Source organism: Giraffa tippelskirchi, chromosome 2 (genome assembly GCF_054371585.1).
Source record: "Giraffa tippelskirchi isolate mGirTip1 chromosome 2, T2T-mGirTip1v1.2.pri, whole genome shotgun sequence".
In the NCBI taxonomy this organism is placed as follows: domain Eukaryota; kingdom Metazoa; phylum Chordata; class Mammalia; order Artiodactyla; family Giraffidae; genus Giraffa; species Giraffa tippelskirchi.
Window position 1 is genome coordinate 229,642,782 of NC_137276.1, and position 285,303 is coordinate 229,928,084.

A 285,303-nucleotide genomic window follows, 5' to 3' on the forward strand; every position below is an offset into this window, starting at 1 on the left:
AAGAAGAAAGATTTCAAATCCACGATCTCAGCTTCCATAGTTAAAACTCAAAAACAAACAAAAAGAAGGCACAACACAAACCAACTAGGAAAATGAACCAATAAAACTCCAAGTGAGAAGAGAAGAAATAAACATTAGAAAAGAAATATAACCAGAAAAAATAGAGAAAAATATCAATGAAATCAAAGCTTCTTCCTTAAGTAAATTAATAGTTCTAACCAGACAGGTCAGGAAAAAAAAATATGAAGGACACAAACTGCCAATATCAGGAGTGAGAGAAGTGGCATCGCTATGGATATTACAAGGATTAATAAAGGCATATTATGAATGACTTCACAGAATCAATAACCTAGATAAAATATACAAATGTTTTAAAAAATATGAATTAAGCTCTCAAGAAGCAGAAAACCTGAGTAGCCCTACATTTTGAAAAGAGAGATCCAAATAATCTTTAGAGGAAAAAAGAAAATAATTGCTGAGCCACAGCAGGTGCCCACTTTCCTGACCTCACTTGTGGATTTGATGAAGAAAGTGCTGTCAAGGTGACAGGCTTGGGTAGTCAGCCAAGCTGTGCCTGGGAAAAGCTCAGTCATGAAATCACTGCTCTCCATAAATCTGAAAGTCACCAATCAGACGCACTCCTATCACACTAAAAAGAGTGGGTTGGAGAGTTCTAATTGCTTGTCCACACTGTGACACATCTTTGGAGATTCATTTTCAGTTAAACTTTGTGGGCACAGAGATTTCACTGGGAGAAATTTTATATATATATGTATATATATATATATACAAATGTATATCCTACTTGTTTAGTTGCTAAGCCTTGTCCGACTCTTTGAGATTCCACAGGACTGTAGCCTGCCGGGCTCCTTGGTCCACGGGATTTCCCAGCAAGAATATTGGAATGAGTTGCCATTTCCTTCTCCAGAGGAGACACTTAGCACCCATAGGAGTTATGCAAGCTGAATAAAAACATTCCGGCAAGAAGCTTGGCACACAATGGGAGTTTCATAAACACTCTCGCCCACGTGGGGGCGCACTGGGATTCCCACAGAGCTGGGTACCCGGCCCACACCTGGAAATCTGTTCTTGGGACCTTTTTCCTCTCATTCCCTCTTCTGAGTTTCTCTCAAGCAAGGAACGGGATCGAGGTCCTGAGAAGCAGGTACTGTGTCGAAATCATTTCACTGTATTCAAGAAAAAAGTAAGCATCCTCATTTTGCAGTGGATGACAGGCGCATGCCCAAGAAAATTGTCAGCACTTGTTTTTCTCCTTTGGGGTTTCTCCTACACTAGCTTCTTCATTCAAACTGCAGTAAATCTTCAGACCCTTTCGACTCACCACCGTCTGGTTTATGCTTTAGGGGAAGCCCCTCTCCACCCCCGCAGACCACCGCTTGGCTCAGTTGTGGCTCAGAGGCGGGATCAACAGTGGTGCTTCGCGAGGAGGGGGCGGACCCGGGAATGGGGCGTTACAAAACATTCAGGAACAGACCGCCCCTCCTAGGAGGGGAGGGATCCAGGACCGGAGCCTCTTTCTCTACAAGTCACAGCGGCGGAGCCTAGAACCCAGTTCTCGCTGGCTTCTCCGACTGTGGACCGGCCTCTGCAGCGCGCGCCGCCGGTGGCCCACGGCCCAGATCGCTTGCTACCCAAGGGCCCCGCGCGCCCTGCACACCGGCATGTCGTCCTACACCCGCGTGGCGCTGGTCACCGGGGCCAACAAGGGCATCGGCTTCGCCATCGCGCGCGACCTGTGCCGGGAGTTCCCGGGGGACGTGGTGCTGACCGCGCGGGACGAGGCGCGGGGTCGGGCAGCGGTGCAGCAGCTGCAGGCGGAGGGCCTGAGCCCCCGTTTCCACCAGCTGGACATCGACGACCTGCAGAGCATCCGCGCCCTGCGCGACTTCCTGCGCAAGGAGTACGGGGGCCTCAACGTGCTGGTCAACAACGCGGGCATCGCCTTCAAGAGTAGGTGAAGGGGCGGGTGGGAGGTCTCCGGCTCTCCGAGGGCGCCCCGCGACGAATTGCAGGCGCCCCCGCCCCAACCCGTCCACTGGAGTGATAGGAAAGGCAGCGCCCGCCCCTCGGGATGCGCTCAGCTCTCGCCTCCCACGGCTGGTTCTCGCTTCCCACGGAGTCGAGGGAGCGGTTCGTTTCGCTCGAGAGCAGCCGGGGTGCCAGGCACAGCGAGCCCCGCCTGCCCGCCGGCCTGTGCGGGCCTGTGCACCACAGTGCGCCACTCGGGACCCTCCCAGAACCGTCAGCTGCTGAGTTTTGCAAGAGAGTCGGTCTCCGGGGAAGGGACCACGCCCTGCTAAGCTCATCAGCTTTCTAATGCCAGAAACATTTGTTCTGCGAAGGGTCTCCGAGCTCTCTTTGGGCTTTCGCTTTCCCTCAAAGGGCGCATTCATAGACACCAGGAGGCATCTGCTCGGGACAGGAAGTGAGTCTCGGAGACACGGATTAGCGCCCTTATGCACGCTAGTGGACTTGGGTCTCTTTAACGCAGGGCTTTGATAGGCTCTGGCAAAAAGGAAGCGAGTGTGGTTCCCACCCCCAGGGAAGCTCCGCTTGTTATCAAACATAGAGGGTTTGTTCTGGGGTTTTTTTAAGGGTGGTTTTAAGTAGCATCTTCCTTTGGAGAGGGGCAGGGAGATGGAGATTACTTGCTTCATGACTCGAATAAGAAAGTTATTGATCTGCTTTGTGCCGCTGGGAGAAATAAAAGGCTGGCCTCACTTGCAACCTAGTAGGAAAGAGAAATCTAAGAGGCCGAGCTTTGTGAAGCCTAAGTCTTCATCTCCCTTGGCCTTGGGCATTGGGCAGCCCGGGGCACCCGTTCGGGCCATTCAGTCTGACGGGCTTTCTGCGCGCTCAGGCGGGGAGTTGGCAAGCACTCCACTGGAGCCCACAGCTGAGGGATGGGTGGACAACACACGGGGGTGGTGCACACTGACCTCATCTGGCAACCCTCGCCCCTCAGCATGTGGACCGTCGACCAGCAGTACCTGCGACCCTGGGAACTGGGGGAATCGCAGAATTGCCAGCCTCAGCCCCACACCTGCTGAACTGTAATCTGCATTTTAGCAGAATCCCCAGGTGCCTCCCATGGCCTTTCAAGATGGGTTTGACCACCGCTGCTCCAAGTGTGGCTAGCAAACCAGTAGTTGGAGCGTCACCTGGGAACTGAATTAGAAATGCAAATTATGAAGCCCCACCCCGGAACTCCTTAATCCCAAACTCTGGGGGCAGGTCCCAGAAAGCTGTGTTCTAACAGGCCCTGCGGATGCTTCAGATAGAGGCTGGACGTCTGAGAACCACCAGCCTCCTGGCTTTAATTTATTTAAAAAATTTTGGCTGTGCTGGGTCTCCATTGCTGTGCGGGCTTTTCTCTAGTTGTGGCAAGTCAGGACGACTCTCTAGTTGGGGTGCACAGGCTTCTCATTGCAGTGGCTTCTCTTGTCACAGAGCAAGGGCTCTAGGGTGCTCAGGCTTCAGTAGTTGTGGCACAGGGGCTCAGTAATTGCAGCTCCAGGGCTCTAGAGCAGAGGCTCAATAGTTGTGGCTCAGGGGCTTAGCTGCTCTGCAGCATGTAGGATCTTCCCGGATCAGGGATGGAACACATGTGCCCTGCATTAGCAGGCAGATTCCCACTGAGCCACCAGGGGAGCCCTTGACATTGTTTTAAAGTTACCTTGCTTTGCTTTTAATCAGAGATAAGATCCACTTTGTCTTGAGAATTTCAGGGGGGAAATGTGTGACTTTGTTTCCTTCTCTTTTTGAAAAGCTGATGATCCAACACCCTTTGACATTCAAGCTGAGGTGACACTGAAGACAAACTTCTTTGCCACAAGAAATGTCTGCAACGAATTACTGCCGATAGTAAAACCTCATGGTGAGTCCAGCTTTGCAGACTGTCAGGTTGCCCTCCCTCAGCAAGGAGTGAGCCACAGGGGCCCAACCCCCAGGCGTCTTCCAGGGCAGCTATTTCTCCGTAGGGGGAAAAAAATAGAAAACTGCGCTATCTTCTCACAGTATCTGGCTTCTCTTCCAAACATTTCAGCTTTATTGAAAGACAGGTGCTTTGTTGTTCGGTCACCAAGTCGTGTCCGACTCTTCAAGGCCCCACATGGACTGCAGACTGCTAGGCTTCTGTGTCCCTCACCATTTCCCGGAGTTTGCCCAAGTTCAAGTCCATCGAATCGGCGATGCCATCCAGCCATCTCATCCCACACCAAGTTTATGGAAGAATTATTTCACTTTTCCTCCTTAACTTATGTGTTGGTAGGCATGAATTCCCTTAGCCGTGTATAGATACGTGCATGTTTAGATACCCGATTCATTGAGGAGAAGGGGACAACAGAGGATGAGATGGTTGGATGGCATCACTGACGCGATGGACTTGGGTTTGAGTAAGCTCTGGGAGTTGGTGATGGACAGGGAAGCCTGGCGTCCTGCAGTCCATGGGGTCGCAAAGAGTCGGACACAACTGAGCGACTGAACTGAACTGAAGGAAGGAGAGGGGATCTAAATGTACCATTATGCAAATGGCTACCCAGTTATCCCATCACCATTTATTAAAGGCTCAACTCCCACCTCCTGCAAAACAACAACAACAATAAAAGATATGTATATAACATGATCTTGGGTCCCAACTCATCAACTCAACCCTAGAAGGAGAAGGTGTTGCAAGTCGCATAAGGCATCTTGCCTTTGAGCAACTTCAGTAAGTCCTTCTCAGCTCCCCAAGGTGACCAGTCCTCACCCAGCTCACCTGGGGCCTGGGGAAAGGGTCTGTTCTTGCATGATTATGAATTTGTCTGTATTCTTTTCTTCTTGTACCGATCTTTGCCAAGCTAATTCAGAACATCCAGAGGAAACTTTTCTTTATTAGAAAATATGTTACCCACACCTTCACGTATTCACTAAATAACATTTATTACTGTTTCCACAAGCATGTATTGAGCACCTACCATAACCCAGGCATTACTCTGGTGCCTGGGTTACAGTGGTGAGTGTTGTGGGCACAGACAGTCCTGTTCATGGAGCACAGAGTCCAGTCAGGGAGACTGTCAATGACAACACTAACTGTGTAAATTACAACTGTGCTGTGAGATGGGGACCGAAGGCTGGTTTCCCTGAGGACTTTCTTCCCAAGATCTCAATCATGATTCTCACAAAAAGAAGAGCTCTGTGGTTTTTTTTCTTGGAAATGTGCTTTTCTTAATTGAATGTTTTGAATAAAGGTGATCTCCAGTGCAAAAATATTTAAATCTAACATAGATGCATGGTGAGAGATCCACACACCTGCCCACCCCCAGTTTCCACAGGTAATTCTCTTTACTGGTTTCTTTAGTGGGATGGGATCATAGAAAGCTCACAGGTAAGAGTTGTAGGTACCGGTTGAAGGAAGCTTTGTGGCCAGAGGCATGGAGTTGGTGAGTGCCCAGGGCCAGGGGGATGGAGTTTTTATAATTTGATTGATTGATTGATTGATTTTTGGCTGTGCTGGCTGTTGCTCAGTGTTTTCTGTAGTCACAGTGAGCAGAGGCTTTCTTCATTGTGGTGTGCAGCCTTCTCCTTGCAGTGGCGTCTCTTGTTGTGGAACACGGGCTGTAGGGCGAGAGCTTCAGTAGTAGTTGTTCCTGGGCTCTGGAGCACAGGCTCAGTAGTTGTGGCAATGGGCTTCACTGTTCCAAGGCATGTGGGATCTGCCTGGACCAGAGATTGAACCAGTGTCTCCTGCATTGGCAGGCAGATTCTATGCCACTGAGCCAGCAGGGAAAGCCCAGGGATGAAGTTTTTACAGGCAAATCTAGGGAATTCCCTGGTGGTCCAGGGACTAAGACCGCTCTCACTGCCAAGGGCCAGGATTCAATCTCTAGTGGGGAACTAAGATCCCACAGCTATGGGACATGGCCAAAAATAAATAAATGCAAGCATTTATTTATTTTCTAAGCAAAAATAAATATATATAAATTTTTGCTCCCCCCCCCCTTTTTTTTTAAAAAGACAGTATGTTTGCCACCTGGCTTTATTCACTTACTGTATCTGGGACTCATTCTGGGTCAGGACAGAAACTTTCTTAATCTTTTTTATAGCTGTGTAGTACTTCACTGCAGCTGTGTCTCTTACCAAGTATCAGGAAGTCTTCTCCTTATGGACTTTAGAATCATAGAATTTGAAAGCTGCAAGGTATTGAGGAAGATTTATGTTCCTACACCTTGAGTTTATAGAAAAGGAAATTGAGGCCCAGAAAAGTGAACACAGCCAGGTAGTAATAGAACTGGAAACAGTATCCCTGTTTCCTAACTTCAATCAAATCAGGATAATTAGTTCTAGTGAGGGAAGGATCACAGTAAGTCAAATGACTGTGAACAAGCCATTTTGAAAGATAAAAGAAAGCTTTAGGGAGGGTGGGGCCCAGGGATCAACCCAAAGCTGGTGAATCACTGTCTTTAACCAGTTTTCTGTAACAGTAATTATCAAAGCAGGAATCTTTGGTTTGCAACACATTGAGAATAATTGTGACTTTTCAACAAACCTCATGTTTACCTAGAGTGCAAAACACTGAACATCATAGCCCCTTGGATTATAGGGAATCTCTTTCTCCCCATTCAAAATTGATTTAAAAGCAACTCTTTTTTTAGCTTTATAATATCGCTTTAAAGAAAGTTATCCAGCTCACTTGTTGGTTCAAGATTGAGTGAATAAGTTAAGCAACTGTTGAGCCACTTGAGTTCAGTTCAGTCGTTTAGTCGTATCCGACTCTTTGCAACCCCATGGACTGCAGCACATCAGGCTTCCCTGTCCATCACCAACTCCCAGAGTTTACTCAAACTCATGTCCATTGAGTCGGTGATGCCATCCAACCATCTCATCCTCTGTCGTCCCCTTCTCCTCCCGTCTTCAATCTTTCCCAGCATCAGGGTCTTTTCCAATGAGTCAGTTCTTCGTATCAGGTGGCCAAAGTATTGGAGTTTCAGCTTCAACATCAGTCCTTCCAATGAACACCCAGGACTGATCTCCTTTAGGATGGACTGGTTGGATCTCCTTGCAGTCCAAGGGACTCTCAAGAGTCTTCAACACCACAGTTCAAAAGCATCAATTCTTCGGCACTCAGCTTTCTTCACCGTCCAACTCTCACATCCATACATGACCACTGGAAAAACCATAGCCTTGACTAGACGGACCTTTGTTGGCAAAGTAAATGTCTCTGCTTTTTAATATACTTTTTAATATGTTGAGCCACTAGGGGGAGCTATATGCCCACTCTTTCCGGGATGCTATAGAGTTGCTTGCAGACAGGTGGGGCCACCTGACCCTCAGCAAAGGGTGGTGGTGATGGGGGTGTGTCTCAGTCCTTCTCAGGGCTGATTGGACCAGGTTAGCCGCTGCCTCTGTCACTCCTTGGCCCCTCCCCCAGAGGTGTGCCTTGAGATCAAAGAAGACGCCTCTTCCTCTCCGATTATTTCCACCAAAGGCGTAGAGTAGCTCCTGTAATTTTTTTTTCTTTCCTGCTTTTCTGTTTGAATTTAATTCCTTGTAGCAGCCAAACATTTGGAACAAAGCTGCTTAGCAAGTAATGAAGAACATAACTTCAGCAAAGCAGAATTCCTGATCAAAATATTGAGACGAATACAATCATTAAAATAAAAAAAGAATCTTGCCAATCCAAACTGGGGGAAATACTATAAAACAATAGCTTTATAGAGGTTTCAGGCTCACCGTCAACTGCTCTAGACTAAAACAAACTAAAAAGGACAACTAAACACAATCCATGATTCCACACTGGACCCTGGATGAAACAAAAAAAACTTGTAAAGGAAGATTATTGAGACAATCCGGGAGACTTGAATATGAACTATACTTTAGATAATAGTGATGTACCCTGATAAATATCTTGAGTGTGATCACCTTTGTGGTTATGGGAGCACCCTTACTTATGTATACTAAAGTGTTTAAGGTGAAGCCTTATGCTACCTGTCCACAGTTAAGAGAAAGAGTGAAAGTGAATGTGGCAAAATGTTAACAATTGGTGAACTCAGCTGCAGGTTATATGGATGTTTACTAAACTATTCTTGCAACTTCTGTGTAGGCTGCAAAGTTTTTCGGAGTTAAAAGTTAGGAAAGAAATAGGTATTACGAGAGAGAGAGAAGGAAGGAAGGAAAAGAAAATAAAATACTGAAGAGTCTTAGGTGCCTGGGGACTACATGGGATGCTCAGGTACAAGGACAGAGTGAGGGCATCTCCATATGGGTCTGGGCCTGCAAGGATACCCCAGCATGTTCACACCCCACCCCACGAATGTGTATCTCTGGCGAATGCCACTCACAAAGTGAAATAAAATCCAGTTATTCTGTTGGATGCAGTGAACACGGATTCAGGATAACATGAGAGAAAAGAACTCCCCAAATCTGGTGTTTCTTGATGTTGTAAATCACAATTTACTGGTTTGGGGATTTCCACCAATGGTTCAGATTGCTTTCTAGTTTTTGGCCTATCTATTTTATCTTATGGACAGAACTGTCTCTTTAGTAGCTGTGAATCATTGTTAATATGATGATTAACTTATTAACAAATTATATTTAATTATTTGTTAACTATGGGCTAAAAAAAGAGTGATGAAAATCAAATCTGGGTTGGAGACACAACCCGTTCCACATGTGAGAGTATCCATCATTAAGGACAGACAAGGGTCATCGGCAAGGGATTGCTTGACTCTGATTTTGGCACTCAGGTATGCAGAGGTGGCCCCTTGGCCCTAGGAAATAATCTAAAGGTGAGGGCGCTGTCTCCAGGAAAGCAAGTTCACAAACACCTGCAGTGTGTGTGTGTGTGTGTGTTGGGGTCTGGGTTTTACAAAACTACCTGGCGGTCCTACTGCAGACCTGCCTCCTGCTCACCTAATGGAAAATCATTGTTCTTTAGCACATGTTATCAATGGAATTATGCTCACATTATGTTCTTTCTGGGAGGACAAAGCACAAAAAATTAAAACCTACAGGTGTCTTCTTGCATCTTTTTCAAATGCCTGTTGGAGCTTTTTGTAATGACTGCTAGAATCATTTCTTAAATCAGATATTAAGCCTTCCCCATGACTGAATCGCATGTTTGTCAGCAGTCAACCAGTGATGGTGTATTTGTGACACGCTTCCGTATTTTTGTTATCCCATTTCAGGCAGAGTGGTGAACATCAGTAGTTCACAGGGCTCCCAAGCCCTTGAAAACTGCAGCGAAGATCTGCAGGAGAAGTTCCGGTGTGAGACACTCACGGAGGAAGACCTGGTGGACCTCATGAAGAAGTTTGTGGAGGATACGAAAAACGAGGTGCATGAGAGGGAGGGCTGGCCCAACTCGGCTTATGGGGTGTCCAAACTGGGGGTCACGGTCTTATCGAGAATCCTGGCCCAGCGTCTGGAGGAGAGGAGGAAAGCCGACAGGATTCTGCTGAACGCGTGCTGCCCTGGGTGGGTGAAGACGGACTTGGGGGGCGCTCACGCCTCCAGGACGGTGGAGGCCGGGGCTGAGACTCCCGTCTACCTGGCCCTCCTGCCGCCAGATGCAACCGAGCCCCATGGTCAGCTAGTCCGCGACAAAATCGTCCAAAACTGGTGAATGTCTGTTGCGGCCCTCGAGGCTTAATAAACGTTTGGGGAGTGAATGAAGGAGTTGTGGTGTGGTAGTTTGATTCTGTTTCTGTTCTTGGGGAGCCTCGATGACAGTCTCCCTGTGAGAAAGCGCTGGGTTCCAGAAGGGAGGTGAGCGATTTTGTTCTGCCCAAACTCTAGCCCTCAGAGGGAGACAAACCTAGTCCAGTCCAGATCAGTTCAGTCGCTCAGTCACGTCCGACCCTTTGCGACCCCATGGACTGCAGCACGCCAGGCCTTCCTGTCCATCACCAACTCCTGGAGTTTACCGAAACTCATCTCCATTGAAACGGTCATGCCATCCAACCATCTCATCCTCTGTCATCCCCTTCTCCTCCTGCCCTCAATCTTTCCCAGCATCAGGGGCTTTTCAAATGAGTCAGTTCTTCACATCAAAAGTGGCCAAAGTATTGGAGTTTCAGCTTCAGCATCAGTCCTTCCAATGAACATTCAGAACTGATCTCCTTTAGGATGGACTGGTTGGATCTCCTTGCAGTCCAAGGGACTCTCAAGAGTCTTGTCCAACACCACAGTTCAAAAGCATCAGTTCTTCGGTGCTCAGCTTTCTTTATAGTCCAACTCTCACATCCATACATGACTACTGGAAAAACCATACCCTTGACTAGATGGACCTTTGCTGGCAAAGTAATGTCTCTGCTTTTTAATATACTGTCTAGGTTGGTCATAGCTTTTCTTCCAAGGAGCAAGCGTCTTTTAATTTCATGGCTGCAGTTACCATCTGCAGTGATTTTGGAGCCCCCAAAAATAAAGTTTGCTAGTGTTTCCACAGTTTCCCCATCTATTTGCCATGAGGTGATGGGACCAGATGCCATGTTCTTTGTTTTCTGAATGTTGAGCTCTAAGCCAACTTTTTCACTCTCCTCTTTCACTTTCATCAAGAGGCCCTTTAATTTTCACTTTCTGCCATGAGGGTGGTGTCATCTGCATATCTGAGGTTATTGATATTTCTCCTGGCAATCTTGATTCCAGTTTGTGCTTCCTCCATCCCAGCGTTTGTCATGATGTACTCTGCATATAAATTAAATAAGCAGGGTGACAATATACAACCTTGATGTACAAACTAGTCCGGTGGTCACCAAATATTAGAGGGCAGCAGAGCCACCTGGAGGGTGTGATAAACCACTGCTCTGCTTTGGGGCCCAAGGGCGTGCATTTCTAACAAGTTCCCAGGGGCTGCCGGCGTGGGGATGGCGCTGAGAGAACCACGGTTCTCTGGAGTGGTCCCAGGGCTGCAGAGCGGGTCCCATCCATGTTCCAGCTGTCCCTTGCTGTTTCTTTCTTTTTTTCAGGCTCTTTTCTTTTTTTTTTTTCTCAAATTTATTTGGCTGCACCAGGTCTTAGTTGCAGCATGTGGGATCTAGTTCCCCGACTGCAGATCAAACCCGGGCCCCCTGCATGGGAAGTGCAGAGACTTAACCACTGAACCACCAGGAAAGTCCCTCCCTGGCTGTTTCTATAAATGTGTCCTGTTTCCTTAGTTCTGCCACCCAGCTTTATAACTCATTCTGTTTTCCTGTATTTGAGTACATTGAAACTGGTTCTGGCACGATGTTCTATGGCTTGAAGGACTTGGGAGGAATGCCCTTATCTTGTTGGGTTATGGTTCCTCCACAGGGGGTTTCCCATTCAGATTTTGCATTCTGTGTTCTTCCCAGGATGTGTGCCACTCCCCTCATCTTGTTCATCCTGGGCAACTTTGTCCAGGACATTTATTTGCTCTGACAGACACGGACACTGTCTCCTTAACCTGTTTTGCTCCCCTGTGAGCTCCAGCCCGGGGTGATGCTTCCCTGAGCCTCTATCATCATCTCTCTGACAACAGGCAACTCCACCACTTTAAAATGGGATTGGTTTTGCAACCAGACTCCTGGGTTCTGGTTATACCCTGTAGATTAAAAAAAAAAAAGCCTCGGTGACTAAAAGATGTTACAAAAGACAAGAAATACACTTGCAAAGAAAGTAGTGACTTTGCAAAGTAGCCCAATCCCTTTCTTCTTTTTTTTTTTTTTTTGGTCTCTGGCCGTGTCCCAACTTGGTATTTTTTGGATCAGCATGTAGCCCACTCAGAAGACCCCTAATTGTAAGCTGCTGATCAGAGTGTCATTTCTCATTTTTATGGCAAGGTCAGAGGGGGCTCTTACTGAACGATCTTCCCATCACCCTCTTCCTGAGAATTCTCTCTTGGCCCTGTTCCCCCTGCTTGTTGCCATGTGAGTAGCTGCAGCAGCTGCAAGGTGACTGTCCTGCCAGCCTCTGTTGACTGCGCCAGTTGCAGGCCCTTCCTCTGAAGAGCAGGACCAGCTGGGCTGGATCAGGGAGCGAGCAGAGCTGCTCCTGCGAGTGACCGTGCCCCACCTCATGTTGCCTAAGGAGCCTGGGGAGCCAGGCATAGTCAGAGAAGGGTACAACCCACTCTGAAGGAAAGCAGCTCCAGAGAACAGACTTGTGGACACAGCGTGGGAAGGAGAGGTGGGACAAACTGAGAGAGTACCACTGAAACACATACGTTACCACGTGTGAAATAACTAGCTACTGGGAAGCTGCTGCATAACACAGGGAGCTCAACCCAGTGCAACCGAAATGGGTGGGATGGGGTGAGGGGTGGGAGGGAGGTTCAAGAGGGAGGCTGTGTACGTGCTCAGTCATGTTCGACTCTTTGGGACCCCCATGAACTGTAGGCCTCCAGGCTCCTCTGTCCATGGGATTCTCCAGGCAAGAATACTGGAGTGGGCTGCCATGCCCTCCTCCAGGGGCTCTTCCGAGCCCAGGGATCAAACTCATGTCTCTTGCATATCCTGCAGGCAGATTCTTTACCGCTAGCGCCACCAAGAGGGAGGAGACATATGTATATGGCTGATTCAGGCTGTAAGGCAGAAACCAACATAACATTGTAAAGCACTTATCCTTCGATTTAAAAGAAAATGCTTCAGTTAAAAGAAATAAAGCAGCTCTTTTCCTCCTTGGCTGCTTGAAGATCAGCCGCCATCATGAACGACACAGTCACTATCCGGACTAGGAAGTTCATGACCAACCGACTGCTTCAGCGGAAACAAATGGTCATTGATGTTCTTCACCCTGGAAAGGCAACAGTACCTAAAACAGAAATTCGGGAAAAACTGGCCAAAATGTACAAGACCACACCAGATGTCATCTTTGTATTCGGATTCAGAACCCATTTTGGTGGTGGCAAGACAACTGGCTTCGGCATGATTTATGATTCCTTGGATTACGCGAAGAAGAATGAGCCCAAACATAGGCTTGCAAGACATGGCCTGTATGAGAAGAAAAAGACCTCAAGAAAACAGCGAAAGGAACGCAAGAACAGAATGAAGAAAGTCAGGGGGACTGCAAAGGCCAATGTTGGTGCTGGCAAAAAGAAGGAGTAAAGATTCTGCAGTGACTGTATCTGTGGTGATTGTGCAGATTTTTCATGAAAGAGAGAATAAACTAAGACCTTTTACATGTAAAAAAAAAAAAAAAAAAAAAGAAAGAAATAAAGCAGCTACAGAAACTTCCCTGGTGGTCCAGTGGTTAAGAATCTGCCTTTCAAGCAGGGGACATGGGTTCAACCTCTGGTTGGGGCACTAAGATCCCATGGGGATACTGAGCCCACGTGCTCTGGAGCCCACATGCTACAATGAAGACCCAGCACGCATAAATAAACTTTAAGAAGCAGCTACAGACTGCTGCCTCTCCCCAAAAAAGGCCCCTCTCCTCACAGGGGCATCCATTCCCCAGCTTCAGATCATCCCTGATATTCTGGATTCTAAGAGATGCTCTAAGAAACTCTTGTACCCTTAAAAGAAGCTGCCCTTTTCCTTAAGATAGTTTGAAGTGGCTTATTGCTGCTTACAACCAAAAGGAATCTAACAAATAGTAGTGCATGAAAATGTTTCATAGTATGGTGTAAAAGAAAAAGAACAATGTTTAGGTTTGGAATCAGAAAGGGGGAAAAAATCATGAATTGAGAACCCATGGCATGCTAGGCCATAAGTCATGCTTAATGCTTTCCCAACATTGTTTCATATAATTCTCACCACAGTCCTTTGAGATAGGTTTTTTTTTTTAATATTTTATTTATTTATTTGGCTGCACCAGGTCTTAGCTGTGGTACACAGAATCCTCGATCTTTGCTGTGGCATTTGGACTTAGTTGTGGCATGTGGGATCTAGTTCCCTGACCAGGGATTGAAGCCAGGCCCCCTGCATTTGGAGTGGAGAGTCTTAACCACTGGACCACCAGGGAAGTCCCTGAGGTAGCTCTTAATGTCATTTTTCAAATGAATAAATAAAGGTTTGGAGAGGCTGATTAACTTACCAAGACCACATAGCTAAGAACCGAGAGTCAGAATTGTATCCAGGACTGTGTGACCACAAAATTCCTTGGTGCCTAGCACTTGGTACATCCAACTTCACTATTACAAGTCTAAAGATCACAGGCAACTCCTTTGGTGTAAAAATTAAAGGAGATGATACATCAGATCGAAAGGATTTGTAAGCCATATGGTTATCAATCCCCAAACCAGCCTCTGTGAACTTTTCCATGAACTAGACAAATGAAATATGGTTTTAAAGTGGCATATTTTCAGCAAAATGGATGGACCTAGAGATTGTCATACTGAGTGAAGTAAGTCAGACGGAGAAGGAGAAATATTGTATGATGTCCCTTATATGTGGAATCTAAAAAGAAATGATGCAAATGAACTTACTTACAAAACAGAAACAGACTCACAGACTTCAGAATGAGATTGTGGTTGCTGAACGGGAGGATAGGGGGGAGGGATAGTTAGGGAGTTTGGGATGGACTGCTATATTTAAAATGGATAACTGACAAGGGCCTGCTGTATAGCACAGGGAACTTTTCTCAATGTTATGTGACAGCCTGCATGGGAGGAGAGTTTAAGGGAGAATGGATACATGTATATGTATGGCTGAGTCCCTTCGCTGATTCACCTGAAACTATCACAGCGTTGTTAATAGGCTATGTGTGTGTATGAGTGTTTAGTTGCTTTCAGTTGTGTCTGACTCTTTGCGACCCCACGGACTGTAGCCCACTAGGCTCCTCTGTCCATGGGATCCTCCAAGCAAGGATGCTGGAGTGGGTTGCCATGCCCTCCTCCAGGGGATCTTCCTGACCCAGGGACTGAACCTGTGTCTCCTGCATTGTAAGTGGATTCTTTACTGCTGTGTCACCAGGGAAGCCCCCCCGATACAAAATAAAAAGTTTTTTTTTTTTTCTTAAAAAAGGGGAAAAAAAAGAAATGCATAGAATAGAAATATAAGGCAGGAAAACAAAGTGGCATATTTTTATTTTTATTTTTTTGGCCGTGCTGCAGGATCTTAGTTCCCCTGCCGTAGAAGTGTGGCAATCTAACCACAGGACCACTAGGGAATTCCCTGAAGTGGCGTATTTTAAATGAATTATCGCCAGAGATTCCATCCACATCAGCTGCTCTGTGACACACTTTTCAGGTTGTCACATGTTTTCAGTTTTAGGTTGACACCTGTGTGGGGAACCCAAACACAGCATCAGCTTTACCTTCATCTACTGAACTGCAACAGGATTGTGACAGCTCAAGAGCCCAAACAGTGACGCAGCAGAGATGAAACAGGTGATAATGATGATCCCGACAAAGGTTTACTTGTTCCTGCAGGTCAAAACAACTTGCATCAACTACAGAACTACGCAAGACTCCTACCCAGGTGGGTGGAGAAGAGACTGGTTTAGGGAGTCACCAGTATCTGCTCCTGGAGACTCAGAATGTGTTTCCCTGGCCAATCTCCCTCATAGGGGGAACCAGCCTGAGCCCGGGGTCAGGCAGATCCCCTGGAGAAGGAAATGGCAACCCACTCCAGTACTCTCTTGCCTGGAAAATTCCATGGACAGGAGCTTGGTGGGCTACAGTCCATAGGGTCAAAAAGAGTCAGATACAACTGAGCGACTAACGCTAAACACTAAGCTTGAGCCAGATAATGTCATTTCCTCTGATTTATAGGGCCTTCTTTACTGTCAAAAGGCTTACAGTTCTGATTTAAATTAAATTTGAAGTGCCCTAATTAAAGCATTATTATGCAAGGCACCTAGGCTATTTACATATCTTAAAACAGATGAACATAGCTCAGTAGTAGATCAAGGGTAACAAGGCAACTGGAACCAAGTAAACAGATCCTTATAAGAAGAAAGGTTCAAATCTTAATGCTGTACATTTACCATCCAGCCTGATTATAAATGGAGTTCTTCTTTTAAGGGTTTATACTGTCCTGATAAAGTTAATTTAAATTAAGTTCCCACACACCTGGCATTCTTCAGTGCTAGATGACCTAACTACAAGGCACACGAATTATTTTATATAAACGCATTAAGACAAAATTGTACCAGGTGGTCTTGGCACAGACAGGCTGATTATTCTTAACAGTGGATACAAGCAATTCTTCTCTCTATATTGTTGTTGTTTAGTCGCCAAGTTGTGTCCAACTCTTTTGCGACCCCACAGACTGGGGCCGGCCAGGCTCTTTCTGTCCATGGGATTTTCCCAGGCAAGAATACTGGAGTGAGTTGCCATTTCTTTCTCCAGGAGATCTTCCCAGGGATTGAACCCATGTCACCTGCATTGCAGGCGGATTCTTTACCACTGAGCCACTGAGGAAGCCACCTTATCTCTGTTAGTTCAATGTAATGTGGAAAGTGGTAGGATTTGAGGAGCCTTAAAAAAAAAGGAAAAAAGAAAAGAAACTCATATGTTTGTCAACTTTGTTTTTGTAAAACTGGAGTTTATCACATCTTCATTAAGAAATCAATTTTCATTAATTCTTTGTCTTGCCAAATGCTCAATCCTTTAGCTTTCTTCTATTTTCACTTGAAGACCATTCCTAGAACTATTAGAGGGCTTACATCTGGGATGGGCTTACATCTGGGATGCTTGGTATGGCTGGAATGGAGATGGAAGATCAGAATCAGAAGCTTGGCTGGGCCAGAGGTCCAGCATCTCAAACTATTAAAATATTCTTGGTATTCTGGGTGAGGAGATAGAGCCCCTGGGAATGTGATACAAACTCTATACCCTTTCTCCAGAAACACAGATAAACACAACAGTTCTACACAATTTCAGCGTGTTTATAGACTCCCCACTCCCATCCCCTCAGACTCTTCCACGGATGGCCTAGTATTTATGAGCCCCAGACTAGATCTGATTCTGCAAAAACCACAACCTCAATCAACAGGTGGCACTGCTCTGGTTGGCTAGGAGCCCCAAGCTGGTGTTATCAGGTGCTCAGGTGAACTCTGCCTGAGCCTGGTCATCAGGTGCCTCTTGCCCTGCGGCTGTCAGGCCAGGCTGGGTGGGTCTGGACTGTGTGGGTCCCAAAGGCCCCCGAAAGGGGTTAGGGATTTATCTGGAAATATTAATGCCCTTTAGGCTTGATGTGAGGTCTCCTTCCTGAGCCAGAGCTACATAAAGAAGCTCACTCCAGGAATTATCTCCCTCACCTCCTCTGATGCCAAGGATGGGAAAAGTGAAGCCTGTGGGCTGGGGTCCCCCAAACCTCCTGCGGCCTGAGCGTGTATGGAAAGGTTTGCTCCGCTTCCTCCCGGAGGCTCTGGGGTGTGGTCCCGATGGCCAGGTGCCACGGACCCCCACCGGTCTCGGATGCAACGGTTTCTCCTTCCCTGTCACTCCAAACCCCACGTGGGGCCGGCTGATTCCCTGACCCTGCGGAAGACGGGTGCAAGCGCTGCACTTGCCAGGCCTTGGCTCAGGCCCCGCCCCCGAACGCAGAGGACCCGCCTCCAGAGCCCGCCCCGCACGCCTCCTAGCCCCGCCCCCGAGCCAGGCACCGCCCTTCAGCCACGCCCCCAGCATCGAGGACACGCCTTCGGCCCTGCCCCCATGCGCCGAGGGCTCTTCACTTGGCCCCGCCCACACGCCTCGAGGGCCCCATCTCCCAGCACTGGCCCGACCCGTCCGTCCTCAAAGGATCTCCTCCCTTAGCCCCGCCCCTACGCTCCGAGGGCCCGCCCCCTCGACACGCCCTCATAGACCACGCCCTAACAAGCCACCCCCACATAGGACCCGCCTTTGGCCACGCCCTTCCCAGGCGCCACCGAAGGCCCGCCTCCCGGCCGGCCCCAGTATCCTGGAGCCGGTGCCGCTGGGGCTCGGGCGCGGCGCTTCCTTCGCGGTCCTGGTGGAGCCGCTCGACCCGTGGCGTCCAGGCCGGCTCCTCCGCGCCTCTCCCGTGGGCGCGCCCGCCGCGGAAGAAGCCGCCGCCGCCGGTAAGTGGGGCCCGCGCGCTCGTCTGCCAGACGGAAGCCGAGGGAGCTGGGCGGTGTCTCCTCCTGTGGGCCCACAAGCGGCGGGGGCGTCCTCGCCGGGTGCCCAGGGGTTCGGGCGGCGCCTCGGGGGCGCGCCCGGGCTGCATGCAGGTGGCTCGGCGGAGCACGCACTGCAGCAGCGCGGAGGCGGCCCTAACGAGCCCGTGGGCGTGGGGGTGCCGGCCCCGGGATCCCCCCACCCCACCCTAGGGGCCGCCCGCCAGGCTGAGCCGGGCCCCCCCCGCCAGGTTCCCCCGGCTCCCGGCGGCGAAGGCAGGCAGGCACGGCCCGCGCGCGCGGCCTTCTCGTCCGGCAGGTGGAGGTCAGGTGGGTCACGGCCCGCGTCGGCCCGCGGGCGGATGGTGGAGCCGCGCGAGGCTTTGTTTTTGCTCCGGGTCCTGCTCGGGAAGCTGGGCTAGGAATTGAGACCTTTTGTGAGATAAAGGTTTTCACCGTGAAGGAAAGACATCCCCCCCACCCCCAAGTCTTCCAGATTGTCCTCTGGAGAAGGGAATCGGAGCCGCAGTGCGCGCTCGGCCCGCCCGGCCCCTGCGTCGTCTTGCAGTCTCGCCCCCGGCTCCTGACGCCCTGAATGGTCCTTAAAGCATATCTGTGCCCTGCTTATGGAGGATGTTACCCTCAGCTGTTTTCCCTGACTTGGGACAGCTGCCCTACCCTCGGGAGAACCCTGGTAGGATTTTTTTGATAAGAAAGTGGAGGCGCCTCTTCCCCCTAAAGCTAGCTCCCATTGTACGCCTCACGTTTCTTCCACTACAATCTAATTACCACTCTGAAAGACCCCATTCAAACTCATGTGTGGCCTAGAGTCGATTAAACCACTTGCAGATGAGTGTTTTTTCTGTGCTGTGACAGAGGATCATTATTTATCGATAAATGGGTCCCTCTCATGAGAGGTGTGACTTCTTGACATTTTTTTTTTTTCACTTTTACGTTTTCATCTCGGAAACAGGTCCTTCGTGTCAACGTCTCTAAAACTAACTTCTTTTGGATCTAGGTGGTTGATTTTTCACTTCAGCTTGCTTTTCTAAGAAATTCAGCGCCGGTTAAGGTGAGAGATTCCCAGCTGACAGTTTTCCGTTTTTTCTGGCGGATTCATCTGCCCCCACGTGCTTGTTTATCGGACTGCTCCTTTGGGTGTAATTGTTACTAGGCTATCATACTCAGTCTTATTGAGTCTCTCACAGAAAAGGTATCTGGAGGAGATTGCAAAATCATTGTCAGGAGAGCTCTATGAAGGCTGCCCTCTGCGTTTTACCTGTGGTGTAATATGGTCGAGGCTCTGTGACACCTGGCTGGCCTGAACTGGAATCCTGATTCTGCCAGTTGCTTGCCTTCGGCCCCTGGCACCTTTTTTGGAAGGCCTCAATCCCAACATCCTCATCTAGAAGCTGATGATACCCGTCTCCTAGGACTCTTGTGTGTGGCATGAGAGAAATACCTGCAGAAATGATGGGTTTACCAAGCCCACCCAGGAGTCTTGCTTATGAGCCCCGTAAGGTGTCCCATATTTTGAAATAAAAGAGCTTGCTTAACTGTTTCCAAACTCCTCACCTGATCTGTTAGTGACACCAAGGAGGCTTTCTTCTTATAACCAACCATCGCGTTGAACTGCTCCAGTTACCTGCTCTTCCTGGGCTCACCTCGCTTGCCATGAGCCAGTGGTGCCCCTTGGCCGTCCCACCTCCTAAACACATGTGCTGGCACCGACAAGGCTCTCTTCCTGGTAGCAAGCACCCACACCAGTGGACTTGGAGGACTTATCTGCTGTTGGCTGGGCTCCCTTTGCCCTTCTTGCCAGCATCACTCTGGTACATCAGCCCATCCTCCATCACTGTGTGTGCACATTGATTTTTAAAAAATGTATCCTTAATTTTTTATTCTATTTTCAATTTTTGGGCAGTACCTTGAGGCATGTGGGATCTCTGTTCCCCAACCAGGGATGGAACCCATGCTGCCTGCATTGGCATCAAGGAGTCTTAACTACTGGACCACCAGGGAAGTTCCATGCTACGTTAAATTGAAATTACATGTTTAGGCATTTCCTCTTTTTTTAGGCTCTGAACTGTGAGAGTCGAACCCTGCCTTGTTCTTCTTTCTTTCCCCTGTGCGTTGGACACCTAGTAGAGTGAACAGACTGCATAGAGTATTACAGTGGTTCGGAAATATGGGATATCAGACTTACAGATCTCCTGGAATTTAAAAGAAAAAACTCTTAGACCGTTGCGATGTACTAAATTCTTATTTCTTTACTAGGCGAAACAAACTACATCTCTCATTACCATCCTTATTATTTTCAAAAACTATGAAATATTATTTCAGAAAAGGCAGGCCTTTCCAGGAATGAGCCAACAATCCTATTGTGTACCTATGCATAGTACAGTGTATTTTTTTTTTTTTTTGCAAGTACAGTGTATTTTTGCAGAGAGGTCCAGCAAGTGCAAAAGCCCCGTGGAAGGATCAATTATCTCAGGACAAGCACAGTGCTGCGAGGAGAGAGGCAGATAGAGCCTTGCAGGCCCGGAAGTGCGTTGGGCATGAAGGGAGTGTGGGCTTACTATACATAGACTCAATGGGAAGAGGTTAAACATGGTGGGGAAGTGCTTTATGTTTTAAGAGGACTTGGAGCGCTGTGTGAAAGTACACACAGGAGGAGAGGGACAAGAGTGAAGGAGAAGCCTTAGGAGGCTTCTTCAAGCTTGCAGGAGAAAGATGACTCACCCAGTGGAGAGTCCACGGGTGTTTTGGAAGATGAGCCAACAGGACTTGGGCTGAGTATGGCTGGTAAAGAGAAGGAAGAGTTCAGGACAACGTCAGAGGTCTCATAGGTGGAGGGGCCGCTTTCTGAGGAAAGGAAGACGAGAGGGAACGTGCTGTGCGGGCAGAATCGAGAGTGGAGGGCTTTTTTTTTTTTTTAAGTTTATTTTTAATTGGAGGATAATTGCTTTGCAGTGTTGTGTTGGTTTCTGCCATATAACAATTGAGTCAGTCAAAAGTGTACATATATCCCCTCTAAGAGTGGAGGGCTTTTTTTACACAAGCAACTTAAATGCCCACCGACCGATGAATGGATAAATAAGATAGATAAGGTGTATATACACAGTAGAATACTGCTTGGCCATAAAAAATGAATGGAATAATAACCATTTGCAGCAACATGGATGCAACTGGAGGTTATCATATTAAGTGAAGTATGTCAGAAAGTCAGGGAAGGACAAATGTCATGATATCACTTCTGTGTGGAATCTAAAATGTGACACGAATGAACTTATCTGTAAAACGGAAACAGACGAACGTAGAGAACAGATTTGTGGTTGCCAAGGGAAAGGAGAGAAGGGAGAGAGATGGATTGGGAGTTTGGGGTTAGCAGATGCGAACTATTATATATAGAATGGATAAACATCAAGGTCCTACTGTATAGCACGGGGAACTATAATCAATATTCTATAATAAACTTACTGGAAAAGAAGAAAGGAGTGGATGATTTTTTAAAAACAGTGTTGTTGAGTTATAATTTACAGACCATAAAATTCTTTTATTTCAGTATATCATTCAGTGATTTTTAGTAAACTTACGGAGATATGCAGCCATGGCCATAATCCAGTTTTTAGCACATTTCCATTACCCATACCCCCCCCCCCATAAAAAAGATCCCTTGTGCCCATTTGCAGTTACTCCCTATTCCTGCTCCCCACCCTAGGCAGCCACTAACGCATCCAATTGCCATCTCTACAGACTGGCCTGTTCTGGGCATTTCACATAAATGGAGTCGTACGATATGTAGCCTTTTATGACCGGCTTCTTCCACTAAGCTTGTATCTTCCAGGTGCATCCACATGTAACATGTTCAGCACTTTGTTCTTTCTCATCACTGAGTAGTGTGCTATCCTATGGCTAGACCACATGTTGATGGACACTCGAGAGTCTAGTTTTGGATGCACTAAGTTTCAGACGTGTAGAGAAGTCAAGGAAGCATTGGCATGAATTTGGGTCTTTGAGGGGGAGGTTTGGAGGGCTGTGAACCTGTGAATCATGAGCATGAAGATCGTATTAATTAGTTAAAGGAATATATCATTAAGGGGAGAGAGAGAAGGCGAGAGAGGCCCAAGCGTGGTGCCCAGGAATGCCAGCATCTGGCAGCTGTGTAGACAAGGGCCGTCCTGCAGAGAGGTGGGTGGGAGCCAGCACAGGGCGGATGAGCCAGAGGAGTGTGGGCTGGTGGGAGGCTGTCTGCAGAAGGAGGAAGTGGCCTGCTGTATGGTCCTCCTGGGAGGGGAATGAGGAAACAGTGTCCACTGGTGTTTATGATTTGAAAGAAAGTTGTGTCAGCCTTAAGAAGATCACCGGGGGCCCGGAGCAATCAGAAAGCGAAGAGGAGAAGACCTTGAGAGTCTTGAAACTTGCCCATAGCCAAGAAATGAAAAAATGAGGCTTAAAGATCATGTTGTCCCTGCAGCTCAGTTTCTTCCGTGAAGTAATATTTGCCTTTTTATCTGATTGATGACACGCAGTTTGGTTAGCAAACTGATGCTACCTCGGGGGAATTTACTCACGTCACCATTACTCCATGCTTCTCTCTCCTTTCAGAGCGTGAGCTAGTGAGATACCACGTAGGCTCATAAATCGGTCAGGATTGTGGTTAGCTGTGAGTAACAGAACACTGGATTTAACAGCTTCAACTCAGCTCTTAACATGCAGAAAGCAGTGGGTCCAGGGGCAGAGTGTCCAGGGTTGTTGTGGCATCTTCTAAAGCCACGGAGGGGCTGCAGCTGCTCTGTCCTTCCACTTAACGCATGGAAGTCATGCCCTAAAGATGGCTCTTTCCCCTGGGTTGCAAGGTGAGGCTTCAGCTCCAACATCAAACCTCTGTTGTGAGGCATAAAATAGGGGAAAGGTGGAAGGCAAAAGGCCAGGGGAGTCCACACTACCACCACTGCCTCAGGCTTTGCAGTAGCTGCAGTGGTTCATGTATAATGAATGCATCTAGCCACAGGGGAGAAAAAGAAAGAATATACAAGGGCCAAAAGAAAATGGCAACCACCTGGGCCCTGATGTAACCCACTCCCATCCAGACTCCTTGCCTGTACATAGCTATGGGGGCTGCACCCTGTCGGGGGCCAGGCTGATAACAGGTACTTAGAAAATGAACAGTCAAGGCTTCCCAGGTGGCGCAGTGGTAAAGAATGTACCTGCAATGCAGGAGACATAGGTTTGATCCCTGGGTCGGGGAAGATCGCCTAGAGAAGGAAATGGCAACCCAGTATTCTTGGCTGGAAAACCCCATGGACAAGGGAGCCTGGTGGGCTACAGTCCACGGGGGTCACAAAGCGTCAATGACTGAGCACATCCACACGCAAATGAACGGTCACGTGGTGGATTTCTGACACCACTGCTGTCAAGACACTTCACTCTTAGATCCTTGGGCTTTTTAACTTCTTTTTCCCCACCTGATTTTCTTGTAGAATACTTACAGTCCTCTCTTGGAGTCTAGTTGTAAAGGATTGAGTGCTAAACCAGCTGTTCAGTTAGGACCACAGATCTGCTTTTCCTTGGGGCTAGTAGATGCCCCATGATGGCAGGAACCGCGTGCATTCAGAATTAGCAGTTGGCAACAACACGCAGTTAGCCACTTTGTGAGTTTCACTCCTAGAGTTCACTTTGTCCATTAAGTGGAACCATAGTGTTTTCCTCCTTTCGGCTCCATCCATTCTGTCTCCCTCAGAGTCCAGGAGGGCCAGAACCATTTATCTTTTATGTCCCCTAGTGCCTGGCTCGGCAGCCTTGCTAAATATTTGAGTTGGATCGCCCAGCCTGTCCTGGCACAAGAGTGTGCCCACGTGGCCTCTGGGGCTGTGGGCTGGGGACGCTTCTCATCCTCGAAGAGCTGCCTCATCTGTTTGTCCTCCAATTCCCTTTAGATACCTTCTCTGCTGCGAGAATGTAAGATGGATCCAGAGGAGCAGGAGCTGTTGAATGATTACAGATACAGAAATTACTCTTCCGTGATTGAAAAGGCTTTAAGAAATTTCGAGTCTTCAAGCGAATGGGCGGATCTCATATCTTCCTTGGGCAAGCTCAACAAGGTATGTGGAGCTGGGAGTGTTTGCACTGGGGGGCGGGGGGCGGGCACACAGCTGTCCTTTTATTGTTTCAAGGACTTGTCTTTTTAATATTACACTGCATGCTGATTACAGCCATCAGATAAGAAGAACCGCCCCTAATTTGTCACCCGAGTTACACCTGCTATTAACTTATCAGCGTATGAACCTCCTCTTCCAGCGCTTTCTTTCTGAGCACAGCAGTATAGTGTGGATAGAGTCCATGGAACAGCTGAGCACTTTTTTTTCTCAATATTTAGGTCTAAACAAGATAGGTTTATAAATGATCCAGTTATTCAACGATGAATTGTCCTTCTTGTACTGCTCAGGATTTTTATGACTTTTCTTTTTTCCTTCTCTAATCTTTTCCACCATTTTACTGCTAACTGGTAACTCCTAGAAGAATAAAACATGAAGTAGTTATGGAAATCTGCCCAGAAATTGTGTGTGTGTGTTTGAACAAGGGAAAGTGGGTTGGGTCTAAGAAGACCAAAACTGATCACGTGTGGGCTTGACCTCGTGTGCCATGGATGGGGACCTTTGTTTATTTCCGTGCTGCCCAGAAGGAGGGTGATTACTGTGACCTTTAGGAAGACGATAACCCAGTCTCAAAGAGGCTGTGCCGACTACCTGGGCTCCTGGGTGTGACACCTGACTTTGGAGCCCGAGTGACGTATGAGAGTTGGGAAGTGTCTAGCCTGGTCTGGCGGCGGGGGGGGGGGGGGGGTCCCCACTCCCTCGGTCAGACACACCAGGGGGCTCGAACGAACCTCACTAGAGAGAATTTGTCCATTTACTTCTTCAAGGGGCCAGGGGGAGAGAGAAGGCAGGCAGCCTGACCATAGGGGCAGCGCCTGGGCAGCTGTCCAGCACCAACTGCCTGAAAGCAGCTATCAGCACCCACAGATGGCAAAGAGGAGATGGGCGGTTATTGCAGGCAGTGCCCAGGAAGCTGCACTATCTCTGCAAGGTGTATTTACAACATGTGAACCCCGTGGCTGGTGCTGGCTGGGAGGATAGTGATAGCGTAAGTCACTCAGCCGTGCCTGACTCTCTGCTTCCCCATGAAATGTAGCCCACCAGGCTCCTCTATCCATGGAATTCCCCGGGAATACTGCAGTGGTTGCCATTCCATTCTTTAGGGGATTTTCCAGCACAGAGATTGAACCCTCATCTCCCGTATCACAGGCAGGTTCTTTATTGTCTGAGCCCTGGGCTGATATGGAGACATATAATAAAACAGCAAGTAAGAGCTTGAGAATGCTTTGATGGCAGAGCTCTGACTTAGGACTTTTCTGGCTGAAGGTAACATTCACTGTGTTGCATAGAGGTAAGTTGCTTTTTTAGGGGAAAGTGAGATGCCCTGAATGGGACTTGGACATATTTCAGTTCTTCTACATATTTTGCTATTTTAGTATTTGACTCTCCTGGAATCTAATAATACCGTACTTTTGGGGAGAGGGGAGTGTGCTGCTTTTCTGTTGAATTAAAACTCATGCAACATAAAATTTACTGTTCAACCATTTAATTTTTTTATTTTTGTTGTTTGTACTGGGTTTTTGTTGCTGGGCGGGCTTTTCTCTAGTTGCAGCGAGCAGGGGCTACTCCAGTTGTGCTGCACAGGCCCCTCATGGCGGTGGCGTCTCTTGTTACAGAACACGGGTTCTAGGGCACAAGAGTTGCAGTAGTTTGGCTCCCAGGCTCTCGAGCACAGCCTCAGTAGTTGTGGCGCACAGGCGTAGTTGCTCCGTGGCATGTGGGATCTTCCCAGACCAGGGATCGAACCTGTATCTCCTGCCTTGGCAGGTAAATTCTTTATCACTGAGCCACCAAGCCCCCTTCAGCCATTTTAAAGTGTTTGGTTACATGGCTTTTAGCACATTCATGATGATGTATGACCGTCACCACTGTCGACTTCCCAGACATTTTCACCACCCCAAGGGAAACCCTCTCCATTTCTGTCTTTACCCAAGCCCTGGAAGCCACTAATCTACTTTCTGTATCTGTGGATATTTCATATAAAAGGAATCGTACAATAATGTGGCACTTTTGTGTCTGGCTTCTTTCACTTAGCGTGTTTCCACGGTCCATCCACATTGTAGCCTGTATCAGTACTTCATTGGTTTTTATGGCTGAGGAATGTTCCAGGGTATGAACAGACCACATTTTGTTTAGCCATTCTTCAGTTGGCTCTTCTGAGTAGTACTTATGAATATTTGTGTACAAGTTTTTGTTTGAACACCTGTCTTCATTTCTTTCAGGAATGTATCTAGGAGTGGGATTAGTCATGTGGTCACTCTATATTGAACTTATTGAGGAACCATCGAAATGCTTTCCTTAGTAGCTACCCCTTTTCACATGCCCACCATCTATGTATTCAGTTCAGTTCAGTCGCTCAGTCGTGTCCGACTCTTTGCGACCCCATGAATTGCAGCACGCCAGGCCTCCCTGTCCATCACCAACTCCCAGAGTTTACCCAAACCCATGTCCATCGAGTCAGTGATGCCATCCAACCATCTCATCCTCTGTCGTCCCCTTCTCCTCCTGCCCCCAATCCTTCCCAGCATCAGGGTCTTTTCCAATGAGTCAGCTCTTCACATCAGGTGGCCAAAGTGTTGGAGTTTCAGCTTCAACATCAGTCCTTCCAATGAACACCCAGGACTGATCTCCTTTAGGATGGACTGGTTGGATCTTCTTGCAGTCCAAGGGACTCTCGGGAGTCTTCTCCAACACCACAGTTCAAAAGCATCAATTCTTCGGCCCTCAGCTTTCTTCACAGTCCAAATCTCACATCCATACATAACTACTGGAAAAACCATAGCCTTGACTAGACAGACCTTTGTTGAAAAAGTAATATCTCTGCTTTTTAATATGCTATCTAGGTTGGTCATAACTTTCCTTCCAAGGAGTAAGCGTCTTTTAATTTCATGGCTGCAATCACCATCTGCAGTGATTTTGGAGCCCAGAAAAATAAAGTCTGACACTGTTTCCACTATTTCTCCATCTATTTCCCATGAGGTGATGGGACGGGATGCCATGATCTTAGTTTTCTGAATGTTAAGCTCTAAGCCAACTTTTCACTCTCCTCTTTCACTTTCATCAAGAGGCTTTTTAGTTCCTCTTCATTTTCTGCCATAAGGGTGATATCATCTGCATAGCTGAGGTCATTGATGTTTCTCCCGGCAATCTTGATTCCAGCTTGTGCTTCTTCCAGCCCAGTGTTTCTCATGATGTAATGTGCATATAAGTTAAATAAGCAGGGTGACAATATACAGCCTTGACGTACTCCTTTTCCTATTTGGAACCAGTCTGTTGTTCCATATCCAGTTCTAACTGTTGCTTCCTGACCTGCGTGTATACAGGTTTCTCAAGAGACAGGTCAGGTGGTCTGGTATGCCCATCTCTTTAAGAATTTTCCACAGTTTATAGTGATCCACACAGTCAAAGTCTTTGGCATAGTCAATAAAGCAGAAATAGATACTTTTCTGGAACTCTCTTGCTTTTTCGATGATCCAGCAGATGTTGGCAATTTGATCTCTGATTCTTCTGCCTTTTCTAAAACCAGCTTGAACATCTGGAAGTTCACGGTTCACATATTGCTGAAGCCTGGCTTGGAGAATTTTGAGCATTACTTTACTAGCATGTGAGATGAGTGCAATTGTGCGGTAGTTTGAGCATTCTTTGGCATTGCCCTTCTTTGGGATTGGAATGAAAACTGACCTTTTCCAGTCCTGTGGCCACTGCTGAGTTTTCCAAATTTGCTGGCATATTGGGCTCCAATTTCTTCTCGTTCTCAGTTTTCAGGGTGGTTTTCTTTTTTGACAATAGACATTCTAGTGGGTATGAAGTGGTATATCTTACATGTCTTAGGGTTTTGATTTGCATTCCCCTAATGACTAAAATTTTGAGTATCTTTTCACTTGCTTGTTGGCCATTTGTATATGTTCCTTGGGGAAATTTCTATTCAGGTATTTTGTTTATTTTTTTAGCTATGCTATTTGTCTTTTTTTGTGATTCATAAGAGTTCTTTTTACATTCTGGATTCTGGTCCCTTACAGGGTTTATGATTTGCAGATTTTTTTCCCCATTCTTTAGGCTGTCGTTTTGGTTTTTGATCATGTCTTTTGATGCACAAAATGTTAAAATTTTTGATGAAGTCTCATTTATTTTTTCTTTTGTTGGTTATGCTCTTGGTGCATATCTAAGAAACCATTGCCAATTCCACGATCAAGATTTACCCCTGTGTTTTCTTCTAAGAGTTTTTAGTTTTTGCAATTAGGTCTTTGATTCATTTTGAGTTAATTTGTGTTTTTTGCTGTTGTTGTTTTTCATAGATGAATATTGAGTTTGTAGTAAGAATAAAATTAATTCATAGCACACATGCAATTCAGACATTCAAAATTAAACAATCCACAGTTGGGAAATGCAAACAGTATGATATACAAATACATGATATGAATTAAATACATGATAAATGCAATAAAAAAGTACATGTTAAACACATTAACCATATTATTGTATATAACCAGAGACATTAAATGTCTCAGATGGAAGGAGTGTAGGTTTGGGACATGTGAAAGCATTCTAATGTTCTGGAAATATTTTTTTTTCTTTAAATTTAATTTTTTATTTTATATCAGAGTATAGTCAATTTACAATATTCGTTTCAGGTGTACAGCAAAGTGTGTCCATTACACATATATGTATTCCATTCTTTTTCAGATTCTTTGCTCACGTAGGTTATTACAAATTACTGAGTAGAGTTTCCTGTGCCATATAGTAGGTCCTTGTTCATTATCTTTTTAGTATCTATATAGTAGCATGTATATGTAAATCCCCAAATCCTAATTTATCTTTCCCTCTACCTTTCCCCTTTAGTGACCATATCTTTGTGAAATCTGTGAGTCTGTTTCTGATTTGTAAATAAGTTCATTTGTATTATTTTTTTACATTCCACATATGTCATATTATGTGATACTTGTATTTTATATACTTCAGTTAGTATGATAAGCTCCAGGTCCGTCCATGTTGCTGCAGATGATGTTATGTTGGTGGTCCTTTAGTGGACCGGAACTTGGGGTACAGAGTGGACTGATAAGAAAGTGAAAGAAGGAAGAAAAGAGGCTGATATTCCCTGGTATACCCAGTATGCCAATATAACTTTAGGACAAAGAGCTAGCACTGTCTATGTAGGCTCAGGGTGCCCTCTCGAAGAGGTCTTGAAAGCCCGGGCAAGTAAGTAGACACGGCGGACACCTGTGCTCCGTGGAAGCAGCCTAAAAGGGAGAGGGGAGGAGAGAGAGAGGGAGAGAGAGGGAGAGAACAAAATGAGGAAAGACACGGGAACCAGAGTTCTGGTGAAACAAAGGCATTTATTTAACATATTGTGGGCATATATATACTCTCTTACAAGATAACCCTTTTTAGCAGAGACAGGGATCAAAAATCTAACAAGTCATCCAGAAAGCTAGAGGCTAGAATCATTCTCAAGAGAGGGGGTTGTAAAAATTACTTTATATATCAGAAGGGAAGAGAGTTGTAAATGGCTGCTGTTCACCATATGGAAAAGCTATTTTCCATACGAATGAGATACATGAATTTCTATTATCCCTGAAAGCTGGCTTGCCAGCCCTCTGGCACCTGTATTCAGGTGCTGTTAAGGAACATAGAATTCATGCAAGACTGAAAACAGCACACAGGAATCCTCCTGTTAAATGTATCCCGACAGCAGTAATTCATTCTTTTTCATGGCTGAGTAATATTCCATTGTATACTTGTACCACATTATCTCTATCCATTCGTCTGTCAGTGGACATTTAGGTTGCTTCCATGTCTTGGCTGTTGGGGTACATGTTTCTTTTCAAATTATGTTTGTCGCTGGATATATGCCCAAGAATGAGATTGAGGGATCATATGGTAGTTTGGTTTTAGTTCTTTAAGGAACCTCCACACTGTTCTCCATAGTGGCTGCACCGGTTTACATCCCCACCAACAGTGTATGAGGGCTCCCTTCTCTCCACACCCTTTCCAGCATTTATTGTTTGTATACTCTTTGATGATAGCCATGCTGACCAAGTTAATTTTTGTACATGGCTTGAGGAGGCTCCAACTTCATTCCTTCTCATGTGGAAATCTAGTTGTTTTACATGTGGAAAGCCATCTGTTGAAGAGACTGTTCTTTTGAAGGGTCTTGGAATCCTTGTTGAAAATCAGTTATCTATAGAGAGATGTTTAATTCTGGACTTTCCTCTTTTTCCATTGATCTATATGTTTATCCTTATGCCATTTTGTTTATTGTAGTTTTGTAGTAAGTTTTCAAATGGGGAAGTAAGAGTCCTTGAACTTTGTTGTCCTTTTTCAGAGTTGTTTTGGATTCCTTGACATTCTATATGAATTTTAGGATCAGCGTGTCAATTTCTGCAAAAAAGCCAAGTGGGATTTTGATAGGGGTTGCACTGACTCTGTAGATCGCTTTGAGGAGTATTGCCATGTTCACAATATTGTCTTCTAATCTGTGAGCACAGAATATCTTTCCATTTATTTAGGAACACACACACACACATATATTTAGTTTATTTATTTTTGGCTGTGCTGGGTCTTCCTTGGTGCACGGGCTTTTCTTTAGTTGGGTGAGCGGGAGCTCTTCTCTAGTTGCAGTGTGCAGGCTTCTTGTTGCGATGGCTTTTCTTGTTTTAGAGCACAGGCTCTAGGGCACGCAGGCTTCAGTAGTTGTGGCTCATAGGCTCAGTAGTTGCAGTTCCTGGGTTCTAGAACATAAGCTCAATAGTTGTGGCGCACGGGCTTGGTCGCTCCGAGACATGTGAGATCTTCCCAGAGCGGGGATCAACGAACCGATGTCTCCTGCATAGGCAGGCGGATTCTTTACCACTGAGCCACCAGGGAAGCTCAGAACATGTTTATTGTGAGGTAGGTAAAATTATGAACTTGAGAAGTGCAGTTCTTGGGCAGTGAGTTATCCTATGAAACAGGCTTTGTTGCAGTGTACCGGAAAAGCTTTCAAATACGTTGAATCATTGTAACCCGCCTTTTAAGTGCAGGTTATTGAGTACAGTTGAGTCTTTCTTTAAGGAGCTTTGGAAGCATTAGCCATTCGTTCTTTCAGTGGCCGTCTGAGTGCCTAGAATGTGCCAGCAGGCGCCAGGGTGCAGCAGAGAGCAAAACTGACAAGACCTTGCCGTCGTTCTGGTGGGGTTGGGGAAGCTGGATGAGGAAAAAAAGATACACGTTGTTAGCAGGTGATGAGTGTGGTAGGAACAGTAAAGAAGGCAGTGCATGGTGAACGTAGCTGAGATGTTGCCGTTGGACCAAGTACAGAGGCTCTGGTGTGTCCGAGGCCAGGGAGGTTGTCGCTGAGCAAACCAGGGATGCGGAGAGGGTGGGAAAGGAGACCGCGGAGGAGAAGGGTAGGGAGGGCGTCTCATCTTGCCAGTCCTTTGGAGCTGGCGTCTGACGGTGGCCCCTGAGTTGAGGGCGGCTGCTCAGCAGCGGGCATGGCCTGTCTGCCCTTTTAGGTGCTGGAGCCACCTCCAGCTGCTCTGCTGGGTGGGGCCAGGCAGCAACAGGGAGACCGTTTAGAGCCCCCCGGGGAAGGGTTTGGATTCCGAATATACTTTGGAGGTGTGGCCAAGAGGCTTTGTCCTCAGAGCAAATGTGAAAGGCGAGAGAAAAAGAGGAGTTGAGTATGACTTGCAGGTTCTTCCGGGTTGGGGGCTCAAGGAGCTGAAAGGCTGTGATAGAGAGACTGGGGAGCAGCCGGCCCCTCGGGCCAGGCAGGGAGACCACGGGTTCCCACTGAAAAGCGTGCATTTGAGCATCCATCAGATGTCCCTGTGTGACCTCCATGGGCCATGGAATGGATGTGAGTCATATTGGATGAGAGTTTGAAAAGACAGCAGTTTGTTAAAAGTCGTCCCCCCAGTTCTGTGTAACCCCACTCCCAGGTCCTCTTCACTCCTGCTTCCTGTTCTCTGCTGCCATGATGAGGTGATGAGGGTGAGCTGCCCCCTGCACGAATTTGCACTGTGTTGGGGAGATGAGGGTGACACTGTCTGGGCCCCACCCCACCCCCCACGGCCCTGCCCGTGACAGTGGACATCTGGAGAGAGCCCTCTGTGGGCCGGGGACCTGGCGTGCATCCTGGTCCAGGCGCACAGCATGGCCTGAGGCTGGACCCAGACTAAACAGCCTGTGCCTGATCAGAGCCAGCAGGTAGCAGAGGGGGGCCCAGCCCCTGTGTGCTGTGCTCTGGAGCAGAGCCCTTGTCTCCTCTCACGTCTGTGTCTGTGGCTCACAGAGAGGACAGCAATGCCCCTCTGCTTTCTTTGTTAGCCAGACAAGGGAGACCCGATGATCAGCCCCCTTTTGCAGGTGAAATTACCTACCTCACCCCATGTCCTATGGCTGTGAAGTGGCTTTTATGGATTGAATTGTGTCCTTGGAAATTGACATGTTCTCACCCCCAGTATCTCAGAGTGTGGCCTTATTTGGAGATCCAGAGACAGTCAGGTTAAAACAAAGTCCTTATCCAACATGATGACTGTATCCTTGTAAGAGGGGACAAGTTGGACACAGACTCAGAGATGCCAAGAGGGAAGGCGCCCTGCGAGGGTGAAGGCAGAGACCGGGGTGATGTGGCTAGAAGCCAGGGAATGCCGAGATTGCCCCCAAACTGCCGAAAGCCATGGTACAGCCTGGAGTAGGTTCTCACTCACAGCCTCAGAGGGAACCAGCCCTGCAGACACCTTGATCTCAGCCTCCTGGCCTCCCAGTTCCGTGGCCGTAAGCCTCCCTGTGGCTGTTGCTTTGTTCCAGAAGCCCCCAACAAACTGATACAACAGTAGAACCAAGGTATATACTGAATACTTGGGTACTAAGGACCTGACGTTAAACACCCGATTCCTGCTCTCATGGAACATAAGGCTTTGCTGGCAGCGGACGAAACAGCGAATTAACACGTGACGTCAGGTGCTGAATGTTAAGAAGAGAAATGAACCGGAAGAGTGGGTAGCAAGGAAGGAGGATGGGGCAGTCGCTCAGACAGAAAAGGCTGTCTGATAATGTGACATTTGAGATTTTGAGCAGAGGCCCGGATGTGTCGAGCTGGCTGGCAGGGACGCCATCTGGGGCTCGGGCCTGAGTCCAAGGTCCAGTAGGGGACGGGCATGGCTGGAGAAGGATAGGTGATAGGAGATGAGGAGGAGAGGGAGCCCTCCTCCCTGAGCAGGTCTCGGGGCTTTATCCTGCGGTGAGGGGTGCCACTGAGCTCCCGGGAAGGCTTTGAGCAGGGTGACCCATCACTGCCTTTTCCCAGGAGAGGAATGCTTCTGGCTGATGCCTGGGGAAGGAGCCTGATCATGGGAGCCTGCAGGAGGGAGGGGGCAGCTTTAGCACCGGATGGATTGGAGTTACTGGACGCAGAGGGTTTTGGGAAGGGGCTGGAGGGAGCAAGCCTCCTACAGCTTAGCGATCTCTTACTTCTGGGAGACTCACAACTGCTGCATTCAAGGAGTAGGAGTTGATGTGAATAAAGAATTTTCTTAGGGCTTTAGTGATGGTCAAATTTCTTGCATGGACTCTTGCATGGATACAGAAATTCAGTGAGTAAATTAGTGAGGAGTTAATTAAAAAAAAATCTTTATGATGCAAGAAGAAGCAGTATTGTGGTCTTTAGGTTGCAAAGTTAGGTCAGCTTGTGTTCTAATGAAAGTAGATGATTGCAGGTTCTAAATCATAAACCATGGTCTCACAGCAGAAGTGCCTCTGGCTCAATCTTGACAAGAGAAAACCGAGCCCCAGGAGGTCTCTTGTTTGTCAGAATACAGACAGGTTCTAATTGTATCATTTCTAAAATTTGCTAAACTTTCAGTACCATTTAAAAATTTTTTTTCTATGTTAGGGAAAAGTTTATCTTTTGTAGTTGTTATGTGTATCAACCTGAATAGAGTAATTTTTGCTTCGTTGTTTGAGACTTCAAGCTGTCACCTTTCACTGATCATTTAAAGATAAATTTTAATCAAGTGCATTTTGAACCCTTATGAACCCAACCACCATACCAACCAAGCCTGGATTGTAACTTTAATTCTGGAAATGAAGGATAGTTTATTTAAACTCTGTACATTTAAAAAACCTTAGCACTAAAACTTCTTTAAAAAAGAAATGTTGTAACAGTCCTAAATGAGCCACCCTCTCTTGGCTGCTTTTATGCAATATCCTACTATTTCACAAAATGGCCTGAAAGTGGGTGACATGAATAGCAAGGGATGTACGTCTTGGGTGTTCTGTGTTTCAGCTTCTAAAGTCTTACTGCTTAATGACAAGTACCTGCTTTTTAAAGCAGAGCCTCTTTGTTGTGATGGGAGGAAGGTGGCTGGAACTCAGAAGCCAGGTGAACCGTTCCGACTCTTTACAGACAAGCTCCCAGACCTCTTCTACCTGAAAACTTGATGAGGCTCACCTGGATCCTGATGTTTACCTGAGCCCTGATCAGCTACTTCTCTGTTAAACAGTATTAGTTCATGTGAAGCATCTTGCAGGTCTGGAGGCTGGAAGTCCAAGATGAGGGTGGCAGCAGATTTGGTTTCTTCTGAGGCGTCTCCCCTTGACTCAGATGGCTGCTTCTCACTGTGTCCTCGTCCCTGGGTGTTTCTCTGTCCTAATCTTCTCTTCTTATAAGGCCGCCAGTCACATTGGACACCACCTACATGTCCTCATTTTGCCCTGGTCACCTCTTTAAGGGCCCTGTCTCCAGCACATCTGCATTCTGAGGTACGAGGGGTCAGGGCTTTGACACATGAACTTTGGGGACACGGTTCAGCACGTAACAGAGTGTAATAATGAAGTACAGATCGTCTTTCCACAGATCAACATTTTAAAAAAGCTCGTTTCTCATGGAAGCTCAGATGGCTTTTGTCACTTGCCTCGTGGAAGGGTAGAGTGTTATTTATTTCATCTCTTCTTACTGCCCTGGAGCACCCTGAAGACCTGCAGTTCTCCTGTGTGTGTGTGGTGATCTAAGATGTGCCCGGAACTTCTGGGTCTCTCAGGGCAGCCTTCCCGACCGCCTTAGTCCATTCAGGATGCTGCTGTAACCATCCCACAGCCCGGGGGCTTATTGACAACACACAGTTAATTTCTCACTGTTCTGGAGGCTGAAGTCAAGGTCACGGTGCAGGCAGACTCAGTGTCTGGTCAGCGCCCTCTTCCTGGTTCACAGTCAGCCGTCTTTGGTTCTGTTGTCACATGGTATGGGGCAGGGAGCCCTGCAGGGCCTCTTTCATAATAAAAGGGCACTAATCCCGCTCACAATGGCTCTACCCTCATGACCTCATCACCTCCCAAAGGCCCTTCCTAAGACCATCACACTGGGGGACACAGACATTCAGACCACAGATGGCCCTGATGACTTATGCCCCACCCAACAGCACCTCACCAGCTCTGCACCAGCCAGTTAGTGGGGGTGTTTGTGGGGTGTCTTCTAGGAAAGGTCAGCCGTCCAGGTTGGGCTTCCCCATGTGCCCCCCGCAAAGAGGGCCCTTCCAGTCTTCCTCCCCAACCTGTCCTCTGTCCGCTGAGACACAGTTGGCATTGCCGCCTGTGATCCCCACTGCACCAGACTCTGCTTAGCGTGTGAGCTGAAAGTAGGGCCAGGAGTCCCTCTCAGCCCCGTGATGCCTGGTTCCATCATGTGAACTCACCCTTGGGGCCCCATCTTGTAGAGAAATGGCGTCTCAGTTTAGGGCATTTGTTTTAGTCATTTTCCAGCAACCTGTGCGATTGTCTGGAGGGGTGACCTTGAGGGTGGAAGGAGTCAGGTAAGTGGGGAGTCTGGGTCATACTGGAAAGACGTGAGCCCGAATGCCCCCTGAGAAGAGACTGCATTTGATGATGCTGACAATCACTGACGCTTCGCTTTTCGACAGAGTGGATCCTGTGCCTCTGTGGGAGAGTGGTGAGCAGACGGCCCATTTGTTTCCAGCAGTGTTCTGATGTTCTTGGCACTGGGATTTAGGAGACACAGCCGACAGAACTCCCATTCCTAGCGCGTGAAGATGATGCCAGTGTTCTGCCATTCTTCACTGGTGGGGGATGCCCCGGGGCCCAGGTGGCATCACTGACTCCTACCCACCCCAGGGTATCCCGGGGGAGCTGAGAACTGGCAGGAATGTTGCTGCTTGGGGTGGAGAGTGCAGCCTCGCTGTGAGCCGCTCAGACTCCATGAGGCCGACATAGTCCTTCTGAAAAGAGCGTTTCTCTTTGCTGAAAGGAATCTGATACACTTGCAATAATTTATAGCCGAGGTCCTCTGTTTTACATCTGAGCAAAGGATTTTTTTTCTTTTTCTGGCTAGTCTTCTTTTCAGATATGCGAAAGGGATGAAAATAGTCCAGATTTGGGCAGGTGAATTATTCTTCCAGTAAGCTAATGTTGATAGCGCATCTGAAAAAAAAAAGAGAGAAAAGGCTCATCTAGCAGAATGGAGTTTATGGACAGGGGAAAGGGCTTGTGATTCATTTACATGTTCTAAGTACTATCAGGAAAGCTAAGAAACCAAGACTGGATTGTGTCCCCCCAGACCCCCGACCCTGATCCCTGCCACCAAATTCATGTCAACACAACCCCCAGTGTGACTGTATCTGGAGGTGGCATTTTCAGGAGATAAGTAAGGTTCAATGAGGTCATAAGGGTGGGGCCCTAATCCAGTAGGACCGTGGCCTTCCCAGAAGAGCAAGCTCTCTTGTCTCCACATGAGGACCCGGTGAGAAGGCACCTCTGCAAACCCGGAGGAGAACCGAATCAGCTGGCACCTTGAACTTGGACTTCCAGCCTCCAGAACAGTGAGAAATAAGCTTCCGTTATTGAAGCCACCTGGACTGTGGTATTTTGTTATGGCAAACTAATACAGAAGGAAATGAGTTAAGCCGGGCTATTTTTCAAAAAGGATGACTGATGGAACATGAACACCAGTACTCAAGCTTGTGTTTGAGCCAAATACAAGCATTCCCATTTATTTATCTTTTTTAATGGTCTTTTCTTTTTTCTTTTTTTAAAAATAGCTTTGTTGTACAGTAAGCTGTACATTTATGAAGTGCTCAGTTGATGAGTTCTGATGTACAGGAGCTTCTCTGGTGTTTCAGACAGTAGAGAATCTGCCTGCAGTGCAGGAGACCCAGGTTCAATCCCTGGGTCAGGAAGATCCCCTGAAGGAGAAAATGGCAACCGGCTCCAGTCTTCTTGCTTGGAAAATTTCATGGACAGAGGAGCCTGGCGGGTTACAGTCTGTGGGGCCTCAAAGAGTGGGGCAGGACTGAGCAACTGAGTACACGGAACCTTCCGCACATAAAATAACGAGCATGCATCCATCAGGCCGGAAGTTTCCCCATAGCTTTTTGTGGTCCCTCCTCCTTCCCTTCTCTTTCCCCATCCCTAGGTAACTACTGGGCTGCTTTCTTTTACAATCAACTAGTTTGCGTTTTCTAAAATTTTATATAAACAGACTCATAGAGCATATGTTCTTTTTCACCCTCTCCTCACCCCCCCACCCCACAGTCTGGCTTCTTTTACTCAGCAACACTTCTGAGAGTCATCCAAGGCCTGTGTATTGATAGTTTATTCCTTTTTACTCCTGAGTACGGTTTTATGGATATACACCGTTAACTTGGCCATTTGCCTATTAATGGACATTGGGTTGCTTCCACTAGGTAGGTAAGTATTTAACTTTTTAAAAAGTGCCAAATTGTTTTCTGAAGTGACTATATCATTTCACACCCCACCAGCAGTTATAATAACTCCAGTTCTCCCATATTCTTACCAACACTTGGTATGGGCAATCTTCCTTTTTTAAATTGAAGTATAGTTGATTTATAGTATTATATTAGTTTCAGGTGTGCAGGATAGTGATTCAGTATTTTTGCAGGTTATACTCTTTATTAAAAGTTATTATACAATAATGGCTATAATTCCCTGTGCTATATTATGTAATATATCCTTGTTGCTTATCTATTTTATACTATTGTAATAGTTGGTATCTCTTAATCTCATGCTCCTAATTTGTCCCTCACCCCTTCCCTTACCCCTCAGTAACTACTGGCTTGTTGTCTATATCTGTGAGTCTGTTTCTGTTTGGGGCTTCCCTGGTGGTTCAGCTGGTAAAGAATCTGCCCACAATGTGGGAGACCTGGGTTCGATCCCTGGGTTGGGAAGATCCCCTGGAGAAGGGAAAGCCTACCCACTCCAGTATTCCGGCCTGGAGAAGTCCATGGACTGTATAATCCATGGGGTCGGAAAGAGTTGGACACAACTGAGCAACTTTCAGTTTCTGTTTTGCATATATATTCATTGTATTATTTTTTAGATCCCACATACAAGCGATGTCATAAAATATTTGTATTGTGTGATGTCTCTCTGCCCGATTTATTTCACTAAGCATAATATTCTCTCAGTCCATCCACATGGCTGCAGATGCAGAATTTCATTTTCTTTTATGGTTGAGTAAATATTGCATTGTGTGTGTGTGCGCACACATGTGAGCACACACACACACACGCCACATCTTCTTTGTCCGTTTGTCTGTTGATAGGCATTTAGGTTGCTCCTGTGTCTTGGCTACTGTAGACAATGCTGCTGTGAACAATACATGGGGTGTATGTATCCTTTTAAATTAATGCTTTTATTTTTTCTGACCATCCAGGAGTAGATTAGTTTTAATTTAGGGGCCTCCATACTGTTTTCCATCGTGTCTTCACCAGTTTACTTTCGCACTAACAGTGTGTGAGTGTTCTCTTTTCCTTACCTCATCTCCAGCAATTGGTATCTGACTGTTTGATGATAGCCATTCTGACAGTCATGAGGAGATATCATTATTGTTTTGATTGCATTTCTTTAATAATTGGTGATGTTGAACATCTTCCCGTGTGCCTGTTAGCTGCCTGTAAGTGTTCTTTGGAAAAACGTCAGTTGAAATCTTCTGCCTATTTCTGATTGAGTGTCTTTTTGTTTTTTCTTTTTGATATTGAGTTGTCTGAGTTCTTTGTATAGTTTGGATATTAATACCTTGTCAATCCGTCATTTCTAGATATTTTCTCCAATTCCATAGGTTTTCTTTTTCTTTTGTCCATGGTCTCCTTTGCTTTGCAAAATCTTTTAATTAGGTCCCATTTGTTTATTTTTGTTTTTATTACCATAGATCCAGAAAAATATTACTATGATTTATGTCCGAGAGTTCTGCCGGCGTTCTTTTATAGGAGTTTTATGATTTCAGGTCTTACGTTTAATCCATTTTGGTCTTTAATTCCCTTTGAGTCATTTTTATATGGTGTGAGCTGATATTCTAATCTCATTGTTTTACATGTGCCTGTCTCATTTTCCCAGCATCAGTTGAAGAGATTTTTTTCCATTGTATGCTCTTGGCGCCTCTATATCTTTAGACTAATTAACTGTACAGGCATGGATACTGGGCTCTCTAGTCTGTTCCACTGATCTACGAGTCTATGGTCTATGGGACCTGTGTGTCTGTTTTTGTGCCAGTACCATACTGTTTTGATTACAATAGCTTTGTAGTATAATCTGAAGTCTTGAGAGGGTGATACCTTTAGCTTTGTTCTTTTTCCCCTATTGCTTTGACAATTCAGGGTCTTTTATGGTTCCATATGAATTTTAGGATTATTTGTTCTAGTTCTGTGAAAAAAAACGTCATGGATGTCTTAATAGTAATTTCATGAAATCTGTAGATTACTTTGGGTAGGATGGCCATTTTAACCATATTAATTCTCCCAATTTAAGAGCACAGGATATGGCAGTCCTTTTATTTTTGGCGTATCGGTAGGAGTGTGGTAGTGTCTCCCTTTATCTTTTGCATTTCCCGAATGATTCATGATCAGATGGTTAGTTTGTGATCACTGTATATTTGTTTTAACCTGATAAAAATACAACACAAAGAGAACTCTAAGAATCTACATCATTTCAGTATATTATTACTATTACGTGAAACATTGGGAATGACCGCCCTCAGTAGGGAATGATGCAACAGTGTGATGACCAGCAGCATTCACCTGAGGTGGACTTGTAGTCACTAACGTGGAAAACACTCATGATAAAGTAAGGGGGCAGAAAAGGCAGGTTGAACAGTTCATGTATAGCTGTGTCTCGTGTGTGTGTGTGTGTGTGTGTGTGTAGAGAAAAAGGGAGTGAGGGGGCACTGTATGGGAATGGATGAGATCTTGAAACCCTGTGTTGTTAGACGAGTTCATTTCCAGTTTTTCATAAATTCTAAAGCAGGCTCTAACAGATGTCTTCCTTCCCGTGGCTGTTTGTGTAAGGTGCGTCTCCCGTGGTGGAGCTGCTGTGTCAGTGAATGTAGAGCTAAACCTTTGAACACACGAGTCCGTGTGGACTTTATTTTGCTTCACTAATTGTCTGCATGGTGCCAGAGCCACACCTTCCAGCTCCTGTGCTTTATACCTTTATCTGGCAGGACCATGTTTTGCACCCCAGCCTAACTGTTCTTCGATTCCAGAATTTTTCTACCATTCCCAGGTGGTTTTCTTCCAGGTGAACTTCAGAATCATTTCCAAAGTTTAAAGAAACTCTTACAGGGGTCGTTGGTATTAGTTATCAGTTCTTGTATATTTCAGGGAGAAGTGACATCTTCACACAGTCGGGCTTCCTCCCACCTGGAAATGTGGTCTCTTCTGTGACCGAAAAGCATTCACTTAGGTTCCTAAGCATTGGATTGTGTTTCTTACATAAAGCCTTACTGTATCTTAAATATATTAGATATTTTACACATGTATTTTTTTTGCTGTTATCAATGGGATTATTTTACACTGTCAGTTTTAATGACCGTTGCCACATCGGAAACTATCAATTTACAGAATTTGGAAACTAGCCAACTTGGTGAATTTATTTCTCAGTTTTTTTTTCAGCTAATTGTATTGAGTTCTTCGGGTAGACAGGTGTACATACTGTCATACCATCAACCAGTCCTGTGTTTTTTTTGTTAGCATCTTCTGGATCTAGGTTAAACATTGATGATACTGTCAGTGCTTCAGTAACAGTACTGTCAGCTGCTCTTGCAAAGAAGTCCAAAACCTGAGTGCCACCCTAAGACTGAAGTTTCTTGCTCACGAATCAGTTCTGCAATGGTGGGTCCAGATTGGGCTACTGACGTTCACATGATCGTTCCACAGGCTCAAGCCAGGGACCCTGCCGTCCTTAACACCTGGCTTCCAGCATTTACTGACATTCTGTCCTGCCAGAAGGGGGAGGAGCATCGAGGTGTGTGCTTGGATTTTAATGGCACAAGCTGCAGTGTGTGGGCTCAGTCACATCTGACCCTCTGTGACCCCATGGCACATGCTACTTCCACGCATGTCTGCAAGGGAGAAAAATGCTCAGCTGGTGCAGCGTCCCTGGCCCAGCTATACCCCTTACCGCAGAAGGGGACTCGATTCAGGTGGGCAGTTCCTGCCCCTGCCCACCTCCCCACCCCACCCCACCCCCGGCGTGCACCAACGTTAAGGGGAGTGCCTCAGCCGGGCAGGTACATTGTATTGCTTGCCTCATCAAGGGCCAGTTTGTTCCTTATTCACTGACCTTAATAACTTCTTATCTCTATATGGCAAGAAATGTATTACTATGTTCATTTCATTACCTGATCAGTTTGTAAGGTATTGATTGCTTTTATCCAAGCCACACCGTTCTGCCTTATGTTTTACTCGTGTGCTTTCAGTGATTATTATCTGACTTTAAGTCACATCCTCCCAGCACCTGAGATACGCCCCGGAATTGAACATGTTGTGCTAAGGTGTGCTGGGTCAGAGGTTGTGGGGTGAAGGAAGGAACGCTGAGCTTAGGAGCAGAGCCCTGGGGCTCAGGGGCAGGCTCCACACTTTGCAGCTTAAGGCCAACGTGGCGGTCACCCACCCGGCCATCCCGCTTCCTCCTCGTCGAGAGCACCCAGGCGTGTCTAGGGATCAGGTGGCGATGCACTGCAGGATGGTAGCCCCTGCCTTCCAGCCTCAGTGGAGTTAAATTATTGTGGAGGACTTAATCCTAGTAATTCCATTATCCTTGGCACTTGGCAGGAATTAATCCAGACGTGATCTCTGACCGTGAGGTGTGGCTGTGTGGTTTCGGGAGAGGATTTCCTCTAATACAGAGAGACAAGAAAGGAACAGACCTTTTTTTTTTTTTTTTTTTTTTTTGCTTTTCTATGTAGTCATGTGAGAATTTAATGCCTGGTATGCAGCGGATCTCTGAGGTTATGGCAGGGAAACTGAAGAGAAGTCAGTTTACTGTTGGGAGTATACAAGCATGAAAGCGTTCCTTTAGGATGTCACTGAGCTCTTGCATTGATCAAACACAGAAGTAGGCTCGTCTGGACCAGGGTTTCTCGGCCCAGCGATGTTAACCTTCTGTGATCCCTGTACCACCAAGGAAGCCCCGCATCTCTTCCCTGAGATGGGGAGAGTCAGATACCCTTCTCTGTACATTCCAAAAGCCCCCTGTCTGATCTGCAACCTTGGACCATCTGTAACCTGTGGGAGCCTGTTTCCTCTGTGGGCTGATGCAGGTACACTTGCTTCTTGACAGTATGGTGTGTGTATGTGTGTGTGTTTCTTCGTAACAATAGGGGGTGTGTGTGTGTGATGCTTCTTGACAGTAGGGGGGTGTGTGTGTGTGTCCTTCATGGACGCAGTGTCCTCTGTGTGTGTGTCTTTCGTGGATGCAGAGTGTCTGTGTGTTGTGTGTGTACACGCACGTGTGTGTGTCCTTCATGGATACAGAGTGTCCTGTGTGTGTGTGTGCGCACGTGCACGTGTGTGTGTCCTCATGGATGCAGTGTCCTGTGGTGACCTTTTCCCCGCCGCCGGCATTGGCATGGTTCTGGCCGGAATCAGTCTTTATGGAGTAACTGCCGAGGATTTTGTCTCCGTGTCCGCACAGTCTTCATCCTGCGTACGGACCCCCCTCACGTCTCCGGGGAGACTGTGTTCCTCCAGCACCTGCCCTGTGCCCACGCCCTGTGCCCGCCGCGCTCTCTGCCTCTCAGTCCCAAGTGTCCCCGGCAGCTTTGTAGATGCTGGGTTTGGAGGAAGGAGGTGACGTCGGGCTCAAGCCGACCTGGAAAGAGGGAGCCAGGCCCTCGGGCCTCGGCCATCACCGCTGGGTGAGCTGTTGGCAGCCCCACCACCCACCCCCAAGTGGCTCCATTCAGCATCGCCTGCTTCCACGCAGGAGCTCACCCCAGGACGGGGGAGCCAGACGGGGTGGGCTTCTGGCCAGACGGCGCTGTGCCGGAGAGGTTCAGCCCCGACCTGAGGCTGAACTACCATCCCTGGCGCTGTGGCCACCCCTGCTGGTCGCCCACCCCTGGTGCCTCCCAGTGTGTGGGGCCCTTGTGGGCCAGGGGCGCTCAAGCACCGGGGAGAGCGCGTCCCGTTCTGCTCCAGCGGGTGTGGGGCGGTCCGGAGGTGCCCCTGGGACTTAGTCCCAACACAGTCTCACTTGAGCACGCCAGTTCTCTTCTCCCTCGTGTTGTGACGTTTGAAGAATGTTGAGTTCTACCAGTAAAGCTTTTCTGTCTGAAGCCTCTTGGGAATTTGTAACGAGACTCTTACACGCCACATCTTCTTTCTTCCCTCCCAGCTCTTGACTTTTGACAAGTTGGTTATTAGGCTTTTGGTTTGTCTGTCAAACCTTTCATTTGTATGTGGATTAAAATAAGTTTAAAGAGCAGAAAAACAACATGTTTCCAGACATTTCACCATCTGTGTGTCTAAATGGTAGGCTTGCGTTTATTATTGAATCCGTGTATACGTGGTGGTTAATTACTTCAGCCATCTCTGCATCACGTATGTCTCAGGGTTTAGACTGTACTCGGAAGGGTGTATTTGCCCCTTGTGTTCATTTGCCTTTCATGTGGTTTACTGTAGAGCTCAGTTGCCCTGACCTTCACGGTTTTCCATCACTCCCTGCCTCCCCCCTCAGTATAGTGATTGCCTTTAGTGAATCCCTGTTATACACTTCTCACCCATTATTTTTCAAACCGAGAATCCTCCAAAATCCTCCACTCCTTTTACTGATAAAGGCACCGAATGAAGCTCGGGCTGTTCCGCATACGGTGTTTCAGCCCCAGCGGCCCATCCAAGTCCACAGAGTGGGGCAGGGGAGTGGTTGGCATGTGGACATGAGGGAGGCCCAGGACCTGTCCTGCAGTCAGCAAAGAATCAAGTCTGGAAACCCAGAAAGCATCACAGTAGCCCCTGAAGTTCCTAAACTGGGGGTGGAGGAACAGGGAAAGGAGGTGTAGTGATGAGCGCAGTGGATCCTCCAGCCCACACGTCCTAAATTCAGCAGAGAGGAAGCAGAGGGGCGCGTGCGAGCCCACGTGTCGTAGCCTCTCCCTTTGGGAGGCAGCAAAGCGTTCGTCGGGCTGTTTCGAGAAGAGTTTTCTGGCCTAGTGTCGGACTCTCGAGTCCCGTCAGCCGGGAGGCTGGGGTGGTCGTGTCCCATGTGCGTGCACATGCCTGCACACGCGTGAGATCCTGACGCCCTGAGGGGCGGGAGTGGACTCAACACCGCGGAGGCCTTGGCTCCCTTTGGAGTCTGGTCCACGGGACCAGCCTGAGAGCAGGTGATGGCGCGTTTTCTGTTAATAATGCGAGAGGACAGGCGGCAGCCTGGGACAGGCTGGACGGCCGGCGAGGGCCCGAGAGCTCCCACCGGCTGCCCCCATCGGAGCCCGGGATCTCCATCGCGTCGCCCCTGCCCTCGGCTTCCTGGTCTTTCTCGTGTGTGAGGCCCGCCAGGTCCTCCCTCCGTGGCCGAGCTCGCCGCACAAGCTGATAAAAACGAGTTTCTGAGACTCGCCGAGCGGAGCCCAGGCCCAGGGCTTGATGTGGTGGGTTTTGGCACACATGGTTGATTCGTCCTCTCTGTGCACCATAAGGTCTCTCCAGGTGTGGAGAGGCTCAGTCTTCAGTCCGTTCTTCCTGTGCCATCAGCGTGCTATTTGTTCAGAAAGTACCAATGAACGCAAACTCCAGCGGTAAGGTAAACCGGATGCAAAAGAAATAATCTTAAGAAAATTTTAAAAGAGAAAAAAAATGTGTCCTAATGGGTCTCTAACAGATGCAGGAGGCTGAGTGAACCGCCACGTCCCAGGCTCTGCTTTATTGCTGGGACCACGCGGCATGGATGAGAACCAACTCACTGAGGGCTCAGCTCTGCAGGCTTGCTCTCAGCGTTGATCAGAAAGCAGTATAGCGACATGCGAGTCAAGGACCTTTTTCAGCAGGAGGCTTGTCCTTTAGGAAGGAGTTGTACCCGTGTCACTCCCCCGGCTCCCCCATGAAAACCGAAGCTGGCCTCGCTGGCTACCTGGGATCCTGGCCCCCTGCCTCGGCTCTCAGAGGCCGTGGTGACATGCCAGTCTCCCCACCTGCCTCCTGCCCGCCCCAAGCGGGTGCGGTGGCAGGTCACTGCCACCTTAGGGCAGGCTGGACGCTCTCCGGCGAGGCCTGCTTTAACGCGGCAAGTCCTGGCGGTCTGTCCATACTCAGTGTCTGTCCTGTTTTTTATTCCATCTGAAGGGCACCGCTGCTGTCCCCTGGCAAGTATTTAGCGGGTGTTCAAGCTTGTGCCACCTGGCCAGTGTGACTCACCGTGCAGCTTCATTTTTGTGGCATGAAATGAACATCCTTATAAAGATGACGGACTTACAGAAGGAAGACACGCAAGGCCGTACCATCTGCTTGACAAGAGCCGGGGTTTTAAATTGGCTTCCTCAGCATCCCTTTATAGATGAGCATCAGGCATCCTGAGGTCAGCACTAACACTGGGAAAACAGGTCTGGGCTGTCTCCTTTGGGAACTTTTATTTATTTTTATTTTCAGATTAATTTGTATTAGAGTATGGAGAAGGAAATGGCAACCCGCTCCAGTGTTCTTGCCTGGAGAGTCCCATGGACGGAGGAGCCTGGTGGGCTGCAGTCCGTGGGATCACAAAGAGTCGGACACGACTGAGCGACTAACACACGCATATTAGAGTGTAGTTGCTTTTCAACATTGTGTTAGTGTCCACTGCACAGCAAAGTGAATCAGTCAGCCATATACATGGATCCACTCTTGTTTAGACTCTTTTCTCATATGGCTCATTAGACTATTAAGTAGAGTTCACTGTGCCATACAGTAGGTCCTTGTTAGTTATCTGTTTTGTATATAGCAGTGTGGGCATGTTTTCTTCTAGGAATTTTTAAAGGAAACATTTAAAAATTTATTTTAAAGGTTAGAGCATTTTTAAAATGTAATTTAACTCTCCCCTCACCCATATTATTAAATTACCCTAGCATTTTTAAAATTGTGATTAAAATACACATAACATAAAATTTATCATCTTAACCATTTCCAAATATATTGAGTTACTTTTCAATTCCACGACTTGCCCTTTTGGAATTTTTAATCATGTTTCTTACATAGAGCTGTTTTAATCACGCTGGGAGTCCTGGAGAATATCAGACTGTCAGACTGGATAATGTCAGAGTGAAACAAAAGAGAAGCATGGACATTGCCTTGGGTGGAGTGAAGTGAGGCACTTCCTGGTCTCTATTAATGGAGCTCAGATGTGCTTCAGAGCTTTTCTTTGCAACTTATATTTTGTATTTTATTATTTTGTTCTAAGATCAGTCTGCTGAGCCTATGAATACAATGAGGTTAATACTATTGTAATTATATCTTAATTATAGCTCAAGGAATACTGTAAAATAATACACTGCCTGGGTGAAACAAATAAGGAAGTTTAATTTCCTGTCTAATCATATTTTTCCTTTCTGGTTAGCATGTTAAAAAGTAATTTTGAAAACATGGCCATGTTTTCCTTCCCAATTCATCTATTTCCTTGAGATATTTATTCTACACTTGTAGAAGAGCATTTCACTCTAAGCAAAGAGTCAGACAGGACTGAGAGACTGGACTGAACTGATACATTGTTTTCATTCAGTGTTCCTGTGTGTGTGTATGTGTGTATTAAGCTTATTGGCCAGTCACTTTGGGTTTCTGTTTTCCTAAAGAACACAACCCAAACAATGAAGCTTCCCTGGAAATGTTTCCTGAGCTTAGCTCACTGGAGAAGTGTCTTGCCAAAGTGAAATGACTGGATGGAGGCTGGAAAGAGGAAGGCCGAGTCAGGGTCGGCCTCCCTGACCTGAACCGGGTCCAGTCTTGGCGGCTCTTGAGCAGCTCGAGGGGCAGGAGAAGGGAATCGGGTGTTTTCAAGCCCTAGCCAGTGGGACTCAGTTCTGGGGTGCAGAGGGGGCAGCTATTTTGCTAATTAAAGGGTAAGAAACTCTCACTCTCGAGAGGCTGGACGAGTCCCTGGGTCCCTTCAGGGCTGTTAAAAAAGAGGCCCTTTGCTCTCTGGTCAGGAAAGAGTGTTCAGTTTAATGCAAGGTGTGGACGTCACTCAGGAGTTCGTGGTCCTTGCAGCTCAAGACCGGTCCGGCCAGAGCAGCTAGGTGAGCACAGTATTCATTTCTTTCCTCGTTTTTGGTGGTGAAATACACATAAAGTAAAATTGACTGTTTTAACTCTTTCTGAGCGTGCAGTCCAGTGACACGCAGCGTCCTTCACTGCAGCCATCAGCACCATTCATCCCAGAACTTTTGCCTCTTCCTGAGCTGGAAACTCCCTGTCCATTAAAGTCCTGTCCACCTCCGTTCCCCCCTCTCCCCAGCCCCTGGCCACCACCAGGTACTTTCTGTCTCTATCACTAGACTGCACTAGAAAGCTCGTGTAAGTGGGATCATAGAATATCTTTGACTTTTTGTGTCTGGCTTATTTCATGCCGTGTCTTCAAGGTTCATCCATACTGTAGCACATGTCAGGATTTCCTTCCTTTTTAAGGCTGAATAATATTCCATTCTGCGTACAGACCACGTTTGTTCGACCATTCATCCATTGATGGGCTCCTGGGTGGTTTCCTCTTTGGGGTGCTGTGAATTGTAATGCAGTGAACATGGATGTGCACATAGCTGTCTGAGGCCCTGCTTTCAGTTCTTCTGGGTGTCTGCCCCAAGATGGAGCTGCTGGATCAGATGGTGTTAATAATTTGGTAAACAAGTCAAGTGTTTAATACTGTGAGGAGCACAGCGGCCGACGCATCTTATATTCCAAGCAGCAGTGCACAGCACTCAGTTTTGAAACCTCCTAGGACAGAGTTGCTCCGAGGAGAAGGTCTCCTTCTTCAAAAGCAGCAGAAGCTGAGGGCACCAGGAGCCCATCAGGCTCCTTCCAGAGGAGCTGCAGCAGAACGCCCCCCACCCCCGACTTCCCACTGAGCAGTGTCTTAGTGGGCTGGCCATGCTGGCCAGACGCTTAGCTCATGCCCAAGGGTGACAGCACTGGTGCTGGAGTTAACAGCCCACAAGCAGAGGTGCTTCTGAATCAAGGGTGTCTGGGTGAAGAAAGCCGCCAGGGCTGAACCAGCCCTCGGTGCTTGGAATACGTAACAGCCAGAGTGAGGAATACATCTTTAGATAACTCCTGTCCTAACTTTGCCTTAAAAACATGGAGCTGATTCTCTCCATGCATTAGTCCTCAGTGAGATAGCGGGAAAGTCTCATGAAAGTAGAGACTGTATATATATATATATATATATTTTTTTTTTTTTTTTAATATATTAGGTATGTATGTATTTGGCTGCACCAGGTCTTAATGGCATCACATGGATCTTCTGTCTTCATTGCAGCATACGGAATCTTTAGTTGCAGCATGCGGAATCTAGCTCCCTATCCAAGGATTAACCTAGGCCCCCTGCATTTGGGAATGCAGAGTCTTAGCCACTGGGGTGTGTGTGTGTGCTCAGTCGTGTCCGACTCTGTGACTCCATGGACCATGGCCCGCCAGGCTCCTCTGTCCATGGAATTCTCCAAGCAAGAATACTGGAGTGGGTAGCCTTTCCCTTCTCCAGGGGATCTTCCCAACCCAGGGATTGAACCCGGGTCTCCTCCATTGCAGGCAGGCTCTTTACCACCGAGCCACCTGGGAAGGTGATTTTTCCAGTAGTCACGTACGGATGTGAGAGTTGAACCATAAAGAACGCTGAAGTGCTGAAGAATTGATGCTTTCAAACTGTGGTGATGGAGAAGACTCTTGAGAGTCCCTTGGACAGCAAGGAGATCAAACCAGTCAATCCTAAAGGAAATCAACACTGAATATTCATTGGAAGGACTGATGTTGAATCTCTAATACTTTGGCCACCTGATGGGAATAGCCAACTCATTGAAAAAGACCCTGATGCTGGGAAAGATTGAGGGCAGGAAGAGAAGGGGGCAGCAGAGGATGAGATGATTGGATGGCATCATCGATTCAGTGGACACAAGTTTGAGAAAATTCCAGGAGATAGTGAAGAACAGGGAAGCCTGGTTTGCTGCAGTCCATGGGGTCGCAAAGAGTCGGACACGACTGAGTAACTGAACAACAGTTCCTCAAACGTTCTTCTTAAGACATCTAACAAGTGTCCTTATTTGCTTTTGTGACAATAAAAGACATTATTTGTAAGTGATTGGATTTCAGTCAGTTCTTTTAAAATGCAGTGCATTTTGTCTCCATCTTTAAATCTAATGCTTAACAATCAGCTTGTCATTATAATAAGAGGAGATGCTTGTTGATTGCTTACACTGTGGTAGACTTGGTGCTAATTTGTCATGCTGCTTGCAACTTTGTGAGGCTCCTTTATTCCTGTGAAACTGCAGCCCAGTAAGGTTAAGGGGTTTACCCAACAGAGGATGGAACTGAAATTTCAGACTCTGACCCTGATAACCTCTGTCTCATTGTTTGTGTAACCTCAGTTTTGAAGTACTTACTAAATGCCAGCCTCTGTGAGAAGTATGTTAATAAAATCACTATGACCCAGGCACTATTTTAGCCCCATTATTCGTGATGAGAGTGGTACAGAGGGCAATCTGTATCACAGCTGCTCCAAGGAGCAAGCTTGCCAAGACTGTCTGGCCAAATCCTGACTGAACCCAGTTCATGATCTCTGGGTCTCTGCTCTACTCCTGAACCTGTGTGCTTTCATCTAACTGGCCAAGCTGATGGGTGAAAAGAATAGCATTTCACAGAGGTTTTAATTTGTATTCTTTTTAATCAGGATGAGCACCTTCTCATTTTTCTAAGAACTGATTCTTTCCTTTGTTCTCTGTTGTTCAGTTGCTCTGTTGTTTCCAACTCTTTGCGACCCCATGGACTGCAGTGTGCCAGGCTTCCCTGTCCTTCACCATCTTCCGGAGTTTGCTCAAACTCGTATCTGTTGAGGCGGTGACGCCATCCTCTGTTGGCATCTCATCCTCTGTTGTCCCCTTTGTTCTTGCTGGTCTTCAAATCAGACAGCTTCCTTTGTCTTCAGCGTACCTGTCGCTCAGAGGCCCTGACTCGGGTATGATGTGTTTGCTTGGATTCGCGTGGGCAGAGTACAGTGAACAATCCATTCCACGTGTTCTAGCCAGGGCCTTGGTTCTCAGTTATGTTTCTTTTAAAAAATTAAATGGAGTAACAAATTTAAATGAGAAAGCAATAGCAACCAGCCTTGTTCATTTGGAATGAATGGCTGTGCTTCCTTGTAATTCCATTTATATGGGAAGATTTGTATCAGTCAGTAGAGGGGAGGTTATGCCATGGTAACGAACAATTCCCCCAAACAAATAGCTCAGTGGTTTTCACAGCGTGGTTGAGTTCTGCCTCTGTGGGTCAGGGGGTGGTTTCTGCTGTCTGTAATTCCTTAGGGGCCCAGTCTGGGAGGGGCTGCAGTTCGTGGCGGGGTCTCCACGATCTTAGAAGCAGGGAAAGAAGACCCATTGGGCTTTGAAGTTGGCCTCTAAAGCCTGTACTGGGAGTGACACATGATTCCACTCAGCTCACTGGCCAGGGTAGGTCACGGTGCCCACACCGGTGTTCAGAAGGGTGGAGAAATGAGATCCTGCTGATGTACAGCCCTGGGGCCGGGGGCGGGGAGGGGGGGGCAGAGACAAACACTTTTGGGTCCCAGGTGACCCCCTTAGGAGCGGCAGCCCATCTTCTGCACCTCAAGTAGCAGAAGTCCTGAGACTGTGCTGAGCAGAAGTGAGATTGTGACTTAAACAGCAAGAGCTCTGCCTGACGGACATAACAGGCGAGGCCAGAGCTGGCTCTCCTCCTCTGGGATCGGGGCGAAAGCCCAGGACCCAAGTACCAAGAGGCCAGTGGGTCACAGACACGGTTTCCTAAGAGCCTTGTCGTCAGGACCGGCCAGCTCACCCCTGTCGAACCTGGGTGGTGCGCTCCCATTCCACCTGCTTTTCTGTGTGTTCGAAAGGCATCAGATGCGCTCTTTCCTGTGTGTTTCCCACGGTCGTTTTCTCTCGGCCTCGACACCTCAGTTCTCACCTGCTGTCAGAGCTTGTTTTACCAGGTCACTGCCTCAGTTTTTTTTTTCTTGGACATGAGCACATTAAAAGACACTGGTTGGCTTTCCCTTTCATTTAAGTCATCCAACACTTACAAATAATATTTTAAGGTATTTCTTGATGATCTCGAGGTGTTTTTTTTTTTTTTTCCTTTAGAGGTAGTTTTATTGAATTTGAAAGTTCAGTTTACTCTGTGGTTCTGGGGGAAAATGTCATGTTCCTTCTTTTCCCTTTACCTCCCGCACAGCCTCAGTGTGTGTTTTAGAGGTGCGATCGTTTTCCTTGCTTCTAGAAAGCAAGCTGTCAGGGGCCGGAGACCACACGGCTCTGACACACGTCGGGTGATGTTCCTGTGAGCTGTCTGCCTGGGAGGGGTCACTGTGCAGAGAGAGGTTCCGAGAACAGCAGAGGAAGAAGACAGATCCAGCCCCACACAGCTCACGCAGCTAAGCCCGGGAGAGGACGGTGCTTAGCTCCACGCTGCCCATCAGCGACACGTGGAACCCGATGGAATACAGCTACACGGGCACCCTGCCCTGGGGCGGGGGGACCCTCCTGCCTCCTTGAGTAGGTGCTGAGCTGAGTCCAGTGAGGGCACATTCAGGCAGAGCTGGTGGGGGGGTGGGCGGCGGGGGGCAGGCAGGGGCCTGTGGTGGACCTGCGTTGTTAGCAAGTTTGAATCCGAAGCATTGAGAGGTGGGGGGAGTCGGCCGTGGAGGCCTTCTTGAGCGGCTTTGCGAGAAGCGTGGACTTCACCCTGTCAGCTTTCGGTAAATATTTGTGTGAGTCATGTGGACTGTTCCGTGGTAAGGGCAGACATTTGGTGTATAAGACTGAGTCACGAGGACCCACCCAGTGCTCTTGGAGAGGCCACTCGATGCTGTGAAGAACAGCATGGACCTGCCTCCGGGAGGGAGGCGCCCTGTTAGGAGGAAATCCACCCACCGTATTTCTCGGGCGTGGCGAATGCCCAAGAATGCCCTAGCACAGACCAGGTCCACAGTCCTGGCTTCTCAGGTGGTGGTAGCGGTAAAGAACCTGCCTGCCAGTGCAGGAGATACAAGAAACACAAGTTCCAGCCCTGGGTCGGGAAGATCCCCTGGAGGAGGGCGTGGCAACCCACTCCGGGATTCTTGCCTGGAGAATCCCACAGAGGAGCCTGGTGGGCTACCATCTATGGGGCCGCAAAGAGCTGGACATGACTGAGTGATTTAGCACGCACATAGGCCCGTGTCCTGCTGGAGGAGGCCCACTCGGGGTGGGGTGGGGGGAGGGCTGTTATTCCACACCAGCAGGGATTTGACTTTCTCCTGTGGAACTGACCGGCGAAGACGTCGGGAGTCCTGGCCTAGAAGCACGGCTCCCCATCTCTGCTGGGTGCCCCACCTCCAACCCCCTAAACCGCACTCAGAACACCTGGCCATGAAGCGCAGCTGGGAGGAGGTTGATGGGAAATGCAGGCCTTCTGCGGCTCACAAACAAGGCTCTTCTCGGGGACGGGGAGGTCTGTGTTCTGCTTGGTCGCAGGTGTAGACTGGAGGCTTCCCCAGACAGAAGCACGAGGCTTCACAGGAAGCTGGCCTGATGGAGACAGAGGCCCTTCGAAGGGATGCATGTGCTCAGTCGTGTCCGACTCTTTGCGACCCCATAGACTGAAGCCCACCAGGCTCCTCTGTCCATGGGATTTTCTAGGCAAGAATGCTGGAGTGGGTCACCATTTCCTTCTCCGTTGAAGGGACTCAAGGTCTCCCCTACTCGAATCCATGCCCTGCATCCCGTCCAGCAATGCCCGGGGATCCCCCAGCCCTGTTTCCCCGACACTGGTCACGGCCCTCAACCCTGAGCCCTCCCGAGCCATCGCTGTGTCTTCGTGTCCGGTCACACACTTCCTCTTACACCCATGCCGCGGCCTGCTGGGTTCTTCCCAGCCTCGGGGGATGTGTGCCCCTCTGTCCATGTCGCCTCCTTCTTCCTCACGTGCATCTCCTCGTGTTTTCCAGGCTCTGCAGAGTAACCTGAGGTATTCCCTGTTGCCCAGACGACTTGTCATCAGCAAGAGATTAGCCCAGTGCCTGCATCCCGCCCTGCCCAGTGGCGTGCACTTAAAAGCCCTGGAAACCTATGAGATCATCTTTAAGATCGTGGGGACCAGATGGCTGGCCAAGGATTTGTTCCTGTACAGGTAATGCTAGCTTCACCCGCCACTTCCCTGTTATTCCCCGAGGAATCCGCGTTTCAGTTTGCCAGATCAGAGAAGGAGGAACAAAGTGAAACGCAAAGGGGTGCGTCCGCTTGCCCTGAAGCCGTCCATCAGGAGGTTCCCCCAGCACCTGTCCTCCGGAGTCGGTCCTCCCTGACTTTTCCCCTGAGCTGAAATGCACTGTGTGCATGCTGCCTGTGGCCTGCCCCATGTCCACACTGGGTGGTGACCGTCCCATGACGACTGGGCTCCTCCGTCACCAACATAGACGGCTGGCTGGCTGGCCGGCCGGCCGCTCTCGGAACCCCCTGGGGCTGGCCAGCCCCTCGGAGCTTCTGAGCAGGCCTCTTATTTTCCCTCCTCTCCGTTTTTTTTCCTCTGTCCCCAAAGCTGCGGGCTGTTCCCGCTTCTGGCGCACGCAGCCATGTCGGTGAGGCCCGTGCTGCTCGGCCTGTACGAGAAGTACTTCCTCCCGCTGCAGAAGCTGCTCCTCCCGAGCCTCCAGGCCTTCGTCGTTGGCCTGCTGCCCGGCCTGGAGGAGGGCTCGGAGATCTATGACAGGTGGGTGTTGTCCAGAGCCCGTGGCTCCCCGACCCCCGGTATGGGGGTGCTGGCTTGTGTTTTGTTCCCCCGCTTTGTGAGAAACCTTTCTGTGGCGTCTCTGCCTGACGAAGTACCGCGTGCCCCTTCGAATTTTACCACGTTTCCAGGTGAGGGTCAGGAGGTAAGAAAGTTCCCCAGAGTCTCTTGGTCTGTGGGCGGCGGGGCATGGGGTTCTGCCTCTTAATGTGTCGGGTTCTGAAGTTCTCCTCCCTTCTGTACACTTGTGAACGTGAAAGCGTTTGTCGCTCAGTCACGTGTGACTCTTCAAGAGCTTACGAGCTGGAGCCTGGCCAGCTCCTCTGTCCATGGGGATTCTCCAGGCCAAGAATACTGGAGGGGTTTGCCATGCCCTCCTCCAGGGGATCTTCCTGACCCAGGGATTGAACCCAGGTCTCCAGCATTGCAGGCAGATTCTTTACTGTCTGAGCCACCAGGGAAGCCCGTTGTTTACTAGGCTGCTTCCAAATAAAAAAGCAAGGCTGGGTTTCATTGATGGGTAGGGCTCGGCTTGACGAGTTTCAGTAGCACCTTGGAGAAATTTGGCAAGCTCCCAGGCATAGAAGTTCATGCAATGGTGTCTGTTTGTTTTTATTTATTTCAATTGGAGGCTAATTACAATATTGTGGTGGTTTTGATCACTGCTTAGGATGGTAAAGTATCCGCTGGCAATGTGGGAGACCTGGGTTTGATCCCTGGGTTGGGAAGATCCCCTGGAGAAGGGAACAGCTACCCACTCCAGTATTCTGGTCTGGAGAATTCCATGGACTGCATAATCTGTGGGGTCACAAAGAGCTGGACACGACTGAGTGTCTTTCACTTTCACTAGGAATGGGAGAGAGGATTTATCCACGCAGACCATGACATATACACGGTGCCCTGTGTTTCTGGAGAATCGTAGTGTGAAAACTCAACTTCTAGGGTGTGAACTGTTCTGAATGATGCCACAGTGATGAGCCTCTCTTCACAGGACCCATTTCCAGAGCCCACGTGCAGCTGGCCGGGAGGTCTAGAAACCTGCTTGCTTGCACAAGTTTCCATTTGATGACACAAAGCCCTGCTCGAATCTTCCCCACACCAGTGACCCCAGCCATGCCACCTTTGCCTTATGGTGTCAGCTGTGGCAGGGAGTGTCAGGAGGTGTGGAGTGGAAGCAGGGAATCCATCCAAGGCCCGCTCAGAGTGCGCCCCTCAAGGAAAGCAAATAATCAGAATGTTTGCAGGATGGTCGCTGGTGACCGAGGGCATATTAAAGTCGCGAGCATCCATCCTGGCGTTTGATGTGCACTTGGCCCATTTCAGGCTTCCACTCAGAGCAGGTGGTGGCTCTCCACCTCCCCGTGGAGAATCCACCTCAGCGACGTGCCGAGTCACTAGCATCCACTTCTCTCAGAGGCAGGGTCCGTCTCGCTGTTTTAAACCTAGCCAAGTGGGCCTGTGGGTTCGGGAAGAGTCAGGGTCACACGGAGTTAACAAGCCAACCTTTACCCGACTCTGTTCTTGACTCCTAGTCCCCGGCTTTTTCTAGAAGTTCTGGTCCATTCATGTTTTCCTAATAGATGTTTACTGTAAATGCTTTTTTTCCCCCCATCATCTAAAGATGAGCACTTCAGCTCCCACAGTGTAAGGCAATTTTTTTTTTTACCTGTAAGAATGAATCACACCAGAAACCTATCAGTAGTCAGGATATTGTCATATATTCTCCTGGCTGATCAATGAATGTTCATTTGAATAGTTGCTCCAGCCGATGAACATGAGTGTTTTCTCCTAATATTATGATTTCTCAGCGTTCAGCCGAGAGCTGAGTAAAGCTACATGAGTCACGGGATACACGTGGCTGTGGTGCTGTCACACAAAGCCCAATCCGGCGTCTGCAGCGCTCAGGGGTATGAGTGACCAGCCTTCCGAGGTGAAGGCTGGGGGAGGGTTGTGTGGTCTCCGAGCGCGGGTGTGTGGGCGCAGCGATCAGGTGACTGCTTGTATCCATGTCAGTTTGAGAGGGTTCCTTCCTAACCTGCTCAGGAATTAAGTCAGACACTGCCCCCCTCGCCCCCAACCCCAGCAGATATTCTGCAGAGGGTCTGGGGGCAGGGCGGTCACGATGTCCGAGCCGCTGGAAAATGCTGAGGGGTGAGTGAGTGAGCGTGTCGGGGCTGGTGATTCATGGGTTTCGTGGAGGCGGGGACAGTCCCCGGTCCGTGTTTGTCAGTGAACCATAAGGCAGTGGAGATTTTGGCCGGCGTTCGGACTCGTTACTCACCCTGGCTTTCTAATAACCCTTTGATGTCCGCAAACCACTCCCACCCAGAATCCCTTTTGTACAGTGCACAAGAAGTGCCCACGTGGCTTGCTGTGAGTTGCTGTACGAGGAAGACAGATTCGTGGTTGGGAGTGGATACTAAACCCCTGCTCTGAGGAGATGGAGGAGAGGTAGGAAGTTTTCAGTGGTTGGAAAGCAGGCAAAACCCGGCTCCCCAGAGATGGCCCTTGAACTCAGTGGCTCTCAGCCTAGAGTGGCTCTGGCCCCCAGGGGACCCTTGGCAATACCTGAGTACATTTTTTGGGTGTTACACTGGGGTGGGGCGGGTGCCACTGGCATCTGGTGGGCAGAGGTGAAGGGTGGGCCTGAGCATCCCAGGATGCACACGATTGCCCCCACTGCAAAGGAGGGCCCAGCCCCAGGGGTCCACATGGTACAGAGTGAAAAACCCTGATTTAAATGGCAGTGGGAAAATCTTCATTGGCCTCTCTTCTGGCCAAGGCCAACAGCACGCTGATGAAGCCTGCTGGTCCTAGAGTTTTCTCCCCCTTGTTGTTCAGTCGCTAAGTCACGTCCAACTTCTTGCAACCCCAACCCCACGGACTGCAGCACGCCAGGCCTTCCTGTCCCTCACTACCTCCCAGAGTTGGCCCAAGTTTACATTCATTAAATCGGTGATACCATCCAACCATCTCATCCTCTGCTGCCCTCTTTTCCTTTGGCCTTCAATCTTTCCCAGCATCAGGGTCTTTTCCAGTGAGTCAGCTGTTTGCATCAGGTGGCCAAAGTGTTGCAGCGTCAACGTCAGCATCCGTCCTTCCAGTGAGTATTCAGGGTTGATTTCCCCCGTATCTGGTGTATATCTGATGTGGTGGTGCAGGGCGCTGTTGTTATTGCCCTGCTGGTTCAGATGGTTACGCCCCAGGCTGTTTGGTCTCATGACAGTTCAGTTTCCACGAGGGTCCATTCAGCAAGTGATCACATGGCCAGAGTCAGGAAGTGCCTGGGGCCCACGGCACACAGCCCGCCTTTCTCACTGGCGGGCTGTTGAGTAGAAGAGAGAGTGTGAATGTCATAGGAATGAGCTTGCATTCACAGAGGACAGGAAGCAGCGCTAAGGTGACTGAGGATGGGGCTAAGGGTTGGTGTGTGTGTTTGGTTTTATTAACTGTCGAGCTTAAATAGAGAAGATTTCCATTCTGGATGCTAAACCATGCACACTTATTTGGGAACTTCACAGTTAAGGTGATATGAGTAATTCTTTAGTAGACAGTTAATTGGCCTTTTTTTTTCCCCCCTGATAACTCACTTGGTAAAGAATCCACCTGCAATGCAGGAGACCCCAGTTCGATTTGTGGGTTGGGAAGATTCGCTGGAGAAAGGATAGGCTACTCACTCTAATATTCTTGGGCTTCCCTGGTGGCTCAGCTGGTAAAGAATCTTCCTGCAATGCGGGAGACCTGGGTTTGATCCCTGGGTTGGGAAGATCCCCTGGAGAAGGAAAAGGCTACCCTACCCATTCCAGTATTCTGGCCTGAAGAATTCCATGGACTAGACAGTCCATGGGGTTGCAAAGAGTCGGACACGACTGAGCGACTTTGGCTTCAGCTTTTAACCCCAGTTATCTTGTTCTTTACTCTGCTCTCCATAGTAGTTTTGTTGTTTAGTCACTCAGTTGTGTCCAACTCTTTTGTGACCCCATGGACTGTAGCCCGCCAGGCTCCTGTCCATGGGATTCTCCAGGCAAGAATACTGGAGTGGGTTGCCATTTCCTTCTCCGGGGGTTCTTCCCGACCCAGGGATCAAATCTGCGTCTTCTGCGTTGGCAGGCGGATTCTTTACCACTAGCACCACCTAGGAAACCCCCCTGCATGTCAGAGTCCTTTCGTAATTGCTTGTTTTCTGACCTGTAATGTCATTTCAATTTTTAATATCCATTCATTTTTAAGGTAAAATTTTTATTTTTATATTAAACTGCTTCTTTAATGTGAAAGTCACTCAGTCTTGTCCGACTCTTTGCGACCCCATGGACTGTACAGTCCATGGAATTCTCCAGGCCAGAATACTGGAGTAGGTAGCCTTTTCCTTCTCCAGGGCATCTTCCCAACACAGGGATCGAACCCAGGTCTCTCGCATTGCAGGCGGGTTCTTTACCAGCTGAGCCACAAGGGACGCAGTGTTCTGGACAGTGTTCTCTGAGTATTACAGAAGGGATAGCATAAGTGGCATTCCCCAGGCTCTCGGACAGTGGAACCCCCTCTACCGTGGCCAGTGTTCCATGGAACGTGCTTTGGGGATACGCTTTTGTAAGCCAGGGGCAGGAGACTGCAGTGTCCACACTGGAGTGTTTGTGATGGGTCTTAGCTTGGCGTTGGTCTTCTGTGAGGAGAGCTCTCCGGGGGCTTCCTGGATTAATCTGCTGCTGTGGGAATCTCTTCATAGCTCAGGACCATCCTGTCTGTCCACTGTGTCCACAGTGACCCATCTGCCCAGCTTACCATAACTGCAGCTGCTGAATGGTGCTTCTACCCCAAATCAGGGCTTGTGGTGGTTTCCAGAGCTGGGCAGGAATAAGCTCTGTTTGTTGGCTCAGCCTTGATAGAAGGCTGATCAATACCTTTAGCCACTAAACCATTCTGTGTCCTTCTGAGCATTTGGCTGTTACTGATGCTTCTTCATTTTGTTTTTTTCCCTCTGTGTCATTTGCTATGAATATTTTATGAGTCGAAAAGGCTCACACTAGGTTTAAGGAAAACAGAATTAATTTTTAATGTCGAAAGGTAGTAGACGTTTTTTCGTACGAAATGCTTAAATATATACTGAGCAAGCTGAACCTGGGCAAGCTCCAGGAGACGGTGAGGGACAGGGAGGCCTGGTGTGCTGCGGTCAGTGGGGTCACAAAGAGTTGGACGTGACTTAGCGGCTGAACAAGAGCAAGCTGCAGGCAGCATGGGTCACAGTAAAACAGAGAGAGTGGCATTCATCTGATAGTTTTCTCGAGGGCCAGCCGCGTGTCGGACGCTCATCTGGAGGGTCAGCTAGCAGAGCAGACCCGTGCTGAGTATGTGCTCAAGAGACGCTCGCGTATTTTCACCCCTTTTCTCCGCCATGGCTGAGAGATGGCATGCACAGGGCTTTCATTTGTCCCAGGCTCTACTGCCAGGAAGCAGACATAGGATTGCTGATTCCAAAATCCCACTGCTTTATACTGGGCTAGTCTTGCTGTCTTTTTTTTTCTCCCCATGTGGTCGATGCAAATAGGAAGCATATGAAAGATGGAATCATTTCAGATTTCAGTCAGACCCCCTCCTTCAGTGAAATCCCTTCGTGGGAGCTGCCCCCACTGTCGTACTGAAAAGTGCTGTCACCGGGCCCACAAGCTGTGTTTTCAGAGTTGGAGGGAACTAGCCACAGACACTCCCCAAGTGGAGAGGGGCCCACCTCGGTCCGTGTCGGGGGAAAAACAAGCTTACACCCCCCAATGCTGCTTGTCTCCGAGGAGGTCCGTCCAAGTGCTGATGTGGTGTCACGGCATCCCGGGTAAAGATAAGACCCGAGTCCACTGGGTGGTCCACAGGACGGCTTCCCGCATTGGGAGCCGGGGTGTGGAGGTGCTGGGGGCAGAGTGTCGGGAAAACGGCCCGAGACCTTCTAGAACGTGCCATGGGGTGGGAGGCCCAGGCAACAGCTGTCCCCAGTATTTCTGAAGTCCAGTGTCACTGGGCACGTGTGTGGCTGTGCTTAGGTCAGGGATGTCTTTATCATTGAGTGAGTGAGTGATAGTTGCTCAGTCGTGTCTGACTCTGTGTGACCCTATGGACTTGTAGCCCACCAGGCTCCTGTGTCCATGGGATTCTCCAGGCAAGAATACTGGAGTGGGTTGCCATTTCCTTCTCCAGGGGATGTTCCCAACACAGGGATTGAACACAGGTTTCCTGCATTGCAGGCGGATTCTTTACCATCTGAGCCACTATGGAAGTCTTTATCATTACTTAGCTCTTTAATCAGTCGTGTCAGCCTTTTGTTTTATTTTGTTTTTACGGCACATTAATAACTCCTCGTGCTTTTATACAGGGAGGCCGGTCTGCTCTTCTCCTTGGGGCAGTGAGCCCGCCTCCCACAAGCACGGTGACATCTGTGGTGAGGCCAGAGGTGGAGACGGATCTCTGTGCCCCAGGGTGACACGACCGGTCAGACGCTGCCCCTCGGCCAAGACGCGGCCCCTCTTGGTGACACGTTTGTCCTGGCAAACTCAGTGACAGCCGGTGGGCGGACGGACAGACACTGAAGGGGCACCCAGCGGCAGCTCAGAACGAGGAAGGCGGCGTTTCCCTGGCCCGCAGGCAGCGCCCTGACGCTATGCTCTCCCGTCCTAGGACAGACGCGCTGCTCCTGAGGCTGTCCCTGGTGGTTGGCAGGGAGGTCTTCTACGCCGCCCTCTGGGGGAGTGTCCTGGCCAGCCCATCCATCCGCCTGCCCGCCTCGCTCTTTGTGGTGGGCCACATCAACCGGGGCGTGCCTGGCCGGGAGCAGAAGTACATGCTGGGGACTGACTACCAGCTGACGGTGGGTGCCCCAGTCCTGGCAGGGGGCGGTGGAGGGCGGGGGCCCCAGCGGAAAGTGGAAGTGTTCCGAGAGACCAGGCCGGCGAGGAGGCGGCCTCACTGTGCAGCCCCGATGGGGACGTGGGTCTCTGACACCTGCATCACCGCGTGTGTGTTCACACATGCTGCTCACACCTGACCAGGGCCCTTCAGGAGACCCCGCGGCTTCTGTAATACAAGCGGCTCCTGAGAGCCCCCAGCTGGGGGTCTGCTGCTGAGCCGCAGCCGTGCTTTCAGCCCCTACCCCGCTCCCCGGCACACTGACCGCTGGCCACCGCCTGCAAACAGGCTCCTCCTCCGGCTCCCACCGTCTTCCCGCATGTTCGCCTCTCCTCCGGCTGCTCACACACCTAGGTTGTCCAGGTTCCTCAGGGGTCTGTCCCCAGGCCTCCTTCCCTGGAGGTGACCTGTCTTCTCATGATCTTGAAAACCGGGAATTTCTCAGATCTGTTGTCTTTTTCTCCCCAAACTTCTCCAGTTCTCCATGCCACAATACTGCAGTGAGTAGCCTCTCCATTCTCCAGGGGATCTTCCCAACCCAGGGATTGAACCCAGGTCTCCCGCGTTGCAGGCAGATTCTCTACCAGCTGAGCTACCAGGGAAGCCCAAGAATACTGGAGTGGGTAGCCTATCCCTTCTCCAGCGGATCTGCCTGAACCAGGAATCAAACTGGGGTCTCCTGCATTGCAGGCGGATTCTTGACCAACTGAGCTATCAGGGAAACACTTCCAAACTTCAGTTCAGTTCAGTCGCTCAGTTATGTCCGATTCTTTGCGACCCCATGGACTGTAGCACGCCAGGCTTCCTTGTCCATCACCAGCTCCCAGAGCTTGCTCAAACTCATGTCCATCAAGACGGTGATGCCAGCCAACCATCTCATTCTCTGTCATGCCCTTGTCCTCCAGCCTTCAGTCTTTCCCAGCATCAGGGTCTTTTCCAGTGAGTCAGTTCTTTGCATCAGGAGGCCAAAGTATTGGAGTTTCAGCTTCAGCATCAGCCCTTCCAGTGAATATTCAGGACCGATTTCCTTTAGGATGGACTGGTTGGATCTCTTTGCAGTCCAAGGGACTCTCAAGAGCCTTTTCCAACACCACAGTTCAAAAGCATTAATTCTGCCAAGTCAAATCAGTTCTCCCAAACTTAACACTTGTTTAATGGCCTGCAGTCTGTCGCCACCTAGTGGTGGACCTCGCTTCAAACTGAAAATGTTCAAAGCTGATTTCATCGTTAAGAAAGCGGGCAGCGATTCCTTACCCCTCTGAATCCATTCCTCTTTGCACCGTGGAAATAATAGGTCTTCCTGTGGGGCTCTCCGAGAGAAAGAGTGATGAAGGGACGTCGTCCGATGCTGAGGACAGAGGAGACCCTCACAGATACACCCCGTCCTCCCCTGCCCATCAGCGCTGCTTTGTCGCCACCTGTGTTTTCACCTCCCTGCTTCTGCATCTTCGGTCTTGTTCCTGGACCACCATGTAATTTTCTAACTGGTTTCTCCCTGTCTCTTCCCTCTCCCATCCAGTGCTTTTTTGGTTGCTACGAGACTTCGCTTTGCTGAAGCATAGCTTTGCTTAGATCTTTTCTGTGCTTGAAAAATTACCTGCTGCCAGCAGATAAAGTCCATCCTCAGGAGCTCCCAGTCTGCTCCCGGCTGCCGAGAGGCCTGACTCTCCCCTCTCAGCCGTCTGTGCCCCCAGAGCTCGCTGCCCCTCCTGGCCTGGCATGTCTGTGATGCCGTCTTTGCTCGAGCTGGTCCCTCCCTCTTCCCGCGCTGACTGCCCGTCTCTTCTCTCCCATCTCAGCATCTGTCCTGCCTGTCTTTCAAGCTCGGCTTCCCTACAAAGCTTCGCTGTTCCCTCAGATGAAAGGTCTCGCCCTCTCCTCTTCCCGGTTTTCACAGCTTTTTGTTAAAACTCTTCTTATGGCTGGTTCTCTATCCTGCAGCTGTAGCACATCTATTTGTACTCAGAAAGGACCCTCAAAATCCATATTGAATTGCTTTGGAGTCCACTTGACTGGATGTCATTGGAGTTTTAGTATAGTCGAAAGTCCCTGTTGGAACCTAAAAACGTTTCTTTCTGGGACTGTAGGATCTGAGGTCCTAGAGCCTGGCCATCTGGTCCAAGCTCCTCCACTTCTGAAATGGAGTAGCAAGGTCTTCCCCATGACACAGAGCCCCCCCCCCCCCCAGCGTCTGGAACTAGAACCAAGTTACCCATATATACACTGTGTTGTTCTCTTCCACGTGACATTCACATGGTGGTTTCAAGATGACCAGGAAAAGTTGTTTTCATTTTTACGCCTAAAAAGAATAGCTGCCAGTGATGTTCAATGTCTTGGGCATGAAATGTTCACGGCATCTTGTCCTTTGCAGATCAAGTCCTTATGTGCGTCCCTGTTGGACTCAAACGTGCTGGTGCAAAGAAATAACCTGGAGATTGTCCTGTTCTTCTTCCCATTTTATACCTGTCTGGTGAGCCATCTGTGTTCTTCCAGGCAGTTCTGGTCTTCCCCGAGGCCGTGGGGTAGGCGGGACAGACCCGAGCCGTCTTGTCAGGAGGGGAGGGCAGGTGCTCAGTGACCAGTGTCCACGTTCAGCTCATTTCTGTGTGGGTGGTGTTTCCATAGCAGAACTGAGGAGCTTCCTCCCTGGGCAGTGTGTGAAGAACCCACCCCTTCTGAGAACCCCCTCTTTAAAGCTTGGTAGGCTGGTAAAGAGGATCCACATGTCAGAAGGCCAGCAATTTACTGTGTCATCACCTTGCAGCAAAGTTTCCTCCATCCTTCTCCTAGGATTCCAACGAGAGTACCATCCCCCTGCTCAGATCCGACATCGTGCGCATCCTCTCAGCTGCCACTCAGACCCTCCTGAGACGGGATATGTCTCTGAACAGAAGGCTTTACGCGTGGTTACTTGGTACGTAGGGACTAGAGAGCCAGAGGGAAGGTGCTGATTTGGGGAATAAGTTCTAATCTTGGTGATGCGTTTCTGAATGTCATCAGTGTGGGAAGATGGCACGCAGACTGAACTGTCAGCTGGTCAGCAGAGTTCTGCTGTCTAGCCCGCAGCTTTGCTTATCTTGCAGTCAGTACATAAAATACAGGGAAGTAACAGGATCTTTTGAAGAAGGAAATGTCAACCCATTGCAGTGTTCTTGCCTGGGAAATCCCACAGACAGAGGAGCCTGGCAGGCTACAGTAGTCCATGGGGTTGCAAAGAGTCGGACACGACGGAGCAACTGAGTGCTGAGACTTGTAAAGTGTTAACTGAATTCCATTTTAAGAAACCTGAAAAAACAAAAAGTAATGGTGGCTAGGCCTTATTCAGGTAGAAGCCTGTTGCTGTGGAGAAGTTTCATGGGATAAGGGTGTGTGTGAGAAAACCCAGAAACGTGGGAATATGGTCAAGGAAGGTTTTGTCTGGATGGGAACATATGTGGCTTTGACGCGTTTGGGGAGGTACTTGGATGACTTACTGTTTGATGGCTCAGCTGGTAAAGAATCTTTCTGCAATGCAGAAGACCCGGGTTTGATCCCTGGGTTGGGAAGATTCTCCTGGAGAAGGGAATGGCAACCCACTCCAGTGTTCTTGCCTGGAGAATCCCGCGGACAGAGGAGCCTGGCGGGCTACAGTCCATGGGGCCGCAAAGAGTCAGACTCACACTTTGCCTCTCTTTGGGTGACTTTGAGAGCACGCGAGAACCCTGGTTCATGTTTCTGTGCACCAGCAGGAAAAGAGCCCTTGACTGTCAGTGGGAAGGCTTCATGCGGACAAGTTCAGGAGATCACAGGGCCTAGAAGGTAGCACTTTCTGAATGTTGCAGATTCCCAAGTTCTTGTCCCTAAGGTGGTGTACAGAGTGATTGTGAAAGGACTCCAGAGCTTCACTTTTAAGACTTTATTTTTTTGGAGCAGTTTTAGAGTCACAACAAAACTAAGAGGAAGGAATGGAGAGTTCTCATCTAGCCCGCCTCCGTGAAATGCACGTGGGCCTCCCCCACAACCAGCATCTCCCACCGGAGCGGCACGTTTATCACAGTTGAGGGGCCTACACCAACACGTCTCGTCCTCACCCACAGCCCCCTGTTCATTCACACTCTGTGCTGTGCGTTCTGTGGCTTTAGACAGAGGTGTAATAATATGCGTCTCCCATTACCGTGTCACACGGAGGATTTTCACTGGCCTGAAAGCCTCTGCTTCTCAGCTTTTTCTCTTTTTAACCCTCCTGGTGCTCAGTTGCTCAGTCATGTCCAACTCTTTGCAGCCCCATGGACTGAAGCCCGTCAGGCTCCCCTGTCCATGGGATTCTCCAGGCAAGAATACTGGAGTGGGTTGCCATTTCCTTCTCCAGGGGATCTTCCCAACCCAGGAATCCAACCCACGTCTCCTGCTTGGCAGGCGGATTCTTTACCACTGTGCCACCTAGCATATCAATGTCAGAAAGTCCTCTTAACCCTTTCTTCTCCTAGTTATAAAACTTTCAGAAGTCATAGCACGGAAGCTTATGAAGGATTTCCAGAGGGATATTTACAGGCTCTTTTAAACATTTTTTTGTTAAAAGGATGGTTTTGTCCAATGCACAGCTCCCTTCCAGGGGGGCTCAACACCTTGTCTGTAGAGAAGACCTGGGACCCAAGCTCAGTAACAGCTTCCACTTGTATAAGCCATGACCCCATGAGTCCAGACTCTCTGCTTAGAAAGATGCTGTGCCTTGCCCTAAGGACCCTAGAGACTTAGCCCTGGCTCAAAATGAGGACGTACAGATGAGAATACCTTGATTTCCCATACTGCTGTACAAGTAAGCACCAGTTTTCAAAAATGATAGTCATTCTGTTTGATCCTTGTAATCATACTTGTTGAAGACAATCAGGATGAATTCTTGGGGTAAACTCAACTGAGGCTTGTTGAGATGGAATTCTGCCTGTCTGATCCCTGGCACACCACTGTCAGAAATACAGAACTTGGTTTCGCTGGATCTGATTTTGGTTTTCTGTTGGAGGCATTCTATTTTTTGAAATAACAGAGCATAAGACCTTTGCACGATAAGATGTACTCTAAACGTGTAGATTTCTTTACATCTCATGGTTCTTGTTCTTTTATAGGTTCAGATATTAAAGGAAATACTATCGTGCCCGAATCTGAAGTCTCAAATGCTTATGAAGACCAGTCCGTGTATTTTTTTGAGAAATACTCCAAGGATCTTTTAGTTGAGGTAAAGGAGCATTTCTGGAAAGGGGATCCCAATCAGGACCTTTCTAATTGTGGTTCTTCAGTGGGGTTCCTTGTGGGACCTCACAGGAGACATGGGGCCCGTTCCTTCACACGCGGTTGGGAAAAGTCCATGTGTGGTCATCCCCTGGAATTCACGGGGACTGGTTCCAGCCCTGTCCCCACCCCACCCTGTGGACACCAAAACCCACAGATGCTTAAGTCCCTCACATATGACACAGCCTGGTGTTCACACGTAACATGCTCGCCCTCTCGTGTGCCTTAACTCATCCTACATGACTTGTGCTACCATCTCTAGGTGATTTGTGACATAAGTGCTATGTAAATATGTTGTAGAACACAGTGTAAATCCTACATAAGTAGTTGCTAATGCATGGCAAGCTCAAGTTTTGCCTTTGGGAACTTTCTGGAATTTTTTTCCACAACTGTTTGCAATCTGTGGATGATTGAGCCTGAGGATGCAAGACCCATGGTATGGAGGGAGGGCCACAGGTTCTCCTCTCATGTTGCGTGGCTGCTTTCACTTATATCCCAGTGTTTAACAACTGGAACAACCTGGGACGTCACACCAAGAGGGCTGATTCTTAAGTAGGTTGATGAGGAATCTGGGGCCCTCAAGGAGAAAGGGGCAAACTTTTTTTTTCCTACATTCCTTCATCTTAGTCATATAAGACATTTTTTTTTCTTAAACTCTGAGTTGTTATGACAACAATTTATTTCTTCTAAGACTAACTTTCTTTAAACCCAGAGCTAATGATTATACAACAAAACAACTCATCTTGCTCAAGGGTATGTTTTTCCTTAAACTCTATACTAATGATTATATAGCAATAATGTATCTTGCTCAAGGACATGTTTCTCCTCCTTAAGAGCCTTCTGACTCATCCTGTTATCTTAAGGGGGATGTTGTGGGAGTGGGTCTGGTAAAACCTTTCTACTGTTAGTAACCAACTGAAAAAGTATATGAAGCCCCACTCGAACCCCGCCCCGTTCTGATGTCTACGTCAGAAGCTTTCTCTGCCCGCTTTGCACCGTAATAAAACTTTTGCCGCACAAAGCTCTAAGTGACTGAAGCCGGGTCTCTGGTCCCAAAGCAAAACCCTCTCCTTTGGCGATTCTGGATCCAACACCATTCACCGTAAGCCATGAACACTGCTGCTGCTGCTGCTGCTAAGTCGCTTCAGTCGTGTCCGACTCTGTGCGACCCCAAAGACGGTAGCCCACCAGGCTCCGCCATTCCTGGGATTCTCCAGGCAAGAATACTGGAGTGGGTTGCCATTCCTTCTCCAGTGCATGAAAGGGAAAAGTGAAAGTGAAGTTGCTCAGTCATGTCCGACTCTTAGCGACCCCATGGACTGTAGCCTACCAGGCTCCTCCGTCCATGGGATTTTTCCAGGCAAGAGTACTGGAGTGGGGTGCCATTGCCTTCTCCGGCCATCAACACTATACTGTATATAATATCCTAATGTGTGGCTTTTTTTAAAAAAAAACAACAACAGGGTCTGGCTGAGATCCTGCACCAGAAATTCCCTGACACCGACGTAGAGGAGCGCCACCATGGGTACCTGAGGCCCTTCCGCGTCCTCGTCAGTCTGCTCGACAAGCCGGAAATAGGTAACACGAGCCGCACTCTGCTGTCACATGCCGAAGTTGGATTCCCTGCTGAGGGGGTTAACGATGAGAGGGTGAGATGCAGTCACCCCACTGTTTGGTAGTGGTTCAGTCGCCAAGTCGGGTCTGACTCTGGCGACCCCGTGGACTGCAGCCCGCCAGGCTCCTCCATCCATGGGATTCTCCAGGCAAGAATACCGGAGTGGGTTGCCATTGCCTTCTCCAAGGGATCTTCCCAACCCACAAATCAAACCCAGGTCTCTGGCATTGAAGGCAGGTCTCCTGCATTGCCCGCGGATTCTTTGCCGACTGAGCTACAAGGGAAGCCACCCCATTGTTTAGAATACAGTTTAATCTTTGGAATTTCATAATCTCGAGGGACCTCAGTCATGCTCTCTGCTCCAGTTTTCACTGTTTGCTGCTGCCGCTAAGTCGCTTTAGTCTCGTGTCCAACTCTCTGTGACCCCACATTCCGTAGGACTGTAGCCCACCAACTCCTCTGTCCATGGGATTCTCCAGGCGAGAATGCTGGAGTGGGGTGCCATATCCTTCTCCAGGGGGTCTTCCCAGCCCAGGGATAGAACATGGGTCTCTCACCTTGCAGGCAGAGTCTTCTTAAATGTTTTGCACAATTACTTGAACTTTTAGGAAAATACCTTTGAGCTGTTGTGCGCATTGGCACACATGCCTGCAGGGCAAGTACAGTACTGACTTTGCGAGACCGTATCTTCAGTTAAATGGCTTTGGTTGTATTCTCAAGAAAACAGGGGACTCTCCTCCGTCTTTGCCTTGAGAGTCCAGACAAGCTCCTTCTGCCGCGTAGACCTCAGTCTTTTCCTCTGTCACGTGAAGGAGGGTCTGATTTCGGAGAGACAGCAGCGAGTGGTAACTTGAAGTGAGATCTTAGACGCCTGCTTATGAATTGAACCTGGGTAGCCTGGATGAAAGCCAGGAATCATGGCCGCTAGTCCAGCAAGGGCTAGAGGCGAGAAGCAAAACACCACCGGCCCTTACCCCCATTGAAAAATGCATTTGTCAAAGAAGCAAAGGCTGTAAAAACAGGTACAAAGTTTATTATTAGAGACTCAGAACAAGTAGGAGAGCACGCAGAGAAACAGTATGTTTAGTTAAGACGGAAGAAAGGCAGAGGTAGGGCTTCCCTGATGGCTCAGTGGTAAAGAAGCCACCTGCGGTGCAGGAGAGGCAGGAGACCCAGGTTCCATCCCTGGGTCGGGAAGACCCACTGGAGAGGGAAATGGCAACCCACTGCAGTATTCTTGCCTGGGAAATCCCATGGACAGAGGAGCCTGGTGGGCCCCAGTCCAGGGCGTCGCAAAGAGTCGGGCACGACTGAGCATGCACACAAGAGGCCCATCGGTAAGGCAGAGAAAGGGTGTGGGCGTCCCATCTAGTGAGGAGCGCAGTAGAGAGATGGTTAAATCATCTGTATAGGGCAGTTCCTCCAGGTCTTCGTTTGCCTTTGGCCAGTTACCTGATTCGTTTCCCCACACCCGACGAGCCCGAGGACCGCCCCCAATATGCGTGTGCAACTTTCTCCCAATATGGATTCCAGCCCAAAGGCCAACAGTGGGAAGGCTTAGCATTACATATTATGGGATGGTGCTCCTCCTCTTTCGACCCTCAAGAAGCCTTCCTGTGCCTATGCAGTGTCTCCCTTGCCCCAAGGAGGGGAAATACGTGAACTCTTGATCCTTTACGCAAATGGAGTTCAGCCCCTCTGTCCCTGCCCACAGCTGTGTCTTAAAACCGGAAGGAAGCCTGGCTCTTTACCCTATTGGTGTTATTATTCCTATTCGAAGTGCAAACAGGAGGCTGATGGTAAATATCCAGCCTCCAGCCCACCTGCCTCTTTTCCTCAAGAAATGTAAACAGGAGGCTGGTTGTAAACGCCCCGCCTGGAGCCCATCTGTCTCAGGCCTCAGGTTAAACTAGACGCTGGGTCGGGAAGGCCCCCCCTTTACGCACTGTGGTCCTCTGGGCGTCAGTCGAGGAAAATGACATACTTTCCCCTTGCTTTAAAAATAAACTGCTCCAGTGTCCATTCACTCAGAGAAATCAGCATCTCATGCCTTGAACAGTGTCACAGGCCAAGAAAGCCCTTCTCCTCCCCTGGATTCAGTCTTGATGGCATCCTCTGAGCGTGCAGGGCGGCCCGTTGCTCGGATGCTGTTTGCAGAGAACAGGAGTGGAGAGTGTTAGTGAAGTTCCTCTCCGTCAGGCGTCAGGACGGAGACCTTTCCTTGATGCTTTCAGAGACGTGCGTGGGGCATCTATGCAGCAGGGGAGGTGCTAACCTCTAGGCAAATAAAGGGAAAAGAAGGCTTCTGGTCAAGTTAGAAGGGAGACGGCAGTCCTAATGCATCCTAGCTGTTGTTAATAGTAACAGTGACATTTGGGGGGCAATTATTTTGTGCATCATTAATATTTGTTGCTGTTGTTCAGTCGCCAAGTCGTGTCTCTTTGCCACCCCATGAACTGCAGCACGCCAGGCTTCCCTGTCCTTCACTATCTCCCAGAGCTTGCTCAAACTCATGTCCATTGAGTCAGTGACGCCATCCAACCATCTCATCCTCTGTCATCCCCTTCTCCTGCCTTCAATCTTTCCCAGCATCAGGGTCTTTTCCAGTGAGTTGGCTCTTTGCATCAGGCAGCCGAAGTATTAGAGCTTCAGTATCAGTCCTTCCAATGAGTAGTCAGGGTTGATCTCCTTTAGGATGGACTAGTTTGATCTCCTAGCTATCCAAGGGACTCTCAAGAGTCTTCTCCAACCCCACAGTTCAAAAGCATCAATTCTTTGGCATTCAGCTTTCTTTATGATCCAGTTCTCATATCCATACGTCTCTGGTGGCTCAGACAGTAAAGAATCTGCCTGCAATGCAGAAGACCCAGGTTTGACCCCTCGGTCTGGAAGATCCCCTGGAGAAGGGAATGGCTACCCACTCCAGTGTTCTTGCCTGAAGAATTCCATGGACAGAGGAGCCTGGCAGGCTACAGACCAACTCTCAAAGAGTTGGACATGACTGAGCATCTAACACATACATCATTAATATACATCCATGCATACGTCATACCTCCAAAAACCCTGAGTAACTTTTCTGACTATACATATTCTGCAGATGGAGACTAGGGTGGAACAAGTCTGAGTCATTTTCCAGGGCCCACCGAGGAGCTGGGACTGAAACTCTGGAGTCTGTCTGAGTGCAGAGCCTGAGCTCTCTTTGTTAGGACGTTGCTCCTTACTTGATGACCTTCTGATGGCCCATCCCCGAGATGTTACTCCTGTAACACAGATGAACTTGGGTGCATGACAGGTGCAGCTCTGGTTGCTCCTGACCAAATTCAAAGCATGAGGCTTGTATGTCTCCAGGCTCCAGCCTTGGAGATGGATGTTTTATGTCAAGACCTTCAGCTGGGTCAAGTGAGTGTTGAACTAACTTGGGCTCCAGGTTGTATTTTCTGGAGTGGGGTGAATGATGGGCTTCTGCCCCATCACTGAAGTCAAATTTGTCTCTCTGATAATTTAGTTTTCTATTGAAAGGCACACTTGAAGGGCAAAGGAGTGGATTGATAATGTAGACTGGAAGGCATAGAACGGTCAGTCTTATCTGTGCTTTGGCTACCAGGCTTTAGCCAGTTCCTCATTTCTTTTCCTTGACTATCAACCACAAGCTTTCCTTCACTAGTAAAAACCATTTGGGTTGGGCAGATCCCCTGGAGTAGGAAATGGCAACCCACTCCAGTATTCTTGCCTGGAAAATTCCATGGTCAGAGGAGCCTGGCAGGCTACAGTCCAGGGGGTCACAAAGACCCAATAAGACTGAGCACACACACAGTTTTACCCTGTAGATAAAACCTGGGGCTTATTGTGAAAAGGGAGCCTTTGTCTTTGGAAGCGTTAAGAGATTAGATTATTTGCTTATTCTTTGTTGACAGAGCTTCTGTTTTCTCTGCCTGGAGCCGTGTTCATTCCTCTGATTACAAGGGTGGGAAGGCATCCCCTTCCATGAGGCCTGCTGGTTGGTGCTCTAGGAGCAGACATGTCCAGCCGCTTTCCACCTGCCTGTCCGGCAGGGTCCAGTTCTCTTGTGCCATCTTAAGCTTTTCTGGGTTGGTGATTATTTCTCTGGTGTCATTCTAGCTCATCATTAAAAGTATTCAGAATAGGAAATTGCCCTGCTCTGTTGGTGTTTATGTAGAGGGACTGTCTCTGGCCGGGCACTTTCTGTGCTCTTAATATTCATCCCCTGCCTCCACCTGGGAGAATCCACCTAGGCTAGTTACTCAGCCTCAGTCGCCTCATCCATAATCAGGACAGCATACCTCATTACATACCTGGTTCTTTGGCTGTTGTAAGGGTTATATAAGTTAATAGTTACAGAATGCTCAGAATAGTGGCCAGCACATAGTAAGTCCTACAAAAATGTTCCGTTGGACGGCAAGATCAAACCAGTCAATCCTAAGGGAAATCAACCCTGGATATTCATGGGAAGATCTGATGCTGAAGCTCCAATACTTGGGCCACCTGACACGAAGTGGTGACTCATTGGAAAAGACCCCGATGCTGGGAAAGATTGAGGGCAGGAGGAGAAGGGGATGACAGAGGATGAGATGGTTGTTTGGCATCATCAACTCGATGCACATAAGTTTGAGCAAGCTCTGGGAGATAGTGAAGGACAGGGTAGCCTGGGGTGCTGCAGTCCATGGGGTCACAAAGAGTCAGACATGACTGAGCGGCTGAACAACAACAAAAATGGTGACTGTCTTCACGGATGTTATTCCCCCAACTAAAGTTGTGATTTTCACAACCAAAGTTAAGTTTCTATACATTTAAGACTATATAAATTGTCTGTGTATATAGAATTACTCATGATATATTTCACACATTTGTCATTTATTGGTTTAAAATGGATTTTAAAAAAAATATTGATATTTTGTTTCTTATTCATTCATTTATTTGTTTGTCTGGCCATTTTATTTTTAATTGCAGGGCCTCAAGTTGTTGAGAATTTGTTTCTCGAAGTCATCCGGGCCTTTTACTCTTACTGCAGAGATGCTCTTGGCTCTGATCTTAAACTTAGCTACACTCAGAGTGGAAATTCAGTGATAAGGTAGGGGTGTGGCTTCCAAATTCACTCTTCCTCCCTCCCTAATGATGCACTTTTTTTCCTCTTTGCCATAAATGGTGATGTGCTCCTGACAGTGGAGATGTAGCAGGTCAAGCCACACCTTAAGATAACCTTTGCTCTTAAATCAGTCGACCTGAATCAGCTTTTCCCTGTTGATGACTGAGAAGGTTACAAGGAGTTTGAGCTTGTCTCTGCCCCAGCCTGGGAAATACAGACTGTATTTTTGATAGAGTGTGAAACGTTGCTCAACAGAGGCAGCTGGGTCTAGTGTACAAGTGTGAGTTACCAGGAGGAGGGCAGGCAGGAAGCGGGGCTGGTGGGTGCGAGTCTCCAGGAGACAAGTCAGAGGGCAAGGGGGGGTCCCCAGGGGCTCGCGCTCCAGGACCCGAAGGCACAGCGAGTGGGGTTGGGGAGACAGCAGACAAGCAGACCATCACTTACGCAGTGTGTGTCATACGTCAGCCCTACGTCTTGTCCTGTTTTTGTTCTTTTCAAGGTAGTGTGCGTGCTAAGTCGCTTCTGTCGTGTCCGACTCCATGCGACCCCACGGACTGCAGCCCGCCAGGCTCCTCTGTCCATGGGGTTCTCCAGGCAAGAATACTGGAGTGGGTGGCCGAGCCCTCCTCCAGGGGATCTTCCTGACCCAGGAATTGAACCCCTGTCTCCTACCTCTTCCTTTTTCTTTTATTCTTAATGTAATTTCCTTTTTCCCTGACTTGGCATTGGTATACTGAAAATTTAGGACTTGCCAGGTGGCTCAGTGGTGAAGAACCTGCCTGCCAATGCAGGAGACGCAGGTTCAGTGTCTGAGTGGGGAAGATCCCCTGGAGGCGGGCATGGCAACCCACTCCAGTATTCTTGCCTGGAGAATTCCAGGGACAGAGGAACCTGGCGGGCTACAGTCCATGGGGTCGTGAAGGGTCAGACACGACTGAGTGCACACACATGAAGTACTGAAAATTGAAATCTATTAGATTTTTCTGGTTATTAACTGTAAGTATACCAAGAGTCTTTCGTGTTTGTTTTTTTCCTCACGGAACGAGAGGAGTTTACTGTTTTCCTGAATATGAAAGTGATACATGTTCATGGTAGAATGTACCAATATTTGAAAGTATTGAGGAAAAAAGATACCATCCATAATCCCTCTGCCCTTCTGAGGAAAACATACAACATTCCATACTTTCAATGCATAAGTATATAGGTGCCTATCTTTTGTTTTTAAGCTGAAGCTACAGTAACTGTTCAGTTGCCTGTTTATTGTTTTTAATGCAGGTTATGACTGGCTCTACAGTCTTCTCCTGTGGAGGATAATGGTGGCCTTAGAGTCCTTAGTAAGGAGCTGTCACTTACTTAAGAAATCCTGACTAACTGGTCAATCTCTTAGTGACTTTTGGGTGGTTTCCATTTTTTCAATATTTTATAATGACGTTCTCATAATACCCTTCTGTGTACATCTCTGTATGCTTGTACAAGGATTTCTATAGCATAAGTCCCTAGAATAAATTCCCTGAGTTATAGAAGATGGGCATTTAAATCTTAGCCAAATTTCTCTCCTAAATGGCTGTACTATGTTATTTTACCAGTAGAGTATGTAATGACCAATAGTTGGACTTAAGCTTAAGTTGGACTTAAGCTCACATTCTTTTTTCAGTAGCTCTTAAGCTCACTTCTGAGGGAATGTATCAGTATAAATACTATTTAGGATGGCACATACTTTATCTTCCCTATATAAGAACAGTAATATTTTATCTATGACCAAGTTTGTCAGCCTCTCCAGAAATAAGTCATAAAAGATTGAAACGGGTTTATTCACACACTGCACCCCAGGTGAATGAATGGTACAATGAATTTGTGTTTTTCAGACGTGGTATTACCATAGCACAGGATTTTTCATAGATATAAGTATCCCTCTTCTTTTACAGTGCAATAAAAGAAAACAGAAACGCCTCTGAGATTGTTAAAACAGTGAATTTGCTGATCACGTCCCTGAGCTCAGACTTCCTCTGGGATTACATGACAAGGTGTTTTGAGGACTGTTTTAGGTAAGCCTCCAGTTCAGGCTCTGTAAACATGTGGGAAGGAATTGAGGCTGTCATGGTTTTTCATAGCTGCTCATTGTGGTCAGGTTATACTCAATGGCTAACACTGGGATGATCTCTGCTGAGTACATGACTGGATTCACTTAAACTCATAATAGAATTAAGAACGTTGCCATTGAGACGGTTCACATGATGCTCATGCTTCCTTATTAAAGTCAAACTTTAGAAACAAACCCATGCATTTTCTGGTTGGCGTCAGTCTAATCTGATTTCCTCCCACTCTGCCCTTAGAGGCCTGAGCTATTCAACAAGCTGGTTTTGTGGCCCAGGGACTGGAGAGAGTGTTTTTGAAATCATCAGTCATCTTAAATTCTTACGGAAATCAGTGTATAACTGTTCAGATGAAAGCACTTATGTTCTGAGCTGCTTTAATCAGCTTTCCTGTCACTTTTCAGTCTGGTGGATTGCACTGACTCCAAACTGTGGGGCAGTGGCCAGCTTGGGACTGCAAGCTTTCCCTTGGGGCCCTTTCCAGGGAGATTTTCCCTGTAAAGGAGGACGGGTGTAACCTTTCAGACCCAATTCTGTCCTGTGATTCACGCTGTAAAACTTAATTCCTGTCGCCTCCTTTGGAACGTCCTACGCTGTCACACTGTCTTCGGTACCCGCAGCCGTAATCAAAGCATAACTTACAAACGTTTGTCTCAGGCAGTCACCTCCACACACCCCCAGGAGAAGCAGGCACATCCTTCATGTAAGAGAGCCAGAGGATCAGAGACGTAACGGGTCCCGTGTGACAGCACAGCAGATCAGCAGCAGCTGAGACTGGAACCAGGCCTGCCTGCCTGATGTCCCACGGCTCCTGCCGTGTCCTCTGCCGCCTCTGGTGCCACGCCCAGCAGGCACGCCAATCTGCGATAAATTACTTGTAATTGGATCCATGGGTGACAGCAAAGCCATGTTATACTGAGACCGGACTGTATTTTGGCCAGCTTAGTTCCATTTCAGAGTTACGAGGAATACTTGCTTTAAAAAAGAGAATTAACTGTGAGACATTTCAGGTGCAGGAAAAGATGGGAAATAATGTCAGACACACTTGAACCCATTGCTAAAATCGTGGACAGTATTTGACCTTTGGTTTCCACATCTTTTTTTTTTTTTAAAGGAATAAAATGTTACCACCCAGACAGAGCTAACCCCTTACCTTCCCAGCACCTTGCCTCCTTTCATCCCAGCTTTAATCACTGTCCTGAAGTTCATGTCTGTCCCAGTGATGTCTGTGCTCTTATAACAAATATAAAAAAAGTATCCAGTATCCAGTATAAAAACAAGTATCCAGAAATGATACAGTCTGTTTTGCCTCTTCAAGTTTTTCGTCAATGGTATCAAATTGTATATAACTTTTCACCCGTGTGTGTTTGGTTGGGAGGTGCGGGTCAGAGCCTTCTGGAGATTTATCTGTGTGGTAACACACACACCTAGTCTGTTCACCTTGGATGCAGTCGTCCAGCATGTGAATAAGCCAGTTTCAGTCTTTTCATCGCTGCAGGTAGTCCTCTGCTGACCACACTGATCCTGTCTCTATATGCAGACGTGGGGGTCTCTTTAGAATAGGCACCTAGGAGCAGAATCTCCTGGACGTAGTGAATGCACTCCTTCCATTTCTTACCCAGATAAACACTGAGATACCTAAGCGATCATTTACAGTGAAGAAAATTAACTCAGGTCAAACTGTACTGTGATAGCAAGATGAATCCAAAATTTACTGTTTTGAGAATCAATATATTGACTTTTTAACTTAAGCATCCAGTTGCCTACTTATTGAAAAGGAAGTGTTGAGTTTGAGAATAAGATAAGCAGCTACCAATAGAGTTCCCCAGTGGAGTTGCAGTTCTCTCTGGGAGCTGAGGGATTCTAAGCTCATGGGGATGACACGGGGTGGGAGGGGATGGGGGCGCTATTTCCGGTTGCTCCCACAGCAAGTCGAACAGCTGTCCTGCGTTCTGTAGCCAGGCTTCTTCCCTGGGAACACACGTTTGGTTTGGGGCTGGGGACCTGGAATTGTTGCTGTTGACAGCTTGAGATCAGCTGGGTATGGAATCCCATGAGGGCATGGACCACCCTCAGCTGCTATGATAAAGTTCAGGTCAGAGTCAACCTGTTTCGGAGATAATCGGATTCAAGACTTACTGACGCTTCTCTGTGTCAGATCGTTTTCGGCATCAAGGCCGAATTATTAGAACTACAGAAGCTGTCTTTCACTGTGGTTGAAATGGAATCAATTACTTTATTGGAAATCATAGGAATTGCTTGACAGTATTACAAGAGAGTGGTTTTTCTTTCCTGTGGCTCACGCAGACCCGTGAAGCGGAGTCCCGCTGTTGGGAGAAGGATCGGCCCTTCCCCGACGGTCTCAGAGCTCTGCACCCTCCTCGCATTCCTTCTGGACGTGATACCCCTGGTAGGTCCTTTGCTCTCAAGAGATGGCTCTGTGCTGGCTGTCGTATACATTCTTAGTGGTGTTGGTCTTTTTCTAAACCTCATCTTACCGAGGGGCTTCCCTTGTGTAGCTCAGTCTGTAAAGAATCTACCTGCAATGCAGGAGATCTGGGTCAGAAAGATCCTCTCAAGAAGAGAATGGCAACCCACTCCAGTATTCTTGCCTGGAGAATCCCTATGGACAGAGGAGCCTGGCGGGCTACAGTCCCTGGGGTCGCAAAGAGTCAGACACGACTTAGTGACTAAACCACCCCCCCGCCCCCTACCATCTTACTGAAGAAGTGGTTGTAAATAGACACATAGCACTTTTAATGTTTGTTTCAGCATGGAAGATGTAGCTGAATGTGATCTCATATCTTTTAGGCTCTTGTGATATAAGGGGTTATAACGCTTCAGCCAGTGGTAAGTGGGTTGAGCTGAAGTTACAGAGACCAGATAAGGAGCTGGGTGGCATCCCTGGACAGCAGTTATTTAGGAATGAGTATCGTGATAAATAGATAGATAGAGTGAAAGTCACTCAGTCACGTCTGACTCTTTGCGACCCCGTGGCCTATAGCCTGCCAGGCTCCTCTGTGCATGGGATTCTCCAGGCAAGAATGCTGGAGTGGGTAGCCATTCCCTTCTCCAGGGGATCTTCCCCACCCAGGGATCGAACACAGGTCTCCCACATTGCAGGTGGATTCTTTACTATCTGAGCTACCAGAGAAGGAATGTTATTTCCTTTTTTTAATTTAAAAAAAAAAATTTTGGTCCCACCTCCGCGGCATCTTGGTTCTCTGACCAGAGATCAAACCCTCACCCCCTACACTTGGAAGCACTGGACCCCCCAGGGAAGTCCCAGAAAGTAAACGTATTTCTTAAAGTTGCATCCTTGGCTAATTTTCTCCAAGGAAACAGATTCCCTTAATAGAGAAATGAATGTGGCAGTCATTTTCTACTAGAAAGAGGGAAGCCACCTGAAAGGAAAGAAAGAATGTCCATTAATTTATTTACATCAAGAAGAAATACTATTTTGTTTTCCGACTTGGAAACAAACGTGGAACAAACTTACCCTCAAAAAACGCTTGCGTTTTCCAAGGCGCTGCTTTCTGCTGATCACACACGAGTTAAACCCACGTCTGTGTTTCACAGGAACTTTACTCAGAGGTGCAAACCCAGTACCTCCCACAGATGCTTGGCTGCCTGCTGCAGCCTCTGGCCGAGGAGATGGAGATGCTGAGCTTACCCGAACTCACGCATGCCCTGAGGACCTGTTTCAAAGTGCTCAGCAAGGTCCAAATGCCGCCTTCGTACCTGGATACAGAGCCCACGAGTGGGAGCTTGGTACGTGCTGGGAGGAGCCGACGTGGTTTTCCAGGCTGATGGGCCCTTGGGCCTCCCTGGATAGGAATAAAGACTAGAAGACATATCGGTAATATCCAAAACATGCTTCTAAGACCCTCATACACTTCATGAAAGCTTGGAGTGTTGAAGTAATCCCATTCATTTCACCCTCTGCCCTGCTGTCTTTCTGCTGAAGCCCACCACTAAGCTAATGATTACACACAGCTCACCATCTCGACTTTTCTATGTGAATGTTTGTATATGAGGAATTTTGCTTTCTTTTTTTTTTTTTTAAGTACAAGTGAGATAGTAGTCCCAGGGACTGCAGTAACAAAGTGCCATGCTGGGTGACAGAACAGCAGAAAGTTCCTGTCTCACAGCTCTGGAGGCCAGATGTCCGAGGCTAAGGTGTCAGCAGGTTGCTTCCTTCTAGGCTGTGAGGGAGTGTCTGTTCCGTGCATTGCACCTGTCTTCTGGTGTTCCTGGCGTTCCTTGACTTGTAGACCTGCCACCCCAATCTCAGCCTCCCCCTTCACATATCTTCCCCATGTGCATATGTGTGTGTCCAGATTTCTCCTTTTTATAAGGACACCACTGGATTAGGACCCGCCCTAATGACCTCACTGCACTCGGTCATCTGCAAGGACCCTAATTCCAAACAAGATCACGGTCACAAATACTGGTGTTAGGGCTTCAGCATTTTTTTTTTTAGGGAACATAATTCAACCCATAACAGACATTATTTCTCTGATTTGCTTCGGTTTTCATCCAAGCACTCCTCGGAAAGCATCTGTATCTGTTTACAGACAGAGTTATCTTGCTGGTTTCTCATTTCTGCATGAGAGTCTATGGTATGGCTTTACAGTTTTTTCAACCACTCCCCTATCGAGGTTTGTTTGTTTGTTTTCCAGTTATTTCTAGATTTTCACTGCTATGGTGCTGCTGTCAACATCTTCATACAACCTGCTCTCAGGTCTGACAGTGTCTTTGAGGAATCAGTTCCTAGAAATGGGAATCAAGCCCATTTCTTAATGTGAAGAGATGCTGCCAAATTGTCCTCCAAAAAGACTATCAATACGGTTCCACGAGCAGTTTGAGGCCCATGGCCTTTGAATTGTTTTTTATTTTCTGCTTTGTTTAGGGATTTGAAAGTTCTGCCCTTGAGAGCCATTCGGTGCAGTGGCAAACAGGAACAGGCTAAAAAAGGAAAGCCTTCCTGAAAGGAGGGTGGCTTCCCTGGTGGCTCGGAGGGTAAAGTGTCTGCCTGCAATGTGGGAGACCCGGGTTCGATCCCCTGGAGGAGGAAATGGCAACCCACTCCAGTACTCTCTTGCCTAGAAAATTCCGTGGACGGAGGAGCCTGGTAGGCTACAGTCCATGGGGTCGCAAAGAGTCGGACATGACTGAGCTACTTCACCTTTTTCCTTTTCCTGAAAGGAGAGCCATGCATGTTGGTTAGAGCTGGGAAGGCAGGTGGGCTGCCCATGGGGCTTGAAGCTCAGTTTGCAGACTAGTTACCACCGGTTCTTCCTTCACTCTCAAAGCTAGTTTTTTTTCCCCTAGCTGTTACAACTGTTGGAAAAATCCTCAAAAGGATGTAAGCTGTAAAGTATAAGCATGTGTTGTATACAAATGTAAATAACAGTGTTTCCAAATATTTGCATAACACTGTCTCATTCTTCCCCAGAGAGTGGGTCAGGTGCTGAAAAGTTTTCAGTTTAATGTAGTATTCCCTGAGTAACAGTATATAAGAAGTTGATTGATTGAAATGTCATGCTTCTGAAAAAGCCACAGAATGTATGTACACGTGTGTGTGCATGTATGTGAGTCATGTATGTGGTTAACACTTTGTTCTTGCTGTCTCCTCTTATTTCATTCCTTTATGCCTGTATTTTATGCTCTGCCCAATTTCCTCATTCATATTCTTAAATGTCAGAAACTTTTTTTTTTTTTTCATTTCATTTTGCTTTCTTAAAATTTGGCTATTTCATGTTGGAGTATGGTGCTCAGTTGCTCAGTCGTGTCTGACTCTTTGTGACCCCATGGACTGTTTGTTGCCCACCAGGCTCCTCTGCCCACAGAATTCTCCAGGCAAGGATACTGGAGGGAGGTGCCATTTTCTCCTCCAGGGGATCTTCCCAACCCAGGGATCGAACCCACGTCTCCTGCACTGGCAGGCAGATTCTTGACCACTAGCGCCACCTGGGAAGCCCATATTGGAGGATTGGAGGATAGCCGACGAACACTGTTGTGATAGTTTCAGGTGCACGACAGAGTGACTCAGCTGTACATACACGTGCGTCCTTTCTCCCCCAAACTCCCCTCCCATCCAGGCTGCCACGTAACACTGAGCAGCGTTCCCTGTGCTATACAGGAGGTCCCTGCTGGCAGAAACTGTTCTTAAATAACCTTTTTGGATTCTGAAGGGTCTAAGTAAATAGTATGAAGAGGGCTCTCTCATGATACACATGGAGATCCTCTTGGCGTAGAAAACTGTGGTCTCGAAAAACAGGGAGGATGCATTCATAGCCTGATTCACTTGATGTTTGAACCCCTCAGTCTTACGAGATCCATGATACAAGCTTCCTTTTTTTTTTTCGCAGAGTCCGGTCAGAGGTGAAAACACCGGAGTGATTTCCGACACAGACGCCGTGCCCCCGGGCGACGAAGACGCACCGTTTCCCCCGCTGAAATCGGAAGACAGCGGCATCGGGCTGAGCGCCTCGTCGCCGGAGCTCTCAGAGCATTTGCGGGTCCCCCGGGTTTCCCCGGACAAAGACGACGTCTGGAAGAAGGGCGGGAGCATGCAGAGGACGTTCCTTTGCATCCAGGAGCTGATCGGCAACTTCGCCCACAAGAACGTTTTCGGGGCGCAGCTGACGGCATCCGGGGAAGACGCCAAGTCGGCGGAGGAGCCCGCGGGCCGGCGGGATGAGGGCGGGAAGGGCTCGTGGGAGGCCCGGGCCCTGGGCGGCGTACCCCAGTTCAAGCAGATGCTCTCCGACCTCTTCACGGCCCGAGGGTCCCCCTTCAAGGCCAGGAGCGCGGAGCCGCCCTCACCCCAGCCCCGCAGCCCTGGCCGCAAGAAGGACGAGGAGTGGGCTGTGGACCAGGTGGTCCTCGACCTGGGAGGCTCCCGGGAGAGCGTCCGGGAGGCCTTCGCGGCCGCCTGCCACCTGCTGCTGGACTGCACCACCTTCCCTGTGTACCTGTCCGAGGAGGAGATGGAGCAGCTCTGTGAGATCCTTTTCCAGCCTCCCGGTGAGGGGCGCCCCGGGCCCCTGTGGGTTATAGATGAGTTAAAACTTCACAGCGACCAAGAGGGAGCTGTCTACCCAGCCCTATTTTCCTTCCTTGGTTTGTAGTTACCATGTACGGTTTGGATTTGTCTTCACCAGACGGGAACCTAATGAAGCTCCGTCTGTATCTTTACAATTCCATTTTTTTTTTTTTTGGCTGCACCCCATGGCATGTGGGATCTTCCCTGTATGTAGCGCAGATGGTAAAGAATCTGCCTCCAATGCAAGAGATGCGAGTTCGATCCCTAGGTTGGGACGATCCTCTGGAGAAGGGAATGGCAATCCACTCCAGTAGTCTTGCCTGGAGAATCCCCGTGGACAGGAGGAGGCTGGCGGGTCACAGTCCATGGGATCGCAAAGAGTTGGGCACGACTGAGCGACTAACACTACACTACACGGCATGTGAGATCTTAGCTCCCTGACCAGGTATTGAACCCACGCTCCCTGCAATGGAAGCGCAGAGTCTTAACCCCTGGAATGCCAAGGAAGTCCCTGGGTCTATATTTTTTAACCTTCGGGTACCCAGCACAGCCTGTTAAAAGCTCTAAGACATAAAAGGAGCCTCATCCTAGTCAGTACATAGACTGTTTCGTGAGACCTGTTACTAAAGCTTCACGTGTTAGCGTGCGAGGGCTCCCATAACAAAGTACCACCCACTAAGTGGCTTAAACCACAGAAATGTGTTGTCTCACGGTCTGGAGGCCAGACGTCTGAGGTCAGCGGGTTGGCAGGGCCGCGCTCCCTCTGAAGGTGCTTCGGAAGGATGTGTTCCAGCCTCTCCTCCAGCCTCTGGTGGTTCCCAAGCCTTTGGGAGCCCAGCCCTCATCTTTCCATGGCATTCTTCCCGTGTACGTGTCTGTGTCCCAATTTCCCTTCGGTAAGGTACCCATTGGGCTTCCCAGGTGGCGCTAGTGGTAAAGAACTCACCTGCCAATGCAGGAGACTTAGGAAACACGGGTTCGATCCCTGGGTCAGAAAGATTCCCTTGGAGAAGGGTATGGCCGGCCACTCTAGTCTTCTTGCCTGGAGAATCCCATGGACAGAGGAGCCTGGCGGACTACAGTCCCTAGAGTTGCAAAGAGTCAGACACGACTGAAGTGACTTAGCACGCATGCACTCAGGGGACCCCTTATATTGGATTAGAGGCCCACCCACTCGTCTCCACATGGGCCTCATTTTAACTAATTACGTCTGCGACCAGTTTCCCAAGAGGGTCATCCTGAGGTCCTACGGGTTTATAAACTTCAACATAAGAATTTCTGTGAGGATGCGGTTCAACCTGCAACCGGCAGCACGTTAAGCCTGGGCTGCCGTAACAAAATACCATAGGCTGGAGGGGAGGGGGGGCACTTAAACCACAGCAATGGATTTTTTCACGGTTCTGGGCCTAGAAGCTCGAGAGCAGGGTGCCAGCATAGTCAGCGTCTGGTGAGAGCTCTTCCCTGCGTTACAGACTGCCGCCTTCTCACCATGCGTTCACATCCTGGGACGTGTGTGGGGTGTGTAGGGGATCTCTGGTGCCTCTTCTAAAAAGGGCTCCAGTCCCATCATGTCGGCCACCCTTCAGGACCTCATCTAGACCCAGTCACCCCCATAGGTCACCCCCCCCAAATACTGTTACCCTGGGGGGTTGGGGTGTTCACATGTGAATTTTGGGCACATGCAGTTGAGTCCATTGCAGGCAGTGAACACTTCAAAGAAAAAAGGATCAAGGGGAAGGTATAAAAGAAGCTGAGTGATTAAGTTGGTAGGAGCTGAGGGTGAAGATTTCCCCTCTCATCATCACCTTTATTAAACGTCCCATGCAATGTGTCTCTTGACTCCTGAGCTGCAGATGACAGTGTACTTGGAAGAAAGGCATTTAGAATTGATATCTTGAGTATATTTTTAGCCTCTTGTAAAGCTAATGCCATGCGCTCTGCCACCAAGAGAACTTTGAAAACTCGTTTCAAGCTCTGCAGCAACAAATGTAACTTTTACTATATGTAAATTTTACGTGTATTTTAATGGAACTTTTATTGTATTTACGTTTTGTGTGTGTGTGTGTGGCTGTACTGGGTCTGTGTTGTGGTGCATGGGCCCTTCATTGCTGTGCTAGGGCTTTCTCTAGTCGCAGCGAGCAGGGGCTACTCTCGTTGTGGCCTGCAGGCTTCTCATTGCGGTGGCGTCTCTTGTTGCAGAGCACAGGCTCTAGGGCGTGAAGGCTTCAGTTGTAGGGTGCAGGTTTAGTTGCCTCAAGGCGTGTGGGATCTTCCCAGACCAGGGATCCAACCCGTGTCCCCTGCCCTGGCAGGCAGATTCTCAACCACTGGACCACCAGGAAAGTCCCATTTACAAAATTTTTAAACGAGAGAAACGTGTTTTGAGTCATCTCAAAGCCCCAGGAGTAACGTTTGCAGAACTAGAACAGTCTGTTAGCACATGACTTTGGTCTCATCAGTCCCCTGGCCCTGAATGGGGACAGTGGATCGTGTCACCACCAGAAGGTTATCACACTGCTGTGCAGGTGGCCTCCCGGATCTGAAGCTCTTAGAGTCCACAGGCTGCTGAGCCAGTCTCGAGAGGTTTCTGTCTCCGTCTTTTTGGTTGGCTTCCCTTCAGGAGCGGGCGATTCCAGTTTTCCACCTTGGCTGAAGTCCCTGATGACCATCTGCTGCTGTGTGACTGACTGCTACCTCCAGAACGTGGCCATCTCCACTCTGCTCGAAGTGATCAACCACTCCCAGTCCCTCGCCCTTGTCATTGAAGACAAGATGAAACGCTACAAAAGCTCCGGACACAACCCGTTCTTTGGCAAGCTGCAGATGGTGACGGTTCCTCCCATCGCTCCAGGAATACTGAAAGTCATTGCAGAGAAAACGGACTTCTATCAGGTATTTCCCACTGGGAAGAGGAAGGCTGGGGACCCTGAAACCTCCTTCCCAGACTCTTTCTTTGAAGCTGTCCCTGAGGTTTTGGGGGTGCGGTGGGTGGATGTGTGTGTGTGTGCGTGTATGCATTTAGTTGCTCAGTCATGTCTGACTCTTTGCGACCCCATGGTCTGTAGCCCACCCAGGCTCCTCTGTCCATGGAATTCTCCAGGCAAGAATACTATAATGGGTTACCATTTCCTTCTCCAGGGGATCTTCCCAACCCAGGGATCGAACCTGTTGTGTCTTGCATCTCCAGCATTAACAGGCAGATTCTTTACCACTGCGCCACCTGGGAAGGCCTAAGGTTTGTTGGTGGTGACAAAGAATATGCTGCCTTGGGTAGCAGCCAGAGAGGGTGGCCCAGACCTGGGCCTGCTTTGTCTGTCTCTAACCCCAGCTCCTGGCAGTTTCTGGCCCTGCAGCAAGTGTTCTGTAATATTTTGTTCAGATTTAGGCTGACTGGACTCCATAAGTAAGACTTGCTAACTTATCTAAATACACAGAAAAAGAAACTCTGTCCCACTTTGTGAGATTTGAGGCTTTGAGATTATTTAGCTTCAAGGAAAACTTCAGTTGCTCTGTCATGTCCGACTCTGTGACCCTATGGACTGCAGCACGCCAGGCCTCCCTGTCCATCGCCAACTCCCAGAGTTTACTCAAACTCATGTCCATTGAGTCAGTGATGCCATCCAACCATCTCATCCTCTGTCGTCCCCTTCTTCTCCTGCCTTTAATCTTTCCCAGCATCAGGGTCTTTTCCAGGCAGTCAGTTCTTTGCATCAGGTGGCCAAAGTATTGGAATTTCAGCTTCAACATCAGTCCTTCCAATGAACACCCAGGACTGATGTCCTTTAGGATGGACTGGTTGGATCTCCTTGCAGTCCAAGGGACTCTCAAGAGTCTTCTCCCACACCCCAGTTCAAAAGCATCAATTTTTTGGCGCTCAGCTTTCTTTATGGTCCAAGTCTTACATCCATACACGACTACTGGAAAAACCATAGCTTTGACTAGATGGACCTTTGTTGGCAAAGTAATGTCTCTGCTAAGAGCTTGCTCTAATTCATGTCCATTGAGTCGGTGATGCCCTCCAACCATCTCTTCCTCTTACGTAAGCTTAGTACTTGTCAAATGTGAGAAAGATTGTTGCTGAAGATGGCGAGCTGCTGTTGTCCATCTTTCTTGGGGACAGAGTAAGAAAATAAAGTATTATAGGGCTCAAAAATAAAGTATTATAGGGCTCAGTCAACTGCAAAAAGCTGAAAGCTATTCCAGCTAGCTCATGGAAAAAAAAAAAAACCTGAGGTTTATAATAAAGATGGAGCCCGTCAGGAAGGCCAGGGGCAGGAGTGGAATGCTGCTGGCTCTCAAGGGTCTCACATGGGGAGCTGTCAGAGCCCAAGGCTGCTTACTCTCCATGTCTCTCTGCCAGCCAGGACTTAACCTGCTTCTCCCTTGACCTTCAGTTGGCCTCAGGACCCTCAAGCTTGGTTGTCAGAGCTACTGACACTGGCATCTCTTTTTCACAGTTCTGAACTAGCCTGTCAAGGCTCTTAAGTAGGCAGTCAGCGGGGCACGCCTGGGTCAGGTGGCTTCTGCTGTCCAGTCAACCACAACAGTGACCCAGGCCAGGGCGGAGTGGTCATGCGGTGTAGACAGGGACAGGATCACCCACCAGGGCCTGTAGGTGGAGCACGTTTCCCCTGAGGGTAGGAGGGGCGGCAGTGCCCTGCAGACATGGACACACTGAGGAAGAGAGATTCTCGGTGCTCTATGCGAGGTGCTGGATGTAAACTCTCTCGTAAACAGCCTGACCTCGGAACGGCTTTTGAAAATGAGCTGGCTTTTCACCTATTGGGTTGAACCCTCCTCAAGCAAGTCATGTAGCTGAAGTCATCTCCAGCTTGGTTCTGCCCCCCTCCCCCTTTTTTTTTCAATTTACTTAGCTGTGCGAGGTCTTAGTTGCAGCATATAGGATCTACTTCCCTGACCAGGGATCAAACCTGGGCCCCCTTGCACTGGGCGTGTGGAGGCTTAGCCACTGGACCACCAGGAAAGTTCATCTTTTTTTGTTTTGTTAACAGCATTATTTAGATATAATTCACCCATTTCAAGTACACAATTCAGTGGTTTTTACTATATTCTTAGAAATATTCCATTTTCCTTGTTTCCTATATGTGATTTCTTTTTTTTTTCCACCTGTTTCCCCCTTTTTATTTTCTTTTCCATTAAGTGCTCTTTTCCAGTGTAATGTTTTAATCCCCTTAATGATTTTTTTCAATGTATTTTTGGAGTTATTTTTTTTTAGTGGTTACTACTGTTAAGATTTACCATATACATCTTATCAGAATTGACTTCACTTGCATTCTGAATTCCTGTGAGTTGTAGAAAAATGCCTCGCAGGCTGTAGTCCATGGGGTCGCAAAGGGTCAGACATGACTGACTGACCAACCCTTTTCCACCTCTTGAATAGCTCTGTGCCTCTTCCCTTTCTTGTGCTGTTGTTATTATGCATAGTACATCCAAGTATGTTATAAACTGAACAAGATGTGGTTGTATAATATGATATTTTAAGAACTTGGTAAAAGAAAGGAAAACAATTATATATTCATAGAGTTTGGTTGTTCAGTCACTTAGTTGTGTCCGACTCTTTGCAATCCCATGGACTGCAGCAGGCCAAGCTTCCCTGTCCTTCAAAGTCTCCCAGAATTTGCTCAAACTCGTGTCCGCTGAATTGGTGATGCCATCCAATCATCTCATCCTCTGTGGTCCCCTTCTCCTCCTGCCTTCAATCTTTACCAGCATCAGGGTCTTTTCCAGTGAGTCGGTGCTTCGGATCAGGTGGCCAAAGCAGTGGAGCTTCAGCGTCAGTCCTTCCAATGAATATTCAGGGTTGATTTCCTTTAGGATTGACTGGTTTGCCCTCCTTGCAGTCCAAGGGACTCTCAAGAGTCTTCTCCAACTCCACAGTTGAAAAGCATCAACTCTTCTGCTCTTGAGCCTTCTTTATGGTCCAACTGTAACATCCATCGGAGAAGGTGATGGCACCCCACTCCAGTACTCTTGCCTGGAAAATCCCGTGGACGGAGGAGCCTGGTAGGCTGCAGTCCATGGGGTCGCCAAGAGTCGGACACGACTGAGCGACTTCACTTTCACTTTTCACTTTCATGCATTGGAGAAGGAAATGGCAACCCACTCCAGTGTTCTTGCCTGGAGAATCCCAGGGATGGCAGAGCCTGGTGGGCTGCCATCTATGGGGTCGCACAGAGTCGGACACGACTGAAGCGACTTAGCAGCAGCAGCAGCAGCAGTAAAATCCATACATGACCACTAATGTCTCTGCTTTTTAATATGCTGTCTAGGTTGGTCATAGCTTTTCTTCCAAGGAGCAAGCGACTTTTAATTTCATGGCTGCAGTCACTGTCTGCAGTGATTTTGGAGCCTAAGAAAATAAAGTCTGTCACTGTTTCCATTGTTTCCCCATCTATTTGCCATGAAGTGATGGGACCGGATGCCATGATCCTAGTTTTTTGAATGTTGAGTTTTAAGCCATCTTTTTCACTCTCCTCTTTCACCTTCATCAAGAGGCTCTTTAATTCCTCTTCGCTCTCTGCCATAAGGGCGGTGTCATCTGCGTATCTGAGGTTATTGATATTTCTCCCGGCAATCTTGATTCCATCTTGAGCTTCATCCAGCCCGGCATTTCGTGTGATGTGCTCTGCATATAGGGCTTCTCTGGTGGCTCAGATGGTAAAGAATCTGCCTGCAATGCAGGAAACCCAGGTTCGATCCCTCAGTTGGGAAGATCCCCTGGAGGAAGGCATGACAGCCCACTCCAGTATTCTTGCCTAGAGAATTTCATGGACAGAGGAGCTTGGCAGGCTACAGTCCATGGGGTTGCAGAGTCAGACATGACCTAGCGACTAACTCTTTCACACTCTGCATGTAAGTTAAATGAGCAAAGTGACAATATACAGCCTTGATGTACTCCTTTCCAGATTTTGAACCAGTCTGTTGTTGCATGTCCCTTACTTCCCATTCTGGATCTCTTCACTTGTGGTTTCAAGTTTACATGTGGTACTGTTCGTTTACTTCAGTCCACCTTTGCTTGTACTGTTGTTAAATACATTTCCACAAGTGATGGGACCAGCAGTGCAGCGTGCACCTATTGTTTTATGCGACTGGTTTTTTAAATTATTTGTAAGAAGAAAAGAGAAGGAATATGCATTCATACTGTCTCTTTATAATTACATAATTACTTTTTCTGGTGCTCTTTGCTTTTTGTATGGATTCAGATGACTGTCTGGGGTCAATTACTTTCACCCTGAAGAACTTTTCCATTAGTTTTTCTTGTAAAGTAGGGCTGCTAGCAACAAAATCTGTTAGATTTTGTTTATCTGGAAATGTCTTTATTTTTCTTTCTTTTATATAAGATAGATTTATGGGATATAAGATCTTGTTTGTTTGTTTTATTTTTTGTCTTTCAACATATTGAATATAAGAATAAGACCACTTTAATCTTTTCCACACACACTTGATTATAAAATATTTAAAGCAGCACTTGTTTAATAATCCATAATGAATGCTCAGCTAAATGTTTGAGTGAACCTGCATTTGAATTAATTGTTTGAATGTGTCATCCACCAGTTTTCTGGCTTCCCTTATTTCTGATGAAAAGTTGGCTGTTACCTTACTGGGGCTTGCTTGTAAATTATCCAGTCAGTTTTCTCTTGTTACTTTCAAGATTTTCTCTATCCTTTATCATTCCACTAGGATGTGTCTGGCTGTGGATCTCTTTCTATTTATCCTGTTTGGAATACATTGAGCGTCTCAGATATGTTGATTGAGGTTTTTCATCAAATTTGGGAAGTTTTCAGCCCTTCTTTAAATATTTTTCTTGCTCATCTTTTTCCTGGCTTGGCATTCCACTTGTGTGTAGGCTGGTGCCCTTAATAGTGTTCTGCACATTTCTCTAAGGCTTTATTCATTATTTTTTTTATATATATACTTCAGATTTCATGATTTTTATCAATCTTTTTCACTGACTCTTCTGCTAATTCAAGTAAACTGTTGAGCCCCCTCTAGTGAATTTTTCATTTGTTATTGTACTTTGAACTCCAGAGTGTCCTTTTTATAATAGTTTCTGACTTCTTACTGTTATCGTCTATTTGATGAGGCATTGTCATCATACTTTTTTTTTCTTCTTTGAACATGGTTTCCTTTAGTTATTCGAACACATTTATAACAGCTCCTTTGAAGTCTTTGTTAAACCTGGTTCCTCTCTTGGCTTCTACTGTCTGCTTCTTTAATCCCTGTGGGTGGGTCATATTTTCTTGTATCTTTGCCATGTCTTGTAACCTTTACTGAAGACTCAGCATTTTAGATAATATATTGTTGTGACTTTGTATTCTGGCACCTACCTCCAACTCCCACCAGTGACTCGTTGTTGTCTCTGTTGTTTGTTTAGTGACTTGACTGTTTTAGTTTGTTTCCTCTGAAGGGTGAGCCATTGGTGCTGCTCCTTGGAGGCTGCAGCCTTAGAAATGTGCAGCCACTCGTGAGATAATGGTGATTTTAGCAAGATTTTCATTGACTTTCCCTGATCTCTGTTAAACTCTGTTGGTATCACACCTAGATGTTAGGCTCCACTAATCACTGGATGATGGCTCTTTTATTTTTAACAATGTCCTGGGGCACAAATTACTCCACAGCCTGATCCAATTTATACTCTTGACTCCAATAAGTTTTTTTATTTTTTAGTGTTTTTATATATATATTATTTTTGTGGCTGTGTTGGGTCTTAGTTGTGGCATGCAGGACCTTTGTTGCCATGTGTGGGCTTCTCTCTAGTTTGCAGGCTTAGTTGCCCTGTGGCATGTGGGATCTAACTTCCCCACCCAGGGATGAACCCACATCCCCTGCATTGGAAGGCAGATTATTAACCACTGGGCCCCCAGGGAAGTCCCTGTCTCAAGTAGTTTTTTGAGGGCAGTCTTAGAGATTTGTTTTGACACAGGAGGATGTTTCCTAGCCCTCCTAGCTCAGTTGGTCAAGAATCCGCCTGCAATGCAGGAGACCCTGGTTCAATTCCTGAGTCAGGAAGACCCACTGGGGAAGTGATAGGATACCCACTCCAGTGTTCTTGGGCTTCCCTTGTGGCTCAGCTGGTAAAGAATCCTCCTGCAATGTGGGAGACCTGGGTTCAATCCCTGGGTTGGGAAAATCCCCTGGAGAAGGGAAAGGCTACCCTCTCTAGTATTCTAGCCTGGAGAATTCCATGGACTGTATAATCCATGGGGTTTATACTGAGTGACTTTAATAAGATAAGATGTGTCTCTGTTTATTTCTGGTAAATGAGCTGGCCTGTGGTTCAGCTTGTTGCTATCATGGAGCTAGCAGCCTCCTCTTAATTACTTACCATTAAAATCTCTTGTTATTTCTGAGAGCACTCCTAGGCTTGACCTTATCTTACACCCTGTTTCAAATAAACTTGTTCCCATATAGAGAGCTGTGCAGCTCTGTTTTGTGGCCTGCCTCTCCCCTTGGGAGAACCTCTGAATCCTATTGTGCAGGAAGAGCTGAAACTGGGTCAGTTGTCTGCTTCTCTTGGTGTGATTTCCCTTCGGGGTGCTGGGCGGGGTGGTAGCCTTTGGTCTTCTGGGTGTGCCTCTTTTCCTCTGCTAATGAATGATCCGGACCCTCCTGTTCTTAGCCTGCTGTACTTGAATAGAGCCTCCACCCAAGAGCCAGGGCAGAGGAGTAAAATACTGGTGGCCTGTTCCTCCCAGGGAGATGCAGAGCCTTATTAGCTGGGAAGCTGGGGGGAGGGGAGGCCCATCTTCCCGGCCACCCCCTACCAAGTCAGGCTGGATTGAGAGGTGGAGGGGGTCATAGTTGAAGTGCCATAGACTTATTGTTTCTTGTGCTGGAATTTTCATAGGTTCTCTCGAGTTTTTCCCCATTTCTTGAATGCCCTTAGGATAATGTCCAGCAACTCTAAATGGCTGGTTGTTTTCTGTTTCCATAATTTTCACTGGGAGAGGGTCCATGGCTTGTTCAGTCTAGCCCCATTCATGATGTTGGGTCCTGGCAGAGCCTGGATTTAGTTGCTCTTCAGCTTCTTCCCCTTGTTCTCCCTGTCTTCCTTCCTACCAAAGTTGAGTCACAGTATAGATCTTGGCTCTGTAGAACTTGGAACTACGGTGACTGGGCAGATCTTTTTCCCTGGTCCTGCATACATCACAGAGTTTGGCATAGCTACATCATAGGCACAGAGAGGAAAAGAGAAGAAAGAATTTCAGCCATGAATCCTTGGAAGGCTATTAATAGGATAAAAATGATAGCACTCAGTACTTTCCTCTTGTCTGGGTATGCTTTTATGAGTTCTTTCTGAAGCCTTGATTTTTATTTTGCTTCAGATTTAGTACATACCTGAGCACATGCTACTTGCCAAGCACTGGAGCATACGTTGTATATTAATATGACCAGGTTCTCAAGAATGAGACAGGGCTGGAGCCTGCCCACATTGAGATGCTGGAACTGGAGACGGTCAAGCAACCTATACAGACAGCCAGGATGCGCCCCAGGTTCTCAGACTCCAGGCGTCAGTCTGGTTCCAGATTCTCTAGCCTTTTTCTCGTTCCCATGGAACAGCTTACATGCCAACGTTCATTCTGCCTACAGTGCCAACAAGAGTAAGGTCAGATGTCCCAAGAGTGCCCTGCCCTTTCTAAGTAGTAATGGCAGATTGCCAGCCACTAAGAAAATGTCCAGAGCATAGAGACCAAGAAGGCAAAGATGATGAATGGGCAGGCATTTTTTTTGTGATCAACATCAAGTCTCAAAAAACCTTTAAACCTTCCAAATAGAGCATCTTACACATAAATTTGCCCTTGGGACTGAAGGTAAAGAGACTACTTTATTTGGAAATGACTTAGCTATTCAATAAGCTTGCTGCACTTAGTTTAGCACCAACCCTAGAAATATAAGTTACTTCAATCTGGAAAGACTATTTTAGACAGACATTCCTGAAGCATAATTATTCTTAATAAAGTTTATCTAAAAGCTCATATCTCTTTTTAGAAGTTTCTTCACTCGAGGTTCTTCCCTTGCTGACAAACTTGTAAAAGGTATAACAATATCTAACTTATATTAAACCTTCAGTTCAGTTCAGTCGCTCAGTCATGTAGACTCTTTGCGACCCCATGGACTGCAGCACTCCAGGCTTCCCTGTCCATCACCAACTCCCGGAGCTTACTCAAACTCATGTCCATCGAGTCAGTGATGCCATCCAACCATCTCATCCCCTATCGTCCCCTTCTCCTCCTGCCTTCAATCTTTCCCAGCATCAGGGTCTTTTCAGATGAGTCAGTTCTTCGCATCACATGGCCAAAGTATTGGAGTTTCAGCTTCAGCATCAGTCCTTCCAAGAAGGTCAGTATATAAGATTTCAGTGAAGGAGGAGTTTAGTGCAATGAAGCACTTACTTTATAAGAGGTTTTCTGCTAGTCAGGAGGAGCTGATGTCACCACGAAGGGATTTAGTGCTTTTCTAGATAGGAAAGTGAAAGTCGTGTCCAGCTCTTTGTGACCCTACGGACTATACAGTCCATGGAATTCTCCGGGCCAGAATACTGGAGTGGGTAGCCTTTCTCTTCTCCAGGGGATCTTCCCAACCCAGGGATCGAACCCTGGTTTCCCACATTGCAGGCGATTTTGTTACTGTCTGAGCCACCAGGGAAGCTAAGAAATAAATGAGTCAAAAGAAGTTCTTCGATCTACAATGTCTCCAAAACATTATAATCCGTCAGACATCATCTTTTTCCATGACCCCCAAAAAAATGCCTTCAGAAATTCCCCCTGCTAGGAGTGGGACCAGCCTTCTTTTTGAGTCTCTCTCTGGTTGGTCCAGCTGGTGTCCCCTGTGACTTGGAGAGGGGCTGCAGCCACCCGCAGACCTCATACGTTTAAAGAACTGAGATCAGAGTTGAGGACATGAAGGACTTGATCCTGGGATACAGTTTGGGCCCTGAAGATGAGGCAGGCCTCTGCTACAGCATTGAGCATAGAAATGGGAGCAAGCAAGTTTGTGGGATTAAAGCTGAACACCAGTTAGAGCCAGCCACCAGCAGTAAGGTGCTAGGGTGTCTACCCCAGGATAGCGCCCACCACAGATCGCCCCCCAAACTTCCTAGAGGGCACGACCCTGGGACCCCCGCGCCGGCTCGCAGGGAGCCTTGGTGTGTGCGGGTTGAGAGGACGTCTCCATCATCGACAGGCGCCTGATGCCAGGTGATTCCCCTCTGAAAGTGAAGGTCTGGGCTACAGCTGCAGTGTCCCGGGTGGCCGATCCCCACATTTCACCCGTGCCGTTACCTTCGCCTGGTGGCTCCTGAGGGGCCTGTGATGTGGTTCGTTTTGCCTGGCGGTGGTGGTTCTTTGTGTATTAAGGATGCTCACATAGCAAAGATAGGCAGGAACCGGCAGCTGGGGGCCGGACTGGCCTGCCAGAGGAGGAAAGGGGCAGGGGTTGCCGGCAGCTGGGGGCCGGACTGGCCTGCCGAAGGAGGAAAGGGGCAGGGGTTGCCGGCAGCTGGGGGCGGACTGGCCTGCCAGAGGAAAGGGACAGGAGTTGCCGGCAGCTGGGGGCAGACTGGCCTGCCGAAGGAGGAAAGGGGCAGGGGTTGCCGGCAGCTGGGGGCCGGACTGGCCTGCTGAAGGAGGAAAGGGGCAGGGGTTGCCGGCAGCTGGGGGCGGACTGGCCTGCCGAAGGAGGAAGGGGGCCGGACTGGCCTGCCGAAGGAGGAAAGGGGCAGGGGTTGCCGGTGTTCACCCAGTCTCCCCTCCATCCAGAGGGTGGCTCGAGTGCTTTGGAATCAGCTGAACAAGGAGACCCGGGAGCATCACGTCACGTGCGTGGAGTTGTTCTACCGGCTGCACTGCCTGGCCCCCACGGCCAACATCTGCGAGGACATCATCTGCCACGCCCTCCTGAACCCCGACAAGGTGAGTCTCTGCAGCCGGCGACCTCCCTCTGACCCCGGTCCTCACACCCCTTCCCCTCCCACCCCCCGCCCAGGTGTCTCGTGGGGGCATGTGTTAGTCATTCAGTCGTGTCTAACTCTTTGCGACCCTACAGACTGTAGCCCACCATGCTCCTCTGCCCGTGAGGATTTTCCAGGCAAGAGTACTGGAGTGGGTTGCCACGCCCTCCTCCAGGGGATCTTCCCAACCCAGGGATCGAACCCAGGTCTCCTGCAATGCAGGCGGATTCTTTACCGTCTGAGACACCAGGGAAGCCCTCAGGCAGGCTCACCTGTATCCGACAGGAGTCATTCTGGGGCACAGTGGACATCCTGTTTAACGGGCAGGTGTGTTGCATCAGCAGCATTTTAATAAATCCATAATTTTGGGACCGGAAGGCCTGAAGGAGCACGAGCCGCCCCGTGTGTCGTATTAAGGCTTACCAGGGACATCTACCCAGGCTCCCGTGATGCTTGCAGGGCCCCCAGGGCTCTCAGTGAAGCAGGCAGCTGCAGAGAACGTGTCACTACCAGAGCCCTGGCTCTGCATCAGGTCCTGTCCTCCAAACCAGGGGTCCCCAGTCTCTGGGCTGCAGACCAGAACCTCCTGTGAGGTCAGCGGTGGTATTAGATGAGAAATGAAGGGCACGCTAACAATCATGAGCATGGAATCATTCTGAAATCATCCCCCGACCCCAGTTCATGGAAAAAAGTTGTCTTCCGTGAAACAGGTGCCAAAGAGGCTGGGGATGGCACCGCCAGGGGCCACAAGAAGGCCGTACGCTGGGTTCTTTTCCAGCCGCAGGCCTGGGTGTGACCCTGGACTCAGGTGGTCGTGGAGTCTGGAACACGGACTGCCCCGAGAGCGCATCCACAGCAAGGAAGGCGAGGAGCAGGCTCCTCCTCCCACCTGCCCCGCCAGACACCAGGCCCTAACTCGGGCACCTCTACCCTGCGTGCCCTCTTTCCGCTGAGTTCTCATTTGTCATTTAAACGGGGTTCGCTGCCACTAAGAACGCCGTTCTGTTAAGAAAGAAACCAGGCGCCTCACTCCCGTTTTCTCTCCTGTTCAAGGGAACCAGGTTGGAAGCTCTGTTTCGATTTTCTGTCATCTGGCACCTGACTAGAGAGATCCAGGGCAGCAGAGTGACATCTCACAATCGCTCCTTTGACAGGTGATGGGGGCTTTTTTTAAAATAACTTAACCCTTAAAGGAAAAGGACACTTTGGGGAGGTGCTGGGTCAGCGTGCCAGGCTGGAATCGGGGAGATGCATGAAACGGAAACAACCTCCGCCCCCCGCCCCGTGTTCTTGATGCGGAGCAAGGATTCCTGGGATCCCCTCAGTGAATTCAGGCCAGACAGGTGTGAATACCTGGTAGAGGGGTTTCTTACCTTGATCATGGGGGGAGGAAGCCCTGTGTGCCTCAGAATCACCCAAGAAGCTGGCAGAATGGGCCCCCCGAGGGGGCTTGGTAGGAAGACGAGGACGGGTAAATCTTGCCGGGCTTCCCCAGTGGCTCAGTGGTAAAGAACCCACCTGCCAGTCAGTGCAGGAGATGCAGGTTGGATCCCTGGGTCAGGAAGAGCCCCTGAAGAAGGAAAAGGCAACCCACTCCAGTATTCTTGCCTGGGAAATCCCATAGACAGAGGGGCCTGGCGGGCTACCAACCATGGGGTTGCAAAGAGTCGGGCACAACAGAGTACACACGCACACACATGGACCTTAACTGGGGTGGCAGCCACACTGGGTGTGTGCAGCTGCGATGTCTCAATCCCATGTCAGAAACCGTGCATTTTATTACAGGCATGCTCTGTTCTACATTGGTTTTTAAAAATCCCCTACCTTGTTTCTTGTAAGCTTCCCTGGTGGCTCAGAGGGTAAAGCATCTGGCTGCAAGGCGGGAGGCCTGGGTTCCATCCCTGGGTAGGGAAGGTCCCCTGGAGAAGGAAATAGCAAGCCACTCCAGTATTCTTGCCTGGAAAATCCCATGGACGGAGAAGCCTGGTAGGCTGCAGTCCGTGGGGGTCACAAGGAGTCAGACACAGCTGAGCAACTTCACTTTCGCTTTTACCTTTTTCTTGAAGGTAACGGGTAGGGTCAGATGTGGGCTCAGACACGCAGCCTTGGAGAGATGCCACCTGGTCCTAATGCACCCCACCCCATCCCCCCATTTGTGAGGAGGCCCGGGCATCAGGATTTTTAAAAGCTCCCCTGACTTAGCAACTCAACAACAAAACAACAGTGACTCTAGCTGGAAGCAGGGTTGACCTTGTGGTCCTCGTCTGCCTGGGCCCGCAAGTCCAGCCCCCCGGGTGGAGCTCCCCAAGGGTGTCCTGAGCGCCCTGACGGTGCGCATCCACAACCCCCGCCCTGCGGCAGGTCCCTGTTCGTGGTGCTGGACAGCCTGGGCAGCTCGGATGGGGCCATCGGGGCCGCCGCACAGGCCTGGCTGGTGCGGGCACTCTCCCTGGGCGACGCGGCCCGCATCCTAGAGCCCGTGCTCCTGCTCCTGCTGCAGCCCAAGACCCAGCGGACCGCCATCCACTGCCTCACACGGGAGAACTCGGCGGGTGAGCACACTGCGCGAGGGCCAGGCCGCCCTGCATCCCCGGGACCCTGGGCCCAGGGGGAGGGAAGGGGCGGCCCAGACCTCCCTACCCTCCCGGGGCTGAAGTCAAGGCACTCAGACTGATGGTTTCGCCAGATTCGAAAGGTGGGGGAGGTACTTTGTGGGGCCTCCTAAAATTTCAGGATCAGATGAACCAGCACTTAGAAATGCTGGGTAGTGGGTTTGTTCATTTCACTGAAAAATATATGATTTTTTTTATATTAAAGAGGAAAATATTAGGAACCCATGTTCCAATAAATAGAGCTGATTCTTGGTTCTTTTGCTGGAGAAAGCAATTCAAGCACATCCAAGGTAGTAGGAGAGAAAAACAGACCATCCATCTGAAGGTCTCCAAGGCCACCTCTTCACTTAGGAAGGAAGTCTGAGGTCTGGTGTGAAGGCCATTGTGGGCTGGCCAGGCTAGCTCTTCTCAGGCCTGGGACGGGAGAGCAGAGGTTTTTCCCAGGTATGAATGATCGAGCATTTCGAAACCTGCATGTAAGCTAATCAGTTGCACTGTATAAAAATCACTCCTGCTCAAGAACCGTCAACAACAAGGTAAGTGGTTTCTATCTGCTCTCCAAGGTTCTTCCCAGCTTTAACCTAAAATCAGGAAAGTAGAAGAAACAGACCTCTGGGCTCTGAGAATTTTCAGAGGCATCTTGAACTAAATTTTAAAGAATAGAGGTAGGAAAAGAAAAGAAAGACTGAAATGAAACAGATGATTTCATTGAATTTCAGTGATGAATACCTAGCACGGTTTATGGTCTAACATCACTTCCCACAATAGGTGTATTTTATGATTTCCTGCAGTTAGTTCTCTAAGCAATGGGTTTACAGACTTTGACTAGTTTGTTTAGTTTAGTGGGTTGTAAATACTCAGTGTTCGTAAGTCTCATCTTACAGAGGAATGCAGCCCAATACCTAAATAAGCAAAGATTCCCAGGTGGCTTCCTCTCTTTACAAGGTTCCTTGCCTAAAAACTAGGAGGCATTTTATTATTCCACACTTATAAGAAAGTAAAATACAAAGAACTGTAAACTAAGTACCTTCTTAAAAGTTTGGTCTTTATTTATGGCAGCTCAATTTTGAAGCATTTCTTAGCTTTAGCAAGAAACTCCACAGCCCATCGGGTGTTAAAAGTCTTGGGGCAATTCCTGCTGCGTCTTCTAATTCCTGTCTAATGCTACCTGCCTGTTAAGAAAAAAATGTGTCTTCTCTGCCCTATTGTCTCCCTGGAAACAACCAGAAGGGTTCTACTACCCCCCCTCGCTACCACGGTAGTCCTACAGAAATCTCATTTTTAAATACCGTTGTGAACAACAGGAAGCTCATATTTCTAATATATTATCCTTCCTTCTTTCCTAACCTGGCTTAATGTTCATGGAATAGATTTGTTGAAAGCTGCCTGTTATAAATGTTTGGCAGTGCTGAGGACATCTGGCTTTTCACTCCTTTTTAAAGAGAACCTGAGCACTTTAAAGCGTTGTCTATGTTCTGTTCTCACAGGTACTGACAGTGCTTATTTTAAAAATGGGAGTAATCAGCAAATAAAAGCACAAGTAAAGTCCCTTGCTATGCCGGCCAGTAGAGCACTTTACAGTTAATGGCTCAGCAGATATCCTCCCAGACATTTCCAGCTTGCTGTTTTCTTTTAATACTCAATATACTCTTCACATTGCTCCATATCAGTGCATGTAGATGTGTCTTTAGAAAACCCAGCAGCAGCCCTCTGCATGCCTGCACCATGAGGTTTCAGTTCTCTTCCTTTGTGGGTGCTTTGTTTTTATGCAGCACATTTCAGCGAAACCCTTTCAGTTTCTGTTGACGTTTCTGTGGGTACCTTTGAAAGGAAAGTCCTGGGAGAAAACGATAGGCATTTTTATAGATCACCCTTCCCCTAAACTTGGTATATATTTTCTATGATAATATAACTAAATTACCCAATTTCTTGACCATTTTAAAAGACCTGTTTGCTTTGCTTGTCTGACTTCCATCTGTAATGTAACCTAGTGTCGTTTCATGCAGGAACTATATTTTGGGTTTTTTTTATGCTTTATTTTTTATTGCAGTATAGATTTACAGTGCTACACAAGTTTCATGTGCACAGTATAGTGATTCATGGTTTTTAAAGGTTACACTCCATTTATGGGCTTCCTTGGTGGCTCAGTTGGTGAAGAATCCACCTGCAATGCGGAAGACCCAGGTTGGATCCCTGGGTGGAGAAGATCCCCTGGAGAAGGAAACGGCAGCCCACTCCAGTATTCTTGCCTGGAGAATTCCAAGGACGGAGGAGCCTGGTGGGCCACAGTTCATGGGGTCACAAAGAGTCTGGACAGGACTGAGCCTCTGAGCATACTCAATTTATAGTAATTATATCATATTGGTTATATTCCCTATGTGAAAGTGAAAGCCACTCAGCCCTCCATGAAATTCTCCAGGCAAGAACACTGGAGTGGGTTGCCATTTCCTTCTCTAGGGGATCATCCCAACCCATCCACCATATTGCCAAGAATTTGTCTTGCCCCTTCCCTGCCCCCGTGGAGCAAACGCTAATATTAAATACTAATATTGATCTTGCTGCCTCGCTTTAAGACCAAGATCACCGTGGAACTGCCTGTCATAACTAACCCTTCTGTTCTCAAGTTGTCTGTCATTCCGTCACTTGCAGAAAACTGGCACCACTGGCTCAACAGAAAGCAAGCCTTGTTGGCGGAGGCGTGGGACGCACCTGAGCTGCCGGAGGGCGGCTGTGAAGACGGCGCGCCCCTGGGCCAGCTCACCTCTGTGGACCGCGAGGCCATCTGGGCCGAGGTGGAGACGGAGCCCGAGGCGCGCCCGGTGGGTGGCGAGCCCCGCAAGCATGACCACCCCCCGCGCCCCGAGGACCTGGGGTACGGGCCGGCCCACACCACCGCTGAGGACAGCAGCGAGCGCACGGAGTCGGCCGACACGAGCTCCGGCGCCACGGACAGCAGCGAGGATACGTCCTCCTTCTCCTCGCCGGCCCACGACCCGCGGGAGCTGAGCAGCGGCGAGCAGTGCTGTGCACCCCTGGCCGCAGCCGCCCAGGCCCCTGGCCTGCAGGTGGGCAGCCCCACGTGCCTGGCGCGCGCGGACTCGGACCGGACCCAGGCCTCGGAGTCGCCGCCGTCCAGCGACGAGGAGGCGGCCGCGGAGCTCCAGGCGCTGACGGCCGCCCGGCTGCAGAAGCAGCAGCGCGAGAGGCAGGCGAGGCTGGAGGCCCTGTTCGCACACATCCTGCTGTACCTGCAGCCCTACGATTCGCGGCGGGTGCTCTACGCCTTTTCAGTGCTGGAGGCCGTGCTCAAAACCAACCCGCGTGAGTTCGTCGAGGCCGTGTCCAGGACCAGCGTGGACACCAGTGCCACGGCGCACCTCAACCTCATCTCCAACCTCCTGGCCCGCCACCAGGAAGCCCTGGGGGGCCAGAGCTTCTACGGCAAGCTCCCGAGCCAGCCCCCCAGCGCGTGCCCGCACTCGCTGCTCATCGAGCTCCTCACCTACCTGTGCCTCAGTTTCCTCCGCAGCTACTACCCTTGCTCCCTGAGGGTCTCGCACCGGGACATCCTGGGCAACCGGGACGTGCAGGTCAAGAGCGTGGAGGTCCTGATCAGGGTGATGACGCAGCTGGTCTCGGTGGCCAAGGCGGCCGAGGGCAAGAACGTGGAGTTCATCCAGGGCCTGCTGCAGAGATGCCGGGTCCAGGAGTTCGTCCTGCTCTCGCTGTCCGCCTCCATGTACACGAGTCAGAAGCGCTACGGCTTGGCCACAGCTGCGTCGGGCGGAGCCCTACGGGAGGACGGCGTGCTGGAGGAGCACGTCATCAACCTGGGCCAGGACCAGATCTGGAGCGAGCACCCGCTGCAGATCGAGCTGCTGAGGCTGCTGCAGGTGCTCATTGTGCTGGAGCACCACCTGGGCCAGGCGCCCGAGGAGACGGAGCAGCCGCCTGACCTGCCCCGGGAGTGGCGGCGGGCCCTGAACTTCCAGCAGGCCATCAGCGCCCTGCAGTACGTGCGGCCCCACCCCCTCACCTCGCAGGGGCTGCTGGTGGCCGCCGTGGTCAGGGGCCTGCAGCCGGCCTATGGCTATGGCATGCACCCGGCCTGGGTCAGCCTGGTCACGCATTCCTTGCCGTACTTCGGAAGGTCCCTGGGCTGGACGGTGACACCCTTCCTCGTCCAGATCTGCAAAAACTTGGACGAGCTGGCCAGGCAGTATGAGAGCGAGTCGACAAAGCTCTCCGTCAGGTACAGTGAGCCTTGAGGCAGCTGGTACCTGGGTGCTAAGTCCCTTCAGTCATGTACGACTCTCCTCAGACCCGGTGGACTGTAGCTCACCAGGCTCCTCTGTCCATGGGATCCTCCAGGCAAAGGTTCTGGACTGGATTGCCATTTCCTCCTCCAGGAGATCTTCCCAACCCAGGGATGGAACCCGCATCTCCTGTGTGTCCTGTGTTGGCAGACGGGTTCTTTACCACTAGCGCCACCTGGGAAGAGGCATTGCTATTGCTTCAGTGACAGCTTTTGTTACCACTGGCTGATTGGCCCTCGCCAGTCAGTTGGAGGGTCATTTCAACCTAATCTGAAACCTGGCTAGCGTTGTCAAGAGGGTTGTAGGACAAGTCAGTCTGTCTCCATTATTTTGGCAGAACAGAAATAAAAGTGTGAATCCTTTGCACAGAAATCCCAAAACATCTGGAAACATTTTTCCAAAGCTACCAGATAAATGTAAAACAGCTTGAAAGAGGCCTGTCGTTTTTGTAGCGGTATTTCATTATGAGAGCCCCAGTTTGTTTTAAGATGGTGATATCTCTGTGGTTTCTATGTTTAGGATTAAAAACCTTTCTGGCCTCATTCTTAAAGATTCTCAAAACCGGTTTCTCATTTCTTCACCAAAGCGTAACCTCCAAGAGGGAAAACATATCCCCGGATTATCCACTCACTCTGTTGGAAGGCCTAACAACCATTAGTCATTTCTGTCTTTTGGAACAACCCAATCAAAGCAAAAAGGTAAATTGCTTTTTTTCCCAAGTTCAAGGCAGTTTTCATATATTGTTTTGTCTTCTTTGGGATTATGTCTGTTTCAAATAAGAAATGTATGTGTGTAATACAGACATGTATGCCAATATTAATGCCAAGTAACACATGCAAATAATGCAAGCGTGTGTGCAAGTATATGTGCAAATGTGCGTATGTAAGTAACGCCCATGTGATTTTGTTCTCACTGGCCACTCTGTGGGCAACTTCAGCCCTTGCCCAGTGTGGCATAGAATGTGATCTTTTCTCCATGTATTTTTTTACTTGGCTTTATGGAGTTTGAAGGCGTTTTTATGTTTTGATTAGTCTGCCCTAGAAAGTGAAAGTGAAAATAACTCAGTCACATCCGACTCTTTTCGACACCAAAGACTGTAGCCCACCAGGCTCCTCTGTCCATGGAATTCTCCAGGTCAGAATACTGGAGTGGGTAGCCGTTCCCTTCTCCAGGGCATCTTCCCAATGCAGGGATTGAACCTGGGTCTCCCACATTGCAGGCAGATTCTTTACCACCTGAGCCACCAGGGAAGCCCACTCTACCCTATCTGGGGTTAAATTTTAGAATGGAGCTAGTACTTTGGTTGCTGCTGCTGCTGCTAAGTCACTTCAGTCATGTCCAACTCTGTGCGACCCCATAGACGGCAGGCCACCAGGCTCCCTGGTCCCTGAGATTCTCCAGGCAAGAACACTGGAGTGGGTTGCCGTTTCCTTCTCAAATGCACGAAAGTGAAAGTGAAGTTGCTTAGTCCTATCTGACTCTTAGCGACCCCATGGACTGAAGCCTGCCAGGCTCCTCCATCCATGGGATTTTCCAGGCAAAAGAGTACTGGAGTGGGGTGCCATTGCCTTCTCCAGTACTTTGGTTGAGGGATTGGCAAAGTTTGTACGAGTTTGTAACGAGCAGTCGTGGGTTTAAATCCTCAGGGAGGCATCTTATTTCTAGACCACATGTGGGCCTTGCCCCGGGGGGTGCTCCAGCCCAGACTGCATCCCACCAGCCCCAACGTTCTGATGGAAAGGGAAATGTTGCTGGGCCTCACGTGTTCATCTCTGTTTTTCAGGCCACTGCTGTGACCGACCCTACCAATCTGAAGAATGCCAAGAATGCTATTCTGGAAGAGCTCCCTCGGATTGTTAACACCATGGCCCTTCTCTGGAATGTCCTCAGGAAGGAGGAGACTCAGAAGAGACCCGTCGATCTCCTCGGAGCCACGAAGGGCTCCTCTTCCGTTTACTTTAAAACCACCAAAGTGAGAGAGCTTCCTCTGCAGGCTTACAAATTCCTTTGTCTTGTATTGTCCCGCCAGAAATAAAAATACACAGGGATGTATACATACATAATCAAAGTCAGTGTGCCCAGAGAAACCCACGTTAGAAGTGCTGTTTGTTATAAGTAAACTGGAAGTAGAAATCTCCAGTTTGTTTATTAGAGTAAGGCTTATATTCATGGGAAGAAGGCTTTTGTGGGTACTTTTCAGTTTATTTTTTCCCCTTTGGCCATTTAGAAAAATGATTTTTTGGCCATGCTGGGTGTTCTTTGCTGCAAGGGCGTTCTCTAGTTGCAGGGAGCAGCGTCTACGCTTCCTCGCGGTCTGTGGGCCTGCCGTTGCGGTGGCTCCTCTTGTCATGGAGCACGGCATCTTGGGCTCGCAGGCTTCAGTCACTGCAACTCCCAGGATCTGGAGCACAGGCTCAGTAGTTGTGGCCGAAGACGTGAGTGAGTTGCTTGACAGCATGTGGGGTCTTCCCGGATCAGGGGTTGGAACCATGTCTCCTGCATTGGATGCTTGACCGCTGAGCCACCAGGAAAGCCCCGCAACCATTAGTTCCTGAGCCAGGCGTTGATGACTCAGGGCAGGCCTGGGAGGCGAAAGCTTTTCCACAAACAAGAGGCCGGCAGAGGACAAGGGGGGAGGGATCTGTTCCAGGAAGTCCCCAGAGGGTCCTGCTGCATTAAACCCTGGACTCTCCCTTGGGGGCACCCAGGCACGTAGCTCAGTGTGTGATCGCCATGTCTGGTGGCTCCCAGTTGTCTGGCCGTGTCTCACGTCAGCTGAGCCCCCCTGGCATGTGGCCTCAGGGCTTGATGCCGGCCTCTGGCAGCCTGGGTTCAGAAGAACAGGTCAGGGCCCAGGGACCCAGGTCGCCTGGATTTGGCTCCCTGGTCAGCTGCTGCGCGGGACCTTGAGCAAATGCATTAAACCTCTGTGTGCCGTTGTTTCCTCAGCTGGAAGCAGAGTGCTGGGCATCATCTGAGGGCTCTATGTTTACTGGCCTATTCAGTCCTCACCTGCAAGGCAGGTGCTGTTATAATTGCCGGGGGACGGATGAGGGGTGTAGAGAGAGCATGTGATTCTTTCTGTGGTCAGCCAGGCAGTCCAACGCCCAGATGAGCGAGCTTTTAGGTTCCATGAGACACAGGTGGCCTCCAAACATGTTCTGTCAGTTCCAGGGATGCCCTCCAAGGGACATCTGTATTTCAAGCTGCCATCGGAACCTGCTTAAATTCAGCCTCAAAATTAATCTCGAAAAAGGTTCAGAAGGGTCACTCAGCCTGAGCTTCGATTTCCTCCTCTGTGAAATCAGTCTGTTACTAGTAGCCTACCCCCTGGACAGATGGGAGAATTCATTGTGGTGATGGCTGACTTTTACTGGGGGTTTTCCAGGGTCTTCCCAGATGGCTCAGTGGTAAAAAAAAAAAATATATATATATATATATATATATGCCTGCAGTGCAGGAGACATGGGTTCAATGCCTGGGTCGGGAAGATCCCCTGGTGAAGGGAATGGCAACCCACTCCAGTATTCTTGCCTGGAGAATTCCATAGACAGAGGAGCCTGGCGGGCTACAGTCCATGGGATCGTGAAGGGTTGGACATGACTGAACAACAACAATGCAACATTTACTGAGCACTTAACCTAAGCCCTCCCTGAAGGACCCAAGGCCCTGAGCTGGGTCCCGCATAGTCTCTCTCAAGCAGAAACCATGGTAGGAGGGAGAGGACATCCCCATCTCTGACTCAGTTGTATCTAAAGTGATGCTAGACAAAGGCAGGGGGAACAGGGACGTTCAGTTCAGTCGCTTAGTCGTGTCCGACTCTTTGTGACCTCACGGACTGCAGAACTCCAGGCCTTCCTGTTCATCACCAACTCACGGAGCTTGCTCAAACTCATGTCCATTGAGTCGGTGATGCCATCCAACCATCTCATCCTATGTCGTCCCCTTCTCCTCCTGCCTTCAGTCTTTCCCAGCATCAGGTTCTTTTCCAAGGAGTCTGTTCTTCACATCAGGTGGCCAAAGTATTGAAGTTTCAACTTCAGCATCAGTCCTTCCAAAGAATATTTAGGAGTGATCTCCTTTAGGATGGACTGGTTGGATCTCCTTGCAGTCCAAGGGACTCTCAAGAGTCTTCTCCTACACTACAGTTCAAAAGCATCAATTCTTCGGTGCTCAGCTTTTTTTATGGTCCAACTCTCACATCCATACATGACTACTGGAAAACTATAGCTTTGACTAGACGGTCCTTTGTTGGCAAAGTAATGTCTCTGCTTTTTAATATGCTGTCTAGCTTGGTCTTAGCTTTTCTTTCAAGGAGCAGGGGAAGCCCAGGGTAAATCCATTCATCCCACAGGCACATGTGTGCCTGCTGCTGTGTACCTGGCCCTGCCTGTCCACTAGTGGATAAGATAGAGGAGGGAAGTCCTTGTCCTCCTGGCAGGCACAGACATTAACCATCCACTTTAAAATAATGATGAGAAGTGCTGCAAAGAAATGCAGGGCACTCTGCCAGCCTGCTACCCTTGTTCTGAGGGTCAACGAGGCCTTCCTGAGGCAGAGGGACTGAGCCAAGACCCAGGATGAGAGTGTGCGCCTTCTCAAGGGTGTGTTAGAGGCTGGGAGACCCACAGCATCCACAAAGGAAGGAACACGGAGGTTTCGTGAATGCAGAGAAATCCAGGCACAGCAAAGGGGAGAGTGGCGAGTGACGTCCCCGGGCCATGTCTTAGGTCCATTTTTAGTTGGCTGCATAATAAAATTAGGTAAAGGGCACATTTTTCTGGAACTTGAAGCATATCCTTCCTGGTGCTTACAAGCCCTCCCTGAGCTGATTGAGGCCAGTGCGGCTGGGGGCTTCCCTGCTGGGTCCCCGCTTTCTCACCGGGTCTGCAAAGCCTCATGTGGCTTGCTGTGAGCCCTGCCTTGCTCCTATCTGCTCGAAGGTGGTGCCCATCACTTCCCAGGAGTCTCTGCTCCGCTGTTTGTCCACCTGGCCTGCCCACTATGCATCCTGTCCAACTTCTCCAGGAGGTGCTCTGCACCACCACCATCTCCCAACCCCGCCCCCACCGCCCCCAGACCCCAAGGTCCCAAGGTTACAGGTGCTAGTGCTGAAGTGCACGGTCCCCGGGAGCCCTGACTGCTCTCACTCATCGTTTTTCTGTTTTGTTTTGTTTTTTTTTAAGACCATACGACAAAAGATTTTAGACTTCTTGAACCCCTTGACAGCGCCTCTTGGAGTTCAGCTGACAGCAGCAGTTGCAGCCGTGTGGAGCAGGAAGAAGGGGAAACGCCACAGTAAGACGAAGGTAAAGCCGGAAACCGAAGCCCCGTGCGATCAGAGGGGACCCCAGAGGCTGCCAGGGGGGACCGCGGAGGCGAGGCCCCCCGTGTTAAACTCGTGACGTCATCGGCCAGCTGTGCCTGTTACAGCGAGGTGTGGGGAGGGAGTGGAGCCCAGCTAACCTCTGTTTTCTTCTCTTTCTACCGTATGATGCATATATTGTACTTTTCATTTAACATTTTAATCTACTGTCGAGCAGCGTGCTTCCAAGAATGTCTATAACATGTACACTTCAAAGAAAAACGCCACTGTGGGACCTGCCACCCAGCTTAAGAAGTGGTTCCTCGTCCTACCCGTGAGGACACCTGGGGGCCCTTCCCTGGTTATACTGCTGCTAAAAGCTTTCTTTTCTTTTTTTTTTTTAACTGATCTTTTTAAAGACTTTTTCTCTTTCTAGGGCAGTTTTAAGTTCCCAGCAGAATGAGAGGAGGGTATAGAGATTTTCCCTAGTCCCCTGTCCTCACACGTGTATTTCCCCACTCCCGTCAACATCCCCCCCACCCTCTGCCCAGAGGGGTAGGCTTGTCACAGTTGCTGAACCTCCACTGACAGAGTCATGGTTGACATTTGTCTTTTTTTAATTTGTAAGAATAATACTCGTTTGTGATGGTAAAGAAATCATCGCATTCCTTTGCCCAGACTTCAGTTTACATTTTGCATAAGCGTTCTCCACCGACTGGTCCATCACAGGGTCCCTCCAGGAGCTTGGGTCTCCTGTTTCTGCAAACCCAGCACAGGCTTCACCCTCAGTTCCCTCCGTCATCCGTGTAGGTTCCTGCCCGGTACCCCACCCCTGGGCACCAGCCCAGCGCCCAGCGTGGACCCCCGTTACCCGAGGAGGCATGAGAGGCTGGTGGTCCAGGCCACCCAGCTTAGCACCTGTAGGGTCTTCCCTGGCGAGGACCCTCATACTTCCAAGGGCAGGCCCCCACCCCGATTTTGATCATCAAAACACACCTCCCACAGCGGGACTTTCCTGCCTTGGCCAGCTCCCATGAACCTGGTTTTCCTGTTTCGCTTGCTGTCCTCGTACTTTGGGGGCTGGCTCTTGATAATCAGCCTGTTTCCTTCAAGTTAATACTATCTGTTTCCAACACGCTTTCTCAGCTTGAATACATAAAGACCAGAGCGATTGCCCGTCACCGGCTATGCCTTTTATTCCTCCTCTATATCAGATCCTGATTACATTCCTGTGATTAAAAGCTTTTTTTTAACCTCACTCTTCTTCCTACCAATACAGTCCTTTACCTACTATTTGTTTAAATATTTGTTTGAAAGATGAAAACACATCTCTTCCTCCGGGAGCAAGTATCACAGGGTACTTTTGGGAGTCCTCCTCATTTTTGTTGTCTGTCCCAAGGCACGGGCCTCTTCTCGGCAGATCGTTCCGGTGGCCAGCACGTCCCAGCTGACCCTCGTGGATCTGATCTGCGCGCTGAGCACCCTGCAGACGGACTCAGTGCTCCACCTGGTGAAGGAGGTGGTGAAGCACCCGCCGCAGGTCCGCGGGGATGAGGTCAGGAGCCCAGGGGACCCTGGGATGAATGCAGGACTCTTCAAGTCCACATCTTATAAATGGCATCTGGGAGGGAAACAAAGGTTGCAGGAGCACCTGGGAATTCAAGGGCCCGTAAAAGGGAGGTGTTCTTGCCAGGCTTTGTGGAGATGCACGAGACGTGCTCCACGGACTCCCGTCTTGAGGTGCGAACCACCTGAGATAGGGGACCGACCTCCATCCTTCCAGCCCACTGCAGAGCAGTCTGCCCAGCAGTGCTTCTGTTTTCTGCAGCGTAGTCTGTTTGTGTGACTGCACTGGGTCTTAGCTGCGTCTTTCAGGATCTTTTGTTGCTGGTGCACGGGCCCGCCAGTTGTGGCACTTGGGCTCAGCAGTTGCAGCGCACAGGCTTAGTTGCTCCGAGGCAGATGAGGTCTTAGTTCTCCAGACCAGGGATCGAACCCACGTCTCTTGTATTCTCAACTACTGGACCACCAGTGAAATCCCTGGTAGTGGTTCTTACCAAGGGCCCACTGTGCACCAAATCAAATAAATCTAGAAAGAGGAAATGGCACTTGGCTTCCAGGAACTTGCAGCCTAAAAAGCATCAAAGATAAGCAAAGCCAGATACTAGTTAAAGGTGGAAAAGACCGACTTCATTCAGCAGCTACAGCAGTAGGGGGAAGAGGCACGCTCAGTTCCAGTTTGTGCAGAGGTGAGCGGGTATTTTATGGGGAGGATGAATAGGAAGGGTGAAGGAGCAGGGCTTCAGCAGAGTCAGTGGAGTGGAAAGTTACAAACAAGCAGGAAGGGACTTAGCGGGTGTAATTAGACCATAGTTACTGATTGTGATGTGAAAGGTTGGTTCCTGTGCTCCCCGGGAGACTGGGAGACAGGGGCCCTGTCTTTCTTGATGATATTTTAAAGGGATGGCTGCCAGGTCCTTGGGAAAGACATTCCTGGGTTGGAGGAGATGCATTCACATCCCAGAGGGACAGAGGAAGGATTTGTAACCATAAGCTTTTCCTAATAAATGCTCGAAGGAGGGGAGGTCAGGAACCCATCAGGACTTGGCTGAACACACAGCAGATTCCTTCCAAGGCTGTGAGCTTTCTTTCTCATTTTAGGGGGGTCGAGGTCATCTCCCTAGGACACATCCTTGAGCTGCTGGGAACCGTAGTCGAGTTTGCTCAAGTCTGTTAGTGTGGGGGGTGGACGGGATCGTTTGTGCCGAAGGTACAACCTTGTAGACCAAGGCTGAGGCTTGTTCAAGACGAGGGCTCAGAGGAGCCTGGCTAAGGACTTCCCTGGCAGTCCAGTGGTTAGGACTCTCTACTTTCACTGCTCAGGGTCCCGGTTCCAGTGCCTGGTCAGAGAACTAAGATCTTACAAGCCATGCTGTGCGGCTGAAAAAAAAACAAACCCAGAGACTTATCCGGTGGTGCAGTAGCTCTAAGTCTCCGTGCTGTCCAACGCAGGGCGCCCGGGTTTAATCCCTAGTCAGGGAACTGAATTCAGCAGGAGTTTGAGCAAGCTCCAGGAGACAGTGAAGGCCAGGGAAGGTCGGTATGCTGCAGTCCTTGGGGTCGCCAGGAGTCAGACATGACTTAGCTCCAGGGGACAGTGAAGGCCAGGGAAGGTCGGTATGCTGCAGTCCTTGGGGTCGCCACGAGTCAGACATGACTTAGCTCCAGGGGACAGTGAAGGCCAGGGAAGGTCGGTATGCTGCAGTCCTTGGGGTCGCCACGAGTCAGACATGACTTGGCTACTGAACAACAGCAGCAGCAGGGAACTAGATCCTGTAGGATGCAACTCAGCTTCCGCATGCCAGAACTGAGGCCTGTAGCAGCCCAGGAAATAAGTAAATATTTAAAAAATACAAGAAGAAGAGGGGCCTGACCAGACTGTGTTAAGGAGAGCATCTTTGTCCATGGTCAAGTTAAAAGTTTGCATAATTTTTACCAAAATACAAAGTACACGTCAGAGGACGTAACTCATACTGGACATTCTGAGAAAGTGGAGGTTTCATCTGGCTGCAGGGAGATCAGTGGTCTTTGAAGGGTGGCGTGATTGAACCATGAAGCTCCTATAGTTTTTCTGCCCAATTTCTGCATAGCAGTTGAGGGAGCTTTTCTACTGTTCGGACACTTTTTCATTTATGCACAGTGGTTTTACAACAGAACAGACTCTATGGTTTTATGCCTGAGAGGTCTTTGATTTCACCAAAGCAGACCTCCTCATTGAAAGTGTTGGGAGCTATTTTGTTCTGAATTAATTTGATAGAAACCAGGGATTTGTTCTGACCTTGAAATAATTGTCCTCTTTCAGGTAATTTAAGATGATATAGTCAGAAACACTCGTAAGAATAATTTCCTAAATGAAAATTAATGGAGTGGTCCAAGCAATCACTAAAAAATAGTTTTAATTCAAACTGATATTTGTATACCAGAGCCAAAAAGTAGAAATAACCCATCAGTGGATGAATGGATAAACACAGTGAGGTATATGTACATGCAGTGGATTATGACTCAGCCTTGAAAGGGAAGGAAATTCTGACACATGCTATACCATGCGTGAACCTTAACAGCACTGTGCTAAGGGGAATAAGCCAGTCCAAAAGGACAATATTGCATGATTCCACTTATTTGGAATACCCAGGAATGGTCCAGTCCACAGAGACAGAAAAGAGAGTGATGGTTCCTAGAAGCTGGGGGAGGAGGGAATGGGCGTAGGTGTTTAACAGGGACTGAGTTTCACTCTGTGAAGCTGAAATAGTGCGGATGAATGGTGATCGTAGTTGCCCAACAGTAGCTGTGAATATCCTGAATGCCCTTGTCCTGTACCCTAAAAAATGTTTTAAGTGGTAAATTTTTTCAAATATATTTTACCAATATTTTATAATAAATGAAATAAATCTTGCTCTTAGATATTAAGGTCATAGCACAAAGAGTGGTGAACAAAAGCTAAACCTTGAAATCAGAGACGCGTTCATCCATTTTCCCTGCAGAGTGAGAAAACTAACCAGGAATACCTTTAGCAGTTTTTACAGCTCCGCCTGCCATGCGGGAGACCCCTCCACTCAGGGCTCCTCCTCTGAAAGGGCCCGTGGTTCAGGGTCACCCTCTGCAGAAATGTCCACGCTGGGAGGAACGCCTCCAGGGACCTCTAACCAGTCAGTTACACTCGCGGCCCTGGTTGCCTTCCTTCATTCCACATGTTCATTGAACATCAAGTATATGCATCCACGGTGGGGAATCCTGTGCCCCCGCCCACGGTCAGCCTGTGTTCTAGTTGGGGAAGAAGATGAGGCAGCCTACAACTTAACCCCGTGAGGCCAGATCATGGAACCAGCTTAATCAGATGTAAAAAGGACACAGGTGGCTTCATGACATCTGCCGCCAGCTCTCTCCATGGCCTAGGACCCGTGTTGCCTTGGGGCTTCCCAGGTGGCACTAGTGGTAAAGAGCCTGCCTGCCGATGCAGGAGACAGGAGACCCAAGTTCAGTCCCTGGGTCGGGAAGATCCCCTGGAGGAGGGCACGGCAACCTGCTCCAGTTTTCTTGCCTGGAGAGTCCCCGTGGACAGAGGAGCCAGGCGGGTTACAGTCCACGGGGTCACAGAGTCGGACACAACTAAAGTGACTTAGCACGCACAGCACTGGTTGCCTTTTACCCTTTTTTTAAAAACATTTATTTATTTATTTATTTATTTACTGTGGGCATCAAGTCTTAGTTGTGGCACGCAGGACCTTTCGCTGCAGCCCACAGGCGCATTAGGTGCAGTTCTCAGGCGCAGTCCCTGCAGCACGTGGGATCTTGGTTCCCTGAGCAGGGATGGAACCCGTGTCCCCTGCATTAGAAGGCGGATTCCTAACCACTGCATGGCTGGCAGGAAGTCCCGCCTTTTACTCTTGAACGTGAATGTTCAAGTGACAGACCTTGGATTGGCATTTATAACTCTGACCAGGTCGAGGTGGATGGAGACTGGGCTTCCCTGTGGCTGGTCAGTCCCTCCGAATGATATCCCAGCTACAGCCATGGGGGAGCTGGCCCTGCGACAGAGCTTCATGCACAGTGCAGGACCTTTCCCTCTTTGTTCCTTCAGTACTTGATCTACAAGCGTCTGCAAATCCTGGGCTTAAAAAAACAAAAACAAAAAACCCTAGACTCATCTGGCTGACTGGTTTTTGGCTTTTCGAATAACAAAGTTACTTTTGTGGTTAGTTTAGTTAATTGGCTCAACTTCTGTAGCTTCAACAAATAGAAGGGGGGGAAATATGTGTTTTGAAAACCTATTTCCAAGTAATTCCAGCCATTTGGGACGTAGGGAAGTTGAGCTGTTTGCGGGGAATTCCTGGAGCTAAGAATTCGAATTTGGCATTGTCGGTAGCTTGACATGGGCTCCTCAGGCCACCAGCTTTGTGTCTGAGGAGGTTCAGTTGTTATGCCAACTGTTCCTTAAATACTTGCTAGAAGTCTGGGGTGGAAAGTAGGTAAACATAGGAAAGGACTGGGAGTCTGATAGGCAGGGACCTAAGGATGTGGGGCCTCACAGGATACATTTGCTTTTATTTCACTGAGATACTTTGTATTATTATATTCAGAAGACTCCTGGAGCTGGAAACCTTTGCTTTGTTAGCAGATAGAACCTGTTTCATTTCTGTATTTGAATTCTTGTTTTAGCCTTATTTCCTCCCAATTTGGAGTAATTAGCTGTGCTTTAATTTTCAGAAATCGCCCCTGGTGGATGTCCCCGTGTTGCAGTTTTGCTATGCGTTCATCCAAAGGTAACGCAGCCCCTCAAAGACATTTCTCAGTTATAGATGCCTTTGCAGTGATTATAAGTAACTACTCTGATTGTCCTCCTTTTTTTTTTTAATTGAAGTGCCGTTGATTTACAATGTCATGTTAGTTTCAGGTGTAGAGCACCGTGACTCGGTTTGACATAGGGGGATGTGTGTGTGTGTGTGTGTGTGTGCATTCTTTTTCAAATGCTTTTTCATTACAAGTTATTATAAGGTGTTGCATATAGTTCCCTGTGCTTTACAGTAGGTCCCTATTGTTTATATAATTTGTATACAGTAGTGTGTCTGTGTGAATCCCAACTCCACACTTATCCCTCTCTGCCTCCACCCATGTGTTTCTTGATTACTGGAGAGCCTTAGTTCAGAAAGTATCTGTGTGCTACTAACCCAGTCATGTCCGACTCTGTGTGACCCCATGGACTGTAGCCCACCAGGCCCCTCTGTCCGTGGGATTCTCCAGGCAAGAATACTGGAGTGGGTTGCCATTTTCCTCCTCCAGGGCATCTTGCCGACCCAGGAATCTGAGAGGTGCCCTAATTCCCTCTCAAGACATTGGAACACCCTGACAGTCTCACTTTTTCCCTCTACAGAGAGCTAATCTGGTATCTTCAGGTATGTGTGCTGTAGCTTGAACACTTTATGTCAGCACAGCTTTGTGTGAGACCTGGTAAGCTTCAGAAGAAACAGTTTGCATTACCTTGATAACCAAAAAAAAGGAGGATTTTAAGAACGTCTTTTAGGAAAAGAAGTGACTATTTTGGATGCTGTCCTCAGTGCTTTGCTGTGTTTTCTGCCGGGAGGCTTCATGTCGATGGACTCGAGTTTGAGCAAGGTCCAGGAGTTGGTGATGGACAGGGAGGCCTGGCGTGCTGCAGTCCATGTGGTCACAAAGAGTCGGACACGACTGAGCGACTGAACTGAGCTGAGATTTCTGCGTGGGTTTACTGAGCTGAACACCCATCTGCAGGGGTCTCAGCTGCAGTGGTTCCCCAGGTGGCTCTCTGCAGGGAGAGAGGACGCTTTGCTGGCCTCCTGCAGCTCTTACGGCAGGTCCTGGATACAGCTTCCAGACGCCTCCACCGTGCGGGGAGGTTAGAGCTGCAGTAATGAGGGTGAAGGGGGTGTAGCCCCATCTCACGGATGCCTCGATAGCCTCACGTGTCTCAGGGGATTCACCATTAGTAAATTTGACCACCAGCTGCAAGCTCCCTGGCTAACAAGTTCACATTCCATGGTTGTTCTGACCCACGACACCCTAGGGTTACAGGAAGGTAGACGGAGGCTCCTAGTCCCAGGAGTCCCCGGGCCCGGGATTGAGGTCAGGCCAGCCAGCCACCCTCCACCACAAGCATCACTGCACTCCTTTTCTCCAGGAGGGAAAAGGAGCTACTCATGTCCCTCCTCTGTTGTTGTTCAGTCGCTCAGTGGTGTCCATCTCTTTGCGACCGCAGGATGCCAGGCTTCCCTGTCCTTCACTATCTCCCGGAGTTTGCTCACATTCATGTCCTTGAGTCGGTGATGCCATCCAGCCATCTCATCCTCTGTCGCCCCTTCTCCTCCTGCCCTCAATCTTTCCCAGCATCAGGGTCTTTTCAAATGAGTCTGTTCTTTGCATCAGGTGGCCAAAGTATTGGAGTTTCAGCTTCAGCATCAGTCCTTCCAATGAATATTCAGGACTGATCTCCTTTAGGATGGGTGGACTGGTTGGATCTCCTTGCAGTCCAAGGGACTCTCAACAGTCTTCAACACCACAGTTCAAAAGCATCAGTCCTTCAGCACTCAGCCTTTATGGTCCAACTCGCACATCCATACATGACTACTGGAAAAGCCACAGCTTTGACTCTGTGGACCTTTGTTGCTAAAGTAATGTGTCTGCTTTTTAATACGTTGTCTAGGTTGGTCATAGCTTTTCTTGCAAGAAGCCGGCATCTTTTAGTTTCGTGGCTGCAGTCACCATCTGCAGTGATTTTAGAGCCCAGGAAAATAAAGTCTGTCACTGCTTCCACTTTTCCCCATGTCCTTCCTGGTGTTCACTCATGCGTGTCGTAACCCCAGCAGGCGCCTGCCGCAGCGGCCTGAGTGACATCGTCCAGCAGCCGCAGGGACGGCAGCCTCCTTTCACGGAGGAGGCCCCGCCCAGGTCCCTCAGGAGGCCGAGAGTCAGGGACCAGCACTCGACCCTGGGCCCCTCTGGCTGCGGCCCAGATGCCTCCTCGTGCAGTGCAGCGTCACCCCACGGCAACAACCCCGAGTCCTCAATTCCCATGAGGCCTGACCTGAGAGCTACTAAAGATCAGCCTCCTGCTGGGTGACCCCTGACCGCACCCTCTGCGACCTCCCCATGGCTCACTCTGCATTTCCAATGACGTTAGGGAGGCCAAATGCTAGATGGAGCCAAACAGGCCCAGAGATCCGTCCTCCGGTTCAAGGCTTTCACTTGACAGACAAGGAAACCAGGAACATCTGACCTGTTTAGATGGGTGGCTGGTATCCACACCCCCAAGTTCTTGCCAGAACACCACAATTAAGCGTGTGTGTATTTTAATTTAAAAAGAACAAGACAGGTTAGGCAGATACAGCATCCTCCTGTGCTTTCTAACTGCCTGCACCTAAAATGTGCTTTATAAGAAAACACTTTATTTGGACCTGTTCATGGCTGGATGTTTTTTTTCCCCTCTGTGGTTTTGTTGATGTTGTTGTCTGTTTGTTTTTATTAAATAGGCTCCCGGCAACAGCCTTGCAGGAGAACTTCCCTTCGCTGCTGGGTGTGTTGAAGGAGTCTGTGCAGTTGAATCTCGCTCCTCCCGGTTACTTTTTGCTTCTCAGGTACTGTGTCCCAGCCACTCAACGTTACTGCATTTTTTTTTCCTCCAGGAACATGTTTGTTTTCATTTCTGCTAACCTTCTCATTCTGAAGCTGATTGTCTCTCAACAGCATGCTGAATGACTTTGTAACAAGAACTCCAAACCTGGAGAACAAGAAGGACCAAAAAGACCTGCAGGTCTGTATGTGCGCGTCCAGTAGGATGTTTCCTCTCCCAGGAGAGCATGGCCCCCTGCCTTCAGACAATCTCACTGGAGATGATAAACATTAAACATGGAGCTGAACCAGATCTTAGGTTTGCATGTGTTCCCACATCTGACTCCCTGCATGACTGTCTTCAGAGGACGCGATAGGGTCTCCAGATGACAATTCTCATATCAGCCTTGAGCCACCCACCTTGTAATTTGCAAGGCGCCCGCTCGCTTCCGCCTGGACCCTGATGTGTGCAGGCTCACTCTTCAGCATGGCTGGAGCAGTAAATCTGTCTTTATACGCAGATTCCCTTCCTTAGAACCTTCCCACCTCCTCTTTTTAAAGCAATTCAGACTCATGGGAAACTTCAAAAACAGTGAAAAGCAAAACTAACGCTCACCCACTGGAGAAGGAAAATCTCCTTTGAGTAGAAACCCAGCCAATAAGTAGAAGTAACGATGGAGTGAGAAAAATCAGTACGTTATAACCTTTATAATCATCGAGTGAGTGTTATAACCTTGATAATCATCGAGTGAGGAACTCTTCGAGCCAAAGTCTTAACTAGTTTCTCAGTGTCCTTTATTCATTCATTTTTGCTCTTGTTGGCGTGTGGTTGCCTTACCATGGCGAGTTAGCTTCTGCTATAGTGCACAGTGAATCAGCTGCACATTTACGTATGTCCCCTCTTCCTTGCATATCCTTCCCTTGAGTCAAGGTCATTAAACCGTGCTGTGTATCTCCCGGCCTTGGCGATACCGACGCTCACTGTTGTGACCCCTGGCGTTTGTGAGACTCTGAAGCCCTGGAGCTCTGCGTAAAGCTCAGTGACTCCTTTGGCTCACCTGGTGGAAGAGAAAGCGCCATCCCAGCGCACGTGCTGCAGCCCAGCCCGCGGTCAGCACTTCCTATGCCGAGCCGGAAGCCCTCGTCTCGTGTGGCCTGTGGCCTGCCGCGGCCCGCCCCCTCCAGTCCGCCAGGCCGAGCTTTGGCTGGAGGAGCTCGGTGGGCCCCTGCGTCCACCCCAGAGGGTCCCACCCCTCCCGACAATGACTCCTTCCTACTGTTTCCAGGCACCCTGACTTCCCCATCTGCTCACCGCCCTCGAAGTGGCAGCTTCTCTTAAGCCCTCAACCCCTTGCCTTGATGTTTTTTTAATATTTATTTTATTGAAGTATAAGCAGTGCCGTGTTAATGTCTGCTGTACAGCAGAGTGACTCAGTTACGCACATACATGCATTCTATCTCCTCTTATTTTCCATTGTGGTTTATCGCAGGATATTGAATACAGTTCCCCTCTGCTCTACAGTAGGACCTCGTCATCTGTCCATCCTGTATATGTAATAGTTTGCATCTGCTAATCCCAACCTCCTGCTCTGTCTTTCTGGCACCCCCTGCCCCCTTAGCAACCACAAGTCTGTCCTCTGTGTCTCTGAGTCTGCTTTCTGTTCCCAGGTAGGTTCCGTTGTGTCGTATCATAGATTCCACATGTCCGTGTTGTCATCTGACATGTGTCTCTCTCTGCCTGGCTTCGCTTAGCGCAATCATCCCCAGATCCATCCATCCTTCCGCAATCTCCCTTGCTGCCAGCGTCCACCCCCGCCCCGCACATCTGCCCGGGCACGCCGTGGACGGTCCTCCCTGTCCCTCCCACCAGGAAGGGACGTACTCTTGCTTCATGCGCGAACACACCTGCTGCACTCACAGCAGAAGCCAGGACTGCTCACGTGTCAGGGATGTGTAGCCCCTCTTAGCTGACGATACCCCACGATACCCGCTCCGCGTCTCCACTCATGTCCCGGCTTCTTGACCAGACTCTGTACTGAGAGCACGCCTTTGCCCTTCACCCTCGAGTCAGTTTTAACTTACTCAGTTTTGTTTCTTGTCGTGTTCGTCAAAGATGCATTTCTAGGAAGAATCCATGGTCCTAAAGAAACCAGAAATCGAATCTGCAAAATGCCTTGTGCCGCTGTGGCTTCCTGTGTATCCGTTTTACCCACTGACCGTAGAGCAGCCACAGCTTTACCGTATGGCTGCTGAGCCCTTGTAATGCGGCTTGCCTGAACTGGACGTGCCGTGAGCGTAAAACACACATCAGGTTTAGAAGACTTAGCCCAAAGAAGAACGCTGAATCTCACTAATAATTTTATATTGATTGTATGTTGATAGTACTTTGGATGTATTGAGTTACACACTGTGAACCTGTCTCTTAACATAGCTCCTCGAAGACCTTATTACCTGTATGCTTCATAGCTGTGACTTGCGTTATATTTCTGTCGGATGGTGCTACCTTAGGTGCTTAAGACTCTCTTAACTTCCTTTCCTCTTTTTCTCTCGGTTCCTCTCAGGAAGTCACTCAAAAAATTCTGGAAGCTGTTGGGAACATTGCTGGATCTTCCTTAGAACAAACCAGCTGGCTGAGCAGGAACTTGGAAGTGAAGGCCCAGCCTCAGATCTCTCTGGAAGAGTCTGATGCTGAGGAAGACTTGCACGGTAGGTGTATACGGCTCAGAAAGTAATGCCTGCTGGCAGCTAGCGGGTCTCGCTCTGCATTAAAAGTGACCTGGGTTTGCTTCTTACAGTATAAGTTGTGGTGTCATAAACGTAAGTTGTAGTAAAATAAGCAGTAGAACTCCACTGGAAGTGACCCATGCTGCTGTGTTCAGCCCTCCGTGAGCCTAGATGAGGGTCCTGGGAAATAACTTCCCAAGATAATTTGCATGGACTCAGTGGTAGAAATCTTTGCGAGGTAAAGAATAGGGAGAATGCATGTGCTTTTTTTGTTTGTTTTGTTTTTTGTGTGGGTGGAGCCGTGGAAAGAAAACTTAGTAAACCAGCTCACTGTTGTCAGCTGTTGATGTATTTCATTTCTGGCCTGCCTCCCAGAGATCCTTGTATTTGGTCATTGCCCAGGTCATTAAGATTTTATCACGGAGGTCACACACAGTAGGCACACCCCAGCCTTATTATTAGTTATAACTTCCTAGGCAGATGATCGGGAGACTCTCAAAGGAGACTCATCTCTTTATTCGGAGGACCACTGACCAGCCAGAAACCCCCGAGGGGTCTGAGTTAAGCCACGGTGTAGACTGCCAGTTGCCGGTACCCTAAAGACCACCAGACGAATCTTATCAGTCAGGCGCATCTCAGGTTATTGGATCCGCTGCAGCAAGGGAGAAGCTTGGCCGAGTCAGAGGGGTGTCTCAACAGGGGACACTTGGGGAGGATGGTGGGGGGCTGTAGGGCATAGGTCGAGTTGTCTGTGGAAGATGTTTCAAGGTGGGGACTGGGCGGAGTTAGTGATCAGATACCTCTGCACTGGCGGGCACAGCACTAGGCGGGGGCCCACAAGTGAATCTTCATGAACACGCCGCTTGTTTTGATAAGTGAGCTGCTTTAGTCGGTTTAGTCTTTCTTACAGGATTAGGCATATCTTGGAGCAAGTATTAATGATTATTTCTGCAAGTTCTCAGTATAATTTAACACACAGACACTATGCCCATTCCCCACACTGCTCATCACTAGACAATAAAATCAGGCTCCCCTGATAGCTGAGTATGTAAAGAATCTGCCTGCAATGCCGGAGACCCTGGTTCGATTCCTGGGTCAGGAAGACCCACTAGAGAAGGGATAGGCTACCCATTCCGGTGTTCTTGGGCTTCTCTGGTGGCTCAGCTGGTAAAGAATCCGCCTGCATTGCGGGAGACCTGGGTTCGATCCCTGGGTTAGGAAGATCCCCTGGAGAAGGGAAAGGCTACCCACTCCAGTATTCTGGCCTGGAGAATTCCGTGGACTGTATAGTCCGTGGGGTCACAAAGAATCGGACACAACTGGGTGACTTTCCCTTCACTTCAGACAAGAAAATCAGTTTGGTCTCAGTTTTATTAACACAGGAGCAAAAAAAAATAACATCTAAGTTCTCAGTCTGAACTACATAGTGCAGTGCCCATCACAAGGTAAATGTTCAAAAACTGCTAGTTCTCTCCTGTTTGGGCTTCCCTGAAAGCTCAATTGGTAAAGAATCCACCTGCAATGCAGGAGACCACGGTTCGATCCCTAGGTTGGGAAGATCCCCTGGAGAAGGGAAAGGCTACCCACTCCGGTATTCTTGGGCTTCCCTGGTGGCTCAGCTGGTAAAGAATCTGCCTGCAATGCAGGAGACCTGGGTTCAATCCCTGGGTTGGGAAGATCCCCTGGAGAAGGGAAAGGCTACCCACTCCAGTATTCTGGCCTGGAGAATTCCATGGGCTGTATAGTCCATGACGTCGCAAAGAGTTGGACACGACTGAGCGACTTTCACTTCACTTTCACCTTTACTTTCCCTCCTATTTTGATGTGACCTCGATCATTATCATTAGCAGTTGTTACAGCAACAGAAACAAAACTGAATTCGTGGGTTTTAATGTACAAAGGACGGCGTGTCAAGAAATCAGGGCTCTTTTCTCTTGCAAGTGGCAGAAACCCACTTGAGGAGAACAGACACACAGCAGCACAAGACCTTCTGGCTCACATGCGTGAAACGCCCAGGCGTCCACGTCTGGTTTTGAGTGCAGAGTGGGCACCAGGTGTTCAGACGCAATTCATCAAATCCTGTGCAGACATTCTGGTTGGTTCTTCCCTGCTCTGCGGCTGGCCCAGTAGCAGGCAGGAAGGGCTTGTGTCCTGGAGCCCCGAGAAGTGACTCCCACCCTCCCACCCAAGAGGGGCTTCTCTCATCAGGAAGAGAAGGGGTGGCGGTAGACAGACAAACCGTGGTGCCCCGTTCCATCACTTCCACCGTATTTATTTGGCAGCTAGCTTTGCGGTTTACATAAGAAAACTAATTACACTTTACTCTGTATTGAAGATCCTGTAGCTAGTATATTATCATTTGCTAACATAAACCAACAGTTATGCTTTCTCAGGCTGCGGCTCTGATTATAGTTGTGGTTCCAGGGAAGGAGTGTCTGCACCTCTCCTTGACTCCTTTGCTCTCAGTCACTCTGCCGTAGGTACCGATGTAAGGATTAAACTGCCTCTTTAATCCTGGCATGCTGCAGGCCGTGGGGCCGCAGAGAGTCAGACGCGACTGAGCGACTGAACAGCCACCAACAGCTCAGCTGAACTGGGTCAAGTGTTATTGGGCCTGACTTTTGTGCTGTCCTTAGATTTAACCTCAAGACAGTAATGTAGTAAAATAATTATCTGATTTTTTATTTAAGAAAAGAAATCGTAGGACTTCCCATTGGTTCGGTGGTTAACACTCAGCGCTCCCAATGCAGAGACGGAGGTCGGATCCCCAGTTGGGGAACCAAGACCCTACATGCTGTGCGGTGCAGCCTAAAAAGAAAACAAAAGAATCATAGCATTCCAAAGCAGAAAGTGACTTGGGGCTTCTTAATGAGCAATTTGGGTAAACTCTGAGAGTTGGCGATGGACAGGGAGGCCTGACATACTGCAGTCCATGGGGTCGCAGAGAGTCGGAGACGACTGAGCGACTGAACTGAACATTAGCAAACTGTAGAGTCCCAAAAGAGTCTCTGGATCATAACTATTTTTTTTATTTCAGTCTTAAACAAACTAAGTATGCACACTGGCCATATAAATCATAAAACAGAATGAGACTTCAAATGATGTGTTTTTTTCGGCTTGGAGTCTTTATGCACGCAGCGGACATGCAGGGTCTTCCATGTATATTTGTGTCTGGTGTGTGCCATGCACTGTGTTCTAGACACTGGTGCTCCAATAGCAAACAGAATGAGCAGGGTCTCTGCTGTTGTGGGGGTGACATGGAAGGTGATGGTCCAGAGTATATTAACAAAAGGTATCTTTCAGTTCTTCTGGAAATGCAAAGTCATTCCAAATTGATATATATGGGGCAGGGTTCACTTTAGATGTTACAGAATATGTCCCCAAGGAAGTGACTGCTGCTGCTTAGTCACTCAGTCGTGTCCGACTCTTTGTGATCCCATGGGCTGTAGCCAGCCAGGCTCCCCCATCCATGGGATTCTGCAGGCAAGTACACTGAAGTGGATTGCCATTTCAGTTGTGCTGAGCAATGAAGGATAAGGGCGGGCGACTTCCTTGGTGGTCCAGTGGTTGCGTGTCCGTCTGCCAATGCAGGGGACAAGGATTCCATCCCTGGTCGGGGAGCTTAAGATCCCACGTGCCTCAGGACATCTAAGCCGGTGCACCACAACTACCGCAGCCTGCGCACTGCAATGAAGGGAGAAAAAGTATTAGTGTCTCAGGCACATCTGACCCTTTGTGACCCCGTGGGCTGTAGCCTGCCAGGCTCCTCTGTCCATGGGATTCTCCAGGCAAGAGTACTGGAGTGGGTTGCCATGCCCTCCTGCAAGGGATCTTCCAGACCCAAGGATCTAACCCAGGTCTCCTCCATGGCAGGCAGTTGGATCATGTGAGCCACCAGGGAAGCCCACCACAACAGAGAGGAACCCCCCAATTGCTGCAACTAGAGAAAATCCGTGCACAACAGCAAAGACCCAGCATAGCCAAAAATAAAAGATAAGAGGTCAAGCATGCAGAGACCTAAGGAGGCACTCCCCAGGGAAGGGGGGCATGGTGAACGCTTGAGATGGGAGTAAGCTGAGACCGAGAAACCTCGAGACCAGCCCCCTGGGAGCCTACCGGGCAGTCAGGCGAGGTCTGGGAGAGCGCGGGGGAGGAGAGCTGTGGGGCTCGAGGTTGAGCTCGCCTTGGAGCTTGGCCCTCAGCCCGCTTGCTGCGGGAAGCCATTCAAGCGTTTGGAGCAGTGACAGGATCTGACTGAGTTTTCAGAAAACATCAGTGTGGCGGCTGGGAGCAATATGGGCCTCAGCAACAGAGAACAGAAACCAGAGGTTCAGACAAAAGGCTCTCGTGGTGCTGCCGGCTGATGCTGGTTCAGAGGCACAGACGCCAGCACACGGTGGGCTGGTATGAGGGCAGGGTGCCTGGAACCGGCTGATGGACTGGGACGTGGTAGTCACCGAAAGGCAATCAAGGGCGACTGCGGGTTTTGGTTTAAACAGCTGCCCGAGATGGAGAAGACTGCAGCAGGAACACCTGGGGGGAGGGACATGGAGCCTGGGTTTGCACGGACGTATTAAATCTCAAGATGGTCTGGGAAAGAGTCGGGAAAGGTCACTGGGGTAGGAGGAGAAACCGAGAAAACATCGAGTCATGGAAACTATGAAGGAAAGTGTTTGCAGAAGGAGGGAGGAGGCGCGCGGTAGAAGGCTGCCGAGAGTAGTGCGAGATAAGGACGCAGACTCTCTGGACCCGGCTGGGGGTCACGGCGCGCTGGGGTGGGGGGAGAAAAGGATTGAGATGAGGAGGGCCTGGCAGTGGGTGTCTGTAACCCGCTGAGGCTTAATCGTCAGCGGGAGGGGAATGAAGTAGTGAAGGCGTGCTCAGTGGTGTCCGGCTCTTTGAGACCCCGTGGACTGCAGCCCATGTGCTAACCCTCCCCAATGTCCCTCGGCGCTGTGCTGCCTTCCCCACTGGCCAACGTAATTCTCCGAGAGGCTCCTCTGTCCACGGGAGTCTCCAGGCAAGAGTACTGGAGTGGGTTGCCATTTCCTCCTCCGGGGATCATCCTGACCCAGCAATTAAACCCGTGTCTCCTGCCCTGCAGGCAGATTCTGTACCACTTGAGCCATCAGGGAAGCCCTAATGAAGTAGTACTAAGGACCAAAGAATATCGTTTACTTGGTTTATTCTTCCATTAGAGTTCATCGAAGCATATTTGTTTGGTGCTGAAACAGTGCAGCAGAGCCGTAAAAATCAATATCAAAAGGTGAAAAGTGAGAGTGACAGTGAAGTCGCTCAGTCGTGTCCAACTCTTTGCGACCCCATGGACTATAGCCTACCAAGCTCTACCATACATGGGATTTTCCAGGCAAGAATACTGGAGTGGGTTTCCATTTCCTTCTCCAGAGGATCTTCCCAAACCAGGGATCGAACCCAGGTCTCCCTCACTGTAGGCAGACGCTTTTACCGTCTAAGCCACCAGGGAAGTCCCAAAAGGTGAAAGGATAGAAAGCGATGTCTTTGACAGCCATCCATTTAGTCGCTCAGTCGTGTCCGACTCTTTGCAACCCCATGGACTGCAGCACGCCAGGCCTCCCTGTCCATCACCAACTCCCGGAGCCTGCTCAAACTCTTGTCCATTCAGTCAGTGATGCCATCCAACCATCTCATCCTCTATCGTCCCCTTCTCCTCCTGCCCTCAATCTTTCCAGCATCAGGTCTTGACAGCCAAAGGGCCAGGATTAACATGGTAAATGGAATTACTGTTCTTTGACAAGATCCAGGAACATGTCTACCAAACAGACAAGGCAGAGAACACATATCAATGTCCTAGATTAATAACATGTAGGACTTTGCCAACAAAGGTCTATCTAGTCAAGGCTATGGTTTTTCCACTGGTCATGTATGGATGTGAGAGTTGGACTACAAAGAAAGCCAAGTGCCGAAGAATTGATGCTTTAAAACTGTGGTGTTGGAGAAGACTCTTGAGAGTCCCTTGGACTGCAAGGAGATCCAACCAGTCCATCCTAAAGGAGATCAGTTCTGGGTGTTCATTGGAAGGACTGATGTTGAAGCTGAAACTCCAATACTTTGGCCATCTGATGCGAAGAGCTGACTTATTTGAAAAGACCCTGATGCTGGGAAAGATTGAGGGCAGGAGGAGAAGGGGACGATAGAGGATGAGATGGTTGGATGGCATCACTGACTCAATGGACATGAGTTTGAGTAAACTCCGGGAGTTGGTGATGGACAGGGAGGCCTGGCGTGCTGCAGTCTATGGGGTCACAAAGATTTGGACACGACTGAGCAACTGAACTGAACTGAACTGAGGGCCAAACTGAAGGAGTTCCCATTTGTTTACATTCATTTTCTGAATGAAATATGAAGTGAGGTTGCCAGCTGAGAAGGTGCTATACATAGTGGTGGCTTTGGAGGGAGGAGGTGAAAGAATTAGGTTGGAGAGTGAGGAAACCAGCATATCTCTGAGATACATGAGGAGGTGTATCCAGTAGCATCAGGTGTTTTTTGAGGTTCATGGTCATGAAATAGAGTGAGATCTGTTTCATAGTGGTTTGGTTTTCTCCGGAGCATTTTGCCATGCGGAGCGAGGCAATCACTGGGTTTAGCCAAGCTTTGCATGCTTCTGAGTGAGTGCTTCAGAAGGGAGAGAGGAGAAAAAGAATGAAGGATGCTCTCAAGGTGGCTGATGGACCACGGGTGTGGGTGGGGAGGAAGAGAAGTGAAGACCTGGGGGGTTGATGAGTAGTTAAGGTGGGGAATTCCAGGGGCTGGAGGAAGCTGTCAGAGCAGCATTCCAGGAGTAAGCGAGTGGGTAAAATAAGCCACAGTCACGAGAGGAGGCTAGAGATGGAGATTTGGGAAACTGACGTGACCACGTGTGACGGTGACAGTGGCTGGCTGAGCTGGAGCAAAATAAAAAGATCGCTGAAAAGACTTGAGGGGCTCAGAGGCCAGGGTGATAGAGGCACCACCCAAGGGGATGCTGAAGTTCCAAGCATGATGATAGGAAGAGAAGCAGGGAGGAAGATGGTGAGCTGGTGCTGAACAAACGTTCTCAGTTGCCTAAACTGAACACGTGAGAAGAGAAGACTATGTGACAGATACTTACATGCGTAATCAGCGTGAAAGGTGGAGACTCGTGACTCATGTTCATGTGATGCTTTGGGGGCATAAATGGTGACCAGTCCATCTTGACTTTTTTTTTTTTTTTTGGCCGTTTGGCCTGCGAGATCTTAGCTCCCTGACTAGGGAGTGACCCCCAGCCCTGGCAGTGAGATCGCAGCATCCTAACCACTGGGCCAGCGGGCAAGTCCCCCATCTGTCACAGTTAAAACACAAATGCCTCTCTCCGCAGACGCTGCCGCTACTGCTTCAGCGATGGTGTCTGCCTCTGCCCCCTCGGTGTACAGTGTGCAGGCCTTGTCCCTCCTGGCAGAGGTACGTACGCCTCTGCCTCATCATCCCCCCAGGGGAATGAGGCTTCACCAGGGCACGTCCGTTCTCAGAGGATGGGGGATCGGGCTACGCCATCCTGGCTGAGCCAGTATGCCAGCCTGGGCCTCCGGCTGCCCTGTGGGGTTGTCCTGTTAGGCTGTATGTACGCTGTATTGCCACTTCCTTTAGGAGAGCCCTGTTTTCCGATTCCTGTTTTTCTAGGTCCTAGCATCACTCCTGGACATGGTTTATCGAAGTGACGAGAAGGAGAAAGCAGTCCCCTTGATCTCACGTTTGCTGTACTATGTTTTTCCTTACTTACGCAATCACAGGTATGGCCGCCGCCTCCTCTGTAACCCCCCAAACCCGCCCACTCCTGCCCAGATGTGGGAAGATGGCTAATGGGAAATGCATCCAACAGGGCTCCTCTCACGGCCTTTGACCTTGACCCTTTGCCCTTCTCACCCCCTTGCAGCGCCTACAATGCCCCCAGCTTCCGGGCGGGCGCCCAGCTGCTGAGTTCTCTGAGTGGTTACGCCTATACCAAACGAGCCTGGAAGAAAGAAGCCCTGGAGTTATTCTTGGACCCAGCCTTCTTCCAGATGGACACATCTTGTGTGCAGTAAGAAACGCTGTCCTGATAAAAAACGGGCCGGGAACCTTCAAGTGGCAAAGTGTGTGGGTTTCTGTAACTAGTTCCCATTCCTGAAATGGTGAGCAGAGCTAGCTATTATCATCCTAAATCATAGGACATTCCTCGAAGGTTAACGGTGTATTTCCGGGGAAATAATTAAGTCTTTTGAAAACTACACAGGTGCCCTTTTTTTTTTTCAATCAAGAGAAGAATTGTTATTATTCCTAAAGAGCACATCATGGGGATCCAGCGGTACCTGGTCTAGTGATGCTCTGTCTTGGAATCACAAGATGCTGGACCAGCATTGAGACGACAGGGCTCTGTGGTGACCCTCCGGAGTCCTTCCCCCCACTTCTGGGCTCCACGAGTCCTCACTGAGACTGTGCAGCCACCAGGCTCTGCGCGGGCAGCAGAGATGCCTGGAATCAGGATGAACTGGCTACGCCTTCTACTCGGAGGTCCGCAGAACCACTCGTAACTCGGCCCGTGGCTTGGCGGAACATGTCTTTATTAACAGCAGGGGTCGAGGGTAGAGACTGGTCAGCTTCTTTGACCATGGCTTTCACCCTGGGTTGGGAAGATCCGCTGGAAAAGGGATAGGCTACCCACTCCAGTGTTCTTGGGCTTCCCTGGTGGCTCAGCTGGTAAAGAATCTGCCTGCAACGCAGGAGACCTGGGTTTGATCCCTGGATTGGGAAGATTTGCTGGAGAAGGGACAGGTTACCCATTCCAGTATCCTTGGGCTTCACTGGTGGCTCAGCTGGTAAAGAATCTGCCTGCAATGCGGGAGACCTGGGTTCGATCCCTGGGTTGGGAAGATCCCCTGGAGAAGGGAAAGGCTACCCACTCCAGAATTCTGGCCTGGAGAATTCCATGGACTATACAAAGAGTCGGACATGACTGAGTGACTTTCACTTTCACTTCACTTTCACCCTGTAATCCTGTCACACCATGGGAGAGTCTGATGAAAACTAGTGGTATTTGTCTTCAGGGCCCCCACTGTTCTTCCTCAGCACAAGTGTGTGGACATCATCTGTCCAAACACATTTAAGGGCAACCCTTGCAAAAGCTTTTGATTCAGATGGTAAAGGATTCCAACTGCACTGCAGGAGACTGGGGTTTGATCTCTGGTTTGGGAAGATCCCCTGGAGAAGGGAATGGCAACCCACTCCAGTATTCTTGCCTGGAGAATTCCATGGACAAAGGAGCCTGATGAGCTACGATCCATGGGGTGGCAAAAAGTCAAACACGACTGAGTGACTAACACTTTTTTTTTGCAAAAGCCAAAGAACTTTGAAATCAGTGCTTTCTTGTATGGTGGTCTGGGAATTATTCATTAGTCCCTATGTTATTTATTCCCTATATTAAGATTATAAATGAAGAGCTTCTGCTTAGCTTCTCCTTATGTAAAAACTATTCATCCCTTTCACTAACTTTTCAGAAAAGAGTTTTTAATCTTAAAGGGACATGTTCTTTTTCCTTGATATTTTTGACTGAGCTGTCTGTCACCATTTGCATATTTAACTTTGCTTTTTTTTTTTTCAAATATCCAGTTGGAAGTCCATCATTGATCATCTTCTGACTCATGAGAAAACAATGTTTAAAGATCTAATGAGTAAGTTCTTCTGTGTTAACATGCACATAAGTCACACTTTAAAGGACCAAAGCCTTTTGGTCATAATCAGCTTTTACCACGTATTTCAGAATGTGACTCAAACTTTTTATGGTGCAGTTTCAGCCACAAACTGTAATGTGGTGCATAGGATTTGTCGGGACTCCGTGATTGAACCTTCCTAGTTCCAGTCAGTTGATAAGAATGCCTCTTAACCACCATTTTTGCATTTTTATAGTGGAGAAAATACTTTTGAAAGCAATGATAAGGTGACTGTAATTTGTTAGGAGTACTTTCCTATACCGCATATCGTCTTCAAATACATTATCATTAAGTATCACTCAAGAAGTAAAGACTTCTATAAATTTTAAATATTTGGATAATAGCTACACGCCCTTAATCAAGATCATATTCCACCAAGGGAGATAGGAATGAACACTTGTGTGAATTTCTCATCACTTACCTCTCATTGTAGGTTTCTCACTAAGTGAACCTTATTTGCTGTATTTATTCCAGACATGCAGAGCAGTTCTTTAAAACTGTTCTCCAGTTTTGAGCAGAAAGCCATGCTGCTAAAGCGCCAGGCTTTTGCTGTCTTCAGTGGAGAACTTGATCAGTACCACCTTTACCTTCCTCTAATCCAAGGTAAGAAGGCCCACCCTCCCTGCAAGCCCCCTCCGCACACAGACAGGCCCAGAGAGGCCAAAACCGCTGGAGACCACAGGGGCCCACAGCACATGCTGGCAGAATGGGCCAATGTGAAATGAGCGTTCCGCAGGGGCGATCGTAGAAGAACTTTGGTAAATCGGGAACTTTGTTTAAAAAATGAATTACTACAATGCTGTTAGTCTTTATTAGGTCATTTTTTAAAGTCTGGCCGTACTTCTTCAGCACTGTCTCCTGCTCGATCCCTCCTGCAGTTCAGATACTTGGAGGGTGCAATCCTAACGGAGGCTAGTGAAGGAGCAAGACTGTGGAGGAGAGCCTTTTTTCCTTAGCAAGTTTTTTTTCTCTCCTTCACCCTCACAGTATCCTTTATCTGCTTCAAAAATGAATGATTGGGACTCCCCTTGTGGTCCAGTGGTTAAGACTTCACCTTCCAGTGCAGGGGTGGGGGGGTTCAGTCCCTGTCTGGGAAACTAAGATCCCACATCTCTCTCTGGGCCAAAAAACCCAAACCTAAAGCAAAGGCAACATTGTAACAAGTTCAGTGTTGTGCTGTGCTCAGTCACTTCGGTCCTGTCTGACTTTTTGCGACCTATGGACTCTAGCCCGCCAGGCTCCTCTGTCCATGGGGATTCTCCAGGCAACAATACTGGAGTGGGTTGTCATGTCCTCCTCCAGGGGAGCTTCCCCACCCAGGAATCGATCCCACATCTCCGGCGTCTCCTGCATTGCAGGCAGGTTTTTTACCTACTGAGCCACCTGGGAAGCACAACAGATTCAATAAAGACTTAAAAAACAGTCAACATCAAAAATCCTTTTTAAAAAACTAATGTGGATATTACACATGACTTTTGAAGGGTTTTTTCCGCTCCTCATGAAATGTTAAGATGAACATTCTAATTCACCCTCCTCCAAGATATGAAAGAATTCTCAAAGACAAAATGTGTTTTTCTTAAGACTCATAGCCTAAATGGGATATAATGAAGTAAAAAAAAAAATCTTTCAAGATCATATTAAATATCATGAGTACTAGTTTTACAAATACTAGAATTATGATGATGTCAGTCATTTTGGGGGAGGGTCAGGTTTGTTAAGGTATATAATTTACATACAGTAAAGATGACTTCCCCTAGTGGCTCAGATGGTAAAGAATCCGCCTGCCGTGCAGGAGACCCAGATTCAATCCCTCTGTCCAGAAGATCCCCCAGAGAAGGAAATGGCTACCCACTCCAGTATCCTTGCCTGGAGAATTCCATCGACAGAGGAGCCTGGTGGGCTACAGTCTATGGGGTCGCTCAGAGTCAGAAACAACTGAGTGACTAACACTTTACCTACACTAAAAGTCACCCTTGTGGCTGTACAGTTCTGTGAATTTTGATAAACATACACAGTCATGTAACCACCACTACAGTCAAGATACAGAACGTTTCCATCACCCCTGAAAGTTCACTCTTGACCCTCGGAAGTCATCTCCTTCCTTGACCCCCTCAACCGCTAAATCTGCTTTCTGTTCATGTAGTTTCATTTTTTCCAGAACGTCTTATAAACGTGATTAGACAGTGTAGAGCCTTTGAGTCTGGCTTCTTTTGTGTTTGAGAGTCATTCATGCTATTGTACTTATCCAGAGTTATTCCTTTTTATTTATTTATAGTATCCCATTCTGTGAGTTGTTTACCAGTTCACCAATGGAAGAGCATTCAGGTTGTTTCCGCATAGAATTATGCAATAAATCTCTTAACACTGCCCTCCTAAAAAATTTTTATAAACATCTGTCAGTTCAGGAAGTATATGCTTTTCCTAAATATTAGTATTACTAACTCTCAGCTCACGTCCCTACTTGGTTAACCATTTGAAAGGTCTTAATGATTTTAGGCCAAAACATTAACAGCTTTCCCAAGTATTAATTATGATAATGTTTTACATTGGCAATAATAAAAGATACCATTTTATACTTCAGCTGACATAACTTCCACAACGTCAAGCACATCACGGAGATGTTCATGCCATAACATCCTGAATACCTATGATGTGTGAAAGTGAATATTCAGATAGGACAGTTCCTTACTCGAAGTACTAACCGGCTGATGCTATCAGAGGGTGACCAGGAATGCCCATAAAGATAATGGCAGCCTCCCAAAGCCTTCAGCTCAGAGCAGAGTCAGAGCTGAATTTCGTGGCATCCTTACAGGATTCAGGAGGGGGGAAGATCGACAGGAACCACGTTTCCTGTGGTTCACAGGCAGCATCTGGGATGGTGCCTCACACACCTGGCCACGGGACAGGGGCCTGAAAGGGCAGCGTCCAGCCCACTGTCCCAGAAGGAGCGCGGTGGCCAGTGCACTGGCAGGCCACCTTCTCTCCCATCAGACACTCTCCTAAAGCCTGGGGTGAGGCCCAGAGGGCTGAAGAGACGGTGTTCGGTGTGTAGAACAAGAAGAGAACAGACAGTTTCCTTCCTTAACCAGTGAGTGGCGTAGAGAGTCTGAGCACCGCAGGACGTAAACGTTCAATTCCTGAGAAATCATGAAAGGGGGAGAGAAGCAGGGGACCACAGAATAGTATATACATTCTATATGGTGCTCTCATATATGGCATATATGTATATGGGGGCTTCCCTCGTGGCTCAGACGGTAAAGCGTCTGCCTGCAATGCGGGAGACCCGGGTTCGATCCCTGGATTGGAAAGATCCCCCTGGAGAAGGAAATGGCAACCCGCTCTGGTACTCTTGGTTGAGAAATCCCATGGATGGAGGAGCCTGGTAGGCTACAGTCCATGGGGTCGCGAAGAGTCGGACATGACTTCACTTTCACTTTCTTACATGAATATGAAGGTCACCTTCATGCTGACTTTAAGAAATGGTTTGGGAGCCCTTGGAGAAAGAGGAATTTCTCCAAATGAATACCCTCCACTTTGGATAACTCAAGGGCTATTTTTTTTTAAGTACTACCTGTTTGAAAAAATAGAGTGGAACTCCCTGGCGGTGCTGGAGTGGTGGGTTTCAGAGTGTTCTCTGACAGTCTTGTGTCACTGAGTGGCCTCTGGAACAATGAGGTCAACAGAATAGACGATCCAGAAGGTTCTAAATAATTGCACACCATGGTGAAGAGTCAAGGCCTGATCAGAGGAGGCAGGAATGGGGAAGGCCTGGCGTTTCTCCTCTGGGGTACCCTCTGGGGTCCTTTCCCCCTGACTGACCACCATTAAGCAGCCCTGGGTAAAGGTGATCGTTGTACGTGGAGTGCGGAGCTAAATAACACTATATATCTTGGTTTATACATTGATCTCAGAAGAATCTTTAAATGAGCTCAAAGCAATTTTTTTTTTTTTTAAATGGGAAGGATGATCAAATGCTGCTTGTCTAGAATGAAAGGAAGACAGGCATCACCCCCTACAAAGGCCCCTGACGAAGGGATCAGAAAGAGTCCGAGGCAACACTCCGTGCCCTTTAACTGATGAGGGTGGCTCCTTCTAGGTCCACTGAAGTCCTTCCCATCTTTTAAGCCTTCCTCGTTGTCCTGGGTTAGCTCCATTTTTGTATCAGGATACTGATGCTCAGAGGGATTAGCACCTCCGTAAAGCTGCATTGCCACTACCTGGCAAACCCTGGACTGAAGTCTGAGCTCTCTGGCTCCCAACAGTAGGCTGTGGTCTTCAGGCAGTACCCTTTGAGGCAGGTGAGTTTCACAGATAGGAAGCAGGCTCAGCGAGATTACCTGGCCAGCCTAAAACGAGATTCCGCAACCTTGACAGTGGTGCATGGGTCTGGCTCAGGGCTGTCTCTGCTCTCTGCTCACAAGGACTCCGTAAGCCTGTAAGGTTTATCACTCAGCTAAGAAAGGAGTATTAGAGATTCTAAAATAGATCATCTTGACTGAAGAATAATCTCACGAGTTTAGTTTTTATTTCAAGTATCAATACAAAATGAATATGCCCTATGTATACAAACCACTTTTTTAAAATATGTTTTTTCTTGAAATAGATTGACTCACAAGAAGTTGCACCAATAGTACCTAGTGTTCCTGGGTACTATTTCTCCAACTTTCCCCGTGGTAGCATCTCACACAAGCATAGTCCCTCATCAAGACTGAAAATTGACCTGGAAATACTACCACAACTCAACTAGACTTGTTCAGATCTCACCAGTTTCTACAATGCATTATTCTTATGTGTGTGTGTGTGTGTGTGTGTCCAGTTCTGTGAATGAATCTCCTATACAGATTCTTGTGGACGCACCACAACCAGGACATAGAACTCTTCCCTCACCACTAAGCAACGCACTGAAGCCCCTCAGTTCAGTTCAGTCGCTCAGTCGTGTCCGACTCTTTGCAACCCCATGAACTGCAGCACGCCAGGCCTCCCTGTCCATCACCAACTCCTGAAGTTTACTCAAACTTGTGTCCATTGAGTTGGTGATGCCATCCAACCATCCCATCCTCTGTCGTCCCCTTCTCCGCCTGCCTTTAATCTTTCCCAGCATCAAGCCACTCACTTCTTTGTATAGTCACAGTCTCTACCCAGCCCTAACCCTTGGAAACTGCTCACCTGTTCATCACTTTCATTTGTCACTTTGAGAATATTGTATAAATGGAATCATGCAGTATGTCACCTTTTGAGAATAGCCTCTGAGATCCATCCAGAGGCAAGTAGGTTCATGGGTGTATCAGGAGTTTGCTCTTTTTTAATGAGAATAATACTCCATTTTATGGATGTTTCACAGTTCATTTATCCATTTAACTGGAGGACATTTGTGTTGTTCCAGTTTGGGGTTATTAGAAATAAAGCCTCTATGATAAACATGCATGTACCGTTTTTGTGTGGTTGTAAATTGTCATTTCTCTACATAAAGGTTTGATTACAGGGTCCTGTGGTAAACATGTGTTTAACTCTCTAGTTCAGTTCAGTCGCTCAGTTGTGTCCGACTCTTTGTGACCCCATGGACTGCAGCACGCCAGGCTTCCCTGTCCTTCACCAACTCCTGGAGCTTACTCAGACTCATGTCCATCAAATTGGTGATGCCATCCAGCCATCTCATCCTCTGTGGTCCCCTTCTCCTCCTGCCTTCAATCTTTCCCAGCATCAGGGCCTTTTCCAGTGAGTCAGTTCTTCGCATCAGGTGGCCAACGTATTGGAGTTTCAGCTTCAGCATCAGTCCTTCCAGTGAATAGTCAGGACTGATTTCCTTTAGGATAGAATGGTTTGATCTCCTTGCAGTCCAAGAGTCTTCTCCAATACCACAGTTCAAAAGCATCAATTCTTTGGCGCTCGGCTTTCTTTATGGTCCAACTCTCACATCCATACATGACTACTGGAAAAACCATAGCTTTGACTAGATGGACCTTTGTCATCTAACTCGCTAAGAAACTCTCTAAGAAACTGCCAAACTGTTTTTCAGAATGGATGTACCATTTTGCATCCTCATTTAAACAGTAATTCAAATGTCATTATCCTTTTTGATGCCTATGGAGGTAACCTTTGTTTCATTCCTGATATTGGTAATTTACCTTCTCTTTTTGGGGGTCAGTGTTTCTAGAAGTTTATCAGTTTTATTGTTCTTTTCAAATTACCAAACTTTAGTTTGACTTTTTTTCTGTATTATTTTTGTTTTCTTTGCAATTTCATTTATTTCTGCTCTTTATCATGCCCTTCTGTGTCCTTGTTTTGGGTTTAGTCTGTTCTTGTTCTAGTCTCGTAAGTTGGTGGTGGTGGTTTAGTCGCTAAGTCGTGTCTGATTCTTGCGACCCCATGGACAGTAGCCTGCCAGGCTCCTCTGTCCATGGGATTCTCCAGGCAAGAATACTGGAGTGGGTTGCCATTTCCTTCTCCAAGTCTCATAAGCTAGAGGCTTGAATTATAGAATTGAGTGCTTTCTTCTTTTATAATGTAAGCATTTAGTGCTATACATTTCCCTCTCATTACTTTTAACTATATCCCACAAAATCTGATAATCTTTCAATTTTCATTCATTTCTTTATATTTTATTTGATGCTTCCTCTTCAGCCCATATCTTATTTATTAATAGAAGTTTGTTCATTTCCAAGTGTTTCCAGTTGTTCTTCTGTAATTAATTTCCAGTTTGAGTCCATTATGGTCAGAGTGGGCTTCCCTGGCGGCTCAGACAATAAAGAATCCACCTGCAATGCCGTAGACCTGGGTTTGATTCCTGGGTTGGGAAGATCCCCTGGAGGAAGGCATGGCAACCCTAGAGAATCTTGCCTGGAGAATCCTCATGGACAGAGGAGTCTGGCAGGCTGTAGTCCATGGGGTCACAAAGAGTCAAACACCACTGAGCGAATAAGCACACACACGTGGTCAGAGAACATTCTTTGTAGAATTTAAATTTGTTGAAGTTAGATTTTATCATGGGTCATAAAGCAGTCTTGGTAAATGTTCCAGGAGCAGTTAATGAGATAATTCTGCTGTGTTGAGCGGAGTGTTCTGCAAGTGTTGTTTACACCCTGCAGGCTGATGGTATTGCTTGGTTCTTCTATATCCTTACTTGACTGTTTTTTTTTTCCTAGGGCTTCTATCAGTCATGGGGTAGGGATGTTGAACCTCAGCTACAGTTGTCAGTAGTTATTCTTCTTTGAGTTCTGGTAGTTCTTTCTTCATGTATTTTAGACCTCTGTTGTTCGGTGCACAGGCATTTAGGAATGTTATATCTTCCTGCTGAACTGACCCTGCACTCTGCTGTGTCCCTCTTTGACCCTGGTGCTTTGCTCTGCTGTCCATTCTGTGTTATGTTAATAGTGCCACTCCAGCTTTCTTAAAATGTTAGCATACAACTAGGTCATTTATTTAAGCCATTCAACCAATCTCTCTCTTTTAACTGGCGGGTGTAGACAGTTTAATGTAATTACTGGCATGTCAGGATATATTATGCCTTCTTATTTATTTTCTGTTTGTTCTTTGTTTTTCATTCCTTTATTTCCCTTTTTCTATTTTCCTCAGGTTGCTTGAACATTTTTTCAGCATTCCATTTTGATTTATTTAAAGTGGGTTTGGGGATGTATCTCTTTTTAAAGCTTTTTGCAGTGATCGCTGTAGGGATTGCAGTGAACATAGAATATATATACTTGTATCAACATTTTACATCGTTTGGGATGCTCTTCTTTTCTCCCATGTGGTATAGTTGTCTGAAATACTACCTTTTTGTACTGGAACCATAAGAGATAAAGATAAACTTTTTGCTTTTACTGTCCAACATAGGTTAAATACTCAGGAAGAAAGAATATTATTTATGTTACATGATTTTAAGAGAAGTTTATTACTAATGTACTCCAGTGACTCTTAACCAGCATGACCATAGTTCAGCTGTTTGCCATGGCAATTTGTCGTATTCCTCAGAAACCTTAAATTATGGGAAGAATCACATTCTACAAGCAGTTATTTCAGTGGAGCAATGGGGAAGACTTAGGGACTAGAGAGTTTCACTCAACTTTTTTTTCCTGCAGGAATTGAAGCTTTTGTCATAGTCATCAAATCTAAACTTGACTGAATAATTCTTTTATTCACTCACTTCGCTTGTCACTCCTCACCCCCAACATACAGTGTCATCTGCCAGCCAACCTATGTGACCTTCTAGTTCCAACCCTTACCAAGGGCTGTCTTTGGTTTCGATGTCGCATGCTTCCTATTCTTAGAAGAACATTTACAGGACTTCCCTGGAGGTCCAACAGTTAGGACTCCATGCTTCTACTGCAGGGGGCACGGGTTTGATTCCTGGTCAGGGAACTAAGATCCTGCAAGCTAGACAGCATGACCAAAAATTAAAAATTAAAAAACACCAACATCATTTACGTGCTCATTGATGATGCAGTGGGTTTCTGGCTTGAGCCAGAAGTTGATGCCTTCCTTCCTACTCAGCTGTAGCAGGGGAATAAGAGACCCTTGATTCACTTCTTTAGCAAACACCATGAATTGCTGTGCCTCACACAGAAGAGGGCTGTGGGCAAACGTGGAGAGCAATACCATTCTCCCAACACCAATCTCACGTACAGTTGTTGTCAAACGTCAGAGCAATTGCAGTTGTGTTTTTCCTCTTTGTCTAGTGAGAAGCGCCAAACTCGTCATTTGTGTGACATCTCGAAAATCTTCTTTCCTTAGAACGCCTGACAGACAATCTCAGAGTGGGACAGACATCCTCAGTTGCTGCTCAGATGTTTCTTTTTTTCAGAGTTTTGCTGCTAAGAATATCTCCCCAACATTTGACTTCACTGTGGCCAATAATGGTCTCTGAATTGGTAAGTGCAAATGCTTTGTTCCTGAAATAAAATTGGAGCTTTTTAAAATGCGTTTTCAGGAATAATGTATCCTTTCGTGTATATCTAATTTTATCTGTAAAATTTTCAATCAAGTTGGTAGTGCATGATCAGCTCTTGGTTAAGTAGAGATATTTTATCCTCTAATAATAGTTGACCTCTCAACTGTAGTTATTTAAATTAATTTGATATTATTTGCTTTTTTTTTTTTTGGCCATGCTGCGCGGCTTTTGGGATCTTACTTCCCCAACCAAAGATTGAACCCAGCAGTGAAAGCATTGAGTCTTAACCACTGGACTGCTGTAGAACTCCCTATTTGCTATTTTTAAAACTGGCTTTTTCCCACTTTTATTGAGATATAAGTGTCATGCAGCAGCGTATAAGTTTAAAGTGTACAACATGATGATTTGACTGAAATATATCATGAGACCCTTATCACATTCAGTTAACATCCATCATCTCATAACGGATCCAAAAGGAAAGAATTTTTTCCCTTGTGATGACAACTGAGGATTTACTCTCTTTACTTTCACCTGTGACTTACAGCAGCTTTAACTGCAGTTGTCACGTCCTACATTACATCCCTAGTAATAACATATGTCTTATAAATCGATGTTTGTACCTTTTGACCACCTTCATTCAATTTTCCCTCCTCCCACCCCCTGCCTCTGATCTCTTCTGTGAGTTTGGTTTGGTTTTGCTTTGTTTCTTAGATTCCCCTTATAAGTGAGATCATACAGTATTTGTCTTTCTCTTCTGACTTATTTTACATAGTGTAATACCCTCAGAGTCCTTCCACATTACTGCAGATGTGCCAATGGCAAGATTCCTCCTTTTCATGGCTGAATAACATTCTGTGTGTGTGTATTCTCATACATATATACATTTGCATGTATGTTTGTACACACATATACATACATACACATGCATGTGTATACGTATACATCTATATACATATATGTGTGTATATATACATATATATTCATATATATATATATATGAAACAGTTCCTTAATTCATTTATTTGTTGATAGACACTTAGGATGTCTCCATGTCTTGGCTGTTGTACTGAGTTGACCAAAAAGTTCATTCAGTTTCTTCCTATGTCACAGAAAAACCTGAACGAACTTTTTGGCCAACCTAGTAAATAATGCTGCAGTGAATATGGGGGTGCACATATCTCTTTGAGAATATTTTCATTTCCTTTGAGCATAGTCCCAGAAGTGGGTGTACCGGATCATATGGTGGTTCTATTTTTAATTTTTTGAGGAGCCGTCATACTGTTTGCCATAGTGACTGTACTAGTTTATAATCCCACCAACCGTGCACAAGGGCTCCCTTTTCTCCACATCCTCACCAACATTTGTAATCTCACCCATTGGATGACAGCAGTTCTGGCAGGTGTGAGGTGATGTCTCATCGTGGTTTTGATCTGCGTTTCTTTGATGATAAGTGATGTTGAGCATCTTTTCATGTGCCTGTTGGCTACTCCCATATCTTCTTTGGAAAATGTTTATTCAAGTCCTCTGCCCATTTTTTATTTGATTATTTGCTTTTTTGTTATTGAGTTGTATGAGTTCTTTATATATCTTGGATATTGTCCCTTACCATATTTGGTTTGCAGATATTTTTTTCCCATTTCATAGGTTGTCTTTTCATAGTTTTAATTGTTTCTTTTATTTGCTAATTTTTATGGACATATTTAAACATTTAAACATTAAGCTAGATTTAACCTCTCTCAAATAGTAAGTTGAATTCACTTTTTTTTTTTTTAAGATTCAGGCATTCATACAGCTTGAAGAAGAGCTGAAAAAGGACAATGAGTCATTGCGGTAAGTGGTGTATGAGTCTGTGCACATATGTGAAGGTTAATGGACATCACTGTATTTTGTTTTGTTTTGTTTTAGATCCAGACTGTGGACATCAATTTATGATGTAGGGTTAGCTAATCCTAAACACCATTTTCTTGAAGTAGTTGTGAAGGGACCAGCTATTCTGACCCATTTCTCAAAAGGAAAAAACCTTCTTATGGACATTACATAGGCAAAAGGACTACAGCGGATGTGAATGAATTTCTAACAAGAGTTTCTTTGCCAATTTATAGAAACAGCAACAAAATCAACAGAATGAAAGTTGCAGCCTCTGATGGAAATGGGCCGTCGGTGGGGGAGATACCCCAGAGCGAGCTGGTCCTCTATTTATCAGCTTGCAAATTCCTAGACACAGCACTTTCTTTTCCACCTGACAAGATGCCGTTATTTCAAATGTAAGTCATAGGAGACCACGTGTCCTCTTCGAAGGAGGTGACTTTTCTTTCCTTGTCAGCACTTTCACTTGTTCTTTCCTGTACAGCGTGTGGGTTACTAGTGGCCGAGGAGCCTGCTCAGAATACCGAGTTTCAGATTACTCGCAACATCTGTGGTTTGGTAAATTTGGCTCACAGTAGTGTTTACGGATGGGTTTCTGTTCGTGTGTGTGTGTTTCAGTGGGTTTTGCTGTTGGGTGCTTATAAAACAGATCAGTCCCCCACTGGTGATCCTCACTGCATTTGTGTATTTTCTTTTTTTTTTTTTTTTGGTCTCTTTGTTTTTAATTAACTAAATGGAACACGCTCTCTCCAGTTCACTCTGCCCTTGTTGGCTCACATTTCCTGCGGCAGCATTAACACAGCTGCTTGTATGTTTCATTTCATGCCTGGCCCCAGATGCCGCTTCTCTCCATTCTGTCCCTCTAAAGAGAGAAATCATGTAGAAATGTTTGTGGTTAGAAACACAGAATGAAAGAAGCCAATCTGAAACAGCTACATACCGTATGTTTTCAACTACAAGATGATCTGTAAAAGACAAAACTGTAAAGACAGTAAACAGATGAGTGTGTCCCAGGAGTGGAGAGGGAGGCAGGGCACAGGATTTTCAGGGCATTGAAATGACTGTGTGTGATTGTGTGTCCACTGTATGTGGACACATGTCATTACACACTTGTCCAAGCCGATGGAAGATGCAGCTCCAAGAGTGAATCCTAAGCTTAACTCTGGACTTGGGGTGATGATGATGAGTCAGTGTCAGTTCATCGATTATAACAAATGTACCCTTCTAGTGGGAATGTTGACAGGGAGGCTCTGTGTGGCAGAGAGCGGGCAGGGGGCAAATGGGAAACCTCTATACTTGCTGCTCAACTTTGGATGAACCTAAAACTGGTCTAAAAAAGAAAGTTTTTTTTTTTCTTTAAGTGAGTTTTAATGTACGTGGATATGCATAGTGGCACTAATCATGATAGGCCAAAAGTAGAGAAAACCTAAATGTCCATCAGTTGACAAGTGGATAAATAACATATGGTGTGTTCAGACAGTGCAGTTGTCTACAGCACAAAGAGATGACGTGCTGGCACGTGGTGCGGCATGGGCGAACCTTAACAATAGTAGGTTAAGTGAGAGAAGCCAGGTACAACCAACCATGTAGTACATTGGTTCCAATGTAATCATGTACACCCATGATTCCGTTTATATGAAATGTCCAGAATAAAAAAACCTGTGCAGACAGAAAGTAGTTTAGTGGTGGACTCGATTGAGGAGTGGATTGAGGGATGAGATTGAGGAATGATTGGAGTGGATTGACGGGTGAGAGCTAAAGGGAGCAGGGATTCTATTTGAGGTTATGAAAATCTCCTAAAGTTGATCATGATGGATGGTGATGGACATACAATTCTGTGAATATACCAAAAGCTATTGAATGGTGCAATCTATTTTTTATTTATTTGTATTTTGGGCTGTTCTGGGTCTTAGTTGCAGCACACGAAGTGTTTAGTTGCAGCGTGTGAACTCTTATGTTGCTGCACGTGGGGTCTACTTCCCTGACCAGGGATTGAACCCGCATTCCCTACACTGGGAGCGCTGAGTCTTAGCCACTGAACCACCAGGGAAGTCCTGAATAGTACACGTTAAATGAGTGAACTGTATGGTATGTGAACTACATCTCAGGAAAGCTATTTGAAAACCTCTGAGTGGGCTCTGAGCCCGCGTGCCTGACCTCGGATTCTCTTCCTCCAGTTACAGGTGGGCGTTTGTTCCCGAAGTGGACACAGAAAGCCCCGCCTTCTCCTCAGATTTAGAGGAGGATCACCAAGAATGCAAGCCCCACACTGTCAGGATTCTTGAACTTCTAAAATTAAAATATGGGGTAATTGTTTTCCTTTTTACAAAATTTGTGTTTGTGGTAGAGGGGGACAGGCTCGGGGGGTGAGTGAGGAACTTCATATGTCATTTGATTTCAATGACTTTGAATGGTGTTCAGAATGCCTCGTAAGTGTTCAGACTTGGAGAGGGTTATACATTTCATCTTTGTCTTAGCGTTTGTATGTCACTTTCTCATCCCGGATGCTAAGAGGTAAAGCCTCCTGGGTGGACACAGTCCTGCAGAACAGCAGTCCCCAACCCCTTCGGCATCAGGAGGCGGTTTTGTGGAAGGCACTCTTTCCACGGACCAGGGAGCTGGGATGGGTTGGGAGCATGGTTTCAGGGTGGTTTCGTTACCTTTATTGTGCACTTTATTTCTTTTATCATTACGTTGTGATAATAAAATAATGATCCAACTCACCGTAACGCAGCATCACTGGGAGCCCTGAGCTTGTTTTCCTGCAACCTGATGGTCCCAGCTGGGAGTAATGGGAGACAGTGACACCCAAAGTGTGTTGCTAATGTCCAGTCTACTCTGTAATCTCATCTTGTTCCACTGCTCACCTCCTGCTTTGCAGCCCGGTTCCTGAATAGACCACAGGTTGGGACCCCTGCTATAGAAAGAGATGTGCCCACAGAGTCCCTCCGTGACTCAGAGGAGGGGCCTGCAGGAGGGGTGGCAGGGGCCCCAGCAGGATGGCTCACAGCAAATTCTGGTGGAAGACGGCAGTGGAGACGTGGGATTCGAGTTTACACTGCTGCCGTCGGCGCAGGCAGGGAGTTTTCCTAGAGGACTTGTGTCTTAGCTCTCACCACCTGCATGGGCCTCTCTAACCCTTAGCATGTCGTCATTGGTTTTTTGCAGGAAATCGGCAGCTCAGATGAGATTGCCATGAAGAGCGAGTTCCCTCTGCTGCGCCAGCATTCTCTTTCCAGCATTAGGCAACTGATGCCCTTCTTCGGGACTCTAAACTGTGCTTTTAAAACCCAGAGTCGACTGCCTGCCGACACCCAATGCCCTCCTCCGCTCATGGTGTTTACTGTCGCAGATAACCCAAGGGTCTTGAAACAACTGGAAGAATGTGTTGAACATGACTTTTTGGAACATCTGGAATGTTAACCTTGGACCGGAGAATTTGTGTAAGCCATTTACTGAGACCTTGAGAAAAGCCAGGATATATTGAAAACAGAAAAGGAGCCAGAATAGTGGTTCTAAAAAAAGTCTATCTCAATTTTGAAAGTAAATTTCAGATCTTTTTTTTTTGGTGGCCAACAAAACACACTTCCCTGAAATGCCTTGTAATATATTTAGGTCTGATTTTATGTTTCTTCCTCAATGTATGTAAAGAAGTGAAATTAATATATCATCTAATGGTGGCACAAAATTTGTAATATAAAGTAAACCATGAAGAGATTGAAAAATTGGGTTTTTTTTGTTGCAGATATATGGGTCTGTGTCAGTACATCTCTCTAAACATTTTTAACTCGTTGAATATTATTTTTAACCTTTCATACATGTGTCCCTTTAAGTGTTTATTTTGGTACCACATTTTAAAATGAAAATATATTATTTTCTGAAAATACTAATAGCCCGTTACCTTTGACTATTCAGCAGAGGTGTGAGCGTGAAGACAATCTCAGTGTATTTAACTCTGCTGCATTAAAATCACGTGTTCGCACCTTCTGCTGGGTAAGAAATACACCGTTTTCAGCCCTCCGACAGCTGTCACCTCAGTTATGCACCGCAATGTGCCTGACCAGCACTTTCCACTCGACATAAATCAGTCATCATGGTCATGGAGGCTTTAATGCCCGAAACTGCTGTTGGGGAAATTCACTCTGGACTCTTCCTTATTACTCTGTCCTCTCTGGGAACTCTTTACCGCTGCAGACATCGCTGTTCGTGAAAATAATTCCTAGGTTCCTAGGCACAGACTCCTTGGGGCTGGGAGCATGCCATCTCACTCTTCAAGCCTCTTTGTCTTACGCCAGCTTCCCTACTTAGAGTCCAGTTGGCACCCATCCTGCACGGCAAGTGCCCTCACTCTCTGCCCGTTCTCCAGGCTTGCCTGCCAGACCTGCCTGTCTCAGGTTCCCTTTTCAGCCACCAGGGCATTCCATGACATCACTTTCCAGGTCAGACGATGCAGACAGCTCTGACGCGGGCTCTCAGATAACATCCTTTCTACAGATAAGGGTGTTTGGGAACTTGACAAACAGTATTGGTTTAGTTTCTTGTAACATCCTACCATGTATGAGTTTGTGAGCAGGGCAGAAGCAATTTGTGTCACTAGCCCCAAGATAGGATGTGGGGAACACAGAACCACTTGGTTGCCTACATAAAGGCTAAAAGTAAGAGTCGGGAAGCACCATCACATATGGATATTCATACAATATGTGTTAAACATTGCATGGAGGGACTTCCCTGTTGGTCCAGCAGTTAAGACTCGGTGTTCCCAATGCAAGAGTCCCAGTTTCGATTCCTGGTGGAGGAACAAAGATCTCACTTGTGACATGGCATGGCACCCCCCAAAATTGACAAAATAAATAGCTTATTTATATCATCAGTAGCTATTAGGCTATGAAAGATAGTTCTTGTAGCTGTACTTAGATTTACAAATTTTGTTTTTTTCCTTTTTTTTTCTCTTCAGTGTCTAAAATCAATACCATATGTAATTTAATCCTTTTTTTTTTATTAAGTAGAAATCTTAAAGGGATTTAATAATACATCTCTGTTTAGCATAGAACACTCAAAAAGTCTTGTAAATGTGATGCTGAAGCTGAAGCTCCAGTACTTTGGCCACCTGATGTGAAGAGCAACTCATTGGAAAAGATCCTGATGTTGGGAAAGACTGAAGGCAGGAGGAGAAGAGGACGACAGAGGATGAGATGGTTGGATGGCATCACCGACTTGATGGACATGAGTTTGAGGACTCAGTTTTACCCACATTCTACACCAGGCATATACTTTGTGCCTCAGTTTTCTCAATTACAAAGTGGAATTATCAATGGTAATTACCCCTCAGAGTTGTAGGAACTAATCCTCTCGGTGTTCCCTCCGTGATCTATATTTTTTTTCACTTTTTTTTGGATCTTTTGTATCTTATTTTTTTGACTTTTTATTTTATATTGGAGCATACTATTAATAATGTGTTAATTTCAGGTGTACAGCAAAGTAATTCAGTTATATATGTACCTATTCTTTTTCCAATTCTTTTCCCATTAAGGTTGTTACATAATACTGAGCAGAATTCCACATGCTACACAGTAGATCCTTGTTGATTATCCACTTTAAATATACCAGGGTGTACATGTCAACCCCAAACTCCCTAACTATACCTCCCCCCAACCCCCTCCCTGGCCCCCACCTGTAACCATAAGTTTGTTCTCTAAGTCTATGAGACTGTTGCTGTTTTATAAGTTCCTTTGTGTCATTTTTTTATACCACATATAAGCGATATCATATGATGTCTTTACCTGACTTCACTGAGTATGATGATCTCTGGCCCCATCCATGTTGCTTCAGTGTCTACATAGTTCTGATCACGCATGTGTGTCTGCTCGGTCGCTCAGTCATATCTGACTCTCTGCAGCTCCATGGACCGTAGCCCTCCAGGCTCCTCTGTTCATGGAATTTTCCAGGCAAGAATACTGGAGTGGGCTGCCATTTCCTACTCCAGGGACCTTCCTGTCCCAGGGATCAAATCCACATCTCTTGCATCTCCTGCACCGACGAGGGCATTCTTTACCTCTGTGCCACCTGGGAAGCCCCCATCAGCAAAAGCAAAGCGTGTGCTCACTCTCAGTACCTACAAGCCTATGTGTTGCATTAATTGACCTGAGTATCCACATAGATTGTGTATTTTACAAAAGAGAAAATGGAGATTTTTTTGGGCCGCATCACACGATATGTAGGATCTTAGCTCCCCGACCAAGGATCAAACCTGTGGCCCCTGCAGTGGAAGAATAGGACCTTAATCCCTGGGCAGCCAGGGAAGTCCCTCCGTTTGTTGTTTTTGTTTAAGTGTAAGGAAAAACAAAATTACCATTTTTTTTTCCTTCCTCATGGAGGCTTTTCTCCATCCCACTTTGAAGATGACTGTTCTGACTCAGTTCCTCCTAGAAGGTAAACCAGGTGTCCAGCCCAAGGACCAAAGTGCCGCTGCTCTGGGGGCAAGCAGTGAGCTGGAACCCCTGTTCTAAGAAAGCAGGGTTTGGGACACACACAGCTGCAGGGGGGTGTGGTGAGGACAGAGCCCATATGTATGGGAATGACACGGTTGTTACCACTGGGGTGCTTTCCAGGGGCTGGGCGTGGCGCCGTGTCATGTGGGTTGTTTCCTAAGCCCCGGAGGAGGTAAGCAGTGTTACCCAATTCTACAAAGTCAACAGAGTCTTATGTTCGTCTTGGTCTAGAGCACTACGTTCTCAAGCCCAGTGCCGAGAAGAGTTCAAAGGAAAACCCCAGGAGGGCTGCTGCTGTGTGGTGAGGTGTGGAAGACCCCTTCTGAGGGCACCCCGCCCAGTGGGCTTCCTGCCAAACCTGGCCACCCTGGGGTCACGGCACAGCGGGTGGCTCCCAACTCTCAAGGTGTGGTGAGGAGTGTCTTAAAGGAGAGCAAGCCTTATTTCCCAGTATGTGTGTATGCCCAGTAAAATAAGAAGGAACTGGATGGGTCAAGACAGTTGATGAAGCCTGTAATTAAAAGCTTTGAACAACAACCTGGGAGACCAGACAGAATCTGGTCTTTGGAATAAAATTCTGATGTAAGACAATGCCTTCTACTAGGTATTATTTGCAGTTTAATTGTTCAGTCACTAAGTCGTGTCTGACTCTTTGCGACCCATGGGTTGCAGCATGCCACTCTTCCGTGTCCTTCACTATCTCCTGGAGTTTCCCCAAATTCATGTCCATTGGGCCAGTGATGCCATCCAATCATCTCATCCTCTGTCATCCCCTGCCCTTCCTCCTGCCTTCAGTCTTTCCCAGCACCAAGTTCTTTTCCAATGAGTCAGCTCTTTGAATCAGGTGTCCAAAGTATTGGAGCTTCAGCCTCAGTCCTTCCAATGAACATTCAGTGTTGATTTCCTTTAGGATTGACTAGCTTGATCTCCTTGCTGTCCAAGGGACTCTCAAAGAGTTTTCTCCAGCATCACAGTTTGGAAGCATCAATTCTTCTGTGCTCAGCTTTTCTTTATGGTCCAACTCTCACATCTGTACACGACTACTGGAAAAACCATAGCTTCGACTACATGAACCCACAAACATAGAAAAGTAACACCATCAAAGGAGAGACTGTGGCCATGTGGACCTGGACCAGCAAAGGAGTCCATTCTACACCAAGGGGCAACTGGGCATTGTGACAATCACTACAGTGGTATCTTGGCGATTGAAGGCTCCTCTAGTTGTGCTGTACGGGCTTCTCACTGCGGGGGCTTCTCTTGTTGCAGACCACGGGCTCTACGCACGTGGGCTTCAGTAGTTGTGAAAGGTTGTTGCTGAACCACAAAAAGACACTGGGATTCTTGGCCTCCGGAGGAGAAGAATTCAGTCCGGAGCCAGAGATGAGGCTTGATCGCTCAGAGCTTTTGTGTAATAAAGTTTTATTAAGGTAGAAGGGAGATAGAGAAAGCTTCTGACATAGGCATCAGAAAGGGGCAGAAAGAGTACCCCCTTGCTAGTGTTAGCAATGGAGTTATATACTCTCTAATTAGTTATTACACTGAATCAAAAGAATGTCTGGAGGTTGTAAAGACCTCACCAGACCCACTCCCATAATTTACATTTTAAGATAACAGGATTAGCATTTGACAATAGAAAGACCCCCCAGACCCACTCCCATAATATACATTCTAAGATATCAGGATTAGTCAGAAGGTTTTCAGGAAGGAGAAACTCCTCCAGCTGGAAACATTATTGCTGCTGCTGCTAAGTCGCTTCAGTCGTGTCCGACTCTCCGCAACCCCACGGACTGTAGCCCATCAGGCTCCTCCATCCATGGGATTCTCCAGGCAAGAGTACTGGAGTGGGTTGCCATTGCCTTCTCCTGTATAATCCCTAGTACAGAGTTTAAACTGAGTTGTGTAATTGACTAAGACTAAGGAATGCAGAGGAAAAAAAAACGACTGTCCTTTTCTCCTCCTTGAGAATTCCAGACCCCTCTCTCCTTGGGGACCACTAGACTTCTTATCAACCTACCTAGGAGATGACTCTCATTCCCCCCTTTTCTTTTAGGAGAATTATGTTGCCAAGGGAAAGAGGCGTCATTTTCATTCCATAACTACTTCCTGCTGTTTAGGGGCGTGGTCCCTAGATTGTTGAGGCAACATATTCTCCTAACCCTCATATTGAGGGTCTTGATCCAGGGGCCCCAAGTAATAGTTGGAGGAGGCTGTGGCACTCGTAGGAGCTTGGACAACCATTTGTAACTTAAAAGCTGTTAGACGGTTAGAAAACCCCATTATACAGTTACAGACGTAAGGCAAAATAAAATAGTCATTAAACCAAGTTAAACTCAAAATGAAAAGTCACATTATGTCCATAGTTACATCAGTCCATCTTAAGGTTGTTAGATGTCATCAGTTTAAGAAGAGGCATCACATGCGATTGTTGTTGAAGGTATTTGCAGACTTGGAGAAAGTCTTTTCCTTGAAGTGGAGATGTCCACCACAGGAAGCCTTCCACTGATGAAGAGGGGAGTGCTCCACAGACCCAGCAGTTAGACCGATTATGAAAGGCAGCATAGGAATGAGCCCAGGACAGGAAGGCATTTTCTTGAGGATCAAACGGCAGACTCAGGATTTTTGGAGTCAGCAGAAGTAGGCTCACACAGATTATCACGCCCATCTGAAAAGTACAAAGTCAGAGCATAGAAAGTAAAGACATAAAATGAAGTCACTTAGTTCTGGTCAGGGTGCCATCTCTTAACTCGAGTGTGATGTACCCACGAATCAATTCCTGGCATTTTGACAGCTGTGGGAGAAGAAAGAATAACCTGGTAAGGCCTTCCCAGAGGGGTTCAAGGGATTGGCCACCAGACCCCAATGTCTTTATGAGGACCTCGGTTCCTGGCTCAAATAGAGGCTTGCTTGACTCAGAGGCTGGGTCAGGAGTCATCTCCCGGAGTTCTGTTAATTCCTGTTGAAAAGCTGAGAGCTGAGTTACATAATTAGTTAATTCCAAGGCTTCAGGGTCTATAACAATGTCTGTGCATAAGAAAGGCCTTCCATAAATACATTCAAAGGGGGACAGTCCCTCCTTTTTGGGGCAGTTCGAGCCCTCATTAAAGCTATGGGTAGGACTTTAATCCAATTGTCCTGCGTCTCTTGAGTTAATTTGGGCAGGTGTCTTTTGATAATGTCATTAGCTTTTTCAACCTTCCCTGAGGATTGGGGTCTCCAGGAACAGTGTAAGTGATACTCTATTCTAGGGCTTTAGACACCCCCTGAGGTACAGCAGCTTTAAAGGCGGAGCCATTGTCACTGATGGCTCCATGGCAACCCAAACCTGGGGATAATTTCATGGATTAAAATCTTTATAACCTCCTTAGCCTGTTGACGATGACAGGGAAAAGCCTCAATCCATCCAGTAAGTGTCCACCCAAACTTGTAAGCAAGAATACCCATTAGCTTTTGGCATATGAGTAAAATCAATTTCCCAGTCCTCTCCAGGATACTTTCCACTTCGTTGTAATCCAGATTTTGCAGCTTTTCAGTCTTTAAGTTATTTTTCTGACAAACCTCACACCTTTTGATAATGTTCTTTGAAGTTTTCATTACATTTTTTCCTTCAGACAAATGAGAAGCCATCTGGTAAGTACTCTCTGCACCCAAATGAAAACTTTGGTGTAAACCCTTAAGAATTTTCCATCGAGCATTTTCAGGAATTATTAATCGTCCATCCTTGGACTGTAACCATCCTTTATCAGTAATCTTTGCTCCTCTTTTCTCATATCTTTCTAATTCTTCCTCAGTATATTGTGGTTTTTCCTGTTCCACAGGACCTGTCCAGATGAAAGGCGTCTGTAGTGAAGGGGATTCGTAAAGTACAGCTTTTCTGGCTGGACAGTCAGCCAGCTGATTACCTTTGGCTACTTTACTCCCATCCCTGCTGTGCCCTTTGCGATGCATAACAGCTACTTCTTTAGGACAATATATAGCAGTTAAAAGTCTCTTCATCTCTCTGAAATGTTTAATAGGTTTTCCTGTTGCTGTTTTAAACTTTCTTTCCATATTGCAGCATGAGCATGTAAAGTCAAATAAGCATACTTAGAATCAATGTAGATATTTACCTGCTGCCCTTTGCTTCACTCTAGAGCTCGAGTCAGAGCCACGAGCTCAAGCTCCACTAACTGAGCACTGGTTCCCCGGGGGAGAGATTTTGCTTCTAAAACCTGTTCAGCAGTCACCATGGCATAACCTGCTTTACGCTTTCCATCCCGAACAAAAGAACTGCCATCTGTAAATATTTCCATGTCAGGATTGTCTAATGGGGTATCCACTAAATCTTCCCGAGCTGCATAGTTTAAAGTTAGGAATTGGAAACAATCGTGATTAGGTGTTTAATTTTCCTTCTCAGGAAGGAAAGTTGCAGGATTTAAATTTCCACAAACTTTAAGCTTAGTTACTGGTCCTTCTAACAATGACTGACATTTAAGAAGCCTACTGTCTGTCATCCAAATATTAACCTTAGAATTTAAGATTCCACTCACATCATGAGAAGTCAGTACAGTAAGGTTTCGTCCATTAATTATCTTTAAAGCTTCAGGTGCTAATAAAGCCGCTGCCCCAATTACTCTTAAGCAGTGGGGCCACCCACGTGAAATTACATCTAATTCTCGGCTTAGGTAAGCAATAGGTGTCTGGTGAGGCCCTCAGAGTTGTGTCAAAACTCCCAAGGCCATACCTTTTCTTTCAGTGACAAACAAATTAAATTCTGACCCTGTGGGCAAGCTCAAAGTGGGAGCTTACAGGAGAGCAATCTGAAGAACCTTAAAAGCCTTTTGAGTATCTGGAGACCAAACCAGTTTGTCGGTTTGGGCCTGCTGAGTTTCAACTATAAGTTTATATAAAGGCCAGGCAAGTTCCCCATAACCCGAATCCAAATGCAACAGTAGCCTGTGATTCCCAAAAATCCTCTCAGTTGTCTTAAAGTCATAGGTAGGGGATGATTTAGTATAGGTTTAATTCTCTTGGGGCCTATGGTCCTAGTCCCTTCTGATATGATTAGGCCCAGATATCTAACAGATTGTTGACAAAGCTGAGCCTTTTCTCTTGATGCCTTGTAACCGCAGCCTGCCAGAAAGTTTAAGAAATCTTCTGAGGTTCGTGAGCAAGCTTCCTCTGTCTCAGCACAGAGCAAAATATCATCTACATATTGTAATACCACTGCTTTGGAGCTATTAAAGTTTTGTAGATCCTGTGACCAACTTTGTCCAAATAAGTGAGGACTGTGACAAAATCCCTGGGGCAAAACTATCCAGGTTAACTGAGAAGCTGGCTGCGTAGGGTCTTCAAAGGCAAATAGAAATTGACTTTCCTCCACCAAAGGCACTGACTAGAAGGCATCTTTCAAATCAATTACTGAGAAATATTTGGCTCGTTCAGGAATTTCAGACAATAGAGTATAAGGATTAGGCACCACCGGGTGTAAAGGAACTACAGCCTCATTTATTATTCGTAAATCTTGAACTAGTCTCCATTTACCGTTTGATTTCTTTAAACCCAAAATAGGAGTGTTGCATGGACTATTATAGGGAATTAACAGTCCCTGCTCCTTTAAATTTTCGATGATAGGTTTTAACCCTTCTTTAACCTCAGGTTTCAGTGGATACTGCTTCTTATGTGGAAATAAGTGCGGGTCTTTGAGCTTGACAACTACAGGAATAGCATTTTGTGCTTGACTGATAGATTTTCCATCAGCCCATACTCTAGGATTTACATTTTGTTCAATTAAAGGGAGAGAAAGGGAGGGCTCCATATTCATGAAAACAGAGGCATGGACCTTGCTCAGTATACCCCTCCCCAAAAGGGGTGAGGGAGACTGTGCCACGATCAGAAACTTGTGTGAAAAATAGCACAGAGTCCCAGTCACAACTTACAGAAAAACTGAAGCAATACCTTTTGGCTTGTCCAGACAGTCCCATTATGGGAGGGGATCGGGAAGAAAGTGGGCCAGGGGCTTCAGTAAGAACAGAGTAAGTTGCCCCAGTGTCTAAAAGGAAATGGACGGATTGGCCCCCCACAGTTATTAATACCCAGGGTTCCTCAGGTGTAATTAGGACGGGAGCTTGTGTGGGGTCCCCCGGGCACTTTCAGTCCTGATTGTCCTGAGAGTCCAACCCCTGAAACCTACGCCTCTGGGGGCAGTCTCTCCTCCAGTGTGGTCCTTTGCAGACCCGACATGGAGCCGGGGGCGGCTTGGATGCCTGAGGGCAATCTCGCTTGAGGTGCCCCTCCTTTCCACAGTAATAGCAAGCCCATCTCTTTTCACCTGGGTCCCTCTGGGCATTTTTTTCAGGCTGTTTAAGAGCAGTTCTCATAGCCATTGCTAGGGCTTCCGCCTGTTCCTTTGTCTTTTTCTGCCCTTCTTTCTTTTCCTCATATTCCCTACCATAATAGACTGTCTGAGCCAGTTGTAACGGATTATCTAAAGACTGGTTAGGTCCATACGCCCGTTTTAATAGCTTACGGAGGATATCTGGAGCCGACTGAGTGAGAAATCTTATCTTTTAAGATCACTTTTCCCTCTTCAGTTTCAGGATCAATCTCAGTGAGTCTGGGAAGGGCTTCTCTTAGTTTATCTAGGAATTTACCAGGAGCTTCCTTCTCCTCCTATTCTACGTTTGCCAATTTGCCATAGTTTAAAGACTTAGCACGAGCCTGCCTGAGTCCTTCAAGAATACATCTGACAAAATGACTCTGATCCCATCTTCCTTTAGCTGTGTTGTAGTCTCAGTCTGGTTCTGTAATTGGGACCACCTGATTTCCAGTGGGGAGGGCAGTTATCTCGTCCTCCCTCTTCCCTGCTAATTCATTACCAAGCCATTCATCTCCATAAGCAACCGCTTTTCCCAAAACTCGACTTTTTGAGTCGGGAGTCAGCGTTTGTCCCAAGATATACATCACATCCTTCCAAGTAAGGTCATAAAGCAGAGTAACACATTTAAAAGCTCTAATATATTTTTCTGGGTCCTCTAAATAGTCTCCCAAATCCTCCTTGATTCTTTGTATTTCTTGATAAGAAAAAGGCTTATTAACTTTCATAGACTGATTATTTCTCCCGGTGGGTGCTTCATGGAGAGGCAACAGCTTGTGTGGCTGTTCCTCAGTCTCTCTGGTTGCTCTGCACATATGATCCCAGGGATAGAGTGGAAAAACCTGCTTTTCTTTATCTCTTTGTCTCCTGTCCTCCATCTCATCTAGCAAAGTAGGAGGAAAGGAGGGAGCTACAGGAGTCACATCCAAATCTATACCCTTAGGACATAAGTCTGGCATACTTCACAGAGAGAAAAAGGGCAACACACGTGCTACTTCTACCCATTTCCCTTGTTTTCTACAGAACTGGTCTAATTGTAAAACAGTATTATACTTAGGAGACCCTCCAACTGGCCACCGTTCACCGTCCTCCAGTGGGTACCACGGCCATGCAGTATCACATAGGAAGACCAGGTGTGTCTTCTTTAAGCCCTGGAGATCAAATCTATTCCAGTTTTTCAGGATACAGTTCAAAGGAGTGAGGCTGGAATTGTTAGCTCCCATCTGTAAGAGAGAAAAAAAGCGACCAGCGCCATCTTTCTACCAGAGGCGTCCCTCCCTGCTCTAGATGGGGGTGTAGACAGACTTTACACCAAAGCTTTCCTTTCCTGGTCGGACTTGGTCTGTCCCTTACTGACGCAGGCGACATACTCATCCCTCCCAGTTCTACCACTGAGACGGGGTGGGGATGCACCAGGGGTAGACCTGATGGCATCCCTGACTGATGTCCAGCTCCTCGCCATTAAAACCTTGCTTGCCTCTGATGCCACCCAGGGGGCAATCAGAGTAACCTTCCCGAATGCCTCCCAGGCTAAGACCTCTGGGGGCACCGTTCGTCACCTGAGTGCCTGTGCACAACCCTGAGTATATTCCTGACCACAATAAGACCGATACGAACATAAAACTGAGATGTTCCTTCCAAGCGTAACCACACCAGTGTAAGAGCCTCCTCTGGTCCACTAAGAGCCAGCGTTACCAAAGGGAAAAAAAAAAAAAAACACATTGTAGTTCCAATCTGAGTAACCTTTAACCTCAGAGATGCTCTTGGAGCTAGAGCTCCATCTAACTTCTGAACTTTCGATTCCCAGCGAGGTTAGGCACTTCCTGACTACCAATCCAAGTTTGGGACCTAAGTCACATGACACAGAAACAGCATAGATCACAAGTCCCTTGAAAGTCTATGATCCGATAGATTAGATTAGTACTTCCAATTTCCAAGGAGTTATGATATGGTCAAAGAGCCCGAAACGTTTGACCGAGAAAGGAGAGTTCGGTCCACACACTTTGCCCATTTCTGGTCGGTCCAAAGGAGACATGAGTGCCTCTTGGCATTGGCAGGTCGGTATAAACCCCCGACAGGTTTCTAACATAAGCAGTATGAGGTCACTGCAGAACCGGGCTCCTCACTTGCTTTGCGCAGGGCATTTCATTCATTCACGCAAGCACACCATAGAGTTAGTAAAGTACAGCAAAAACGTGTTCGCTAGGAGAACGAAGAACTAGAGCTCCAAGCACCCTTACCTTGTCCTGAAGAATCCCGGACGAGTCCCCAAGATGAAAGGTTGTTGTTGAACCACGAAAAGGCGTCGGAATACTTGGCCTCCAGAGGAGAAGAATTCAGTCCGGGGCCAGAGACGAGGCTTGACCGCTCAGAGCTTTTGTGTAATAAAGTTTTATTAAGGTATAAGGGAGACAGAGAAAGCTTCTGACATAGGCATCAGAAGAGGGCAGAAAGAGTACCCCCTTGCTAGTGTTAGCAATGGAGTTATATACTCTCTAATTTTGGTGATGGACAGAGAGGCCTGGCATGCTGCAATTCATGGGGTCGCAAAGAGTCGGACACGACTGAGCGACTGAACTGAACTGAACTGAATTAGTTATTACACTGAATCAAAAGAATGTCTGGAGGTTGTAAAGACCTCACCAGACCCACTCTCATAATTTACATTTTAAGATAACAGGATTAGCATTTGACAATAGAAAGATCCTCCAGACCCATTTCCATAATATACATTCTAAGATATCAGGATTAGTCAGAAGGTTTTCAGGAAGGAGAAACTGTCCTCCAGCTTGAAACATTGTTGTTGTATAATCCCTAGTATAGAGTTTAAACTGAGTTGTGTAATTGACTAAGACTAAGGAATAAGGAGTCCTTATTGCCAAATTCAGACTGAAATTGAAGAAAAGTGGAGAAAACCACTAGGCCATTCAGGTATGACCTAAATAAATCCCTTATGACTATACAGTAGAAGTGAGAAATAGATTTAAAGGACTAGATCTGATAGACAGAATGCCTGATGAACTATGGATGGAGGTTCGTGACATTGTACAGGAGACAGGGATCAAGACCATCCCCATGGAAAAGAAATGCAAAAAAGCAAAATGGCTGTCTGAGGAGGCCTTACAAATAGCTGTGAAAAGACGGGGAAGCGAAAAGCAAAAGAGAAAAGGAAAGATATACCCATTTGAATGCAGAGTTCCAAAGAATAGCAAGGAGAGATAAGAAAGCCTTCCTCAGTGATCAATGCAAAGAAATGGAGGAAAACAATAGAATGGGAAAGACTAGAGATCTTTTCAAGAAAATTAGAGATACCGAGAGAACGTTTCATGCAAAGAGAACGTTTCGGCTCAATAAAGGACAGAAATGGTAGGGACCTAAGAGAAGCAGAAGATATTAAGAAGAGGTGGCAAGAATATAGAGAAGAATTGTACAAAAAAGTTCTTCATGACCCAGACAATCACGATGGTGTGATCACTCACCTAGGGCCTGACATCCTGGAATGGGAAGTCAAGTGGGCCTTAGGAAGCATCACTAGGAACAAAGCTAGTGGAGGTGATGGAATTCCAGTTGAGCTATTTCAAATCCTGAAAGATGACACTGTAAAAGTGCTGCACTCGATATGCCAGCAAATCTGGAAAACTCAGCAGTGGCCACAGGACTGGAAAAGGTCAGTTTTCATTCCAATCCCAAAGAAAGGCAATGCCAAAGAATGCTCAAACTACCGCACAAATGCACTCATCTCACACGCTAGTAAAGTAATGCTTAAAATTCTCCAAGCCAGGCCTCAGCAATAAATGAAGTGTAAAATTCCAGATGTTCAAGCCAGTTTTAGAAAAGGCAGCGGAAACAGAGATCAAATTGCCAACATCCGATGGATCATCGAAAAAGCAAGAGAGTACCAGAAAAGCATCTATTTCTGCTTCATTGACTATGCCAAAGCCTTTGACTGTGTAGATCACAATAAACTGGAAAATTCTGAAAGAGATGGGAATACCAGACCACCTGACCTGCCTCTTGAGAAACCTGTATGCAGGTCAGGAAGCAACAGTTAGAACTGGACATGGAACAACAGACTGGTTCCAAATAGGAAAAGGAGTCCATCAAGGCTATATATTGTCACCCTGCTTTTTTAACTTATATGCAGAGTACATCATGAGAAGTTCTGGGCTGGAGGAAGCACAAGCTGGAATCAAGATTGCCGGGAGAAATATCAATAACCTCAGATATGCAGATGACACCACCCTCATGGCAGAAAGTGAAGAAGAACTAAAGAGCCTCTTGATGAAAGTGAAAGAGGAGAGTGAAAAAGTTGGCTTAAAGCTCAACATTCAGAAAACTAAGATCATGGCATCCAGTCCCATCACTTCATGGAAGATGGGGAAACAGTGGAAACAGTGGCTGACTTTATTTTGGGGGCTCCAAAATCACTGCAGATGATGACTGCAGCCGTGAAATTAAAAGACGCTTACTCCTTGGAAGGAAAGTTATGACCAACCTAGACAGCATATTAAAGAGCAGAGACATTCCTTTGCCAACATAGGTCCACCTAGTCAAGGCTACGGTTTTTCCAGTGGTCATGTATGGATGTGAGAGTTGGACGGTGAAGAAAGCTGAGCACCGAAGAATTGGTGCTTTTGACCTGTGGTGTTGGAGAAGACTCTTGAGAGTCCCTTGGACTGCAAGGAGATCCAACCAGTCCATCCTAAAGGAGAGCCGTCCTGGGTGTTCATTGGAAGGACTGATGTTGAAGCTGAAACTCCAATACTTTGGCTACCTGATGCAAAGTGCTGACTCATTGGAAAAGACCCTGATGCTGGGAAGGATTTGGGACAGGAGGAGAAGGGGATGACAGAGGATGAGACGGCTGGATGGCATCACCGACTCGATGGACATGGCTTTGGGTGGACTTAGGGAATTGGTGATGGACAGGGAGGCCTGGCGTGCTGCGGTTCATGGGGTCACAAAGAGTCGGACACGACTGAGCAACTGAACTGAACTGAAGGAATGCAGAGGAAGAAAAACGTTTGTCCTTTTCTCCTCCTTGAGAATTCCAGACCCCTCTCTCCTTGGGGACCCCTAGGCTTCTTATCAACATGCCTAGGAGATGACCCTCTCAGTTGCAGCACACAGGCTCAGGAGTCGTGGTGAGCGGGTTTAGTTGCTCCACAGCATGTGGAATCTTCTCAGATCACAGATTGAACCAGGGATCCCTGTACCAGCAGGCAGACTCCTATCCACTGAACCACAGGGAAGTCTGTGTCATAAGTTATTTCTGATGCCAGTGCTTCCTGGGCAACTCTTAGAGAAACACTAGTTGGCAGAGCAATGAGTTCACAGAGATGATGGCTCTTATGGAAACAAGGAGGAAGCCTGCAAGGCTGAAGCTTGTCCGGTTACTTTTCATCCTCAACTGGTAGCTCTTTCCAAGTGGTTCTCTATCTAAATCAGTACACCTACCTTCAAGCCAAGGGGGAAATGGACTTTAAAATCAGGTCTAGGAAGAGAGTCCCTCAAAGAATTTAAGACAGAATTACCCTGTGATCCAGCAATTCCAGTAAAACTGAAAGCAGCATCACGAACAGATACTTGTACACCCACATCCGTGGCAGCATTATCCACAATAGCTGAGAGGTAGAAATAACCTGTATGTCCATCAGTGGATGAATGGATAAACATGTGGTATAGACATACAGTGGAAGACTATTCAGCCTTAAAAGGGAATGAAATTCGGACACGAGCTACAACATGGATGAACCTTGAGGTCATGATACTAAGTGAACTAAACCAGTCACAAAAGGACAAATATGGTTCCACTTACATGAGGTACCTGAAATAGTCAAATTCATAGAAAAAGGAAACAGAATGGTGGTTGCCAGGGGCTGGAGGAGGAGGGACTGAGGAGTTAGTGTTCAGTGGGTACAAAATTGCAGTTAGGATTGAGAAAGTTCTGGAGAAGGATGGTATTGACAGTTGCACCACAATGTGAATGTAATTAATGTTGCTGAATCGTCCCCTCAAGGGCTAAAATGATAAATTTTACGCTTTGTATATAATACCACAACAAAAATTTAAAACAAAAATACTGTGAATTTAAAGTGAGGGCAGGGGAGATAGCCCAGGCCCCACCTTATCTGGTGAACAAGCATTTGTACCAGCCTGAGTTCCCCCACCAAAGTCAACCAGAAACAGATGGGAGGTAGAATAACAAGGACAAACTTGCCCGTCAACGTTTCAGCTTTAGAAAAAGAAGTTGCTTCACATTTTACCCTAAATTGAAATTGTAATAATGATTCTTGGGACTTCTCTGGTGGTCCAGCAGTTAAGACTTTGCCTTCTAATGCAGGGTGTGGAGGTTCAATCCCTGTTGGGAAGCTGATGTCCTACATGCCTTGTGGCCAAAAAAACAAAAACATAAAACAGAAGCAATATTGTAACAAATTCAACAATGAGTTGAAAAATGGCCCACATTAAAAAAAAAATGTGTTTTAAAGTAATGACTCTTGATGCCTGGTGGGGTTTCTAGCCTCCTGAAGGCCTTAGTTCTCTCTCCTGTCTCCTCCAACCACTCGGGATTTCTCATCTTCTGCATTTCTTACATACGTTGTTTCATCCACTCGATACTGTTTTCTCTTCCTCTTTCACCTGGCAAAGACCAGCTCAAGTCATTTGTTGGTTTATTCAACAGATATACAGGTGCCCGTCTTTGAGATCCAAACTCCTCAGTCCTGCTTCTTTCTACGCCTTCTCAGGCTCAGCAAGGCACTTTCCCAGAGGGACCCTATGAAAACACCTAATAACGTAGCTGCCCATAACTGAGTGCCCTTTTGTGGAAAAGATAGAGCCTGTATCTTCGGCTCCTTCGGTGTCTGGCATCTATGGGCAGAGAGCTAAATGAAGAACAGAAAGGTTGACTTATCTCCCCAAGGTGCTGCTGGAAGGAAGAAGAAAAACGGGAAGTGAAACTAAGTTTGAACGAATCAGTCTGTAGGACTACAGAGAGTGTGGGCGCAGGGAACAGTTTTCTGCCCCGATCTTGGCCTCTCCGTCACTCTAAGAATCCCCTCGCTGAGATTCCCGTGACTTCCCTGTGTGGACACGAGAGGGTGCTCTGCTTGGCGTGTTTTCCCACCCTATCCTGCTGGTCCCAGCACTGCCCGATGACACAAGTCAGCCCAACCCAACTGCAGCATCTCTGTGAGGACCGCCCACTCTGACTTCAACAGGCTCATGCTTAATTCTTCCCGGACCCTTGGACAACCAAACGCTTCCATACCCTGTGGAGAGGGGGCACTTGACTGTGCACTAACTGCACTGCTTAGGGAGCTTTGTGTTGTATTAAAGGCACTACTGTAACTGACAAGCCCTTGACTGTATGTTGTTCTGTATTTTCCTTCCGATTGTTTTGTTTGTTTCTGAAACTAAGCCAGGCTATCAATATACATTCCTTCAGGAAAAAGACAAGTTGTTTAATACTGTTGGGGGGTGGGGGTGGTGGAGCTTATGGCCAGATGAAGAGTATGAATGGCCTAAAGGCAATAAATTCAATAGAAAGTTAACATGGGACTTCCCTGGTGGTCCAGGAGTTAAGACTCCACAGTTAAGACTACAGGGGGCCTGGGTTCGATCCTTAGTCAGAGAATGAAGATCTCACATGCTCTGTGGCACAGCCAGAAAGAAAAAGTTAGTATGTACACATCAATATAGTTTTCTGGTATCAATGTAAGACCTGTTATGAGATAGATGAAATCTCTCTTCCAATAACAACAATAATAAAAGAGGGGAAAGAAAAAAACTTTTTAAGAACTCCTTGAGGACATGACCAAAGCAGACAAGACTTGGAGCTAAAGGGAAGATTTACTAGATCTTGGAGACGAAAATTCAACATCATCAAGTTGTAAATTTTAACTTATTGAAGAGTTGAGAAAACTAACCTCAGGTCTTCATATTATAAAGCTAAAATAATTGCTACCAGTGCAGAAATGGACAAGAAATCAATAGGACGAAACTAGCAACTCTATCAATGGACCAAAACACATAGAAAAGTTTAACATGTAATAAAGGTAGTACTTCAGACTGTAGCGGGAAAGAAAGGTGTCTTATTCAATAAATAGCGTTGGGATAACTGGGTACCCAAAAGGGGGAAAATAAGTTGTATTCATATCTCACATCTTTCACCAAAATAAATCCCAAACAGATAAAGATCAGAAACCATGAAGAAAACATGAAAATGCTAGAAGAACTGAAGACCCAACAATGGAGATGATCTCTCTAAGATGAACATAAATTCTAGGAGCCTAAGAGAAATTCTGTGAGTTTTGGCTATTTAAAAAAGTTTTTTAAAACTCTGCACAACAAAAAATCATCAAAAGCAAAGTAAAAGACAGCAGACAGAAAAACATTTGAGAAATATTACAAAGGGCTAATTTCTTCAGTACTGAAAGAATGATCAAAAGAAACAGAAATATGGGCAAAAGATATAAATAGGGAGTACATGTACACACACACAATTGGCTTTTACAAATGTAAAAAGATACCCATACTTACAATATGAGAAAAACATTGCTCTGAGGTATTAGTCAGTGACCATTGTAGCCAACATCATTTATAGGTGAACAGCATCTCCCCTCTATTGCTGTAGAATATAGATTGGTACAAGTTCTGTGGAGAAAGTGGGGGCAATTTCTACCAAAAGTAAAAATGGATGGAGACTTCCCTAGCGGTCCAGCGGTTAAGACTCTGTGCTTCTACTGTAGGGGGCAGGTTCAATCCCTGGTCAGGGGACTACGATCCTGCAAGCCACGTGTATATTTTTGATTCCACAATTCTACTGCCAGGAATTTATCTGACATACATGCATATGTGCAAAATGACTTATGTACAAGTTATACATCGTAAATATTGATAATAGCAAGAAGTTTGGAAACAACCTCAGTGTCCACCAGTAGGAGAGTGGCTAAATGAATGACAACACAATATAATAAAATGTTAGGAAACTGTAAAATAATGTGATGAAGTTTTTCATGTACAGCTACCGAAGGATCTCTGAGATATAGTCCATGGAAGTCACAATGCATAGCTGTGTAGGTTTATGAAAGCAACCAGTTTTTATATTGTGTCTGATTTAGATCAGTTGGAAATTTTACTTTATTCTGATATTCTTACTCTTGTATGGAATTTTTTAAATTTCTCTTTTCTTAGTTTGGGCTGCGGACACCACAGATTGGGTGGCTTTAACAATAAATTCATTTCTCACTATTCTGTAATTGGGAAGTCCAAGGTCAAAGCACCTTGGAAATTTCCTGGTGGTCCAGTGGTTAGGACTTGGCGCTCTCATCTGCCCAGGGTCTGGGTTCAATTCCCGGTCACAGAACTAAGATCTCACAAGCCGTGTGGTGCGGCCAAAAAAAAAAAAACAAACCAAAACAACAGCACTTTCTTGGTTCTACCTGCTGTGTCCTCACATAACAGAGGGCTGGTTGAGGCATCTCTATAGAGTCTCTTTTACAAAGACTCTAATCCCATTCATGGGCTTCTCTGGTGGCTCAGATGGTAAAGAATCTACCTGCAATGCAGAAGACCTAAGTTCAGTCCCTAGGTTGGGAAGATCCCCTGGAGAAGGGAATGGCAACCCACTCCAGTATTCTCGCCTGGACAATTCCATGGACAGAGGAACCTTGTGGGCTACAGTCTATGGGGTTGCAAAGAGTTGGACATGACTGAGTGACTAACACTTTCACACTTTCAATCTTATTAATGAGGGATCCATCCTCTTGACCTAATTACCCTCCCAAAGCCACCTCCAAATGCCATCACTTGGCGGGGCTAGGTAACATGGTTTTTTTGGGAGAGTGGGGGATACAAACATTCAGCATACAGCACTCCCCAAAGAAGGTAGTTTTTACCGTTAAAATCACATCAACCTCAGCTTTGACATTTTTAAAAAACAGAGATTTCCAAGTCAGCTTGAGTTCATCTGGCATAACCAAAAGCACTGACTTTCCTGAAAAAGCCCCTCTTATACCAACATGGTTTAAGTTTAGCCCGTACATGTCTGCCTCACATTTCTTTCATATGAGTAAGCCTTGAGAATGCAGAACTCCGCGGTATGCTCAACTGGGTTAAAAAACTTTCGCCGTGGGGAGGCAACAATTTGTATAAACGGGTAAGTATTTGCTTCTACATGAATAGACTACTGTCTATTCCTATTGCTGTTCTAACAAATTACTATAATTTAGTGTCTTCAAACTGCAGGAATGTACTCTCCTAGAGTTCTGGAAGCAAGAGGTCCAAAACGAGCTGAGACCAAGGTGTCTTCAGAGACTCGTTCTCTGTAAACTCTAGGGACTCTAGAATGGGGTTTCCTTGCCTTTCTAGCTTCTGGAGCTACAGTTCCTGCATTCTTTGGTTCGTGTCCCTTCTCCACTTTCCAATCCAGCCACATAGCATCTTCAAGTCTCTAGAGAGATGCTTCAGCGATCAAGCAGCTTTCTGTGACCAAGTCTCTCTCTGCCTCTGTCTTATAAAGACACTTGTGATTGCATCTTGGGCACATCCGGATAATCCAGGCTAATCTCATTTCAAAATCCACATTGCTGAACATCACATGGTTAATAAACGAATAACTTGGATTTGGGCCCGGGCAGACAGTGCAGTATGCTATTCTAGTCTTTCTTTCTTTTTTTAAACAAAGTGCTAGTTGAGACTCACCAAATTGATCTCACAACGAATGGGATGCAACTTATTGAATAAACAGACAAGAGACTGTAGATTCCACAGGAATGGAAACCTCTATTTTACTCATCACTGCATTCTAGGATCCCTCACTTTGATAGACACAAAGTAGGTTCTCAATAAACAGTTGATGAAAGAGCCTCTAATGTAATAATATGATCTTAAACCTGGAGGGAACTGAGAAATTACCCAGTTCAGAGCATTGCAAGTGGTTATTAACCAGCATTCTTACTTAGGTGTTTCACATGCCATTTATCCTGTGGACAAAGAATTACCTGCTGTATCAGTAAAGGAAGGATGTTGTGGCCATCAAGTCATCAGCCAATGCACACCCTGAGGGGATTCAGGATGGGGAAAAATAGGGTACTGGCCCTAGATAGTTAAGGTGCACATCAAAGGGTTGATTTCAATAAACCCAGACTCTTGCTTCTTCCCATATCTAGAAAAGCACTAAATTCACTAACTTGAGATGATTGGTTTTCTTTCAGTTCAGTCATGTCGGACTCTTTGCGACCCCATTGACTGCAGCATTCCAGGCTTCCCTGTCCATCATCAGTTCCCAGAGCTTGCTCAAACTCATGTCCATCAAGCCGGTGATGCCATCCAATCATCTCATCCTCTGTCAATTAACTGTAATCTTTTGACACTCTGACTTCCTAGGTGTTTTGCAAAAATCCCTCTCTATCCTAGCTCCACCGTTACATCTTCAGAACAGTCCCTCAGAGCTGTCTGAGAGGCTGTCTTCTTGGCCCCACTCCTCAGTATGTCCATTGAATAAAACATAATTCTCAACTTTTTAGATTGTGCATTTTTTTCAGTCGAGAACCCAGTGATCAATAGTAAGGGTGACAACAGAGCACAGGTTTTTTTGTTGTTGTTAATTTATTTATTTTTGGCTGTGTTGGATCTTGGTTGCCATGTGCAGGCTTTCTCTAGTTGTGGTGAGCAGGGGCTACTCTCTAATTGCGGTACCTGGGCTTCTCATTGCAGTGGCTTCTCTTATTTCAGAGCATGGGCGTTAGGGCACCACATAGGCTAGCTGTCTCGTGGCATTTGGGATCTTCCAGGACCAGGGATCGTCCCCTGCATTGGCGGACAGATTCTTAACCACTGGACCACCAGGAAAGTCCTGTTTGTTTTTAACATTTCCTCCTTTGTTCACTTATTCAAAACTATTTGGGCACTTACAAATCTCAAACTGAAATAATTAAATAAAACAAAAACACAAGCTGCAGAGAAGTATGTAAGATCTAGTTCCACACTGTAAATAGTATTTAGCATATAGTAAATATGGAGTAATGTACACCAAATTCATATGTTCCAGTAAAGGGATTGGGGTAAATGTTGTTTTATATTTCTGTATTATTTGAATTTTACAAAGCAAATGTATTTCTTTTACAATTATAAAAATGCAATGAGGACTTCCCTGGTGGTCCTGGGGCTAGGACTCTGCGATCCCAATGCAGAGGCCTGGGTTTCATCCCTAGTCAGGGAACTAGATCCCACATGGTGCAACTAACAGTTCACATGCTGCGACTAAAGATCCCCCATGCCACAAGTAAGACCTGGCACAGCCAAATAAGTATTTTTTAAAAACCACAGTGAATATTTTAAGAAAAACCTTTTAACTCTTTCTTTAACTGTAGTATCTGACAGCCCTTGACTTAATTCATTTCTTTCATTTTTCTTTGGCTGCTTGGCAAGCAGGATCTTAGTGTCCCACACAGGATGGAACTCCTGCCCCCTTACAGAGGAGTCTCAGAGGCTTAACTCCTGGACCACCAGAGAAGTCCCACCTTATTCATGTCTATATCCTACTAATTAGCCCAGGACCCAGCTCAAGGTCGATATAGATACATGTACAGGAACAAAAGGACTAAACTGCATATGAGAAAGGACTCTTTTTATCAGGATGAAGGGTGATAATTTTCAGGGTAAATCCCCAAAGTACAAGTCTTCATCTCATTAAGTGTTAGTCACTCAGTCATATCCAACTCTTTGTGACCCCATAGACTGTAGCCCACCAGGCTTCTCCATCTATGGGATTCTCCAGGCAAGAATACTGGAGTGAGTAGCCATTCTCTTCTCCAGGGGATCTTCCTGACCCAGGGATTGAACCCAGGTCTCCTGTCTTGCAGGCAGATTCTTTACCATCTGAGTCACCTCACCTCACTAAGGTTTCACAACATGATGACACTGGCAGGCATGTGACGGCTTTCTTCAGTGTAATTCATGTCCAGCCCAGTCAAGCACTTCAAGTGCACCTTTTTGGGTCACCAACACCCATGGCACCTGCCTTCAAACTTGGGGACCTCAAGCTGCAAAAGGAAAATAAAAAAAGAGTCAGTTTTGTATTGCTAAAAGAACTTTCTAGAGTGGAGCCAGAGGCCACTGAGGAAGTGACTTATGTCTCTGCCCAGATTGAATCTGACCTTTTGACTACTTATCATCTAACAAAGATGTCCAGAACATTTGCACAGGGTTCTAGAAATTCAAGATACTTATCCGGTCCATACCCTAAATGACTGGTGATAAATCCATCCTTAAGTACGAATCTTTCCTTTTACTATCAAAGTCAATCATAATTCCTGCAACACAACTTTAAGAAAACTTGTGGATTTTGCCTTCATAACCCTGACTCTTTCTCTTCCCCAAACATTCTTTCTATTTTGCTAGAACTTGTGTATCCCCAGTTGTAATTCCCAAGACCCCAGACAGAGCTCTTTATTATTTGGAGCCTCCATACTGATTAATATCAATTAATCAGGAGAAATATCAATAACCTCAGATATGCAGAAGACACCACCCTTATGGCAGAAAGCGGAGGAATTAAAGAGCCTCTTGATGAAGGTGAAAGAAGAGAGTGAGAAAGCTGGCTTAAAACTCAACATTCAGAAAACTAAGATCATGCCATCCAGTCCCATCACTTTGTGGCAAATAGATGGGGAAACAGTAACAGACTTGATTTTCTTGGGCTCTAAAATCACTGTAGACAGTGACTGCAGCCATGAAATTAAAAGACGCTTGCTCCTTGGAAGAAAAGCTATGACAAACCTAGACAACATATTAAAAAACAGAGACATTACTATGCCTACAAAGGTCCGTCTGGTCAAAGCTACAGTTTTTCCAGTAGTCAGGTAGGGATGTGAGATTTGGACCATAAAGGAAGCTGAGCACCAAAGAACTGATGCTTTCCGAACTGTGCTGCTGGAGAAGATTCTTGAGAGTCCCCTGGACTGCAAGGAAACCAAACCAGTCAATCCGAAAGAAAATCAACCCTGACTATTCACTGGAAGGACTGATGCTGAAGCTGAAGCTCCAATCCTTTGGCACCTGATGCAAAGAGCCGACTCGTTGGAAAAGACCCTGATGCTGGGAAAGATTGAAGGCAGGAGGAGAAGGGGACAACAGAGGATGAGATGGTTGGATGGCATCACTGACTCAATGGACATGAGTTTGAGCAAACTCTGGGGGATGGTGATGAACTGGGAGGCCTGGGGTGCTGCAGTCCATGGGGTCGTAAAGAGTCGGACACGACTGAGCGAGTGAACAACAAAATACCGATTACTGTTTGGCAAAGCCTGTAGGTTCAGTTACTGCAGTCACCCGGTTGAGCCTAACGCATGCGCCTTACTCTGCAGGGCCCTCAGACCGGATCCTGAAGCCCACCCACCTCTCCAGCAGTCCCGGGTTCCTTAACCCCACGGGGGAATTTACCTGCCCTAAGCTCCCAACTCCAAGGCGCCGGGAGGCGGAAGTCGGGGGGCGGGGCCAGCCCTGTGGTCCGCCCCGGAAGTAGGCGGGGCCTCGCGGACTCCACGGCGCTCCGCAGCAGCCTCCCAGTCTGATTGCGGCTGAGGCCGGTCCTGGCTTTGTAAGTCGCTCAAGATGGCGACGCAGCCACCCAGCGGGATCCGCCTCAGCGCGGTGAGCAGCCACGAGGGGTGGAGCGGGCCGTGTCCCAGGAGGGCGGGCAGGCGGGCAAGCGAGGCGGGGGTAGGGGAGGCCGGCGGTGGGCGGGGGCGGCTCGTTGGCCCGGCGCGGCGGCTTGGGACAGCGGCGGGGCCGGGGCAGGCGGCGGCGGCCATCTCGCTCCCGACAGCTGAGAGGCTCAGCGGCGGGCAGGGCCGGGCCGGGCCGCGTCTGGTTTCGTTTCCTCGGCGTTGGGTTTCTGTTTTGCCTCCGCGGCTTCGGGGCGGGGCAGGCCGGGGCCGCGGCCCCTCCTCCTTGGCTCCTTCCCCCGGTTTGCCCCGCAGCTGTCGTCTGAGGGCGAGGCCTGGGCGAGGCCTCGGCGACCAGCCCGCCCCTCGGCCCGCGGGGGCCCCTGACCCTTTCCCGGCCTCTGCGGGCCCTCGGGGCGTCCCAGAGTGCGGGGGGAGTGGCCGTCGGCGGCCAGAAATGCCCCCGCGGCCTTGGCCTCCTGGCGGCGGGACCCGGGGTGCTGCGAGCTGGGACTCGTCTTCCTCATTTATTTCAATTCCTGCCGCCTTCCCTCCAGCTTCCCTGGGTGGCTCATACGGTCAGAGCGTCCGCTCGCAATGCAGGAGGCCCGGGTTCGATCCCTGGGTGGGGAAGATTCCCCTGGAGAAAGGGAATGGCAACCCAGTCCAGTACTCTTGAAAATCCTATGGACGGAGGAGCCTCGTATGCTATACAGCCCCACGGGGTCGCCAAGAGTCGGACACGACTGAGCGACTTCACTTTTCCCTCCACTTCATCCTTCGGGAGCCCAGATCGCTCTGAGGTGGTCACCGAGCTCTCCCGGTTTGCCCCGTCTCGTCTCCTGGCCGTGTCTCGTTCCGGAGCGTCTCTGCCTCTTGGAAATCCTTGAGCGTGTTTTGTACCTGTGCGTCTTTTTTTTTTTTTAGGAGGGAGCAGTCGCACAATAAATGAAAATTTCGCTGCCTCAAGGGTGGGGGCGTGCCCTCCTTACCCGATTCTCCTGAAAAAGTTGGCCTTGTTATGCAAAAATATACCTCTTCTCATCAGGGTATTGCTCCGGCCAGAGAAGGACTGTGCTAGTCTCATTATTCGAATGGTAATACCATTGCTTTAAAATGGTATTTTTGCCTTTTGACTTTCATTTGGCGAGATTCCTACCGACACCTGCTATCATCAGACTTTCAGCATTTTTCCTGATGAGTGTGAAATTTTACTTTGAGAAGCTGAAAGTTTGTCACACTTCACCCTTTTGATTTTGGGTTAAAGGAAACCTTCATAAAAAGAAAAAAAGAAAGAAAACCCTTCATATTCCTTGCCCGTTTTTCTATTTTCCTTTTCTTTTGAGGGGAGTTTTTTATTGGTTTATAAGTGTTCTTTGCATATCTTTAATAAAGGCTCCTTGGTTACCTAAGTGGTTTATTGAATGAGCTTGTATTTAGTAGATGGAATGCAGAGAGCAGCTTTATTCTTTCTTACCGCTGGCCTTGGACATTGTTGCTAATTCGCTTGAGTGAATCTGGGCACATCCTAATGCTTTCCAGTTAGCCTCAAGTACTGTTTAATCACCCGGCTTCCATGGTGGCAACCCACTTCAGTATTCTTGCCTGGAGAATCCCCATGGACAAGATAGCCTGGGGACTGTGGTCCATGGGGTCGCAAAGAGCCGGACACGACTGAGCGACTGAGCTCTTTAGCACTGTTAAGTCTACTTGAAAAGCTCTTCTTCAGTTTAAAGCCTGCTCCTTCCCCTCAGATTGGGCCAAATTCTGGTGCAAAAAACTGGGGTGAGGAAAAGTGAACTGGGTTGTTCTTGGTTTTTTTTTTCTTCCCCATGCTATTGCTGCACTTTGATTCTCTTCCCTATTCCCCAGCTCCTCCCAAGTCACTGTCTCTGTCTCTTCAGGATTGAGAAGACAAAGAGAGCAAGGGTAAGGGTCAGTACAATCGTGAGAGACTGGCACTGTGGTTAGCTGGTTCTCTGGGTGTATCAGCTGTCCATGTGCTACGTCTTTGTTTTGTGGGTAATACAGACTGTTTTGAAGCCCACTGATGGAAATCTCCGATCTGCAGCTTCTGGACTGTATTCCAAGTGGTCTGTTGCTTTAGGACAGGAGTTGGCAAACTATAGTTTATGGGCCAAATCCAGCCTGCCACCTGTTTTTGTATGGCACAAGATCCTTAAATGGTTGGGGGAAATAAAGATCAAAGAATAATGTTTTGTAACATGAAAATTATGTGAAATAGATATTTCAGTTCCCATAAATAGTTTCATTTTTGAAGGTTTACTCATCCCTTTGGTATAGCTCTGAGATGTTTGCATTAGGAGTGGAGCTAGGAATTACTGAATTTATGGGTTTGTCAAAAACCACAGAACATCAAGTGACCCATAATGTGTGCAAATTTTAAAAAATCATTAGGTCTGTAAATTCTGAAATGGAATGCAGAGTGACAAAAACCTAAGTTTTTGCTTTTTGCCTCCATGATTCTAAGTAAATGCTGATACCATTTTGTTGTTTTCCACAAATACTGCTATAGATTTAAGTGATACATATGCACACTCTTCGATTCACTTTTTCGTTTGGTTGAATTACTATATGATTTATTATCACTTTTAGCATTATTCAGAAATGAGCCAGCCAAAACTATGATTGTGTTTTCTTTGCTGTATAGCTTTGTCTTTTCCTTGATGTTAATAATTGATTTGTATTTGTTTGCTTAGTTTTTCTCTGTACTGATTACTCTTTCATCCAAACTTTCAGAGAACTGGAAAATCTTTTCCAGATGTGTTCAAGCACACCCAAATTTTGTCATTTTTGCTGGCTCATTGTGGGTTGGGGACTTCCCTTTATCATTTTTCTGGAAATTTCCTTCCCCTTTTATTTGTTTCTCCTTCCCATCACATATTCCTCTTCTGGGGGTTACTCTTTTGCCGCCAGCAGTAGCTCAGTGATTGAGAGCATGGGTTCTGGAGCCCACTGGGTTCAAAGTCTGACAGATAACTGGATGTGTGACCTGAAGAGAGAATCTTACCGCCTAAAAGGGCTGCTTTACAAATTAACTGAGCCAGTACACATGAAAGTCTTATAACGGCCCTGTGCATGCCATACATACTCAGGAAACATTTGCTGTCTTTGTTACTGTTAACAGTGAAGCCTATCCATTTTCCCAAAAACAGGTGTAGCTTCTTGAGAACAAAGTACATAGGAAGGACATTTATGTGTCTTTTCTTGGAAATATGTTTATGCTACCCTTGCTCTTTCTTTACATATAATTTGGCTGGGCTTGTAATTCTAGATTAGAAGTGATTTCTTGTCAGAATTTTCAAGGCATGCTTTATTGTTTAATAGAGTCCTATGCATTATACTGGGCTTCCCCTGGTAACTGAGATGGTAAAGAATCCACCTGCAGTGCTGGAGACCTGGGTTCCATCCCTGGGCTGGGGAGATCTCCTGGAGAAGGGCATGGCTACCCACTCCAGTGAATCCCCATGGACAGAGGAGCTGGCTGGGCTACAGTCCATGGGCTCTCAAGGAGTCGGCCACAATTGCACGACTAAGCACGCATGCAATCCATTGTTCTAGTATTTAGGCTGGAAACTCAAGTTTCCAGCTTAATAATATCAGGGAAATTTTCTCATATTTTTGACAGCAATTTCCTGTCTTTTTCTGTTTTTGTTCATCTTCTGTTTTCCTTCTCATTGCTTTTTCTTTACTTTTTGGGAGATTTTCTCCATTTGATCTCCTGCCTTTTACCATATATTTAATTATTAGAAACATTGTCTTGTTCTCTGAATATCTTTAAAAAATTTCAACAAAATATTTGTTCTTGTCACTGGTTGTATTAGTCATAGTATTTGTGAAGTTTTCTTTTGTTCACTGCATTGCCTCTGTCTTCTTTGTGTTCTTTTTACTGTGTGTTGTTTTTGATTCTGATTTTACATATTCTCAAATGTGGTTATATTTCCCGATGAGACACTAAAAGCTGGATGTTCATACCTGAGTAGAGCTTGTCCTTCGGTGGGTTTCAGTGTTGGATGATTGGGTAGGAAGAGCCAGCTTGTTGGAGTACTCTGTCAGAATCCGTTGATCCTAGAGAATGAAAGTGTTAGACCAGAAAATAAGGATGTTTAAAATAACTTTGGGGCTTCCCTGGTGGCTCAGTGATAATGAATCCACCTACCAGTGCAGGAGTTCAGTAGGACAACGGGGCAGGGGGGATGTGGAAATGAAGTCAAAAAGCAAGGAATTATCATTCCCCAAATCTGTCTTCCCATGTGACTCAGGAGATTTGGGTTCTATCCCTGAGTCGGGACGATCCCGGGAGTAGGAAATGGCAACCCACTCCAGTATTCTTGCCTGGAAAATTCCATGGACGCAGGAGCCTGATGGGCTACAGTCCATGGGGTGGCAAAGATTCGGCTATGACTGAGCAACTGAGCACCAATGCAGGAGACCTGGGTTTGATCCCTGGGTCAGGAAGATCCATGGAGAAGGAAATGGCAACCTACTCCAGTAGTCTTGCATGGAAAATTCCGTGGACATAGGACCCCGGGCAGGCTACAGTATACACGGTTGCAAAAGAGTCGGACACGACTTAGCGACTAAACAACAGTAAAATAACTTTTTTTTAAATATATTTATTTTTTTTTATTTGGCTGCATAGAGTCTTAGTTGTGGCATGTGGGATCTAGTTCCCTGACCATGGATTGAACCCAGCCCCCCTGTATCGGGAGCGCAGTGTTAGCCACTGGACCACCAGGGAATTCCCTAAAATAACTTTTAAAGTGATTTTTTAAAGCGAGGGGGGAAAATACTGTCCTGAGTGGCGCATGGTACAATTGTAAAAGAACCAAATAAAAATTTAGAAATCATTCCGTTTTTCCAGAGGGGAATTCTACATCTGGTCTCCAGCCATGGCATAGATAATCCTGGCTGCTAGCTCTTCTGGTAGCTCAGCAGGGGACAGGAGATAGGAGTGTCACGTTGTTCAGTTTGCTCACTTGGTTTTTATTTGTTTATTATTGTGGTAAAATACACATAACATAAAGTTTACCGTCCTAACCATTTTAAGTGTGCAGTTCAGTAGTGTTATGTACATTCACATTGTTGTACATCCAATCTCCAGAACCCTTCATCTTGGAAAACTAAAACTCTGAACCCATGGAAAAATAACTCTTCATTCCACTTTCTACCAGCTCCTGGCAGCCACCATTTTACCTTCTGTGAATTTGACATCTGTGGGTACATCACATAAGTGGAATCATACATCATTTGTCCCTTTGTGGTTAATTTATTCCACTCAGCATAACATCCTCGAGGTTCATGCATGTTGTAGCATGTACCAAATTTTCTTTCCTTTTTAAGGCTGAATAACATTCCACTGTATATTCAGATGTGCCACATTTTGTTCACTTGTTCATCAGTCGGTATTTGTGTTGCTTTCACTTTGGCTATTAGGATAATGCTGCTGTGATCACGGGTGTGCAAATGTCTCTTCAGGACCCTACTCTCAGTACTATATACAAAACAAATAAGCAGTAAGGACCTACCTACTGTATAGCAGCACAGGGAACTATATTTAATATCTTACAATAATCTGTACTGGAGAAGAATCTGAAAAAGTATGTATGTGTGGGTATGTGTATATATATGTAGAATTACTTTGAGATACATATATGATGGAATCACTTTGCTGTACACCTGAAATTATCACAGCATTGTAAATCAACTTTATTTCGATTAAGGGGAAAAAGACCCTGCTTTCAGTTCCTCTCAGTTTATACCTAGAAGTAGAATTCCTAGATCGTATGGTAAATCTGTATTTAATTTTTTGAGGACCCTCCATGTTGTTTTCCACAGTGGCTGCACCGTTTTTGTTGTTCAGTCGCTCAGTCGTGTCTGACTCTTTTTAACCCCATAGACTGCAGCACACCAGGCTTTCCTGTCCTTCACTATCTCCTGCAGTTTGTTCAAACTCAAGTCCACTGAGTTGGTGATGCCATCCAACCATCTAAACCTTCTGTTGCTTCCTTCTCCTCCTGCCCTCAATCTTTCCCGGCATCAGGGTCTTTTCCAGTGAGTCAGCTCTTTGCATCAGGTGGTCAAAGGATTGGAGCTTCAGCTTCAGCAACAGTCCTTGCAATGAATATTCAGGGTTGAGTTTCTTTAGGATGGACTGATTTGATCTCCTTGCTGTCCAAGGGACTCTCAAGAGTCTTCTCCAACACCACACTTCATTTCAAAAGCACGAATTCTTTGGCACTCAGCCTTCTTTATGGTCCAACTCTCATATCTGTACACGACTACTAAAAAAACCATAGCTATGACTATATGGAGTTTTGTCAGCAGAGTGATGTGTCTGCTTTTTAATAGGCTGTCTAGGTTGGTCATAGCTTTTCTTCCAAGGAGCAAGTGTCTTTTGATTTCATGGCTGCAGTCACTGTCTGCAGTGATTTTGGAGCCCAAGAAAATAAAGTCTGTCACTGTTTCCATTGTTTCTCTATCTGTTTGCCACAAGTGTTGTGACTAGATGCCATGATTTTAGTTTTTTGAATGTTGAGTTTTAAGCCAGCTTTTTTGCTCTCCTCTTTCACCCTCAGCAAGAGGCTCTTTAGTTTTCCTTGCTTTCTGTGTTAGAATGGTATCATCTGCATGTTTGAGGTTGTTGATGTATCTCCTGGCAATCGTGATTCCAGCTTGTGAGTTATCCAGCCTGGTAGTTCACATGATATACCCTGCATATAAGTTAAATAAGCAAGGTGACAATATTTAGCCTTGACATACTCTTTTTCCCAATAACCAGTCTGTTGTTCTATGTCCAGTTCTAACTGTTGCTTCTTGACCTGCATACAGATTTCTCAGGAGGCAGGTAAGGTATTCTGTCTGGTATTCCCATCTCTTTAAGAATTTTCCACAGTTTGTTATGACCCACACAAAGGCTTTCGTATAGTCAGTGAAGCAGATGCTTTTCTGGAACTCCCTTGTTTTAATGTGATTGAATGGATGTTGGCAATTTGATCTCTGGTTCTTCTGCCTTTTCTAAATCCAGCTTGTGCATCTGGAAGTTCTTGGTTCGCTTGCTGTTAAGCCTCACTTGAAGGATTGTGAGCATTACTTTGCTGGCACGTGAGATGAGTGCAGTTGTACAGTAGTTTGAACATTCTTTGACATTGCCCTTCTTTGGGATTGGAATGGAAACTGACCTTGTCTAGTCCTGTGGTCAGGTGCACAGGAATTCCAGTGGCTTCACAGTGTCTCCAGTGCTTGTAATTTTCTGGTTTTGTTGTTGTGTTTTTGTTTTTAATAATGGTCATCCCTTTGAGTGTGAGGGGGTATCTCATTGTGGTTTTGATTTTCATTTCTTTAATGATTAGAGATGTCAAGCATCTTTGGAAAAATATCTTGAGTCCTTTGCCCATTTTTAAATTTGTTTATCGTCTTCTTGTTATTGAGTTATGGGAATTCTTTATATATTTTGCATATTACTTGATTTGCAGTGTTTTTTTCCCTGTTCTGTAGATTGCCTTTTCACTCTGTAGAATGTGTCACTTAATGTACAGAAGTTTTAAATTTTAGTACAGTTCAGTTTATTTTTTCTTTTGTTTCTTGTGCTTTTGGTGTCATGTCAAAATCATTGCCAAACCCAATGTCATAAAATGTTTCCTCTGTGTTTTCTTCTAAAGGTTCTAGAGTTTCAGCTCTGAAGATCAGGTCTTTGATTCATTTTGAGTTAATTTTTGTTTATGGTGTAGGGGAAGGGTACGACTTTTTGTACTGTTCAGGGGATTCTTCCTGCAAGAATACTGGATTGGTTTGCCATTCCCTCCTCCAGTGGACTACATTTTGTCAGAACTCTCCTCTGTGACCCGTCTGTCTTGGGTGGCCCTACACAGCACGGCTCGTAGCTTCATTGAATTATGTAAGCCCCTTCACCACGACAGGGATGTGATCCATGAAGGGGGTTGAAGGCAAAAGGAGAAGACAGTGGCAAAGGATGAGATAGTTGGAAGGCATCATCGGCACAATGGACATGAATTTGAGCAAACTTTGGGAAATATTGGAGGATAGGGAATCCTACAGTCCATGGGGTTGCAAAGAGAGATGACTTAGCGACTGAACAACAGCAAGGGTACAACTTGGTTCTTTTTATGGATATCAAGTTTTCCCAGCACTATTTGTTGAAAAACTGTCTTTTCCTCATTAAATGGTCTTTATACCGTTGTGGAAAATCATTTGACCATTTATTTCTGGACTGTTTACTGACTTGCTTTTAGCCCACCTGTTTTCGGTTGTTTCTGAGTCCATGACCATCAGCTTCTCCAGAGAACAGACCTCTTGTCTTTCATGGTTTGCTGAGTGTAGTTGAAGGACTTGCCCTGGATAAAAGGATCTGAGGAATCTTCTTCAAATACTTTCAGCCTATCACGTTTTTCATATGACATCTAGTATCTTTGACTTCAAAGGAGCAAAAGTCTTATTTCCTAAGTCTTGCTGGGATTGCCAAGGTTCCTGACCTACTTCTTGTTGGTTTTCCCATCTCCTGCAGGCTTTGGGTTTAGCTCTTCCCAGGATATTAAATCAGTTATCACTAGTCTGTACTTTCCAGTTTCCAAGCTACTATTTTGTCTACTATTATTAATCACTTCTTTGATTCTTTTTGTTTTCCTGGGTTTATGCCCCCTACCCCTTTTCCTTCATTAGATAGCAGCTCCGAGAGGGAGCCGTAGTAAACACTGTCCGTGTGTTCAGGCTTCCACATTTAAAGTCTTCTATTTAAAGGATTTTTAAAATTTGGGACCATTTGTTGATTCTAAAAACTCTATTGATTCTTTAAAATATCTATATGGTCTTCATTGCATCTCCTTTTTGTGTGTTTTTTGGAGGGGAGTTTTACTTTTTAAAGGTCTAGCTATTTCAAGGGATTCTTATTTTATAGGGCTTCCCTGGTGGCTCAGTGGTAAAGAATCTGCCTGCAATGCAGGAGACCCAGGTTCGATCCCTGGGTTGGGAAGATACCCTGGAGGAGGGCATGGCAACCCACTCCAGTACTCCTGCCTACAAAACCCCATGGACAGAGGAGCCTGGCGGGCTACAGTCCATAGGGTCTCACAGAGTCGAACACGACTGAAGCGATCAGCCCCAGCAGCTATTTTATAGGCTGATATTTCTTTTACTCAATGAAGTTGGGTGCGCGCTAAGACTACTGTGTCTTGTCTGCAAATATTTTCTCTTGGTGGATTGTTTCCTTAAAGGTTATTTTAGATTGTGTACTCAAATCCCCAGGTAATGACCCCAGAGACTCTTGTGCAGTCTGGTTGAGGCAGTGTCTCCACAGTGGTTCTGCAGGTTAAATTGAAACACTTAACCCAAGTGAAGACATGCCTCTTTACAGAACTTCATGGTACACTTTTTTTTTTAACCTTGACTGCAGACCGAAACAGACAAGCTTCTCACTGGGCGTATTTCCCCTGCTCCCCTTTTTATTGAGGTCGGAGGGGGCAGTTACCCTCAGGTACATGCTTCTCTGCCACGTCTCTAATCCAGAGTCACCGTTAAAATGGAAACCTTCATCTTCCAGATAAGCACCCCACTCTAGTCCCTAGGGTGTCTCTCCTCTGTGACCTGTGTCAAATCTTTCAAATCTTATTTTTGTTTTTAATTTCTTCTTTACTTGAGGCCCTTGAGTATTTTCTTTATTTATATGTGAGCTCAGTTGTGCCTTTAAAGGTATGCTTACCTTAAAACAACACCACACTTACAATGCTTATTATGTCCCAGGTGTTCTTCTAAGCGTTTACAAATATTAAGTTATTTATTTCTCTTAACATCTTGGTCAGCTGCTCTTACTATCATCCTCATTTTCACAGATGATAAAACTTGAGGCACAGAAGGTTCAGTTGCTTACCTGGGATCAGGATCACACATCTAGTTAAAGATACTCCACAGGCTGTGTGTGTGTGATCAGGATCCCATGTCTAGTTAAAGATACTCCGTAGACTGGCTGTGTGTGTGTGTGTATGTGTGAGAGAGATCAGTGTGTGTGTATCTGTGTGTGTGTGATCTGATATTCCATAGTCTGTCTGGTGTGTGTATGTGTTGGCTGTTTAGGGAGTTTTCCTTTCCAGCTAATTGTTTTAGAGATGAGAATTAATAATAGCTATAAATAATGCTTGTGTTTAAAGACACCAAAAGCCACTGTTCAGCATTCATCATTTCTTACTGAGGCCTTCTTTGCTTTCTTCCCGTGGGACTCGTTCCCAAGAAACGATGTGTGCCCGTGTCATTTGGAGTTGTGTAGCATGAAGTTATTAAAGCAGAGTCGACAGTCGGTGCACAGTCTGCCGCACATCTGAAGCCAGAGTGTGACAACATGGGCCGCGACGCCCCGGGCCTCACCCCTGCGTCATTTGTGCCCAGTGTGTCCCGCTCGTTGACCCCTGTGGGCCGTAGCCCGCCGAGCTCCTCTGTCCGGGGGACTTTGCAGGCAAGAGTACTGGAATAGTTGCCATTTCCTACTCCAAGGGATCCTCCCAACCTAGGGATCAAAGCTGCATCTGCTGCACAATACACAGTTCCTAACTCCAGACTTCACACGTAACAAATTCTTAAAATAGAAAAGACAAGCTCTTCTAAGGGTCTCTGGTGTTGACCAGTCATTTTCTCCTTTGGTAGCCAACACCCCAAGACCGTTCCCCATAGTAGGATCTAGAACGGCCGAGGAGTGTTCGTTTCATAAACGGAGAGACGATGACTGCACAAGAGGAGGGGCTGGGACAGGACTCAGGTGGACTAACTGACAGGAGGTTCTTGTCTGGAAATTGATTTTCTTTATAAAAACTCTTTGTTTTAGAAAGTTCAGGAATTCCTCATACTCCGTTATTACATAGATATATGCTATAGAAAGTCGGAATTACATATACTCCAGTTTGCAAACCACTCTTCAACAGAATACCTTTTCTCACACGCGTACTTCAACCTGACGGTAAACGTGCTTGAGGATTGTCTAAAATCGAGAGTGGACAGAGGAAAAGGAGACCTCTTTCTGACACCTTGTGGCAGCAGCTGAACACTACAAATGTTTGGTAATAGTCATATCTCTAGGCACTTCATATGAAACACTAAAATTGCCTCTTTTTTCTTCCTTAAATATGAGATAATCTGTTCAAAATGAACACAGAAAAGTCCTCATTTCATGAAAATGCTCTGCATATTGAAATATCCAAGCCTCAACCTTTTTAAACCATTTGTACGTTTTTACACATTTGATATCTGCATTAGTCAGGATTAAGAGAGTTCCCTGTAGCATGAGGTTGATTAACATACTCTTCCATACTTTATTACGACGAATCAGACAAATCAGACTTCTTATCTCTGGAAGTTAAGGAGGTTTGTTGCGTTTAAACTGTTGCTTGACATTGTTTGAGGACTTTATAGATATGTTTATTAAGCCTAATGCATAAAAGCCGAAAACATCCGTTTTTGACAGTCTTAGTTTTATCTCATGGTAATTTTTAGGTGGCTCTAGTGGTAAAGAACCCGCCTGTCAAAGCAGGAAACATAAGAGATGCAGATTCGATCCCTGGGTCTAGAATATCCCCTGGAGGAGGACATGGCAATCCACTCCAGTATTCTTGCCTGGAGAATCCTATGGACAGAGGAGCCTGGTGGGCTACAGTCCGTGGAGTCTCAGAGAGTGGGACACAACTGAGCAACTAATGCTCTCAATTTTGAGGCAGGTCTAGCAGGGTGGAGCACTTTGGAATTGGGCCCTTTCTGATACCGCTCTGGATTGGTGGGCGCAAGCAGGCAAGGGTTTTGCCGTCCATCTTAATAAGAAACTGTTTGGCTGATTTTCAGCCTTATTTTCCAGGAATCTACTCTGGGTTTTATCTTCAGGTATCTCCTGACACAAGCAGTTAAGTCTTTGCTTGATCTTGGTGTTAATACTGGGACAGAAGATTATTTTGGCTTCTATTGAGAAAAGTGAGGCTTTAATTAATTTACATGGATCATTGATTTGTTTCAGCTTTGCCCGAAGTTTTTACATACAAATTCTACAAGTCACACTTGGCCATTTAGTGCAGTTGCTGAATTAATAGGTAAGTAAATTGATGTTTCCTATATAATCCTTTGCTGGCAGTTGAAGTTCCAAAAAGCTTTTTATTGAAAAGTAATAAGAAGATGTGCCTTTTTAAAAAACCAAATGTGTCAGTGATAACATTAGTAAAGGTTACCTAGCATCACAACCATTCAAACTGGTGTCAGATCGGTCATTGTCCAGCTTTCCCTGTATACTGTTGTTTTAAGTATTTCCCTATACTACTGTCAGATCAAAGTATTTTAATTTGCAGAGTTCCTAAAACATTTATGTTGAAAATATTTTTAGTCTGATCATAAAAGAAATGGGTCTGTTGCTGGAAAATGAGAATTGTGTTTATTTTAACGTTGGCAATTGTTTACAGCATTTTCTGGCGTTAGTAGTCAGGGGTTTATATGTGTGTGTACTGGCTGTGGTGGATCTTTGTTGCTGCACGTAGGCTCTCTCTGGAGGCGGGGGGCAGGGGCTGCTCTTCCTTGCTGTGCGTGGGCTTCTCTTGTTGCAGGGCACAGGCTTGGGCCTCAGCAGTTGCAGCTCTCAGGCTCCACCGGCTCGGTAGTTGTGGTGTACTGGCTTAGCTGCTCTGAGGCATGTGGGAATCTTCCTGGACCAAGGATCGAACCAGTGTCCCTTGCATTGCAAGGCGGATTCTTAACCACTGGACCTCCAGGGAAGTCCTAAAAGTGTTTTAGTGAACACGAGAAAAGAGGCAAGGTCATGATCGGATTTGCATTATGGTTTTTCTTCGGTAAAATTCATGGACATGAATTGTTTCATTTAAACGTGTTTGAGAAGCAGATAATAAAGGAAACTATATTCTTGGGAATTGTTAGATACACTTTAGATTATTTGTCAAGGAAGGGTTCTAAATTGGATGTGCCAAGAATAAGGAAAGAAAGAAAATTTGGAAACCCTTCTTTTCTTTGTCCCTGATAGCTCAGTTGGTAAAGAAGCTGCCTGCAATGCAGGAGACCCAGGTTCAATTCCTGTGTTGGGAAGATCCTCTGGAGAAGGGGTAGGCTATCCACTCCAGTATTCTTGGGCTTCCCTTGTGGCTCAGCTGGTAAACAATCCACCCGCAATGTGGGAGACCTGGGTTCAATCCCTGAGTTGGGAAGATCCTAAGGCTCCTCACCCAGGCTACTCATCCAGTATTCTGGCCTGGAGAATTCCATGAACTGTATAGGCCATGGAGTCACAAAGAGTCAGACATGGCTGAGCGACTTTCACTTCCTTCTTTTCTTTGGTGTAGTTAGATTTTCCAAAGTCCCTAACATGTTCTGTTCAGATGTAAACTCTGAAGTGTAAATGAGATAACATTGCAGCTCTTCACAGTCACTCTTTTTCCTTTTTATGGCAACCTAGAGGAACTACTCAGCTGGGATTCATACATTGTATTTGTCTAGTTTTGGGTTAGGGCAACTGAAAGACATTATGCTCTTTGTGTTATATCACATTTTAAGTTTTTTTTTTTTTTTTTAACGACGCTGAAGTGATTGATGAAAAAGATTATTTGATTTTAATTGAAAGCTTACAGGAGTTTGAGAACCACTTTTTGTATTATAATAAAGTCTTCAAAATATACCTCAAAAGTATTTTTAGTCAGTTGGGAATATTCACATAGATTTTAGATAGTTCACAAGTTGATGTTATTAGTGCTACTGTTGACATTTTTTTCCTTTTTCTTTGCTATATTCCTTAATACTTAATAGCTGTTCTGAGAGAAACAAGTATGCTAGACAAGGGTGTTAAATCATAAGGTGTACGGAGATGGCTTCCCTGGTGGCTCAGATGGTAAAGAACCCGCCTGCAATTCTGGAGACCTGGCTTTGATTTCTGGGTTGGGAAAATTCCCTGGAGAAAGGAATGGCTACCCACTCCGGTATTCTTGCCTGAAGAACTCCGTGTACAAAGGAGCCTGGGGGGCTACAGTTCATGGTGTCTCAGAGTAGACACAACTAGGCAACTGTCATTTTCACGAAGGTGATAAAAATGTACCTGTTGTTGGAAGCTTAGGTTACATTAAAAAGGGCTAAAATTTGAAGAAATGTGTAGAAGGTAAACTTTGATCTGTGTGTAGGTTAGCATACTGCTTTCTCCTTCATTCAGTGATCCTCCGTGGACCTTCCTTGTCAACTTGAAGTGCTGTTGACACTCAGCTCTCAGTTTCCTTTATGATAGCTAGGCTAGTTCTTTGGGCGGAGACCTTCCTGTCTTGATCATCTGTTCATTGCAATGATTCTTTTGGCTTTACACTTACTTAGGGTAGTAGGTTCCTGTCTCCATTCTCTATGTAACAAATGGAGGGCTTTAGATAAAGTTAGTTCTTTAAGAGTCAGTGAGCAATATACAGCATGGTACAGGTTAGTTTCATGTCATCAAATCTTAGGAGTTCGGAAATATTTCAGCTTTTAAATTTTCCTTAAAATATATTATTCTGTTGCTGGTTATAAAAGGTTGTTCAAAACGGATTGCTCTTCTTTAAAATCCAAAATCAAAATTTCTCAAACTTTTGTTTCCCAGATAATGCTTATGATCCTGATGTGAATGCTAAACAGATATGGATTGACAAAACAGTGATAAATGACTGTATATGCCTGACATTCACTGATAATGGGAATGGTATGACTTCAGACAAATTACATAAAATGCTGAGGTATGTGAAAGCGTCACACTCCTTAAAATCACTGTTTTTACCTAGTCGAAGTGTTGCATGTGTCATACTTATTACCTGTAGTTCTTGTTTTTTAAATATGAAATGTTGTACCCAGTGTGTTCTATTCTGTAAGTCTTTCATCATTTTCTGCTACTGGTACGTTATTAGGCAATCCCAAGCATTCTCATCATCCCTCCCATGTCTTAACTTACCTAAAATTCCACTGTTCCTTTAGAGTTGTACCACATTGTCCTCTGTTGTTTGTGCTTTAGCAGAAAAATAGTTTTAGCTACCATATCCAATAAAACTTAACACTTTGGGGAATACAAACTGGTAATTTTAAAGTGATTCAGAGGATGAGGAAGTAGCATAGCCATAAGGCCTTGGGCTCTAGGGTCAAAGAATAGGATGTCAGGATGAAGCCGGATGTACCTGACGTGGAAGCTAAAATACACAGTACAGGAATGAGATGGAAGGAGGGTTTGGCGGCAGAGGCCCTTCCACTGTCCTCCAGCATTCCTTATGCTGCCAGAAAAGGCAGCTTCTCCCCAACAGTAGGAAGAGGTGAAATCTCAAGGTCCCAGAAGCCTAAATTAATTCATCCATTTAGCTAGGATGGGCCAGACAATGAGCTCCTGTTTTAGTGTGTGTATGGCAACCACTCAAGTATTCTTGCCTGGGAAATCCCATGGACAGAGGAGCCTGGTGGGCTACAGTCCTCGGGGTCACAAAGAGTCAGACATGACCGAGTGACTAACAACAGCAACAATCCTTACATCCCTATAGTGTGGATTTGGCTTCCTTCATTTCAGAGATCGGGAAACACATCAGTACAGATCACCCAGCGAGGAAGGATAGGGCCGACGTTCAAACTTACGCATTTTACTTGATATTAACAATGTTTGAATTAAAATAAATGAAGTTTATACTTTTTTCTTTTAGTTTTGGCTTCAGTGAGAAAGTCACCATGAATGACCATGTCCCAGTTGGATTGTATGGAAATGGCTTCAAGTCAGGTTCTATGCGTTTAGGTAAAGATGCAATGGTTTTTACCAAAAATGGAGAAAGCATGAGCGTGGGTTTCTTGTCTCAGACATACTTGGAAGTCATAAAAGCAGAACATGTTGTTGTCCCAATCGTGGCATTCAATAAAGAACATATCCTTTTGATTTTGAAATTGAAACTGAGGAAATAGTCTGGACCATTCCATCCTTTTGGCCTCCTCTGGATTCTTGTTTTTTAATCATACCTTCCGTTCTAGCTCTTGTTCCTATCCACTGCTTCTTCTCTGCATCTGGGGTAAATGTTTGTCCCTCTCTGATCTCTGTTGGAATTGTGCCATGGAAATACTCAACATATGGTGATTGCATTTTTATTAAGCTTCCCAGAGCTCTCCTTTTTATTTCAGTCTTTTTGTGGTCAGTAAGACTTATGGTCTGGCTTGAAATTTTCACCGACAACCATGAAAAACAAGATATCTTTAGGAAAATGTCTTCTGTATAAACATTCAAATATTTGAAATCATTAAATTCTCTAGGAGTCATGATATACTTGTTCATACTTCTTGTTCATTTGAAATCACACTGTGATTTTAAAATTTGGAGGATAATTTAGTAGTTTTTCAGTTTGAATTGATTTCCACATTATAATTGAAAAATGTTGTTGGTCTAAGTCTTTAACTTAAGATATACGACAGGTATTAAATTCAACAGAATCAAAAGCAAGCCTTGCTGCAATTCTGGAGCATTCTCTATTTTCTAAGGAACAGCAGTTACTGGCAGAACTTGATGCTATCATAGGCAAGAAGGGAACAAGGATCATCATTTGGAATCTCAGAAGGTAAATGAAATGGTAGCCCTCAGCTGGGTAACCATTTGAGAAGTAAAGTGCATGTGCGGGAGTAATTTCATTATGTTCATCCATTGTTACACCTAGTAGAAATGTATTGGAAGGTTCTCATTTTATGGCATATTTAATGATTTACCTTTTCCCAAGAGTATTTCATTGAGGCTTCTTTGGCTTCAATTGAGATAATTTTATATTATTATAAATTCCTGGCCGTGCCACTCTACCTACATAGCACTGTTTGTTTGCTCTTGGTTATACCATCCCTCTCCTCCAAAAGAAGACATGAAAATTTAAAGCCCAGCCAACAAGTCCCAACTTGGTTAAGTTAGAAAAATCCTTTTGGTTCATTACATAAAGCTAAGCATGATTCAGCATCTGTTGAGATAAGTAATATAGATGAGACTTCTGTGTTGCTAAATCTTTGTGAGGATAAAATCCTTTCCAAATGAAGCTATGAACTTTAGGGTGAATGTGTAATCTTGAGCGATCTAATTGATCTGTTGAACTATAGGAGTTAAGCAGAAAGAGTGATAATCTTAAAATCCTTTAATTCTTATGCTTTTCTGACCTCTTGTATTGCCTTTTTTCCCCCTTTTCCTTTCTTCCCTGCCCCTCCCATCCTCACCCCCATTTTTTTTTTTTTAAACGTAAATTTGAGGTACTTGCAGACTCCTGTTAGTTGTAAGATAGTACTGTTGATACTGACATTGATACAGTAAAGACATTTTCATCAACTCAAGATCCCTTTTATATCCACACCCACTCATTCCTTAATCCCTGGCAACTGCTAACATGTTTTTCCGTTTCTGTGTCTTTGTCATTTTAAAGAATATTATTATGTAACTGGAATCATATGGTGTGAAACCTTTTGGGATGGGCTTTTTTCATTCAGCTTAATTTTCTGAAGATTCATGCAGGTTCTTTGTGTCTGCTTGCTTCCTTTTTCTAGCTGAGTAGGAGTATTGCATTGTATGCGTGGACCACAGTGTGTTTTCCAATCTAGTTGTTTACATTCAGTTACTTCAAATAAAGCTGTAAAATAAGTGCATAGAGGTTTTTGTGGGAATATGGTCGTCATTTTATTGGATAAATGCCCAGGAGTGTAATTGCTGGATCATATGGGAGTTGCTTGTTTAGTTTTTTAAGATGCTATGAGAATGTGGCTCTCTCATTTGACATTCCCACTGGCAACATGTGAGTAAATACAGTGTTTCTGCACCTTCCTGGATTCCTTTTCTTCCTTCCTCCCTCCAACTCCTCAGATCTTGACTCTTACCATGTCTTTGTTTGTGCTTTGTTTTGTTGACTAAAGGTTACTTGTTTGCTTCTCTTATGGTGAAGTTAATATTTAGCTCTTTAAAACTTTTTTTTACAGCTACAAAAGTGCAACAGAGTTTGATTTTGATAAGGATAAATATGACATAAGAATTCCAGAAGATTTAGATGAGACAGCAGGGAAGAAAGGGTACAAGAAGCAAGAAAGGATGGACCAAATTGCCCCTGAGAGTGACTATTCCCTGAGGGTATGTATTCTGCTCTCTGTGGGAGTGAGAAAACCATCAAATAACGGAAATTATATTATCCACTTGTGTTATAAATGCTGCCAGAAATCTCTAAATGAAAGTGTCTCAGACATGAAACAATGTATTAAATTTGTCATGCTCGTTGGCTGTTTTATTTTCTTAGAAAAGTTTTTAAATTGCAAAATCATCAGGTCTAACAGTGGTTGTAAAAGTTCTTTCACCATGTGATTAATTATTTGAATTGGGAATACTCGAATCAAGATGCCCTGATGACCATATTGGTTAATTCAATCAAAATACCAAATTGTCCTTTTTTAAAATTAAGATATTCTAGAACACATGTATTAATCGGTACTTTAAAGCAATGTTACGTATAGCCTACAGATAATGCACATTAATATAACTTTGTGGTAAATATCTCTGAGATTTGACCTTAAAGTGGGATATGCTTTTAAGAGTGAAAGAATTAATATCTCAATATAACAATGTTGATATGATAATAATACTGTTTCTTAGTCACTAAAGTGAAGTGAAGTGAAGTCACTCAGTCATGTCCGACTCTTTGCGACCCCGTGGACTGTAGCCTACCAGGCTCCTCCCATGGGATTTTCCAGGCAAGAGTCACTATGAGACATGCAATACTGACTCTTCCCCCCCTCCTTTTTCCTTTTGGTCAACCACATCATGGCATGTCGGATCTTAGTTCCCCAGCCAGGAACTATGGGGCTTCCACGCCCCCTGCAGTGGAAGTGCAGAGTCCTGACTGCTGGACCTCCAGGGACTTGCCCCATTCCCTTTTTTTGCATTAAAATTATCTCATAACCCAAGCTAAGGATAACATTTAACATTGACAGGTTTACTATGTAACTTGTTCTGAGATTCCAGGAATTAAAATGGCAGATGTTACTATTCCTTGCCATACAAGTGTGATAGGGAGGTATGTCTTGGTGGTTAAGGAAGTGTTGCTCAAGAATATCCAGTGGCAGCCAGAGCAGATGGAATAGTTTTAGTATACCACAAAGTAAAATGTTTTAAAATATCATTAATGAATTTTATAAATGACAAAACACTACTTTTGAAATAGGAGTCAGGAGGAAAAAAGTAAGAGAAATGTTCAAATTTTAGTTTTGTATTGAATTTTTCATATTAATATATCCTTTTTGAGTTGTTCAATTCATTTCATTTAGAGATTTCTCATAGCTTGCAGGCAGGCACAAGAGATCATATTCTAACATGTTTTAGGATGCTAAGTTTGGTCACGATTCTCGAATATCTAAGCTTTGATGCATTAAGAATTGAAAACACATTTACCCTCGTAGTGCAGTGGTTAGGACTTGGCACTTTCAAACTGCGATCATTTAGGTTCAATCTCTGGTCAGGGGACTAAAAAAATTAAGAAAAAAGAATTGAAAGCACATTTGGATGAGTGCTAATTGTTAACAATTTCATATGGAAAAAGGGTTGTCTCTCCACTCCACTTAAATATTGCTGCATTTTTTTTTCCTTTTCAAACTTATAATATTCCCCTTTGTTTATATTTTTGCTTATTTCTGCACAAGAAAAATTTATTGATGCTTTAAAATTATAATAACAATATATGTTTTTGACAGCAGAGTCAGAAAATATAGGTCCTTTTTGTGTATATAGACATTTTTTTTAATTTATTTATTTTAATTGAAGGATAATTACTTTACAGTATTGTGGTTTTTGCCATACATCAACATGAATCAGCCACGGGTGCACATGTACACCCCCCCCCCCGGGTTATCCCAGAGCACCGACTTTGAGTGCCCTGCCTCATGCATTGAACTTGCACTGGTCATCTGTTAAAATGAGATTATACCATACATGCTGTTTTTAAACTTTTTTTCACATAGCATATCAACATCTATGTAGGTCAGTTGATTGTTTTCTGTAAACCCTTTTTACTGTCTCCAGTATATTGAGCTTGTTTGTTTACTGGCTCCAGTATATTGAGCTTGTTTTTAATACAGTATTCAAATAGTAACTAAAGCACCTTTTATAGTCTGTAGTATTTTATTGAAGAGTTAGTCTTTTATTGTCAAAGCACTGCAGTAGCTTTCTTTTTAAAAACATATGTAAATAATGTTGAACAAATCCATAGGTAATTATTCTGAAAGGACAATCAAGTGTTGTGTGTCTTTGCAGGCTTACTGCAGTATATTATATCTAAAGCCACGAATGCAGATCATCTTACGTGGACAGAAAGTAAAGACCCAACTAGTTTCGAAGAGTCTTGCCTACATTGAACGTGATATTTATCGACCGAAGTTTTTAGTATCCTTTACTTTGTTTGTTACGATGCTGTATATGTAGAAAGATATACCAAGTATATTTTGCTTTCCCATTTCTCTTTTTATCCTGACAACAGATTCTAATCCTGTCCAACTTTGCCTTTTTATGCATCTTTGAACTCAGTGAAATAGAGAGGATGAATTAAAGGGAGTGTTCAGAATTTTCCTTAACATTTAAGACTAATAAAACTGTGAGAATTACTTTTGGATTCAATTGCAGAAATAAAGATCATTATGGAATAATGATGTATCACAGAAATAGACTCATCAAAGCTTATGAAAAAGTTGGATGTCAGTTAAGGGTAAGCTTATAACTGAAAATGTCTGAATCTTTTGTAAAAGTTAGGATAACATATTACGGGTCAAATGTGAAATAATGTGCTTTTTGCCTAATGATTTTTATTTATTTGTCTTAAAATATTTATTTATTTGGCCACACTGTTTCTTAGTTGTGGGGTGTGGGATTTCTTCGTTGTGGCATGTAGGATCTTTAGTTACGGCACGTGGGATGCAGGTCCCTGAACAGGGATCGAACCCAGGCCCCCTGCATTGAGAGTGCAGAGTCTTAGCCTTTGGACCACCATGGAAGCCCTTGCCCTTGCCTCATGACTTCTAATATCAGTGTTTTTAACAACATTGGTATGGCACTTGAGCATTTGTATATTATTTTCTCATTTGGTCTTGAATAATCTTACAGGGAGGACAGAACATTTCCTCTGATTTACAGATGAGGAAATTGGGGCTCATACATAGCTTGCCCTAGATGTAAAGATGAGTGTGGTTCTCAGGCACAGATGCAAATCTTGTCGCTACACTTGGATGAGGATCCTGGATTATTTTATGTGATAATTAAAATTGATTTTAATTCATTGTTGCTGCAGTAGCCTAAAAAATAGTATCTGATAGGTAATTTACTTTTCTGGAGTTAGTTCCTAAATATGTTAGAATTTTCCTCCTAAACCACTTCCATTTTTGTAGAGTTCAATTTAGGATGATGAACATTGCCCACTGTGTCAGTCTGTTTATCTTTTATATGTTTCCACAGAAGGTTTTTTTTGGTGTGTGTGTGTGTGTGTGTGTATGCGTTAAGAATTTAGTGTTAAATTCTGAAATTCAGCTTTGTTAAAAATATTTTAAATCTAGGCATATTTTTTATTCCATTCCATGATTTTCATTTTCTGGTCATTTTATTTTATTCTGAATTCTTTGCAACAGTGTAGATGGACCTGAAGACTTATTATGCTTAGTGAAATATATTAGAAAAAGACAGAAGACTGTATATTATCACTTACATGTGGAATCAAAAAATAAACAACTGAATGAATGTAATAAAACAGAAATAGACTCAGATATGGAGAAGAAACTAGTGATTACCAGTGGGGACAGGGTGGCCGGGAGAGATGGGGCAGGGGATTAAGAGGTACAGACTACTATGTATAAAATAAGCTACAAGGATGTATTGTACAGCACAGGAAATTAGCCAATATTTAATAATAACTTTAAATGGGGTATAATTAAAAATATTGTATGTGTCATACACCTGCAACTAACCTAGTATTGTAAATCAGCTATACTATGTTTTTTCTTTTAATGAATTTGACTTAAGAAAGATGTGTAGCTCATTTTTCCAACCCAGCTAAATTTGTGTTATTTTTGGTTAAGTTTGACCTCATAAAAAAAATAAGCTTTTGATCAAAACGGCGCAAGCGCCGTTGAGGGCGTTCGGTGAGGGCCGGAAGTAGCCGGGAAGGATGGGGGTGCTGAGCATAATTCAAAGACGAAGAAGACAATTTATTTCCTGTTTCCCAGGAGCTCACAATTTAGCAATGGAGGAAAATACAGTCTCCTAATTTGGTGTTTTTTTCATTATTTCATACCACCTCTCTTGGACCTTTTAAGGCCATTCAGTTTGTGGTAATTCGTTATGAAACAGTAGAAAACTACTCCGGGGATAAATATCCTTATCTTCTCTCTGCCAATTGAGAACCAGGAATCGAGCTTGAGCATCTGGAGGTTCTTAGTTCACATACTGCTGAAGCCTCGCTTGGAGAATTTCGAGCGTCACTTTGCTAGCGTATGAGTAAGCCAGGTAGTCATGTACGTATGTGAGAGACTACAGAGAAGGCTGAGTGCTGAAGAACTGATGCTTTCGAATTGTGGAGCTGGAGAAGACTCTTGAGAGTCCCTTGGACTGCATGGAGATTAAACTAATCAATCCTAAAGGAAATCAACCCTGAATATTCATTGGAAGGACTGATGCTGAAGCTGAAGCTCCAGTACTTTGGTCAGCTGATGCGAAGAGCAGACTTGAGCTATTTCAAATCCTAAAAGACGATGCTGTGAAAGTGCTGCACTCAATATGCTGGCAAATTTGGAAAACTCAGCAGTGGCCACAGGACTGGAAAAGGTCACTTTGCATTCCAATCCCAAAGAAAGGAAATGCCAAAGAATGCTCAAACTACCTCACAATTGCACTCATCTTACACGCTGGTAAGGTGATGCTCGGGGTTCTCCAAGCCAGGCTTCAGCAATGTGTGAACCGTGAACTTCCAGGTGTGCAGGCTGGTTTTAGGAAAGGCAGAGGAACCAGAGATCAAATTGCCAACATCCGCTGGATCATCGAAAAAGCAAGAGAGTTCCAGAAAAACATCTATTTCTGCTTTATTGACTATACTGAAGCCTTTGACTGTGTGGATCACAATAAACTGAAAAATTCTGAAGGAGATGGGAATACCAGACCACCTGACCTGCCTCTTCAGAAACCTGTGTGCAGGTTAGGAAGCAACAGTTAGAACTGGACATGGAACAACAGACTGGTTCCAAATAGGAAAAGGAGTACGTGAAGGCTGTATATTGTCACCCTGCTTACTTAACTTATATGCAGAGTACATCATGAGAAACACTGGGCTGGAAGAAACACAAGCTGGAATCAAGATTGCTGGGAGAAATATCAATAACCTCAGATATGCAGATGACATTACCCTTATGGCAGAAAGTGAAGAAGAACTAAAGAGCCTCTTGATGAAGGTGAAAGAGAAGAGTGAAAATGTTGGCTTAAGGCTCAACATTCAGAAAACTAAGATCACGGCATCCGGTCCCATCACTTCATGGCAAATAGATGGGGAAACAGTGGCTGACTTTATTTTTCTGGGCTCCAAAATCACTGCAGATGGTGACTGCAGCCATGAAATTAAAAGACGCTTACTCCTTGGAAGGAAAGTTATGACCAACCTAGACAGCATATTAAAAAGCAGAGACATTACTTCGCCAACAAAGGTCCGTCTAGTCCAGGCTGTGGTTTTTCCAGTAGTCATGTATGGATGTGAGAGTTGGACTATAAAGAAAGCTGAGTGCTGAAGAATTGATGCTTTTGAACTGTGGTGTTGGAGAAGACTCTTGAGAGTCCCTTGGACAGAAAGGAGATCCAACCAGTCCATCCTAAAGGAGATCAGTCCTGGGTGTTCATTGGAAGGACTGATGTTGAAGCTGAAACTCCAACACTTTGGCCACCTGATGCGAAGAGTTGACTCATTTGAAAAGACCCTGATGCTGGGAAAGATTGAGGGCAGGAGGAGAAGGGGATGACAGGATGAGATGGTTGGATGGCATCATCGACTCAATGGACATGGGTTTGGGTAGACTCTGGCAGTTGGCAATGGACAGGGAGGCCTGGCGTGCTGCGGTTCATGGGATCGCAAAGAGTCGGACACGACTGAGCGACTGAACTGAACTGAACTAATAAAGTATGTTTAACCATCTTGCAAGCAACCTAACGTTACTTTTTTTATTAGAAAAAGAAGGTAAAGTTACAACACACTTTCAGCTAAGGGGGTGAGAAAGAATTCATTTTAAATAAATAATTTCAATTTAAAAAAAAAAAAATAAGCTTTTATAGCCAACTTTTAATGTTTTTCTGTACCAGAAGATGAACTGGTCCTAGTATTTGGATTCAGTAAACAATTTATTAAATATTTGGTATGATATACCATGCTAGATGTTCAGCAGAAAAAGAGGAAAAGATGCACATGCCCCCAGAGCTCTTTTTGGTGAGGGGAATATGGTATCTCCTTGGAGCATCAGGCTTCCCTGATAGCTCAGTTGGTAAAGAATCCACCTGCAGTGCAGGAGACCCTCGTTCGATTCCTGAGTCGAGAAGATCCACTGGAGAAGGGATAGGCCACCCACTCCAGTATTCTGGCCTGGAGAATTCCGTGGACTGTATAGTCCGTGGAGTCGCGAAGAGCTGGACACGACTGAGCAGCTTTCACTTGGAGCATCAGAATGGGCTTCTTGGAGAAGGTGGTGATTGAGAGGAGACTGTTAATTTACTGTTTTGGAAAGTCTAACAAGAGTTCTCTAGGCCCAGAAAAGAAGGTCTGAAAAGGAAAAGAAAGAGGCTTCTGAGAGAATGTCAACCTTAAGGGGGTTATTTGGACCAGATGGGCTTCCCTGGTGGCTCAGCTATTAAAGAATCCGCCCAGCAATGTTAAAGAATTTCCTGCAATGCAGGAGACCTGGGTTCGATCCCTGGATTAGAAAGATCCCCTGGAGAAGGGAACGGCTACCCACTCCAGTATTATGGCCTGGAGAATTCCATAGACTATATAATCCATAGGGTCGCAAAGAGTCGGACACGACTGAAGTACTTTCACTTTCACTTTGGACCAGATGGTAATTGGGAATGCAATAATGAGGGGAGAGGAAGGTAAGGCCAGAAAGAACATGAAATGAACTACAAGCGAAGGGCACTGTGATTTACAACTTGTATGAACTGAGGAACCACTGATGGCTTTTAGTAGAGTCACATTGTGATTAGGTTTTTATGGTTTTGTCTATAGCTGTATCTGAATATTTTCATTTTATAAGTCAGTATTTCACTTTTTATCATTGTATTTAGACTCAGCTACAATTATGAACAAAATATCCATGTTGATCACTTACAGATAATCAGAATATGATTCAGATACGTTGAGTTCAATATTTTAGCTAGCAGGTTTAAAAAATAAATTAGGTCAGTTGAATTTAAAGTTTCTTTTTCATCACAATTAGCAATTGAATGTGTAACTTTGGATAAAGACTTTAATTTCTGTCTAGCAAACTTATGGAATATTAATGTCCCAAAGCCTTTGCTAGGCCCTGATGTAGGAAGGAGTTTGTTGTGGTTTCTACCAGCTAAGATATTGCATCCCAGTAGAGAGGATCATTTTTCTGTTGTATAAAACTGGGAATGATAATACTTGTCTAAGTGAATGCTTGACAGTAGAAGTGGTTTTGGAGGAAAGCTGTTACATTTTTAGGAATTATCTCCCCCAGAAGTAAGTTACACTCCAGATACTTTATTCAATCTAAATGTCATAAGAGTCATGAGATAAAATATGGGGAAATGTTTCATAAAGTTCTTAAATTTTGGTGAAGGAATAATTGTTTTGAGCATCATGAAGGGCTTCCCTTGTGGCTTAGCCGGTAAAGAATCTGCCTGCAGTGCAGGAGTATCATATCTAATGTTTAAAATGCCAGTTTCATTTTATTTTTCAGGCAAACAACATGGGTGTTGGAGTAGTGGGGATTATAGACTGCTATTTCCTAAAACCAACTCATAATAAACAAGATTTCGATTATACTAATGAATACAGGTATGCTACCTATTAAAATGATTGATGACTGACTTTTTGCAATTTACTTTGGAAACACTTCCTTAACTTTTTCTAAACTGAATTTGTTTCTGTTTTGTGGGAGGCTTCCCTAGAAGACACATGTGATCATTTTTTTCCACCCTAGGAACTATATTCTACTCCATCACAAATAGAAATATATTCTCCTCTGTCTTTATAATGACGTATTTCGAGATTTGTACTAAACAGAGGAAGTTCATGCTTTCTTGGTAACATTTTTTTGTGTAATGTAAAATCTAGAAATTTCCATCTTGGATGGGAACTTCAAGAAAGTTTAGTCTTCTGTGCTTTAGACAGAAATACTCCTATCTTCTAAGAATGACTAGAAGCCATAAAATAAATAATGATCATCGATTTTACTTATAAATTTAGGAAGCACCAACAGCTGTCCTAATGAGCATATATTACAGAATAGAGTGCAAACTTCTTATAAATAAATAAATAAATAAAGTGGAAGGAAAGGAATAATAGAGAGCAGAATCAGCAAATTAGGAAAATGCATGATAGAGAAAATCAATAAATATATCATTCAGAGTGCAGTCCTGAGACTACAGCTACCTCTGTTATTTAAACAAAGAAAATATAAGGAGCTGTTAACCACAGCAGTAGAAGGTGATTGCTCAGAGGGTTAAAAAGAACAGTAGCTTATCCAGATCTGTCAGGTGCAAAAATACAACTGTTACCTCTGGATTGAAAAAGAGTTAGACAGTAAAGGAACTAGGAGAGGGTTCCCAGTCCCGGAAGTCAGAGGTTCAGGTCTCGATAGAGGTTGTGACTGACACAGGAACACACTACCTGCCGTGGCAGGAAGCTTGCCAGAAGGCCTGGTCAGTCTCCGTCTGTAGACATGGCCTGCTGTTGGCAGGGGGTGTAGGCGGGGTGGGCTGGAGCTGTCCTTGGAGGAGACCTGTCTCTGCCCAGGGGGCTGCGTTGGCTGGAACAGTCTGTGCTGGAGGGACAAGCATGGCCTGAGAACAGCTGGAGCTCCTCTGGAAGGGCCACCGGCTTGAAATTCAGAAAGTAGTTGGTGTGTTGGTTGGCCACATACTTTCTCAGCAGAGGACCCGAAGTCCTAGTGATTTCTGTCTTACTCCTGGTGACCTTGGCTCTGTTCAGTGAACTTCTGAAGCTCCTTCGAGAAGATTGCCATGACTCTGAGTGTTCTTACTCGGCTGAACCTTTTGGAGAGCCCTCCACCCTGCCCTCCCCAGCCCCCAGTGTTCACATAATCAGCAACACTAGGTTGCTTATGCTTCCTTTGTGTTTGACAAAGATGTAATAATCTTTATCATTTTTTTTCTTGAATTGATTTTATAATTTACTTCTTTTTGAGGCTAACAATAACAGCACTAGGAGATAAGCTCAATGATTACTGGAATGAAATGAAAGTGAAAAAACATGCAGAATATCCTCTAAACTTGCCAGTTGAAGATATTCAGTAAGTACATTTAAAAAATAATTGATTTTAATATCGGGATGTGGTATTGGAGGGTATGGCAGTTGTACAGTGTCATAAACTTAGGAATCTAATCCATAGTAAGAAATAAATCCCACAGTTCAAATCAGCATACTGTAAAATGAATATATGCATTTATACACAACAGATTCTTGAAACAGTATTTACCTGTATTATTAGTGTTGATAACACTTATTTTATTTAAAAATGCTTATCTTGACCCACTAAAGTGACCATGGTCCACTAATGGGTTGTATCTCATGGTTGGAAAATTTCTGGTCTTGTGTAATAGGATTGAGAGTCTGGAGCCAGATTTTAGTTTACACTGTAGTTCTGCTTAAGTAGCTATGTGACATTGAACATATTATTTGACCTCTTATAAGCTTCCATTTTATCGTTTGTAAAATGGTAACAGTGATAGTCTTTACCTCCTAGAGTTGTAAGAATTAAAAGATAACAGTGCTTCTCAGTAAAACACATAAGCCCTCTGAATGAGTAATAACCGTGTACTCATGGAAGGATGTCCAAGATAGATAATGGGAAACAAAAGCAGTGCAACTCAGTGTCTTAATTTTTCCATTGTGTGTGTTTTTATTGTCCACATACATACGCATACTTTTATAAGCATAGAAAATTTCTACCAGGATTAAAGAAGTAAGCAGTAGTAACCTGAAACAAGGGGTTTATATTTACTTTATAAAATTTTGGATTGTTTGAAGTTTCTACAAAACCGTTGAAATGTATTTTTTAAAACTAGATTTTAAAAGTTACTAGCATTAGGGTGAGTTCTTTGTATGTTAAATGAGTCTACGTAAATTCTTTACAGGATCATAGTAATTTTTGAATGATAAAAATGTGAAAGCCTTATTTTATAAACTAAAGAAATACGCAAATTTAAGTTGTTCAGAGATATGCTATAGTAGAGGTTAAAATGTAATATAGTTATAAAAATTGCTTAAATTGCAATAACACAACCTGCCTATTTTCTGTACTTGAGTTGTTATTGTGCTAAGAAGTATATTGGATTTGACACTACAGATGCTAACTTAATATAAATTTCAGAGCAAGTCATTTGTCGTATTAGGTTTTGAGTTTTCACTATAGAAACACTTAATAAGGTGCCTATTAAGCAAGATATTCAGGTCACTTTGTTTAGAGTAGTCTGTCACTTCAATAGTAGCCAGAACTGTTTTTAAAACCTAATTGTCCACCAAAGCAGCTATGGTACGGAGTTTTCAGGGACAGAATTAATAGGAGAATTTTGTGGGAGAAATGATGTGGAAAAGTCCAGTGAAGTACTTAGGTCCTTATTTCCATGTTAATATTGAGTTGTTATTTTGTTACAGGAAACGTCCTGATCAGACATGGGTTCAATGTGATTCCTGTCTAAAGTGGCGGAAATTACCAGATGGGATAGATCAACTTCCAGAAAAATGGTATTGCTCCAATAACCCTGACCCACAGTTCAGGTACCATATAGTTGGTAGTACCCTTTTTCGGCAAGGCAGAAAGTACTGTTCAAGATGTATGAATAGGCGCTGGTGACATGTTATTCCCATGTGATTTTTCTGACTAGAAATTGTGACGTTCCAGAAGAACCTGAAGATGAAGATGTGGTGCATCCCACTTATGAAAAAACCTACAAAAAGAAGTGAGTGTTGTATTAATGTATGTGGGAGAATAAAACCCAGATCATCCACAGTGCTCTGCCTACAGCATCAGTCGATGCATCTCTAAGAGACAGCAGTGTAGCCACAAAAGATGACGACTCCAACATGTGGAGTGTATACCATCCAGTGCTTTCTAAGTTTATGCTGTGGATACCTGCTGGTTATTGCTGTCCTGTCTACAAGATACTTTGCATATGCAGTAAAATTTTTGTCTTTTTGGGCTAAACACCATTGAATCCGAAATGAATACTGCCCTTTTAACAGAAAAAGTGAGACGTGTGTGCGTTACCAGCGTGAAGTTGATGACTCCTGTAAAAGGCCTGACTGTGTCCTGTGAGGAAGCCCATAAGGATAAATTCCTTTGTCTGGGGACATGGATCAGGAAAATTCCTGATGGGTGGGATTTGTTGGGTGGAGAGCAATGGTTTGTTCAGCTTAACCAGAGCAAATAATGGGAATGGGCCTAATAGAGAATAGAGGTGGAGAGAGAAGCTGGGAACAGCAGTGAGCCACGGGGAACATCAGGCTTACGTACTGCTCATGGAAGATCGAGTTCATGAAGATTTATAGTGCACTGTTCGTGAAGATAAAGTTTGAAGCAATATTGGAAGACATGAGGGTGTCACTGAGATAAGAGGTAGAAAGCACCTCCCTGCCCAGCGCTTAGCACTGACTATAATGACACTGAAGCAGAGCTCAGTGTACCTGCCTGTCTTAGTGACTTCGTAGCGAAGTGGCAAGTATGTCATTGGAAAACAATTGAAAAATGAAGTAAATTTTAATTTGTTCATTTTTCTTTTTCTTTTCTCTCTCTCTCTCTTTTTTTTTTAAGAGACAGGGAAAAGTTCAGGATCAGACAACCGGAAACAGTCCCTCGGGTAATGAGGCCTTCCATATTACAGCTGTGTCCTGGATTGGGTGGTGATTAACTTAGTACTCAACTTTAAACTTAGGGGTTACATAGCAGATTGAAGCAATCTTGTTCACTCAGTTCACATTCTCTTCTCTTCTTGTACCCACTTCTTACCCTCTTTTCCAACCCTGACTTCCTAACCCAACAACTTCACTCAAATGGTTCAATTTTATTCTTAAGGTGGGCATCTGGGGAAAGGCAGATGGTCTTTTAAGAATCTTCTCGTTAGGTAGACATTCAAGGAAGAATTCATAGGAATACCCAGGGGCAGCATTCTAGTACTGACTTAGACCAAAGCTACATCGTTGACCCTCCCTCCTGTTCTCTCTCTCTCTTTTTTTTTAATTGAAAGTGTATTTATTTTGTAATATTAGTTTCAGGTGTACAGCATGTGATTGAGAATTTTTACAGATAATACTCCAATAAAAGTTACTACAAAACAATGGCTATAATTTCCTGTGCTATACAATAATATATCCTTATTGCTCGTCTCTTTTATACATAGTATTTTGCCTCTCTTAATCCCATAGCCCTATCTTTCTTAATGTTTAATGGTGTTGAGCTTTTTTTTAGTGTGTAAGGAGGTAATTGTACTTCTTGTATAGGAAGTTGTGGGCTGCTGCATTGGTATATGTATGCTTATCAATACATTGAAATGTTTTCTTATATAAAGGCTGAGGGTTTGAGAGAACAGAACTGGGAGAAAAAGAATAGTGGGCTTACTTAGGTTTTTTAAAGGCAGTGTCTTCGTGACTTTATCTTCAATTTCTTTCTCTTTGAAAAGTGTTTTTATTTCGTATCTGTGTAAGCTCTCTATATAATCCAAGGTCAACAGATCTTTCTGTAAAAGGCCAGGTGGTATTTTAGGCTTTGTGGACCACACATACCGTCTCTGTGGCGTATTCATTCTTTGTTTTGTTGGTGCGTTTAAACCTGTGAAACCGGTCTTGACACACTTGCAGGCTGGACTTGGCTCTTTGGCCTGTTGTTTGTCACTCCCTGGTGTAGTGTGCACAGCACAAGGGAGTTCATGCGGTTAGGGGTGGGGGACAGGGTGCCCCTAGCCCTCAGTGCCTTCTGGGGTGGGGGACAGGGTGCCCCTACCCCTCAGTGCCTTCTGGGGTGGGGGACAGGGTGCCCCTACCCCTCAGTGCCTTTCTGGGCTAGGGGGACAGGGTGCCCCTACCCCTCAGTGCCTTCTGGGCTAGGGGGACAGGGAGAGAGTATTTTGTGTTTGGGACAGGACACATTTTAAAAATCTCTTTAAGATCAATTTTTTTTTTCCTTCAACAGATTCATGCCGAACTCCTGTTTCCAAAAACCCCCGTGTCAAGTCAAACCTTTACTCCCGTTAAGGAGAGTGTTCCACGAGGACATCTTTCAGAAGTAGCAAATACTTACTCAACAAGGCTTATAAACCATCATCGAGGTTCACCCCAGTCTGAACCCGAGAATAACAGGTCAGTGGCTAAAATGTGTTTTTCCATATGGGAAACAAGTATGAGACAGCTTCTACTTGACACTTTTATGGCAATAATGCACTTCTAAGAAAATGTAGTTTATATGCATATTAAAAAAAACTCTTATGGATGAGTTGGTTTTTGTTTAATCTCTAAGTCATGTCTGACTCTTTTGCGACCCCACGGACTGTAGGCCATCAGGCTCCTTCTGTTCATGGGATTTCTCAGGCAAGGATACTGGAGTGGGTTGCCATTTCCTTCTCCAGGAGATCTTCCCGATCCAGGAATCAAACCTATGTCTTCTGCATTGGCAGGTGGATTCTTTACTGCTGCGCCACAGGGGAAACCATAAGGATGAGTTATTTTGCTTTTATTGTCTAAACTTACCTCTACCCTACTTATGTTACTGTTTAAATCAGTTAAAAAAATATTGTTTTCATTGTGGAAATTGATCATAGTATCACTTCTTTGCAGTTCTGTATAGTGAGAAAATTCCCGCTTTTAAGATTAGCAGTTTCTGAGTAAAGAAGAACACGAAGCAATGGCAGTTCACAGTACAACAGTACAATGCCAGGTGTGACCCATAAGTTCTCAGCATAGCCCATGGCATGCTGTGTACTTGGGATGAGTGGATGGAAAAAGAAGAGAAAGATGTGAGTGATAACATGAATTGAACAGTTAGCTCTCTTGACTGGAATGGTCAGGGAATGCTTTATGATGAGGTGGTGCTAGGTTGGTTCCTGAAATTCTGAAAGCAGTATTCTGCACAGGTTGCCATTTGAAAGCGAATAGAAGGAACACAGGTGAACAATGAAGAGTGTGATACCAGTTAACTAATACATTAGACTCCATCTGGATTTGTTGTTGAAAGAGCAACACTGAAACAAGATTCTCTGAAATAGTGAGACCAGATGTTCTGAGAGGTTTTTCTTTAATTTATTAATTTCTTTTTGTCTGTGCTGGGTCTTCTCCGCTGCGAGGGCTTTCTCTCTGGTTGCAGTGCACAAACCTCTGGTTGTGCAGTGGCCCCTCTACTTGTGGAGCACAGGCTCCAGGGCTGGCGGGCTTCGGTAGTCGTCGCACGTGGACCCAGCAGGTGTGGTGAATGGGCCCCGCTGCCCCAAGGCATGTGGGATCCTCCCTGATCAGGGATCAAACCCACGTCTCCTGCGCTGGCAGGTGGATTCTTTACCACTGAGCCGCCAGGGAAGCCCTTCAAAAGAATTTTTGAAAATTGAGAAAAGATTCAAAATAACTGCCTTTATGCATATATAATCATGGAGGGCATGTTTTGAAATAGTTTGCTGTTTATGTATAGCCTACATTTTGAGGTCTTGTTTTGTGGCTGGATTGCTGCTTAACTAAGAATATGTGTGAATTTTTTTAAAGTAGTCTCCATGATATTCTTGGCTTTTCTTCATAAAGCTGGTTCCAGACAAAGTAAGAGAAAAGTAAATTTTTTGTAATGTTTACAGACAAAGTAATGGAATTTATCTTTGAAAGTACTGCCATCACTGGAGGAGGGTATGGCAGTCCACTCCAGTATTCTTGCCTGGAGAATCCCATGGACAGAGAAGCCTGGCAGGCTGCAGTCCATGTGGTTGCAAAGAGTCAGACACGACTGAAGAGACTTGAGTGCACACACATAGCCACCAAAATGGTAGAAGAGAACAGAGCGAGAGTTTTCATTTGTAAACCTCTGTTCCTGAATTCATAGAGCCAAAGTCTGTGGGGAGATGGTCCCTAAGCTAAGTCTTGACACACAAATAGGAATTAGCCTGGTAAGAAAAAGAACAGGGCAACTTCCAATTAAATGCTTAACTGCTAGGAACACTCGACTGTCTCAGAACTTGGAAGCGTTGGACATGTCTGAAGGTGCGAAACTGGGGGTAAGACCAGGAGGCTAGTCTGAGAGTTTAGGGAAGGGTGGTTCCCTGGGCTTTTCTCAGCCTGCAAAGGCCAGGACTGCTGCTGCGGCTCCTCTGTCAGGTCGGGAGCTTGCTCTCGGGAGCAGTTCCCACTGCCACTGTTTCGGAGGCAGAAGGAGTAGGGGAACGTTTGAGTACTGAATGGTGAGAAGCCGGTCTCCCCTCCTCCCCTCCCGGGTTCCCAAGAAGAAAGCCCTAGGTGATGATGATGGCATCTTTGGGCTCCCATGCCCAGCCCTCACTGCTTCCAGTCTGAAATAGAAATATAGCCGAGGATCCCCCGAGGTACATAGCTCAAACAAAGGGAGCAGAAAAAAACCATGTGAAAGGAACTGAGAGCTGGGTAGATGTTTAACAGAGAAATCTCCCAGAATGAGGAGATAAGTGAAGACAGGAAAAAGAAGAGACAGTGTAATATTTCAGAATGGGAAATCAGAGAAGGGAGGAAATAATAGAAGAAAGGCTTAATTTCCACAGCGTAATGTCTGGGGAATGATAAGAAATATCATCATGAAGTTTTAAAGCTCTCGGGAAAAGAATTTTTTGTTTCAGAGAGGAGGACACAGGCTATATTCAAAAGATAGGAATCAGAGTGGTAGAAATAGTGACCAGTAGATAACGATGGGATAATGCTTTTAAAGTTTCCAGAAAGTAATTCCCAACCTGGAAGTCTGTATAAAAATCAAACCATCAGTGAACTTGAGAGGTGAAAAAAATACTTTCACTGTGTAATATTTCACATTTTTTATGTCATGTGTACCTTTCTCAAGTTTTTATTGACGATTATGTCCCCTTCATATGAGAGAATAAGCCTAAGAAAAGGGGAAATCTTTCTCGAGAAATGAGGTCTTAACACATAAGACCCAAATGGCAAATCAGTACAAATATCCCTCTTAGGTGGGACAAAAAGTGATCAATTGGTGATAAATTCACAGAAAACTAATCAGATGAAGAAAACGAGGCAATTTTTAACTCAGGGAAAACTGTTTTCCATGAAAGGGTAGGGCATGCTGGTTTAATTTGTGACCCACCTTTGATCCCTGAATGTTGATGGAATTATAATGGACAAATGGAAATGGCAGTGCCATTCAGTGACCTCTGGGTTACAGAGAGCACCCCTGGGGTGAGTGGTGGTATTCTGTTTCAGGAGGTTAAATTGAAATGCCAGAAGGCATCAAATGAAGAGATAAATTGGCAGTATAAGAATGTGGTACTTTGAAGGGGTCTGAATAGTCTTGTTTCCTCATCTGTAAAAGGAAAAAATAATCTCTATTAAATCATTGAGCAGTATTCTGTAAATATGTTGCTTTAAAAAATGAATGTGGGCATTTCTTAGAATTTCAAGATGATTACTTCAAGGTCATCTTATTTTTTCCATATCTATATTTTATAATCTTATATCTCATTTTTTCCAGCCTGAAACGGAGACTCCCTACTCGCTCCTCAATTTTGAATGCAAAGAATCGGAGACTGAGTAATCAAGTATTTGAAAATTCTTGTAAAGATGATGATGATGATGATGAAGATGTCATCATCTTAGAAGAAAATAGTACTCCCAAGCCTGCAGGAGATGATGATACTGAAGTGAAATTGCAGCAGAGTCCCATGGAGCAAAGTGGTGTTGAAGTGGAGCCCGTGGATGATAATGAACCTTGTGGCCAGACTGGTTGCACAGGCACCTCCACATCCTGGTGTGATCAGGGAACTACTACAGCCACCCAGACTGAAGTGCCAAGTTTAGTCGTTAAAAAGGAAGAGGCTATTGAAGATGAGATAGATGTAAGAAATGACACGGCCACACTGACAACCTGTGTGGAAACTGAAGGAAAGACACATGAAACCCGGGGAACCTTGGATAAATCTGCTAGTGACGCTAGTTGCCAATTAAATGAACTAAGAAATGAGCTGTGTCTCGTCACCCAAGAAAAAGAAAATTATAAAAGACAGTGCCACATGTTCACTGACCAAATCAGGGTGTTACAGCAGAGGATACTGGAAATGAATAACAAATACGTGAAGAAGGAAACTTGCCATCAATCTACTGAAACTGATGCCATTTTTTTACTGGAAAGTATTAATGGTAAATCTGAAAGTCCAGACCATGTGGTATCTCAGTATCGACAAGCCTTGGAAGAAATTGAAAGGCTGAAAAAGCAGTGTAGTGCTTTGCAACATGTAAAGGCTGAATGCAGTCAGTGTTCCAGTGGTGAGAGTAAAAGTGAGATGGACGAAATGGTAGTGCAGCTTGATGATGTATTTAGACAGCTGGACAGATGCAGTGTTGAAAGGGACCAGTATAAAAGTGAGGTGAGTTACATCCCTCAGCATAATGAGAGGTGTGGGTGTCCAGGGGCATCCCAACCTTAACTCCCCAGTTGCTAGATTGTAATAAATCACTTCATAATATTTCCATTTATCAACTACCTACTAATCCACTGGTTCTCGACTGGGAGTGGTCCTGGTGTGGGCATCTGGAAATGCATAGGGTCGTTGTGGTTCTTTCAGTATCTTGAAGGGATGGGCAGTGCTGGAATTAAAGGGGTGGGGACCAGGTCTGGTAAATGTCCTGTATACACAGGACCCTGCTGTACCATGAGGGATCGTCCTGTTCATTGGCCCTGAGACAGTCAGTTACTAATATGCTGGGAGCTGTATGTCTGTTATTTATAAGCCTGAAAATAAACCATATGAGGTAGATGACAACGTTTGTTGTTGTTCAGCTGCTAAGTCATGTGACCCCATGGACTGCAGTATGCCAGGCTTCCCTGTCCATCACCAACTCCCGGAGCTTGCTCAAATTCATGTCCATCAAGTCGGTGATGTTATCCAACGATCTCATCCTCTGTCATCCCCTTCTCCTGCCCTCAATCTTTCTCAGCATCAGGGTGTTTTCTAACGAGTCAGTTCTTCGCATCAGGTGGCCAAAGTGTTGGCGCTTCAGCATCAGTCCTTCCAGTGAGTATTCAGGGTTGATTTCCTTTAGGATGGACTGGTTTGATCTCCTTGCAGTCCAAGGGACTCTCTAGAGACTTCTCCAGCACCGCAATTCAGAAGCATCCGTTCTTCAGCACTCAGCCTTCATTTTGGTCCAACTCTCACATCCATACATGACTACTGGAAAAACCATAGCTGTCACTCTATGGACCTTTGTTGGCAAAGTGAAGTCTCTGCTATTTAATAGGCTGTCTAGGTTTGTCATAGCTTTCTTCTAAGAAGAAAGTGTGTTTTAATTTCATGGCTGCAGTCACCATCCCTGGTGACTTTGGAGCCCAAGAAAATAAAATCGGTCACTGTTTCCATTTTTCCCCATCTATTTGCCATGAAGTGATGGGACTGGATGCCATAAATCTTCTGTTTTTTGAATGATGAGTTTTAAACCAGCTTTTTCACCATCATCAAGAGGCTCTTTAGCTTTCTGCCATTAGAGTGGTTTCATCTACATATCTGAGGTTAGTGATATTTCTCCCCGCAATCTTGATTCCAGCTTGAGCTTCATCCAGCCTGGCATTTTGCATGATGTACTCTGTATGTAAGTTAAATAAGCAGGGTGACAATATACACCCTTAACTCCTTTTCCAGTTTTGAACCAGTCCATTGTTGCATGTCTGGTTTTAACTCTTGGCTTCTTGACCTGCATGCAGGTTTCTCAGGAGGTAGGTAAGGTACTCTGTCTGGTATTCCCACCTCTTTAAGAATTTTCCACAGTTTGTTGTGATCCAGACGGTCAAAGGCTTTAGCATAGTCAGTGAAGCAGAAGTAGATGTTTTTCGGGAATCCTCTTGCTTTTTCTCTGGTCCAGTGGATGTTGGCAATTTGGTTCTCTGGTTCCTCTCCCTTTTCTAACTAAATCCAGCTTGTACATCTGAAAGTTCTTGGTTCATATACTGTTGAAGCCTAGCTTGAAGGATTTTGAGCATTACTTTGCTAGCATGTGAGATCAGTGCAATTGTGCAGTAGTTTGAACATTCTTTGGCATTGCCCTTCTTTGGGATTGGAATAAAAATTAACCTTTTCCAGTCCTGTGGCCACTGCTGAGTTTTCCAAATTTGCTGGCATATTGAGTGCAGCACTTTAACAGCATCATCTTTTAGGATTTGAAATGCCTCAGCTGAAATTCTGTCACCACCACTAGCTTTGTTCGTGGTGATGCTTCCTAAGGCCCACTTGACTTCACATTCTAGGATGTCTGGCTCTAGGTGAGTGATGACACCATCGTGGTTATCTGGGTCGTGAAGATCTTTTTTATCTAGTTCTGTGTTTTCTTGCCACATCTTCTTAAATATCTTCTGCTTCTGTTAGGTCCATACCATTTCTGTCCTTTATTGAACCCATCTTTGCTTGAAATATTCCCTTGCTGCTGCTGCTGCTGCTGCGTCACTTCAGTCATGTCCGACTCTGTGTGACCCCATAGACGGAAGCCCACCAGGCTCCCCCTTCCCTGGGATTCTCCAGGCAAGAAAGAGTACTGGAGTGGGTTGCCATTTCCTTCTCCAATGCATGAAAGTGAAAAGTGAAAGTGAAGTCGCTCAGTCGTGTCCGACCCTTAGCGACCTCATGGACTGCAGCCTACCAGGCTCCTCCGTCCATGGGATTTTCCAGGCAAGAGTACTGGAGTGGGGTGCCACTGCCTTCTCCGAAATATTCCCTTGGTATCTCTTATTTTCTTAAAAAGATCTCTAGTCTTTCCTTTTCTATTGTTTTTCTCTATTTCTTTGCATTGTTCACTTAAGAAGGCTTTCTTATCTCTCCTTGGTATTCTTTGGAACTCTGCATTCAGATGGGTATATCTTTCCTTTGTTCCTTTGCCTTTAGCTTCTCTTCTTTTCTCAGCTATTTGTAAGGCCTCCTCAGACAGCCATTTTGCCTTCTTGCATTTCTTTTTCTTGGGGATGGTTTTCATCACCACCTCCTGTAGAACGTCACAAATCTCCATCCATAGTTCTTTAGGCACTCTGTCTATAAGATCTAATCCCTTGAATCTATTTGTCACTTCCATTGTATAATCATAAGGGATTTGATTTAGGTCATACCTGAATGGTCTAGTGGTTTTCCCTACTTTCTTCAATTCAAGTCTGAATTTTGCAATAAGGAGTTCGTGATTTGAGCCACAGTTAGCTTTCGGTCTTGTTTTTGCTGAATGTTTAGAGCTTCTCCATCTTTGGCTGCAAAGAATATAATCAGTCTGATAGCGGTATTGACCATCTGGTGATGTCCGTGTGTAGAGTCGTCTCGTGTTGTTGGAAGTGGTATTTGCTATGACCAGTGCGTTCTTTTGGCAAAACTCTTATTAGCCTTTGCCCTGCTTCATTTTAAACTCCAAGGCTAAATTTGCCTGTTACTCCAGGTATCTCTTGACTTCCTACTTTTGCATTCCAGTGCCTTGATGAAAAGGACATCTTTTATGGTATTAGTTCTAAAAGGTCTTGTAGGTCTTTGTAGAAGTGAAACTAAACAAATGAAACTTTATTTATAGCATGCTGTTTTTTGTCTGTGTTTTCTTGGTTTTCTTTTTGGGGTGTAAAGTGAAAGTGTTAGTCGCTCAGTCGTGTCTGACTCTTTGCGATCCCATAGATTGTAGCTTGCCAGGCTCCTGTTGTCCATAGAATTCTCCAGGCAAGAATACTGTAGTCGGTTGCCATTCCCTTCTCCAGGGGTTCTTTGCAACCCAGGTCTTCTGGATTGCAGGCAAATTCTTTACTGTCTGAGCCACTAGGGTAGTGTCTTAATTTTTTGATGGAGATTTTCATCATTTCTTTGCTTAAATTTGCACTTTGATATTAGTGTTTTAAAATTTTACAGTTATAAAATTAATTTTTTGTCAGATTGAATTATTGGAAGTGGAAAAATCACAAATCCGTTCACAGTGTGAAGAACTGAAAGCTGAAATTGAACAATTAAAATCTACAAGCGGACAAGTAGGAGCTGATGTATCAACTTCAAGTAACATCGAGGAATCTGTAAATTACACTGATGGGGAAAGGTAATACGAGATGAGGCGGTTTGGCTGGGGCTGCAGTTCTGGTTAGCATGATACTTGCTAGCAGTCATCAAAGGTGGTTCTATCAAAAGAACTTGCTCGCTGCTGTGATCCTAGCATTATGATAGATACACAAAGAAGTACATGTCATCATCCTTTCCTTCAGGGAACTAACAGCTTAGTGAACCTAAGTGAAATAGGAATTTCACAGGAATAAAGCTCTGATTGGTCAGAGTGGTTAGGAGTATTTTGGGGTGAGAAAGTGAAAATTGTGCCAGATATTAAAAGAATGGGCTGAATTAGGCAGTGACTAGAGGATAAGGGTCCATTTCGTGAAACTTAGTTTTTTTACCTTGATTTCTTTCTGTACTTGGCACCACTTATTTATGGTTTGCTGTCTCATTTAACTACATCCCCTCCACAGTTTTAACTTAGGAAATCCAGTTACTGAAAATTGCCATTACAGGTGATTATTAAGGAAGAAGTTCTGTGAAAATAAGAAAACAATAAATGAATGATTACTCTCAGTAAGATATTAAATGGACTTGGGGTTCTGACAGTACTGGTGGTCTATTGATAGCTTATTATTCAAACACATTCATTAAGAAAAAAAAATGGTCGTTAAGTGATAAAATTGTATAACTCTTACTGCTAATGTAATAAGACTTGGTACCTAAACTATACCGTTGTTGGGAAATAGTTTACCATCCTTACCTGACATGTAAGTTTTTGAAGGATTTCATTAAATCTGTTTATGGAACTAGAATGAATAGATTAGTACATATAACTATGGGGTCAAGGGTCCAGAAAATAAACTCCCAACTGGTGTCTCTGAAAACGTTATCCACAAACATCTGTAGTACTTGTAAAATACAGACCCTTGGGCCGAAGCACGGGTTATTGGGTTGGAAACTTTCAGTTTTCCAGATGGTTCACTTGCACGCTGAACTTTGAGTCATTGATGACCGTATAGACTTGCGCTTTCCAGAACAGTATAGCCGCATTTGGCCACTGGCACTTGAAATCTAGCCAGTCTGAGTTGAGATGTGCTTTAAGTATAAAATACATGCTGGATTTTTATGCCCTCATATTCAAAAAAAGAAGAAGAAAACACCTCAATATTTTGATTATATGATGAAATATTTTATATGTAACTTAAATTTATTGCTTCATTTTAGTTTTTAATGTGGCTACATTCTTTAAAATTGCATATGGAGCTCACAGTGCTTTCTCTCGGTGCTGTTATATACGCTGAAATAGGGTCTTGTGATGTGTCCTATAGAGAAGGGGGGTTAGCCAGGACCATCCAAAGACTTAAAGGATAGGAAGGTCAGAGATGGCTGTAGGGTCATGCTGGCCCTTTGTCTATTTTTTGTATAGAAATTAGGCATGTGATTGAAGATGAGTGGGTAAGCTCGGACAGAAAGCAGCTGTTATGGGAATGGTGTAACGTTTTATCCAAGATCCAATGGAATCCTAAGATAAGCTCACAAACTGAATGTAAAATCACATTTTTGTGTGTTGTCAACCTAAAGATGAGCATCTTGCTCTTTCAGAGATTTCCACCCTAGAAAGATCAGTATCTAAACTAAAGATAGGCTTCTTATATCTGGGGAGGGGCGGAATAGGACACCTGTAACATTTGCTTGATCCACGTGTTTCACTCAGTCAGTCTTCCAGGAAAGGCCACTTGCTGAATAGTTGTAGATATCTGAAGTCCAGAGTGTTGATATTCAGATAGCTGCATGTATGGAAGTCAGGAAGGAATAATAATAATCATTTAATCTAGAGTTTCTCAGTGTTTATAATGAATTCATAGTACAATTAATAGTGAACTTTAGTATGTGGTAGGTTCAGAGAAATCCTGCATTTAAAAAAAATCTTGTTTAACATTATTTAACCCAAAGTTTAAGCTTAGTTAACCACAAATCCATTTCTTGTTCCTTTTACACACCTGTGGGTATCTCACAGAACATGGTTTAGGGAACAATTCAGTTTACTTTCCTCAGAAGGAAGCTGAAATTCAAAGAACTACATCTTATTCTTAGACCAGTGTTCTCACTAGTATATCAATACTGTTTTCCAGGTAATAACAAGATTTTCAGTTGTAAATAGCATCTTGTTATTTATGTATTTACCAGTCCACATTTTTTCCTATCTCGAATTAAAATTATATTAGTTGGAACCAAACAGAGCCACCAGTTTTATGAAACGTTCTATTTACTAACAGATAAATATTTAGTTGTTAAATTAAATTATAAATTAAGTGAATTATTAAATCCAGTTCTCTTGAGGAAGTTTTGCTTTTCATTTAGTTTGTGTGCCATTCTACAGAGATTCCGTTTTAATATTTCTCTTAAATTTTAAGCCCTTCGTGAATATTAAGCTGTATTATTATAATGTTCGTCTAACAGGGGTCATGTTTGCATTTTCAGCCTCAAACTTCGATCTCTTCGAGTTAACGTAGGACAGCTCCTGGCCATGATTGTACCTGATCTCGATCTTCAGCAAGTGAATTACGATGTTGATGTAGTTGATGAGATCTTAGGACAAGTTGTGGAACAAATGAGTGAAATCAGTAGTACTTAAAGTGTTTTTGAGATTAAAAATATTTGCTCAGTCTTCTGGTTGTACAGCTTTCAAAATGTAAACAATTTTGTTATATGTATGATAGGTAACAGACTGAAGAACCATAATCTTTGCTGTATTCTATGCATTCAAGTGTGGACACAAATACTGTGGACACATTATCACACCTTTTGAAATGCCTGTGGATCATTGATATTGAGCAGCTATACAGCTAATTCATGATTCTGCTTTGAAATGTAAATACTTATAATGAAATCTGCACATATTTTTTTATCACCCTAAAGGACTCAAGTGTTTTTCACCAAGAGATTTTCAGGTTGCCCCTAACCTTTGCGCAATCTTCTCTGGTTCCCTGAAGTGTATTTTTCTCTGACTTGAGGGCTGTGCCATAATACAAATGGAAATGTTACCTTTGATTTTCTTACAGAAAAGTTTAAAACAGGGTTTTTTAAAATGGAATAACACTCCTGATAAGTTTTAAGTGAATTGAGCATTGTTTCCTTTTTATAAATTCTTATTTCCTGAAATATTTTATTCATGAAAAGAAAGTAAAGCAAAAACTTCATTTTTGCCAGGATTTTTTGTGTGTTGAGATTGCCAATCATAATCAAATGCAAAGTGTCTCTTACAGAAAAAAAGTAATGATTTTTAGTATAAAAGTATCAAAAATATTAAATGTCCCAACACATTTACCTGAAGCCCATTTTTGGCTGCTTAGTTCGCATGGAGTGGGCACAATAATTGTTTAATATTTCTTTTTGTGAAATTTCCTGTACAGCCTTTTGTAGAATTACTACAGGTTAATATGAGTTGAGGAAGATAATCTTTCTCCAGCAGTACTGCATACTTTTTATTATATTACAGACCTAAGTGTTTTATATCCTGGAGTTAAGCAACAAACAACCTAGGATTATAGTATTACATGCCCTAAAAATTATGCTTTATTGGTCCCATGTTTTGTGCAATTATAAAGAGATGACTTTCTATTAAGTATAACTGTGTATATTATTAAGAACCATATTTTCCACAACTAAAATGTGCATTATTTTTTTCAAAGTTTTATCATTGCTATTTATTTTTACTTTTGTTTCTGAACATTGAATACATGTTCCTTTTATATGCTTAATTACATGTCTGTCATGTATAATATTTTTACTGTACATTAACTTCTAGAAAAAGCAAATAAGTGAAATTTTATTTGCTTGATAAGGTAATTGAAAGTGTATTTTTGGTATGAAGCTGGTTTTCTGTCACAATTGTATCTACTCAGATTTTAAAAATCTTGTAATAAAATAAAAATATATATGATGGCTAACATCTCAGATATTACTTTCAAGGAATTCTATATTCAAGTTATATTTTGAAAACTAAGATTGTGTCTGTTAAGACCCTCAGGTTGAGCTCATTATATTCATTAGAGGTTACATTTAGAAGAGTAATACTGTTTGTTTCCATTAAAACTCTTAAGACTGGGCTCACCTTGAGAGTGTGTGTGTGCATTTTACACTAAAAAGGAAACTTCTTTGTATAAATCATTTAAAGAAACCTTGCCTAAGTGAGAGCAGCTGTGTATAGCATGTCTAAGTTTGTGAATATTTATGTAGCACTTATTTCTGGAATTTGCAATTTTCCCCTTCCTTTTGGTCAGCTGTATTCTTGCAAAAATCTATATTATATGGCTGTTAACTGGCTTAATGGGAAAATTAATCATAGAATTAGTAAGAGGCACTTGCTTGCTAAGTTGATTCTTTGAAAATATTTAACCTAATATTCACTCTTTAAGAAAATATTGCCAAGATAAGACTGAAAATGTGGCTAGCAAATTTAAGAGAAGAACAACATGGACCCACATCGCATATATTGAGGTACCTCTACCTCTTTTTTTTTTGTTAAATTTGTTAAAAGGCTAGTGTCAGAGGAGTTTGTTGCTTAAACTAACTGTTTAAAGCTTTAAAACAAAAACAGTGTGAGGACTTAAACTAGAACTGTCCACAGTCCCTAAAAACAGGACCTCAGCAAAGACTACAAACTCGGTAAAAGCTAAATGTTCACACAGCAAGGCCAGTGTGGCATATCAATGTTTCCTTTATTTGGCCTCAATTCCTGATGTGGGCAGGAGGCACTGGTGACTGCCCGCAGTCTCAGACACTTGGGTTTGTGCTATCGCACGACCCATTAGGTCATTATTTGACATGGAAGAATAATTAAAGTGATAACGTACTGGTGGTTCTCACCACTGGCTGCATTTTAGAATCACTTGGGGAGTTCTTAGGAATCCTGAGGATGCTCCCCATACTATAGTTAAGAGTTTTGAGGGTTGAACCAATTGTCAGACTTTTTTTTTTAAGGCCTCTCAGTGCACCATCAGAGCCAAGAGCCATTGATCTATACCCTCTACTGATGAGTGTTTGTAAGTGTTGAAGTCAAGTGGTTCCTGAAACCAACCCAGAATCTGCATGGCCACTTCCTCACTGGGGTACAAGGTCAGGGAAAGGGAAGCAGAGCTGGTGTCCAAGTTAGAAATGTAAATAACAACAGAATGGTATAATGTGAAAAGACTTCCCCACTCCCTCCGTGAAGGTGACTAGTATGTTTTGTATGTCCTTCCAGAAAATATTAGCTGCATACATATACACATTCATATATATGCATTCAGTTTCTATTAAATTTTATATCTTTATATTTGATTATATATTTGTATCAAATCGACACAGGTATTATACCATGTAATTGGTAACATTTCCATATTACTCTTTGAACAGCTTTAGTAGTATTTTAAAATGACATGAATACGCTCCCCGTGCTCCTTTATTTCTTTCTGGAAAAAACACTACTGTGAAAATAAATACCCACCACACATACTTTTTCAAGCATATCCAGAATGTAAATTCCTTGCAGTGAATACCGCTTGGTCAAAGAGTATATGGTATATTAATTTTAATAAATGTTGCCATCCAGAAATCGTTGTACTTAAACTCCTATGAAAAATAAATGTACGAGTGTGTTTTTTCCTATCTCCATCAAATTTACTAATGTACTAATACATGGGAAAATGGCAGCTTGCATTTCTTTGTCCCAGGTTGAACATGTTTTCATGTTTTACTGGCCACTTCAATTCCTTTTTCTGTGTTCCCCATCATAACTCTGTGCCGCCTCTTTTGGGTTCTTTGGTTTATTGTTTTTAAAGAAGCTGAGTGCCTGTTAACGTGGCCACAAACAGCTCCGAGCTTTCAGAAAACGTGTTGGTTAAATCTTACTTTGCACAGTGTCATGCGATTCATTGGGATGGAGTGAGAGACTCACTGGAGTCCTGTTTTTCTGGCCCTTGAACAGCATGCAGCTTTATGGGTGCTGATCCCCATTTAGTCAAAAAATCCACATACTTTTGACCCCCCAAAGTTACTAATAACTTGACCAGAAGACTTACTGATGAGTAGTCAAGTAGCATATGTTATGTTATATGTATCATTTACTGTATTCTTAAAGTAAGCTAGAGAAAGAGTCATAAGGAAAATGTTTAAAGTACTGTACTACCAAAACTTGTTGTTTGTTTACAAAAAGATAGACCATCTCAGTGTGTACATCAGTATTGTCTTGTGTAATAGATACTGAAAATGAGAAGGTAATGTGAAGAATTCATATTTATTTACAGGTATAATGAGTCATGCACCAATAATGAAGAAGCAGTCTGATTGCTTTATGGCAGCCCTAGTGTAGCCGATAGAATTGCTTCACGATAGCCTATTCTGTACACTAATTATTATCAAATTTTATGGCACACAGTTTTACAGTCATAGCATACAGTATTATAGTCACAGTCTGAATACAATACTGGAAAGGTTACATTTTTTTTGGAAACCTCTTACCTGTGATGATACGCCGTTTCTCCAGTTAGAAACATACTGTATGGTAATATAATTCTTTGAGAGAAAAGTTATAAAATAGGAAACAACACATTAATTTTATATTGTTTCACTCACCCTACAGTATCTACATATATTTTATACTTTTATGACGTATCTAAATTTTCCTTATTAAATCATGCACTGTTATATATGAATTCTGAAGTATAAATGATTTACAACATGTTAATTTCAGAAGTACAGCACAGTGATTCAGTTATATATGTATATTTTTAGACTATTTTCTCTTACAGGTTATTACAAAATATTGAGTATAGTTCCCTGTGCTATACAGTAGGTCTGTTTTGCTTATCTGTTTTACATATAGTAATGTGTATATGTTGATGCCAACCAACTAATTCAGCCCTCTCCTCCAACTTTTTCTCAAATTTTTAGATATTTCTAGGTCATGCAGGTCAACTGTATTTTTAAATTGTCATCTCCCCCCCGCCCAAATTTCCAATATATTGAAAAAAATCTGCATATAAGTGAACCCAGGCAGTTCAAGCCCATGTTCAAAGGTCAACGGTATTTGTCTTTTGGACATTGGTCACAGCTCACAAAGAATAGCATTAATATCCTTCCACTTGGCATAGAGGAAAATATATATGTAGTTTAGGATTAATTTTGTGATCACAAAGTTAATTTACATATACTGGTTTCTAGGGAGAAATTCAACACCAGAGAAGACAGTCCTGGTAAATTCAAGCATTCAAATGCAGGTGAGGTTTTTAGGTGAGTGGGGTCATAGAGAATGAATTAATCATTATAATGTGTGAATCACAAGTTAAATTTCCTACACAAGCATTCTACTAAGAGTGGGCTGAGTAAATTCAATTACCTATTTCAAACAGATAAAACAAGTTGAAGCTTCACTGTTAATTTCTTGCAAAGCAGTCAGGATTCAGTATTACGGTAACAATACATAGACTCAAAAGAACTTTCTACCCCAACCTGGCTAATCCTTAGGTTGAGTGTCTTCAATAGGTAGGTATTATCCAGAACTCAGCTGTATCCTCGTAACGGTGTGTAATGGTGCTTTATATTCACAAAGTATTGAGTACATGAGTCAACAGTCTTTATCTATGGGTTTCCTGTTAAATACTGTTGAAAATTTTGGCCTGTGTTTTGAACTATGGCTGGTTTTCAAAGTTTGTACTGTGATCTGAACCAGGGCTGACTAGAAGTAAAGTTGGGCTTTTTGTTTTCTTTTTCTGAATAGGCAGTTGCCCCATGGTTTTGTGAGTCCCTTGGTGGAGTGTCTCTCCGTGGAGACAGCTAAGACACTAGAGGGTGCTCTTCCCACCTTGCTGTGTGACTTGTGAGTTGTCTAAGCAGCTCACAGTCTGACCTTTTCCTGGGCAGAGAAATAAAGGGGTCTGGAGCAATAATAAAAACTTATTATCTATCATTGCATATTATATATAATACATTATATAAACTATATGATAATAGTATTCACTGTAATCACTTTAACCAGTAGTTTCTCATGTTCTGCTAATTTACTGTGTTCTTAAATTGTTTTTTTCAGTATCAGATATTTTAAGCTCTCTAATGGAAATTTTGGGGGTTTTGGGGGGGGGTGGCCATGCTGGGTGGCTTATGGAATCTTAGTTTCCTGACCAGGAATGGAAGCAGGGCCTCCAGCAGTGGAAGCACAGGGTCCTAACCACTGGACCACCAGGGAATTCCCTCTATAATGGGAATTTTCAAATGTATACAAAAGTACAAAATTTCATTGCAGCACTGTTTACAATAGCGAGGACATGGGAGCGACCTAATTGTCCATCGACAGAAGAATGGATAAAGAAGACGTGGTCCATAAATGCAATGGAATATTACTTAGCCATGAAAAGAATGAAATAATACCATGTGGAGCAATGTGGTTGGGACCTATAGAGTGTCATTGTGAACTAAGAGAAAGACAAATATATGATTGCTTATATGTGGAACCTAAAAAAAGAATACAAATGAACTTACCTGCAAAACAAATAAGATATATAGATGTAGAAAACAAATTTATGGTTGGTTACCAGGGGGTAAAAGGAAGAGGGAGGGTACATTGGGAGATTGGGGTTGATATATGCACACCACTATATATAAAATAGATAACCAACAAGGATGTACAGTGTGGCACTGGGAACTTCTCAGTGCTCTGTAACAGCCTATATAGGAAAAGTGGATATATCTATAACATTCACTTTGCTGTACACCTGAAACTAAACATTGGAAATCCACTATACTCCAATAAAAAGAAGACGTAGAGAAGCTGTTACAGTGAACTCATGTGTACCCATCACTTCACTTCAACAGTTTCCAACTCATGGTCCATCTTGTTTTAACTATATTCCCATTAGTATCCCTCTGGTAATAATTGTCGTGTGATTGTAAATATTGACTAATTTCTTATTGTGGAAATATATACCATTTTTAAGTGGATGATTCAGTGGCATGAAGTACATTCATATCATTGGGCAACTACCTCCACCATCCATTTCCAGAACTTTTTCATCATCTCAAATAAAAGAATCCATGACAACTCTTATTCCTAAAAATGCCAGAAAAGAAAAATTTTTTTAAAGGTCAGCGAGAGTTGGCTCCTCAGATAAACCTGTGTTTCCTTTCATCAAGGCTTTGCAACACAGGGTATTTGTTTCCTTGCCTTCCAGGAAACTCACAGGTAAAATGTCACATTTGGAAAATTAACCCATTTCAAAAGGCCTTGCTACTCCATCTCTGCCTTTTGATTGACAACCTCACTTTAAAATGTTAAATTCTATTTTTATGAAGTGTTCATAAGCACATCTGTAACTTAGTATTGTAAGCAATCCAGGTACTGAACAATCACATAGTTCTGAATTCTCCAAAATGATCTAGAGACTATACAAATCTATCAAAAATACATAAAAAACCAAAATCCCAATTTTTGTTTGCCAACGGAGCAAGAGACCTGATTGAATTCAGGGCCAAGACATCCAGAGAGAGAAGAGGGGCAAGGTGGGGAGTGGGAGAGTCACCTGGGGGAGGCTGACAAGCTGTCTTCTGCAAGGTTGCACAGGGTAGGACTTACTTTACAAAACCCCTTGGCTTTGAAGGCCCAGAAACCTGCTGTCAGTCAGCACAAGGAGATTGTTTATCTGGACCAACCTCCTCTCAACCAAGCTCCCAGACTAATGTGTGGGATCAGGATTCCAATTAATTTAGAAGGAGAATTGAAACCCCCTGAGGAGGTCATGGCAACCCACTCCAGTATTCTTGCCTGGAGAATCCCATGGACAGAAGAGCCTGGTGGGCTATAGGCCATGGGGTCACAGAGAGTCCGACACAACGGAAGCGACTGAGCACACATGCATGCACGTGAAACACGTGTGTGTGAGCTGCTCATTCACGTCCAGAGACTTCCACCCATCCTCTCCCACGGCCGGGTCCCACTGCTTCTCTGCGTCTCTGTTGTCAGCTGTGCGTTTCTTTATCTTCAATTCTCATTTCCCAGAGCTGCTCATTCCAAAACTCTATCACTTGAAACCCGCTTGAAATGCCTCCTTCTCTTCAAACTTCCTTTGAGCCTTCAAATCCGAAGTAATTTCACATTCAGGACTGTAAAAGCACATTGTTCCTTTCCTGTTCCTTTTCACTGTATTTTGTTGCTGTTGTTCAGTTGCTAAGTCATGTCTGACTCTGCAACCCCATAGACTGCTGCCTGCCAGACTTCCCTGTCCTTCACTATCTCCCGGAGTTTGCTCAGACTCATGTCCATTGAGTTGATGATGCCATCCAACCATCTCATCCTCTGTTGCCCCCTTCTCCTTTTGCCATCAATCTTTTCCAGCATCAGGGTCTTTTCCAATGAGTCGGCTCTGTGTATCAGGTGGTCAGAGTATTGAAACTTCAGTTTCAGCATCAGTCCTTCCAATGAATAGTCAGGGTTGATTTCCTTTAGGATTGACTGGCTTGATCTCCTTGCTGTCCAAAGGACTCTCAAGAGTCTTCTCCAACCACAATTCAAAAACATCAATTCTTCAGTGCTCAGCCTTCTTTATGGTCCAACTCTCACATCCGTACAAGACTACTGGAAAAATCGTATCTTTGACTATATGGACATTTGTTGGCAAAGTGACGTCTCTGCTTTTTAATACACTGTCTAGGTTGGTCGTAGCTTTTCTCCCAAGGAGCAAGTGTCTTTTAATCATGGCTGCAGTCACTGTCCACAGTGATCTTGGAGACCAAGAAAATAAAATCTGTCACTGATTCCACTTTTTTGCTATTTGCCATGACATGATGGGACCAGAGGCCATGATCTTCGTTTTTTGAATGTTGAATTTTAAGCCAGCTTTTCCACTCTCTTTCACCCTCAGCAAGAGGCTCGTTAGTTCCTCTTCTCTTTCTGCCATTTGAGTGGTGTCATCTGCACATCTGAGGTTGTTGATATTTCTCCCAGCAATCATGATTCCAGCTTGTGATTCCTCCAGCCCAGCATTTCACATGATGTACTCTGCATATAAGTTAAACAAGCAGGGTGGCAATACACAACCTTAACATACTCCTTTTCACTTTATTTTTTAATTATAGTTATTTGGATACATGACAGGAGGCCCAAAGACTGTTTCTGTGGTTTATTTTGAAACACTAGTGATCAAAACAGGTTACAGCTGTCAAATATTCGCTGCACTAGTGAAAGTCTTGGTAGTCTTGGGTGAGTCTCAGAGTTACAGCCTCCCCACCTGTCCTACAGGAGGGCCCTCCTTTTTCTTTTACCAGACTTCAAATTCTCCTGAGAGTAAGTCTGCTGTTGAACTGTGGCATTGGAGAAGACTCTTGAAAGTCCCTTGGACTACAAGGAGATCCAACCAGTCTATCCTAAAGAAAATCAGTCCTGAATATTCATTGGAAGGACTGATGCTGAAGCTGAAACTCCAATACTTTGGCCATCTGATGCGAAGAACTGACTCATTTGAAAAGACGCTGATGCTGGGAAGGATTGAAGGCGGGAGGAGAAGGGGACGACAGAGGATGAGATGGTTGGATGGCTTCACCGACTCAGTGGACATGAGTTTGAGTAAGCTCCTGGAGTTGGTGATGGATAGGGAAGCCTGGCGGTGCTACCGTCCGTAGGGTCTCAAAGAGTCGGACACGACTGAGCGACTGAAGTGAACTGAAGTCTGCGTTAGCTTCGCTCTCCACTGTGTATCCAGGTCCAGCATAGGGTCCAGCATATAGCAGATGATCAGGAAATGTTTGCTAAAAGAATAAATTAACAAGGGAGGAAGTGATTGGACTCCCTCATTCTTCCACCGATGCGTCGGTCTGCAGGGAAGTAATAAACCGGCGGGAGCCAGCCCAGCGTCCGAGGGCGCTGGTCACGCCTCTTCGGCGGGGCGGGGCCTCCGTGGAGCCCCGCCTACTCGGAGACGGAGAGTCTCGAGGGACACGCCCACGCGGAGGCGGGGCCTGCAGCGCGCGGGAAGCGGCGCGCGCGTGCGCGGCGGCGGGAGCTGGCGGCCCGGCGGTCTGAGCGCGTCCCTGTAGGTACAGCTTCTCCCGCGCGGACTCTCGCGTCCCCGCGCTTTCCCGGCGGGGCCTGGGTGAGGGGTGAGGGACCGGGTTGGGGTGGCGAGCGGCCCTCGCTGAGCGCCAGCCGCGAGGACCCGGGAGAGCTTCTGAGAAGCGCGCGTGTGCTCGGCGGGCCCCCGGCCCAGCCCCAGTGCCCCCGGCGGCTTCCTCTCAGCCAGGTCCCAGTCAGGTCCGGTTCCGGCTGCCCCCTCGTCCCCGGCCTCGGTCGGCTCGCCGAGCAGCCCTTCCCCCGCGGCCCCGGCCCTCCCCCACCCCCGGTAGCCGTCTTCCCGGGGCGCCCACCCCCACACCCCATGGCTCGCCCCCCGGCCCGGCCCGGGCCTTGCTTTCCCCTTCCTGGGTGTCCGTCCCTTGTTTTTCCGGATGCACCCGGAGAATAAAGTGAAAACAGCCGCGGACTCCGCGAACCATTTGAGGTGGAACTGCGAGGGTTGCGTCAGAGGGCCGCACTGACATCCTCTCCCAGGGCAGCGTCTTTAATGGTCGGCAGGGCTCCTGGCTGAGGCTTGAGTGTTAAGTGCCTGGTCCCCGGCTCGAAGATTCACCTCATCACCAACCATTTGCAGCTCTCTCTCCTCGGTCTTTGGAGAACCAACGGCCCTCTCACCCCCCCCGCCCCACCTCTACCACCCACCCTGAGGAACTGTGTTTCTCTCCTTGAAGACTCTGGAGGATGAAAGTCATCACTTGCGAGATCGCCTGGCACAACAAGGAGCCGGTGTACAGCCTGGACTTCCAGTATGGAGCCGCCGGGAGGATCCACCGGCTGGCCTCCGCGGGGGTGGACACGGCTGTCAGGGTAAGCGTGGCATGGGGAGTGGGAAGGGCCCAGGAAGCAACGTTGAAGCGGCATTCTCCACTCTTGTGTTTTTATAACGACTGTTAAACGCAGGGCTTCCCAGGTGGCCAGCTCGGCGGTAAAGAATCTGCCAATGCAGGAGACGGAGGTTCGATCCCTGAATCGGGAAGATCCCCCTGGAGGAGGAAATGGCAGCCCACTGCAGTATTTTTTTCCCCTGGGAAATCCCACGGACACAGGAGCCTGGTGGGCTGTATAGTCCATGGGGTTGCAAAGAGTCGGACAAGACTGAGCATGAACACTGCAGGCAATCATCACAAATTATTGTACTAATTAAGTTACCTAGCCCAGGGGCTTCCCAGGTGTCACTAGCGGTAAAGAATCCGCCTGCCAAAGGCAGAAGGTGCCAGTTGGATCCCTGGGTGGGGAAGATCCCCTGGAAGAGGAAATGGCAAATCCACCCCAGTATTGTGGCCTGGAGAATCCCGTGGACCGAGGAGCCTAGTGGACTACAGTCCATGGGGGTCTCAAACAGTCGGACACAACTGAGCGACAAAGTGTATGTATATGTGTATCTAGCCGAGACGGATAAATTGAGTCAACAATGAAGGCAAAAGAGAGCAACTTTCTTCCTAGGGTCCTGTTACTTAGACTGATGTCACTGGATGTGGTGATATTATTATTTCAGAACCCTGAGCCAGTTTCCTCTAGGGGAAGAGTTTGCACAAGAAAGAGGTGGGAGGCAGTGGCACTGGAGGTTTATGTTTCAAATAGGAGTTACTTCCTCTTATGTTTCAAAAGAGAAACTGAATTTTCTTTCTGAAAATCAGTGCAGGGTTGTTTTAGTAGGTGCATTATGAAGCCTGCTCACTCCATGTTTCTCTGAATGAGTGTTTTTGTATCAACAGATCTGGAAGGTAGAAAAAGGACCAGATGGAAAGGCCATCGTTGAATTTTTGTCCAATCTTGCTCGCCATACCAAAGCGGTCAATGTTGTGCGTTTTTCTCCAAATGGGGAAATTTTAGCATCGGGAGGGGATGGTGAGTATTTTGATACACACATGTCTCCTAGTCAATACTGAGATTTCAGCTAGATATACTTTCTCATTTCAGAGGTCGCTTGACCCTCTGAATCTGTCATTTAGATAGTTTAGGGGAGTTATGGGGATATGTTATGGGGAGTATGAACGCATGGAGGACAGCAAGCTTAAACTGAGAAGAGCTGTTTGAAAATGACCCATTTGCTCCCACTGAGCTGGTTGGAGACAGGTGGGTTGGTGCTTACCATTCTAAATCCCAAGGCAGCTGACATGACCTTGTTAGGTTTTTGGCTTAACATCTGTTAAGTGATCCTAGTCCGTTCCATGTCTCTGTGTAATTAATGAATTAATTGGCCTAGGGAGTGTTGTTGAAATGGCCCTCTGTTTGTTTGGTGGCATAAATTGATTCATATTTTCTGCTTGTGTTTAAACACCATAAAGCTATACAGAAAAAGTATATCTTTTTATCATGCTCTAAAACCAGAATAGTCTAGAAGTGAGAATAAAAAGAAAGTAGAAACCTCAGATGTTGTTCGCAGAAGGAGGAAAAGAGACCTGGTGGAACTGAGTGCCCTGATGTCCAGTCCAGTGTGTGGTCGAGGGAGAGGTGGGGAGTGGGAGCCACCTGGGGGTGGGGGAGAGGCTGGGCAGCTGGTAAGGCAGCACTGGTCCAGAGCCAGTCCTTCAGTCTCCTCCTGACACATACATGAGAGTGTCTTCCCAGGTGGCACTAGCGGTAAAGATTCTGCCTGCCAATGCAGGAGACTTAAGAGATGCAGGTTCAATCCCTGGGTTAGGAACATCCCCTGAAGGCCATGGCAACCCACTCCAGTACTCTTGCCTGGAGAATCCCATGGACATAGGACAAGTCCATAGGGTCGCTGTCAGGCACGACTAAAGCGACTTAGCATGCACACGCATATATGGGCTTACCATGTGCTGGGCATCATGTGGTAAGTGCTTTATACATCTACCTCATTTAATCCTCACAGTGGCCTATGTGCTCGTGTGTGCTCAGTTGCCCAGTTGTGTCCAACTCTTTGTGACCCCATGGACTGTAGCCTGCCTGGTGAGGGGACTGAGGCATCTAGATAATAAGTGACTTGCTGTAGGCTGGACAGCTGGGAATAACTTGCCAACCCCTGTGTGGGTGCCTCTGTTGTTTTTTCTCCCCTATCAGATCATGCCTGTGCATTTGTTAATAGAGTCGCTTTGCAGTCATGTTTTGCTGGCCTGGGACCCTTCTGTTTAAGATGACCTTGTATAACTCTGATCTGGTATGAGGTTGATTTCAGAGTTTTTGTTCAGAAGGGAAACTCACTGTTCCTGCCCAAATTCTTAGAGGTAAATCCTCATGGCCATAGCGTCTGTAGATATTGTTTTATGTCCTAAAAATCCAGAAGTGAAGAAGCCGCACAGGAAAGTGTGACTTGCATTTAATCGACACTCTGCAGATGCTGTCATTCTGCTCTGGAAGGTGAATGATAACAAGGAGCCGGAACAGGTTGCTTTTCAGGACGAAGATGAGGCTCAACTGAACAAGGAGAACTGGACTGTTGTAAAAACCCTGAGGTAACCTTGGGAGGGACCTGTGAAGGGGTTAGCTTTAGGACCTGAATGCATTCAGCTGATAGGCATTTAGACTTTCATATTTCAGTTAAAACTTTTACTTGTGCAAGACAGTAGTGCAGGCATAGTTTAAAATAGCGGCCCCCCCAATGTTTTTGGCACCAGGGACAGGTTTCATGGAAGACAGCTTTTCCACAGACTAGGGGTGAGGGGTGATTTAGGGCTGATTCAAGTGCATTGCATTTTTTGTGCACTTTATTTCTGTTATTATTATTACATTGTAATATATAATGAAATAATTATACAGTTGTCACTTGCCACTCAGTGATAGAGTTTATGTATGAGTCTGCAGGCAGTTGATTCATTATGGTCTCGCGCGTCATCCTCCCCGCTAATGATAATCGGTGTTTGTAGCCGCTCCCCAGTGCTCACATCATGGCCTGAGCTCCACCTCAGATCATCAGGCATTAAATTCTCACAAGAAGCCTGCCACCTGGTCCCTCGCAAGCACCATTCACTGCAGGGTTCATGGTCCTGTGAGAATCCAGAGCCGCTGCTGACCTGAGAGGAGGCAGAGCTCAGGCAGTAATGCGATCGCTGGGGAGTTGCTGTAAATACACGCGAAGCTTCACTCTGTGCGCTCACCTCCTGCCATCCATGGCCTGGGGGTTTGGGGACCCCAGGCTTAAAAAGATAAAAATATGAATTAAAATGGATTTTCCATTAAAAGCCATTAAAGTAGATTTTCCTAGTTTCTCTTATAAAATTTTCTTTAGTAAACTTGAATCAATTTTAAAGATACAAGTATCCTTGAAGGTAGTAGTTTATAGCTACAGCTAATATAGCTATATAGCTAATGTAGCTCTAGTGGGAATTCTACAGTCCCATTGTGTGGGCCCTGAGTTTGCCTTTAAATTTTTGACGTTTGTTTTTTTTCCTCTCCTCAAGACAAGAATTGTTTTTTTCTTTTCTTTTTCCTCTTTGGATTCTAGGGGCCACTTAGAAGACGTGTATGATATTTGCTGGGCAACTGACGGGAATTTAATGGCTTCTGCCTCTGTGGACAACACGGCCATCATGTGGGACGTTAGTAAAGGTAGCTGATGTGTTTTTGCTATCGTCAGGGGAAAAGTGCAAGTGTTAGTCGCTCAGTCGTGTCCGATTCTCTGCGACCCCATGGACTGTAGCCCACCAGGCTCCTCTGCCCGTGGAATTTCCCAGGCAAGAGTACTGAAACAGGTTGCCATTTCCTCCTCCAGGGGATCTTCCTGATCTAGGGTTGGAACCAGGTCTTCTGCATTGCAGGCAGGGTCTTTGCTGTCTGAGCCACCAGGAAACCCCATTATTAGGGGAGGGATATTCCAAGTGTCTCAAAAGCTGAACCATGAAACGCTTCAGAAGAGTTTCTTTAGCGGACTGAAACAGAAGTTTAGCTCGACAGCTTAGGGGTTATCCCTGTATGCCAGGGACGCAGTCAGAATGTATGAGGTTTAACAGTGGTGTCATGAGTCATGAGTTGCTGGTGCCAAAGCAAGGTAGACGCTGCACGCCTTGGGGGGGCAGACATGATGGGGGAGAGGGTGGGGAGGAAGGGGGCTGATCCCAGCCTTCACGGACCTGAGGATCTTGGAGGGTTATCAAGTCATCATCATCAGTGGGGCATTGCCTGCTCGATAAAGGGGTAGGTGTGATCAGATTTCCCTTGTGGCTCAGCTGGTAAAGAATCTACCTACAATGCAGGAGGCCTGAGTTCGATCCCTGGGTGGGAAAGATCCCCTGGAGAAGGGAAAGGCTACCCACTTCAGTATTCTGGCCTGGAGAATTTCACGGACTGTATAGTCCATGGGTCGAAAAGAGTCGGACACGACTGAGCGACTTTCACTTCACTTCACGATCAGGTTTACATTTCAGGACATCAAATGAAGCAAAAGCTACCTCGCTGCTCTGAAAGAACCTGTTTTGGAGGGGTGTGGGAGGTAAACGTGTGAGAAGGTAACTACAGTTTGAAAATAGCAGTGGTGGCCAATGCCTAACCACTTTTCCCTGCTCCTGCAGTCAAGCCTGGTGTTTTCTCCCAAACCTCTTCCTCTCCTCTCCTTTATCTGGTCACTCTCCACAGCCCAAATACCCAGGTCAGGGGTCAGCCTGTGGAGTTGGCACCTCCCGCAGTCTCAGCGCTGCATCCGCCCGGTTTCCGTCCACGCTGTAAAAGCCTCTCTTCTGTTAATAGTTCCGTGCTGTCCACTGAAGCAGCCTCTCTTGCCTCCTCTGTGCCACACTCTTTCTAATCAGTCCCCGACATTTCGGCCAAGGGGATGACCGGTGTGACCAGCATCCTCGTCTTCTTTTTCCCAAACCTTGATATTTTGGTGTCTGCGGACACACCATCCAGCACCCCTGAAGCCAGTTGTAATGACCTTGAACACTGCCAGCATGCTGGGCACTCTTGCAGGTGCTGGAAAATACCCGAATATGATGGCTGTGTTCTACTGGGATGTGAATAAGTACACAAACGTCCATCCGATGTTAGGAAGTGATAGCGCCCCGAGGGGGTCAGCGAGTGGTCAGGTGATCGAGAATGCTTCTCTGAACATGTGGAGTTTGAACAGAGACTGGAATGAAGTTGGGGAGCGAGCTGTGCACATTGTTTGGGGGAACAGTGTTCCCGCCTGTGGGAACAGCAGGTGCGGAGGCCCTGTGGCAGGAACAGCTTGTTGTATCCAGGCAACAGGAAATCGAGGGTGTGTAGGAGTGGGAGGGGGAAGGAGGACCTGAGGCTGGAGGGTGGTGGTGGGCCCGGCCACCAGGGTCGGGTCTCAGGTTGTATCCTAGGTGTGGTCGTGAGCTGCCGAAGGGCTTTGAGCAGTAGAGCACCCTGATTTTACTTATTAGTATGTGGCATGCTGATCCTGGGACAACAGAGAAGGGGGCAGGGGGAGGAGCAGTTTTTAAGGAGTGTGGAAATTGAGATTTTATTGTAAGCCTTTGTGTAACATGGGCAAGGTTATTCAAAGTCAGTAAGTTTTTGTATTGTGGACTTGCACGTGCTGTGATTCCATCTACTCCCCATCACCTTCAGTTCAGTTCAGTCGCTCAGTCCTGTCCTACTCTTTGCGACCCCATGGACTGCAGCATGCCAGGCTTCCCTGTCTATCACCAACTCCCAGAGTTTACTCAAACTCATGTCCATTGAGTCGGTGATGCCATCCAACCATCTCATCCTCTATTGTCCCCTTCTCCTCCTGCTTCAATCTTTCCCAGCATCAGGGTCTTTTCCAATGAGTCAGTTCTTTGCATCAGGTGCCAAAGGATTGGGGTTTCAGCTTCAGCATCAGTCCTTCCAATGAGTATTCAGGACTGATCTCCTTTAGAATGAACTGGTTGGATCTCCTTGCAGTCCAAGGGACTTTCAAGAGTCTTCTCCAACACCACAGTTCAAAAGCATCAATTCTTCTGCGCTCAGCTTTCTTCATAGTCCAGCTCTCACATCCATACATGACCACTGGAAAAACCATAGCCTTGACTAGACGGACCTTTGTTGGCAAAGTAATGTCTCTGCTTTTTAATATGCTGTCTAGGTTGGTCATAACTTTTCTTCCAAGGAGCAAGCGTCTTTTAATTTCACGGCTGCAGTCACCATCTACAGTGATTTTGACTCCAGAGTTGGAGTCATCATCTTCAAGATGGTCCTTGAAGAAGAATGCCCACTTGGTCCACACTTGTCCTGTCTGCTGTCCCACAGCTGAGCGTCTCTCTGAAGGCCTGTCCTCCGACAGCTCTGACAGGGACACGTCCCTGTTGGGCCAGGCGGCCTGCCCCCTCCCATCAGCACGCCTCCGGCTGGTCCCTCAGCACCTCCGCTTCTTGCTCGTCTCCTTCCTGGAGCCCCGTGGTTCGCTGAGCCCTCTGTTTCCTGGCCTGTCGGCCCCTCTGGCCTCTCGTATTCTCCCTGTCCAGCTTGCTCCTCAAGGGAATCGTGTACGAACACAGACCGTCTTCGTCCACCTGCCCCACCAAGACAAACCGCAGCCCAGGATCGGCTGTGGTCCTGGTCCCAGGCTGAGCACAGCTGGTCACAGACCCCAGCACTGCACCCCGGGCCCCTCCAGATGCGTCCCCAGTAGCCTTCGGGGGTGGGTGGGTAGTCCCAAAGTCCCTGCCCCTTTCACTTGTGAGGTCCAGTCCCACCTGTTTCCCCAGTAGCCTCTCCCCTAATCCTCCAAAGATCTCCCGAAGCCACTTCTTCACCCCCAGTCACCTTAATCTCAGCAGACTCCCAGAGAAGAGCCTCATGAAGGGGAGGGGGACGGACAGTTAGTCTGACATCTGTGTGGGCACACGAAGGTCCCTAATGACTTCAGCGTCTGCAGTTTTAGGGGGCAGTGAGTGGTGGGCGCGGGGAGCAGGCACCCCCGGCTGAGGGTCGAATGAGTGGCAGGCGAGGAGGTCACCAGAGTGAGTGACCAGGTGTAGAGTGCTCCCCCCAGGAGAGGGTTTTGGGTTTTGTTTCTCAAAGACTGACCAAGGCTTCCTAACTCCCTCCTTGCTTCATCCAGGTCGTCTTTGTGTGCGACTGGTTTTATCCTCCACATTTCTCCCCCAAAACCCTTTCCCATTCCGGCCCGCTTTGCTCTGGGCCAGGCCCTTGTCTCTCATCAGGTCTCCTGTCACCTCCCAACTAGTGGCACTTCTGTTTGTGCTTCCTTCAACCCTCAGCTTCATCCTTAACATGCAGGTCACTTCCCAGCTCAGCATTGCACTGAGCCGCACCGTGAGCCCCCAGAACCTTTTCCTCGTGCACGAGGGTGTCGCACACACCAGCCATCTCAGCTGCCTGTCATTTCCCCGAACACCAAGCTGACTTTCACCCCGTGGACTTGCTCAGAATGCTGCCTTCTCTCCCACTGGCCCCCTATGTCCTGCCTGACCTGGAGACCTGAACTCTGAGCTCATACCTTCTCCACCCTCGCCCCCTGCTCTGTTGGCTGCCCCTCGTCCTCCCCGTGGTGTCAGAGCGTGTGTGCCCGGTGGTGCTCTGTTCCCCCTTCCCTACCATTCGTATTCTCTGTCCAGCTCGCTCCCCAAGGGGATCGTGTGTGAACACCTGCCACCAGGAGCTCTGAGCCCCCCAGGGTGAGGGGGACTGCGTGAAGTTATCTTTGACCCTAGAGCCTGACGGGTTTGTACAGAGGCTCAGTCACCTGCTGCTGAATGATGGAACAGCAAAAGAATAGTACTTAAATTGTAGTTTATACCATTTGTGCATTAGCGGGTTTTAGTAATGTGTCGTATGCTGTATCCATAGGCCAGAAGATCTCAATTTTTAATGAACATAAAAGTTACGTACAAGGAGTGACCTGGGATCCTTTGGGTCAATATGTTGCTACCCTGAGCTGTGACAGGTAAGTTAGTATTTGACGAGTTGTCCTCATCTCTGTTAGCTTGAAATTTTCTTCAAAGTTATCTTTATTACAGCTTAACCAATATAAACCACAATCTGGCTTTGATTCTTTTGTTCCTGATTTCATAGAAAGCATTTTATTTTACTGTTATTCTTAAAACATAGTAAGAAATTGGAAACTGATGAGGACAAGAACCTTACACAAAGTTAGTACTTAATAAATCTTTATTGAATGGGTGAATGAATGCAGAAATGGCTCTGAGTTAAATCTGAACTTCTTGAGCAACTTTTAAAGAAAAAGTCTTTTATAAGTATGACTTAGGAAAGAAGAGATACCTAGTGGTAAGGTTGGATATTTATTTCATTTTTTTGATTAGTGTTTACTGCTACAGTGATTTTAACAATTCCATTTAAATTAATTTGAAAAGAAGATATTTTGTCTTGTTTTCCTCCTTGTTTCAAGGAAGTCTTGTTGCTGTATTTACTGGTGTAATTAAACACAGTAATTTAATTGTGTTCTTGGAACAAAGAATTTAAAAAAAAGCCAGGAGGATTTCCTCAGTGGTCCAGTAGTTAAGACTCTGTTCCCACCGCAGTGGACTTGGGTTCAATTCCTGGTCAGGGAACTAGATCCTGCATGCTGCGACGAAGACCTGGCATAGCTAAATTAAAAAAAAAAAAAGAGGTACCAATCATATCGCTCACCAGCCATAATAGTCCTTTTTCATCTGTCTTCAGCTTTGCTTCTCATATTTATAATGGTCCTGCTGTAGCCATTTGAAGATTTGTTTTATATTGAAAATTATCAGCAGAAAAAAAATATATAATGACATTTTTAGTATAGAGCATATAGAGCCAAATTATACTCAAGTCTTTTGTTAGGTTTATTACTGCCATAATTGAGAAGTGCCTTCCCTGGTGACTCCAATGGTTAAGAATCGGCCTGCAGTACAGGAAACCTGGGTTCGATCTCTGGGTTGGGAAGATCCCCTGGGGTAGGAAGTGGCAACCCACTCCAGTGTTCTTGCCTGGAGAATTGCATGGACAGAGAAGCCTAGTGGGCTATAGTCCATGGGGTCTCAGGGTCACACATAACTGAATGATTAAGCACATACAGTTGTTTTTAAGTATAACAAACTGGATTTCAGATAATCCTGGAATGAAAGCACTAAGGAAGAATTAGTGTTTATCTTTTGTAGAATCTCCTATAATGTTCCAAATGTCATTTATTTTCTGATATATGTGGGGGAATTCTTTGGCTTTGCCCCAGTGACATGTGGGATCTTAGTTCCCCAACCAGGGATTGAACCCATGCCCTCTGCAGTGGAAGGGCCGAGTTCTAACCACTGGACTGCCAGGTAATCCCCTGGTGTATGTGTTTTATTCAGCACTCAGGAGTGACACAATCTGATCAGCTTGGGGAATGATATGAATTACCAACAACCAGTTTACCTGCTGGTGTTTTCCTTACTCTTGCAAATCCCTGAGGCCGAGACTCTTCCACTCAAAGTCAACTTCACGACAGTCATGCAGATGGCCACTGGGTCACACGCCCAAGACCTGAACTTCATCTCCCTTGACAAGTTGAAACATTCCAGAAAAAAAATGAAATTACGGTGTATTTCCCCCCTTCATTAGCAGTAGCCTTTCAGTTGTTAATATTTGCCTGTGTTATTCAGTTAAGTGTGAAAGTCTTTTGTCAATGGTTTTGCAGGCTGCAAGTTGTTGAAGCAGTCTTTAGTTCTGGTACTAGACTGTTTCTACGTGAAACGTAATTCACTTACTAGAAGAGATAGGTCAGACTTGTTCTCTTTGTTTAGGATCCTGAGGGTGTACAGCACGCAGAAGAAACGTGTGGCTTTTAACGTCTCAAAGATGCTGTCTGGAGTGGGGGCCGAAGGAGAGGTACAGGATGACATTCCATCCCAGCTGTACCTAAGCTGGGACCCAGGAAGCCGTGAACACCTCTGTACCCTGTGGCTAAGCCCCTGGCAGCCAGGCCCCCGACACCTGAGCTGCAGTGTGACTTCCCCGCAGACCGCCGAGTCTCAGTGTGGGGGGCTGGCCGGAGTGGGAGTGGGGACCTCGGGGGGGCAAGGGAGAGTAGGTGGTGGAGCTCAGTGGTTTCCAATCCTGCATGAGCTGTGGAGTCACCTGGGCACATGTAAAATACGGGTGCCTGGGCCTCACCCCCAGAGATGCGCTTCATGTGGCTCGAGGCAGCCAGGGCCCCAGGGTCTGAGGTGCAGTGAGGGTTGGGAACCACTGACCAGGAGCATCCCAGCCCTAGGCAACAGGAAGGCAGGTGGGTCCAGCACCTTCCAGGCAGGTAGAGGAGCACCACGGGCCACTGGGCATGGTACCCAGGAATGGAAAGGGTTCTGATCTTTGGGAAGAAGCGGCAAATAAAGATAGCACCCTGGTCCTCAAGATGTCAGGTGACTGAGTACTAAGGCAGGCAGGGAGCTGAAAGGGAGCAAGTTGGTTACTGGAGCAAAGAAGGGATGACTGCAAAGCAGTCCTGGGGCATCAGGTTAATAAGGCAAAGTGGGCTGTGGGCTGGGCTGGGTCCGGAGGATTAAATGCTTACTGTTTATAAAGTATCAGGTGTGTGGCAGCAAAAACTGTTCCACGCAGGTGTTCAAGCAGTGTTGTTTGGGAAAATGATGGGGTTACTATTTTCTTTTTAAAAAGGGTTCATTCAGTGGGAAATTCTAAATATATACACACACATAACAAACAAAAGGGCTCCTAGTCACCTTCCTGCCTTTTCCCAGTCTCATTTCCCAGGCAAAGCTCTGCTCACAGCGTAATGTGTTCTTACAGAGGTGTATGCATTTAATAATTGTTGAACCATACAAACACATAGACCCACTCTAGTATTCTTGCCTGGGGAATCCTAGGGACAGAAGAGGCTGGCGAGTCGTAAAGAGTTGGACACAACTGAACGATTTTACACTTTCATTTTCAAACATGTAGACACACACACACATAAAGCTTTCCTTACCAAAAATGGAAAATCAGTTCAAGAGTGATGGCCTTTGCAGTTCTGTGTGATTATTTGATATGTAGTGTGTTTCAATTTCATACCTATTATTATGTCAGTAATAAATAACAATATGTAGCAAAAAGACGTAGGAATTGGTAAGCCTTTATTGTGAATGGGAAGATTCGGGATAACATGTAAGCTTCGTGTGCTGCAGGCAAGAAGTTACCGGATGTTCCACGACGACAGCATGAAGTCGTTCTTCCGTAGACTGAGTTTCACTCCTGATGGATCTTTGCTCCTCACACCAGGTGTGTTTCATGAAGCTTTGGCTTTGAGGGCAGGGCAGCAGTGCTGGTGTCTGTGCTCCTGATCTGTGATGCTCTTTGCTGCTCAGGGAGTTCTGATGAAAGCAGTGATCCCAACTTGTCCACACACTGAACTCTGTTAAGTCGCTTCAGTCATGTCTGACTCTTTGCAACCCCATGGACTGTAGCCCGCCAGACCCCTCTGTCCACAGGATTCTCCAGGCAAGAATGCTGGAGTGTGTTGTCATGCCCTCCTGCAAAGGAGCTTCCTGACCCAGAGATTGAATCCACGTCTCTTACATCTTCTCCATTGGCAGATGGGTTCTTTACCGCTAGCGCCACCTGAAAAGCCCTTCTGAAATCTTCAGGGAGCTTTCAAAAGTCCTGGTACCTGGGTCCCACCCCTCCAGAGATTGTAGTTTAACTGGTTTGGAATGTGTGATCTGGGTTTTGGAATTTCAAAAAGATCCCCAGTGGTATTAACACACAGACAAGTTTGAGAGCCACTAGACTAGAATGATAAACATATTCTCTTAGATAAATTCAATTAAAAAAAATTTTTTAACAAATTCCTTTTCCCTAGACATGTATATGGAGCTCATAGTTCTAAAACTAACAATGAAGTGCCCTTGTCATGTTTATTCTGAGTAATGAAGCAGCCTGTTGTGACAGGGTCTAGACACAGACAAGTCGGGTTGGAATAATTTGTGGGAGTGTAGTGGTCAAGTCTGGTAGGTCAGCAGAATCAGTGAGGACACATCAGGCTCGTTGTCTGCAGGAAGGCGAGAGGGTGAGCCTAGCAGAATCATCCAGGGCGGTGCTATGGCCAGCATGGTCTCAGAGAAGACTGACCCCTGCTCTCCACCACTCGGGTACCATTCTGTGTGTGATTCAGTGACGTGAACCAGGGCTCGGCCAAGCAGGAGGGCACAGGTCAAGTTTGACACTGTGTTTTCCAGCCAGGCTGGATGGGGCTCCCCTAGGAGTATGTGAATCACACAGACATATGTGGATTAGACTGTAAAAGAACAACAGAGAACATGTGGGAATGACATTGGCTTGTGGGGGGGGAGGGTGGTCCCAGATCCAAGAGTAAATAGTTGCTTAAGTATATTAAAAGTTATTTACAAAACTCAGTAGTAAATCCTTTCTTCAGTGGCAGCTCTAAAAATACTTTCAGTTCAAATTGGATACCAGATGGGTATCTGCTGTCACTGTTAATGGTTCTCGGTGGTGTTAATAAATGCAGGAAATGCAGCAATGACAGAGATTGGAAAAGAGAAAACTTTGTGATAGGATTATGTTTCTAGAAAATCCAAGAGATTTTAAAAAATACTATCAGAATCTGAAAAAGAATTTGATAAGGTGGCTAAATATTGTAAAAATACATAAATTCTGTACCTGCTACACTAGAATAAGTGCTTAGAAATGTGAAAAGGACAGTTGTTCCATTCATAATAGTGCAAAGTCCAGAAGACATGGGAATACATAGAAAAAAATTTAATAAGGCACAGAGCCTTGATGAAGAAGATTAGAAGGTCTTATTGATGGTTATAAAACAAGTTTTGAACAAATAGATATTTCGTGTTCTAAAAATTAACATACTCATTGTTTTCCAATTAGGATCCCATTTAAGGTTTTTTTGGTTGTTTCTTTTGGTTTTCTGTTTTTTGAATTGGATGACATCTCAGATTTGTTTAGCTGAGTAAATGCAAAGAATAATGCAATCAGCTTCCCAGGTGGCTCAGTGGTAAAGAATCCACCTGCAATGCAGGAGATGCAGGTTCAATCCCTGGGTCTGGAAGATCCTCTGGAGAAGGGAATGGCAACCCAATCCAGTATTCTTGCCTGGAAAATTCCATGCACAGAGGAGCCTGGCGGGCTATAGTCCATGGGGTCACAAAGAGTCAGACATGACTGAGCAACTGAGCATGTAGCAAATATGAAAGAAGAATAACACTTGAGCAGGCATCTTGTCTGAATGTCAGAAATTCTGTAGTTCAAAAAAGATGTGCTTTTCATCATAGGGGACTGGAATGCAAAAGTAGGAAGTCAAGAGACACCTGGAGACAGGCAAGTTTGATCTTGGGATACAAAATGAAGCAGGGCAAAGGCTAACAGTTTTGCCAAGAGAACGCGCTGGTAATAGCAAACACTCTCTTCCTAGCAACACAAGAAAAGACTCTAAACATCTGGGCATTACCAGATGGTTAATAGTGAAATCAGATTGATTATATTCTTTGCAGCTGAAGATAGAGAAGCTCTATACAGTCAGCAAGAGCTGTCTTGCTGGAAGCTGACTGTCGCTCAGATCATGAACTGCTTATTGCCAAAGTCAGACTTAAAATGAAAAAAGTAGGGAAAACCACTGGGCCATTCAGGTATGACCTAAATGCCATTCCTTACGATTATACAGTGTAAGTAAGAAATAGATTCAAGGGATTAGATATGATAGAGTGCCTGAAGAACTATGGATGGAGGTTCATAACATTGTACAGGAGGTGGTGATCAAACCATCCCCAAGAAAAAGAAATGCAAAAAGGCAAAATGGTTGTCTGAGGAGGACTTACAAGTAGCTGAGAAAAGAAGAGAAAGGCAAAGGAGAAAAGGATAGATATATCCATTTGAATGCTGAAAGATATACCCATCTGAAGAGTTCCAAAGAATAGCAAGGAGAGATAAGAAAGCCTTCTTCAGTGAACAATACAAAGAAATAGAGGAAAATAATAGAATGGGAAAGACTAGAGATCTTTTCAAGAAAGTTAGAGATACTAAGGAAACACTTCACACAAAGAAGGGTACGATAGACAGAAACAGTATGGACATAACAGAAGCAGAAGACATTAAGAGGTGGCAAGAATACACAGAAGAACTGTACAAAAAAGATCTTCATGACCCAGATAACCACAATGGTGTGATCACTTACCTAGAGCCCAACATCCTGGAGTGTGAAGTCAAGCAGGCCTTAGGAAGCATCCCTACGGACAAAGCTAGTGGAGATGATGGAATTCCAGTTGAGCTATTTCAAATACTAAAAGGGGATGCTGTGAAAGTGCCCCACTCAATAGACCAGCAAATTTGGAAAACTCAGCAGTGATAGGACTGGAAAAGGTCAGTGTTCATTCCAATCCCAAAGAAGGGCAATGCCAAAGAATGTTCAAACTACCATACAGTTGCACTCATCTCACATGCTAGCAAAGTAATGCTCAAAATTCTCCAAGCTAGGCTTCAACAGTATGTGAAACAAGAAATTCCAGATGTTCAAGTTGGGTTTAGAAAAGACAGAGAAACCAGAGATCAAATTGCCAACATCCATTGGATCATAGAAAAAGCAAAAGGATTCCAGAAAAACATCTGCTTCACTGACTATGCCAAAGCCTTTGACTGTGTGGATCACAACAAACTGGAATATTCTTCAAGAGATGGGAATACCAGACCACCTGACCTGCCTTCTACGAAACCTGTTATGCAGGTCAGGAAGCAACAGTTAGAACCGGACATAGAACAATGGACTGGTTCCAGATTGGGAAAGGAGTATGTCAAGGCTGTATATTGTCACCCTGCTTATTTGACTTCTATGCAGAGTACATCATGTGAAATGCCAGGCTGGATGAAGTTCAAGCTGGAATCAAGATTGCCGGGAGAAATATCAATAACCTCAGATACGCAGATCACACCACCCTTATGGCAGAAAACGAAGAGAAACTAAAGAGCCTCTTGATGAAGGTGAAAGAGAAGAGTGAGAAAGCTGGCTTAGAACTCAACATTCAAAAAACGAAGATCATGGCATCAGGTCCCATCACTTCATGGCAAATGGATGAGGAAACAATGGAAACAGCGACAAGACTATTTCCTTGGGTTCAAAAATCACTGAATGATCACTACAGCCACGAAATTAAAAGACACTTGCTCCTTGGAAGAAAAGCTGTGACCAACCTAGACAGCACATTAAAAAGCAGAGACATTACTTTGCTGGCAAAGGTCTTTCTAATCAAAGCTATGGTTTTTTCCAGTAGTCACATATGGATGCAAGAGTTGGACCATAAAGAAAGCTGAGCGCTGAAGAATTGATGCTTTTGGACCGTGGTGTTGGAGAAGACTCTTGAGAGTCCCTTGGAGAGCAAGGAGATCAAACCAGTCAATCCTAAAGGAAATCAATCCTGAATATTCATTGGCAGGACTGATGCTGAAGCTGAAGTTCCAATACTTTGGTCGACTGATGGGAAGAACTAACTCGTGGGAAAAGGCTCTGATGCTGGGAAAGATTGAAGGCGGGAGGAGAAGGTGACGATAGAGAATAAGATGGTTGGATGGCATCACTGACTCAATGGACATGAGTTTGAGCAAAGTCAGGGAGATATTGAAGAACAAGGGAATCCTGGTGTGCTGCTGTCCATGGGGTCACAAAGAGTTGGACAGAACTGAGTGACTGAACAACAATAACTTATCAAATCAGTATGGTATTGGTATGGGTGCTCAGTCACTTCAGTCATGTTCGACTCTTTGCCACCCTATGGACTGTAGCCCACCAGGCTCCTCTGTACCCATATTGGTATGGGAATAAACATATAGATTAGTGGACCAGAGCAGAATCCAGAAATAGATCCTGGGATAAAAGGAAATTTAGTAGGTAACCTGAGGGCATTTCAGTGGGAAGAATGGGTTAGTCAGTGAAGAATGCTGGCGTGTCCAGATGTACGGAAGAAAGTGAGATTGGACCCCTAGCTTGTATAAACATAAATCTCAGGTGAACTCAGTGCTTAAATATAAAAGGTAAAAGTGTAAAACTCTTCCAAGGAAATCTAGAAGGGCATTCTAGGACTGGGGAAGACCAAGCAAAAGACTGGAGACTGAGAAGCTCTTAAATGACAGACTTACTTGGCTGTATTTGAATGTAGAGCTTGCCTACAGGCAAGAGATGCAGTAGGCAATATCAGTAGTCCTATGAAGGAGCTGGAAAATAATGTTCATGGAACAGGAAAGAGTGCTAACAGATATCGTATGTGAGGGCTCTTCCAATTGGCAAGAAGAACAAATAAACAAAGGGAAAAAATCTGGAAGAGAGAAATGAGAGCCAGATACAAAAGGCAGTTTGTAGAAAAGCAGATGTGCGTGTAATATCAGCACACACAGGAGAATGTTCAGAAATCCAACGAGAGTCAGGGCAGTGCCGGTTACCTTGATATAAATTAGTATGGCTCTATTCATTTCACACTGAAAAACAGTGAAAATACCTACGTGTGGCTATTGCTGGAGGGAGTGTGGATTATCAGAACCTTTTTGGAAAGCAGTCTGGTAACCATTCAGTGCATCTGCTTTTCTGAGTCATCTGAGATTCACTTCATTAAGAAATGAAAACAGTACATAGCATATATGTCCAAGTGTGTTTATTGCAAACATGGTTTGTAGTTGTAAAAAAAAAAACCACCAAAAAGCAATACTCACTTAGGATGAATTATGGTATTTTCATACCAGTGCACAGTAGGCAGCTATTAAAGAAAGGATCCGTTGGTGCCATGCAGGTAATGCGCACAAGTGTGAATAATATCCCATTTTGTAAAATAGATTTTAAAAAGCCACTGTATAATATACCTGCAGTTGAGTTATAACTGGTTGTGATGATAATGTGAGCATGGAGGAAATTAGCAATGACCTGAGGAGGAGAGGGTAGGGAGACACTGGCTCTGTCTGCTGCCCTCCCCAGGGGGTATGGAATGGTCATGTGGAAGACTGTGTAGGTGTGTGGAAATGTTAGTGTAAAACAGGGAGATGTTCCCAAGAGTAGCTGTGTGTGACTGGCATTCTCCAACAGGGTCTGACCTGGTTTTGAATATAGCCTGCAGTGAGCTCTCAGATGTGGACTGCTCCCCAGGGCAGAGGCAGCTTCTGCAGGGGCTGGAGATGTCAGCAGAGGGCTGGTCTCCTCGCAGCCTCAGGGAGCCATCAGGCAGATAGAAGAAGCCCAAGTTTCAGGCTTTGGGTGGCAGCTGGGGTCAGAATCGGGGGGACAGCAAGCCGAGGGTCTGATCACAGCGCTTCACCACAGATTGGCTGGATTCCCAGGCAGAGGTCTGCTGAGGCTGGGGTCCCTGCTTTCTGTTGTTCCTGCCCAGGCCTGGTAGGGGCTCCCAGGCAGCTGAGCCCCTTGGGAGCTGACACTCAGGTGACAGATGGCTAGAACCGCAGTAAGGGCTGAGCCCAGACAGGGACGAGATGTTTGCATTTGTCCTCAGTCATCAAACATTGTCCAGGAAATAATCTCTCCGGGGAATCTTATGTAAACTAGAACTGATGCTCTTGTGTCTGTGCTGGTGAACAGTCTGATAATAACACAGGCCTCGCCTTCCTCTCCTGCTTCTCCAGCTGGGTGCGTGGAATCCGGTGAAAATGTAACAAACACGACTTACGTTTTCTCCAGAAAAAATCTTAAAAGGTAGGCAATTAAAGAAATACACGAAACATTTACCCATATTTTTTTTGCTTTTGTTAAGTGATGGTGCCTTTTTGCAAAACCGCAATTCATCTTCCAGGCCCATCGCCCACCTTCCGTGTCCTGGGAAGGCGACGCTTGCTGTCCGCTGCTGCCCTGTCTACTTCGAGCTGAGGCCGGTGGCGGAAGCAGGTGTGTTAAGTGACCCGGGCAGGGAGGGAAGAAGTAAGTGGGGGGGTTGGTTCCCTTTCATCTGTCTTAGGAGCAAAGATTGACCTTATCAAAATACTTGTCAGCCTACCCATTGTCTAGAATACACTCTTTTTTTTTTTTGCTACAAGCAACTTTAAAGGAATGAAAGTAGTAACTTTGTTTCTTTGCTTCTTGGTTGACTATTATTCATTATCCATATCCTGTGCAGTAAAAATGATACATGAACTGGATTTCTGTGTAACTGTTTTCCCTCCACTGGCTGCTTTTAGGATTTTTCTCTTTGTCAGTGGCTTTAAGTAGTCCTATTACAGTGTGCCTGCCACAGTTTTCTTCATGTTTCTTGTGCTTGGGGTTCATTGACTGGCTTAGATCTGCAAGTTTATAGTTTCCGTCAAATTAGGGGAGCTTTTTAAAAAAATATTTATTTATTTGGTTGTACCTGATTAGCGGCTTCCCTGGTGGCTCAGATGGTAAAGCATCTGCCTGCAATGCAGGAGACCTGGGTTTGATCCCTGGATCAGGAAGATCCCCTGGAGAAGGAAATGGCAACCCACTCCAGTGTTCTTGCCTGGAAAATCCCATGGACGGAGGAGCCTGGTAGGCTACAGTCCATGGGGTCACAAAGAGTCGGACACGACTGAGCAACTTCACCCAGTCTTAGTTGTGGGTGCGGGATCTTTAGTTGGGGCACATGGGAACTAATTCCCTGACCAGGGATTGAACCCCAGCACTCCGCTGTGTTGGGAGCACAGAATCTTATCCACTAGACCTCCAGGAAAGTCCCAGATGTGGGGAGCTTCGCCACGTACTTCTTCAGAGACTTTGTTCTGTCATCCTCTCTCTCTCTCCTCTTCTTCAGGGACTCCAGGTACACGTGTATCAGGCTGCTTGGTTACCCACGCTTGCTGATGCTCTGTTTGCTTGGCTTCCTCCACCCCCTGCCCGCAGTGTTTTATTTTGGGCAGTTTCTATAGTTTCTACAGCTGTGCTTTGGGTTCACTTACCTTTTCTTCTCTTGTTACTGGCCCCTTGGTGCCATCCAGTGCATTTTCTACCTGGGACAGTGTGGCTTTCATCTCCAGAGTTAAAATTGGTTCTTCCTTACGCATATCTGCTTTCTTCTTGCTTCTTGAACACGTAGACAACAGTTTTTAAAACAACTCTTTTAATGGCTTTGTATACGAAGGGTTGGTTTCGATTGACTTTTTTCTCCTCATGATGGGTATTTTTCTGCTTCTTGGCATGCCTGATAATTTTTTATTAGACATTATGGATTTTACCTTAGTGGATGCAGATGTATTTTCATTCTTTTTTTTTCTTTTTAAATTTTGGCTGTGCTCCCTGGCTCCAGCATTTGTTGTCTGTAGACTTTTAAAGGATGGCCGCTCTGACTGGTGTGAGGTAGTACCTCACTGTAGTTTAGATTTGTATTTCTCTAGTAATTAGCGATGTTGAGCATCTTTTCACATGGGCCATCTGTATGTCTTCTTTGGAGAAATGTCTATTTAGGTCTCCTGGCCATTTTTGGATAGGGTTGTTTTTTGTTGCTGTTGACTTGCATGAGTTGTTTGTGTATTTTGGAAATTAAGCCCTTGTCCATAGCATCAGTTGCAGATACTTCCTCCCATCTTGTGGATTGTCTGTTGGTTTGATTGCTGGCCTTCTTAGGGATGGCTCTTTCTTCCCTGTAGTTTTCTCACACGCGTGCACTGCCAGCACCAGCTAAAGACTCAGGAGGCCCCTGCAGCTCTCTCTCTCTGCCCCCCCACCACTGGCCTCTTGGCTCCCAGCTCGGGGCGTCTGCTGGCTGCCGCCTGGTTCCCTCCACCTTTGCGGGGCCTGGAAACTCCAGGCAGTAGGTGGGGGCGGTGGCAGGACTCGGGTCTCTTGCTTCCCGTCTCTGCGAGATTGCTGTCCTTAATGGGCTCGTGGACAGTGTCCCCCAAACCCTGGTTTCAGTATTCTGCCAGGTATTTTAATTCTTTCAGAGGAAGGGTCAGTTGGTCCCTGTTACTCCAAGGCTAGATGCAGAAGCTGTTTTCAAGTTTCTAAACCTTTACGTGAATGTCTTCCGTGCTAGCTCAGCTGGTAAAGAATCCGCCTGCAATGCAGGAGATCTCTGTTCGATTCCTGGGTCAGAAAGATACTCTGGAGAAGGGATAGTCTACGCACTCCAGTATTCTTGGGCTTCCCTGGTGGCTCAGTTGGTAAAGAATCTGCCTGCAATGCGGGAGACCTGAGTTCAATCCCTGGGTTGGGAAGATCCCCTGGAGTAGGAAATGGGAACCCACTCCAGTGTTCTTGCCTGGAGAATTCCATGGACAGAGGAGCCTGGTGGGCTACAGTCCGTGGGGTCGCAAAGAGTCGGCCATGACTAAGCAACTTAGTACAGTGCAGACAGCATGAAAACATCCCTTGATAAGACGTTTCTATGCGACCCTGATTTTTCCTTGTCAGGCCCTGACCCCTGGGTGGCTTGCCTCATTCACACATCTTCCTTTCCTTCTTTTCGGACCTCAGGCGCCCCTGAGTCTCAGATCATAACATGGTGTCCTCATTGGTTCATGTGTGGTTCTCCTTGATTCTTACGTGTGTGATAGTCACTCAGTCATGTCCGACTCTTTGTGACCCCATGGACTGTAGCCCACCAGGCTCCTCTGTCCATGGGATGCTAAAGGCAAGAGTACCGGAGTGGGTTGCCATGCCCTCCTCCAGGGGATCTTCCCGACCCAGGGATCAAACCCTGGTCTCCCACACTGCAGGCAGAGTCTTTACTATCTGAGCCACCTGGGAAGCCCTGGATTCTGATATTCATATGTAAAGTAAGACAAAAGTGAATTCTGTAAGGCATACAGCAAACTAGTCTTTCGTGAAATTATGTCACTTAGGTCCCCAGGGAGAGGGCTTTGGTGCGGGGTGGGGGTGTGGAAATGTGTTTTCTTTGGGAACTTGGCTTGTTTGACCTTCTCTGTTGCTGTGTTCGCCCATCACCAGAGCCGGGCATGGAGCTGGTGAGCCTGCCCTACCGCTTGGTGTTCGCGGTGGCTTCCGAGGACTCGGTGCTCCTGTACGACACCCAGCAGCTGTTCCCGTTCGGCTACGTGTCCAACATCCATTACCATACCCTGAGTGATATTTCCTGGTGAGTGGACAGCAAGGACGTGTACCTTCCCCTGGAGTAGCCCTGTAGTTGGCTTGGTTGGCCCTTATTTACCAGCTTTTGTTTTTTTAAAAAAGATTAACGTTAAAAGGGAAGCTGTGTCTCATTTGCTACAATACTGCTTCTGGTGGTCACCTTGGTGGGTGTTGATGCCACACGGATTGCCCTGTGGATTCTTCTCATTCTCATAAACCGAGGGGAAGACGCCTGGGCTCCCTGGTCGTCTGGGGACTCGCCAGGCTCCCGGGAGAAAGGAAGCCCAGACTCAGGGAGGGGCCCCGGCAGCGGGCCCGTCCTGGGGGGTTGCCGCCTTGGCCTTCCTGCTTGGGGTCCTCAGCACCCCCGGGCTTCTTCCTCCATCTCTCCTGCCTGCTGGGGCCCAGCCTGGGCCTGGCCACCCTGCCACCCGGCTCCTGCTCTTTGTAACTCTTGATCTTCTTTTAGTCCTCTTTTTATCTTGGTGGGCGAGAGGAGGCTGTCTCACCTTGATTCCCCAGTGAAGTTCGTGATGAGGCAGAGACGGTGGGGTGGGGAATGGGGGGGCAGGGAAGGGGCTCCATGAGCCCTTTCTCAGCCGGGCCCCCTCCCTCCGACAACTCTTGTCTTCAAACTATGCTGGGGACGGTGGTCGAACTTCGTTTTCCCGACTGGTGATGAGCACGCCCAGGGTGGCCCACAGAGTTTGGTAAACTTCCTCCTTTCTGCTTCTGTTTTGGGAACGAAGGTCCAGTGACGGGGCCTTCCTGGCCATCTCTTCCACGGACGGTTATTGCTCCTTTGTGACGTTCGAGAAAGATGAGCTTGGAATCCCCCTGAAAGAGAAGCCGGTTCTGAGTGTGCGAACTCCTGATACAGCGAAGAAAACCAAGAGTCAGACCCCCTCGGGGTCTTCGCCAGGACCCAGGCTGGGGGAGGGGACCCCCACTGGCCGAGTCCAGGACCCCAGCAGCCCCTCCGCCACCCCGCCACAAGCAAAACAGTCTCCGGCCCCCCCGGCGGCCAAGGACATCCCTGCAGCCGCTCCTGGTGCCAGAGGCTCCCCGTCAGGGACCCCCAAGGAGAAGCCCCTGCAACCCAGCGGTCAGAATGCCAAGGCCCAGCCATCCCGGAGGGTCACCCTGAACACCCTGCAGGCCTGGAGCAAGCCCACACCCAGGTGAGCACTCGGACGCAGAAAGAAAGCATCCTTGCGGTTGGAAAAACAGCACGAGCTGAAAGCCCTACGCCCTGTACCATGTGGTCTCCCACACAGCAGCTGGACAGACGTTTCCTGACGTCCGAGGGGCCCCTTCTACCTTGCTTCTAGGTGGGAGAGGGGAGTGGGACGGTGTTGAAGTCTTTTTGATATTAAAGTCCCCCCCCCTTAATTTCTTGTGAGCTTCTTTCAGTTAGAATTTTAAAAAAGTAACTTGAGAATTGAGACTGGATTTTTTTTTATTTTATTTATTTATTTTTTTTTAGCTTTCAAACTGAATGGTTATTTTATTTTATTTATTTATTTTTTAAAATAAATTTATTTATTTAGTTGGGGGTTAATTACTTTTTTTTTTAATAAATTTATTTATTTTAGTTGGGGGCTAACTACTTTACAATATTGTAGTGGTTTTTGCCATACATTGACATGAATCAGCCATGGGTTTACATGTGTTCCCTATCCTGAACCCCGCTCCCACCTCCCTCCCCATCCCATCCCTCTGGGTCATCCCATTGCCCCAGCCCTGAGCATTTGTCTCATGCATTGAACCTGGAATGGTGTTCTGTTTCACATATAATAATATACATATTTCAATGCTATTCTCCCAGAACGTCCCACCCTCACCTTCTCCCTCAGAGTCCATAAGACCGTTCTATGCATCTGTGTCTCTTATTCTGTCTCGCATATAGGGTTATCATTACCATCTTTCAAATTCCATATATATGCATTAGTATACTGTATTGGTGTTTTTCTTTCTGGCTTACTTCACTCTGTATAATGGGCTCCAGTTTCATCCATCTCAATAGAACTGATTCAAATGTATTCTTTTTAATGGCTGAGTAATATTCCATTGTGTATATGTACCACAGCTTCCTTATCCATTCGTCTGCTGATGGACATCTAGGTTGCTTCCATGTCCTGGCTATTATAAACAGTGCTGTGATGAACATTGGGGTACACATGTCTCTTTCAATTCTGGTTTCCTCAGTGTGTATGCCCAGCAGTGGGATTGCTGGGTCATATGGCAGTTCTAGTCCCAGTTTTTTAAGGAATCTCCACACTGATCTCCATAGTGGCTGTACTAGTTTACATTCCCACCAACAGTGTAAGAGGGTTCCCTTTTCTCCACACCCTCTCCAGCATTTATTTTTTGTAGACTTTTGGATAGCAGCCATTCTGACTGGCATGAAATGGTACCTCATAGTGGTTTTGATTTGCATTTCTCTGATAATGAGTGATGTTGAGCATCTTTTCATGTGTTTGTTAGCCATCTGTAGGTCTTCTTTGGAGAAATATCTGTTTAGTTCTTTGGCCCATTTTTTGATTGGGTCGTTTATTTTTCTGGAATTCAGCTGCAGGAGTTGCTTGTGTATTTTTGAGTTGAATTGTTTGTTGCTTCGTTTGCTATTATTTTCTCCCATTCTGAAGGCTGTCTTTTCACCTTGCTTATAGTTTCCTTTGTTGTGCAAAAGCTTTTAATTTTAATTAGGTCCCATTTGTTTATTTTTGCTTTTATTTCCAATATTCTGGGAGATGGGTCATGGAGGATCCTGCTGTGGTTTATGTCGGAGAGTGTTTTGCCTATGTTTTCCTCTAGGAGTTTTATAGTTTCTGGTCTTCCGTTTAGATCTTTAATCCATTTTGAGTTTATTTTTGTGTATGGTGTTAGAAGGTGTTCTAGTTTCATTCTTTTACAAGTGGTTGACTGGTTTTCCCAGCACCACTTGTTAAAGAGATTGTCTTTTCTCCATTGTATATTCTTGCCTCCTTTGTCGAAGATAAGGTATCCATAGGTGTGTGGATTTATCTCTGGGCTTTCTATTTTGTTCCACTGATCTTTATTTCTATCTTTGTGCCAGTACCATACTGTCTTGATGACTGTGGCTTTGTAGTAGAGTCTGAAGTCAGGCAGGTTGATTCCTCCAGCTCCATTCTTCTTTCTCAAGATTGCTGTGGCTATTCGAGGTTTTTTATATTTCCATACAAATTGTGAAATTGTTTGTTCTAGTTCTGTGAAAAATACCGTTGGTAGCTTGATAGGGATTGCATTGAATCTATTGATTGCTTTGGGTAGTATACTCATTTTCACTATATTAATTCTTCCAATCCATGAACATGGTATATTTCTCCATCTATCTGTGCCCTCTTTCTTTCATCAGAGGGGAGATAGAGGTTCCCTGGGGGAGAAGAAAGAGCGTCAGTAGGGGGAGAGAGTAATCAAGCCAGTAATCACACTCCTGAGTAAAAATGGGTACTAAAGATTGGGTTCTTAAATGTACAAAATTGATATCAAATATGGAAAACAAAGATTAAAAATCTAGAGTAGAGGTTAGACTCTTAAAAAAATACAATATTAAAAAAAACAAAATCACAAAAAGTATAAGATACATGTATGCAGTTTGCTTTAAAAATAGGGTCTTTTTTTTTTTGCAAGGTAATAGTGGGTTATAAAAATGAAAATTAAAGGTGTAATTGGATTTTTTTTAAAAAGAACCATCCGTGTCTTGGAGCTTCCATACTGGAAGCCACGTCCGATAGGCTCTATATGAAGCATCTAGCAGAGCAGTTAGTGTGTCACTGGAACAAAGCACAGATTTTGAAGCTTTTAGATGATTGGTCGACTATTATTTATGTGATGATTTCACTGAGTATGTGATCCTTAGTTACTAAGTAAGGAGGCACATTGACACAGTATTCAGCGCCTCGTGTGATGTCAGCTGATACCTGTGTTTCCTTGGAACCTTGGTACCATATACAGTCAATCCCTGTGACACTCATGACCTTTTACTTCTCTTTTTAATCCAGGAGAATAAATTTAATACCCTTAAAGACAGATTCTCCACTGAACTCCACATCAACCTCCATAACTTCCAGCCCTTCCACAGAGGAAATTCAATCAGGTGAGCAATGCTGTGGGCTTCCCTGGTGGCTCAGCTGGTAAAGAATCTGCCTGCAATGCAGGAGACCCAGGTTCTATCCCTGGGTCGGGAAGATCCCCTGGAGAAGGGAACAGCCACCCACTCCAGTACTGTTGCCTGGAGAATCCCATGGACAGAGGAGCCTGGTGGGCTGCAGTCTATGGGGTCACAAAGAGTCAGACACCACAGAGTGATTAACACTTTCACTTTCAAGCAACACTGTTACTGGTCTAATATAATTAACGAGAATATTGTCTCTTTTGGAAATGAACACCATGTGACTTTAAGTCACTTCTGAGAAAGCAAGGATGCATCTTGGGACTTCCTTGGTGGTCCAGTGGCTAAGACTCCACTCTTCCAATGTAGAGGGCATGGGTTTAATCCCTGGATGGGGAACTAGATCCTGTGTGTCTCCACTAAGACCCCACACTGCCATATAAATAAAAATACATAAAACCTGGCTTTAAAAAAGGATACATCTTACCAGGCTTGTCATTTAAACCTGATGGGGAGACAGTGTAGAGCTGGTTCTCAATTCGGCCCTGTTGGCGCTGTGGGCGTCAGTCCTTGCTGTGGGGCTGTCCTGAGGATGCAGGTGGCGTAGCAGCACCCCTGAGTGCTCTCATCCCTTCCCCTTCCTTGTGACATTCTGCAGCGTCACCAGATTCTGCCCACTGCCCCTCGAGGGACGAAGCCACCCCTGGCTGCGAACCGCTGGGTCAGATCTCCCCTTCAATCCACGAAGGACCGGGCCAGGCAGTCCAGTTCCTTTGTCTGGACACGAAATTTATCTCGTAAACTTCAGCTCTTAACTTTAGAGACGTCTTCACTCACCTGCCAACCTTGTGTGTGTTTAAGCCTCAGAGATGCCTGCAGACCCTCAGGTCAGTCCCCCGGAGCTGAAGCGACCCCGACTCAGTGAGCATGGAGAAGGACCCCGAGACACGGACCCTTGATGAGACCTGTCCTGTGCCTGAAGGCTGCCAGCTCTGGGGCCCCCGGGTGCCAGGGAGGGGCAGGCCTGAAGGCACCTGAGACCAGTGGCATCTGATGGAAATGGATTTCAGTAACAGAAGATACATGTGGACTGGTTTTCTCCAGAAATATGTTGCCTCTTGTATTTAGGATACGTTTTTACCTCGGAGATGTGAACATCTTAATAGACTACATTCTCTTTTTCTTGAGTTTCTGAGATGGGAGCCCTGTATCGTTCATGGGGTCACAGAGACTCGGATACGACTGAGCGCCTTCCACTTTCAGTGTTCCCTAGTGTGAAAATGACTGACTCCCGCCTCGGAATATTTGTTTGAAAACGCAGACACTTGCCGGTGGACTCTCCTACAGCTGGGATTAGAGGAGACAGTACTTTGAGAAGATTTATTCCCTTGGGTTTTAGTGTGTTGGATTATTTGATCAACCTAGCTCCTAAATAGTTGATTAACTTTTGGAAGTTTGTTATGTTTGCTTTCAGATTTTAAAGGTAATAATGCTCTTTCTAGAAAGATAGTAACCTAGAGTGAATTAGGAAAAACGGGGTTGGAGGTGGAAATCATCCATCTCACCACCAGAAGGAAACCCTTGCTACTATTTCAGCATATTTCCTTTTTTAAATTTTTTTTTTAATGTTTTTTTTGGGAGGAGGAAGGGTTGCGATTTTACTTTATACGCAATTTGGTTAACACATAGGTTACCTTCTTGATTTTTCAAAGCAAAAGAAGTGTCTTTCCTCAGTGGTCTGTGCTTCTGCTTGCTCAGCACCTGGGCTGCTGGTGTGGTCCTTTCCCTCCTGGGGGTAAACGGGCCTTGCGGGCTGAGATGTGTGATGTGCCGTCCCTGCAGCAGGCATCACACGTTTGGAGGCTCCTCTTAGCACAAGAGAGGTGGCGACGGCGCGGCTCCGGACGCCGGTGCGGCTGCGTCACGCTGAGCGGAGCTGACAGTTGCTTCCGCGACGCCTGATGCCCGTCACCCCCGCATGATGAAGCCTCCAGGCGAGGCTGCACCAGCGCCCCCTGCCCCGTCTGAGCCAGACCAGAGGGCGAGTTCAGAGCCCCTGAGGGCGGGAGAACGACCTTACTCAGCTGAGGCTAGCAGCAAGCAAGAGTTGGAAAGAACTTGGTTCCTTGTTGCGTCATCCACAGCCTGTGCACGTGTGTGCGCTCAGTCGTGTCCGACTCTCTGCGACCCCATGGGCTGCAGCCCCTGCCAGCCTCCTCGGTCCATGGGATGCTCCAGGCAAGAATACCGGAGCGGGTTGTCATGTCCTCCTCCAGGGAGTCTTCCCGAAGCCACGTCTCCTGCATCGTCAGGCAGATTCTTAACCGCTGAGTCACCTGGGAAGCTCCGTTCACAACCCAGTTAACCGGAAAAAGAGCCCGCCTCCCTCTCCACAGGAAAGAAGCAAAGGGGGTGATTTACAACGTGGAGAGCTTGCAGGTGAATCAAGGCAGAGTTGTAGTAACGCAGGTGTGGGTCATGACCAGTAGGAAGACGTTTTACGTTTCAAGCAGAGCAGCTGTTCTGACCAGGGGCTCTCCACCTTGAGGTCATCCGAAGAGCTGTCAGACGTCGACGCCCGGGTCCTGCCGCCCAAGTCTGGCCTCCTTGGTCTGGGGCGCCGGCTGAACCTCAGGATTCTCGAAAGCTCGTCTGGCGATCTGAGGTGCAGCCAGGATTGAGAAGTCAAGAGAGGGAACCTTTCCCCGGAGACGGTCTCTGCCGATTAAATGCATTTGCAGCAAAAGCTGTCTCTTGCTTCTCTGGTCCATCACTGAGGGACAGCAGCGCTGCTTTACCAAACCGAAAGGATAACAATGTGTGGGTGATGCCATCAACTCTTCAGAAGAAAGATGACCTTAAATTTCCTGCAGCTGGGGACTTCCCTGGCCGTCTGATGCCTAAGACTCCGGCGTGCTTCCAATGCAGGGGCGGGGCGCAGGTTCGACCTCTGTTCGGGGAAATAAGAGCCCATGTGCTACGCGGCTCAGCCAAGAAATGAAAATACCCTGCAGCTGGAGCGAGGAATCTTTGGTAGCGGTTGGTCCCTGTGCCAACAGGAGTCATTGTGGATCCCACGTGCCTCGGTGAGCAGGTCTGCTCTGACCACCCCCAGCGGAGGGGCGACAGGGATGGAGGGAGGAGGTAGGGTGCATGTTTATAGGCACAGTTATTACCCGTTTGCCACCCTGACTATAAATTACACGCTCGGCAGTAAGAGCCCCAGCGGCAGCTCCCCCGCGTCCTGATCTAAAGCCGCCTGCTTCCACCCGGGTGGTGGCGAGGGAGCTGCTGCGGGGGCCGTATCCCTGCTGAGCGCAGGGACCTGCTCGCCATTCTGATCTGTAGGCGGATGGGGTTTGTGTCTGAATCCTGGCTGCCTGCTGGGTGGAGAGAGGCTTGGGAGAACTTAATAACAAGTTCCTGGAGTCTGGGGAGGAGTGGCCTGTAGGCCCGCGGGAGGAGGGCTGGCGGGTCGGCCAGCAGCAGAGGTGATGGTTCCGTCACACCAGGCGCATGCACAGGGCCCGCGGTGGGTCACCAGGCCCATCAGGGCGCCCTCCGGGGCCAAGGCCCCCCGTGGGGAAGAGGCAGGAGGGGAGCAGGAGGGTGAGTTAATGTCCAGTTGTCTGACCCATTTCTGGCCCCTGCCAGCCACTGTGGTCCTCCTGAAAGCACCTCTGTCTGCATTGTCATGATGCTCTGGACCCTTCTTACTAAAATGATTTATCAGTGTTCATTTAAATAGCATAGGTCTCGAGTCCTCGGGTTGAGTGAGGGGTGCAGGATGAACGGGCCTGGCCCCCTGTCCCAACCAGACTCGCCCAGCACTCTTGTATCTCCCCTTTTTCGCTGTATTGCAGTTTCAGCTCCCTCTCCCCTGATGTGTGTGTGTGTCTGTGTGTCTGTCTGTCTGTCTATGGGAGAGGCAGGACCTCGGACAAGCTACTTCATCTGAGGGAGTTTCTTCACAGCTTTAAAGACTATGCCTCCTTTGGTAGGGGAGAAGGGTCAGAGAAAGGGCAGTAGGGCAGAAATGAGAAACAGAATTAATGGCTGAGGGTAAACCAGATCCCGTCTCCTCCTTTTGTATGGGAGTCACAGGCATAAGGGTTTCACTGGTGGCTCAGCTGGTAAAGAATCTGCCCGGAATGCGGGAGACCTGGGTTCAATCCCTGGATTGGGAAGATGCCCTGGAGAAGGGAAAGGCTGTCCACCCCAATATTCTGGCCTGGAGAATCCCATGGACAGTCCATGGGGTTGCAAAGAGTCCGGCCCGACTAAGCGACTTTCACTTTCAATAGGCACCTGCTCTCGCCGGAGAAGGCAATGGCACCCCACTCCAGTACTCTTGCCTGGAAAATCCCATGGATGGAGGAGCCTGGTAGGCTGTGGTCCATGGGGTCGCGAAGAGTCGGACACGACTGAGCATCTTCACTTTCACTTTTCACTTTCATGCATTGGAGAAGGAAATGGCAACCCACTCCAGTGTTCTTGCCTGGAGAATCCCAGGGACGGGGGAGCCTGGTGGGCTGTCGTCTCTGGGGTCGCACAGAGTCAGACACGACTGAAGTGATTTAGCACTTAGCACTTGCCTAGGTATGAACTCTCATGGGCACTAGAGGGCGCTGTACGCACCGACCCGGCCTGGTACTAGAATCTGGTCTGGTACTGCCTGGCTTGGAGTCTCTGCTGCCTACTCAGTTCCACCTCTCCCGGAGGGGTCCACGTCCCTGACAGGCTTGACGTGAGTGGCCTTGGATGCCAGCTTCAGCCCCTGCTGGCCAGGCAGAGCAACAAATCACGGTGGGAGAGGATTACGGAAATAATCCGTGTGTCCTCACCCGCTCACTTGGTTCATCTGTCTATTGGACACGTAGATACCCTGGTAGCTTAGCTGGTAAAGAATCCGCCTGCCATGTGGGAGACATGGATTCGAGCCCTGGCTTGGATCCCACTCCGGTATTCTTGCCTGGAGAATCCCCATGGACAGAATCCCCATGGACTGGTAGGCTACAGTCCGCGGGGTCACTAAGAGTTGGACACAACTGAGCGACTAAACACAGCACAGCACACAGACACCAGTGGATACATCGGGGCACAAAACAGAGCTCTGCACTCCCGCAGCTCACGTTCTGCTTGGGGGAGACCAACCATAAGGCTAGTGCATGTAAGAAGACGACATGGAAAAAAGAGAAAGATGAGGGGCGTTAGGGGAGCTGGGTGGAGGGTGGGTTGCAGCTTACAGTGGGGAAGGCCTCTCGGGAAGGGGGGGGAAACAAGGGAGGGGGTGGGGAAGGAAGGAGGCAGATCAGGCGTTTAGGTTTTCCCAGTAGCAAGACACCCTTCTCAGCTTGTCTCTGATGCATCCAGTGGGCATCCCCTGGGCTCAGGCTGCTCCTGAGTGATGGGGGTGGGGACAGACGGCAGCCCTCTGCCAGTGAGGAGCCCCACCACCAGCTCCTCAGTCTCCCTTGGCGCCTCACGCTCACCTGGCATCGAGAGTGGGTTCAGTTCAGTTCATTCGCTCAGTCGTGTCCAACTCTTTGCGACCCCATGGACTGCAGCATGCCAGGCCTCCCTGTCCATCACCAACTCCCAGAGTTTACTCAGACTCACGTCCGTTGAGTTGATGATGCCATCCAGACACCTCATCCTCTATCGTCGTCCCCTTCTCCTGCCCTCAATCTTTCCCAGCATCAGGGTCTTTTCCAATAAGTCAGCTCTTCACATCAGGTGGCCAAAGTATTGGAGTTGCAGCTTCAACATCAGTCCTTCCAATGAACACCCAGGACTGATCTCCTTTAGGATGGACTGGTTGGATCTCCTTGCAGTCCAAGGGAATGGATAGGAGTTGTGAAATCTGAACGATACGCCAGTGACAGGCCATTAAAATTCTTTGAACTCTGATTTCATAAAGAACCTCCATATTCAACTACTCAAGAAGAGGCCAAATCTTGAAGAAAACTTTGCCCTTCGCCCCCCCGCCCCAGTGTCACTCTGCTTCTCACCCAGAAGTTACAGGAGTGAGCTGATGCTGTGCTGTTGGAGCCGCCCCCTAAAGCGAGGACAACTCTCAATTACCGGGGGACGAGCGCTCCAACAAGCCACTAGGGGGCGATGTTGCCAGACCTTAGCTCCACTGTCAAATATATTAACTCATTTCAAGTATTTTCACTGAAAGGGTTTCTAATGCCGTTGTTACGGAAGTAGTATATTATCTATTACAATACACTTCTCACGTTTATTACTTTCTAGATAATTAAATGCTATTTTGTCATCTCAAAGAGCTCTATAAATCCAAGTCACATGCCGACTCAGGGCACACCAGGAGAACTTAACATACATGTAAGTTAGGTTGAAAAGGCACTTATATTCACCGTACCAAAAGTATAATGAGCTTGAAGACACTAACTTCAGAAGGGTTTTTAAATTTTTAAACCAAAAAAAAAAAAATACAGCCTAAATAGTGACACTTCTCTACATCAGCAGCAAAGGTAATATCCGCTGTGCCTCCCAACTGTACAAAGACATATGCACAAAGATTCGTGGCAGTATTTGGAAATGGAAAACAAGACTGGAAATCACCAAAGTGTCTGCCAAAAGGAGATTAAGTCATGGTGTAGCTATATGGTGGCATGTGATGCAGCTGTTAGCTGGACCTCGTCGCTGCTGTGGAAAAATGTTAATACTGACCATAGTAATAGGCTTTTTGTTACCCGAATGTTACTGACCAGAGATGCTTCGGTATTCACCTACATAACAAATTTTTGACCACAGTCCTTAGTTTCTGCAAAAATCCCCTGTTCAATAATGTGGCGAGTGCAGAAACAAAGGTGAAATTCAATTTATCACTTTCCCTGCAAGCTGACGGGCGACTGACTCAAGAGGCTCAGGGGTAACCTGGCACGTGCTGGGGTCGGAGGAGTGTTTGGCTCTGAACCTTTTCCTCGGGAACCAAGTGAGAGGGCAGCTTCTGCGTAGGACACTCAAGGCCCTTCCAGTTTTATTTTTTTAATTTTTCCAGGCTCATCTGTCCACGAGATTCTCCAGGCAAGAATGCTGGAGTGGGTTGCTATTTCCTTCTCCAGGAGATCTTCCCGATCCAGGGATCGAACCTGGGTCTCCTGCATTTCAGGCACATTCTTTACCTTCTGAGTCACCAGGGAAGCCCCTTTTTAATTTAAATGTATTTATTTTTAATTGGGGGATAATCGCTGTACATTATTGTGTTGATTTCCACCATGTATCAACATGAACCCTTCTGGCTTTCGATTTCAAGCCAGCACCTAACAATCATAGCCCTCATTCCACTTGCCAGTTGCACATAAGACTGGAGAGGGCGTTGTCCTAGATGGTGGCGGGGGGACTTAGGCCAGCAAGCCAAGTGACTGTGGGGTTCTCGCCACAAATGTGGCTGCCAGACTGTATGAGATGGTGTGAAGGGGTCTGGGGAGGGGCATAGCCAGACATGGACTTTGGGGCTAGAAAGGGTGGGGTTTTTATTCTGGCTCAACTGTAAACTGCTGTGTGACTTGGTGTGTTTTACGTCATCTCCCTAGGCCTCAATTTTCCCATCTGTAAAATAGGAATGTAGCTTTCTCCTCATACGGTGGTTGAAAGGATTGAGTGGGACATGTACCTTCCTCTTAAACTGAGACTTCCACTTTCTCAGGGGAGAAATTTTGTGATCCCTGGGGAGATATTTAACCACTATACTAGGGTTCTCCAGACAAACACACAATAGGATATGTGTGTATATATAAATGTGCACATATGTTTATATATATGTACATATAAATATACACACACTTCCCAGGTGGCACTAGTGGTAAATAATCCACCTATTAATGCAGGAGACAGGAGATGCAGGTTTGATTCCTGGGTTGGGAAGATCTCCTGGAGAAGGAAATGGCAACCCACTCCAGTATTCTTGCCTGGAAAATGCTATGGACAGAGGAGCCTGGTGGGCTACAGTCCATGGGGTCGCGAAGAGTTGGAAATGACTTAGTTGACTGAGCATGCATTCACGTAAATATACACATGTATTTATATACATGTATACAAGTATACATACACATGTATGTATATAACTATACACACATATGTGTATATAAATATACATATATGTGAATTTATATATATGTGTAAATACATGAGCGAGAGGGAGAGAGATTTTCTATAAGAATTGGCTCACACGATTATGGAAGCTGGCAAGTTCCGAATCTGCAGTGTGGGCCAGCCGCCTGGAGACCCAGGAAAGCCGATGCTGAAGTTCCAGTCCAAAGGCTGCCAAGTGGAAACCCAGGAGAGCTCCCTCTTGCTTAAGTGAGGCTGGACTTTTTGTTCTACTCAGCTCTTCAACTGATTGGATGAGGCCCCCCAGGTTAGGGAGAATAATCCACTTACTCAAGAGTTCACAGATTTAAATGTTACTCTCACCTCAAAACATTCTCTAAATGGACACTTAAAATTAGCCATCATGTAAATAACAAGGGCCTACTGTATAGCTCAGGGAACTATATTTGATATCTATATATTAGGGATCAAACCTGGGTCTCCTGCACCACAGGCAGATTCTTTACCATCTGAGCCACAGGGGGAGCCCCATTCGGGTAACAAAAAGCCTATTACTATGGTCAGTATTAACATTTTTCCACAGCAGTGACGAGGTCCAGCTAACAGCTGCATCACATGCCACCATATAGCTACACCGTACCTTAATCTCCTTTTGGCAGACACTTTGGTGATTTCCAGCCTTGTTTTCCATTTCCAAATACTGCCACGAATCTTTGTGCATATGTCTTTGTACAGTTGGGAGGCACAGCGGAAAGTGATAAATTGAATTTCACCTTTGTTTCTGCACTCGCCACATTATTGAACAGGGGATTTTTGCAGAAACTAAGGACTGTGGTCAAAAAGAATGAAAATAATATAATGAAAAGAATGAATGAATATAATGAATTAATGAATATAATGAAAAGAATCTGAAAAAAAAAAAAACTGAATCAACTTGCTGTAGATCTGAAGCCAACGCAACGTTACAAGTCAACTACACTTCCCCAAGAAATAAAGTCACATAAAAAAAATTAACCACCGCAACCACCAATTTTGGCCAACCTCAGAAACAGAATGCCCATGGCCTGGCGAGCAGACCAGCAGACTGGACTCTGAACGGTAGGAGATCTGGGTCCTTGATTCATGGTTAGTTTAATATCTCTTAGATATTTAGGTAGAATGCCTTCTCTCCACCCAAATAACTCCAGTCTACGAGAATCCACGATATTCTGACAGCTCCTCGAAGAGCAATTCAGGAACAATTAAAATAGCGTGGAAGTAGTTTCCTATGAGAAGGTGCAAGAGGAAGCACCCGTGAGTTAACCTGTGGCAGCTGAACCCAGCAGAATGCAGGTTCTCAGAAATCGCAGGGTTTGAAGGTCATGGGCTCTGGGGCCAGCCAGCCTGTCTGGGCTTGAACCCTGGCTCTGCCACTTGCTATGTGGCTGAGGGTTTGTTGCTCAGCCTTGCTGAGCCTTGCCTGTCTTGCTCACCTGTAACATGAGATGACAGAGAGTCCCTGACTCATGGACTTGCAATGCCGATTCAGTGAGAAGCCATGGGTGGGGTGCACAGAGTAGGTGATCCCCACCCACCGAGCCTCAAACGCAACAGCCATTCCTGCTCCTGTAACAGCTCCATCACCTCCACCACTGAGCGTGACCCCTTCTCGTGGGTGCATGCTACAGTGCTTTAGGATAGGGTAGGGCAAGGACTGACTTGAAGGATGATATTTAAGCCAAGACTTGAAATATGAGGAGTGCTGGGTAGAAAAAACAGCCAGAAAGGCCCCAAGGTGAGAAGGCCTGACCTTTCAGGAATGGACAGATAGACTGATATTTGTGTGGCTGGAGCTTTGTGAACCAGCCAGTAGATGGTATGTGATGAGTTCAGAGATGGGGGCAGGTTAAGCATGGAAAGGAGCCTGAATATATTAAAAGTACAAAGGGGAACCCCTCACAGGCACCCACTCTTCCTGTGTTTTAGAAAGAGCCCTCTGCATGCACACTGAGAATGGTGCAGAGAACCCCAGTCAGGAGGCTACTGCAATGGTCCGAGCAGTGGTGATGGGCCTGGGCCGGAATGTTGGCCTGGGGTGGGAATGGGGCAAGCCCACACTTGAGGAGCATTCCAGAGATCAAGATGACAGTCCCTGTAGCAACTCTGACTCTGATGACTGTGGTCATGAAATGACATGACCATGACTTCAAATCCGAAGACCGCACACCAGGAGGCCCTTGGGGATTGGAGTTATAGAGCTGGAAGCAGTCAGTGTGGTGGGATTCCCGCATGTTTGGCCAGTTGCCCTTCTTCTAGGAAGAGGAGGGACCGAGGCCCAGGAGGGGCAGGTGCCCACGCTGGACTGTATGAGGGGCAGAGGCGGAACTGGCTTCCAGGAAAACAGAGCCCAGGGCCAGGCCCTTGGCCACCACCGGCGGTCCTGCTCATTAATTCCCGCCTGCTCCCAAGTGGGGTTGCTGTGCGTTGTGGCTTCATCTCACCCAGCCTCAACTTGGACCCTCCCAGTGACGGGGTGCTCACCACTGTGTGTTCCATCTCTACTCAGCCTAGGTGGACGCATCTCCCACCTATGGAACCAAACCTGGGTCTGCTTACATCCACACAGAGCAGCGTGCACCCTTGTTCCAGTGTGTCATGGAATTCCACCAGCTCATTCGGGGGGCTCTCTTTTCCAGGCTAAACACGCTTCAGAAAGAGCAGGGTCTCCGAATATACAGCTGCCAAACCTCTGCCCTGCCCCGGGTGGTGGAGACCACAGTGGCGGCAGAAATGACAGCGTTGCAGGGCAGCCTGGCCCAAGTCACAAACCCTGGTCTGTCCGGTCCCCGCTCTGCTGTGAGTCACTGGCCATTTTTACTTCTAAGGCCAGACCTTCGGCTTCATCGGGGGTCTCCTGTCTCCTGGCTGACGCAGCAGATGGAGGGGACACCATCTGGCCATCCAGAGGCCTCCGCAAAAGGTGGGACCTGCAGCGTGTTTGGGGGGTCGCGGCCGGTGGGGGTGGCGGACACCAGGTCTGTGCCCTCGACAGCCTGGCCTTCACCTGCAGCTTTGGGTTGGCTGCTTGCGCTTGTCTGCTCAGCAGCGCAGTGAATTGTGTGACCAGAGCTCTCTTCTCCCGTGCGACATGGGGGTGTCATATACTGCACTTCACTAAACGAGAGAGTTCAAAGAAGGGCCTTGGAACTTCGTGGGGTGGTCCAGTGGCAAAGACTCCGCATTCTCAGTGTGGGGGGGTTCCAGGTTCGATTCCTGGTCAGGGAACTAGATTGCACATGCCACAAACGCAATGAAGATCCTGCGTGTGGCAACTAAGACCCAGGGCAGCCAAATAAATAAATATTAACATTTAAAAAAGAAAGCAAGAAAGAGGGCCTCGGTGGAGACGCACACCTACCAGCCACCTTGGGGAGGGAAGTTGGTTTCTCTGGGCACAAGCCATTCAAGGCTCAGCTCTGAGATGCTGGAGGAATCAGGGCTGGTCTTTCGTTCCAGGGTCTTTTTTTCTGTTCCTGGTTGTGCCTGCTCCAGCCCTGAGTGCTGGCGGAATATGCAGTGGAGGGCCCGGGGCTGCCAACACACTTGGGGGACCACAAAGGGGAGACCAAGCTTGTGGCCGCCTGCCTGGCCTGGCCTGGCCCTGGGACCCCTTCCCGGCGGCTAAGATGGATCTGCTGGGCTCCCCTTGGCAGGAAGGGGACGGCCCTGGGACCAGAGAACCGGCCTGGAGGCCCAGCCCCACCAATTAACAACTGTGGCCGTGGGCAAGTCACGTGGCCTCGCTGTACCTTGGGTTCCCTGGGGAAGGCCAGGGTGCTGACAGCTCTCATCTCCTTGGTTCCATGAGAAGGAAATGAGACGGTGAACGGCCTTTTGTGTAATAGGCCCTCACTGAGCACCAGGGATAGTGAAATCAAATTCATATTTTTGGCAAGACAAGAAAATGTAGACGTAACATTTTCTCTGCCCCTTTGGGCCTCCTCCCTCCCCTTCGGTATGTCTTATGCTGCGTTAACCAGACTTCCTTAACAGATAACCTTCCTGCTTAATCTCATAAAGGGTCACAACTCCTTAGGAGATAACCTTCCTTTTTAATTGTTAAGGGACCACAGGGAGCCATAACCCACTATTGGCTTTGTACATGTAGCTCTATATTGTATGAACTGTGAATATGCTGTCTGATGTATAATGCTTTGTCTTAAAAGTGTATATAACTGTGCTTTAACAGGCAGAATGGTCCTCAGAGCTTTCTGTAAGATTGTCTCCCAGGGTGTAATCCTCAGGTTGGTGCAAATAAAATTTTCCATGCCTATCTTGCTAAGTTGCTTCAATTCTATCTGGCTCTGTGACCCCATGGACTGTAGCCCACCAGGTTCCTCTGTCCATGGGATTCTCCAGGCAAGAATACTGGAGTGGGTTGCCATGCCCTCCTCCAGGAGATCTTCCCAACTCAGGAATCGAATCAGAGTCTCTTAAGTTCTTTACCGCTAGTGCCACCTGGGAAGCCCATTTTTTTCTTTCTTGAGTGTTAGTCGCTCAGTCGTGTCTGACTCTTTGTGACCCCCGTGGACGGTAGTCGGTCAGACTCTTCTTTCCATGGGATTTTCCCAGGCAAGGATATTGGAGTGGGTTGCCATTCCCTTCTCCAGAGGGTCTTCCTGATCCAGGGGTTGAACCCAGCTCTCCTGCATTACAGGCAGATTCTTTATCTTCTGAGCTACCAAGGAAGCCCATTTCTTTCTTAAATTGATTGATTTTTTTTCATTAACAGTGTTTTGCTTTTAGATTTGAAAACCATTGACAGGAAGTCATCTTGATCTCTCTTGGACAAGCCCTTGCCCGGCCTGGGGTTCCCACCCATCACCACTGGCAGAACCTCCAGAATGCCTGGGAGCCACTCCTTCCGGCCCTTGTCCAGGGTGATGCTGCCAAGTCTGCTCCCAAGGGGGATTTCTGGAGCAGAACCAGCTCTCTCTCCCCCACTCCCACGCCACCACCCATCTGAGAGCTCATGGAAAGCAGGGACTGGATGTTCTTTTTTAAAGTTATGAAAGAAAGTGAAAGTGAAAGTCGCTCAGTTGTGTCCAACTCTCTTTGCGACCACATGGACTACGCAGTCCACGGAATTCTCCAGGCCAGAATACTGGAGTGGGTAGCCTTTCCCTTCTCCAGGGGATCTTCCCAACCCAGGAATCCAACTGGGGTTTCCTGCATTGCAGGTGAATTCTTTACCAACTGAGCTATCAGGGAAGCCCAAAGTTATGATAACATATATAAAACATAAGATTTGTCATTTTAGCCATTTTAACTTATTATTGACCAAAGATGTATCAATGTTTTTTGTTACCAGAACATTATTGACCAGAGATGCTTCAATAGTCATCTACATAACAAATCACTGGCCACAGACATTAATTACTGCAAAAAATCCCCTGATCAACAATGTGTTAAAGTATACAATTCAGCGACATTAATTACATTCATGATATTGTTGCCACCACCACCATCTCCAGATCTTTTTCATCACCCCAAAGCAGAAACTCTGTGCTCATTAAACAATAACTCCCCATTCCTCTTACCCCACAGCCTCTGGTAACCTCTATTCTACTTTGTCTGTATGAATTTGCCTATTCTGTATGTTTCATATAACTGGAATCATACACTATCTGTCCTTTGTGACTGGCTTACCTCAGTTAGCATAATGTTTTTGAGGTTCATCCATGTTGCAGACATGTACTAGAACTTAACTTCTTCTTACGACCAAATAATATTCCATTGTATAGGTATACCACATTGTGTTTATTCATTCACTTGTTTATGAACACTTGGATTGTCTCCACTTTTTGGCTATTATGAATAACGTTGCTATGAACCCTAGTATACAAGTATCCATTTGAAACTGTCATCGGTTCTATTTTCTTGGGCTCCAAAATCACTGTGGTTGGTGACTACAGTCACAAAATTAAAAGATCACTTTGCCAACAAAGGTCCGTATAGTCAACTATGGTTTTTCCGGTGGTCACGTACAGATATGAGAGTTGGACCATAAGAAGGCTGAGCGCTGAAGAATTGATGCGTTTGAACTGTGCTGCTAGAAAAGACTCTTGAGAGTCACTTGGACAGCAAGGATATCAAATCAGTCAATCCTAAAGGATATCAACCTTGACTATTCACTGGAAGGATTGATGCTGAAGCACCAATACTTTGGCTGCCTGATGTGAAGAGTCGACTCATTGGAAAAGACCCTGATGCTGGGAAAGATTGAGGGCAGGAGAAGAAGTGGACGACAGAGGATGAGACGGTTGGATGGCATCACTGACTCAATGGACATGATTTAGTGCAAGCTCCAGGAGTTGGTGATGGACAAGGAGGCCTGGTGTGCTGCAGTCCATGGGGTCGCAAAGAGTCAAACACTTCTGAGCGACTCAACAACAACAACAATAGCACAGTAGATTGAATTGTGTCCCCCAGAAAGATACGTTGGAATCCTAACCCCAGCACCTCAGAATGTAAGTTTATTTAGAGATAGGATTTTTATTTAGAAATAGGATCTTTACAGAGACAATCAAGTTAAAATGAGGTCATTAGTGTGGGCTTTTATCCAACATGCCTGTGTTCTTATGAAGAAGGGAAATCTGAACACAGGGGTGGAGATGCACAAAGGGCAGACAACATGAAGAGGAGAAGATGACCATGGAGAATCCAGCAAGAAAGGCCTCATGGGCCCTCACAGCCAGAGAGAACCAACCCTGCCCACACCCGTGGCCTTGGACTTCCAGCCCCAGAACTGGGAGACCAGACCTTTCTGTCGTCTAAGTTGCCCAGTTTGTGGTTCTTTGTTACGACAGCCCTAAGAAACTAATACAGGAACTTCCCTTGTGGTCCAGTGGTTAAGACACCCCTTTCCAACGCAGGGGGTCAATCAGTGAGTTCAATTCCTGGTTGGGGAGCTTAGATCCCGCATGCCTCGTGGCCAAAAAACAAACACAAAAAACCCACCAAGACATAAAACAGGAGCAATATTGTAACAAACTCAGGAAAGACTTTAACAATGGTCCACATCAAAAGAAAAATCTTAAAGAAACCAGTACATATGGTAATTATCATTGTGATCTTGATTTACATTTCACTGATGACTAAGGATCAGTTCAGTTCAGTTCAGTTGCTCAGTCATGTCCGACTCTTTGCGACCCCATGAACTGCAGCACGCCAGGCCTCCCTGTCCATCACCAACTCCCTGAGTCCACCCAAACTTCTGTCCATTGAGTCAGTGATGCCATCCAACCGTCTCGTCCTCTGTCATCCCCTTCTCCTCCTGCCCTCAATCTTTCCCAGCATCAGGGCCTTTTCTAATGAGTCAGCTCTTCGCATCAGGTGGCCAAAGGATTGGAGTTTCAGCTCAGCATCAGTCCCTCCAGTGAACACCCAGGGCTGATGTCCTTTAGGATGGACTGGTTGGATCTCCTTGCAGTCCAAGGGACTTTCAAGAGTCTTCTCCAACACCACAGTTCAAAAGCATCAATTCTTCGGCACTCAGCTTTCTTTATAGTCCAACTCTCACATCCATACATGACTACTGGAAAAACCATAGCCTTGACTAGACGGACCTTTGTTGGCAAAGTAATGTCTCTGCTTTTTTTTTTTTTTTTCTGTCTCTGCTTTTCAATATGCTATCTAGGTTGGTCATAACTTTCCTTCTAAGGAGTAAGCGTCTTTTAATTTCATGGCTGCAGTCACCATCTGCAGTGATGCTGAGCATCTTTTCACATGCTTATTAGCCATTTGTCTGTCTTTTCTTTTTCATTTTTAAAATCTCCAGTGCATGGTGTCTGATACACTCAGTAAAGATATTTGATTTGTGGATGGACAGAAATTCCTGGTCTTGAATCTCCCAGCTGCCTTTACGTGCATGTGGTACCTGAGAAAGTTACAGAAGTCCTATCTAGTGGTTTCTCAGTGTGCAGAGACAGAATTCCCCATGCAGCCAGCACACTTGGCTCCCAAAGTGCCCTCTGACCTGTTTATCACTTGCCTCTTATCATCAGGGTGACCCTGAAATAGATTGCCCCAACCAGGGCACTTTGGGTAGATATGTTAGGATAACTGATGACCCTGGGATGGTCCCAACACACCATATATGAGGGCAGCCTGGACAGCACACTGGGGCCATCCTGGCCGTCCGTCTAACCTAAACACCGAGCTCTTTGCCTGCGCAGGGCCTTTGCACACACCACGGCTTCTGCCTGGAGGCCCCTTTGCTTCTCTACTCCCACCTGGCTCTTTGCTGACCCTCAGATCTTGGCTTCAACCTCTTCTTTTCAAGAGGTCCTCACTGACCTCTTTCTGGCTGAGACCCACCTGTCATTCTCTCATGACTTCATGGCACTGATCACAGTGTATGATTATAAATTCGTTTGCTTGTGTGCTTTTTGTCTGCCTAGACCGTCAGGATTTCCCTTTTATTTGGAGGAGAAAAAAATAGAACAAATGTATTGCACGGTGCCTGTCAAAAGCAAGGCAATGAATAAATAGCTGTTGAATGAATGAGCCATTAAGGTAAGAAAGGCTCTGTCGTGCGACTCTACAAACGACAGCTGGGAAATAATAAAAATTTGGCTGAAAGAGACAAGTTCTGTGAAGAGCGAACTCACAAGCTGGAAAACATTAAACCAATGAGGAACATTTGTCTCTTAACCTGCTCTTTAGCCAGAGGATTTTCTGGAATCATTGTGAACGCTGATCGTTTCTCTCTGACAGCTATTATGAAGGGACTTCCCTGGCAGTCCAGTGGTTAAGGCTCTGCATTTCCACTGCAGGGGGAGGAGTTCTATCCCTGGTCAGGGAGCTTAAGATTCTGCTGCATGCTGCTCCCGGTGTGGCCAAAAAAAGCTATGATGAAAATGGCCTCTTTCCTGTAGCCACACACTCACCCATCCGCCTATCCACCTACCATGACCTAGCCATCATTCCAACCAACATCCATCCATCCATCCATGCACCATTTCCCTGCCATATAACCATACCCCCCTGTCCCTTTCATCTACCTCTCACCTTCCGTCACCTGTTCCCTTCCTACCAACCTACCCAGGTCCCTGTCCCTGGTACTTTGGCTTGGACATGCAGTCCTATTGGCTCTGAACAATCACTCCAGCACGAGCAGTAGTTTGCTTAGCTCGGTGCCCATTCGAGGCATCCGAAGATGAAGGTTACCTGCATTCAAAACAATGAAGAGGGAGACTTCCCTGGCAGTCCAGTGGTTTGGAATTCGCCTTCCAATGCAGGGGACACAGGTTCAATCCCTGGTCAGGGAACAAGATCCTGCAAGCCGCAGAGCAGCTAAATCCACACACCACACAACTAGAGAGAAGCTCTCGAGCTACAACTGGAGGAAACTGCGCACCACAACGAAGAACCCACACATTATGAGGGAAGATGCCACATACAACAACTAAGACTCAACACGGCCAAAAATAAATCATATATTAAAGCATATGTGTGGAATCTAGAAAAATAGTACTGATGAACCTATTTACAGGGAAGAAATGGAGATGCAGATGTAGAGAACGGACTTGTGGACAGAGAAGGGGAAGGGGAGGGTCACAGGAATTGAGAGAGTTATGTTGACACATATACACGATCACATGTGAAACAGACAGCTAGTGGGGAGCTGCTGTATCACACAGGGAGCCAGGCCTGTCGCTCTGTGATGACCCGGGGGGAAAGATGGGGGTGGAGGCTCAAGAGGGAAGGCATATATGATCATGAGAGATTCGCCCTGTTGCACAGTGGAAACCAACACAGCATTATAAAGGAATTCCATCAGTTCAGTTCAGTCACTCAGTCGTGTCTGACTCTTTGCGACCCCACGGACTGCAGCGCACCAGGCCTCCCTGTCCATCACCAACTCCCAGAGTTTATTCAAACTCATGTCCATCACATCGGTGATGCCATCCAACCATTTCATCCTCTGTCGTCCCCTTCTCCTCCCACCTTCAATCTTTCCCAGCATCAGGGTCTTTTCTAATGAGTCAGTAAAGCAATTATCCTCCAATTAGAAAAAAAAAAAAACAAACCCATGAGGAGCCTCCTGGGGTTTCCCCCCAGACCGCACCAGTTTGGGGATACAGAAAGGCTGAGGCCCAGCAACAGGTTTGGGTACTCTGCAGGCCAGCCTGCTGGTCTGTCTGGACCCAGTGATTCCGTGCTTGCCCTTCTTCCACCAGAGGGAGAGATCCCGCGAGTCTTAGGGGCCCTTGGAGGGGCTCTCTGCACGCCCACCGCTCTCCCTTTTCTCCTTGCCTCCTGAGCACGCAGCAGGAAGTGTTGGCAGCCAGAGAAGGCAGAGTGGGCTGGGACTTCGGGGCTGCTCTGTTGGCACCCTTGGTTATGGAGGAGGAAACCAGGCATGTCAAGGTCCCCTGAGCGGGGAGCTGCTGTTACCAGCATCCAGCCTGAGACTTGCGGTGAGGGGCCTGCCAGGCAGAAGCACAAGCTTAGAGGAGGCCCAGTTCTCTTGCCTGTGGGGGCTTCCCTTTGCGTGACGCAACATCCGAGCCAGAGACAGCACCTGCCAATGTGCCCTGCAGCTGGAAGCAAACAGACTTGTTATTATTATTTTGTAGCTTTAACACCAGGAGGACGGCGTCTGTTTAATAAATCACATGGATGCCATCTGGGGTTTTAACTTGCAAGGCCGTACCTTATCCCTCAGATAGCCCCTTCTGGAAGCATCCAGATCAAACGGAAGCCAAAGCCTTGGTTCAGGAGAGAGAGGTTTCTAAGAATTAGGCAGGTGGTGGGAGGCCCCACAAGCCCCCGTCATCGGGAGTCGTATATAACCGTCATCGGGAGTCGTATATAACCGGGTGCTCCCCTCCCCGCGGGCTCTCAGCGTATCACTAACACCTTCTAGGCTGTTCTGCTGAGACCCGCGTCCACGTCAGAGCGTCCTGCCGAGCCCAGGGCTGCTGAATGCTATTCCTCTTGCCAGACAGACTCAGGCTGTTTCCCAGATTCCAAAACACACCTCCAAAGAGAGATGCTTTATCGACTCCCTGGCAAGTACATTTCCTGCTCAGAGAGCTCAACATGTCCCCCATATCCTGCTACGAAGTCAACCTTTCACAGACTTATTTATTTAGTCCATTTAGAAAAAAGAAAATATACCTTTGGAGATAAAAAGTGGAGTAAAGAGAGGAAATTGCTGTGGAAATGCAAAAAACCAAAAGGCGGTGACCAGTGTGTGTTAAAAAAGTCAATAAAACGCCTAGTTGAAAGGTTCTTTTTTTTTTTTTTGGTTCCCTTGTAACGAGTCCAGCAGATTGATCCCCCTCTCGATGGTGCTAATGCTCAGTGGAAAAAGTGTTTTTACAAGTGGGCCCCATTTGCAATGACATTCTGAAACACGAAACACCATGGCCACCTCCCTGGGTGCCTGGAGGTGCATATTTATGAGCTTCATAACCAGTTACAGTCGGGATTTCTCCTGTGTACGTCGGTTATCGGCTCCCCATTTTCCAACCTGGGGATCAGAGAAGGTGTCAACTGCTGGATGGTCAGACAGCTCTCAGGTTTATTAGTTTTACTTTTTTCCCTTAAAAAAAAAATCACTCTGCAGCAGACCAACATTCAAGATGAAGGGAATAGGAGAGGATCCTATGATCTATTGAGTCTTGAGGACATTGATTAGTCTGTTTATAGCTAATTTCCTTTTTTTTTTTGGCTGGACCAGACAGGTTTCAGGACCTTAGTTCACTGACCAGGGATCAAACCTGGGCCCCATGCATTGGAAGTGCAGGGTCCTAACCACTAGACCGCCAGGAAGTTCCCTAATTTCCAATGTAGGAGGACAAAGAAGCAGGACCTGGAATGCAGAAACACAAGGATGGCTAAGATCAGTTTTCTGGACAAACGGTAACTAATCAATTAAGCTTAAATTGTCACTTTTAAAAAGGCACCTTACCATATATACTTGATATCATATAGTTGAAAGATTCTAACACAAAAAACAACTATATCATGTACGTTGCTTTGTGGTCATAAAGTGGCTGCACACCACCAGTGTCACATCTGTGTTCCAGGCGTTGATAAAAAAAGATGCTAAAGATGACTTTCCAGGAGCCTTAGCGACTTCCACTTATATTTAATTGGCCCAAATGTAGATGTAAGAGGGGCTTGGAAATATAAATGTGTTTCTCTGGGTACATTGCTTATTGTCGTGTTAGTCACTCGGTTGTGTCCAACTCTTTGTGACCCCATGGACTGTAGGCCGCCAGGCTCCTCTGTCCATGGAATTCTCCAGGCAGGAATGGAGTGGGTTGCCATTTCCTTCTCCAGGGGATCTTCCCAACCCAGGGTTTCCCAAATTACAGGCGGATTCTTAACCTTCTGAGCCACCAGGGAAGCCCAGGGCTACCCCCAAACAAAACTGGAGTTCTGTCGGTAAGAAGAAATGGTAGAAAGTATAACAGGTGCACAGCTAGTAGCGTCTCTCCAGTGTCTTACTGCCTAATTGTGGTAAAGAAGATGAAAATATGAACGACACTCGGTTTAGGACTGAGGGGCCAGCGATACCATGGATCGAGACAGGGGAACCTCCCGGTTTGGGAAGAGAGCCTGGTTTCTCTCTCAGCCGTGTTGCTGGAGATGCTTGGAGACCTGTGAGTAGGGAAATGGAGCAGGCTGTGGAAGAGTCAGACCTGGCACCCTGGAAGAGCAGCATGTGAAAGAAATTTTAAAATCATGGACTGAACGAACTCACCAGTCAAGGAAGAGAAAAACGCCAAGGACGGAGATCTGGGTCTGGAAGGGAAGATGAGCCAAGAGACCGCGGTAGAACAGGCGGTGAGCGGGAGGAGGGCCTGGCGACCACGTGTCCTCGGGTCTAAGGAAGAGACTTCTGGAAAGGACGGGGTGGTTCCCATGGGACCATAATGAGTAAGGTTAAGGACAGAAAAACTGGCCAGTGGTTTTTGCAAAGTAAAGGCCATTTGTGACCTTGGGGAGAGTTTGGTTTTTTATTTATTTTTGGCTACACTGGGTCTTCATTGTGGCTCAGAGGGTAAGGAGTCTGCCGGCAATGCGGGAGACCCAGGTTTGATCCCTGGGTCGGGAAGATTCCTCTGGAGAAGGAAATGGCAACCCACTCCAGTATTCTTGCCTGGAATATCCCCGTGGACGGAGGAGCCTGGTGGGCTACGGTCTATGGCGTCCTCATTGCTGGGCACGGGCTTTCCCTAGCTATGGCGAGCAGGGGCTACCCTCGAGTTGGGGTGCTCGGGCGTCTCTTGTTGTGAAGCACCAGCTCTAGGGCCCGTGGCCTTCAGTAGTTGCAACACGTGGACTCAGTCGTTGCGGCTCCTGGCCCATAGAGCACAGTCAGTAACTGTGGTGCACAGGCTTAGTTGCTCTGCAACATGCGGGATCTTCCCAGGGCCAGGGATTGAACCCATGTCCCCTGCATTGGCAGGCAGATTCTTGACCACTGAGCCACCAGGGGAGCCCAGGAAGAGATTTTAATAGGTGCTTAGTGGTCTTAGCATGGTTTCCTTAATCATTTCCCTCATTAGGCGCCCCTGAGTCATCTTTTCACTTTTTTCCTTTTCCTTTTTGGTGATGAAGAAGACGAGCGCTTCCCAGATGGCTCAGAGGTAAAAGCATTCGCCTGCCAGTACAGGAGACACACGTTTGATCCCTGCGTCGATCCTCTGGAGGAGGAAATGGCAACCCACTCCAGCCATTCCTGCCTGCAAAATTCCACAGACATTGGAGCCTGGCGGGCAACAGTCCATCGAGTCGCAAAGAGTCAGACACGACTGAGCACACACACTCACATGAGTGAAGACAAATGCTACAGAGAATATCTTGGCAGCTATTTTTGCTTCTATGTGAAAGTATTCCTTCTGGATAAGGCCTAGAAACCACTGAGGCAAAAGATATGCATCTGTCAAAGGGTGATCTGTATTGTCAAATGCCTACTGAGTGGTCATACTGATCCACACTCCCGCCAACCATGTATGTGTCAGTTTAACACACAGTGAAATCTTTGGTAAGCTGGTAGTTAAAAAATACTGTACTTTCATCCGAAATTTCCATTAAGTTTTTAAAAGTTTTTTTTTTTTATGATAACCATTTTTAAAGACTTTATTAAATTTGTTACAATACTGTTTCTGTTTTATGTTTTGGTTTTTTAGCCATGAGGCAAGTGGGATTTTAGCTCCCTGACCAGGTATCAAACCAGCAACCTCTGCATTGGGAGGCATAGTCTTAACCACTAGGCCATGAGGGAAGTTACCCATTAATTTTTTTTAATTGGTCGTTTTTATGCCCATCTTTCCCCCATTTTTCTTTTTAGCCTTTTTTCTTATCAATTTATCAGAGTGCCTTTATATATGTATTATTATTATTTTTCCTAGTTTGTCTTGATTTTTTATGTGTAATTTTTGCTAGCTTTAAATTCTACTTTGTATACAGTTAAGTTTGTTTTTTCTCTTTCTGCTTAGAAAGGCCTTTGTCACCCCAAGACTATAAAAATGTTCACTCTTTCTCTTCTAGGTTTGTCGTTTATTTTTAAGAGTGAATCTTTGATCTCTATGAGATTTATTTTATTTCGGTGTCAGAAGTGAAGTTGAAAGTTAAGCTTTATTTTCCAAAGTTGGCCAGGCACTTCAACACCTTTCCTCGAGTAATCTATCTTTCCCCAATTAGTTTGAAGTCACTTTTTTTTTTATTTGATACATTTCCATATGTCCATAAATCTCTTTCTCTATTCTTTTTTGTCCCATAAATCTACCTAGGGATATGTCTACAGATACTGTTTTAATAACTGCAGCTTTATGTATCAGTTAGGGTGTGTTTCTGTTGCCAGTGATGGAAAGATCCATCTCAAACTGATTTTTGCACATTGATTTTTTATCCTGCAACTTTACTAAAACCATTGATTACTTTCAATGGCTTTTTTTGGCTGACTCTTGGGATTTTCTGTATACAGAATCTGATCATCTGCAAACAATGGCAGTTTTATTTCTTCCTTCCTGATTTTTTTTTTTTTTTTGGCCTTGCCTAATCACTCTAGCTAGGCCTTCCAACACTGTGTCAAGTAAGAGTGGTGAAACCAAACGAGCAGAGATTAAACCAGAAACCAAAAATCTCCCAACACAGAGAATATCAGGCCCAGATGGTTTCACAGACGAATTCTATCAAACATCAAAGAAGAATTAACACAGGTCATTCTTAAACACTTCCAAAAAACTGAGGAGAGAGTACCTCCAAACTTTTCCCACAAGGCCAGCACTGCCCTGATACCAAAATCAGATAAGGACATCAAGAGAAAAACTACAGACCAGTATTCATGATGGATGTAGATACAAAAATTCTCAACAAAATATTAGCAAACCAAATTCAGGAACACATAGAAAAGGTTATACACCATGAACCAAGGGGATTCATCCCTGGGGTGCCATGGATGCAAATCAATAAGCATAAATACGTCACACTAAGAAAATGAAAGATAAAAATCACACAACTATATCAGCAGATGCAGAAAAAGCATTTGACAAAATACATCTTTTCATATACAAATCTTCAATAGACTGGCTACAGAAGCAACATAACATTAACATAATAAAGGCTACATACACCAAACCCACAAGGAACATTATACTCAGCGGAGAAAAGCGGAAAGCTTTTCCTCTACGATTAGGAAAGAGACAGGCATGCTCGTACTTGCATTTCCCCTTTTTTGTGTTGGTTTTGGCTGCACCACAAAGCTTGTGGGATCCTAGTTCCTCCACCAGGGATCGAACTTGGGCCTCCTCTCCCCACTCCCAACAGGGAGCGTCGCCAAGTCCTAACCACTGAACCACCAGGGGATTCCCACGACATTTCTCCCTTGGAAGCTGACTGTGCGCTCGACTCTGTCACCAGCGGCTCAGAGGAGACCACAAGGCTAGAGGAGGTGAGGTCACATCTTCCTTTGCTTGTTGGCATCACCTTGCAGGGCCCTCAAGGGCCCCGGTGTTGGTGCCAGTCTGCACCCCCTGAGCCAGCCCCCTGCGACCCTCAGTGGTCCTAGCTCTGCAGACCTGTGCTTTGAGCTTCCAGACCTCTCAGCTCTTCCCCTGCTTCTGTGCACCACAGAGCTCAGCTGCTTCCTGTAGTTACTTTCTTTGTATTAACTCATTGTCCCCACACTGGTTTCCTGTGTCTCCAGTAACAAATGGTCACAAACTGAGTGGCCTTAAACAACACAAAATAGGGACTTCCCTGGGAGTCCAGTGGTTAAGGTCCCATGGTTTCAATGCAGGGGGTACGGGTTTGATCCTTGGTCAGAGAAAGGAGGACATCAAGGCAGTATATTGTCACCCTGCTTATTTAACTTCTATGCAGAGCACATCATGAGAAATGCTGCACTGGTTGAATCACAAACTGGAATCAAGATTGCAGGGAGAAATACCAACAACCTCAGATATGCTGATGATACCACTTAAATGGCAGAAAGTGAAGAGGAATTAAAGAGTCTCTTGATGAGGGTGAAAGGGGAGAGTGAAAAAGCTGGCTTAAAACTCAACATTCAGAAAACTAAGATCATGGCATTCAGTCCCATCACTTCATGGCAAATAGATGGGGAAAAAACAGAAACAGTGACAGACCTTTATTTTCTTGGGCTCTAAAGTCACTGCAGACGGTGACTGCAGCCATGAAATTAAAGACACTTGCTCCTTGAAAGGAAAGCTATGACACACCTAGACAGCATATTAAAAAGCAGAGTCATCATTTTACTGACAAAGGTCCATCTAGTCAAAGCTATGGTTTTTCCAGTAGTCACATATGGATCTGATAGTTGGAACATAATGAAGGTTGAGCACCAAAGTATTGATGCTTTCAAACCGTGGTGCTGGAGAAGACTCCTGAGAGTCCCTTGGACAGCAAGGAGATCAAACCAGTCAATCCTAAAGGAAATCAATCCTGAATATTCATTGGAAAGACTGATGCTGAAGCTCCAATACTTTGACCACCTGATGCAAAGAGCTGACTCATTGGAAAAAACACTGATGCTGGGAAAGATTGAGGGCACGAGGAGAAGGGGATGACAGAGGATGAGATGGTTGGATGGCATCACCGACTCAATGGACATGAGTTTGAGCAAGCTCTGAAAGATAGTGGAGGACAGAGGAGGCTGGCATGTTACAGTCCATGGGGTCACAAAGAGTCGACACGACTTCGCGATTGAACGACAGCAACAACAGGGAACTAAGATCCCACGTGCTGCAAGGCACAGCCAAAACATAAAACCAAGCACCAAGTTATCATCTTACGGTTCTGGAGGTGAGGCGTCCAGTGCTGCTCTCCCTGCGCTGAAATCAAGGTGTTGGCAGAGCTGGTCCTTCCCGGAGGCTCTTGAGAAGAATCCTTGCCTTTTCCAGATGCCTCATTCCTGTGCCCATTCCCCTTGTCCATCTTCAAAGCCAGCAGCAATGCTGGGCTAAGTCCTTCTCAGGCTGCTAGCTCTCTGCTGGTGCCTCCTCCCCACGTTCCCTCCCCACCGCGTCCCCCACCTTGCATCCCTCTCCCCCGCCCCCCTATAAAGACCCTTGTGAGTACTGGGCCCACCTGAATAATCCAGGCCACTTTCCCTATTAGGTCCCCTGATTAAAACCTTAACTCCACCGGCAACCTCAGTTGCTCTTGCCTTGTAACCCTCCATGTTTACAGGTTCTGGGTGTTATGATGTTGACAGCTTTGGGGGTACTTTATTTTGGCTACTACAATCACCTTCTCCCTTCTACCATCCTCCAATACCTATTTAACTAATTCCTTGTGTTAACTACTCCCTCTTACAACAACTGCTGCAGTTTCTGAATGCTTAAATAGATCCTGCCTTGATCTGAATACAATGGTTATTGCTTGTTATATAAAAGTTTTACAACTATTTCTATCTATCTATTTATTTGTTTTTTATACATTTATGTGACTTCACCAGGTCTTAGTTGCAGTATGTGGGATCTTTAGTTGCAGCATGCCAACGCTTAGTTGTGGCATGTGGGTTCTAGTTTCCTGACCAGGGATCGAACCCAGGCCCCCTGCATCGTGGGTGCAGAGTCTTAGCCGCTGGGTCACCAGGGAAGTCTGTTTGTTTTTTAACCAACCATCTTATTGAACTAGATTTTCTAGGCTTTCAACCATATTATCAGGACATAGGTATAAGTTTCCCTTCTCTTTTCAGTGATTTATTTCTCTTCTTGATTCTATTGTTCAATAGTCTATCCAACACTTTCAGAATAATGTTCAACAATGAGGCAGGTCCCCTCATTTTATATCTAAAGAAGTGCTTTTTTTCTGACTTTGTTTTCTGCTTCTTTCTGTAATTAGAAAAGGCTTTGGAAAGGGAGAGGGAGGGATAAATTAGGAATTTGGGTTAACAGATACTACTACATATAAAATAAATAGCAATGTCCTACTATACAACACAGGAAATTCAATATTCAATATCCTATTTAATGGAAAAGAATCTGAAAAAGAGGATATATATATATGTATATATATGTATATATACATATATATATGAATCATTTTGGGCTGGATGAAGCACAAGCTGGAATCAAGATTGCTGGGAGAAATATTAATAACCTCAGATATGCAGATGACAACACCCTTATGGCAGAAAGCAAAGAGGAACTAATGAAAGAGGAAGAGGAACTAATGATGAAAGTGAAAGAGGAGAGTGAAAAAGTTGGCTTAAAGCTCAACATTCAGAAAACTAAGATCATGGCATCTGGTCCCATCACTTCATGGCAAATAGATGGGGAAACAGTGGAAACAGTGGCTGACTTTATTTTTTGGGGTTCCAAAATCACGGCAGATGGTGATTGAAGCCATGAAATTAAAAGACACTTACTCCTTGGAAGAAAACTTATGACCAACCTAGACAGCATATTAAAAAGCAGAGACATTTCTTTGCCAACAAAGTTCCATCTAGTCAAGGCTATGGTTTTTCCACTAGTCATGTATGGATGTGAGAGTTGGACTATAAAGAAAGCTGAGTGCCTAAGAATTGATGCTTTTGAACTGTGGTGTTGGAGAAGACTCTTGAAAGTCCCTTGGACTGCAAGAAGATCCAACCAGTCCATCCTAAAGGAGATCAACCCTGGGTGTTCATGGAAGGACTGATGTTGAAGCTGAAACTCGATACTTTGGCCATCTGATGCAAAGAGCTGACTCATTGGAAAAGACCCTGATGCTGGGAAATATTGAGGGCAGGAGGAGAAGGGGACGACAGAGGATGAGATGGTTGGATGGCATCACCGACTCAATGGACATGAGTTTGGGTAAACTCGGGAGTTGGTGATGGACAGGGAGGCCTGGCATGCAGTCCATGGGGTCGCAAAGAGTCAGACACGACTGAGTAACTGAACTGAACTGATCTGAAAGTCTATCTGTCTTAATGATCCTTGTGGTGGTCTTACTTTTTTTCTTTTTTGACCTACTGAGACCTCTGAGATCTGTTTAGAATAAATCATTTTATTTACCGTGTAAATTTATGTAATCTGTTTGCTAATATTTTACTAAGGAACTGTATCAGTATTTATAACTGAGATACTGAGCTTGGCCTGGTGTGTGTGTATATTGTTTATTTTTCTGTCTTTGCTATCCTGCAGGTGTGGTCAGTCACGAAGTCCTGTCTGATTCTTTGCCACCCCGTGGACTGTAGCCCTCCAGGCTCCTCTGTCCATGGGATTCTCCAGGCAAGAATACCGGAGCAGGTTGCCATTTCCTTCTCCAGGGAATCTTTCCGACCCAGGGATCGAACCCACATGTCCTGCACTGCAGGTGGATTCTTTCCCCCGAGCCACCAGGGAAGCCCCAGCTTTTGCCTCTGGGGCAGGAGAAACGAAAGGGCACAGATTGGGCCCCCTCGGAGTCAGAGGAGAATCTACTTGGCTGCCACGTCACTCTGAAGAGGTACGATGAGGCTTGTACAAGGCAAGCCAAGGGTCCCGGACTCAGAACCAGGGGTGGTTACTCACTCTGGCCTAGCTCCCTCTGGCACCTCCTGATGGAGTCTGAATGGCAAAGGGGTCCCAGCCCTTGGGTCTAGCCGACCACAGAAGGGTAGCTTTAGACTTGAGAAACGGGCTTCCCTGGTGGCTCAGACGGTAAAGAATCCACCTGCAATGCGGGAGACCCAATTTGATCCCTGGGTTGGGAGGATCCCCTGGAGGAGGGCATGGCAACCCACTCCAGTATTCTTGCCTGGAGAATCCCATGGATACAGGAGCCTGGTGGACTACAGTCCCTGGGGTCATCATGAGTCAGACACGACCGAGCCCGGCACAAAGAATCCAGGGGCTTTCCCTCTTTCTCTGTGCCCTTCAATAATTTTTTTTAAATTGATGAATACATTGTTTTTCTTTATTCATGTTAAGGCACATAAAATTGACACCCTTTCCTTTTTTTCTGTGCCTGATCTCCAGCAGGTGCTCAGTAACTGTGAAAGGAATGCTTTCCGTTTTGGGCTTGTTGACTGTGTTCTTAGCATCACCCCAGTCTCCCTACTGAATGGTCACTTCTCCTGGGTATGTCTTTCACGGACTTGAGCGTCAGGCCACACTGGATCTAAACTTCTGCTTAGTCCTCCTAGATTTCTTTCTTGGGCTGTTTTTCTTCCATCCATCCTTCTGTGTTGATGTTTCTCTTCCTTTAAAAAAAAAAACGATTTTAGTTATTTTATTTTGAGCCGTACTGGGTCTTTGTTGCTTTGCGGGATGTTCTCTGGTGGTGGTGGTGATGGGGTCGCCCTCCAGTTGCGGTGCTCAGACAGCTTCATTGCGGCAGCTTCTCTCGTTGCCAAGCACGCACTCTGGGTGGGAGGGCTTCAGTAGTTGCGGCACGTGGGCTCAGGAATAGCAGCTAACTTGGGCTCTCGAGCACAGGCTCAACAGCTGTGGCCCCTGGCTTTGTGGCTCAGAGGCAAGCGGGAATCGTCCCAGATCAGGATGGAACCCACGTCTCCTGCATTGGCAGGTGGTTCTTACCCACTGCACCACCAGAGAAGACCCCCCTCTTGCCTTTTTCTCCTGTGCATTTCTCAGGGGTGAGCTAGCAGATCACCTACGTAAGGCATCACCTACCGCTTGTGAGCTCACATCCCCCAAGCTGTGTCACTGGCTTATTACATGGTTCTTCTGTGATCAGAACCTGTAGTCGGGAAGGCCGTTACAAATTCAAACGTGCTGATAAGTTTCAGCGGGAACTCTGCCTCCCTTTGTCCCGCACACTTAACAACCGTCTTGAGTGGAAGGTACCACCATCCACTGAAAAGTTTGAAAAGCCTAGAAAGTGCTTGTTCTTTCAAAGTTTGAAAGAGTTGCCATCAGACCATCTGAGCACAAGGCTTTTGCGGGGGAACAGTTCACTGACAGCCTTTACGATTTTTTACCCAAATTCCTGAGTTAGCTTTCCCGTCTTATCTTCAGTCCAGGTTTACGTAAGATGCACTTTCTCAGAAGACCATTAACTGGCAAAAGTTGCCAAAAGTATTGTTTTACAGTCATTTCCCTTTGCTTAATCTTGATTTTATGTATTTGTGTTCTCTCATCCTTATTTTTTTTTTTCTTCAAAAAGTGATCAAGCTGGTTTGTGGTCTTTGTACTTTGTTTTGCAAAAACTCTAAATCTTGAATTCATTATCAATTCTTCTGTTTTTCTTTTTCCCTCTATGTTTTCATTAAGTTTGGTATTAATTTTTCTAGTCCCCCCCAACCCAAGCTCGTGGTTCATTTTTGCAAGAAGTGTTTAAGGATATGATTATTACTTTGCCTTCAACTTTGACCCTATCCCCTGGGGTTTGATATTTAATGCTCTCATTATTGTAATTTCCTAGATAGGCTGCAGTTCTAGCTTGATTTCCTTTTGAAACAAGGAAAAACAGACTTTTTTTTTTTAACATTTCCGATAGCTTGGGTATTAATATTTTTTTTGCTTCAACTTTATTATTTTTAGTTTTATTATAGCTTTAGAATGTGGTTTCTATTTCGCTTCTTGGAAATTATTGAGGTTTTCTTTGTGATCTAATATATTGTAAAATTGTATAAGACTGCCATTGTTTTTGAAAAGACAGAGTACTGTATTTTCTCTTTCTTTTCAGGATGCAGAATTAGACATATACGTATAAGATCAACCTTCTTCATCCTATTATTCAGGTCATTTGTATCTGAGGGTTTTTTTCTTTTTTTTGCTTTGTTTTGTTTGGCCTTACTTAATGATAGTGACTTAAAATGTTTTGCTATGAATGTGTTTCTGCCAGTTTTTTCCAGTTCATGAGAGAGACTTTTTCATTATGGATTGTAAAATTGACCATGATGAAGTGACCCTTATGTATAACCTAGTTTTCCTTGAATTCAAGTTTCTTTAGTTTTAATATTACATATCTTCCCTTGATTTATTTTTATTTGCCATGAATATACTCACCATTTACCTATCATTTTGCTTGTAATTTTGCTTTCAGCTTCGCTAAGTTATTTTGTTTTAATATTAATATATGGACATATACTTAGATTTTTAAAAATCCAGTATGAAAATTCTTAGCTTTTAGTAAGTTTACCTGATTATTTTTTAAATGATCACATCTAACTGAAAACATATTTATGTGTGTGTATTTAATATTTCTTTTCTGTTTTCCCTATTTCTAACCATTTGCGACTCAATGGACATGGGTTTGGGTAAACTCCGGGAGTTGGTGATGGACAGGGAGGCCTGGCGTGCTGCAATTCATGGGGTCGCAAAGAGTTGGACGCGACTGAGTGACTGAACTGAACTGAACTGAACCATTTGCTATGTTAACATTTTTTCTCCTTTGAATTTAGAAGGCATATAGTCTGTTTGCATTCCAAATTTACCTTTATAATTTAAACAACATACTTAAGCCTATTTTCCCACAATACATCAGTTTCAGTAACACAATTATCTCTTTTTTATTTTCTCTTATGAAAGATGAAAAACAGAGCATCTGTTTTCCTCTTCCCCAATTTTATTCGCTTGTTCTGGAGTTTTCGTCCTACTTTATACTGTTGTCAATTAAAAAGTTTCTTCTTTTCCAGGAATTAAAACAATTATATTCTTGCATTTAGAATGTCTGCCTTATTTAGATGTAATTTATATTTAATAGATTAAAGACTCAAAGCTGATATTTAATCCTATGACTTCCTCATTTCTAGTTACTTATATTTATTTTAACTCTCAAACAGCTTACATTTTAAGTATTTTTTTTTCAATTTTATTGAAGTATAATTAAAGTATACCAAACTGCACATATATAAAGCATGCCATTTGATCAGCCTATGTACACATACACACACTTCTGTGAACCTGTCACTGTGATCATGATAACAACCCTTTCCATCTGAAAAAAGCAGTGCTCAATGTGAAGGACTGACAACCCAAATATCCAACATACAGTTAATTTTGTAGACGTAAAAAATATAATAGAACAAGTTGAGTAGAAAAAAACTAAAAGGTATAATAAAAACCAGAATTTCCTGAAATGAAGGAAAACATACATACATTTGTACATTAAGTCCTTCATTATTTAGGACAAAAATAATAAAGAACTATAAAGTCTGAGTGAAATTACTGAAAGGGCAAGGTTAAAGGGCATATAGCAAAAATAAAGTTATATACTAAAAGAAAATTATCTAACTTCAGGTTTATCCTTAGCAGTTTTAAATGAAAGGAAAAAAAATGAAAAGAAAAGAAAAGAAAAATGGAGCAATGTCTAATGAGGGTTTTGTTTGAGGAGTTCTGAATGACCCAATTTTCCATACCCAGTCAAGTTATCATTCCTATGACAAGGCAACAGAAATATGTTATCAAACAGTCATGAATTCATGAACTTTAAGGTGGGAGGAGAAGGGGATGACAGAGGATGAGATGGTTGAATGGCATCACCGACTCAATGGACGTGAGTTTGGGTAAACTCGGGAGTTGGTGATGGACAGGGAAGCTTGGTGTGCTGCAGTCCATGGGGTCGCAAAGAGTCGGACATGACTGAGCGACTGAACTGAACTGAACTGATCCATTCATATAGTCTTCTCTAAAATATACTTGACCGAAGCTAGTGTGTTAGTTGCTCCATCGTGTCCAACTCTTTGTGACCCCTTGGACTGTAGCCCACCAGGCTCCTCTGTCCATGGAATTCTCCAGGCAAGAGTACTGGAGTGGGTAGCCATTTCCTTCTCCAGGGGATCTTCCCAACCCAGGGATTGAGCATGTGTCTCCTGCATTGCAGGCAGATTCTTTACTGTCTGAGCTACCAGGGAAGCCCAAACTAATATTATATCAAATGGTGAAAGAGAGTTGTTTTCTCTGAGATTGGGAATAAGGCAAGGATTCTCGCTTTCAACACCTTTATTCCACATTATTCTGGAGGTTACAAATATTGCAGTAAGGCAAAAAAAAAAGGACATAAAAGTCATAATGATAAGAAGTGACAAAGTATAATTATCCCTGTTTGTATTTTCTAGAGTTTCTTTTTCAAAGTTGAGATATAATTTACATATAACATTGTATACGTTTAAGGTGTGCAGCATGTCAATTTGATACATTTATATATTGCAATATGATTACTATCATAGCTTTAGCTCATACCTTCATCATACACTTAATTATCTTTTTGTGTGTGATGAGAACAGTAAGATCTGTCTAGAGTTTTCTATAAAGAGCACCATATAGTAGTTACCTGTGGATGAAGGTGGAGAGATGGATAGATTGCAAACGGGCATGACTAAACATTTGGAGATGTTTATTATCTTGGTTGTTCAAAAATAATGTTGGAGGAATTTCTCTTTTTGTGTTCCTGAGCACTATTTGAGCGAGCCCCTTGGTATTTATTCTGGAATGTGGCATGCTAATAGTTTTTATTCTCTGTTTAGATCTTCAGTTATTTGAGGGTTTGGAAGGGGGAGCAAGGCTATGGACAACAGCATTCTGGAAACTCCTACCCTGTGTTTTCATTCTGAACACGCTGACTCTATTGGAAACTGGGTTGATGTCTTACATCATTCTGTGCTTAAAGGGGTTACCCTTGGATTTCAATTTATTCCTCTGCATCAGCTAGAGAGGTTGAGGTGGAGCAGCCTGGGTTGCAAGATTTTTCTTCCATTAGCACTTATTTTATCCAACAGTTGCCACTGGTCAGCAGCTTCCAGATCTTCCTAGTGAGGAAATGAGGGCATCTTTGAGGAGCTGACATTTGAGAAGGAGCGTGAGTGAAGGAAAGTAATAAGCCATTTGACGATTTAGGGGAGAGAGCATTCCAGGTGGAAGAAACAGCAGATAAAGAGTTCCGGAGCTGTGAGAAAGCTTGGTGCTGAGTTAGCTGAGAGCCTTTTCTTTAAGCCTTGATGCAGCTGCAATGGAGGAACTGCTCTCAGCAGTACCCTCCTTGTTCTTCTCCCCCACAAACCCTGGGAACCTCCAATCTGGTTGGGCTGGTCCAGCAGGGAACATACACAGCACATGTGGTCTAGCTCTACAGCCTTAAAAAGGAATGACATTATGATGCATGCCCATGTGAGTAAATCCTGAGGATGTTATGCAAGTTCATATAAATGCTGTCATACAGTAGGTGACCTTTGGTGTCTGGTCCCTTTTACTTAGCATATTTTCTTTGAGGTTCGTTTACATTAAAGCTTCCCAGGTGGCGCTAGTGTTCAAGAATCTGCCGGCAGCGCTGGAGACATAAAGAGACGCGGGTTCTATCCCTGGGTTGGGAAGATCCTGGGAGGAGGAAATGGCAACCCACTCCAGTATTCTTGCCTGGAAAATCCCATGGACAGAGGAGCCTGCCGAGCTCCAGTCTGTAGGGTTGCCAAGAGTCACGACTAAAACAACTTAGCGTGCACACACACGCACCTTAAAGCACGTATGTGTACCTTCTTCCTTTTTGTGGCTGGGTAATACTCCACTGTATGGATATGCTGGGCTGGAGAAAAAGTTTGTTAGGGGTTTAAACCTGAACAAACTTTTTGGCCAACCCAATACCATATTATGTTAATTACTCACCTGTTAAAGGACATTTGGATTTTTTCCACATTTTGGCCACTGTGACTGATGCTGCTATGAACATTCATGTATAAGGATTTGTTTGAGTATCTGTTTTATTTTCTTTTTTTTTTTTTTAGTTTTTTTCAATTAGTTTGGGTATTTGCCTAGAGGTGAAATTACTGGGTCATTATTACATTTTAATTAAAAGGTTTCTCTTCTTTTCAAAATGTGTTGCTTGCAATTTTCTGTGGCTTCCTATAGTATTACCATCCATCATTTAACACTTTCTCAATTTCTCAATTCTCCAGTCTCATCTACTTGAAATGTTCCCGTGGAACCCATGGTGTGTCCTGGTAGAGTTTCTTAATCCTATAAGACCGAGGCCCTCATACACTGCTTGGGCCTTGCAGTTTGGTGTTTCAGGAGTGGAAAAAGTAGGTGGCTGAAATGGAAGGAGTGCACCAAAGAGGAGGATTTCTATGCCAATATGGCCTGGCCAATGTGGAAAAGGCGGACAAGAGACTGAATTTAACTCAAGCTCCAAAAGCAGCTTTTGGGCTGAGGCCTCTTCCAGAAATGTTCTTTCTGGATAGGCTGCCACGTGGTGTAAGGACCCAAGCAAACCTTGGTGCCCTTTTCCCTCCACCCTTAGGCACTGGAGCTTGCTGAGGTAGCAGTCATTTACACCATAGTATGAGTCAGTGCTGGTTTGCTAACTTTCCAGCGAGGCACTCGTGCCTCCTGCCTTCTCTGCTTCCCTCCAGTTCAAACACAGACGTATTTTCAGCCTAGGCCTGTGCCTGGTCTCACACACACAGCAGTGAATAAGATGGACAAAATTTCTGCCTTGAAGGACCTGGAATCTAATGGAGGAGCCAGAAAAAAAAAATGTATGTGTGAATTAATAAAAACAGTCACACAGTCTAAGAAGGCCTATAGGGGAGTGGACAGTAAGCTGAGATAGAGACTAATGAGAATATAGGGCTGCTTTGAATGAGAAAAAGCCAGTTATTCTTTCTATATGATCTGGACATTTTTTTTTCTCTGGGAGTTTTTATTTTTTTAAGTCTTTTCTTCTTTTACTTTGATGTTCTGAAATTTCATGGGGATGTATCTTACTAGTGTAAATGTTTGTTTATTCATTCCATTTCACACATGCTGGGTCCTTTCCAGTTTGGAAAATTCAGGTCTCCCCTCTGTTTCAGGAAAGTTTTTTTCATCATTTTTTCCACTGGTCCTTTTCCTTTATTGCTTTCAGGAACTCCTAATTGTCAGATGTTTTACCTCTTAAAATGATGCTTTGTATCTTTCATATGTTTTACATGATGTTTTCTAGTTTCTGGTTTCATTTTGTTTGTACTTTAATCTTTGTTATGCTCTGGGACATTTTCTCTACTTTATGTTCCAATCCCTCTATTTAACGGTTAAAAATGTATTTTATTAGAAAAGCTTTAGCTTAAGAGCCTTTTCCATTTTCTTACCTTTTTCACGGCATTCTGTTGTTACGGATGGAATAAGATCTTGAATTTCTCCGAGAATATAGAAGAGAGATTTTAAAACCTTCTCTTCTTTGAACTATCTGTTTCCTCTGGTGTCAGCTTTTTCTGTTTTCTCTTCTCTCTTTCATGTTGCAGGCTTTCCTCAAATGTCTGATGCTTCTTTGAAATATAAAGTAATATAGAAGCTGGCAAGGAGTGTTATTTACAGAAGCAGGGCTTGGCAAAAGGAAGCCTTCGCTTATGCCAGAGGGAGCGGGAACCTGGTTTTACCCCCAAGGACTTCTCAAATGCCCAAAGTAGAAGCCCCTACACTGCCTGCCTCTTCCCAGGTAATGATTCTCTCCCCAGTTTGTCCACTTGCTTTCATGTTCTGTATGTGTGTGGTGGGGCTGGGGAGAGGCACTAAACAAGGAAACCCCTTGACATTTTGCATTCTCACCTCCTCCCTGCTCTTCTGCAAGCCTTCATTTTGAATATCCCGAGGGTCTGCCATAGGCTGAGTCCCTCTTCTTAATTGCAGACTTCACACTTGTACTCTCAGCTGTGTCTCTCACCATCCTGACTCAATAATTATATTTTTCATATTAGCTTTCTATCTTCACGAATTAAAAAAACCCTGACGTCCCTTCTCCCATTCTCTTTGTTATATTTTGTCCTTTTATTATTATTCTGATGGGGTCCTGGGAGGGCTAAGCACTTAAACACTTCAACTTAGTCTGCTGTCCTGAACTGGCAGCTCCCAATTTAAAAAGATTACTTTCACTGTCTTATGAGAAGGAGCTGGAAGAGTGAATAGTAGCCAGAACAGTTCAGAACTGTTATGACCCCTTCATTGTTATTTTAACCTTTCAACATCCATGTTAATTTTCTCTGGTCTAAAACCTATTTTTTCTGATATTAATATAGCCACTCTATCTTTTTGTAAAAAATTATGTTAACAATGTGTATTTTCCCATTATTTTGCCTTTAACTTACTTTGTCTTTTGAAAAAATTTTTATTTTTAACTGGAGGATAATTGCTTTACAATGTCAGGTTGGTTTCTGCCAACACGAACAAGCCATCAGTATACACATATCCGCTCCCTCTTGAACCTCCCTCCCTTCCCCTCATCCCAACCCTCTAGGTCATCGCAGAGCTCCCTGTGCTATATAGCAACTTCCCACTAGCTGTCTATTTTACACACTGTAAGGTGTATATTTCAATGCTACTTTCTCTCTCAATTCATTCTACCCTCTTCTAGAGACACCGACATAGAGAGTGGACTTGTCTTTATTTTTAAAGTGGATTTCTACATAGACATCATATAGTTGGGTCTTGCTTTTTTCTCCACTTTGACAACCTCTGTTTTTTAATTGAAATATTTAGACCATTTACACTTAACGTGACTATTGAGATGGTTAAGTTTACATCAGTAGGACATAATTCTTAGTTTATTCACCTGATAACAGAGCTTCAGAATACATGAAGTAAAAACTTACAGAACTGTAAGGAGAAATAGACAGATCCTCAATTTATAGTCAGAGATTTCAATACTCCTACCTCAACTCTACATGACCCCATGGACTGTAGCCCACTAGGCTCCTCTGTCCCTGGAATTCTCCAGGCAAGAATACTGGAGTGGGTTGCCATTCCCTTCTCCAGGGGATCTTCCTGACTCAGGGATCGAACCTGGGTCTCCTGCATTGGCAGGTGGATTCTTTACCCTCTGAGCCACCAGGAAAGCTGCACCTCAATAACTGATAGAACAAATAGAAAATCAGGAAAGATATGAAAGACACAGGGCAGGAGAGATAGTCAAGGAGGCAGTCTAGAGAAATCTGGAGGGATGGGGACCCCAATTCGTGTGAAGAAGGCTCCTGAGAGGGAAGAGAGGAACACAAAGGAAGCAGGAGATGGGAGTGGCCGTAAATAAGTTTGGAGACTCGGAGATGATCGCATGCAGGAAGCTTAAAGCCTTTCCTTTATATGTGAATGGAAAGCCTTTGCTTTCATGAAAAGAATTTGCATGAAAAGGCATGTAAAGGCATCTGTGCGCAGGTATTTTAGAGCACCGGAATCATACTTCAGAGCTTCTCTTCAAAGACCCCGGTTTACCCATAGCCCTGGTCACATTTGGGCGTGGTAGGAGCAGGTGTCTATTTCTGCTGTCTACCAGTGACTCTCCTGGTGAAATGAGGGTCAGCCGCCACCTGGGAAAAGGGATGGGTTCTCGGGCACCGTGTAAAGTCCATCAGCCTGCACTCTCTCCCCCCTTTCAGTTTTAGTTAAGTCCTTAGCCCTGTAGTGGAGTTTCTGTTAGCGGAGTGGCCCATGGTGCTAGGAGGCCTTGTGTTCCACACAATGTGGTCCCGAGAAGTTCTGGGCAAATGGATTTTTCAAATAAAATACTGTGCGATGTGGTTTAGTCGCTAAGTTGTGTCCGACTCTTTGTGACCCCATGGACCTTAGCCTGCCAGGCTCCTCTGTCCATGGGATTTATTTCCCAGTCAAGAATATTGGAGTGGGTAACCATTCCCTTCTCCGGGGGCGGGGGGGGTCTTCCTGACCCAGGAATTGAACCTGGATCTTCTGCATTGCAGGCAGATTCTTTATTGACTGAGCCATCAGGGAAGCCTTGAATAAAATAATGTCATAGGTAAAATATATGAGTGGCATATCTAAAGGGATTCAATAGTGGCATTCTTTTGTAAAGCCCAAACCCATGCCTTCAGTCACAGGTCACTTGGTGAGGAACTATGGTTCCTCACTCCTGTACAAGGGCATGGGAGTAAAAAAGTGACTAGAACGATCTAGTGGGGGAAGGAGACAAGCATAGCATGAGTTGTAAAGAAAACAAACATTAAAACCGAGCACCTCAATCATTAGTGTCCATCTGGATACATGATTACAAAATGAACACAGCTGTGCAACTACCTCCAAGATCAAGGGAGGGGACGTTACCAGCACCCAGAAGCACCCGCAAGTGCCCCCTCGGAATTACCAAAGCCGTGGTTCAGATTTCCGTTCCACCTCCCAAGAATGTAAGTTGCAGTTGCTTCACTTCCTTGTCAACATTTGATGTTGTCAATCTTTTACATTTTAGCCATTCTTTTGGGCATGTAGTGGTATCTCATTATGGTTTTAAACAGAACCCCAATTTTTAATTAAAAAAATAAAAAAACAAAGGCAGGTGATATTCTTACGCTTGGTGCTTGTGTGCATGCTAAGTTGCTTCGGTCATGTCCTATGGATTGTAGCCCGCCAGCCTCTTCTGTCCATGCGATTCTCAAGGCAAGAATACTGGAGTGGGTTGCTATGCCCTTGTCTTATGCTCGGGTATTATGGAGCAATTCCTAAACCCTACAAAGGTGAGTGATGAATGTCATAGCAGAAATATCTACGGAGCTACAGCTGGAAAGGAGACTACCCCTCCTGTTGAGAGGGTTGTTGGCACAGAGGGCTGGGGTCAAGGACTCCCAAGGGCAGCACTGGGTCTCCCCCTTCCCACATCCTCTTCTTTGTCCTGGGAGCCCCCTGACTGCAGCCCCTGTTCAGCAAGGTCACAGTGAGCTCCTACCCACGGCAGGTACCAGCTTCCCCGGACACGTGTTGAAGCCACTCGACCAAACCCTCCAGTGTTTTCCTGGCTGTTAAGTCCTGCCTTCTTGCTATTTATTATGTTGGATAGGAATCCTATGCAAATGCTTCATTTTGGAAGAATGCCTGGGATGACTAACAAAAAAACCACCCCCAGACCTCCCTAGAGCTGGAGGCAGGTGATGCTCCCTGCAGGAGCCCCGGTGTGCTGGAAAGCTGCAGGCTGTCAATCATTTACCCGGCAGGGAAGGGAGGGTGGTGAGCTTCATAAATAGCAATCCCCTCAGGAGAGAATTAAGGGGTGCATGGTGCTGAGCTTTCCTGGGGCAGAACTGGCCCAGTGAGAGGGGAGGGGAGGGTGCGGGTGACATGGCCCTGGGAGGGGGCGCTGGGCCCTCCCGCATTTACGGGGTGACCTCCACCGGCCTTTCTCTGGCAGGAAATGGGCTGTTTGCTAATGCCTTGCCCCTGCCCACGCACACCTGTGAAAGCCAGTTGGTGGTGTTTTAAAATAATTTACTAGAATGAAATTTCTGTGTTTTCCTTTGGATATTTGCCCAGCAAATGGCTTTGTGCTTGCAATTCAAGAAATGGCTTCAAATATTACAGGACCTCAGATTTCACTCTCCCTTTCCTCCTCTCTCTCTCTTTCACACACACACAGACACAGACACACACAGACACACACACACACAGACATACACAGACACACAGACACACACACACAGACACACAGACACACACACAGACACACAGACACACAGACACACACACAGACACACAGACACAGACACACACACAGACACAGACACACACACAGACACACACACACAGACACACAGACACACACACAGACACAGACACACACACACAGACACACAGACACACATACACACACACAGACACACAGACACACACACAGACACACAGACACACACACACATACACACAGACACACAGACACACACACAGACACAGACACACACACAGACACACAGACACACATACACACACACAGACACACATACACACACACACAGACACACACACAGACGCAGACACACACTCCTGTGTCTCTTGGGTAGGAAAGAGTGAGGAT

The 285,303-nt window shown here is 46.0% G+C and overlaps 4 protein-coding genes, 4 long non-coding RNA genes, 1 other non-coding gene and 1 pseudogene across 36 annotated transcripts; 6 read left to right on the plus strand and 4 right to left on the minus strand.

Moving 5' to 3' along the window:
• Positions 1–1,544: 1,544 nt before the first annotated feature.
• CBR3 (carbonyl reductase 3) lies at positions 1,545–9,672 on the plus strand. The gene is made up of 3 exons (XM_081573049.1): positions 1,545–1,971; positions 3,791–3,898; positions 9,186–9,672. The coding sequence occupies exons 1-3, from the start codon at positions 1,683–1,685 to the stop codon at positions 9,620–9,622; spliced, it is 834 nt and encodes a 277-aa protein (XP_081429175.1). The 5' UTR covers positions 1,545–1,682; the 3' UTR covers positions 9,623–9,672.
• Positions 9,673–12,624: 2,952 nt separating this feature from the next.
• LOC145532910 (small ribosomal subunit protein eS24 pseudogene) lies at positions 12,625–13,173 on the plus strand (annotated as a pseudogene). The gene has a single exon (XR_014073704.1). The product of XR_014073704.1 is annotated as a small ribosomal subunit protein eS24 pseudogene (transcript).
• Positions 13,174–14,971: 1,798 nt separating this feature from the next.
• LOC145539298 (uncharacterized) lies at positions 14,972–17,840 on the minus strand. Of its 2 annotated transcripts, none has more exons than XR_014077703.1 (2): positions 17,161–17,840; positions 14,972–15,322 (listed from the first exon to the last, which is right to left on the minus strand). It is a non-coding gene; the product is annotated as an uncharacterized LOC145539298 (long non-coding RNA). The 2 variants fall into 2 exon arrangements; XR_014077704.1 differs by lacking the exon at positions 14,972–15,322 and adding an exon at positions 16,412–16,603.
• Positions 17,805–146,984, plus strand: DOP1B (DOP1 leucine zipper like protein B). Of its 7 annotated transcripts, none has more exons than XM_081573051.1 (38): positions 17,805–17,946; positions 23,922–24,086; positions 53,559–53,740; positions 54,149–54,319; positions 60,995–61,184; positions 63,594–63,692; positions 64,013–64,136; positions 66,322–66,431; positions 67,948–68,062; positions 73,068–73,188; positions 75,129–75,248; positions 77,604–77,706; positions 78,876–79,067; positions 81,671–82,328; positions 84,968–85,239; positions 95,127–95,279; positions 96,371–96,471; positions 97,679–97,869; positions 100,579–102,181; positions 102,832–102,943; positions 104,029–104,217; positions 107,432–107,554; positions 108,950–109,105; positions 113,815–113,870; positions 116,610–116,714; positions 116,824–116,890; positions 119,250–119,394; positions 126,788–126,870; positions 127,090–127,199; positions 127,343–127,489; positions 129,055–129,116; positions 129,630–129,758; positions 137,883–138,019; positions 139,814–139,869; positions 140,142–140,303; positions 142,083–142,212; positions 143,074–143,348; positions 144,949–146,984. In XM_081573051.1, exons 2-37 carry the CDS (start codon positions 23,949–23,951, stop codon positions 143,326–143,328), a joined length of 6,867 nt encoding a protein of 2,288 aa, XP_081429177.1. In that variant the 5' UTR covers positions 17,805–17,946; positions 23,922–23,948; the 3' UTR covers positions 143,329–143,348; positions 144,949–146,984. The 7 variants fall into 7 exon arrangements, 5 of the variants coding, with proteins under 5 accessions (XP_081429177.1, XP_081429176.1, XP_081429178.1 ...); XM_081573053.1 differs by lacking the exons at positions 17,805–17,946; positions 23,922–24,086; positions 144,949–146,984 and adding exons at positions 35,498–35,604; positions 35,872–35,932; positions 36,041–36,069 and having other exon boundaries at positions 143,074–143,630; XR_014077699.1 differs by lacking the exon at positions 144,949–146,984 and having other exon boundaries at positions 137,953–138,019; positions 143,074–143,630.
• Positions 21,518–35,367, minus strand: LOC145539300 (uncharacterized). Its single transcript, XR_014077705.1, has 2 exons — positions 34,443–35,367; positions 21,518–24,497 (listed from the first exon to the last, which is right to left on the minus strand). It is a non-coding gene; the product is annotated as an uncharacterized LOC145539300 (long non-coding RNA).
• On the minus strand, positions 131,666–132,827 carry LOC145539301 (uncharacterized). The gene is made up of 2 exons (XR_014077706.1): positions 132,727–132,827; positions 131,666–132,292 (listed from the first exon to the last, which is right to left on the minus strand). It is a non-coding gene; the product is annotated as an uncharacterized LOC145539301 (long non-coding RNA).
• Positions 146,985–164,339: 17,355 nt separating the features above from the next.
• LOC145539297 (uncharacterized) lies at positions 164,340–167,627 on the minus strand. The gene is made up of 2 exons (XR_014077702.1): positions 167,194–167,627; positions 164,340–165,794 (listed from the first exon to the last, which is right to left on the minus strand). It is a non-coding gene; the product is annotated as an uncharacterized LOC145539297 (long non-coding RNA).
• On the plus strand, positions 167,318–210,836 carry MORC3 (MORC family CW-type zinc finger 3). Of its 3 annotated transcripts, XM_081573056.1 has the most exons (18): positions 167,318–167,403; positions 168,345–168,514; positions 179,443–179,515; positions 182,038–182,170; positions 183,113–183,327; positions 183,862–184,009; positions 185,394–185,541; positions 187,711–187,839; positions 188,036–188,158; positions 193,392–193,489; positions 194,862–194,966; positions 196,331–196,453; positions 196,561–196,635; positions 197,487–197,532; positions 198,861–199,027; positions 202,371–203,262; positions 206,778–206,935; positions 209,368–210,836. In XM_081573056.1, the coding sequence occupies exons 2-18, from the start codon at positions 168,512–168,514 to the stop codon at positions 209,519–209,521; spliced, it is 2,790 nt and encodes a 929-aa protein (XP_081429182.1). In that variant the 5' UTR covers positions 167,318–167,403; positions 168,345–168,511; the 3' UTR covers positions 209,522–210,836. The 3 variants fall into 3 exon arrangements, with proteins under 3 accessions (XP_081429182.1, XP_081429181.1, XP_081429183.1); XM_081573055.1 differs by lacking the exon at positions 168,345–168,514; XM_081573057.1 differs by lacking the exons at positions 168,345–168,514; positions 183,113–183,327; positions 183,862–184,009.
• TRNAC-GCA (transfer RNA cysteine (anticodon GCA)) lies at positions 176,357–176,427 on the plus strand. Its single transcript has one exon. It is a non-coding gene; the product is annotated as a tRNA-Cys (tRNA).
• Positions 210,837–218,896: 8,060 nt separating the features above from the next.
• CHAF1B (chromatin assembly factor 1 subunit B) lies at positions 218,897–258,161 on the plus strand. Of its 18 annotated transcripts, XM_081573062.1 has the most exons (17): positions 218,897–218,945; positions 219,658–219,793; positions 220,702–220,834; positions 222,288–222,405; positions 223,395–223,498; positions 227,708–227,804; positions 229,624–229,708; positions 231,007–231,100; positions 237,461–237,530; positions 237,628–237,719; positions 240,735–240,882; positions 241,625–242,056; positions 244,901–244,995; positions 245,669–248,096; positions 249,315–249,394; positions 255,765–256,048; positions 256,585–257,401. In XM_081573062.1, the coding sequence occupies exons 2-14, from the start codon at positions 219,668–219,670 to the stop codon at positions 245,809–245,811; spliced, it is 1,737 nt and encodes a 578-aa protein (XP_081429188.1). In that variant the 5' UTR covers positions 218,897–218,945; positions 219,658–219,667; the 3' UTR covers positions 245,812–248,096; positions 249,315–249,394; positions 255,765–256,048; positions 256,585–257,401. The 18 variants fall into 18 exon arrangements, with proteins under 18 accessions (XP_081429188.1, XP_081429184.1, XP_081429186.1 ...); XM_081573058.1 differs by lacking the exon at positions 249,315–249,394 and having other exon boundaries at positions 218,897–218,949; positions 219,561–219,793; positions 237,628–237,752; XM_081573060.1 differs by lacking the exon at positions 249,315–249,394 and having other exon boundaries at positions 218,897–218,949; positions 219,561–219,793.
• Positions 258,162–285,303: the final 27,142 nt, after the last annotated feature.

Coding starts and splice junctions, on each gene's coding strand:
- CHAF1B (XM_081573058.1), top strand. CDS start 219,668: ATGAAAGTCATCACTTGCGAGATCGCCTGGCACAACAAGGAGCCGGTG. Junction 237,753..240,734: donor CCCGGGCAGGGAGGGAAGAA/GTAAGTGGGGGG, acceptor GCCCATCACCAG/AGCCGGGCATGGAGCTGGTG. Junction 244,996..245,668: donor CACAGAGGAAATTCAATCAG/GTGAGCAATGCT, acceptor GACATTCTGCAG/CGTCACCAGATTCTGCCCAC.
- DOP1B (XM_081573051.1), top strand. CDS start 23,949: ATGGATCCAGAGGAGCAGGAGCTGTTGAATGATTACAGATACAGAAAT. Junction 104,218..107,431: donor TTTACTTTAAAACCACCAAA/GTGAGAGAGCTT, acceptor TTTTTTTTTAAG/ACCATACGACAAAAGATTTT. Junction 109,106..113,814: donor CGCAGGTCCGCGGGGATGAG/GTCAGGAGCCCA, acceptor TTTAATTTTCAG/AAATCGCCCCTGGTGGATGT.
- MORC3 (XM_081573055.1), top strand. CDS start 167,365: ATGGCGACGCAGCCACCCAGCGGGATCCGCCTCAGCGCG. Junction 188,159..193,391: donor AAGTTGGATGTCAGTTAAGG/GTAAGCTTATAA, acceptor TTTATTTTTCAG/GCAAACAACATGGGTGTTGG. Junction 196,636..197,486: donor GAAAAAACCTACAAAAAGAA/GTGAGTGTTGTA, acceptor TTTTTTTTTAAG/AGACAGGGAAAAGTTCAGGA.
- CBR3 (XM_081573049.1), top strand. CDS start 1,683: ATGTCGTCCTACACCCGCGTGGCGCTGGTCACCGGGGCCAACAAGGGC. Junction 1,972..3,790: donor CGCGGGCATCGCCTTCAAGA/GTAGGTGAAGGG, acceptor CTTTTTGAAAAG/CTGATGATCCAACACCCTTT. Junction 3,899..9,185: donor GCCGATAGTAAAACCTCATG/GTGAGTCCAGCT, acceptor ATCCCATTTCAG/GCAGAGTGGTGAACATCAGT.